At 37.9% G+C, this 288,358-nt stretch overlaps 1 long non-coding RNA gene and 1 other non-coding gene across 2 annotated transcripts; both read left to right on the top strand.

Annotated features, from left to right (window-relative positions):
* The first annotated feature begins 180,018 nt into the window (after positions 1-180,018).
* Positions 180,019-181,146, top strand: LOC123334397. The gene is made up of 2 exons (XR_006552166.1): positions 180,019-180,288; positions 180,513-181,146. It is a non-coding gene; the product is annotated as an uncharacterized LOC123334397 (long non-coding RNA).
* A 90,580-nt stretch (positions 181,147-271,726) lies between these two features.
* Positions 271,727-271,798, top strand: TRNAC-ACA. Its single transcript has one exon. It is a non-coding gene; the product is annotated as a tRNA-Cys (tRNA).
* Positions 271,799-288,358: the final 16,560 nt, after the last annotated feature.

Raw genomic sequence — 288,358 nt, 5'->3', positions numbered from 1 at the left:
CCCTAGAGCCCAGGAAATCATTCAAATTAGCCAACCTACACTAATTCAAATTAAGAAGCCAGGGAACCCAGCTAACTCCTTCTCACTTGCCATGCACAAGTTGATACTGAAGCTACATTTGCTGTTGTGCTATCTCGGTCACAACTCCCTGTGTGGTCCTGCCGGACAGCTTTCTCCTGTTTGGAGTGACAAGTAACAGAGTATTCTGCCTTTCCTTTACCCAAGTGTCAGTGTCTTTTGTCCTGTCATCAAAAACATCTTGAAATTTTATATAACAATCTGTAAGCACTAGAGTCCTAGTGACTCAGTTCAGTTCAGTCACTCAGTTATATCCAACTCTTTGCAACCCCATGGACTGCAGCACACCAGGCCTCCCTGTCTATCGCCAACTCCCAGAGACTGTTCAAACTCATGCCCATCGAGTCAGTGATGCCACCCACCCATCTCATCCTCTACTGCCCCCATTTCCTCCTGCCCTCAATCTTTCCCAGCATCAGGATCTTTACCAATGAATCAGTTCTTCACATCAGGTGGCCAAAGTACTGGAGTTTCAGCTTCAGCATCAGTCCTTCCAATAGTGACTAACTGTCTATTAATGGAGGAAATTCATCCTTAATCTGTGGAATTATTTAACTCTCATGCTTAAGCACAGATGAACATACTTCCAGAAAAAAAAAAAAAGCAGGGTAGTGGATTTGCTTCTTTTTGTTCCTCATGCTATGCACAATTAAAAACAATATATGTAAAATAGACAATATATGTAAAATAAACATAGAAGACCCTGAAAGAGGTTGAAGAAAGCAGTCTGGTCAAGGACCATGGAATCCAAGATACAAAGTTTCTATAGGTTTTGTTTTGTCTCCTACATCTCAGATTTAGAGCTGAAAAAACTGGTAACCCTAAAATGCCAATAGATATAAACAGAAAAAAGCTTAATTAAAATTCTGCTTTCAAATAAATGCATACGAATACACATCACAGTCAAACTCTTGAAACTAAAAATGAAAAGAGAATCTTAAAAAGAAGTGAGAGAGAAGTGTCATCATACTTATAGGAGAAAACAACAATTCTAATTATAGCAGATTTCTCACTGCAAACTACTGAGCTCAGAAGAAAGTGATATAAAATGTTTTCAGTACCAAAAGAAAAGAACTGTCAACCCAGCACCCTATATCCAATGAAAATATCCTTCAGGAATGAAGGAGAAATCACGACATGTTCAATTGAAGGAACATTAACAGAGTGTGTTCCCAGTATATCTACCTTAATAAATGACTAAAGAAAGTTCTATAAACAGGAAGGAAACTATAAAAGAAGAAGCCTTAAAACATAGGAAGGAAGAAAGGACATACAAAGTAAAACAGCGAGTGGATGCTATAGATGATTTTTCTCATCTTGAGTGTTCTTAATGGTATTTGATGATCAGAGTAACAATTGCAACATTGATGTGATTCTAGATGTAGAAAATTATGTCCTAAATAAGGAAAGTAAAAAGATATATAAGGAGATAAGATTTATATACTTTGCTCTATTTGGTAAAATTATATCAAGTAGACTTTGATAAAGCTACATATACATATCCACTATGAAACCTGTATCAACCATTGAAAAAACTATAAACGAGCCTCAAAACACTAAAGATAAAAACGAAATCCTAAGAAATTGTTCAACTAAGCCACAGGCAGATAGGATAAAGAAAACAAATGAACAAAAAATTGTAAGCAAACAGAAAATAAAAGTAGTATGGCAAACTATAGACTCAATATATTAATAATTACATTAAATGTAAATTGTTTAAATATACTAGATAAAACACAGAAATTGTCAGAGTGGATTAATAAACATGAACTAGCTATCTGTTATCTATAGGAAACTCACTTCAAATATAGCAACTTAGGCAGGTTAAAAGATAGAAATAGATAACAACTCAAAGGTAGACGCAGTGAATATATTAATGTCTGACAATGTAAACTTCAGAACAAAGGGAAATGCTGGAGATAGAGAAGGATATTACATAATGATAAGATGGTCAATCCACCAAGAAGACACAACAATCCTAAATATATGTGCATCAGACAAGAAATTGGCAAAATATAAAGCATGTATAGCACTGAAAGGAGAAATAGACGAATACATATTTATTATTGGAGATATTGACATTCTTCTCCTAAAATTAGTAGAACTAAACATAAAATCAGCATGGGTAAAAAATACCTTAAAAACACTATCAAGCAACAGTATCTGATTAACCCTTATAGAGCAGTCCACACGACTAGTGTAGAACACAAGTTTTATTCATGTCCACAGAACATATACCAAAAACAAACCAGATCCTGGGCTATGAAACAAATCTCAAAAATTTTTTAAAGAATTGAAATCATAAAGTGTGTTCCTCAACCACGATGGAGTCAAATGATAAGAGAAACACAATAAAAAAAAACTTCTAAAAATTTAGAAACTAGACAACAAATTTCTAAAAATTTCAACACATAAATTTAAAGATTAATTGCACTAAGGTAATATAAAAATATAGCATCACAACTTGAAAATTAACAACTTTGATTCAAAGATTAAGCACAGCTAAAGCAGTACTGAGAAAAAAAATGATAGCACAATACATGCATTGGAAAAATAGAAAAGTCTCAAATCAATAATCTAAACTTCCACTTGCAGGATCAAGAACACCAAAGTAAACCTAAATCAAGCAGGAGAAAAGAAATAATAGCAATATTTTTGCTATTGAAAAAAAATGAAAATCAAGATAAAAGATAATGAAAAGGAGTATATATTGAACAAATCAACAACTGCCAAACTTCAAGTAAACTAACAAAGAAATGATGCAAGTACCAATTTCAGAAATAAAATCAGATCACTATATACTCCTAATATAAAAAATGATGAAAAAGAAAAAATATAACAGAATACTAACTTGATCTTAGTCAAAAGATCTAGAAGTGATAATATAATAGAATATTATTAACAAATCCACACAGATAAGTTTCACAATTTAGGTTAAATGGACCAATTTCTTAAAACAAAAACTACTACAACATTTCCAGTATGAAATAATTTATATAATCCTTTAACAAGAGGAAATTGAATTCATAATTCAAAAATTCCCAAAAAAAGTAATCTTCATGCTCAGGAGTTTTCAATAGAGAACTCTACCAAATACTTAAAGAATTATCACTAATTCTATATAATCACTTTCAAAAAAACAGAAAGTAGAGAACTCCAATATCTCTCCTGAGTATAAATTAAAAATTTCTTGACAAAATATTAATAAGAAGAATTCAGCAGCATATAGAAAGAATTCTACACTGTGACCAAGTACAGTTTATTCCAAGGATGCAAAGCTAGTTCAGTATTCAAAATCTAATCAATGTAATCTGTCAAATTAATGAACTGGAGAAGAAAAATCACATAATCATATAAAACTATGAAGAAAAAGCAATGACAAATTTCATGTAATACACATGTTATAGAGGAGAACTTCCTCAACTTAATTAAAAAAATATATACCAAAAAAAAAAAAAAAAGCTAACATCACATCTAATACAGGAAAACTTAATGTTTTCTAAGACTAGGAACAATTCATGGATGTCTGCTCTCAACATTCTTACCCAAAATAAAACCTGAAGTTTAAGCTATCAAAATAAGGCAATAAGGCAAAAAAGGACCTATACATGAGAAAGAAGGGATTAAAAACGTCCTTATTTTCTGATGCACAGTTGTCTATGTAAAATATTCTAAGGAATCCACAAAAAAAAAAAATCAATAATTAACAAGTAAGTTAGGCAAGGTGGCATGTAAGATAAGGATGTAAGATAAACATTTAAAAACTCAGTTGTCTTCTATATATTCCCAATGGATACATATATAAAAAACAAAATTAAAAATGCAGTAAAATTTGTAATCACTCAAAAAGAAATGAAATAACATGTACGTCTAACAAAACACGCACAAAATCTGTATACTGATCATTAGAAAATGCTAATGAAAAGTTTTTAAAAATTAAATAAATTGATAAATATGATGTTAATGAATCTGAAGATGCAACACAGTTAAGACATCAACTCTCACCAAATTGCTATACAGGTTTAACATCTTTACTTTCAAAATCCCAGCAAGATTATTTGTAGATACAGAAAAGACTCTTCTAAAACATATATGAAAATGTAAAAGAACTAAAATTGCTATAGTAATTTTGAAAAAGAATAAAGCAGTAGTAAATAGTCTACTTCATTTTGAGACTTATGACATAGATGTAATAATCAAAACCACTTTATACTGATATAGAGATACACTTATCAGTCAGTGCAATGTAAAAAACTTAGAAGTAAACCCAAATAAAGGACAGAAACAGTAAGGATCTAACAGAAGCAGAAGAGATTAAGAAGAGGTGGTAAGAACACAGAGAAGGACTGTACAAAAAAAAGGCCTTAGTAACCCAGATAACCATGATGGTGTGGTCACTCATCTAGAGCCAGACATCCTGGAGTGTGAAGTCAAGTGGGTCTTAGGAAGCATCAATAAGAACAAACTTAGTGGATGTGATGGAATTCCAGCTGAGCAATATCAAATCCTAAAAGATAATGCTGGTTTAATATGCTGGCAAATTTAGAAAACTCAACAGTGGCCATAGGACTGGAAAAGGTCAGTTTTCATTACAATCCGAAAGAAGGGCCATGCCAAAGAATGTTCAAATACTACACAATTGCACTCATTTCACATGTTAGCAAGATAATGGCTCAAAATCCTTCAAGCTATTCTCCAACAGTATGTGAACCAAGAACTTCCATACGTACAATTGGATTTAGAAAATGCAGAGGAACCAGAGATCAAATTGCCAACATCTGTTATATCAAAGAAGAAGCAAGAGAATTTCAAAAAATCATCTACTTCTGCTTCACTGACTACACTAAAGCATTTGACTGTGTGGATCACAACAAACTGTGGAAAATTCTTAAAGAGATGGAAATACCAGATCACCTTGTCTGTCTACTCAGAAACCTGTATGCAGGTCAAGAAGCAACAGTTAGAACTGGACATGGAACAATGGATGGTTCAAAATTGGGAATGGAGTAAGTACGTCAAGGCTGTATATTGTCACCCTGATTATTTAACTTACATGCAGAGTATATCACATGAAATGCCAGGCTGGATGAAGCACAAGCCTGAATAAAAGGCTGTCAGGAAAAATATCAACAACCTCAGATACACAGATGACACCACCCTAATGGCAGAAAGTGAAGAGAAACTAAAGAGCCTGTTAATGAAGGTGAAAGAAGAGAGTGAAAAAGCTGGCTTAAAATTCAATGTTCAAAAAATGAAGATCATGGCATCTGGTCCCATCACTTCATGGCAAATAGATGGGGAAAACATGGAAATTAGTGACAGATTTTATTTTCTTAAGCTCCAAAATCACTGTGGACAGTGACTGCAGCCACAAAATTAAAAGACATTTGGTTGTTGGAAGAATAGTTATGGGAAACCTAAACAGTGTATTAAAAAGCAGAGATATCCCTTTGCCAACAAAGCTCCATAGTGTCAAAACTATGGTTTTTCTAGTAGATGTGAGAGTCGGACCATAAGTAAGGTTGAGTGCCGAAGAACTGATGCCTTCAAACTGTGGTACTGGAGAAGACTCGTGATTCCCTTTGATAGCAAAAAGATCAAACCAGTCAGTCCTAAAGGACATCAACCTTGAATATTCATTGGAAGAACTGATGCTGAAGCTGAAACTCCAATACTTTGGCCACCTGATGTGAAGAGCCAATCCACTGCAAAAGACCCTAATGCTGGAAAAGTTTAAGGGCAAGAGAAGAAGCGGGTGACAGAGGATGAGATGCTTGGATGGCATCATTGTCTCAATGGACATGACTTTGAGCAAACTCAGGGAGATAGTGAAGGACAGGGAAGCCTGGCATGCTGCGGCTCATGGGGTCACAAAGAGTCAGACACAACTTAGTGACAGAACAACTGTCGGGAGCTGCGTTAGGCATTACTGACAAACTGGAGGCACAGTCCCCAGCCCCCTCTCCTCATTCCGCAGGCACAGATTGTGGGATGAAGGAGTTAGGCCTTGTAATTCTGACTTATCTTTTCCTCTCCTCAGCTGAGTTGACCGAAAAGGAGTATTAAGGTGCTTATTGTTCTTGAGAGGAGCATGAGAAGGCACAAAGCCTTCTGCAGTTGTGCTCAGAAAATAATTCATAAAGTTAATCATTGACATTTGTTCAAGGGCTTTTACAAAAGAGTGTTCCCGGATGAGCACATAGGCCGTAGCTTGAGGCCATGGGAGGGATTGATATCTGAAGCCTATTTGTGAGGAGAAAGTTTATGGCAAAGAAGTTAACTGAATTTAGGGCTTAGAAATAATTAAAATAGTTAGAAGTTAAAGATTTAAGGAATGTTGTAAAGTTAGCATATTTTACTATAGCTTATAGAAGTTAGGGTTAGAGGCCTGGCGTGCTGCGATTCATGGGGTCGCCACGAGTCGGACACGACTGAGCAACTGAACGGAACTGAACTGAATTGATAGAAGTTAGTAATTTTTTAGAGACACTTTAGCTAGAAGCCTTTTTAAGAAATAGTGAGCTCAGGATGTTAGGGGCAAACAGGATTTAGGAAGATAAGTAGTAAACTGAGGAATGTAGCATGAGTTACAATATAATCACAAGTTAACTATAGGACACATTAGAGAAGGTAGATAATAGATGAAAAGGCTTATTTCGAGAGAATCACTGAAGCAGAAACTCTGTTTGAAGAGCAACAATGATTTATGGAGATAATAATTCTGGGAGAGGGGGAACTGAAAATGTCAAACCTCTGGCCTAGTGTTTTTGTAAAAGTATAAAAGAGAATCTTAAATTTGGAATAAACAGGCAGTCCATAGAAAAATGAGAGGCTGTCTCATTGGCAGATACCGTCATCTCTTCAGGTTGAATCCCTAGTTGCTGGAGTTGGACTCCGGTAAACAGCAATAATGACTCACATAAATATACCCAACAAATTTTTGATTAGCATGCATGAGCAATTCAATGGAGGAAAGATAGCTTTTTCAAATAATGGTACTGCTACAATTGTACATTCATATGCCCACCCCAAATTAAATTCAATCCAAGTCTCAAATCTATACAAAAATTAACTCAAAATGTATTGCAAACATAAATGCAAAACATATAATTTTTAGAAAAAAAATAAAAGATAATCTTTGTGATCTAGGGCTAGGCAAAGAGCTCTTAGATCTGACATCAACACGATACATAAAAGGAAAAAATAATAATCAGAATTCAGCAAAATTTTAAAATTTTCTTCTGTGAAAGACTGTTTAGAACAAGAAAAGAAACTTATAGACTGGTGGAGAATATGTGCAAAGCACATAATCTTACAAAGAACTAAAATTTAGAATACTTGATAAACTCTCAAAACTCAATAGTAAAATACACAGTTAGAAAAATGCAGTTAGAAATACATGCATATGTATTTCACAAAGGAGGATATACCAATGGCAACTTGTGTTTTGTTGCTTGTGCATAGTTACTCTGTCGCGTTCGACTCTTTGCGACCAGTAGCCCACCAGGCTCCTCTGACCATGGGATTTTTCAGACAAGAATACTGGAGTGAGTTTCCATTTTCTTCTTCAGGGGTTCTTCCTGAGTCAGGGATCTAACCCACATCTCCTGTGTCTCCTGCACTCCAGGTGGATTATTTTTATGCTGAGCTATTGGGTAACCCCAATTAGAGAAATGTTAATTACGTCCCAATGGGCTATCACTACACACTTATTAAATGGCTAAAATAAAAAATACTGTCAATGCCAAATGCTGACATGGGTACAGGGCGATTTGATCACATACATCTCTGTTGGGAATGTAAATTGGAAGAGCCAGTCTGGAAAACAGCAATTATTTAAAAAACTAATCATGCATCATCATACAACCATTGCATTCCTAGGCATTTATCCTAGAGAAATGAAAACTAATGGTGATACAAAAAGCCTGTACATAAAATTTATAGAAGCTTTATTTGTAATAGTCTAAAACTAAAAACAAGTCAGATGTCCTTCACTGGGTGTTTGGTTAAACAAACTGTGGTACATCCATACTATGAAAAATTACTCAGCAATAAAAAGAAATAAACTATTGATATAAACAATAACATGGCAAATTTCCAGGTGTTGTTGAACCCAAATTTGTATGCCCAACTTACAATGAAGCCAAACTGAAATGTTGCAGTTTGGAACAGAGAAAAGTTTACTGCCAGGCAAGAAGAATGAATGGCTTTTCCTCAAAAACCTCAAACTTCCTCATGGTTTGAAGGGAAGAGTTTCTAAAGACAAATTTGGAGGGCTGCAGGATGTGTGACTTTCTTCTGATCCATTGGTGGTGAGGTAACAAAGCAGTGATCCAAGAATCTTGTTCTCAGTCTGAAGTTACCATCTCCTGAATGGGTGGGGGCCTTAGTTTCTATAGAACTGAAAGATTTATTAATGACTATACCTCTTTATTATATCTCTAGTGGAGGTGAAAGAATTCCAGATGAGCTATTTCAAATCTTAAAAGATGATGCCTGTGAAAGTGCTGCACTCAACATGCCAGCAAATTTGGAAAACTCAGCAGCCACAGGACTGGAAAAGACCAATTTTCATCTCAATCCCAGAGAAAGGCAACGAATCTTCAAACTACTGCACAGTGGCACTCATTTTAATTCTCCAAGCTAGGTTTCAACAGTCCATGAACAGATAACTTCCAGATGTTTGAGCTGGATTTAGAAAAGGCAGAGGAACCAGAGATCAAATCACCAACATTCGTTGGATCATAGAAAAAAAACAAGAGAATTCCAGAGAAATACCTACTTCTGCTTCACTGACTATGCAAAAGCCTTTAACTGTGTGCATCACAAAAAAACTGTGGAAAATCCTTCAGGAGATGGGAATATAGACCACCTTACCTGACTCCTGAGAAATCTGTATGCAGGTCAAGAAGCAACAGTTAGAACTGGACATGGAACAACAGATTGGTTCCAAATTGGGAAAGGAGTACATCAAGGCTGTATATTGTCACCCTGCTCATTTAACTTATATGTGGAGTACATAATGTGAAATGATGGGCTGGATGAAGCACAAGCTGGAATCAAGACTGCTGAGAGAAATAGCAATAACCTGATATGCAGATGATACCACTCTTTTGGAAGAAAGTGAAGAAGAACTAAAGAGCCTCTTGATGAAAGTGAAATAGCAGAATGAAAAAGCTGGCTTTAAACTCCACATTCAAAAAATGAATATCATGACATCTGATCCCATACCTTCATGGCAAATAGATGGGAAACAATGGAAACAGTGACAGTGACAGACTTTATTTTCTTGAGCTCCAAAGTCACTGCAGATGGTGACTACAGCCATGAATAAAAGACACTTTCTCCTTGGAAGAAAAGCTATGACCAACTTAGACAAAATATTAAAAAGCAGAGACATTACTTTACCAACAAAGGTCCATGCAGTCAAAGCTATAGTTTTTCCAGTATTCATGTATGGATGTGACAGTTGGACCATAAGGAGGGCTGAGCACTGAAGAATTGATGCTTTTGAACTGTGATGTTGGAGAAGACTCTTGAGAGTCCCTTGGACTGCAAGGAGATCAAAGTCAATCCTAAAGGAAATTAACCCTGAATATTCATTGGAAGAACTGGTGCTGAAGCTGAAGCATCAATACGTTGGCCATCTGATGCAAAGAGCTGACTCATTGGAAAAGACCCTGAAACTGGTAGACTCAATGCAGGAAGAGAAGGTTGGAGGGCATCAACGTCCATTGACACCAACTCAATGGACATGAGTTTGAACAAGCTCCAGGAGATGGTGAAGGAAGAGAATCCTGGTATGCTGCAGTCCATGGGGTCACAAAGAGTCAGGGAAAGACTGAAAAACAACAAAATATCCCTTGATGAGGAACCAGAAAAATGCTTTATTGCTCTACTATTGTTTCTTGATTGCTCTTTATCTCTGCATTCTCTCCCTAATTAGCAACTGTTTAAATCTTCCCTTTAGAACTGCAGGAAAGGCTGGAGGCTGAAGTCTATTTTTATTTTTTTTGTTTTTTTAAACTGGACATGCCCTATGACACGTGGATCTTAGTTCCCTGACCAGGGATCGAACCCACACTTCTTGCATTGAAAGTGCAGTCTTGACCCTTGGACCAGCAGGGAAGTCCCAGAAACCTATTTTTCTACAAACAAGAAATGGAGAATATGGAAAGGCTTTTGTATCTGGGAGGGTCCCACAAGGTCCTGCTCAGTTTCACAGGTATCATAAGTGAAAAAAATATATATAGCCGGTTATATTCTATATGATTGCATTAATAAAACACTCTTTGAAAGGATGCATTTTTGTGTGGAGAAATAGAAATGGAGAATAGATTAGTAGTTTCCAGGGGATCAAAAACAGGGTGATTGTGAGTGAAACGGGTATGGTCCTAAAAGGTAATATAAAAGATCTCTGTGGTGATGGAAATGCTCTGTGTCTGGACTATATTGATGCTAATATCCTGATTGTGATAATATACTATAGTTTCACAAGATGTTGCCATAGGAAACAACTAGGAAAAGAATACACAGGAATTCTATTATTTTTACAGCTTCATGTGAATATACACTTAAAATAAATTTTAATTAAAAATAAAGGTTTAATTAAAATAAAGCAATAATCTGATGTAATATTTAGTTGACATTTCAAATGTGAAAACAAATGCTGGTCATGTGTTTGAAAGCTAATGTGCAGTTTTGAATTACACAAGTAAGATTCTTAAAGAAAGGGTAAACATTACAATGTACTTAGGGAATCAAATATGTCATAACTTGGCTGCACTGAAAATTGTTTTCTTCAAAGAGAAACAGGCTTAAGGACTTGCATTACAATAATTTACATTTTTTTTCAATAGTTGTAAATGGAATACCCATTATGCACCAGGAACTATTTGAGGTAGAGAAAAATTGATGAGCAAAATGCCATGCCTAATAGAATGTGATCATAAGAGGCAATATTACAACTAGTAGAATAAAGAAACTTGAGTTTGCTAGAATCTGAAGTCTCTAACTACACTATCATTATTTTTTTTTATTTTCTGATGGAGTTTTATTTTTTAAAGCAGGTTTGTAGCTATTCATCTATACATACAGCATTGTTCTTTCAAAAGTAATAACTTAGCAAAACTTCATATGACTCGTGTTCTATTTGCAGGAAAAACACAATACAAGCTAATGACTTTCAAAAAGAGAAGATATTTAAAGTTAATTTACATATGAGGCAGAGATAGGTTTAGGTTATTTCTGTGAAATAAAATATACATTTAATAGCAAGACAAGAAAATAAATTAAACATAAATTTTGTCTCCTCTCTTTGTCCTCCTCTGTCCCCTCTACTGTGCGCTGTGTATCTGCATTATGTGTTGGCCAAACCTCCTCCATCAACAGAAACTGCTGCTCAACCTTAAAGAGCAACATTCTCCTAGCACCAAGACAACTCTTTAAAGGCAGCATTTCTTCTTGATCTTGTAAGGGGGTCACAATGACCCATCACTTTGTACATTCAAATCCGGATAATATAAACTGTCAGTAATACATCTAATATATAGCCCTCTGTCTCAAAAAGCATATATGACTCTGCTTTGACTATGCAGAACTATTCTTAGAGCTTTCTGAGGGGCTATTCCTGGGTTATGATTCTCAATTTTGCTTGAGGAAAATTTTCCATTTCTTTCTTAGATCAACTGATTAATTTTTCACTGACTTTTTTTTTTATTGTGAAACCAATTTTGTTGATTTCTGGTTTTTAAATAAAAGAAATCCAACAAATACCAGAATAGATTCTATGTGTTTATTTTCATTTAGCAAACAGGAGCACCCAGTCACTTAGAGGAGAACATGTCTCAGAGAGAATTGCTAAATATTTTTTTCATTTATCGATATTAGTACATTTCAATGAAATACCCACCTGACTTAATTCCTTCATTCTTCACAAAATGTAAAATGAAAGGGTAAACATTTGCTTAAATAAACAAAACATAATATGCAGCTCTATCCACAAGAAAGCTCATAAGATAAAAGGCAAAGAGGAAACACAATAGCTACCTCATGGATAGTTGAGATTTATGCAACTCTTATGCAGAAAAAAAATTGTTCCCAGAGAAAAATTCTGTCTGTTCCCAGATCACACAATAATCTGTCCTTGAATGGCAGAATATCAGATTTTCAAAGAATTTGTTTGAATGAATTGAATTTAAAGTCCAGTAAAGCAGTTTTTCTCTCATTTATTATTTGGTAGCATACATATATTCTTACTTTGTCTAGTTGTTCAAGTGTTCCCTATTATTTTATAGATAACTCCTGTGGCTATTAAAGGTAATATCAATTTTTCAAAGGATAACCTTTTTTTGGATAATGTAATAAACACAAACTACTTTACAAAGTGAAATTTTTCTTCCAATTCTTTGAGCTTCACCATTGAAAAATTATTTGCTTCTTTTCTAAAACTGAAAGGATTCTATAACAACATAATAGCTACAGTGAGCAACAGAGATTTAAACCTCTGTTATTCCATTATCAAACTCTGCCTAGAACAAACCAATGCAAGATTTGGAGAAAAGACGTCAAGGTCATATAAAAAAAAGAAAAAAAATCTTTAAAAATGACCTCTTTTTAAAAAAGAAATCTAATCATTCATGTCATCTCCACTATCCAGTCAGAGACAAATCCTCAAGAGATGTCAATATCAGTTCAGTGTCTCAGTCCTGTCCAGCAATTTGTGACCCCATGGACTGCAGCACACCAGGCTCCCCTAACCATCACCAGCTCCCGGAGCTTACTCAAACTCATGTCCATCAAGTCAGTGATGCCATCCAACCAGCTCATCTTCTGTCATCCACTTCTCCTCCCACATTCAATCTTTCCCAGCATCAGGATCTTTTCAAATGAGTCAGTTCTTCACATCAGGTGGCCAAAGTATTGGAATTTCAGCTTCAGCATCAGTCGGTCCAATGAATATTCAGGACTGATTTCCTTTAGGATGGACTGGTTTGGATCACCACAGTTTCCAAGGAAACACCCTCCAACACCACAGTTCAAAGGTATCGATTCTTCAGCGCTCAGCTTTCTTCACAGTACAACTCTCACATCCATACATGACTACTGGAAAAACCATAGCTTTGACTAGACAGACCTTTGTTGGAAAAGTAGTGTCTCTGCTTTTTAATATGCTGCCTAGGTTGGTCATAGCTTTTCGTCCAAGGAGCAAGCGTCTTTTAATTTCATGGGTACAGTCACCATCTGCAGTGATTTTGGAACCCCAAAATGAAGTCTGTTTCCATTGTTTCCCCTTCTATTTGTCATGATGTGATGGGACTGGATGCCATGATATTAGTTTTCTGAATGTTGAGCTTTAAGCCAACTTTTTCACTCTCCTAATTCACTTTCATCAAGAGGCTCTTTAGTTCCTCTCCACCTTCTGCCTTAAGGGTGGTTTCATCTGCATATCTGAGGTTATTCACATTTCTCCCAGCAGTCTTGATTCTAGTTTGCTCTTCATCCAACCTGGCATTCCACATGATGTACTCTGCATATAAGTTAAATAAGCAGGGTGATAATATACAGCCTTGAAGTACTCCTTTCCCAATTTGGAACCAGTCTGTTGTTCCATGTCCAGTCCTAACAGTTGCTTCTTGACCTGCATACAGATTTCTCAGGAGGCTGGTAAGGTGGTCAGGTATTCCCATATCTTGAAGAATTTTCCAGTTTGAAGTGATCTACAGTGTCAAAGGCTTTGACATAGTCAATAAAGCAGAAACAGATGTTTTTCTGGAACTCTTTTTTTTTTTTTTTTTTTAGGATTCAACAGATGTTGACAATTTGATCTCTGGTTCCTCTGCCTTTTCTAAGATGAGCTTGAACATCTGGAAGTTCACGGTTCATGTACTGTTGAAGCCTAGCTTGGAAATTTTTGACCATTACTTTACTAGGTGTGAAATGAGTGCAATTGTGCGGTAGTTTGAACATTCTTTAGCACTGCCTTTCTTTGGAATTGGAATGAAAACTGACCTTTTCCAGTCCTGTGGCCACTGCTGAGTTTTCCAAATTTGCTGGCATATTGAGTGCAGCACTTTCACGGCATCATCTTTTAGGATTTGAAATAGCTCAACTGGAATTCCATCACCTCCACTAGCTTTGTTTGTAGTGATGCTTCCTAAGGCCCACTTGACTTCACATTCCAGGATGTCTGGCTCTAGGTGAATGATCACACCATCATGATTATCTGGGTCATGAAGGTCTTTTTTGTTCCATTCTTCTGGGTATTCTTGCCACCTCTTCTTAACATCTTCTGCTTCTGTTAGGTCCATACCATTTCTGTTCTTTACTGTGCTCATCTTTGCATGAAATGTTCCCTTAGTATCTCTAATTTTCTTGAAGAGATCTCTAGTCTTTCCCATTCCATTGCTTTCCTCTGTTTCTTTGCATTGCTCACTGAGGAAGGCTTTCTTATATCCCCTTCCTATTTGCTGTAACTCTGCATTCAAATGGGTATATCTTTCCTTTTCTCCTTTGCCCTCAGTCTCTCTTCTCTTACCAGGTATTTGTAAGGCCTCCTCAGACAACCATTATGCCTTTTTCCATTTCTTTTCTTGGGGATGGTCTTGATCACTGCCTACTGTACGATGTCACAAACCTTTGTCCATAGTTCTTCAGGCACTCTGTCTATCAGATCTAATCCCTTGTATGTATTTGTCATTTCCACTGTATAATTGTAAGTGATTTTATTTAGGTCATACTTGAATGGTCTAGTGGTGTTCCCTACTTTCTTCAATTAAGCCTCAATTTGGCAATAAGGAGTTCATGATCCAAGCCATAGTCAGTTCCTGGTCTTATTTTTGCTAACTATATAGAGTTTCTCCATCTTTTGCTGCAAAGAATACAATCAATCTGATTTTGGTGTTGACCACCTGGTGATGTCCATGTGTAGAGTCTTCTCTTGCATTGTTGAAATAGAGTGTTTGCTATGACCAGTGTGTTCTCTTGGCAAAACTCTGTTAGATTTTGACCTACTTCATTTTGTACTCCAAGGCCAATTTTGCCTGTTACTCCAGGTATCTCTTGACTTCCTACTTTTGCATTCCAGTCCCCTATCATGAAACAGACATCTTTTTTGCATGTTAGTTCTAAAAGGTCTTGTAGGTCTTCATAGAACCATTCAACTTCAACTTCTTCAGCATTGCTGGTTGGTGCATGGACTTGGATTACTGTGATATTGAAGGTTTTCCTTGGAAACAAATAGAGATCATTCTGTTGTTATTGAGATTGCATCCAAGTACTTCATTTAGGCTCTTCTGTTGACTATGAGGGCTACTCCATTTCACCTAAGGGAATCTTGCCCACAGTAGTAGATATAATGATCATCTGAGTTAAATTCACCCATTCCAGTCTTTTTTAGTTCAGTTCAGTTCAGTTCAGTTCAGTCGTTCAGTCATGTCCAACTCTTTGCGACCCCAAGGACTGCAGCACGCCAGGCCTCCCTGTTCATCATCAACTCCTGGACTTATTCAAACTCATGTCCATTGAGTGGTGATGCTATCCAACCATTTTAGTTCACTGATCCCTAAAATGTCAATATTCATTCTTGCCATCTCCTGTTTGACCAGTTACAATTTACCTTGATTCATGGACCTAACATTCCAGGTTCCTATGCAATATTGTTCTTTAAAACATCAGACTTTACTTCCATCATCAGTCACATCCACAAACGGGTGCTGTTTTTGCTTTGGCTCCATCTCTTCATTCTTTCTGGAGTTAATTTTCCACTGATCTCCAGTAGCATATTGTGCACCTACTGACCTGGGTAGTTCATCTTTCAGTATCTGATCTTTTTTCTTTTCATACTGTTTATGGGTTCTCAAGGCAAGAATACTGAAGTGGTTTGTCATTCACTTCTCCAGTGGACCATGTTTTGTCAGAACTCTCTACCATAGCCCATCCATCTTGGGTGGCCCTACACAGCATGGCTCATAGTTTCTTTGAGTTAGACAAAGCTGTGGTCCATGTGATCAGAGTAGCTGGTTTTCTGTGATTGTGGTTTTCAGTCTGTTGGCCCTCTGATGGATAATGATTAGAAGCTTATGGAAGCTTCCTGATGGGAGAGACTGACTGAAGGAGAAACTGTGTCTTGTTCTGATGCGTGGGGCCATGCTCAGTAAATCTTTAATCCAATTTTGTTAATGGGTTTGGCTGTGTTTCCTCCATTATTTGATCTGAGGTCAAACTATGGTGGAGGTAATGAAGATTATGGTGACCTTTTCAAAAGGTCCCATGCATGCACTGTTGCACTCAGTGCCCCAGACCCTGCAGCAGGCCACTGCCAACCCAGGCCTCTGCCAGAGACTCCTGGACACTCATGGTCAAGTCTGGGTCAGTCTCTTATGTGGTCACTGCTCCTTTCTCCTGGGTCCTGGTGCACACAAGGTTTTTATTTGTGCCTTCCAGGAATCTGTTTCCCCAGTCCTATGTAAGTTCTGGTGGCTCTATGGTAGAGTTAATGGTTACCCCAAGAGATAAACTGTTCTAATTGTTCTGAGTTATTTTGCCCATTTGTTGACACAACACAAAGAAAGTTAAAGGCGTAAATAATTTACAATTTATTACTATCTTCAGGCCCAGAGATTTCTTTCTCCATTTTACACCATGGGATTTACAAAAGCAAATTAAAGGAGCCACAATAACATAGTATTTGTTAGTTTGAATATTAATTTCAAATCCACTACATCTAATTTTTCATAATAAACCTTGATTGTTTCAACCCTTGATATAAGGGGAAAATGAGAATCAGAAGATATAAAGAGACTACACCACACAATTGCACAGAATTCTTGAGTCAGACAACATAGTTTATAAATGTGAAAATAATTTTGTTCGTTTCTTTTCTGTATCTAACACTGAAGAGAACTTATTTTTAATGCAGAGTTCCTCATACATACATTTCATTTATTCATTTTCATATTATGTATCAGTGATTTGGTACAAAATATTAAAATGGACAAATAAAAATTAAAATTGTGAAACATTCATTTTTTCCATTAGGAATTCATGACACTAAATAAAGCTAATAAAAATAATGATTTATATCATAAATTGATCATAGTGTATATGCCAGTTGCACACATTTACATGTATTAATTCATTCAATCTCAAAGTATTTCTATGAGAAAGATATTGCTATTATCCACATTTTTCAAATGGGAAAAGATGACAGAGAACTTAAAAGCCCAAATATTTAGTAACATTTTCAAAGAATAGCAATCAGATCAGATCAGTCGCTCAGTCGTGTCCGACTCTTTGAGACCCCATGAATCGCAGCATGCCAGGCCTCTCTATCCATCACCAACTCCCGGAGTTCACTCAGACTTACATCCATCGAGTCAGTGATGCCATCCAGTCATCTCATCCTCTGTTGTCCCCTTCTCCTCTTGACCCCAATCCCTCCCAGCATCAGGGTCTTTTCCAATGAGTCAACTCTTCGCATGAGGTGGCCAAAGTACTGGAGTTTCAGCTTTAGCATCATTCCTTCCAAAGAACACCCAGGGCTGATCTCCTTCAGAATGGACTGGTTGGATCTCCTTGCAGTCCAAGGGACTCTCAAGAGTCTTCTCCAACACCACAGTTCAAAAGCATCAATTCTTCAGTGCTCAGCCTTCTTCACAGTCCAACTCTCACATCCATACATGACCACAGGAAAAACCATAGCCTTGACTAGACGAAACTTTGTTGGCAAAGTAATGCAATAGGTGAATATAAATTCCAAACTGCAGTTAGCATTTTTTTTCCCCTTTTTCTTGAAATCAAGGTACAGGTTTCAAAATCTTACTGCAAAATCCTGTACAGATTATTTTGCAAAATCATCACTATGACTATTGCCTATAAATAACTGCCTTAAAATTCAAACAGAAGCACTAACATCTTAGCAATTTCCTGTTTATATTCTGTCTTTCTGATCTCAAGGAGAGAGTAGTAAGCAGTGACTTGAAGGAAGATCTTAGTTCCCTACACAGGAATTGAACCCAGGTAGCCTGGATGAAGAATCTGTTTGCAATGCAGGAAATCCAGGTTTGATCCCTGGGTCAGGAAGATCCACTGCAGAAGGGAACAGCAACCCTTTCCAGTATTTTTGCCTGGGAAATCCCATGGACAGAGGAGCCTGGTGGGCTATAGTCCATGGGGTCACAAAGAGTCAGACACAACTGAAGCAACTTAGCTCACACAGCCTGGATGAAAACTAGAAATCCTAGCCACTAGACCAGCAAGTGCTACAAGACAGAAGCAAAATTCCTCTGGCTCTTGCCCCCATTTGAAAGCAAGAATGTTTCAAGGAGGGAAAAACTGTAAAAACAGGTACAAAGTTCATTATTATAGACACAGCACAACATGTGGGAGAGCACACAGAGAAAAAGCTCATTTATTTAAGACAGAAGCAAGGCACAGATACACACCTGAAGAGAAAAGTTGTGGGCATCCTCCCTAATGAGGAGCAGCATTGTAAAGAGGCAGTTAAGTCCTGTTACCTCACCACTGACCAATCAGAAGAACGTCACACACCTTGCAGTCCTTATCCCAAATTTTGCCTCAATCCTAAACCATCAGGGAGTTTGGGATTTTTGACCACAAGCCGCCAGTTTTCCTTGCTTGGTGCTGCAATAAACCTTTCTCTGATCCAAACTCTCATGTTTCAGTCTGTTTGACCTCACTACTCATCAGGCACACAAACTTGCATTTGGTAACAAATTCATGGCTTTGAAAAATTATCTTAGCAAACTTGGAGTAGAGGACAAACATCTCAATGTGATAAAGAATATCCATTGGGGGTGGGGGGAGGGGAATACTACTGCTAAGTCGCTTCAGTCGTGTCCGACTCTGTGCGACCCCATAGACGGCAGCCCACGAGGCTCCCCCATCCCTGGGATTCTCTAGGCAAGAACACTGGAGTGGGTTGCCATTTCCTTCTCCAGTGCATGAAAGTGAAAAGTGAAAGTGAAGTCGCTGAGTCTTGTCCGACTCTTAGCGACCCCATGGACTGCGGCCCACCAGGCTCCTCCATCCATGGGATTTTCCAGGCAAGAGTGCTGGAGTGGGGGCCATTGCCTTCTCTGGGGGGTGGGGCGGGGGGGGGGAGGGTGGTGTGTGGGAGTGGGGAATAGCCAATAGCAAACCTCATAGTCAATGGTAAAATGTTGAATACTTTCTCTGCAGATTAGAATTGTGATATAAAATTCATATTTATGGCAAGACAAGAACAATTTGAACATAAAATATTCTTCTCTGTCCTTTGGCCTCCCCTTCCCCCCCACTGTACATTGTGTATCTGCATTAAACAAAGCTTCCCTATAGGCAGGAATATCTGCTCATCCATAAACAGTTATATTCTCCTAGTATCAACAAGACAATTCCTTAAAGATAACATTCCTTCTTGAGCTTGAAAATAGTCACATGACTCACCACCATGGAGCTTAAATCTAGATTATGTTAATTATCAATAATATGTCATTAAATGTATAGTCTGTCTCAAAAAAACTTATATAAATTGTGTCTTGACTTCTAACAAATGAAACAGTTCTCAGAGCTTTCTGAGATGCTCTTCTTGCATTATAATCCTCATTTTGCCTCAACTCTTTTTTACATCAGTTGATTAAATTTCTATCCACAGAACCAAAAAAGGACACCTAAATTGAGGTAGAAATTGTTAGACTGTTAGTGTAGGAACTCTGAGCCCTTGGTCTGTTTCAATAAATACACCACTCCATTAACCTAAAACTATACCCTTTATCCCAAATTCCTGGCTCTCAGAGGAATGTGTCTGGTCCAACAAATAATCAAAACTGAGATCCAGGAGAGGGTAGTAATTAACTTTTGTTCCATATGCCTGAGGGAAAAACAGTTAGTGATCATTAATCTTTAGCCCATACATCTGGTTCATTGTAAAATGGCTGGGGATCATGAGAAAATGGCAAGGATGGTGACTTCATGTCTAAGAAAACTAAGAATCCGAGGATCAAAAGAAGCCATAAAAATGTCAAGTTAAACATCATGACCTTTAAGCTGATTGGTTAGAAATGACATATGTTAAAAGTAAGAACCAATCAAATGTGTATAAATCAATACTAGCAATGATATAAACTGCTTTAAGTCCCACCTTTTCAGGCACTTTACACCCTCTCTATGCTGAGAGCTTTGTGCCTTCTCTCTGAAATGAATACTGTTTGCTTGCTACAGTATTTGCAAACACATGAGTGTTTGCATGTTTGCAAAGCTCATTCTTCAGCTCCACTGAACAAGAACTCAGATTTCCATTTCATCATGACCACTTCTATTAAAACCTCTACTGAGTAACCTAGTCTGTTCAGTAAGCCAAAAGGCAAAAGAGTCACAGAATTGCTACAGAAAATGTGGTTTAAAAAGTCCAAAGTGATGGAAATAAACAAATTTATCAAGGTAGTTGTATATAAAGACAATATATAAAAAATACTAATTTACATATCAGTAACAGAAATTATAAATTAAAAAATATATTTTACAATAGTATTTTTAAAGCAAATATTCAGCTCCAATACTTTGGCCACCTGATGTGAAGAGTCGATTCTGGAAAAGACCCCGATGCTGGGAAAGATTGAGGGCAGGAAGAGAAGGGGGTGACAGGTGATGAGATGGTTGGATGGCATCACTGACTCAATGGACAAGAGTTTGAGCAAACTCTGGGAAATGATAAAAGACAGGGAAGCCTGATGTGTGGCAGTCCATGGGGTTGCAAAGAGTTGGACATAACTTAGTAACTGAGCAACAACAAAAACAGAAATATAGCTGCAAAAAATGAGAAACTGAAACAAGATTAAAAAATTAAATAAACAAAAAGCTAAACTAGGTTCTTACTTTGTAAAACCAAATAACTTAAAGATATCAATTTATTTAACTGATCTGTATATACAGTGCAATTTAATTTTTTTAATTTCATTGCTGCTTTTATGCAGAAATTTACTAGAATTATACAGAATTATATACTAGAAATATACAGAAATTTAAAATTTATAAGCATATGCAAAGGTCAAGAATGGTTGAAAAATATTTAAGAAAAAAATGAAGCAAAAGGAATATTTGAAATTAAGATCTATTATAAAACTGAAGTAATTAAGACTGTGCTATTTGTATATGAATAAATGAACTCTCCAGGGAAGAGAACAGCTTCCAGGAATCCAAGGAGAAAGTGAAATACAAAGGAAGAAAACATGTTGTTTTGAATAAAAGGCAATGGATCACTTGGACTAGAGTACAGATAAAATGAAAAGGATGAAAATTCCAAAATTCTATTAGAAAGCTTTGGAACAACCACAATTCTCCAATGATATTGACAGGATGCATCAGTTGGTAGAATAATTTGGCACAATAGAAAAGTTTAAAGAAGTGTTTGGAGCTACCTCCAAACATAGGAATAAGCTATGACCCAACAATTCTACATACAGGTATATAACTAACAGAATTGCATACACATGTTTTCTTAAAGACAAATACTAGAATGTTTATAGCAGCACAAGTTAAACTAGCCCTGAACTTGAAACTACTCAAATGTCAATCAATAGTAGAAGGGATAAAATAGATTGTATATTTTACACAAGTTTATGCAGTTTGAGAAAACTCGACCAGCTACAGGGAGTCTGGTATATAAACTTTTACATATATGTTATATTATAATAAAGGAATTCTAAAAAAGATTTTAAAAAGAAAAGCCATCACTTGTGTGGTGTTTAAAATCTCCAAATTCTAAAACAAAAGCCACAAGCTTGAGCTCATAAGTTAAAGTGATTTAAAGAAAATTAAAAATTTAAATTAAAGCATAATACTCTTATTAACATAATTTTATTTGCTACATGTTAATAGAATGGTTTTATTAAAAATCGTTTAAAGCATTTGCATATTTGTGCAGTTCCAGCAATGAACTTGTAAATGTTTGCCACCTGGTAGGCACTGATTCTATAGAACAAAACATGTAACAAAATCAACCAACAATTATATATAATTTTTATTCCCCGTAATCAAATATTACTACTCTAGATACTTTGTGTCTCTGTGGAAAATTTAAAACTTAAATGTCTAAATTAAGGCATTTAGATAAATGCCTCAATTTAAAAAATGCATTTTGGGTCACTGTAATATCCTTTATCACCCCATATCTTAGACAATGGTTTTGAACTATTTATGCCGTTCTCATGTCTCTACTCTCATTGCTGTGTCTAAGAACTAGATTGAAGTATATATGTCATTTTCCTCTGAAAGTTTTTAGTGAATTCCAGTATCAATCCAAGGGCACATGTGACAAAATGAAATGGATCTTCAAGTCTCCCTGCCCACATTTTGCCATGATGTCTCAGTGCCCTGTCCCCACCCCTACCTCCCCACATACACACACATATTCAAGGCCACTACCAGTCGTTCTGTGTCCTCCTGGCCATGGAGGAATCATCCTGAGCAAGCCCTCTAGGAGCCATGTCAAACTCGTTCTGACCTTCCTGCCAATAAAACTTGCCAATATTTTCTCTCTCTCAGAACCAACTGTACTTTCCAAAGGAGTAGCTAAAAGTTATCTGATCTATAATTATACACACACACACACACAATAGCCCCTGCTTCTCTATCCAGGGAAATGTAGCTCCCACAGTAGTCCTCTTGAGATTAGGCTTTCACTTTAAAGCATGATACTAATGATAGCCTCATTAGACTTGGAACGTTTGTGGAAGAGTTTTTGTGGGTATAAAGAGACTCTCAGTGCCCTTCTAAGAAGTCTTTTCATGCAAGTATCTAGTCTATGGCAGCTCTTGTGCAATCCATTGTCATACCATCGTACTTCAGTATTTACCACAGTTAAAAAACAGTCAAATAGATCTCAAAAATTGACAATGTTCAGTCAGTTCAGTTCAGTTCAGTTCAGTCCAGTCACTCAGTCATGTCCGACTGTTTGAGACCCTATGAATCACAGCACGCCAGGCCTCCCTGTCCATCACCAACTCCAGGAGTTCACTCAGACTCACATCCATCGCGTCGGTGATGCTATACAGCCATCTCATCCTCTGTCGTCCCTTTCTCCTCCTGCCCCCAATCCCTCCCAGCATCAGAGTCTTTTCCAATGAGTCAACTCTTCACGTGAGGTAGCCAAAGTACTGGAGTTTCAGCTTTAGCATCATTCCTTCCAATGAACACCCAGGACTGATCTCCTTTAGAATGGACTGGTTGGATCTCCTTGCAGTCCAAGGGACTCTCAAGAGTCTTCTCCAACACCACAGTTCAAAAGCATCGATTCTTTGGGGCTCAGCTTTCTTCACAGTCCAACTCTCACATCCATACATGACTACTGGAAAAACCATAGCCTTGACTAGACAGACCTTTGTTGGCAAAGTAATGTCTCTGCTTTTGAATATGCTGTCTATGTTGGTCATAACTTTCCTTCCAAGGAGTAAGCGTCTTTTAATTTCATGGCTGCAGTCACCATCTGCAGTGATTTTGGATCCCAAAAAAACAAAGTCTGATGCTGTTTCCACTGTTTTCCCATAAAATATTCAATAAAAGTAAACAACTTTGAATAGCCATTGTTTAGAACTGGACAGTGAAAGGTTAGCCACTTTAATTTCCTATAGCATGAAAATTTAGGTATTTCCTTCTAATTTTATATTTTATATTAATTAATTTACATCAATCTATCTTTAGAGAGTCTGATTATTTGAAAATTTATTCCACTGGATCCTATTTTTCCAGTTGTATTTTTCTAATATAGTCTAGAAATGCCAAGCATATTGGAAAGTTCTGACCTTTGAAATTAATAACTTCCTTTTAAATAATTGATCAGAGTGTTCTAATATCTCAAAGAATGTTGGATATAAGTTTTATTCACAATATTTGGGATGGCAAAATATCAAGGTAATTCTTTACCCTTTTTAATTAAAAACATAATAAAACTAAAAAGAAAAAAAATTGTACCGAGATCTTCCTGTAGAAAGGCAAAACTGTCAAGTTAAGCAAAAAAAGAAAAAAACCTCTCCGTTCTTTTTATGACATTTTCTCAGCACCCAAGTGAATGCAATGCATATGAAAACTAGTTTCTTTGAAAATCTCATCTACTTTATAAAGTTACTTAAGATTTCATGGGAATTTTCAATTGAATATAATCAAAGGGTATAGCATTTTATTTTAACTCAGCAGTTGTTTTAGTGCATGAATACTCTAAAGGTCTTATTTCCTTTGAAGGGCATTCACTTTCTTATTATATATTTATAATACCAAAGAAGAAGGTACAACATATATGCTGCAAACACATTTTGTATTATTGAAGAAGCCATGGAAAGTCTACTGGATGGGTAACATGTATACTCAGTTGCTTCAGTCATGTCTGACTCTTTGCAACCCTATAGACTATAGTCCACTAGGCTCCTCTGTCCATGGGATTTTCCAGCCAAAGACACTGGAGTGGGTTGCCATTTCCTCCTCTAGGGGGATGGGTAACATAGATAGGAAGTAAATCAAGGTCACTGGGGACTAAGGTTGTGACCTTGTATCAAGTTTAAGACAGGAGCTGTACTGAAGAGAGAAATTACAAGAATCTGTCAATGAGATGCAAGTTCTGGGAAAAACAAGGTACCATGGCACCAATGGAGGCATGAAACAGGAAATTCCAAAAATACTATTGAATGAAAACAGCAAATTTCAGGGAAATATATGAAATACTAGCATTCTAAATGAAATAATAAAAGCAAAAAAACTCAAAGCATTTATTGTATGATTGTATCAGCTATATTTCCCTATGTTTCCTTCTCTTTTGTCCTCTCTCATGTATCCCTAAGTATATTTTTTAAGCCTTTTAAAAGTATGCATATGAAAGAAGTCATAGTGTTACTGTTACTTCTAAACTTCCATTAAAAAGATAAAAAGATTTTGATAGAGAGGGGTGATGAAAGGATGTTTTAGGTTTGGAGTTTACTTTTGCCTGATGAGGAGAAGAAGTAGTGTAGGAAAAAAAGTTGGAGGAAGGATTTAGTAAAAGTGCAGAGAAATTTAAAGAGGATGAAATGGTTGGATGGCATCACCGACTCTACGGACATGAATTTGAGTAAGCTGCGGTGGTTGGTGATGCACGACAGGAAAGCCTGGCATGCTGCAGTCCATGGGGTCCAAAGAGTTGGACATGACTAAGTGACTGAACTGAACTGAACTACTCTGATTTGGATGTTAAAAATTCTGACCCGAACCAGATCACCCCCTCAATGAATAGAATATAAGCCTCACTGAATTCTTTGAAATTTAAGTTGGTCAAAATGGAAACTGATCTCTGTTGAGTAAATACACTTTCCTTCAGACGGCACCCTTGAAATTTGCCAGAAGAAACCACAAAACAGGAACATAGGCAAAGACTGCACAATGTCGCCCTGTGTCCATATAAATTTTCGCCTACTTTCAATGGCTTGATGACATTTCACATGAATTCACAACTGCGATGCCATGCATGCTCAGTAGCCTCAGTTGAGTCCAACTCTTTGAGACCCCACAGACTGTAGCCTATCAGGCTCCTCTGTCCATGGGATTCTCCAGGGAAGAATACCGGAATGGGGTGCCATTCCCTTCTCCAGGGCATCATCCCAACCCAGAGAGCAAACCCACGACTCCTGCATCTCCTGTATTTGCAGGCAGATTCTTTACTGCTGAGCCACCAGGGAAGCCCCTGGAGATGACAAATTAGTGTGCTTCTTATAATAAATCTTCTATTATTGATTGATTTAAGATCATGTATATATGAACTGACGTGTCTACATTTTCCTAAATTGCTTTCAAGCTAAAATTTAGCATCTTTTAGTTATGTTTCTTAATTTCTCAGATGGCTCAAATATAGGCATTGAAGCTTTTCCCCTATAGGTGAAGACTCTCTGACCCCTAGTCAATCCTGACCAAAGTGAAGAAAATATTTGTAAGCTAATTTGCAATAGCAGCTGAGATCAAGAATGAGCATGCAGTGGGTTTGAGGATATGCCCACTAAATTGCAAAATATAAAACTTGGCTTATGGTTCTGTTTCTAGTTTGATATTTTGTTAGAACCTGCCAAAATTTGAAATGGTTTCCCTCTCTTGGCCCTCCATAATTTGATTACTTTAATTGAGACCAGATGATAATTTTACATACTTGGGGCCAGATGATGATTTTAAGTAAACAAGAGGTAGAGATGGGGTAAATAATTTCCCTATCAAATTTTCCCAATTAAATGAAAGGTCAGGCTATTATCTGAGCTGTTTCTTCTGTCTTTCTGAAATTGAGAGTCTTCAGCTGGCAAAATGGCTATCAAATTAAAGGAAAACGGCACTTAGATAAGGAAAGATCTTATCAAAAATACTATTGCAACAGAGAGAATGCCCTAATCATAAATCTTCAAGTGTTGAAATAAAATAGAAAATGGCCCATAAGGCAGAAAAAGAAGTTTGTCTCAATGTTAACATCTCCCAAACAATAACAGACTATCTCAACCAAGACATTGATATTGATAAATCAGGACATAGGACATTTTTATCAGCACAAGAATCCATTTTATAATCATACTCACTTCTCTCACACTTTCTCCAACTACTGGAACCACTGATATCTCCTCCATTGCTATAAATTTGTCACCTCAAGAATATTATATAATGGAATGATACAGTGTGTAACCTTATGAGATAGGCTTTTTTTCACCCTTCAAAATTCCCTGGGGATTCATTCAGGTTGTTGCATGTATCAATATTTCATTTGTTTTTATTGTTGACTAGTATCTCATTGTATGGCTGTAACACTGTTTTAACACACAGATTGAAGGGCAACTGGGTTGGATCAATTTTTTGGCTATTAGGAATAAAGTTCCTACAAACTTTGTGTACATACTTGTTATGTGAGCATAATTCTTTATTTCTCTGAAATAAATACTCAGCAATGCATCACTGGGTTTTGTGGAAATTACGCATTTAGTTTAAGAAAGAGAAAAAAAGTTTCCCACCATGGCCAAACTATTTCACATTCTCAACAGCAATGTATGAGTGATCAAGTTGTTGCACATCCACGTCAGCATTTGGCATTGTCAGTGTTTTTGATTTTAGCTACTCTGATACCTGTGTAGCAAAATCTCATTGGCATTTTAATTAACATTTCCATGATGGTTTATGATGTTGAACATTTTTTCATTTGCTTACTTGCAATCTGTATGTTTTATTCAATGAAAAGTCTATTTATCTATGTTGTTCTTGTTATAATTAAATTGTTCATTTTCTCACAGCTCCAGAGTCTGGCAGTCCAAGATCAAAGTGTCAGCAGAGCTGGCTTCTTCTGAGGTTTCTCTCCCTGGCTTGCACATAGCCATCTTCTCCCTGTATCTTTGCATAGTCTTTAGTCTGTGTGTGTCTGTGTCCCAGTTTCCTCTTCATACAAGTATATGAGTCCTATTAGATTAGAGCCTTTCCTCATGGTTTCATTTAATTTAATTATCTCTATAGCTTTGCCATTACAAAGGCCTTGAGGAGAAGAAAAAGCTCTGTTAGAGGAAATAAAAAGATGGTGGTTGGTCAGTCTGTCTGCAGAAGATAAGAGCAGCCTGTGAGGAGGCTGGTGAGACAGACCACCTCATGTCAAGCCTAGTCAGTCACATGAGGCAATTCCTGCTTCATCCTAAGAGCAATGGAGGTGGCAAGATGATGAGATGCATCCATCACTCAGTTCAGTCACTCAGTTGTGTCCGACTCTTTGCAACCCAAAGGACTGCAGCATGCCAGGCCTCCCTGTTCATCACCAACTCCCAGAGTTACCCAAACTCATGTTCATTGAGTCGGTGATGCCATCCAACCATCTCATCCTTGGTCATCCCCTTCTCCTCCCACCTTCAATATTTCCCAACATCAGGGCCTTTTCAAATGAGTCAACTCTTCACATCGGGTGGCCAAAGTATTGGAGTTTCAGTTTAAACATCAGTCCTTCCAATGAACACTCAGGACTGATCTCCTTTAGGATGGACTGGTTGGATCTCCCTGCAGTCCAAGGGACTCTCAAGAGTCTTCTCCAACACCACAGTTCAAAAGTATAAATTCTTTGGCATTCAGCTTTCTTTATAGTCCAACTCTCACATCCATACATAACTACTGGAAAAGCCATAGCCTTGACTAGATGGACTTTTGTTGGCAAAGTAATGTCTCTGCTTTTGAATATGCTATCTAGGTTGGTCATAACTTTTCTTTCAAGGAGCAAAGTGAAAGTGAAAGTGAAGTCGCATCCAGCTCTTTGCAACCCTGTGGACTGTAGCCTACCAGGCTTCTCCATCCATGGGATTCTCCAGGCAAGAATACTGGAGTGGGTTACCATTTCCTTCTCCAGGGGATCTTCCCAACCCAGGGATCAAACCCTGATCTCCCGCATTGGAGGCAGACACTTTAACCTCTGAGCCACCAGGGAAGCCGCATTTTTTAATTTCATGGCTGCAGTCACCATCTGCAGTGATTTTGGAGCCCCAAAATACAAAGTCTGCCACTGTTTCCACTGTTTCCCCATCTATTTGTCATGAAGTAATGGGACCAGATGCCATGATCTTAGTTTTCTGAATGTTGAGTTTTAAGCCAACTTTTTCACTCTCCTCTTTCACTTTCATCAAGAGGCCCTTTAGTTCTTCACCTTCTTCCATAAAGGTGGTGTCATCTGCTTATCTGAGGTTATTGATTTTTTTTCTCTGACAATCTTGATTCCAGCTTGTGCTTCATCCAACCCAGCATTTCTCATGATGTACTCTGCATATAAGGTAAATAAGCAGGGTGACAATATACAGCATTGACGTACTCTTTTCCTATTTGGAACCAGTCTGTTTTTCCATTTCTAGCTCTAACTGTTGCTTCCTGACCTACATACAGATTTCTCAAGAGGCAGGTCAGGTGGTCAGGTATTCCCATCTCCTGAAGAATTTTCCATAGTTTTTGGTGATCCACATAGTCAAAGGCTTTGTTATAGTAAATAAAGCAGAAATAGATGTTTTTCTGGAACTCTCTTGCTTTTTTGATGATCCAACAGATGTCGGCAATTCAATTTCTGGTTCCTCTGCCTTTTCTAAAACTAGCTTGAACATCTTGGAAGTTCACGGTTCATGTACTGTTGAAGCCTGGCTTGGAGAATTTTGAGCATTACTTTGCTAGCATGTGAGATGAGTGCAACTGTGCAGTAGTTTGAGCATTCTTTGGCATTGTCTTTCTTAGGGATCGGAATGAAAACTGACTTTTTCCAGTCCTGTGGCCACTGCTGAGTTTTCCAAATTTGCTGGCATATTGAGTGCAGCACTTTCATAGCATCATCTTTTAGGATTTGAAATAGCTCAACTAGAATTCAATTCCATCACCTCCACTCCTTTGTTGGTAGTGATGCTTCCTAAGGCCCACTAACTTCACATTCCAGGATGTCTGGCTCTAGGTGAGTGATCACACCATCGTGACTTTCTAGGTCATGAAAATCTTTTTTGTACAGTTCTTCCATTATTCTTGCCACCTCTTCTTAATATCTTCTGCTTCTGTTAGGTCCATAGCATTTCTGTACTTTATTGAGCCCATCTTTGCATGAAATGTTCCCTTGGTATATCTAATTTTCTTGAAGAGATCTCTAGTCTTTCCCATTCTATTGTTTTCCTCGATTTCTTTGCATCCATTTCTAAATGTAGTCATATTTCTTCATCAAGATGAAGAAGTCCACCTCTATGTTTATTGCTCTGGTAGTTTTTATCATGAATGAGTGCTGAATTTTGCAAATGCTTTTCTGATTAAATGATATAATAATTATATACATTAAATTTAATTATATATATTAAATAATGATTTTTTTCTTCAGCTGATTCACAAGATAGATTATATAAATTGTTCTTTGAATACTGACTCTTCTTTGCACCCTTAGAATAAATTCCACTTTGTCAAAATACAAAGCTCTTTTTTACATTGCTGAATTCTTTTTGTTAATTTCCTAGTTATACAGATATTCAAACTATTTCACACTAGGTGAACTGTGGTAATTTTTGTTTTTTAAGAAACAGTCCATTTCAACTACCTTGTCAGACATACGGTGCATAATTTTGCATAGTACTCCCTTATTAACTGTTTTGAAATCTCTTGTACAAGAGATTGTAAATCTCTTGTTTCATTAATATTTTTTCAGAGTATTATGTTAATTTTCTCTGTTTTGTTTGGTATGATACATCTAGTTCTACCCTTTTGCTTTTAAACTGCCTGTGTTATTAATGGAAGCAAATTTCTTTTTTGTTTATCAGAAATGAATTTCTTATAGATAGCATATGGTTGGTTCAAACATGTCAAGTTATTTTTTATTTTGTTTCTTCATTATGCTTTTGTTTGCTTTCTTTTTCCTATCCTCTCATGGTTTATTTGAACCTATTTTTTAAATTCCATTTTGATTTTTTTGAGTGTTTTTGAGTATATTTCTTCTCATGCCATTTTAAGTCATTAAGAATTACACTACATATACATAACTTACCATGGACTATAAATGTTATAATTTTTAGTAGTTAGACCTAATGTTCAAAATTTACTTCCCTTTATGGCACCCCACTCCAGTACTCTTGCCTGGAAAATCCCATGGATGGGGGAGCCTGGTAGGCTGCAGTCCATGGGGTCGCTAAGAGTCGGTCACGACTGAGCGACTTCACTTTCACTTTTCACTTTCATGCATTGGAGAAGAAAATGGCAACCCACTCCATTGTTCTTGCCTGGAGAATCCCAGGGACGGGGGAGCCTGGTGGGCTGCCGTCTATGGGGTCGCACAGAGTCGGACACAACTGAAGCGACTTAGCAGCAGCAGCAGCATATCCATTTACTCTTCTCTATCTAGAATATTTTCTCTAGATACATCTAGAACCACATCACATCATCATCACTTGCTCACTCAGTCATGTCTGACTCTTTGCAAACCCATGGACTGTAGCCTACCAGGCCCTTCTGTCCATGGAATTTTCCAGACAAGAATAGTGGAGTGGGTTGTCATTTCCTCCTCCAGGGGAATCTTCCCTATGCAGAGAACGAACACACATCTCCTGTATCTCCTGCATTGCTAGACAGATTCTTTACAACTGAGCCACCTGGGAAGCCCAGATACATCTGGAACCACATCAGTCAGCATTATAAATTTTCTTCAAGTTTCAAACACTGCTTAAAACACTAAAGATGAGAAGCATCGTCTACTGCATTTACCCGTACTTTGGCCTAACATAACTTCCTTCCTGATGTTCTATTTTGTTTATAATCTTCCTTTTACCTTTATTAGAGTAAGTTCTGCTGGAAAGAAATTCTGTTAGTTTTCCTTATTTGACACAGTATTTTTATTTTTAGTTTCCCCTTTCATTGCTAAAGGAAATCTTCTCCATCTATAAAACTCTGTATTGGCAGTTCTTTTCTTTCAGCACTTGAAGCATTTGGTAACACTTCATTCTCACCTGTCTCATTCAATGTCTTCTGAATCTCTTTTCCACTATATGTAAGGTTCTTCTTCTTTTTTTTTTCTGGCTGCTCAGTAGATTTGTGTTTGTCTTTAGTTTTCGGAAAGTTAATTATAATTTTGTATTAGCATGGATTTGTTTGAATTTATTCAGTTTGGGTTTTGCTCAGACTTAAATTTGTAACTTCTTTTGGTTTGTTTTTTGTTTTTCCCTTTTCACACGTTTGGAAATCTTTCAACTGTTATTTTTTTTTTTATTACGTTTTCAGCTCTGCACTCTTTATCCTCCTGTTTTGGGACTCTCACGACATGAATATTACTTCTTTTGTTATAGTCCATCATGTCTCTGAATTTCTTCATTTATTTTTCATCTACTCCCTCTCTGTTTTTCAGATTGAGTAACTTCTATTGTTCTGTCTCAGACTTTGCTAACTGTCCTCTATTCTCTCCATCCTGTTATTGAAATCATTTACTAAGATTTTTATTTTAGTTATACTTTTCACTTCTGATGTCTCCTTTCATTATTGTTTCTTCTGTTTCTTTGCTTGGGCTAATGCATGTGCTCAGTTGCTTCAGTTGTGTCCCACTCTTTGAGACCCAGTGGACTGTAGCCTGCCATGCTCCGGGATCCTCCAGGCAAGAATACTGGAGTGGGTTGCCATGTCCTCCTCCAGGGGATCATCTCGATCTGGGTATTGAACTCACATCTGCATTGCATGCAGATTCTTTACCACTGAGCCAACTGGGATGCTTTAAGTAATTTGCAATTGTTTGCTAAAACAATTTTATCATGGCTGCTCTGGGATTCTTATTTAAAAATCCCACTAAATTTGATGAAACTGAATATTTGGATAAGGGTAGAAGACTCAAAGCTGTAGTTCCCAAGTGACTTCTCACTACATAGATTGACACAGGTGACGCTAATCAGTCTCTCCCAGATTCAAGACACACCACTGCTTAATTCTCCTTTCCAATTTGGATCTAGTATTCCACACAGGCTGTAGCTAACTTCTTTCACTATGGAGTTGGACTTTACAATTCTCCCATATTTTTGTTATTTTCATATTTTAATTCCTTCTCATCTGGTACTAGACACATGTTACTATCATTCCATTAGATATTATATATCTTCGTATTTATTTTTTTATTGTTAAGTTTATCACTTAGTTGATAGATTTCCTATACCTCATATATTTTTTCTATCTAACACTTTTAATCAAACATATATATCAATGGAGTATACAGTTTGCTGACCCATGCCCCCACCTGCCAACTGGATAAGTATTCCAAACAGACTAATTACTAAGTGCTATGAATTCATTCCCTGAATAGCTGTGTATCTATGCTACCTTAAGTCACCAAATGATAATGCCTTACCCATCAAGTTAGATTACCTTTGTTCAGACTGAATTTGCAATGACCCATTCAGAAATTGCAGTAAATATGGATCAGCATCACTTCCAAGCTCACAGTAATTCCTCAGCACCCAGGCCTAGGTGATCCTGCCTTCCCAGGGGGAACTACTTCATTCACACATTCGTCACTGGTTCTAACAGGAGCTTCAATTAGTGATACTTTTTATTACCCATGCTCCAGAGATGAGCACATGAAAATGTAGTATCTCTGCTCCAATCCTATGGGGCAGAAATTGGATTACAAATATGATAGATTTCTACCCATCTATAGTTCTTCCTCTGAATTTTTCCCAAGCATTGCTGAGGGTAAAAGCCTCTTCTCCTCTGGTAACAAAGCTGTTTAAAGCTAAACCTGTACTTCCAGTGATCCATCCATAATCATATGTTGAAAAGTGATTAGTGGTAGATGATGATTAAGGTAGTATACAGAAAGGCCGGGGGGAGGGGGGGGAACCTCTAGTGAAATGAAGGTTCTGCTTCTAGTCATTTACATTTTCACATCTGTAATTCTTGGTTACATAAGTCAGTATATTCCTCAGTTTATCAAAGTGGTTTCAGGTTTTTTGTTTGTTTTTGTTACAGGCAACAGAACAGACCCAACTACCATAATCACAACTTGCTGCCTTCCTCCTCTGATAGGTTAGCATTGTATTCCTATTTCTTTCTTCCTACCCTCACACCCATTTGAATTATAAATGCATGAGATTTATCTTAGATTCTATATCCAGTTTTTAACATTCATAATCAGAAAAAATTCTCTAATACACTAAAGAAAGGCATCAATGTGGTCTGATACCCTATTTGTAAATTGAAAACAGTTGGCCTGTTTATGGAATTATTATGCTGGAAGGTTATTTTCTTGGTTTGTTGGGTTCCCAGTAGTATTTTAATGATGTAAATTAATATGATTTTATTTCCCTAAAGGATATCATCTATGCTATTCACTCATTCTAAATAGAGGGAAAAGTCAGAGAAAAAGAAGTGTAATTTGTCATTGTGACTTTCTAGAATTTGCTTAGCATCTCAATTTTTCACATTAGTTTTTCTCTTCAGTTCCATTTATAGTATTCCAAAACTGCTGAGAAATTATCCCCTCAAAGAAAATAAGTTCATATTCTTAATAGCTATGCTCAGATAAGGATACTAATCTCTGCCTTACAGAATTATTCTAAAGATAAAATGAGTTGTCTTGTCTCTCCAATTACCCTGAAAAGCTCCTTGAGAATAAGAATCCTGTCTTCTGCTTCTTTTTCCCTTACACTGTGCCAGCAGAGTATTCTTATCTCCTAAAAGGCCCACAAAATTCTCATTGATCAGTTAAAAGTATAGTATACTTTTATACTATACAGAACTATTTGAAATCTTCCTATTCTGAGCGTTTAAATCTTAAAGCTATTTAGTGGCTAAAGCAGGGTAAATGTCTATAATGGGGGAAAAGAGGGGTTGCCTCTCTGATGTCCAGAGTAGGACGTCAGAGGCTATGCAGAATGAGGACGTGTCACTGCAAAAGAGCAGCATGGTTTGGGGAGTTAGAGTCAAACATCAGAGTAGCATGTTGAGAAGGGTGATGAGTGACCCCACAAAACTGGGAGCGTTTATCCAGGAATGGACATCCAGAGCCTGAGCTGGGCAAGGACAGCATCCACAGAAGGGAGGATGAAAAGGCAGTGATGGGAGATCGAACATATACAAGATCAATGAAAATAATCAAAGCTCCTTGGAGAAATAGCTTATTCCAGGTTTGGGACAGGGAAAGTACACCTGAAACATATTTTTATTTTAGGAAAAAAGTGCTCAAAGAGCAATGGGAACATGTAAAAAAAGGAGAGAATAGCTAGTTAAAATGAGTTCAAATTGATCACATCCAGAAATAATTTGAGATTCAGGATAAGTGATAAATATCCATGGATTATCCCCTGCAGAAGGGAATGGTAACCCTCTCTAGTATTCTTGCCTGAAGATTTCCATGGACAGAGGAACCTGGAGGGTTACAGTCCATGAGGGTCACAAAGTCAGACACAATTGAGTGACTAAGACACACATGTCATTGGATTATGACCCATTGAACAGAAAATGGAAACTGAGAATCCACATGTTATAAAAAAATAAATACATTAAAAGTTTAAAAAGAAAGGGGTATTTTCATAGATTTAGAGTAACCTCTTAAGTGCTTAATTTCAAAAATAAACTGAAGTAACTTTCTGACATATATGATTGTAAACAAGAGATTCAGGTGAGCATCATCTGTAATGGAACAACTTGAAATTATATGCCACCAGATAGGCTACAATAAGAGGAATACAGCATTATTTCTGTAACACTCCTGCGTATGAGGATTAGCTTGAATTTAAATATGAGGAAACATCAGACAACTGCATATTGAGGGCTATTGCACAAGACAACTAGACTTTAATCCTCAAAAATGTTGAAGCCATGAAATCAATGTAAGATTGAAGAACCGCTGCAGATAGTGGGAGACTGACAACTAAACGCAATGACTGATTCTGAACTGGATTCCTTTGTCATTTATAAAGTACATTATTAGGGAAACAGGCAAAATTGGAATGAGACCTGAATACTTGAGGGCAAAAATTAACTTTCTGGGTTTAATGGTTACAGTTATATAAGAGAATGTGCTTCTTTGTAAAACAAAATACTGGTTCTAAATGTTGTACATGTATGCTGAGTTGCTTCAGTCGTGTCCAATCTATGTGACCCCATGGACAGTAGCCCGTCAGGCTCCTCCTATGTGCTACTAAATACAATTAAATACTGTCCTTCTTTGTAGAGTTAAGTATTGGAATTTTATAGGGTATCAGGTTGGTAAGTTAATCCAAATAGGTCAGAAAAAAGGAATGTCATTTGTCCTATGCACACAACTTTTCTGATGTTTGTTACAGAATTAATAAAAATACTATCTGTTAACACTCCTGAACATTAAAATACCTTATAATTAAAAACCTGTACACATTCACACAATACAAACTATAAACAAATACTATTTATTTCATGTACTACGTATCTACAAAGTTAAGCCTTATACTTCTACACAGAGATCACACATTCTCTCTTTAAATGAAAAGCAAACCAACTACTGTTAAAGAAAAATACAGAAACAGTCTATTTGTGTCAAGTAATGGTGTTATATTGCTGTATATGTATACATGACGAATTGGTTGCACTTTCCATCCTTTGCTGTGCCCCTAGGTAAATAGCACTTTGCAATAAGAACAGTTATCTCCATTCACCTTACATATCAATTGCAATTGTAGGATTTCTTGTCTGTCCACCACCTTGTGACCACCTTAAGAATAAGAATCCTTATATACTTCAGCTTTATACAGCTTCCAAATAACCATAATAATTAGAAAAAAAAAAAAGGTTTTTCTGAGACTCATAGACATATAAAACAAATTCATGTTTACAAAAGGGGGAAGGGGATAGATAAATTTGTAATAACCTATGAGGAAAAAGAATGAGAAAAAGAATATATATGCATGTATATATATATATATATATATATATATATATATATATATGTATGTATATATATAACTAAATCACTGTGCCATACACCTGGAATTAACATGATACTGTATCAAATATACTTTAAGTTAAAATAAAAAAGCAAGATATAAATAAAATACGAAAGAAAGAAAAAAGACTTTTCTCACAGATTGGGGAGCAATCTGATCAGAAAGTAAATGATCATTATCACTTAAAATGAAGAAGTTGTATTAATAGAAGATCCTCTAGGAGACATCAACACACCTGAGACAGGTACAAAGGTAAGAGTGAATGAGAGAATCTGTGTATGAACACAAAGGTCAAAACAGAAAATGTAAAATACCATCACCATCAATTTTAATTATATAGGTAATACACGTTTCCCTTTCTCCTCCTCCTATGAGAACTGCTTTTGTCTCAGAGGCAGAACCCTGAGATCTTTGTTCTATATTAACAAAAGTCTATGTCTCCATGTTCATAGTTTATTGGGAGATGAGGGCACACTTTTATAGTTTATTTAGGGAACTGATTAGTCTTTCTGTGCCTGTCCCTGTTTCTCCTCTTTCCTCAGGCCAGTTTTGTAGCTTCTATACCTATATTCACTAGTTCAATGTCTATACTTTGCTTGTTCCAATTCCAAACTTCTGAAAGACAGAATTTAATTGGTCCAAGGATGGCTGCCTACTCCAGTATCCTTGCCTGGAGAATTCCATGGACAGAGGGGCCTGGTGGGCTGCAATCCATGGGGTTGCAAAGATCCAGACACGACTAAGCACACACACGTGCACAGCCTCAGAAGATACTCTCTCCTAGTTAGGTGGAGAGTGGTCAGTCAGAGACATAGCCACAAACTAGATTATGTAGGAATTTGGGGGCCTTAGTAAAATATTTGGATCATTCTGAGTAAAATAGAAAGTCACTCTAATTTCTCTCTTATTTTTAACTCAAGATGTAATACACAAAAAGGGAGTACAAAAAGTACCCTATTAAAAATGAGTTCTGTTCTGATAGTTCACTCATAAATCCAATTTGTTCATAAGTCCAACAAAGTTAGCCTAGGTACTGGCGATGGCACCCCACTCCAGTACTCTTGCCTGGAAAATCCCATGGGCGGAGGAGCCTGGTGGGCTGCAGTCCATGGGGTCGCTAAGAGTCGGACACGACTGAGCGACTTCACTTTCACTTTTCACCTTCATGCATCGGAGAAGGAAATGGCAACCCACTCCAGTGTTCTTGCCTGGAGAATCCCAGGGATGGGGGAGCCTGGTGGGCTGCCGTCTATGGGGTCAGCCCATAGTTGGACGCGCAGAGTCGGACACGACTCAAATGACTCAGCAGCAATAATACTTTTCATACAAATAATATATAAAAAACAAATAAAGATACTGTGCTGCAGTATTCATACAGTTGGTGTTCAGTTACCCAGTAATGTCTGACTCTTTGCGACCCCATGGACTGCAGCATGCCAATATACAAGGATGACAATATACAGCCTTGATGTACTCCTTTCCCAATTTGGAACCAGTCCATTGTTCCAAGTCCAGTTCTAACTGTTGCTTCTTGATGTACATACAGATTTCTCAGGAGGCAGGTAAGGTGATCTGGTATTTCCATCTCTTGAAGAATTTTCCACAGTTTGTGGTGATCCACACAAGGCTTTGGTGTACTCAATAAAGCAGAAGATGTTTTTCTGGAATTCTCTTGCTTTTCTGTGATCTGACAGATATTGGTAATTTGATCTCTGGTTCGTTTGCCTTTTCTGCAACCAGCTTGAACATAGGGAAGCTCATGGTTCATGTACTGTTGAAGTCTGGCTTGGAGAATTTGAGCATTACTTTGCTAGCATGTGAAATGAGTGCAATTGTGCAGTTTGAGCATTCTTTGGCATTGTCTTTCTTTGGGATTGAAATGAAAACTGACCTTTTCCAGTCCTGTGACCACTGCTGAGTTTTCCAAATTTGCTGGCATATTGAGTGCAGCACTTTAACAGTATCCAGCTCAGCTGGAATTCCATCACCTGCACTAGCTTTGTTTGTAGTGATGCTTCCTAAGACCCACTTGACTTCAGACTCCAGGATGTCTGGCTCTAGGTGAGTGATCATACCATCGTGGTTATCTGGGTCATTAGGATGTTTTTGTATAGTTCTTCTGTGTATTCTTGCCACCTTTTCTTAATATCTTCTGCTGCTGTTATGTCCATACTGTTTTTGTCTTTTATTGTGCCATTTTTGCATGAAATGTAAAGGCCATTTGCTGCTCATTTGGGTGACTTCTAATTTTAGACTATTATGAATAAAACTGCCAGCAATATACTAGTACATATCTGCCTTTGTACATATGCACTAATTTTCCTAGGCAGATATATAAAAGTAGATTTGCTTGATCATAGAGTAAAAGTATTTGTATTTGGTAGACACTGCTAAAGAAGTTTCTAACATGATTTTGTTGGTGATAAACATGGAAGCCTGGCATACTGAGGATCATGGGGTCACAAAGATTTGGACACAACTGAGTAACTGAACTGAACTGAATTGAAAGTGATTTTTCCAATTCACATTCCAACTAGAATCTAGCAGGTATAGTGTATAATGTATAAAAATATAATGCCCTTGTGAGCACTTGATATTATTAGGCTCTTTAAATTTGGCCATTATTTTGAGTCTGTATTTGTGTTGCAATGTGGTTTTAATTTGCATTTTCTTTATTACTAAAAAATTAAAGCAGTTTTTCATTTGTGAAGTGACAATTTGAACATCTGGAATATTTAGAACTGTCTATTCAAAGATTTTTGCTCACTTTTGGGTTTTTGTCTTTTTAAATTGAACAGTATGAAAAGGCAAAAAGAAAGGACACTGAAAGATGAACTCCCCAGATAAGTAGGTACCCAACGTGCTACTGGAGATCAGTGGAGAAATAACTCCAGAATCAATGAAGAGACAAAGCCAAAGCAAAACCAACACCCAGTTGTGGATGTGATTGGTGATGGAAGCAAGGTCCAAAGCTGAAAAGAGCAATAATGTATAGGAACCTGGAATGTTAGGTCCATGAATCAAGGCAAATTGAAAGTGGTCAAACAAGAGATGGCAAGAGTGAATGTTGACATTTTAGGAATCCGGGAACTAAAATGGACTGGAATGGGTGAATGGGCAAGAATCCCTTGGAAGAAATGGAGTAGCCATCATACTCAACAAAAGAGTCTGAAATGCAGTACTTGGATACAGTCTCAAAAATGAGAGAATGATCTCTTCATTTCCAAGGCAAACCATTCAATATCATGGTAATCCAAGTCTATGCCCCGACCAGTAATGCTGAAGAAGCTGAAATTGAATGGTTCTATGAAGACCTACAAGACTTTTTAGAACTAACACCTAAAAAAGATGTCTTTTCATTATAGGGGACTGGAATGCAAAAGTAGGAAGTTAAGAAACACCTAGAGTAACAGGCAAATTCGGCCTTGGAGTACAGAATGAAGCAGGGCAAAGGCTAATAGAGTTTTGCCAAGAGAACACACTGGTCATAGCAAACACCATCTTCCAACAACACAAGAGAAGACTCTACACATGGACATCACGGGATGGTCAACACCGAAACCAGATTGATTATATTCTTTGCAGCCAAAGATGAAGAAGCTCTATACAGTCAGCAAAAACAAGACCAGGAGCTGACTGTGGCTCAGATCATGAGCTCCTTATTGCCAAATTGGGAATTAAACTGAAGAAAGTAGGGGAAACAACTAGACCATTCAGGTACGACCTAAATCAAATCCCTTACGATTAGACAGTGGAAGTGAGAAATAGATTTAAGGGACTAGATCTGATAGACAGAGTGCCTGATGAACTATGGACGGAGGTTCATGACATTATATAGGAGACAGGGATCAAGACCATCCTCAAGAAAAAGAAATACAAAAAGCAAAATGGCTATCTGAGGAGGCCTTACAAATAGCTGTGAAAAGAAGAGAAGTGAAAAGCAAAGGAGAAAAGGAAAATATACCCATTTGAATGCAGAGCTCCAAAGAACAGCAAAGAGAGACAAGAAACCCTTCCTCAGTAATCAGTACAAAGAAATAGAGGAAAAGAATAGGATGGAAAATACTAGAGATCTCTTCAGGAAAATTAGAGATACCAATTGAATATTTCATGCAAAGATGGGCTCAATAAGGGACAGAAATGGTATGGACCTAAAAGAAGCAGAAGATATTAAGAAGAGGTGACAAGAATACACAGAACTGTACAAAAAAGATCTTCACGACCCATATAATCATGATGGTGTGATCACTCACCTAGAGTCAGACATCCTGGAATGTGAAGTCAAGTGTGCCTTATGAAGCATCACTACAAAACAAAGCTAGTGGAGGTGATGGAATTCCAGTTGAGTTATTTCAAATCCTGAAAGATGATGCTGTGAAAGTGCAGCACTCAATATGCCAGCAAATTTGGAAAACTCAGCAGTGGCCACAGGACTGGAAAAGGTCAGTTTTCATTCCATTTCCAAAGAAAGACAATGCCAAAGAATGCTCAAGCTACTGCACAATGCACTCATCTCACACTCTGGTAAAGTAATGCTCAAAATTCTCCAAGCCAGACTTCAATGATACTTGAACCTCCAGATGTTCAAGCTGGTTTTAGAAAAGGCAGAGGAACCAGAGATCAAATTGCCAACATCCTCTAGATTATCGAAAAAGCGAGAGAGTTCCAGAAAAACATCTATTTCTGCTTTACTGACTCTGCCAAAGCCTTTGACTATGTGGATCACAATAAACTGTAGTAAATTCTGAAAGAGATGGGAATACCAGACCACCTGAACTGCGTCCTGAGAAATCTGTAATGCATGTCAAGAAGCAACAATTAGAACTGGACATAGAACAACGGACTGGTTCCAATTCAGGAAGGGGTACATCAAGGTGTATATTTTCACCCTGCTTATTTAACTTATATGCAGAGTACATCATGAGAAAAGCTGGGCTGGATGAAGCACAAGCTGGAAACAAGATTTCCAGGAGAAATATCAATAACCTCAGATATGCAGATGACACTGCCCTTATGGCAGAAAATGAAGCAGAACTAACTAATGAGCCTCTTGTTGAAAGTGAAAGAGGAGAGTAAAAAGTTGACTTAAAGCTCAATGATCAGAAACCTAACATCATGGCATGTTGTCCCATCACTTCATGGCAAATAGATGGGGAAACAGTGGAAACAGTGGCAGACTTTATTTTTTTAGGCTCAAAAATCACTACAGACTGTGACTACAGCCATGAAATTAAAAGATGGTTACTCCATGGAAGGAAAGTTATGATCAACTTAGACAACATATTAAAAAGCAGAGACATTACTTTGCCAACACTGGTCCATCCAGTCAAGGCTATGGTTGTTCCATTAGTCATGTATGGATGTGAAAGTTGGACTATAAAGAAAGCTGAACACCAAAGAATTGATGCTTTTGAACTGTGGTGTTGGAGAAGACTCTTGAGAGTCCCTTGGACTGCAAGAAGATCCAACCAGTCCATCCTAAAGGAAATCAGTCCTGAATATTCATTGGAAGGACTGATGCTAAAGCTTAAACTCCAATACTCTGGCCACCTGATGCAAAGAGCTTACTCATTTGAAAAGACCCTGATGCTGGGAAAGACTGAAGGTGGAAGGACAAGGTGACGACAGAGGATGAGATGGTTTTATGGCATCACCAACTCAATGGACTTGAGTTTGAGTAAACTCTGGATGTAGGTGATGTACAGAATGGCCTGGCGTGCTGTAGTCCATGGGGTTGCAAATATATGGACACAACCTAGAGACTGAATTGAAGTGATTCAAAGATTTTTGCTCACTTTTGGGTTTTTGTCTTTTTAAGTTGACTTATAGATGTTCTCTGCATTCTGTAGGGAATTCCTTTGTGAAGTCTATATATCTGATATGTTTTCTCAGTGTGTGGCTTGCGTTTTGTCTTAATGGTGTCTTTTAGTAAACAAAAGTTTCTACTTTTAATTAAATTAATTTATTTAATTTATTAAATTAAATCCAATTTATCTACCCTTTCTTATATGATTAGTGCTTTTCTGTGTACTATGTAAAAAGTTATACCTACTCTGAAGCTCCAAAAATATTCCCCTATACATTTTATTGAAACTTTCTTATTTGCTTTATGATTTCATATATATAAACCACTTGTTATTGAGTTTGTATAGACATTAAGTTTAGTAGATTACATTTCAGTGGTTCCCATATGATTACCCAATGATTCAATATTACTTACTGGGAAAAAACCTTTTTTTCCAACTGAATAGCAGTGGCACTTTGTCATCCATCAAGTGGATATTTACATGCAATCTATATTTCATTATTTGTTCATCCTTGTACTGGTATCGCAGCATCTTAATTTCATTCTTTTATGATGTTTCAAGAATTTACCAATACAAATTTCTGATTTGTTCCTTTTTAGTATTGTTTTGGCTCTTTATGTCCTTTGAATTTATCATGAATTTTAACATCTACTTGTCAATTTTGATATATATAAATATTAACTCAAACTCTCTCAAAGAAAAAAAACCTTCTGGAATTTATTCTGGCACTGTATCAAGCCTACAGCTGAATTTTGGAAGCACTGACATCTGTATAATATTGAGTCATTCAATCCTTAGCATGGTAAACTTCTATATTTATTTATTTATTTATCTAAATAAATTTATTTATTCATCTAAATAAATTTATTTATTCATCTAAATAAATTTATTTATTCTTTCAATAATATTTTATGTTTCAATGTACAAGTCTCACATATCTTTAAGGAGATGATTTTCTTACTATGGTAAATAGAATATTTTAATTTTATGTTATAATCTGTTACTTATGTATTAAAATATTATTTATGTTTGTATATAGATTTTATATCTTTTGTATATTAACTTTCTACATGTATATGTAAAATGTTTATATATGTGTGTGTGTGTGTGTATATATACACACACACACAATTTTGGATTCTTTTATATTGATCTTGCTAATTCACTTAATAATTCTAATGGTCATTTTGGTCTTCTATTTACATAATCATGTCATTTGTAAATAATGACAGTTTTACTTATTCCTTTCAAAATTTTATCTCTTCCATATTCTTGTTTTATTATCATGGCTAAAATTCACAAAAAGTTTAAGTGGCAAAATCATAGGATAAAATATCCTTGTTACTAGTGCCTCCGATGGTAAAGAATCTGCCTGCAATGCGGGAGACCCAGATTCAATTCCTGGATTGAAAAGATCCCCTGAAGAAGGGGATGGCTACACTCTCCAGTATTCATTCTTGCCTGGAGAATCCCATGCACAGAGGAGCCTTGTGTGCTTCAACCCATGTGGTTACAAACAGTCGGACATGACTGACTTACTAACACTTTACTTTCTTTTCATTAAACTTCTTAGTAAACAGGCTTTGCTCATAATTAAATATAACAACCTGAAAATTAGGAGGGAGGTTTGCATTCTTTAGATATATATTTAGAAGTCATGAGCATGTAAACTGATATTTAAAACTATTTGAAATAAATGTAGCTACAGAAAAGGAAAAGTACAAAGACATAACTGTGGGACACTTCAACATTTATAAGATGGAAAGATGAAAGGATTATATAGAAAAGTATAATGAAAATGAACTGCCACTATAGTAAGAGAAAAACCGTGACAGCACATTTCTCCTACTAGCCAATGAAGCGTTAGAAAGGCAAAAGGAATGATCGACTATGCCAAGTGCTGCTAATTGTTCTACTAAAGGGAGGACAGAGAATCATTGCATTTAACTACTAGGAGATCATTATATAACGGGAATTGTAGCTGGTGAATCTTCCAGAAAAAGCACTTCTCCTTAATGACAGAGACTGCCAACCACAAGTAGAGCATATAACCGTATCAAGGACATCAGTGACATATGTCAACATTAATATTTTTTTGGTTTTTGGTTTTTTTGAGGTTTGGAAAAAAATAATAAATCCATAAATCAGTAAAAGTTTCAAAATGGTAGCTGTATTTTCTTTTTCGTCATAATTTTCAAGTTTAGGCAAAATTTGTCTTGACTCCCCAGTCTTTATTTTCTGTATTTTTCCCAGTTTGAGTTCCTCTCCCCCAAAGCACAAATACTCTAAGGAAAAAATGGAGTCACCTTGTGCCTTATTCACTCTGAAAGGTAAAGAGCTCGGTACGTATTTAACATATAACATTCTTCCAAAAGCATTTACATTTTAAAACAGAATCACTGGTTGAACATAACTTCAATAAATAGGAATTTGCCACTAAAGGTAGCATTTTAATAAATACTTTGGTTGATTTTATGCGTCTTTCATATCATGTCACTTGGCAACCAATGCTTGACAAGAAGGCAAACATTCATGAAGAACGGAGGCACAGACTGACAATATTCTACTACTAGTTTATATATTTTAGGACTAATAAGGAGAATTCTTGTTTCAAAAAGTTCTTAAGCCTAGATTTAATTCTGACAATAAAGAAAAATTAGTCTTTTTATGTCTTACAATAGGATACCATAAGTTTATTTTGACGCCCAAATTCTTATATGCTTCCCACATATATTTCCAATTCAGTTCAGTTCAGTTCAGTCAGTTGTGTCCAACTCTTTGCAACCCCATGGACTGCAGCACGCCACGTCTCCCTGTCCATCACCAACTCCTAGAGTTACTCAAACTCATGTCCATTGAGTCAATGATGCCATCCAACAATCTAATCCTCTGTCGTCACCTTCTCTTCCTGCTTCAATCTTTCCCAGCATCAGGGTGTTTTTAAATGAGTCAGTTCTTTGCATCAGGTGGTCAAAGTACTGGAGTTTAAGCTTCAGCATCAGTCCTTCCAATGAATATTCAGGACTGATTTCCTTTAGGATGGACTGGTTGGATCTCCTTGCAGTCCAAGGGACTCTCAAGAGTCTTCTCGAACATCACAGTTCAAAAGCATCAATTCTTTGGCACTCAGCTTTCTTTAAAGTCCAACTCTCACATCCATACATGACTAATGGAAAAACCATAGCCTTCACTGGATGGACCTTTGTTGGCAAAGTAATGTCTCTGCTTTTTAATATGCTATCTCAGTTCAGTTCAGTTCAGTCGCTCAGTCATGTCCGACTCTTTGCGACCCCATGAATCGCAGCACGCCAGGCCTCCCTGTCTATCACCAATTCCCGGAGTTCACACAGACTCACATCCATCGAGTCAGTGATGCCATCCAGCCATCTCGTCTTCTGTCGTCCCCTTCTCCTCCTGCCCCCAATCCCTCCCAGCATTAGAGTCTTTTCCAGTGAGTCAACTCTTCGCATGAGGTGGCCAAAGTACTGGAGTTTCAGCTTCAGCATCATTCCTTCCAAAGAAATCCCAGGGCTGATCTCCTTCAGAATGGACTGGTTGGATCTCCTTGCAGTCCAAGGGACTCTCAAGAGTCTTCTCCAACTGTCATAACTTTTCTTCCAAGGAATAAGCATCTTTTCATTCATGGCTGCAGTCACCATCTGCAGTGATTTTGGAGCCCCCCCAAAATAAAGTCTGCCACTGTTTCCACTGTTTCCCCATCTATTTGACATGAAGTGATGGGACCAGATGCCATGATCTTACTTTTCTGAATTTTGAGTTTTAAACCAACTTTTTCACTCTCCTCTTTCACTTTCATCAAAAGGCTCTTTAGTTCTTTTTCACTTTCTGCCATAAGGATGGTGTCATCTGCATATCTGAGATTATTGCTATTTCTCCCAGCTGTCTTGATTCCAGCTTGTGCTTCATTCAGCCCAGCATTTCACATGATGTGCTCTGCATATAAGTTAAATAAGCAGTTTGACAATATGCAGCCTTAACATACTCCTTTCCCAATTAGGAGAATATATATACCATTGGGATTATTATTTAGGTCACTTAGTAGAATTACTGCTTTAGATTAAGAGATGCTTGTTTTTAAATAGCCATGTATTTCTCTTTTATGAATATAACCACAAATAGTTATCATGAGCATTGCCACTAATTTTTGTTAAGTATTCATATATGATATGCACATTATCCTCAAATGTCCTCTTTTATAAAATTTGCTGATACAAAAGTGAAAGTCAGTACAATTAAGCTCAATACATTCTGCTCTTGTCTGGCTAAATCTTCCCATTTAACTCATTGCCAAAATCTGAAAAAGTTTATTTTAATACAAATAGTTAAAATAATCAAAATAACCTTAAAGTAAAATAATCAAAACAACCTTTAAGCCTGAAACAGTGTATTTTAATATAAATAGTTAAAATAAAAAAAAAAACTTTAAATAATCAAAGATGTAGTTTTGGATGTATGAAGGAGAGAACTGAACTTAAGCATTTGAAGACCAAATTTACCTGCTCGAAATAATATAAGGAATCTTATTCCCCATCTTGCAGTGGGTTAATGATTAAATATAATGCTACTATATAAAGAAACAGATGTGATTTTTTTTTTCCTGCTATGCCACTACTGGTCTTCCCTTGTGGCTCAGCTGGTAAAGAATCCGCCTGCAAGGTGGGAGACCTGGCTTTGATCCCTGGGTTGGGCAGATCCTCTGGAGAAAGGAAAGGTTACCCACTGCAGTATTCTGGCCTGGAGAATTCTATGGACCATATAGTCCATGGGGTCACAAAAAGTCATACACGACTGAGCAACTTCCACTTTCATGCCGCTACTGCTCCTGGTCAGACCTTTAGCTATGAGACATTTAAAGTATCTTTCAAGAAACCTAATTTGTCTACACATTTTACAAAGACCAATAGATATCTATTAAGATCCTTGAGTATTATGTTTACTTTTAAGAAGCACAAATTTCAATAAGAAATCAAGCAAAAATTACCATAACTCAGCTAGAACTGACTTACATGAAACATTTCCAAATTTAGCTCATAAAATGCTTCTCTAATCTTTATTCAGATTCATCTGAAAGTATGATTCCATTAACCCAAACTAAGGTTACATTATGAGAAAAGATGCTTTTTAAATGGAGATATATTTAGCTTAGCTATAAACATAGGAGCTTTTGAATCTTTTTCCTAAGGAAATGATATAATGCACATAAAAAAGGAAAAAAGTTTTATTAAAAGCAGAGAAAGTATTTAATTTATTTGGCATCTAAAATAAGTTTGTTTTAAAGTTACCAGATTCAGGGATCTTTTTTTTTTTTTTTTATCTCCTGGATTATTATTAAAATAGTCTTAGAGATATTTGCAAATAGACTCAGATAAGGATTTTTAGACTCTAATTTTTGAGAATAATTTACCTGATTTTCCCTAGAAAGAAAATGGGCAACCTTTAGTATGAAGTCAGTTGTAACCCAATTTTTCCCAACTTCCTTTGAGATACCAACTTCCAGGAAGTTGTTGCTATAAGTCAAACTCAGAATTTCTGTTCCCAATACAGAAGTTTAAAATGCATTGGAAATTGGTAAACAAATCAATATAAAACATGTTGTCAATGTATTATAATTTAGATCAACTAAAATTAGGCAATTATAACTGATTATATAACTGAAAAAGGTAAAATAGAGCTTAATTACTGTTTCTAGAAGTGTGAGGTAACAAGAATTATGAACTGGAAAGGAAGAGGGAGAAATCACTCAAAAATTTTATGATGCAATATTTAATTCTGCATTTGAAAAAGAAAAACAAAACATGTTGCAATGTAAGATGGAGGGGATACATGTTCTGGCATTTGTTGTGGGCAGAAATAAAATCTCTTTCCCATGAGTTCTTTCCTAGTACTCATTTAGCTTTGGACCTTCACTCCTACTATCCAAGTAATTCAAGACACCTTAAGACAAAGATCTAATTTAGAGCACTTCTTACTTGGGCACCAACCATATGATTAGAAGCAATAGTAGAATCTCTTTGGAGAAAAATACTTTTAAACAGGCCATACATAACTGTTTTTCAAAGTTATTACCAGACATTTTCCAACAGAGTCTTCAAATAGAAAAGTTGAGCATAATTTCTCACACTGCTATCTTTTCCCATGAAAAGGATAAATCCTGGGTGGCCCACTGATATAAGAAGAAGAGACACCAGACTTGTACTCAACTTGTCTTGAAGTCAACAATAGAGCTTACCAGCAGATTTCCCAGATAACCCACAAGTATACATGATTGTGTTTTAAGTCACTAAGCCTTGGAGTGGTTTGTTAAATAACATTATTGAGGCAAAAATGAACCAATGTACACATTGACCAGAATGTGTTGCTACTGTAACAAAAATATCTAAAATATGAAGCACTGGATTTTGGACCAGGTAACTGTAAACAAGGAAACAATTATAGGAGGCTAGAAAAAACGGTGAGAAATGTGGTAAAAAACTGAAAAAGTAAAGTGACAACCTATGCTATATACTGGAATAGCATTTGGTGAAAACATCGTATGAGATTAGGTAAAGGGTAGAATATATGATAAACCTGCAAAGTTGGGGAGAGGAACTTCAGACAAGATGTAAAAAGCATGAACTCTTGGGTTTTCACTTGCTTCCTCTTATTTTTTTTACCAGCTTCTTTTGACAAGAAAATTTCAAGAAACAGATGCAATAAGGAAACTAGTAAATTTTAGCAAAATTTAGAAGACATATAAAGCCAACTAATTTTGAGTTTGAAAGATAACATTATTTTCTATCAAATCAAAGATATGACCATTGCATCAAGGCCTTGTGGAAAAACTAAATCCAGAGCTTTGCCAGTAAAATAAGGCATCAAGGTAAAAACCAAGAGTGGGATTGTGATACACTTTAGGTTCTTCAACAAGCTCTTCAGTTTGTCAGGATTCTTAGTTTCGTGGGGTAGCTCAAAATGTCATTCATGAAATCCCTGTGTCATTAGTGGCTTTGTCTTTTTTGGGTTTGAGGACATATTTCAAGTTATCAAAAATCAAAATGGAGCTGGGCAGCCACTGTAGATGTGGTTTCAGACACATCCCTACATCAGTTCAGTTCAGTCAGTCAGTCATGTCCAGCTGTTTGCGACCCCATGGACTGCAGCACGCCAGGCCTCCCTGACCATCACCAACTCCTGGAGTTTACTCAAACTCATGTCCATTGAGTCAGTGACGTTATCCAACCATCTCATCCTCTGTTGTCCCCTTCTTCTCCTGCCCTCAATCTTTTCCTGCATCAGGGTCTTTTCCAATGAGTCAGCTCTTCATATCAAGTGGCCAAAGTATTGGAGTTTCAGTATCAGTCCTTCCAGTGAATTTTCTGGGTTGATTTCCTTTAAGATGGACAGGTTTCATCTCTTTGCCGTCCAGGGGACTCTCAAGAGAAAGTGGAGCAACATTTGGTGAAAACATCATATGAAACTAAGTAAAAGGTAGAATATGATAAACCTGTAGAGCTGGGGAGAAGAATTTCCGACAAGATGTAAAAAGCATCAACTCTTGGGTTTTTGTCTACTTCCTCTTCCTTAATTCCCACCACAGTTTGAAAGCATCAGTTCTTCAGCACTCAGCATTCTTTATGGACCAACTCTTACATCCATACATAACTACTGGAAAACTCATAGCTTTGAATATACAGACCTTTGTCATCAAAGTGATGTATCTGCTTTTTAATATTCTGCCTAGGTTTTTCATATATTTTCTTTCAAAGAGCAAACATCTTTTAATTTCATGGCTGCAGTTACCATTCACAGTGATTTTGGAGCTGGTGGTAGCTCCTGACAATCCTTGGCATTCCTTGGCTTGTTTCAGCATTACTCAAAGGCACAGAATTGGAAGAATAGCTAGGTGTGTAAAAACAGCTTTTCACTCCTGGATTATATACCCATAGGAAGTACTGATGAGAGATAATATTGGAGAATTGGGCAGTAGCCAGAGAATGGGGGACCTTGATTGACAAATTAGCATAATGGACTTTCTCTTTTAGACAATGAGAGGTATAAAAATAATTCAAATGGAACAATGTAACACATTCTGGTCTATTTAGCAAGCAAAATATACTTGTCAATATGATGACAACCCCCATCTACCCCAAGTGGCTTATATCTCTTTCAGTTCAGTTCAGTTCAGTCCAGTCACTCAGTCATGTCTGACTCTGCAACCCCATGAATCTCTCTGTAAAATGATCATGCTCCTTGGACTTGATCAATCTAAATCACATTTTCCTTTTTATTAATAAATATATCACAAGGAAAATTTTCAGAGTTCTGACCAAAATGTACTGTATTTTTCTCTAACCTATATAACCAGAATGGAGAAGGCAATGGCACCCCACTCCAGTACTCTTGCCTGGAAAATCCCATGGATGGAGGAGCCTGGTAGGCTGCAGTCCATGGGGTCACTAAGAGTCAGACACGGCTAAGCAACTTCACTTTCACTTTTCACTTTCATGCATTGGAGAAGGAAATAGCGACCCACTCCAGTGTTCTTGCCTGGAGAATCCCAGGGACGGGGGAGCCTGGTTGGCTTACGTCCATGGGGTCGCACAGAGTCTGACACAACTGAAGCAACTTAGCAGCAGCAGTAGCATATAGCCAGAAAAAAAGAATACACACACACACACACACACACACACACAATAATCTAAATAAGATTATTCAACCTTTATCTGTAACATTTTTCCTGGGATCAAAATCACACTCTTTACTGCACCAGCTCTTTCTTTCTTATGTATATGTATATGTATACTAACTGCTTTATACTTGCTTCCTTATTTTTCCACATATTCAAGGTTAAGCTTGCACATCAATGAGTTTGCATTATCAACCTAGAGAAAAGTCTTTTGATTATGCCTTTTAAATTCAAAGAACAAATTCACTGAGTTACTGGAGTCAAATCACCTTGCATTTTACAACAAAATTTACATTAAAAAACAAGCAAAATAATCACAAATATATTGTTACACATTGCAGTGTGACAATGTCACTGCTTTATTCCTATGAAGGATGAACCACACACCAAAACAGAACTGTTAAAATATTCCTTTTCTGAATCTCCATCAGGCTCAATGCAGGTGCAATTGGTCTTTTGTTTTCTCAGAATAAAAGAAGCAAGTGGCGAATTAAAGTAGGAATGAGCCCACTGAATGGTTAATAATTGGCGGGTATTAAGTTGCAGATATAAAAAAAAAATTTTTTGTTCTAACCTACTCTGAAAACTAAGCCATACAAAGAGAAGTATATAAAAGAGGGAAATCTTGGTAGTGGTTTAGTCTTATAACTACCAAGAGAGGAAATAAAACCAGCAGATTTCTCACTTACTGAGATATTTGTATGAATCCATTGCAACAGTTAAATTTTCTCTAATTTTGTTGATGAATATGATCACCTCTTCTAGCTACATATACACTTCACTAACAAAGCACAAAGCAAAAAAACAAACAAACAAAAACAGGTATATAAGCTAGTATTTAGTCTGCTGCTGCTGCTGCTAAGTCGCTTCAGTCGTGTCCAACTCTGTGCAACCCTATTTGGCCTAACCAGCCTCAAAGAATCCATTTGACAGAGTGGTAGAATTCTGGTGTGTTTTGGTCATAACTCAATATGCCTTTGACAGGATACAACTTTAGCCTTCCTTCTTTAGCAATAATACATATTCAAACACCTTTTGCATGCAGATGGATACTTATCCTTATAAAATATTATTTGTGTGTGTATGTGTGTTTGGAAATTTGGGGTGTGGCAAATACCTGGAGAGTCATATTGACATTCATAATGAGACTGGACAAAGTAATTCTACTTCCCTGCATATTAAAACACTATCCTCATATTTGGCCACATTTGAATCAGAAAGCTATAAAAAGTTTTGTTTAATGGGGTTCTAAGAGTTTCCAGAATTAAGGATCTACTAAATATAAAGAATGGGGCAAAGATCTTAGCACCAGTTACAGCAATTGGAGAAAAAAACCTTGAGGTAAAACAGCTCAAGTTCATAATTGAGCAAGCTTACACACATACAACTACACACACACACACACACACACACACACACACACAATGAGTCAGGGTTCAAAAGAATTAAGCCTTTTTAGTAACTTTATTCCTGCAATTGCTGGTAGCATTCCAGCACAGAGCACGCATCCTTTTCAATTCTTGCAGTATAAAAGGATCTAACTAGGAATATGAATTCTTCTTTTCTACTCCAATCCCACATTTAATTCTGTAAACTTTTTGCCAGTCACATCACATCTTTAAGTCTCAATTTTCTCATTTGTACAATTAATGGGCTGGACTCTATGATTCCAAAAGTTTTATCTACTTGTTATGTTCAAGGATTCTACCCTTAGCATAAAGGTGCAGATGTATCTTCTTTAGTCTACACTGCTCTATGGGTTTATTCCTTTTGCAGCAAATGAAGTAACGTATCCAAGAATATCATAGGTTGTTTTTATTAAAAAAAATTTGATTCAAATTTTAGTTAAACTTGTCATACAAATATTGACTAAAGCAATATATTATGAAATCAAAGTAGCACACTCATTCCAACTATTCATTCAAGACTCCATGTCACTGTAGAGCAGCCCTTGCAAGTGAATGCAAATCCTTATACATTTGTCTACTCATCCAGTGCGCAAACCCTGCAGAGGCAGCCTTCCTTCCTTAGGTAATTTGGACTCAATATTTTGCTCTTACTGAGCTGAAACTTAACTCCCTATGGCTTCTACTTATATTTCCAAGCTCTCATCTTCTCTAGGGCAATACATAATGAGTTTAATCCCTCTTCTCCATGACAACTCTTAACACATTTGAAGATGGCAATCATATCTTTTCTAATCTATCTCAGTTCTCTCAACCGCTTCTAATATGAGAGCTTCATATTCCCTTATCATTATCTCTAAATGTGTTTATATCCCACTTAACATGTAGGTCCAAGCACAAAATGATAAATACCAAGAAAAGTTGCTGTTCTTCTGCTTTTATTGTGGATAAATTTTCATAAAAGATTAATAGAAACTATATCCCACTATTTACCCACACAAGGTTTACAATGAACTAAGTTCAAATCTTCTTAAATGAATTCCTACTAAGCCAAATCTCTTCCTTTTCATATTTGGACAATGGGTAAAAAAAAAAAAAAAATTAAGAGAAAAGATTCATAAACCACAAGTTAAGTGTTTTCCAACAATGGAAATCTGTTTTCTGGTTCATGTTATGTGATCTCTGGGGAGATTTTAAAATGAAAATATTTTCCTGTCATCTTGGATGTTTGGTCTTCCATTTGGGATCCCTTTCCCTTTGTTTTAAACTGAAAAACTAAGAATTCTTCAGTGCCCACATTAAACATATACCACTTTGTTTTCCAACTCCATGCACATGTGTTATACAAGAATAAGCAGAGTGTAAACAAATGCCTAGTTTCAGCTCGATGTCACACCAGGCCTGAAGCTTTTGAGATAATGGCACATTACACACGAATACACCCAAAAGGTTTGAATGCTTCGGTCACTGAGAACAAAACATAATAACATTTTCTCTCTGAAATGCAGAAAACACATGAAAGTCTTAGTAGTTAATGAAATATGAATATCTTTTTCCAGCTCAAAAATATACTCAGAAAGCCAGAGTGGTGATATGAGAACGTGGGTATAATCCCTGTGCCTTTGATGTTGTAGAGTGGATATACCTCCAAAGGGTGCATTAATTCATCAATGATTCACCACAAAACAAAAAGTGGTATCCAAATAAATAATGTTGATTAAGAGTATTGAAAAAACTCTCTCGGATGATCAGAAATTTTAAAAATCAGTGTTTTGGGGGGCTTCTCTGATGGCTAAGCAGTAAAGAATCCATCTGCTAATGCAGGAGGCAAGGGTTCGATCCCTGGGTCAAGAAGATTCCCCAGGAAAAGGAAATGGCAACCCACTTCAGTATTCTCGGTATTCCCATGGTGTGAGGAGCCTGAGGGCCTGTAGCCCATAGGGTCACAAAAAAGCCACAAACAATTTAGCAAGTAAGCAACAGCAATGACAAGATGTGTTGGTATTCTAAAAAAAGGGGGGGGGGAATTAAAATCAATGTGTTTTTGAACTATTTCTTTAAAAGACAAATGTTTATCTAAAAAGAAGAAAGTGGCTTAACTCTTGAGTGACACTTAAGATACACAAGTCTAAGTTTTGAACTCAAATGGGAAGCATTTAGAATTTGGCATATACCATAATCAATAAGGAAGCAGCCAAAGCGAAGTTTATTTCACATAATTTGCAAACTAAATTATTTTGATAGCAAGAAAGGCAAACTCAAAGCAGCTGTTTCTTCCTCATATGCTACACAGTGTTTTAATTCACATGTTACCATAAATATAAGGATGATCATGGGCATAACTGGGCTTTCCAGGTGGCGCTAGTGGTAAAGAACCCACCTGCCAATGCAGGAGATAGAAGAGACTGGGGTTCAACTCTTGGGTCGGGAAATTCCCCTGGAGGAGGGCATGGTAACCCACACCAATATCCTTGCCTGGAGAGTCCCATGGACAGAAAGGAGCCTGGTGGGCTAGAGTCCATATCATTGCAGAATCAGACACAACTGAAGCAATTTAGCACACACACACATGGGCATAACTGCCTTCCAAACACAAACTATGCTCTGGTCCTGACCTTGGTGAAACCTACTCTGAACTCCTTTTATTGATATGAGATTCCTATAACCTTGCTCAGTAAGACAGACTGTGAATGCTTGACCTTTAGACAGTTGTGAAAACCCCTTTGGGGAACTGTCTTTTTATCCTCCTCTGCTTCAGAACAAGAGCGGAATTCAGGTCAAAGTGATAAACTTCTTAAATCACTTAAGGTGAGTCAGACCATATCTCAAATCTGAACAACCTCTTATGGCACCACCTATAATGAATATTCTTAGAATTTGTCAGCTTAGAGTACCAAGGTCAGTATGTTGTGACCTCATCCATTTCTCTTTAATTCTCTTCTTTCTCCATCAGTGAAATATTGAAAGCAAAACTTCCAAAACTACACTCTCTGTGAAAACACAGTTCTCTCCTGGCACAGGGAGACTTTAATCCTACATTTGCACAGATCTTAATCCTATAAGGTTGCCAAACACTCCTGGGCACTGACTGGTCCCAATCACCTGAAGTTTATTTGAAAACAAACCCAGGACTTTTCAGTATCAGTTCAGTGGCTCATTTGTGTCCGACTCTTTGTGACCCCATGGACTGAAGCATGCCAGGCCTCCCTGTCCATCACCAACTCCCGGAATTTACTCAAACTCATGTCCATTGAGTCAGTCATGCCATTCAACCATCTCATCCTCTGTCATCCACTTCTCCTCCTGCGCTCAATCTTTTCCAGCATCAGAGTCTTTTCAAATAAGTCAGTTCTTTGCATCAAGTGGTCAAGGTATTGGAGTTTCACCTTCAGCATCAGTCCTTCCAATGAATATTTAGGACTGGCAATTTGATTTCTGGTTCCTCTGCCTTTTCTAAAACCAGCTTGAACATCTGGAAGTTCACGGTCCACATACTGTTGAAGCCTGGCTTGGAGAATTTTGAGCATTACTTTACTAGTATGTGAAATGAATGCAATTGTGCAGTAGTTTGAGCATTCAAGGCTGTATACTGTCACCCTGCTTATTTAACTTATATGCAGAGCACATCATGAGAAACGCTGGGCTGGAAGAAGCACAAGCTGGAATCAAGATTGCCGGAAGAAATATCAATAACCTCAGATATGCAGATGACACCACCCTTATGGCAGAAAGTGAAGAGGAACTCAAAAGCCTCTTGATGAAAGTGAAAGAGGAGAGTGAAGAAGTTGGCTGAAAGCTCAACATTCAGAAAATGAAGATCATGGCATCTGGTCCCATCACTTCATGGCAATAGATGGGGAAACAGTGGAAACGGTGTCAGACTTTATTTTGGGGGCTCCAAAATCACTGCAGTTGGTGATTGCAGCCATGAAATTAAAAGACACTTACTCCTTGGAAGAAAAGTTATGACCAACTTAGATAGCATATTGAAGAGCAGAGACATTACTTTGCCAACAAAGGTCTGTCTAGTCAAGGTTATGGTTTTTCCAGTAGTCATGTACGGATGTGAGAGTTGGACTGTGAAGAAAGCTGAGTGCCAAAGAATTGATGCTTTTGAACTGTGGTGTTGGAGACAACTCTTGAGAGTCCCTTGGACTGCAAGGAGATCCAACCAGTCCATTCTAAAGGAGATCAGCCCTGGGTGTTCTTTGGAAGGAATGACGCTAAAAGCTGAAACTCTAGTACTTTGGCCACCTCATGCGAAGAGTTGACTCATTGGAAAAGACTCTGATGCTGGGAGGGATTGGGGGCAGAAGGAGGAGGGGATGACAGAGGATGAGATGGCTGGATGGCATCACCGACTTGATGGACATGAGCTTGAGTGAACTCCGGGAGATGGTGATGGACAGGGAGGCCTGGCGTGCTACAATTCATGGGGTCGCAAAGAGTCAAACATGACTGAGCAACAGAACTGAACTTGAGCATTCTTTGGCATTGCCTTTCTTTGGGATTGGAATGAAAACTGACCTTCTCCAGTCCTGTGGCCACTGCTGAGTTTTCGAAATTTGCTGGCATATTGAGTGCAGCACTTTCACAGCATCATATTTTAGGATTTTAAATAGTTCAACTGGAATTCCATCACCTCCACTAGCTTTGTTCATAGTGATGCTTCCTAAGGCCCATTTGACTTCACATTCCAGGATGTCTGGCTCTAGGTGAGTGATCACATCATCGTGATTATCTGGGTCATGAAAATCTTTTTTGTATAGTTCTTCTGTGTATTCTTGCCACCTCTTCTTAATATCTTCTGCTTCTTTTAGGTCCATATCATTTCTGTTCTTTACTGAGTCCATCTTTACATGAAATGTTCCCTTATACTGGTATTTTCAATAAACCCATCTGAGCATATACAGGACTCTTCAGTTAGCTACAAATATCATGATAACTGATCAATCAGTTGTACAGTAGTCCTTATTACCTCTGAGTTACCAAATTGAATTCCAGGACCCACTCTCATCAACTGTTAATGCTTTTCTGAACCATCAGCCTTATTCTTAGGTTTTGTAATTGTAATTTCAAATGAGATTTAAGTTAGAAACAATTCCTTTGCCATTCAAATACACACTATCACACCACAAAATCAATTCTATTAAGCAGAATATGTGATCACAAGCTGTTAGAAATACTTTGATGATTAATAATATGCTTGTTCCCACTACACAAAAAGTTCTTGAGACCCAAATTGAAGTACACCATAGTTCAATGTGTTTGCATTGACTGGCTCTCCATAACTATTTTGTGGGGGGGAGGGGGGGAAGGCTAAAGGCCATAGCGAGCATTTGTACACAGAGGAATGCAATTAATGCCTCATGTGTTTCATGAAAAGATTAGGGATCTGTTTGTTGTTCACATGTGGAGAGAGAGAGTATAATTAATAAATATCTTGGCAAGTGAGACAGGCCAAATTCCTTATGGTGAAGAAAATAGACTTTAAAGAGAAAGCACACGAAGTTAAATCCCAACTGTACCTCCTTCCTAGCTGCCTGAATTTGGACAAGTTATTTAACATGGCTACAATTTCACCATCTATAAAATGAGGATAATACCAGGATAAGTGTAATAGCTAAAGGGATAAAATCCTCCAGCAAAGTCCTAGTTAGCACTTGGTAAAGTGTTCCTAACAACATTTTTATGAAGAAATCAGCAGAAAGATAAAGTAGCTACAAAGGAATGTTGAAGTAAAATTGTAAACTGATGTAGTGTTTGCTAGGTTAAATTTCAACAGAGCTACAAAAATGTACTACCTTTGGAGCTGATATATCTCCAGGGCTATTAAAGTATAGGAACTTGTTAATTTCTGCAAGTCAACTTCTAACCCAAAAAAGCCATAAACCATCTGCACATTTATCAGTCATTGATTGTTAGCCAAACAGAGTTACATATTGTGCATATGTCAGATGATGCTCAGATGGGTTTATTGAAAAAAATCTAGCATGAAATTTTAAAAATCAAGAAATAATCATTTTGCCCTATCTCCAAGCTTGTAGTAAGTAGTTTTTAGCAGTTTTGCAATAAGTTTTATGTAAGTTCATATTTGTAAAGCACTTAGAGTACAATAAAATACCCATTACTGAGGCAGTAGCAAAAAGATATTGCCTACAGAATCTTTGTGATATTAAAACAGCTTACATCATTTGCCTGTGATTATCTTTAGGGAAAACATAAGAGATGGTTTAGTTATGGATCCACTCCATAAAAAGGTTTTTGATCCATGTGTGACATCTTTTATCTTCTAAGGAATTTATATAGCAATTTAGAGATATATTTGTGCTTAAGTTCTTATTACAACTATTGTACATATGCAGCTTAATTCTAAAAGGCTACTAAAACAGAATTTCCACATTTTTCTGGAAGTACCTGTCTTTCTTAATATAGTTTCTCAGATGGAAAAATCAAGCAGCAAAATAAAAAAGAAACATTCAAACTGATTGCAATGTCTTAATATGACAATTATTTATGGGACAAATATATTCAGTATCTTACTTTTTATTTCCAAAATATCTAGGTACTTATAATACAGGCATATGTTTCTCATTTTTTCCTACCCACTGTGTAAACTTGGAAAAATATGGATATTAATGAAGTCATACTATGTTCATAATCCATTAAAATAACATATATGTTATTAGACTTTTGCTGCCACTAAAATTCCAAAATACATTTTCTCTCCAACAGTCTTAAAGATGGTATTTGTTTAATACTGGAGGATTGTGCTATAGCCACTTAATCAAATTCCTGTTTAGTGTCAGTATCTATTCAATTTTGCATGTCCCCAGCTTGATGGAAAGTAACTACCTCATAGCACTAAATAAATATTTATATCATAATCCATTATTGATATCTTCCAAACATTTTACTATAGCTTGCTAGTGGCAGCAACATGATATTTCTGGGTGGAGCTGAACCATGGTTTAATTTTGTTTCCATAAGAGATGCTTTACACACATAAAAACAAAAATGTCAATGCCAGTATTTAATCAATGCCAGTGTTTAATCAACATAAAACAAAAGCAAAGTATCTAAATCTAGACTTGAAAATTAATCCAAAAATATGTACAAGGATATTTTAACATGGAAATTCCATTTCCCCATTAGGTGAAAATTTCTCTTTACTCCTTGGTTTGGTGACTTCTTATTCTCAGATGATCTCACAATATCACTATAATGCAGAAAATATTTCTGAACACCCAATTTACAAATGAAGAACTGAGTGGTTTACAGAGGTTAAATGACCTGTGCAAAGCCACACACATTCAAACCAGGGTTTCTGCTTCTAGGGTACTTACTGTCCATAACTAAGCTTTCACAAGCATATCCTCTTTTTACTGATATCCCTTACCTTAAATGTATGCCAAATGCCTTACCTATACCACATATATAAATAATACAAATTTATCCTTGTCTCCCACCTAAAATGAGGTCACCCTAACAGGTACCTAATGTTTGAGTCTGTTTTGGTCTTTACTGCAATCAATTTCTGTTTTAGATTATCAGTTCACTGAACTAGAGTTATGAGCTTTGAAAAGCAGGGTAAGTAGTTTTCAGTATCAAGTGAGTTAGTGGATAGAGATGGATCAGGTCAGGAAGCAGCATGCCACAGGATGTGGCAGCAGCAACATCAGCAACGTAGGAACCAGACCTACGGGTGTTTCAGTCCTAAACCTGCCAGTTACTTGTGAGTGATATTCAAAAAATTAGCTTCACTAAGTACTTAGTGTAATAAAAGTGCTTTCCACAACCACAGTACAGAAGAACTTTTCAGTAATTTAAATGATCAATCCCTGTACCAAAAAATAAATCAACTTATCATATATAGCATTTGTAACAAATAAAGAGGTTATCTATTCAATAAACAGAGATTTTTTGTAGTACTATTATTAAAGGTAGGTATACACCAGGGGCAGCGGCCAGGAGGAGCTACCCCACGTCCAAGGAGCAGTGCCTGCACGGGCACAGGAGGGCCAAGAGGAGCTACTCCACATTCAAGGTCAGGAGGGGCAGCTGTGAGGAGATAACCCTCGTCCAAGGTAAGGAGCAGCGGCTGCACTTTGCTGGAGCAGCCATGAAGAGATACCCCAGACCAAGGTAAGAGAAACCCAAGTAAGATGGTAGGTGTTGTGAAAGGCATCAGAGGGCAGACACACAAACCATAATCAGAGAAAACTAGTCAATCTAATCACACGGACAACAGACTTGTCTAACTCAATGAAACTAAGCGACGCCATGTTGGGCCACCCAAGACAGGCGGGTCAAGGTGATAGGTCTGACAGAATGTGGTCCACTGGAGAAAGGAATGGCAAACCACTTGAGTATTCTTGCCTTGAGAACCCCATGAGCAGTATGAAAAGGCAAAATGATAGGATACTGAAAGAGGAACTCCCCATGTCGGTAGGTGCCCAATATGCTACTGGAGATCAGTGGAGAAATAACTCCAGAAAGAATGAAGGGATGGAGCCAAAGTAAAAACAATACCCAGTTGTGGATGTGACTGGTGACAAAAGCAAGGTCTGATGCTATAAAAAGCAATATTGCATAGGAACCTGGAATGTTAGGCCCATGAATCAAGGCAAATTGGAAATGGTCAAACAGGATATAGAAAACTATAAAACACTGGTGAAAGAAATCAAAGAGGACACTAATAGATGGAGAAATATACCATGTTCATGGATCGGAAGAATCAATATAGTGAAAATGAGTATACTACCCAAAGCAATCTATAGATTCAATGCAATCCCTATCAAGCTACCAACAGCATTCTTCACAGAGCTAGAACAAATAATTTCACAATTTGTATGGAAATACAAAAAACCTCGAATAGCCAAAGCGATCTTGAGAAAGAAGAATGGAACTGGAGGAATCAACCTACCAGACTTCAGGCTCTACTACAAAGCCACAGTTATCAAGACAGTATGCTACTGGCACAAAGACAGAAATATAGATCGATGGAACAAAATAGAAAGCCCAGAGATAAATCCACGCACATATGGACACCTTATCTTTGACAAAGGAGGCAAGAATATACAATGGATTAAAGACAATCTCTTTAACAAGTGGTGCTGGGAAATCTGGTCAAGCACTTGTAAAAGAATGAAACTAGAACACTTTCTAACACCATACACAAAAATAAACTCAAAATGGATTAAAGATCTCAACATAAGACCAGAAACTATGAAACTCCTAGAGGAGAACATAGGCAAAACACTCTCCGACATACATCACAGCAGGATCCTCTATGATCCACCTCCAAGAATATTGGAAATAAAAGCAAAAATAAACAAATGGGACCTAATTAAACTTAAAAGCTTCTGCACATCAAAGGAAACTATTAGCAAGGTGAAAAGACAGCCTTCAGAATGGGAGAGAATAATAGCAAATGAAGCAACTGACAAACAACTAATCTCAAAAATATACAAGCAACTCCTACAGCTCAACTCCAGAAAAATAAATGACCCAATCAAAAAATGGGCCAAAGAACTAAATAGACATTTCTCCAAAGAAGACATACAGATGGCTAACAAACACATGAAAAGATGCTCAACATCACTCATTATCAGAGAAATGCAAATCAAAACCACTATGAGGTACCATTTCACACCAGTCAGAATGGCTGCGATCCAAAAGTCTACAAGTAATAAATGCTGGAGAGGGTGTGGAGAAAAGGGAACCCTCTTCCACTGTTGGTGGGAATGCAAACTAGTACAGCCACTATGGAGAACAGTGTGGAGATTCCTTAAACTGGAAATAGAACTGCCTTATGATCCAGCAATCCCACTGCTGGGCATACACACTGAGGAAACCAGAAGGGAAAGAGACACATGTACCCCGATGTTCATCGCAGCATTGTTTATAATAGCCAGGACATGGAAGCAACCTAGATGTCCATCAGCAGATCAATGGATAAGAAAGCTGTGGTACATATACACAATGGAGTATTACTCAGCCATTAAAAAGAATACATTTGAATCAGTTCTAATGAGGTGGATGAAACTGGAGCCTATTATACAGAGTGAAGTAAGCCAGAAAGAAAAACACCAATACAGTATACTAACGCATATATATGGAATTTAGAAAGATGGTAACAATAACCCTGTGTACGAGACAGCAAAAGAGACACTGATGTATAGAACAGTCTTATGGACTCTGTGGGAGAGGGAGAGGGTGGGAAGATTTGGGAGAATGGCATTGAAACATGTAAAATATCACGTATGAAATGAGTTGCCAGTCCAGGTTCAATGCACAATACTGGATGCTTGGGGCTAGTGCACTGGGACAACCCAGAGGGATGGTATGGGGAGGGAAGAGGGAGGAGGGTTCAGGATGGGGAACACATGTATACCTGTGGCAGATTCATTTTGATATTTGGCAAAACTAATACAATTATGTAAAGTTTAAAAATAAAATAAAATTAAAAAAAAAAAAGAGTGAACATCAACATTCTAGGAATCAGCGAACTAAGATGGACTGGGATGGGTGAATTTAACTCAGATGAACATTATATCTACTACTGCAGGCAGGAATCCCTTAGAAGAAATGGAGTAGCCATCATGGTCAACAAAAGAGTCCGAAATGCAGTACTTGGATGCAATCTCAAAAACGACAGAATGATCTCTGTTCATTTCCAAGGCAAACCATTCAATATCACAGTAATCCAAGTCTATGCCCCAACCAGTAACACTGAAGAAGCTGAAGTTGAATGGTTCTATGAAGACCTACAAGACCTTTAAGAACTAACACCCAAAAGAGATGTCCTTTTCATTATAGGGGACTGGAATGCAAAAGTAGGAAGTCAAGAAACAACTGGGGTAACAGGCAAATTTGGCCTTGGAATACGGAATGGAGCAGGGCAAAGACTAATAGAGTTTTGCCAAAAGAATGCACTGGCCATAGCAAACACCCTCTTCCAACAAAACAAGAGAAGACTCTACACATGGACATCACCAGATGGTAAACACCGAAATCAGGTTGATTATATTTTTTGCAGCCAAAGATGGAGAAGCTCTATACAGTCAACAAAATCAAGACTGGGAGCTGACTGTGGCTCAGATCATGAACTCCATATTGTCAAATTCAGACTGAAATTGAAGAAAGAAGGGAAAACCACTAGACCATTCAGGAATGACCTAAATCAAATCCCTTATGATTATACAGTGGAAGTGAGAAATAGATTTAAGGGACTAGATCTGATAGATAGAGTGCCTGATGAACTATGGACAGAGGTTCATGACATTGTACAGGAGACAGGGATCAAGACCATCCCCATGGAAAAGAAATGCAAAAAAGCAAAATGGCTGCCTGGGGAGGCCTTACAAATAGCTATGAAAAAAAGAGAAGCAAAAGGCAAAGGAGAAAAGGAAAGGTATAAGCATCTGAATGCTGAATTCCAAAGAATAGCAAGGAGAGATAAGAAATCCTTCCTCAATGATCAATGCAAAGAAATAGAGGAAAACAACAGAATGGGAAAGACTAGAGATCTCTTCAAGAAAATTATAGATACCAAGGGAACAGTTCATGCAAAGATGGCTCGAGAAAGCACAGAAATGGTATGAATATAACAGAAGCAGAAGATATTAAGAAGAGGTGGCAAGAATACACAGAAGAACTGTACAATTTTCAGGATGGTGTGATCACTCACCTAGAGCCAGACATCCTGGAATGTGAAGTCAAGTAGGCCTTAGAAAGCATCACTAGGAACAAAGCTAGTGGAGGTGATGGAATTCCAAGGGAGCTATTTCAAATCCTGAAAGATGATGCTGTGAAAGTGCTGCACTCAATATGCCAGCAAATTTGGAAAACTCAGCAGTGGCCACAGGACTGGAAAAGGTCAGTTTTCATTCCAATCCCAAAGAAAGGCAATGCCAAAGAATGCTCAAACTACCGCACATTGTGCTCATGTCACACGCTAGTAAATTAATGCTCAAAATTCTCCAAGCCAGGCTTCAGCAATATGTGAACCGTGAACTTCCAGATGTTCAAGCTGGTTTTAGAAAAGGCAGAGGAACCAGAGATCAAATTGCCAACATATGCTGGATCATCAAAAAAGCAAGAGAGTTCCAGAAAAACATCTATTTCCACTTTACTGACTATGCCAAAGCCTTTGACTGTGTGGATCACAATAAACTGTGGAAAATTCTGAAAGAGATGGGAATACCAGACCACCTGACCTGCCTCTTGAGAAACCTATATGCAGGTCAGGAAGCAACAGTTAGAACTGGACATGGAACAACAGACTGTTTCCAAATAGGAAAAGGAGTACGTGAAGGCTGTATATTGTCACCCTGCTTATTTAACTTATATGCAGAGTACATCATGAGAAATGCTGGGCTGGAAGAAGCACAAGATGAAATCAAGATTGCTGGGAGAAACATCAATAACCTCAGATATGCAGATGACACCACCCTTATGGCAGAAAGTGAAGAGGAACTAAAAAGCTTCTTGATGAAAGTGAAAGAGGAGAGTGAAAAAGTTGGCTGAAAGCTCAACATTCACAAAATGAAGATCATGGCATCTGGTCCCATCACTTCATCTGGAATAGATGGGGAAACAGTGGAAACAGTGTCAAACTATTTTTCTGGGTTCCAAAATCACAGCAGATGGTGATTGCTGCCATGAAATTAAAAGAAGCTTACTCCTTGGAAGGAAAGTTATGTCCAACCTAGATAGCATATTCAAAAGCAGAGACATTACTTTGCCAACAAAGGTCCATCTAGTCAAGGCTATGGTTTTTCCAGTGGTCATGTATGGATGTGAGAATTGGACTGTCAAGAAAGCTGAGCGCCAAAGAATTGATGCTTTTGAACTGTGGTGTTGGAGAAGACTCTTGAGAGTCCCTTGGACTGCAAGGAGATCCAACCAGTCCATTCTAAGGAGATCAGTCCTGGGTGTTCTTTGGAAGGAATGATGCTGAAGCTAAAACTCCAGTACTTTGGCCACCTCATGCGAAGAGTTGACTCATTGGAAAAGACTCTGATGCTGCAAGGGATTGGTGGCAGGAGGAGAAGGGGATGACAGAGGATGAGATGGCTGGATGGCATCACCAACTCAATGGACATGAGTTTGGGTGAACTCCGGGAGTTGGTGATCGACAGGGAGGCCTGGCGCACTGCAATTCATGGGGTCGCAAAGAGTCAGACACGACTGAGCGACTGAACCGACCTGAACTACCTCAGTATTGTAGTCACCTGATGCAAACAGCCGCCTCATTGGAAAAGTCCATGATGCCAGGAAAGATTGAAAGCAGAAGGAGATTGGGTGTCAGAGGATGAAATGGCTGGATGGTATCACCAATGCAGTTGACATGATCTTGGGCAAACTCTGGGAGATGGTGAGGGACACGGAGGCCTGGCATGCTGCAGTCCATGGGGTTGCAAAAGAGTCAGACATGATTGAGCAGCTAACAATACCAGCAACAACAACACCACCTCATACAAATGGGTATGTTAAAAGATGATCATTGATGGTAAGAGGTCCTCTTCACACATGTATTGTCATTTACATAAAACACATTTACCTCCATTTCCCTATTTGATGCACTCAAGAAGCTCTGCAAATTAGTTTAGCATCCTCATCATTTCTGTACTGAAAATCATTTACAAACTGAGTTTAGAAGACATAGGTAACAGAAGACACACCCAGTAAAAAGTAGATAGATCCAGGAACTCATATTCTTTCTTTCCATTAAATCAACATTTTTCTCATCTTCCTAATTCTTGAGAGTGCCATATGTGAAATCTGTCATCAATTGTAAAACAACAAGCAAACAAACATTTTTCTGATGACAGAAAAATCATCAGCCAATCTTTTTTAAAACGTCTTCAATCCCATAATGCTAATTGGTTCAACTCAAACAGAATTTCAAAAGGAAGGATAAGAAATAAATAGGAGGGAATCCACCAATATATCTTTTGCCAGTATATGACAAGAACAGTTTAATGTAATAAGTAAATGTATTAATCTGTTCCTATGTCAACCTCAGTAGCACATTTCAGTTATTCTTTTCAAGACTACTAAAGTGAGGTAGCAGACATCTGTGTGAAAGAACAGGATTCTTGATTCATAACAGCATAATTAAGATGCAAGAGTATTGAAAGGAAATGAGAACTATTCCCTTTAGCTAGTTAACAAGATGGAATGCAGAAATACAATGATGCAGAACCAGTAAACCTGTTCTACCCCATTCATCCTCTCTTAGCTGGTTTCTATTCAGTCAGACTTCCTCGCACCATTTAAAGCTTTAATGGACTGTACAGTTATATGTGACTTCTCTACAGAGTTTCAATCTGCAGCAATCATCTGCTAACAGCTCTAAATCTTCACCAGCCTAGTTTTTGTTTTCCATGTAATATATAGCCAGTATCACGCATTAAAAAGGCCATAAAACCAATCCCATTCTTTGTTCCTGTTAGAAAAATATGGCATTTCAGACACTTTCCTCTCTCCTTTGTCTGTCTTATATGCACGACATTTTAGAAATCTAACTACCTGCATTTACAGATAAGGAAATCTAGGCCCAGAGAGTTGATGTATCATATTGTGTGCAAACCAAGTGCGACTGGTGCATGCAGAGTCAGAATTTAGACTCAGGTACCCTGATTTCAACAGCAATTTGCTTTCTGCTACCAGGTTTCCTCAGGTTAAAGGAATGAGGACTTAGAAACTTTCACAAGTGATACTATTGAATGCCATATTCATACTTGCAGAGGTTTGGTCTTGGGCATAACGTGTCTTCCTTAAGTATTCCTGTTTAGATAAGCTCTATTCTTTTTAATTCTGTTTAAATCTACCAGAGATGAACAAAGACCAGAAGAGAGGTTACAACCAAAAGGGAAGAGAAACAGGAATAAAATATATATATATATATATGTTTACATCTTCTTCAATAATTGACAAATAATTTAGCAGAGCAAAACGAAAAAAAATAAAATTATGAATAGCGTGTAGGAAGTCAAAAACACATTTTTATGACACTGAAATCATCACAAGCAGTACTCAAAACGGCGAGAATGTTTCACCATGTATTTGTGTGAGTGTGCGTGTGCATGTGCGTTCGTGTGGACGGATAGAGAGAATAAAATGACCAAAACTGGGAGGAAAAAGAGTTAAAATAAAATGAAGATACTGTGAATATAGGTAAACTTGTTCAATTTCAAATGTTCTTCATTGTTACCATAACTTAACAAAAATGAATGCTTGCTCCTATGGAAATATTTTTTAAAATCTTTTTTTTTGGGGGGGGGACACTTCTATATAAGGAGATTTCTTGATAGCTTAGATAATCATCATTATCTAAGAAAAACTTTATTTTTCTGTGCTTATAATTATCAAAAATCTGAAGATGAGTGAAAGAGCAAAACTAAAATAAACTCCAAAATTGTTAAAATAATTTATAATTATAGTCTAGTTACATATACTTTTTTTCAGAAAAAAAAAATCATCTTGCTAGAAAATAAGAAACACCTTCCAATGATGACTGGTGGGTTATGAGCAAAAGGTGCTCAAATTTTTCAAAATGGTAAGTTTAATCATTGAAAGGGAAAGAACATAAGCCTAATACAAGGAAGTAAAATGCTGATGAAAAGCTTACAGTCTTAAAACACTGAATGATTTGACCTCAGGTCTATTTCATTTACACGACAAGTAATGAAAAGCAAAAATAAACAATTATTTTGAATCTTTTGGCAGATGCTTTAAAATCACTGTCTGTATAATTACAAAAGAAAACTTACTCTGAAAAGGGAAAAAACAAACAAACTTACTGAACCTCTGAGAAGTATTTAAACCTGAGAAGAATGACTCACTGGAGATTCCTATCAAACTTTGTGGGGTTTTCGTTTGTTTTAATTTTATTGTCAGGGAGGATAACCAAAGATAAAAGCCGTTTGCCACACAGATACCACTCATCTCTTTTCCTATACCTAATTTACAACAGACACTCATTTCTATCAAATGCTACCCTTCTTTAAAGAATCGGCTCAAATTCTACCACTCTGATCACATAAACACACTCTCACACACACAAATACACGTTTTTCCTTCTGAACTTCTATTGCTTTTTCTGTCTTTATGCATATAGAGTATTTCCTAGCATTGTTAATTAAAAGTATGTAAGTCTTACCTACATGCAGAAGCCCCTTTATTACTTTTGGGCAGCACTTTCTATTTCTCTAGTTATTTGTACAAAGTAGGTGCTCCATCTTCAAGAGAAGATAAAATGACATTAGAAGACCAGAAGTTAAACTGAATTTAAATTTAAACCCAAATATTTGAACTTGAGAAAGGGATTTAAACTCCTGAATCTCAAAACAGAATCTTAATGTTGGTTTAGCTAGCAAACTTATCCCATGGTGTTGTTGTGAAGATAAATTAGGTAATATCTATAAAATGATTTATAATTTACTACACTATTAAAAAAGTATAGTTTATATTGGAAACAGATTCTAATTCTATAGAGGAAACAAACAGCAAGCAAACCTCAGGCTACAAAGACAAATAGACATGCATTCTAATTCTGGTCTCTGCCCTTTCTGTTGTTTACTCACTCAGTCTGTCTGACTCTTTGTAATCCCAAGGACTGTAGCCCACCAGGCTCCTCTGTCTATGGGGATTCTCCAGCAAGCATACTGTAGTGGGTTGCCATGCCCTTCTCCAGGGGATCTTCACCACATAGGGATTGAACTCCAGTCTCTGACATTACAGGCAGATTCTTTACCACACGAGCCGCCAGGGAAGCCCAAGAATACTGGAGTGGATAGCCTATTCCTTCTCCAGGGATTTTCCCAACCCAGGAATCAAAATAGGGTCTCCTGCACTGCAGGTGAATTCTTTACCAGCTGAGCTACCAAGGAAGCCTCCCACCCCCTCCCTCCATCGACAGGAAAGTGACAATTCTGCAAAGATATCCCAAGACAAATAGGGACCACACAAGTCTATTCCCAGCCTGAGTGGAAATGAGTAAAAAGAAAAGGAGAAAGTGTTGCACTGTTAAAGAACACTTGAGTGCACTGTTAAGGAACATTCCAGGTTGCCCACCCACCTGAAAGTGAGGCACACGCCAGGGCCTCCACGCACCCACTATCTATATAGGTCCTTTTTCAGCTCTATCACCATATATAAAACTGTAATAATAGTACATATCTAGCAGAATATTGTGAGAATTAACATTCACAGAGTATGGGAAGCGATCAACAAATGGTAAATTTATCATCAATATGCAAGTATCAGTTCAGTTCAGTTGCTCAGTTGTGTCCAACTCTTTGCTACCCCATGGACTGCAGCATGCCAGGCTTCCCTGTCCATCACCAACACCTGCAGCCTACTCAAACTCATGTCCACAAAGTCAGTGATGCCATCCAACAATCTCATCCTCTGCCATCACTTCTCCTCCTGCCTTCAATCTTTCCCAGCATTAGGGTCTTTTTTCAAAAGAGTCAGTTCTTCGCATCAGATGGCCAAAGTATTGGAGTTTCACCTTCAGCATCAGTCCTTCCAATGAATATTTAGGACTGATTTCTTTTAGGATGGACTGGTTGGATCTCCTTGCAGTCCAAGGGACTCTCAAGAGTCTTCTCCAACACCACAGTTCAAAAGCATCAATACTTTGGTGCTCAGCTTTCTTTATAGTCCAACTCTCACATCCATACATGACTACTGGAAAAACCATAGCTTTGACTAGATGGATCTTTGTTGGCAAAGTAATGTCTCTGCTTTTTAATATGTTGTCTAGGTTGGTCATAGCTTTTCTTCCAAGGAACAAGTGTCTTTTAACTTCATGGCTACAGTCACCATCTGCAGTGATTTTGGAGCCCAAGAAATTAAAGTCTGACACTGTTTCCACTGTTTCCCCATCTATTTGCCATGAAGTGATGGGACCAAATGCCATGGTCTTAGTTTTCTGAATGTTGAGCTTTAAGCCAATTTTTTCACTCTCCACTTTCACTTTCATCAAGAGGCTCTTTAGTTCCTCTTCACTTTCTGCCATAAGGGTGGTGTCATCTGCATATCTGAAGTTATTGATATTTCTCCCAGCAATCTTGATTCCAGCTTGTGCTTCATGCAGCCCAGTATTTTGCATGATCTCCTCTGCATATAAGTAAGCAGGGTGACAATGTATAGCCTTGACGTACTCCTGTCCTGATTTGGAACCAGTCTGTTGCTCCATGTCCAGTTCTAACTGTTGCTTCCTGACCTGCATACAGATTTCTCAGGAAACAGGTCAAGTATTATTATACTTATTATTTCAAAAAGAGACGATGCAGAAAACTACTAATACAATCTAAAACAGCACCAGAAGTTTGAAAATGGGTCTTCATGCCACATTTGTTGCTCCTTGAATTGAAATACAAGGAAATAGGGTCAATTCAATAATTCTCATAAATTGGACAACAACTGATTAACAGAAATCAACTCTGATTTTGTGTTACTTTCAGTCTATATAAATTTACACAAACTGTATCATAGAAACACCTGTAGAATTTCATAAAATGCTGAATTTTATTCCCTACAACTGATACATTGAATCAACTGGTGTGTGAGCATTCTGTGTCCAGCTATTTGCAAGCCCATGGACTTTAACCATCCAGGCTCTTCTGTCCATGGAATTTTCCAGGCAAGAATACTGGAGTTGATTGCCATTTCCTCCTCCAGGGGATCTTGGCAACTCAGGAATCTTAACAAACCCGGGTCTCTTACATCTCCTGCATTAGCAGGCGGATTTTTGTGCCACCTTGGAAGCCATTGAACCAACTATGCATCCAACTAGCCACTGAATCAACTATCCATATTGATCAAACTATCTGTCAGTTGTTTGATACAATTATATCAAACTTGCCATTTCTAAATCAAATATATATGAATAGGCTAGCTCTAAAGGTTTCTTCATAAAGTCTAAATTTAATGATGAGACAACACCCACATTTTACAATAAGGAAAATATAAGAAAGGGTGTAACATTATTTTGAATGTTGTAGAGGTGTAGTAAGAGCCATATTAGAATAAAAAACTATAAAAAATCTCTACATCGTCATCATTATTACCATTATTATTATCATTACTGCTATTATCAGTATTATTTTAAAGTATGTGTGCATATGAGCTCATCTCAAAGAATCAGCATGAATCCTTTCTTCCCATTGGCTACTTCAGTGAATTGCTTCTTCACTATATCCTATTACCCTGCCTTTCCCAGGTGGCACTAGTGGAAAGATCCCAGCTGTCAATGCAGGAGACATAAAAGGCACGCGTTCGATTCCTGGGTTGGAAAGATTCCCCTGGAGAAGAGCATGACAGCTCACTCCAGCATTCTTGCCTGGAGAATCCCATGAAGAGAGGAGCCTGGTGGGCTACAGTCCACAGGGTCGCAAAGAGCTGGACATGACTTGAAGCAACTTAGCATGCACAGATGCCACTTTTATTATTTTTAATCTTCCCTAATTTCAAGTTCTCATGTCCATGATTGTTCCTAAACTAAGAGATCTTAATTAATGGCATATCTCCTACCATTTAAGAAAATGATACATAGAGACAGCTGTTTGTCTCCGTGTGTGAGATAATGCAATATCCAGGTTCCCTGGATTCCATTATATCTCTAGATCCAACAGCTGCATCCAGAGCTTTCAGAAATTCCTGAATTTTACCTCTGACATTTTCCATTAGCTAGCTAGCCTTTTTGCCTGAGTTAGTGCTAGAAATAACCGAGAAATGCTCTGTGTTTTAGCTCTATAACGTGTGGAAGAAAAACTACAAGACTAACTCTCAAATCATCCTCTGCCCTTAGAGTTCATCTTCAATTAGCTTTGAGATTCTATCAACCCCCTGAAATTGCTCTCAAATTTTTTCATTTACTTTCTGATAATTTTTGACCTGGATTTTCAAAAAACATCTAAAAATATACAAATGTCCTGTCTCTCCCTCCTTCAAGCAGCCCCACACACTACTGCCTGAACAATCAGCCTGATGCCCTGGTCCATGCATGCTAGGAGACAATGGGGTGCACGTGGGCTGCCATTCTCTCCCACATGGAAGAACAAGTTTAGGTGATCATCCTTGGAAACAGAAAGAAAGGAAAATTCAAGAGAGAACAGATTGCCATTTTTATGATAACTCATCCTATGAAATGTTTCTTTAAATATTTTCCAGAGTAAACCAGATTGCTTCCCAATTATCCATCAAAAGTACAAGGTACATTCCCAGAAGGAAGTAATTGGAATAGTGATTTAAGCAAGCCAAACAAAATAGCAACTAACTCTGTTATGTCTGTTCTATTATAATCTGACTGAAGACATATTTATATTTTTAGCCCAGAGCACTTTTTTCAGCCTTAGACCTACATATCCATCTGCCAACCTGACATCTATGCTTGAACATCTTATGAGCATCCCAAATGTAATGTGGACAAGTATTAACTTTTGAAAATTCCCTTTCAAACATTTTCCAAAAATTGGAATATCTACATTTTAGTAGATATTTTAATCTCCACACCAGAACCATCTTTGATGATTTCATCTTCTCTTTGCCACTCATCCAAGCCTTCCTGACTGTTATATTTCCACAGAATATCTACATTCAAATCACTTCCGTGCATTGCTACTGCCACAGTGGCAGGCTGACACCTCGTTTTCTAAACTGAATTCTGTCAACAACCCTGTTACTGTCTTTCTGCTTCCATTCTTACCCCTTTGATTCACTCTAAATAGAGCAGAAGAGTGAAATTTTTAAATTATAAACTGTACCATCTTTCACCTGCTCAAACCAATTCTTACTGAACTGAAAATAAAAGTTCTTAAAGTAATTTCCAACTTGTTGCCTCACCTGGCTGTTCTCTTTCTCTACAGTCTCAGGGCATGTCTAAGTTTTCAGATAAACAATGGGTCTCATACTCAGAAAGTTAATTATCCATTGTTCCCTGAAATTTGAATTTAGCCTAGTGTCCTGAATTTTATGTGACAATCCCAGTTGTGCCATGATTTTGCTCATGACACATCAGTCACAGCAACCTTTCAAAAGTTTCCTTCTGAGCTACACCCTTCCCTGTATAATGCCTACTATTTCTATTAATGAAAAGTCTCCTTCAGAAAGATACATGCACTGCAATATTCATTGCTGCACTATTTACAATAACCAAGACACAGAAGTAACCTAGATGTCCAACAACAGATGAACGGATAAAGATGATGTAGTTGTGTATATACACAAAGGAGTATTACTCAGCTATGAAAAATGATGTCATTTGTAGTAACATGGACAGTCCTAGAAATGATGATATTAAGTGAAGTAAATCAGACACAGAAAGACATTCATATGACATCACTTGTATGTGGAATCTTACAAAATGATACAAATGAACTTATTTACAAAATGGAAATAGACTCATAGGCATAGAACACAAAATTTATGTTTACCAAAGGGGAAAGGGGAGGTATAAATCAGAAATTTGGGATTAACAGATACACACTACTATATATAATATAGATAAACAACAAGGACCCACTGTGCAGCATGGAGAACTGTATTCAGTATCTTATAATAACCTACAGTGGAAAAGAATCTGGTAAAAGAAACACACTGAATCACTTTGTTGGTACACCTGAAACTTTGTAAATCAACTATTTGTTGTTTAGTCACTAAATTGTATCTGACACTTTTGTGACCCCATGGACTGTAGCCTGCCATGTTCCTTTGCCCATGGGGTTCTCTAGGCAAGAATACTGGAGTAGGTTGCCATTTCCTTCTCCAGGGGATCTTCCCAAGCCAGGGATCAAACCCATGTCTCCTGCATTGGCAGGCAATGGTAAGCAAATTCTTTATTGCTGAGCCACAAGGGCAGCTCCATATCATCTATACATCAATTTAAAAAAAATAGAAAGAAATGATCCACTGTCCAATGTTTACCTGAAAAGCTACCGCTTTTTTTCTAAATGCTACATTGTAAAAGACTCATCTAATATTTCAGTGTGACTGAGGCTACATCATTAAATTGTCACAACACCTTACCTATTTTTCTCCTTGCTCCTATCATATATAGTTATTTACATAAATATGAACAGGTAACTATGTGTTTGACCTACCACTGCATTTGCCATTCTAGTAGAAAATCATGGACACAGAAGAGCCTCAGTATGTTTTTTGAAAAGTAGAAAGGAAGGCAGGGAGGAATAGAGGGAGGGATGAAGGAAGGAGAAGGAAAGAAAGAAAGGGAGGGAGGAAGAAATTCATTTAAATCAACTCCTTTATTTGAAGTCCATGCTGCCAATGCAAACTTCTCTAGTTCAATTTCCTGAAACCATTTACCCTTTTGGACCAATGTAACTAACTGAAACCATAAAATACTGTTTAGTCATTCTTACCAAATCTACTGAGCACTGCAAATGAAGATATTGGTACACTGGTTTATGAACTCTGCCCTAAATAAAGAAATCAGCCTCCTCTACCCAGGAAATTGTTGCCATGTGAGAATATCAACTCAGTATTTTGAAATAATCTGTTTTTTTAAAACAGATAAGAATTTTTTATGACAATTTTCTATTTTAAAATATTGGGTACTGGTTTAAATAACTTCAGAACTTGGCAAAAAATTACCAATCAAATTGGTCAGTGAAGACTTAACAACATGCCTTCATTTCTGCACACATGGCAAGGACACAGATGACAACTAAGATATAAATAGGGGGCTGCTACTGCTGCTAAGTCGCTTCAGTCGTGTCCGACTCTGTGTGACCCCATAGACTGCAGCCCACCAGGCTTCCCTATCCCTGGGATTCTCCAGGCAAAAACACTGGAGTGGATTGCCATTTCCTTCTCCAATGCATGAAAGTGAAAAGTGAAAGTGAAGTTGCTCAGTCGTGTCCAACTCTAGCGACCCCATGGACTGCAGCCCACCAGGCCCCTCCACCCATGGGATTTTCTAGGCAAAAGTACTGGAGTGGGTTGCCATTGCCTTCAAACAGGGGGGGAAATACACAAATAGGATAAAGAAAAAATAAACAATAATATCTCTGAGGATCATAAATCGAACACGAGAAACAGGTGACAAAATTAGTTTCTTTGTGTTTGAAGTCTGGCCTTAATTTATTCTATATCAGGAGTCCCCAGCATCCTGGATCTCATGCCTGATGATCAGAGGTGGACTGATGTAATAATAATACAAATAAGTGCACAATAAATGTAACGCATTTGAATCAGCCACAACCATCCCCCATCTTTCCAGTTCATGGAAAGATTTTCTTCCGTGAAACCAGTCCTTGGTGCCAAAAAGGTTGGGGACCCCTGCTCTGTATGGTCCATTCTGTAGGTCCCAATGTAAAAAATATGTTTAGAGAAGCAGTTAAGTCAATACACCTATCCCAGCCACTCACTCTCTGCCACTATCACCAGGACTGTATCATTCTGAGTAAGCTAACCCAACCATTCGTTTGTAGTGCTTGAGAACAGAGGCTGGCCCATCAAGAAAGGAGCACCCCAAGTTCCCAAATCCCCTTTTTGGGAGGCAAGGGGTATAGGTTCTAATGTTAGTGGAGACAAGAACAAACCCACATTCCTATGCATTGTGAAAAATAAATCAGGCTTTTGAGGATACTTTATTGTTGTTATTCCTTTGCTTTCTTGCTTATTTTACATCCAGGTTCAAAATAGATTGACCATCCACACTTCAGGGCTTTCTTGCAGAAAAGAAGTATTAAGGTTGTTAGAAAACAAATCTTTGTACTGACTCACTAGCTCCAGTATAGAGGTCGCTGCAGCCAAAGAACAATCTGTGCAAATTTACAGTCTTTGGTTAATTCCTCAGATGGCTTTGCAGTAGATGCATCCCTGGAGCTTTCCCTGAGTCATCTCTCCTTTATGTTTGTATATTTTAAGCAAATGAAACCACCAATATATTGTAATAAGTGTTTTTCTTTCCTTTTAAGGAAAAATAGGTAATATAAATTGTTTGTGGGAAAAATGGTAGAAAGTAAAAAGCTTCAGTTGACTACATGTGGCATCTCTCAAACAGTAAGTCAGAGTTTTCCATAGCTCAAGGGACTTCTAGTCAATAAATTTAACAAGCTGCAGCCAGAGTCCAAGCTTCAGCTCAGTATGTTAATGAGAGTTCAGGAAGCTGTCTGCTTCTTAACCCTAGGACAGAGTTAATAGAGGGGAAATGACAAAATGTGTGGGGAGGATTTGAAAGACAAAGCTTTTTACCATTTTTGTTTCTTTCCTATTTAACTTAAGGACAAATCTTAGTTTTGAGAAATAAACCAAGCTGGAAGTGTTACCAAAAAAAAAAAAAAAACTTCATATATGAAAATATTTCCAAGGCCAAGAGATTTTGAACCTTTCACAGAACAGATAAAACTCTTTAGAAAAGCATGATTCTGGCTGTGGAAACTATAATACAAGTGAAGTTCATAACATAGGCTAACCATCTGATTTTACAAATTAATAAAATTTATGATGTGAACTGTGATATTCCAAAATAGCACAAGGCACACCTGTTGATCAAGCCAAGCTAAGTTTGTTAGACTTCCTGTAGAAAAAGAGACCATGAATTTGACCATATCAATGGTGTCTCAAAATAAGGAAACAAGAGGGCTTCCCAGGTGATGCTGGTGGTAAAGAACCCACCTGCCAATGTAGGAGAGGTAAGAGATGCAGGTTCGATCACTGGGTCAGGAAGATCCTCTGGAGGAGGGCATGGTGATCCATTCTAGTATTTTTGCCTTGAGACTTGTGGGCTGCGCCCCATAGGATGGCAAAGAGTTGGACACTACTGAAGCATGCATGCAGACGGATACTAACTAGGCTTGGGCCAGATTTTAAGGCAGATATTTCAAGACCCAGAATGGTTTAACTGGGCAAAGTTTACAATGAAAGAGCTTTTGATTGTAGGGTACAGCAAAGCTAAGGTCCAGAAACAAGGTCTGATGCTCAAACTATGCGTTTTTTAAATTGGTTCACAGTCTTAGCTTTCAGAAGAAAGTATTTCCTAGAGAAAGTGGCTAAGTTATCTTTTCCTAGCCCCAGTGGTATTTTGCACAGACAACAAAACGTATGTTTGTCCCCAGAACTTTTTAGCACACAGACACAAAATTGTATTGGCTGCAGTTTCCTCTTCCCAAATGTGTATACCTCATTTCTACAAAATTCCTATGGTAGAAATCAGAACTACTTTGACTTCAGCTCTCTGTGGCTTTTCTACTACCTTTATGAAATGCCTTGATAGCCCTAAAAAGAGCCCACCTCCTTATTTAACGTTCTTCTGGCTATGTATGTGTGGTGTGTGTGTGTTAGTGTGTGTGTTAGTGCGTGTGTGTGTGTTATTCGCACAGACATGTCTGATCTATACATAGGATCTTTGTGACCCCATGGATTGTAGCCCACAAGGTTTCTCTATCCACGGAATTCTCCAAGCAAGAATACTAGAGTGGGTAAGCCATTCCCTTCTCCAGGGGATCTTCCCAACCTAGGGATTAAACCCAAATCTCCTGCATTGCAAGCAGATTCTTTACCAACTGAGTCACCAGGGAAGCCCTCCTCTTGACCTACATCAAAGAAGTTTAATCCTTAGGACTTAAGTCATTGAAAATACAACAGAGCCATTAATTATTAGTATCCCACTTCTTATGTATCATCCAAAAAATTACACATCTAATCTACCAAATAGAATAGTAAGAAAAAAAAACAATTTATTATAGTAAGGGGATTTTTTTGGAGAAGGAAATGGCAACCCACTCCAGTATTCTTGCCTAGAGAATCCTGTATACAGAGGAGCCTGGTGGCCTGCTGTCCATAGGGTCGCATAGAGTCGGACACAACTGAAGCGACTTAGCATAGCATAGCATAGCATGGCATAGCAAGGGGATTTTTATATTATAGATTGCATGAAGGTCAGAAGCATGGAATATTTAGAATCTGACTTTACCCAGTTTGGCAGATTAATTTGGTTACTCTCTTAAGAACTGAATTTGATGACTGAAAAGAAACTTGTAGAATACCTAATTCAAATTATTTTGTTTATTTCGCTTAAATATCAGGACATAAATAAATATGAGGAAGCATTGACATTCATCTAAAGTCGTACAGCGACTTAGCTTCTTTTAGGTGCCGTATCTTAGAGACTGTTCATTTTTCTTTCCACATGCTCTTACTCTGCCTCAGTTTATCTTTCTTTCCCACAGACTCACATCTCTGAGGAAAGAATGTCTCTACTTGCTGGCACTATACCCCATCAGAGTTGGTCTTACCAGCAACCCCTGATGACATCATACTTTATATATTTTCCCTCTGTGTCCTGTCTCCTGAAATCTCATGAATGAACCTATATCCAACCATACCTCTCAGGAAAGCATCCTCCATTCTTAATTGGACACTATTAAGCCCCTGCTTAAGCTATTGGTTCATTCTTGGGATTCAGATATAGCATGGTTAAGCCCAGGTGGGACACCCTGTCAGGTACCCAACTGATTGAGGGGCTAAAGACAATCCTAGAGAACAACACATCTTGAAAAGTGAAACTTGAAGTATGGCTCAATGACAGGCCTGCAGTCTTCAAAAAAAAGAAAAGAAAAGAAAATTATGATCATATTTGGATTTGTCCAAGCCATGAACACCATGAATACCATGATCACCATGAACACATTTGAAACTTAGGAGGAGTAAAAGCTAAAGTAACTCTTTTAAACTGGTAAAGATAATGCTAAGTCACTAAAGGGTTAAGAGGAACATATAAGCAAGATAATGAAAGACCTTTGTGCATCAGGCCTAAAACCTACAAGTGCCACTGGTAACAAGAAGATATCGGGTTTATGGCTTGGCAAAGAATCGGGAGTATATCATTGACACTGGCACTCATGCTGGGCATGAACAAGAGAGATAACAGCAATCCTTATTAGCATGTATCACCAACAGGATCTATACGAGCAGAGGATTATACTGCATAATAACCAAGAGAACTTGGTTTACACACTCACATGAAAAGCTTACTAGGTTAGACCTTTAGGAGCCCTGGAAACTCTGCTGCTGCTGCTGCTCCTAAGTCGCTTCAGTCGTGTTCGACTCTGTGCGACCCTCATGGACTGCAGCCTACCAGGCTTCTCCGTCCATGGGATTCTCCAGGCAAGAACACTGGGCTGGGTTGCCATTTCCTTCTCCAATGCATGAAAGTAGAAAGTGAAAGTGAAGTCGCTCAGTCATGTCTGACTCTTAGCGACCCCATGGACTGCAGCCTACCAGGCTCCTCCATCCATGGGATTTTCTGGGCAACAGTACTGGAGTGGGCTGCCATTGCCTTCTCTGGAGACTCTAGAAGGAGTAAGTTAGACTACATCTAAAACAGTGCTTCTGATTAGCTCTCCCTGGAGCCCTGACCCTAAGAAACTATATTACTGCCTGATTTCTTTCTCTTTCCTCTAGCTCGAATCCAAATCAATCAGTTTTTAAACTTTACAACCCAACTGTTCAGCAATTTCTTTGCCCTACTTGTTTTCTATTTTCATTCTTTTTATTTCTGATCAATCACAAGGTCAACGTTTATAGCATTACTTTTTAGTATTTTAAGATACCTGTTGACTGATGCCTTGGGTCACTTATAAATCTCTTAAAAAAAACCTTCCTCCATCTTGTCCTGTTTTGTATGACAGCATGGTTCTGAAAGAGATCTCTTCTCAATGCAGTCCATCTACAAAGAAATGTCCCTTCATCAATCTCCAGTTGGGCCAACTATTAATGTAGGGCTCCAAAACACAAAGTGCAACAGCAGCTTATTCTACCAACCATTGGCAGATGCTCTGAATTCAGCACAATGTGATTTAATATCCCATCTGGGCCAGATTTCTGTTTCTCACATGGTTTTGCACAAATTCTAGTGCTTATCTTTCTAAGTTGAATAACTGCACCAAAGATAATTAAGAATTATAGTGGATATTTGGGAGAATTTTTAATACTAGCAAAGAAGTAAAGGGTTAGTTGCTCAGTCGTGTCCCACTCGTGACATGGGATTCTACAGGCAAGAATACGAGAATCGGTTGTCATTCCCTTCTCCAGGAGATCTTCCCAACCCAGGAATCAAACCTGAGTCTTCTGCATTGCAGGCAGATTCTTTACCATCTGAGCCACCAGGGAAGCCCAATACTAACAAACTTGCCCATAACAGCAGCACCTTAAAACAAACAGGGATTAAAATTGAAAATATCTGTTGAATTAATTTTTCTTTGCATGAAGAAACTCCTCAAACAAATTCAGATTCCAAAACTATTTCCTAAAAAAAGAGTTCTTAGCCAAGACACAAGTAAAACATAAAAATTCAAATGTATCCATTTTAGATCTCCCAAAGCACAACTTGAACCTAACAGCCTTTATCCCACTTGTCCTCGTCCCCTCTCCTGTGCTTCTCCAGTACCCTCTGCTCCTTCCTCTCTTTATGACCCAATTTCTTTCCATTCTGGGCAGCTATAAATCCCTAAAGCTCAATTGCCTCTCAAAGTTAAATTCATTTTAAATGGGGTAAATCCCTGTTCTGGCATTAGCACTCATATTGAACATCAATACAGGCTATTATACATGTATTACTACTAACCCTAGTATGTTTTATTAGCAAAAACAATATTTTTCAATATTTTATTTTGGTATGCTTAATTATACTTCTTTCTAGATTTCTTAACAAAGGGCTTCACATTGTTATTTTTTACTGGGTCTCACAAATTATGTTGCTAGTATCTATGCTATGCAATAGTGCAAAGTGGAGCAGCGAAAGAAGAATGTCAATATAATATCCATAGAATTCCTCCCTTGCAGTTTTCATAAAATTATACAGAAAGTGAATCAAAATAGGCCACTTTAGATAAGATTTTAGTTTTTCTTTTAAATGAAAACACGTGAATCTTAGGGGAAGAATATTGTACTGATATCACTACAGACTTCTCTGTACAAAAAACAAAGAGAAAAGCAAGGAAATGATGAAATGAAGAATTGGGTCATTTGTTTTATACCCCCACAGCTCTTTCTGTCAACAATTCTGATAGGAAATAAGTTCTGTTCTCTTCATTTAATTGACCACTCCTGACTTCTGGGTTAGAGGTAGACTACAAAGTCCAACCATAAATACCCTGTTAGTATTTGCCTGAAGATAATTCTCAAAAGTGGTATCTCTAGAGGTTTAAATGCCACTGTGCAGTCCAATTAAATGATTCTGAAAATAGTCATCCAACAAAAAGAACAGATAAACTTGATAGAGGTTAAAATCAACACCACTGGAAAGCTAATATACGATCACAATCCCTTAAAAAGTGGTTGCAAAGCTGGGTTGATCACTTCCTCAACTCAGGCTGAGGAATGATTCTGAGGAACAGGAAGCAAGGGTTGAAAACAGACCAACATCTATTTAATTGACCATTAGCACAGAGAACTAAGGCCACTTGTGTCAGCATGACTTAACTATATCTTCTAGGAAATTCTTGCCCAGGAATATAAGTCAGTTGTTGTTACTGAAGTTCAGTCACTAAGTCGTGTCCAATTCTTTGTGACCCTGTGGACTGCAGGGTTCCCCATTCTTCACTGTCTCCAAGAGTTTGTTCAAATTTATGTCCATTGACTCAATGATACTAACTAACCATCTCATCCCCTGCCACACCCTTCTCTTCCTGCCCTCAGTCTTTCCTAGCATCAGGGTCTTTTCCATTAAGTCTCCTCTGTGTGTCAAGTGGCCAAAGTAATGGAGCTTCTCTTCAGTCCTTTCAATGAATATTCAGGGTTGATTTCCTTTAGGATTGACTGGTTTGTTCTCCTTGCTGTCCAAGTTATTCCCAAGAGTCTTCTCCAGCACCACAATTTGAAAGCATCAATTATTTGGCACTCAGGCTTTTCTGTGATCCAACTCTCACATCCATACATGATTACTGCAAAAACTATAGCTTTGACTCTATGGACCTTTACTGGCAAAGTAATGTTTCTATTTTTTAATATGCTGCCTAAGTTTGTAAACATAGCTCTCATTCCAAGGAACAAGCATCTTTTAATTTTATGGCTGTAGTAAACATCCACAATGATTTTGGAGCCCAAGAAAATAAATCTGTCACTGCTTCCACTTGTTCCCCTTCTATTTGCCATGAAACAATGGGACTGGATGCCATGATCTTGGTTTTTTGAATGTAGAGTTTTCAGTTTTATCTTACCCCTTTCCCAATTTTGAACCAGTGAATCAGTTGCTCCATCTTATGTTCTCATTGTTGATTCTTGACTCACATACAGATTTCTCAGGAAACAGGTAATGTGGTCAGGTATTCCCATCTCTTTAAGAATTTTCCACAGTTTGTTGTGATCCACATAGTTAAAGGCTTTAGCATAGTCAGTGAAGAAGAAGTACATACTTTCAGGAATTTCCTTGCTTTCTCTATTATCTAATGAATGTTGGCACTTTGATCTCTGGTACCTCTGCCTTTTCTAAACCTATTTTGTACATCTGGAAGTTCTAAGTCATGTACTTCTGAAGCCTAGATGGAAAAATTTTGAGCATAACCTTACTAGTATACAAAATGAGTGCAACTATACAGCAGTTTCCACATTCTTTGGCATTGCCTTTCTTTGGGATTGGAATGAAAATTGACCTTTTCCAGTCCTGTAGCCACTGCTGAGTTTTCCAAATTTGCTGACATACTGAATGCAGCACTTTAATAGCATCACCTTTTAGGATTTGAAATAACTCAGCTGGAATTGATGCTTTTGAACTGTGGTGTTGGAGAAGACTCTTGAGAATCCCTTGGACAGCAAGGAGATCCAACCAGTCCATCCTAAAAGAAATCAGTCCTGAATACTCATTGGAAAGATTGATGCTGAAGCTGAAACCCCAATACTTTGGCCACCTGATGCGAAGAACTGAAAAGACCCTGATGCTGGGGAAAATGGAAGGCGGGAGGAGAAGGGGAAAACAGAGGATGAGATGGTTGGATGGCATCACCGACTCAATGGATATGAGTCTGAGTAAACTTCGGGAGTTGGTGATGGACAGGGAGGGCTGACATGCTGCAGTCCATGGGGTCACAAAGAGTTGGACATGACTGAGCAAATGAACTGAACTGAACACTAATTTCATCACCTCCACTAGCTTTGTAGTAATGCTTCCTAAAGCCCACTTGACTCCAGGATGTCGAGGTGAGTGGCCACACCATCATGGTTCAGTTCAGTTCAGTTGCTCAGTTGTGTCCGACTCTTTGTGACCCCATGAATCGCAGCATGCCAGGCCTCCCTGTCCATCACCAACTCCCAGCGTTCACCCAAACTCATGTGCATCGAGTCGGTGATGCCATCCAACCATCTCATCCTCTCTCGTCCCCTTCTCCTCCTGCCCCCAATCCCTCCCAGCATCAGGGTCTTTTCCAATGAGTTAACTCTTTGCATGAGGTGGCCAAAGTATTGGAGTTTCAACCTCAGCATCAGTCCTTCCAATGAACTCTCAGGACTGGTCTCCTTTAGGATGGACTGGTTGGATCTCCTTGCAGTCCAATGGACCCTCAAGAGTCTTCTCCAGCACCACAGTTCAAAAGCATCAATTCTTCGGCGCTCAGCTTTCTTCATAGTCTAACTCTCACATCCGTACATGACCATTGGAAAAACCATTATCCCAGTCATTAAGACCTTTTTTTACAGTTCTGTGTATTCTTGCCACCTCTTAATTTCTTATGCTTCTGTTAGGTCCTTACCATTTTTGTTCTTTATTGTGCCCATTTTTGCATGGAATGTTCCCTTGGTATCTCTAATTTTCTTGAAGAGGTTTCTAGTCTTTCCCATATTATTGTTTTCTTCTATTTCTTTGCCTTGGTCACTTAAGAAGGCATTTTTATCTCTCCTCTCTATTCTTTGAAACTCTGAATTTAGTTGGATATATCTTTCCCTTTCTCCCTTGCTTCTTAGACAACTGTTTTGTCTTTTTGCATTTCTTTTTCTTGGAATGGTTTTGGTCATTGCCTCCTGTACAATGCTATGAACTTCCATCTATAGCTCTCAGGCACTCTGTTTACCACATCTAATCCCTTGAATATATTCATCTCCTCCACTGTATAATCATAAGGGATTTGATTTAGGTCATACCTGAATGGCCTAGTGTTTTTCCCTACTTTCTCCAATTTAAGCCTGAATTTTGCAATAAGAAGCTGATGATCTGAGCTCCAGGTCTTGTTTTTGCTGACTATATGAGCTTCTCCATCTTCGGCTACAAAGAATATAATCAATATGATTTCGGTAATGACCATTTGGTGATGTCCATGTGTAAAGTCATCTCTTGTGTTGTTGGTAGAGGGTGTTTGCTATGACCAGTGTGTTCTCATGACAAACTCTGTTAGCCTTTTCCCTGCTTCATTTTGTACTCCAAGGCCAAACTCGCCTGATACTGCAGAATCTCTTGACTTCCTACGTTTCCATTCCAATCCATATGACCCAGTAGACCAGTAAATAATGTAACTCTTTGCTTCAAAAAATTCCTGCAACCAATCTGTCTGGGAAAATAGTTTGCTCCTCTGGGAAAACAGTTCTCCTTTCAGGACCATATATTGTTAACCAGGCACACAGCTTGCATCTCAAACAGTAGTTTACTTATTAAGACTCACTCCAGTGATCTCATCTCCCTGTCCACCAACATTAACCTATTATGCCACAAAACTTGCTCAGTCCAAATCAGTGTTCTCTCTGGAAGTTTCTAAGCCACTCAAGGCATATCTCATAATTTCAGAAATATTTTTCCTTGCATTTCTTCTTAGACACTACTGAAACTTTGTCAGGAAAGCATTTGTTCTTACTTCAGAAGAACTAATAATCTAGGTTTTGCTTAACTAATAAACTATTTTTGGTGATCTCTTAAGGAGTGGCAATCAACAGGCATCTTTATATCAACTTAGTTAAACTTGTCAATGTAGCAAGATAAGTAAAAACAAAGAGAAAAGAGCTGTAATCCTTCAATGTAACCAAAAATGATAAAATAAAAGAGATTCTCTATCATCCTAAATGTACTATTGAATGAAAATGAATATCCCTAGTGGCTCAGACTGAGAAGGCAATGGCACCCCACTCCAGTACTCTTGCCTGGGAAATCCCATGGATGGAGGAGCCTGGTAGACTACAGTCCATGGGGTTGCTAAGAGTCAGACACGACTGAGAGACTTCACTTTCACTTTTCACTTTCATGCATTGAAGAAGGAAATGACAACCCACTCCAGTGTTCTTGCCTGGAGAATCCCAGGGACGGGGGAGCCTAGTGGGCTGCTGCCTATGGAGTCACACAGAGTCGGACACGACTGATGTGACTTGGCAGCAATAGGAGCAGTGGCTCAGATGGTAAAGAATCTGCCTGCAATGCAAGAGACCCAGGTTTGATCCTTGGGTCAGGAAGATCCCCTGGAGAAGGGAATGGCAACCCACTCCAGTATTCTTGCCTGAAAGGTATCATGGACAGAGGAACCTGAGGGCTACAGTCCATGGACTCACAAAGAGTCTGACATAAATGATCAACTAACACTTTAATACCCTCAAATTATAATTTTCCTGAAATATTTTAATAGTTAATATATTAAAAGACAATGACAGGTGGAAGAGCAATAGTCAGATATAAAATGTTATCTGGCTTGTCCATATAATTAGAATTAAAATTATTTTCTGGATTTTGTGTCAGAAAAGCAGACCAAACATACAGTTTTACAACTCATCTCTGCAAGTTTGTAAAAGTCACTGATTATTTCTTTGTTTAGCTCTTCACTTCTAAAATAAGATAAATATATCTACTGAAGAATTATAATTTTGATTTCCTGCTCTGCATCAGTGCTCTAGGAAATGGATTATGGCCATGCAATCATTAAGTCACAAAATGTATATAAGACAAATTTGTAAACATTTTTTAAAAAGTAAATGGTAAAGTGGTCTTATTTTTATTATCATTAGTAACATTATCTTAATTCTCTAATATGTAGAGTCAAAATGTGTTTTAAATGTGAAATTATTAGCATCTTCACAAGCCAGAACTTCTTTAAAACCAAAATCTGTCAATGTGTGTTTTGTCACTGTGAGTTAACCAGGTTTATTTTCATTGGGACACTGTGATTTGAGATTATGGAAAACAAATGATAAAATAATACTACTGGGCTTTTCTAAGGGTGATTCTTATCAAAAGCACATAGCAAAAGGATTGTTCTAATTTTAGATGAAACTATATATTTTTTCCTGTGGTAAAATATATATATATAACATAAAATTTACCATTTTAAGCATTTGTAAGTATGCAGTTCTGTGAAATTTGGTACAGTCACATTGTGGTATCAGCACCATCCATTTCCAGAACATTTTCATCTTCCAAATTGAAATTGTATACCAATTAAACACTTATTATCCTTCATTCCACCTTCTCCACAGCCCCTGGCAATCACCATTCTGCTTTTTTGTCTCTATGAATTCGACTACTCTAGGTACCTTAACACATTATTGATTGGGGGATTTTTGCATAAACTAAAGCCCGTGGCAGTAACATGTCTCCAGTCAATAATGTGTTAAATAAGTAGAATCATTCAATATTTGTCCAGGCTTCTTTCACTCAGCTTAGTGTCCTATAGTTTCACCCACTTGGTAGTATGTGTCACAATTTTATTCCTTTCTAAGACTGTCTGTCTGTGTGTGTATACACATATTTTGATTATCCAATCATCCATTAATGGACACTTGGGTGACTTCTACCTTTTAGCTTTTGTGAATAATGTTGCTATGAACATAGGTGTTCAAACATTTCTTTGAGACTCTACTTTCAGCTCTTATGGGAATAAACCCAGAAGTAAAATTGGAGGATCATATTGTAATTCTATTCTTTTTTTTCTTTTTTTTGATGAATAACCATACTACTTTGCACAGAGGTTCCACCATTTTGCATTCCCTCAAGCAAAGCACAAGGGTTATAACTTCTCTACATCCTCTCCAATGCTTAGTTTTTGCTTTTATTTTGTATTTAATACCCTTGAATTTGTGTTAAATTGTATTTCACTGTGTTTTTGATTTGTGTCTCTTAATGATGAATGATATTAAGCATCCTTACATGTGCTTATTGACCATTCTCTATATTATTTGGAGAAATGTTTACTGAAATTCTTTGCCCAGTTTTAATTGGATTGTTTATTTGGTGTTGAGTGGTAGGAGTTCTTTATATATTCTCAATCTCTTAGCAGAGTATGATTTGTAAATGTTTTCCACCATTCAACAGGTTCCCTTTTACTCTACTGCTAGTGTGTTTTGATGCACAGTTTTTAATTTCCTATTTTTAATTATCTATTTGCAGATGGAATTACATGTCTTAACTCTTGTGAAATGCATGTGTGATTCTTACCTCCCAAGAATTTACTGATGCTGGAAAAAACTCTGTTGGAATTATACATTTTTTATAGAAGCCAGAACTTAACTGAATACATGAGAATGTGTTCATTTGCCACTAGAAAAAGGAGAAACAGATGGAGAAGTCTGTTAAAAATAAGTACTTGAAAGAATAATCCACTTTACTCTTCATTTAAGGATAAAGAAAAATATACTGACTTACCACATTTCTAATGGGAAACAATGCTAAAAGTAAAAAGCTGATAAATCCTTCCAAGTTAGAGCTGTAATGTATTCACAGGTCAAAACCAAAAAGCACCACAGAGCCAGGTCTTGTTTTACCAACCAGCAAAAATAACTTCCTGTTCTACTCTACCAAGACCAATTATTTTCTATTCGAACAAAGAATATTCCCATAGTAAGTTAAGTACCCTTGCTTTTGAGAGTGAAAGGAGGAAAAAATGAGTAAAATATGTTTGTTGCATATCATCAAGTACTACCCGATATCGAGAAACCATAAGAGACACCTATGTTGAGTATCATGGAGAGCTCTTAAAAACTGTGCAGTGAAAAGTATTAAACAGATTTTTATTAGTATAATTTTAAAATTTAGAACCAATATAAATAAAAGTACATATTTTATAAAGTTAAATATTCAAAGATATCTATCAAACCTAGTAGAAGTGGGTTGGAGAAGGCAAAGGCCACCTACTCCAGTACTCTTGCCTGGAAAATCCCATGGACAGAGAAGCCTGGTGGGCTGCAGTCCATGGGGTCACAAAGAGTCAGACACGACTGAGCAATTTCACTTTGACTTTTCCCTTTCATGCATTGGAGAAGGAAATGGCAACCCACTCCAGTGTTCTTGCCTGGAGAATCCCAGGGACAGCAGAGCCTGGTGGGCTGCCGTCTATGGGGTCGCACAGAGTCGGACACGACTGAAGTGACTTAGCAGCAGCAGCAGAAGTGGGTGCTTTTGTAAAAGAGAAAAATATCAGGTAACAGAAATAAAATAAAAAACATAGTAATTAAATGAGACAGACTTCACATACACAGGTGATTACACTGTATCACTAAGCAGAAATTAGAATTAAGTAAACTCTCTGCTTCCCTGGTGGCTCAGACGGTAAAGAATCCGCCTTTAATGTGGCAGACCTGGGTTTCATTCCTGGGTTGGGAAGATGCCCTGGAGGAGGGCATGGCACCCCTCTCCAGTATTCTTGCCTGGAGAATGCTCATGGACAGAGGAGCCTGGTGGAACTACAGTCCATAGGGTCACAAAGAGTTGGATACGACTGAGCAACTAGGCACAGCATACAGCACAAACTCTCTGCATGCATGGTCCCGTTAAAAAAAAAAAAAGAAAGAGAGAGAGTACACATTATGGAGAGGTAACCAAGCACATCTATAACTTAAATGGCCCAGAGAGGTCAAGTTGGGACCACTTACTTAAGTCGATAATTGGAGGTTTGTCCTTGGGAAACAGGTAACCCTGTAATGTGCATCCTTTATGGAGCATCAAATGAAAATAAGAGTAGAGAGAAGAGAGTGAAAGTTAAATAAATGGAGCAAAATTGAGTCTGAATTTAGTGCAAATAGATAGAGCAAAGCCAAAAGGAATTCATGGAGAAGCAGCAACAACAGCATAAAAAACAACAGAAGGAGAAAATTAGATGGGGGGAAAAATCTGCAAAAATGAAAAAGAGTTTAGAGAAGAAAGAAAGTAGGAGAAATTTTAAATAGTTGTAAGAGGATTCCTAGTTAAACTATAGGTATATAGGTAGGCAAACTATAATGCCCATATGTTGATAAAGATATTTAGAAACTTTCTCAAAGTCCTTTGAAAGATAGTATTTAACAGTAGAAATTTTGAAGGAAAAACATAATTTTTTTTGTTTCTTTGTTTAATTCTGAGCAGAATTTTAAAGTGGAAGGGTGAATTGACAGTTTTCTAATTGTAGCATATATCATAATCCCCTGGATATCTTGTTGAAAGACAGATTTCTGGGACCGATCCCTTGAGTTTCTGATTCAGTAACTCTGGCCTGTGCTTCAAGAATCTGTATTTTTAACAGGTGGATGACACATATGTTGCTGGTCCTGGGACTACCCTTTGAGAATGACTGGTCTCAAAAATATTAAGACTAGTCTAAGCAGGTGTTTATAAAATAGCCAGTTCATGGCATTGTGTTTTCCCTGGGGAACTTTTCCAGAGACAAAGCCTTTGCTTAGTAAATAACCAGAAACTCAAGTTCTTAAGGGTGGGAGTCTTTAAGGGTGGGAGTCTTCCTGGCCAAATCATTTTTAAGATGCAGGTCAGGCCATAGTAAAAAGTAACAAACCAAAACAATAGAAGGATAAGATTCAAGGACGCCTCAGTTTGAAGGCTAAGAAAGATTCTGAATAGTGATCCAGACTCTAAAGCCAGTACTTGAGATACAAGGAGTAATAAGGCTGCTAGAGTACAAGTCACAGAGCATCTATCAGAAAGTTTCTGTTCCATGGAATATTTTGGTATGCCACAGTCAATAGCATATCCTTAAGGATTAGAAAACCAAAGTTCAGGTCCTGGATCTGGTCTTCTCTAACTGTTGCCCTCTACACAAGTTATCCAACATTTCTCAGCTTGGTTTCCTTATCTAAAAATAGGGATGATAATATACAACTGTGTAAGTCAGGAAAGGTAATGTGCTGTAACAAACAACCCCAAAATATCAGTGGCTTGGTACAAAAAGTGTATTTCTTGCTAACACAAATTTCAATGTAACCCTTCCTGATTGGAAAGATCTTTAAGGCAACTTCCTTCCACCAGTGACTCAAAGACATTGGCTGATTTCATCTTGTGATTCCACCATTCCCTGTCTTCAAGATTTCCCTGGTATCATCCCAACACCAGTGAGGAGGAAACAGGTGAATGGAAAAGAAAACTTGGAGCATTGTGCAATAATATTTAACCCCCTAAGCCCACAGATACTCATTACTCTCATTAAAATCACAATGGTATGAACTAGTCACATGGTCACGCCCAGATGCAAAAGGGACTAGAAATGTGGTCCAGAGGCAGCTGCTTCCCCACTTGAATCTACACTCTGAAATGGGAACAGGATTACTGGTGCCAACCAGTCATCTCTGCCACATTAACTCTCAGCAATGTTTAAAGATTAAAATAAACTATTGAGCATAAAGTGCTTAGGATACAGTGGTGATGGCCATTATCTTCACTTGCTGGTTTTTTAATGGCCAATGGGTATGGCCAGGCATGGGAGCATTAAGAGACAGACCAGGGATTTTTAACACTAGAATAATTTTAGCCGCCAAGAGTATTTACTAGTTCCCTTTGAAGAAAATTTAGTAATCAAAGCCTAAATCCATTCTTTTAACTTATTATAAATATTTCTAAACATACCTGTAGTAGACAGAGCAGCATAAGGACCCTCACATACTTGCCATCTAGCTTTAACAATTAACACTTTTCATATATACCCATCACTTTTGTTTTAAAGCAAATCTATGTTATTGTATATTTTACCTCTACATGCTTCAGTATTATCAGTAATGAAAAATGCCTTACACCAAACAAAGCTTGTGTTAACTCCTTAGCAATATCTCATACACAGATTGTGAATTTACTTTTCTTGTTATATCAAAAACATCATTTTAGAGTTGGCTAATTGGAGTTGGAATTCAAATAAGTTCCTCACGTTGCATTCGGTTGATATGACTATTGAATTTCTTTAAATGGAAAACATTTTCACCTATCACCCAATTTTTATATTAATGTCATTTATTTGTTGAAGAAAATGAAGCATCTGTCCACTCAAAATTCCTATATTATGGATTTGGATTATAGCATCCATGTTATGTATTCACGTCCTGTATATCATGTAAATCAGTAAGTATATTCTAAAGGTTTCAATAATTTTAATTCTTTCCTAGAGATTACTACATAGGTGGCTGTATTTTGTCTTTCCTAGAAGACAAAGTGGATGCTTTTTGTATTCAGAAAGTGCATACAAACTGATTGATTCTTCTGGTGATGTAAAGACTGATCAGCGGGTTCAACTGATGTTATCCTAATCTTCCTGTAACAAGTTTCTCATCAATCTGTCATTTAATGGTTTTAGGCGCTTTCATGATAAATGCCTAGAACCATTCAATAATGTTGATTTTATGACACTGCAGTTAATGTTTAGAGTTATTCCACACAAAAAACTATTAGCTTTTTATTTCTAAAGTACCATTCAGACAGCTATCAGTTTTCAAAATAATGAATTGGTACTCTAAAAATATTCAGTAGTGATGGTGAGTTTTCTCTTTGCATCATTATGAACTCATAGATATTTATGTAATTGATGTGTTTTAATGTTTTGATTATTAGTATTCTGATACTAAAATTTTCCCACTGTTGGCTAGTGCGAGCCCCATCAATATGGCCTATGTCTGTTTGTAAGGCTTCAGTTGTCTTTGATAGAGTCCCTGCTTTCTAATATAACTTAATGTCCCCAGGAGCTTCCCCAGGTGGCTCAGGGGTAAAGAATCCACCCACCAATGCAAGAGACATGGGTTCGATCCCTGAGTCAGGAATATTCCCTATAGAAGGAAATGGCAACACACTTCGATACTCTTGCCTGGGGAGAGGTGCCTTAGCAGGCTACATACAGTCCATGGGATCGCAAAGAGTCAGGCACAGCTTAATGACTAAACAACTACAGTGTTCACAGGCTGATTTTGAACAGTTTCTATCCCAGACTTGCAATGAATCACTCCTCTGAGGTAACCTGGCACCTTTTAGTGAACAATTACAGTTAAGAGGTATAATGTAGATTCTAGAGGTCACATTGCTACTGGTTGGGCATTATTTCTAGGAATTTTCTACCTGGAGTGCCTTTCTTCCTAACATTTACATGACTCAGTTCTCCAACATTTTCCTCAATATCATCTGCTCAATAAAGCCTTTCCTGATCTTAAATGTGCAACCCTGACTCTCTATCCCAGTATTTTCTATCCTTATGCCCTGTGTAATATATTCTATTGCTCTCAAATGCACATTAAATTTGCATATTTATTTATTCTATTTTTTTTATTTTCCTGTAAAATATAAGTTAAGTGATAGCAGGAATTTCTCTGAAGTTTGTTCATGTTTACTAAAGTATCCTCAACAATAAAAATAGTCCCTGACACAGAGTAGGCATTCAGTAAATATTTTATGACTTAATCAATTAGATTAATCTGTTATTTTTCATACTGGGTGTTAATAGTAGATTCAGCAATGTTCTATTGATATGAGTGGCAGTCTAAATATTTTAGAGATGCTAACCACCACATATAAGTTACAGGTGAACAAGGTTTAAAATCTAGTGAACTGGAATTCTGTACCCTTTGGGATGATGTGTAGGACTTGGTTCATTTCTAAGTTAATTCTCCTGTGTTCAGAGAAGATAGTTTGTATGACTTTGGTCCTCTTAAATTCACTGATATTTGTTTTATGGTCCAACACATTGTCTAAACCCTGATAATTCACCATGTGCATTTGAAAAGAACATGTATTCAATGTTTATTGATTGGAGTGTTTCATAAATGTCAGTTAGGTCAAGGTGGTAGTTAGCATTGTTAGGTCTTCTATATCTTTGCTGACATTCTGTCTAGTTTGTGTATCAGTTTTTGAGAGTGGAATGTAAAAGTCTCTTGTTATTGTTCAAATGTCTATTTCTCCTTTCACTTCTGCTGGTTTTTGTATTATATATTCAGGAGTACTCTCATTATCTTCTTGAAAAATTGACCTTTTTATCACTATGAAATATTCCTCTTTGTCTCCCATAATATATCTATCTAAAAGTCAATTTTGCCTGATAGTAATGTAGTCATTTCAGATTCTTGATGGTTATTGTTTGCATAGTGTATTTCTTCCATCCTTTTGCTTTCAATTTAATTGAGTCTGAATCTACAGTGTGTTTTTTGTGAAGAGCGTAGAGTTGAATCTCACTCTCTTTGTTTTCAGTCTGCTGATGCTGACATTTGGTTTCAGTGCTCAGTCTACTTACACTTTGGGTAATTGTTGGTATGGCTGGATGTATGTCTGCCATTTTGCTGTTTATTATCAAAGTGGATGCAGCTTCAGGTAAGAATTCTTTGAATTCCCAGTTTCTTTATTTGAAAGTTAACTTTCTAACCAGTTCTTCTCAGCTTGTTTTAAATCATTGTCAATTTCCAGGCTCTGACTTGTTGATTTTGATAATTTTCTATAGTTTTATAGTTGGTTTCTGAGGAAAGAATACAGTACCCTCTTCACTCTATATGGTGAAAATCTCTAATTTTGAGGCTTTTGCAATAGTTCAGGAATAAACCAGACAGTCTGAACTAGGAATGAATATTGACAAAGATTATAGAATGGATGTAATAAATCTTTAAAAGGTAAGGTAGACAAAACTTGAAGAAAAATTGTGAGAAGAATGAATTCCAGGTCGATAGAATATAAAGGTTAAAACTGTAAGTTTAAATCCTAAGTCTGGCACTTTGGGTGGTCTTTCAAAGCCTCAGTTTCCTCATGAAAAACAGTGATAATAATAATTCTTGTGTGAGGAATTAATGCATATAAGATTGTTTGCATAGTACCAGCCATCTTGTAACTTCTTAAAATTTGTAGCTATGACTTTAAAAATTACTAGGCTATCCTTTCTTCCTATCAGATTTTTGTTAAAGGTCATTGAAAACTGATCACAACCACCTAGAACATACTCTGCAAAACTCTGTAGAAATTAGGGTACTTAGAATTCTTGCTAATCACCAATAAGATAAATTTAAGCAACACTGAAAGCAATTAGAAACATACTATTTTCAATACTAAAAGTTCTAAATATGTTATGGCATAATTGTCATATTAGAAAGGAATGTGATGTTTTTTAAGAGATGCTGTCAATTACCTTTAAAATAGTTGTCGAATTTTCTCCCCAACTAATATATTCCAAAGGGGTTTTAAAAACAACATTTATTTCCTTTCCAATTTTCCTCATTCCTTTGGCAAACACTGATTATTTTCCCTAGTGTCCTGAATAGAGATTGAAATCAATGTGGATTTAGGGTTTATTATTTGATTAGTGCACCTGAATCATTAATGATATGAGTTCAACTCTTCAAATAGTTTGAATAAAGAGCTGCTGTCACAGATCACACAAAGAGAGACTAACGATCCAAGCATTAATTTCTACACATTAATATTAACTATTAATTCATGCCCTAGACTTTGTTTCAGTAGAAATATCAAATGAATTCTAAAATACATCATGATGGTGATGTTTTATTTTTAGGTATTTATAATTTAGATTCCCCATCCTTCTAAAGTATGTTTTCAATTCCTTTTAATAAACACAAGAACATAAAAGATGAAGGCAAAAAGCAATCAGGAAAGAGATAGCCAAAGGAGCAGATATTATTCTACACAGAATATGAGACAAGAAGATCACTAAGATTGAGCACTTCTTTTAGCGCTGATCTTCCTGGCAGCCAAGAGAAAAAGTGAAATAATGGATCACATATTCTCATGTCTGATTAAGGAAATGTAATAGTTTTGCAGATGACAAAAACTTTTCTTACACTAAAGCTTGAAGGAATTCAATTTGACAGGACTGTACAAGACACATTCTCTAACATATGAAACAAAGTTTTCCTCAGGAGTTTGCAACAGATGAAAACATATTTCAACATAGTTATTTCTCAATATTTGCTTTAGCTTAAAACCAAGAAAACAATATTAAATATTGGTTCAGAGAATGCTTTTAATGGTAACATTGACTGTCATTTAAATTTTCACATCTAAGACTCTGCTGACTCATCTCATTCAATTCCTCTTACAGCAACGTATGCTCCTGTAGGTCTCCTCTGTAGCTTCCTGTGAGCTATTGCATCCAGATTCCCTCCTTCTCTGATCACTCCTGTCCTGATGTACCCCTAATGTTCTATCCTTAGCTCTTTCTTACTCTACATGTTTATTCTAAGCAATCTCATGAACACCCATGCCAACTACACACTGACAACTCAAACATCCAAATGACTATCCCGGGACTCTTACCTTAAGTCCAGTCCTTCACATCAATTTCTATATGCTGGATAAGCATCAAAACTTCTTAGGTTTCCTATCAAAACCTGTTTTCCTTTTGTATTCTCTATCTTAAAAATCTATATCATTACCCAAACATTAACAGCTCTTTCTCAATTCTACCTCCTTACTAGTTTCTATATTTATTGGATCTTTCTCATCCTCACTATGACTGTCTTACTTCAGACTTTTCACCTTTTTATTTGTGTGCAAGTCTGCCTTGTCAGCAATGAGTTCTCTGAAGACAGGGATCTGATTCACCTTTAACCCCAGCACCAAGTATAGATGGAACGAGAATCCTATTGGTTAAGTAAATACATATTTACTGAATGAATAAAGAAATAATCACATGAGAATGTAGTGAAAGTTCTCTAATGTTCTTCACATCATACTTCATCAAATCTTAAAGGCTCAACTGTAAGATACAGTATTAAGAGTCATTAAACAAAAAAAATATGATAAGAAAACATCGATTGTAAAACACATTCTAATTTCAAATATAGGAAAATATGAACAAAAACATGTTTCACAATTGATGATATATATTATCTTAGTTAAATTATATCACTTTAACAGTGATCTGAAAAACAAAACAAATCAATGAGCTTTAAAGTCTCACAATAAATAGCTGATAGCACAAACCTCTGGGAACCTTTTTCTCTGGTTACTCTGCACAACTCTGGTTAGCTCAGTTGGATCATTATGGTATCATACAGTTTGTGTTGTTAATTAAAACAAGATTCACACACTCCAGGTGCTGTTTCTTCTTTTACCTTCTCCTGGTTCTACGCTGCCAATCGCTAAGTCCAAAGAGACTGCCTGCATCTGTGTGGGCTGGCATAACAAAACACCCTAGACTCAGTGGGTGGTTTAAGCAATGGAACTCTATTTTCTCACAGGTTGTGAGGCTGGAAACTGAGAGCAGGGTGCCAACATGGTCAGGTTCTGGGGAGAGCTCTCCTCCTCATGTGCAGATGGCTACCTTCTCACTGTGTTTTCACATGTCAGAGAGAGAAAAAGCCCTGCTTAACCTTCCTCTTCCTATAAGGTCACTAATCCCTTCATTGAGGCCCCACTCTCATGACTTAATCTAAACCTAATTATCTCTTAAAAACTATACCTTCAAATATTATCACATTGGGGATTAGGGCTTCAAAGTATGAACTTAGATGTGATGTCCATACTCAGTTCATAACAGGGTCCAAATGAAGAGCCTGGCTCAATTTCTCCTACCTGGGCTTCCACTCATTTTAAAAATCTTAACTATAGGAGTTAGAGAAAATAATTGAAAGAAGAAAATAATTTCATTGGTCCAGAGACGATAGCCATCAACCTGTCCTCTTGATAGAGATTTTGCTTTAAGGTCACACATACATGGAGTGATTCAATAACCCACTGAGGCTTCCAAAACTTTGCAGTTATCCTCAGATTCTCCCAGAAGAGAGGCACACCAGGAAGATCAACACTATTTGGGTAGGAGTGGAGGAGCTAGTCATTCATTCATTCATTCAATGTTGATGGTACATCTACTATTTGCCAGCCATTGTGTCATAGCCTTAGTCCATATATCAAAGTGGGTTTAAGTGGTAGCCTACTCTAGAAAGTTCACTTTAAATATATTTTCCCTTTTAAGCATTTGAAATGTCTTGGAAATTTAACTCCATTTTATCATTGCTGTATGGGGCTTCCCAGGCAGCTCAGTGGTAAAGAAACCACCTGCAATGGAGGAGATGCATGTTCAATCCTTAGGTCAGGAAGATCCCCTGGAGAAGCAAATGACAATGCACTTTAGAATTCTTGCCTAAGTAATCTGAAGGACAGAGGACCCTGGCAGGCTACAGTCCATGGGGTCACAGAGTCTAACATGACTTAGAAACTGAGTATGCATGTATCATTATTCTAGAAAGCCAAACTTCTAGTTACATAGCAAGGTGGGGAGGCATTTATAATAGTTTCTGCTTTAAAACCCCAGAAGAAAAGACATTCACATGATTCTTCCCCATTACATCCCTTTAACACCAGAGTCAAGTAGGAATAGAACCTTTTCTGGCTTCATATCTAACCTAGACCTGTACTTTTATGATTTGCTTCCCTGTTAATTACTAAGGTAATAGCCCTGTTTTTTTGTCTTTGTTTAAATTTATTTATTTTTTAATTGAAGGATAATTTCTTTACAGAATTGTGTTGCTTTTCATAAGTATACATATGTTCCCTCCCTCTTGCACCTCCCTCCCACCTCCAGCCCCATCCCACCCCTCTAGATTGTTACAGAGCCCAGGTTTGAGCTGCATGAGTCAGACAGCAAATTGCCATTGGCTGTCTAGTTTACATATGGTAACATAAGTTTCCATGTTATGCTCTCCATACGTCCCATGCTCTCCTTCCTACCTCCCAGCCGTGTCTATATTTCATCAGTACCATCTCTCTAGATTCCATATATATGCATTAATATACAGTGTCCATTCTAACAAGGTGGATGAACCTAGAGTCCTGGTTTTGTTTTAATCTACTTTACCCACATAAAGATACTGAAGGAAAAAAGAAGAAGAATAGCATGATCCCAGCTACATGCTAGTTTTTCACCTCTTTCCCTTGCAAAAATTAATTCTCTGCTTTTGTAACCATGGGCTCTTTTATATACTTGTTCATCTTGTGTGTACTTCCGCGAATCAAGTCACCCTCTGCCACTGGCAAAGACGATGGTGATGATGGTGATAGGAGATAACTTTATACTTGTTATCATGTTACAGACTTTAGGAAAAGTATTTTATTTCCAATAATAATCTCATCAAACAGAACTCTCAGTATGTTATTTTGAGATTAAGAAAATTGAGGTTTATAGACATAAGGAGTTTGCCTAGGGTTAACTAGCTGGGAAATGGCTGGGCTGGGATGTGAAGCAAAGTCTGCTCATTCCAGAGCCCAAGTATATAACTATGGTGGATTTGGACAGCTTTGGGATTCATCATAAGAAGGAAGTGGATTTGGGCCTAGCTCCAACAGTTCTTCATCATGTGATATCAAGCAACTTGCAGAATTTTTAAAATTCAGTGTCTTTTTTTAATAGAAATTAGGATAATATTTCCTCTTAAGATTTGTTGTATTTATCAGTATAATAAAAGAAATACATGTAAAATATCATGTATTAAATGAGTTGCCAGTCCAGGTTAGATGCACGATACTGGATGCCTGGGGCTAGTGCACTGGGACGACCCAGAGGGATGGTATGGGGAGGGAGGAGGGAGGAGGGTTTAGGATGGGGAACACATGTATACCTGTGGCGGATTCATTTTGATATTTGACAAAACTAATACAATTATGTAAAGTTTAAAAATAAAATAAAATTAAAAAAAAAAAAGAAGAAATACAGCCTAAGGTGGATACTGTTTTTTTCCTTTTAAATTGATTTGTTGACAATTTCTGGAGCTAATTACAGTAGATCACTGTTAGTAATTCAAAGGTAAGATTTTAAAATTAATAGACCCTTTATTTTACTGACCAGTTTTAAATTTATAGAAAAATTGAACAGCTAGCTTTGCTCTTTGCACAATGTCATAGAATTGGAAACATACAGTAAGTAGACTTTCAGGTTGTCTTCATTCACTCAGCAAGACTCATTTAAGTTTCTCTCCTGTATTTTCATGGCTTGATAATTCATTTCTTTTTCTATTAGTGAATAATGCTCCATTGTATGTATATATGTGTCACAGTTTTTCCATTCGCCTTGATTGATTCTAGCTTGAGCAATTACAAATGTCTGCTATAAACATTTGTGCACAGGATTTTATGTGGATATAAGTTTTCAAATTAAATGAGTAAGTACCTAGGAACATGATTGCTGGATCATACAGTAAGACTATGTCTAGCTTTGTAAGAAACTGCCAAACTGCTTCTCAATAAGGCTGTGTCATTTTTCATTCCCAGCATCAATGACTGGGAGTCCCCAAAGCTACACATTCTTGCCAACATTTGCTAATGTGAGTTGTTTGGATTTTAGCCATTCTAACAGGTGTGTATTGATATCCTCATTTTAATTTGCATTTCCTTTATGACATATGATACTAAACTTACTTTCATACGCTTATTTGCCATTTGTAGATATTCTTTCATGAGATGTCTGTTCAGCTTTTTGCCTATTTTATGATTAGGCTGTTCATTTTCTTAACATTGAGTTTTAAAATTTCTTTGTATATTTTGGAAACAAACCCTTGAGTATGTGCTTCGCAAATGTGTTCTACCAGTCTGTGGCTGATACTTTCAATCTCTTCACAATATCTTTTTGTCTTCAATTTAATTTTATTTTTGGTTATTTAAGTCTTGGGTGTACAACATTATAATGCAGCATTAGTATATACTACAAAGTGATCATTAGTGTCTTCAAAGTGTATTTTGCACAGCAGTTTTTAACTAGAATAAAATCCAACCTAATTTTTCTCTTTCATGGATTATGCTTTTGGTGGTTTATTTAAAAACTCATTGCGAAACCCAAGATCACCTAGATTTTACCCTATTTTATCATCTAGAAGTTTTAGAGTTTTATATTTTACACCCAGATCTGTGATCCATTTTGCATTGATTTTATTGAAAGGTATAAGGTAAAAGTCTAGATTTTTTTTCCATATAATGTCCAGTTGTCCCCATATCATTTGTTGAAAAGTTCCCATTTACCTTTGTTTTTTAGTTCAAGTTGCTTAAGTGTATGCTTATTGAGTTCTCTTTAGCAGTTTTGCAAATACTTTTGCTACTGAGGGCAGAATGTTCTAATCAACGACAAAGAGCAGGTTTCAATTTGGACCTAAACCATTCGTGATGTTTTCTTGTTTGTGACCAACAAAATAATGTTTAAAAGTGCTGCTGAAATAAAACTGAATAAAAAATTGAAAATGATCTTTAAAGAAGGTCCATGCCCCAAGGTCTTTTAAGGAAATTGTGTGAGATAATTGCTTGTCAACTACTTGCCTGAAGTGTATTCTTTTCAGCTCAAGAATGATAGGCTACATTTTTTATCTCATTCTTCACATTACCTACCAGTGTATCTTTTGATAGCATCCTGACTAGATAGTAGAATTCAGTTTTGTCCAGTGGATGTTTTTGTTATTTCTGGCCCTTTTTTCCAAGCTGCTTCCATAACTCATTTCTTCTTTATGGTAAGCATAAATTCACCAAGCGAGCCAAAAGCTCTTCATACCTTCTTATTTCAATCCAACTTCCCAGGTGGCTCAGTGGTAAAGAATATGCCTGCCAATGCAGGAGACACAGGTTTGATCCTTGGGTCAGGAAGATTCCCTGGAGAAGGGAATGGCAATCCACTCCAGTATTCCTGCCTGGGAAATCCCATGGAAAGAGGAGGCTGATGGTCTACAGTCCACAGGGTTGCAAAGAGTCAGACATGACTTAGCAACTAAACAACATATTATAATCTACCAGTGAGAACCATTCAGGTATGACCTAAATCAAATCCCTTATGACACTACAGTGGAAGTGAGAAATAGATTTAAGGGACTAGATTTGATAGACAGAGTGCCTGATGAACTATTGACAGAGGTTCGTGACATTGTACAGGAGACAGGGAGCAAGACAATCCCCAAGAAAAAGTAAAGCAAAAAAGCAAAATGGCTGTCTCAGGAAGCCTTACAAATAGCTGTGAAAAGAAGAGAAGAGAAAAGCAAAGGAGAAAAGGAAAGATATACACATTTGAATGCAGAGTTCCAAAGAATAGCAAGGAGAGATAAGAAAGCCTTCCTCAGAGATCAATTCAAAGAAATAGAGGAAAACAACAAAATAGGAAACACTAGAGATCTCTTCAAGAAAATTAGAGATACCAAGGAAACATTTCATGCAAAGATGGGCTCAATAAAGGACAGAAATGGTATGGACCTAACAGAAGCAGAAGATATTAAGAAGAGGTGGCAAGAATACACAGAAGAACTGTACAAAAAAGATCTTCACAACCCAGATAATCACAAAGGTGTGATCACTCACACTCACCTAGAGCCAGACATCCTGGAATGTGAAGTCAGGTGGGCCTTAGGAAGCATCACTACCAACAAAGCTGAAAGATGTTGCTGTGAAAGTGCTGCACTCAATATGTCAGCAAATTTGGATAACTCAGCAGTGGCTAGGATTGGAAAAGGTTAGTTTTCATTCCAATCCCAAAGAAAGCCAATGCCAAAGAATGCTCAAACTACCGCACAATTGCACTCATCTCACACGCTAGTAAAGTAATGCTCAAAATTCTCCAAACAGGCTTTAGCAATATGTGAACCATGAACTTCCAGATGTTCAAGCTGGTTTTAGAAAAGGTAGAGGAACCAGAGATTAAATTGCCAACATCCACTGGATTATCGAAAAGCAAGAGAGTTCCAGAAAAACATCTATTTCTGCTTTATTGACTCAGTCAAAACCTTTGACTGTGTGGATCACAATAAACTGTGGACAATTCTGAAAGAGATGGGAATACCAGACTACCTGACCTGCCCCTTGAGAAACCTGTGTACAGATCAGGAAGCAACAGTTAGAACTGGACATGGAACAACAGACAGGTTCCAAATAGGAAAAGGAGTACATCAAGGCTGTATATCGGAGAAGGCAATGGTACCCCACTCCAGTACTCTTGCCTAGAAAATCCCATGGATGGAGGAGCCTAGTGGGCTGCAGTCCATGGGGTCCGTAAGAGTCAGACATGACTGAGTGACTTCACTTTCACTTTTCACTTTCATGCATTGGAGAAGGAAATGGCAACCCACTCCAGTGTTCTTGCCTGGAGAATCCCAGGGACGGGGGAGCCTGGTGGGCTACCATCTGTGGGGTCGCACAGAGTCGGACACGACTGAAGCAACTTAGCAGCAGCAGCAGCAACAAGGCTGTATATTGTCACCCTGCTTATTTAACTTATATGCAGAGTACATCGTGAGAAACACTGGGCTGGAAGAAGCACAAGCTGGAATCAAGATGGCCAGGAGAAATATCAATAACCTCAGATATGCAGATGACACCACCCTTATGGCAGAAAGTGACTAAGAACTAAAGAGCCTCTTGATGAAAGTGAAAGTGGAGAGTGAAAAAGTTGGCTTAAAGCTCAACATTCAGAAAACTAAGATCATGGCATCCGGTCCCATCACTTCATGGCAAATAGATGGTGAAACAGTGGAAACAGTGGCTGACTTTATTTTTCTGGGCTCCAAAATCACAGCAGATGGTGATTGCAGCCATGAAATTAAAAGACATTTGTTCCTTGGAAGGAAAGTTATGACCAACCTAGACAGCATATTAAAAAGCAGAGACAATACTTTGCCAACAAAGGTCTGGCTAGTCAAGGCTATGGTTTTTCCAGTAGCCATGTATGGATGTGAGAGTTGGACTATAAAGAAAGCTGAGCGCCGAAGAATTGATGCTTTCAAACTGTGGTGTTGGAGAAGACTCTTGAGAGTCCCTTGGACTGCAAGGAGATCCAACAACCAGTTCATCCTAAAGAAGATCAGTTCTGGGTGTTCACTGGAGGGACTGATGTTGAAGCTGAAACTCCAATACTTTGGCCACCTCATGCAGAGAGCTGACTCATTTGAAAAGACCCTGATGCTGGGAAAGATTGAAGGCAGGAGAAGGGGACAACAGAAGATGAGATGGTTGGATTGCATGTTCAACACAATTGGCATGGGTTTGGGTGGACTCCGGGTTGGTGTTGGACAGGGAGGCCTGGCATGCTGCAATTCATGGGGTCGGAAAGAGTCGGACACAACTGAGCGACTGAACTGAACTGAACTGAACCAGTGAGAAAAGTTGCTGAAAGATTTCACCTACTGAAAAAAACAAATGTTTGTACATTTCATGGAGTGTTACTCTTATAGCTAAAGAATATTCAGTTGCTTGGAGAATTTCAAGATGAGTTGAATGGATAAGCTTAGGAGATAACTTATGCTGCCATTTCTTTCCAACCCTGCTTCTTCTGAGATTGCCTTTTGGGGAAGGTGATACAATCGAAAACAAGAAATCTGACGCATTCATCTCTATACAGTAAAAACCATAAAACAGTGTTTTAACCAGGAAAAAGGATTTTTCTTCTCAAATAACAAGAGACCTGGGTTTGGCAATTCAGCACTGGTAAAGATGTTCAAGTATCAGTCTCTCTCAACCTTCCTGTTTTATTACTTCTGATGTGTGGTCACAAAATGCCTCTCCCTGTTTATCTGGCCATTGCAGCTGCTTTGTAGCAGGAAACTAAGTGTAATAGATTTATCAAACCTACAAAATCTTCCCAGAATCCCCAAGAGGCTCCCACTTGTATCTCATTAGATAGATTTATGTCACATGGCCACTCGTAACTACAGGAAACAAAACAAAAATTTTAGCTGTGTGGATTGTTGCCTTATTATCTTCTGTTAATAATGAAGAAGGAACACAAAAGACAAGGGTTGGCTATTTATACCACTGGTGACATAAATTATGCCTCCTCAACTACTTGGAAGCTTAAAGACACAGAGGTTGAGCAATCAAACTTCAAAAAATAAAACCTGAAACTACAATCAAATTTTAGTTATAACTAACATGTATATGGACCCATAACTATTTAAATACTGAAAAAGGTCACTAAATTTGATTTCCCCATAGCCCAATATTTTTAATCAGCATATGCCATAAAATGCTTTCTATATCCTAAGGTAGGCCTGGATTATTACTATTACATTTTAATTGGTTCCCATCCTTACAACTCTTACCTATTTCAACTTCATCCTCCAAATATCTGACTAAGTTGAACTTGGGTTCAACATTTTTCAATATTTCCTCATTCAGAAAACAAGCCCTAGCTTCTTCACCAAACCAAACCCAGGATCCTCTTAACATGCTAGCCTCCTAGTCCCTCACATCTGACATTCACAGCCAACCATAATAATAGTTCTAATTTATGGATTTGTTTTAGATTGGATGATAATTGCTTTACAACATCATGTTAGTTTCTGCTGTACAATACTGTGAATCAGCTATAAGTATACATATATTAAAAAGCAGAGATATCACTTTGCTGACAAAGGTCCACATAGTCAAAGCTATGGTTTTCCCAGTAGTCATGTACGGATGTGATAGTTGGACCATAAAGAAGGCTAAGTGCCAAAGAATTGATGCTTCCGAACTGTGGTGATAGAGAAGATTCTTGAGAGTCCCCTGGACAACAAGGGGATCAAACCAGTCAATCCTAAAGGAAATCCAACCCTAAATACTCATTGGAAAGACTGATGTTGAAACCAAAGATCCAATATTTTGCCCACCTGATGCAAAGAGTCCACTCATTGGAAAAGACCCTGATGCTGGGAGAGATTGAGGGCAAGAGGAGAAAAGGGAGGCAGAGAATGAGATGGTTGGATGGCATCATCAACTCAGTGGACATGAGTCTGAGTCAACTCCAGGACATGGTGATTGACAGGGAAGCCTGACATACTTCAATCCAAGGGGCTGAAAAATGTCAGACATGACTTAGTGACTGAACAACATACATATGTATATTCTTTCCCTCTTGAGCCTTCCTCCCACTCCCCTCCCTCATTCCAGAGTACCAAGCCAAGTTCCTTGTGTTATACAGCAGCCTCCCACAAGCTATCTATTTTACATGTGGTAGTGTATATATGTCAATGCTACTCTTTTAACTTGTCTTCTCTTTCCCCCTGCTGTGTCCACAAGTACATTCTCTTCATCTGCATCTCTACTTCTGCCCTGCAAATAGTTTCAGCAGTACCATTGTGATTTTTACTGGGATTCAACAAGAGGCACAGCCCAATGCCCAGCATACAGTACAACACAGAGCCATTCTTTCCAGTTCTGCTCACTTGATGTTCTAGTGAATCAGTTTCCTTTTCTTGTTCTCTTCCCTTTGTCAGGCTAACTCCCTCTCATTAAACAGTAACAAACAGGCAAAACTAAGAGGAAAAAAATCACTCCAGTTGAGATATCATCTTTTCAAAGTTGTCTTTCCTGGCTTTCTTCTGTGCTCTCACAAGATTGTGCAACTATATCTATCATAGAATCCAGTTCCTACTATTGATATTATCTGTATAGATGTTTGCACAGTGATAGAGCTGGCCTGTTGCTTGTGTTTCTATGAACAACTGTGTTGTCGGTATGTCCAGGGTCTCTAGGATATAGTAGCCACTTTGTAAATGTTCAACAACTGTAATACATCAGACATGTGTCCCTTGGTATCCATGGGAAATTGCTTCCAGGATCCCTCATGGATAACTGTTCCCATTATACTCAAGTCCCTTAGATAAAATGGCCTAGTACAATCAGCCCATGGGCTTCTCCAAGCAAGAATACTGCAGAGGGTTGCCATTTCCTCCTCCAGTGGATCACATTTTGCGAGAACTCTTAGGTATGACTCGTCCGTCCTAGGTGGCCTTGCATGGGTGGCTCAAAGCTTCACTGAGTTATGCAATGAAGGCTGTGATTCATGAAGACCCTAATGCTGGGGAAGACTGAAGGCAAAAGGAGAAGCAGGTGGCAGAGGATGAGATGGTTAGATGGCATCAGCAACTCAGTGGACATGAATTTGAGCAAACTCTGAGAGATAGTGGAGGACAAAGAAGCCTGAGGTGTTATAGTCCACAGGGTTGCAAAGAGTTGAATATGACTGAGCAAGAGAACAACAAAACAATCAACCCCAGCATTCACATGATCAGGAGATTGACTGTATCCATGTATCCTTTAGTTACAGAAAAGATAATCTTATTTCAGTATGTAAAAACTATTTTCTTTCTTAATCTTTTAAATTCACACAGAAATTAATGTTACCACTGAAGAAATTGCAAAGGAATAAAAATCAATCATTAAAAACTTCTCAGAAAAACCATAACATAAATAATTTGGGGAGGAGAAATGACATTGAGAAATAAATGTTTAAAAAATCTAGCTTGAAGTGGAATACTTTTCTTCTTTTCTTTAAGCTTGCCTTCATGGTTCTAGAATGCAGTCAAAGTCTACTTAGAGAGTTCTTATTTTGATCCTGGCAAGAGTAAATGCATTTTACCAGACTTGTATCTAGTGCTTTATTATATTCCTATAATATGACTATACATATCTTTATTGTGCTTCTACAAAATACTATTTTAACATATCATATACAGGAGTTGGCTGAGGATGCCCCTAATTCTCTTCATATCTCAACATTGACAGGCATGTCTTTGTCTCACTTCTGCTTGGTATATAGATTCATCTAGATTCCATATAGATGACGCCACCTTTATGGCAGAAAGCGAAGAAGAAATAAAGTGCCTCTTGATGCAAGTGAAAGAGGAGAATGAAAAGTTGGCTTAAAACTCAACATTCAGAAAACGAAGATCATGGTATCTGGTCCCATCACTTCATGGCAGATAGATGGGGAAACAGTGGAAACAGTGACAGACTTTATTTTGGGGAGCTCTGAAATAACTGCAGATGGTGACTGCAGCCATGAAATTAAAAGACACTTACTCCTTGGAAGAGAAGCTATGACCAACCTAGACAGCATATTATAAAGTAAAGACATTACTATACCAACAAAGGTCCATCTAGTCAAAGCTATGGTTTTTCCAGTAGTCATGTATGGATGTGAGGGTTGGACTATAAAGAAAGCTGAGTGCTGAAGAATTGATACTTTTGAACTGTGATGTTGAAGAAGATTTTTGAGAGTCCCTTGGACTGCAAGGAGATCTAACCAGTCAATCCTAAAGGAAATTAGTCCTGAATATTCATTGGAAGGACTGATGCTGAAGCTGAAGCTCCAATACTTTGGCCAACTGATGTGAAGAACCTACTCACTGGAAAAGACCTTGATGCTGGGAAAGATTGAAGTGGGGAGGAGAAGGAGCCAACAGAGGATGAGATGGTTGTATGGCATCACCCACATGATGGACATGAGTTTGAGTAGGCTCTGGGCATTTATAATGGACAGGGAAGCCTGGCATGCTACAGTCCATGGGGTCACACAGAGTTGGACACGACTGAGTGAATGAACTGAATTGACTGAGATTCCATATAGGCGGGGTAGAATAAATTGGGAGATTGAGATTGATACATATACACAACTACTGAGAAATAATAAGAACTAATTATTAGTTTATTAGGTAGCTAATAGCTATCTAATTGCTCAGTTGTGTCTTGACTCTTTGCAACCCCTCAGACTGTAGCCCTCTAGGATCCTCTGTCCATGGACTTTTTCAAGCAAGAATACTGGAGTGGGGTTGCCATTTCCTTCTCCAGGGGATCTTCCTGATCCAGAGGTCAAGCCTGTATCCCCTGCATTGGCAGGCAGATTCTTTGACCACTGTGATTCCTACCATCCTCCTTTCCAGTATACAGTAGGTGCAGACAAATGCTGTTTGATTCCACTTCTACTAGATATCTAGAATAGCCAAATTCATAGATTCAGTAAGCACATTGCTAAATGCCAGGGACCTGGGGAGGGGTGGGAATGAGGAGTTAGTGCTTAATGGGGACAGAGTTTCAATTAAGGAAGGTAAAAAATTCAGGAGATGGATGCATAGTGAGAGTTGCACAACAATGTGAATGTACTTAGTGATGCTGAACAGTGTGGTTAAATATGGTTTAAATGGTATATTTTATGTTATATAACTTTTACCACAGCATAAAAAAATAATAATAAAAATAATTATTTTGAAAAATATTTAAAAAATAAATATCAGGAGAAAATAAAAGAGATGTGCTATGCACTCTTCCCCTCAAAATTAGAAAATATGGAAAGTGAAGCTAAAAATAAGTCTCTTGCCCAAAATCACACAGCACTAATGGTAGAGTAGGACTAGAACTAGGACACACAATGCAAAACATTCTTCTCTGATAGAAACTAGGAATATCACAAATTGCATTGTGGTGGCTTTATTCTGTCTCAATTTATGTAAGTTGGAACTTCTCTTCCCATAATTCCCTTCCTTGATGATTTTCTGGTTACAGTTGTCTGGGGAAAAAAGTATGTGAGATATTTGGATGGCAGGAGCAAAGCATCCACCATTACACTTTGAAAGGCATCAGGATTATATGTGTGAAACAGAAATGTAAAGCGGCATGCAGATTCCAACTTGTCCTCCCCGGCCCTCACTCCATGTCCAGCTCTCCCTCCCATCTGCTGATCCTGCTGACTGATAGTGACCCCAGATACAGAAAACAGCCTTCCATGGTCCTCTCTACCAGTGCTACTTTTTGGTCCCACTCTAGTAACTGAATGTCCCAGGTTTAGAAGGTTTATTAGTGATTTTTCTCTGACCCTCTAACTCCTCCTTGCAGACCTTCCTTTCCCAATGACTCCTAAAGCTGTGGGAGCTACAATTTCACAATAAATTTCTTGTTCCACAAAATTCATAATATTTCTGTTTCCCTGACTGAACTCTGGGCTGACATGCCAATTAACACATTATTTGGTGTATCTTGAACATTATTATTATTATTATTTATTTTAGAGGAAAAAACAAAGGTTTGCTGAGCTGACATTTAGCAGATAACAATTACAACAAAAGAAGCTTTGTAGAATAAATTTTCATAGATTTACATATACAGATCGAGCCTTATTCCTAAATATAAGTTTGTACAATGAAAGCCTAATACAAGATGGCTTTGTTTCTCAAAGAATATCAATAATTAAACCACACAAAGATTAGACATTATTATACACAAGCAAGTGTGTGTATTAAAATATCTAAGTTCTACAATAAAGAATTCCCTTAAAACCAGTCTTTTCCAACCTCGTTTGTGAACAGAAACTACTTTTATTTTCAAATGTATGGGACGGCTTATACCTATTTATAAACAAGTAACTGAGAGTTTGCCAATTTAGGGAAAATAGCATTTTTAAAATATTAAAATTTTAAATTACAATTTAAGGAAGGTATTTGTTCTGTCCCTTGGCATGAATAATAGAAAGGAATTCCATTGGATTTTAATTATAAAAGTATCAATGCTAAAAATGACCTTGACAACATTATCCAGTTCAAAACTTAAGCATGCTTTTTAACTGACTCAATAAATAATGACCTGTTGGTTGGCTGAATAAATGAAAAAATGAGTAAAAAGTGTCTGTGTCTCGCAATTAGTACAGAACAGGATTATTGCTATTGAAAATGAGCCTGGCTCTCCTTCTTGTTATTATGCACTGCCAACCCACAACAGCCAAGATGGTTCTGAAAAATGCTGGTATGAATACACCCTTCAATATTTCTGCCACACCGATTGTAAATATAATCTAGGCATAAATCATCAAAAGTAAATACCAGTGAGCACTTTAATCCTTTATAATAAATCAAGGAAATGGGAAGTCTATGCCTGATGATGAAGTTTTAGTGTAGGTCAAACCAGTGGTTTGCTGAAGAGGCTGCACTTTAAAAAACAGGCAGCATTTTCTTAAAGACTTGGGAGTTCTACTAAAGGGCAGAGGTTTTTTGCGTGTATTTCTCTCATTTCTGTTATTAAGTGGTGCTGTTGTTTTACTTCAGCAAGCCAAATCAAATAAGAACAAGAATTTTTTGTTTGTTTGTTTGTCTTCTGTCTGTATTCTTCTGCATGCCTGCTGTTCCAAGGAACTTAGCTAGATGTTAAAGAGGGTAGAAAACTCAATCATACAAAATTTTTGCCCCCAAATTATTCTATTTAGTAGAGTAGTTAATATATGAATAATTTTAAATAAGCTTTTATTGACTATGCCAAAGCCTTTGACTGTGTGGATCACAATAAACTGTGGAAAATTCTGAAAGAGATGGGCATACCAGACCACCTGACCTGCCTCTTGAAAACCTGTATGCAGGTCAGGAAGCAACAGTTAGAACTTGACGTGGAACAACAGACTGGTTCCAGATAGGAAAAGGAGTACGTCAAGGCTGTATATTGTCACCCTGCTTATTTAACTTATATGCAGAGTACATCAGGGAGAAGGCAATGGCACCCCACTCCAGTACTCTTGCCTGGAAAATCCCATGGACAGAGGAGCCTGGTAGGCTGCAGTCCATGAGGTCACTAACAGTCAAACATAACTGAATGACTTCACTTTCACTTTTCACTTTCATGCATTGGAGAAGGAAATGGCAACCCACTCCAGTGTTCTTGCCTGGAGAATCCCAGAGACGGCGGAGCCTGGTGGGCTGCCATCTATGGGGTCGTACAGAGTCGGACACGACTGAAGCGACCTAGCAGCAGCAGCAGCAGCAGCAGAGTACATCATGAGAAATGCTGGGCTTGAAGAAGCACAAGCTGAAATCAAGATTGCCGGGAGAAATCTCAATAACCTCAGATATGCAGATGACAGCACCCTTATGGCAGAAAGTGAAGAGGAACTAAAAAGCCTCTTGATGAAAGTAAAGGAGAAGAGTGATAAAGTTGGCTTAAAGCTCAACATTCAGAAAACGAAGATCATGGTCTCTGGTCCCATCACTTCATGGGAAATAGACAGGGAAACAGTGGAAACAGTGTCAGACTTTATTTTTCTGGGCTCCAAAATCACTGCAGATGGCGATTGCAGCCATGAAATCAAAAAACACTTACTCCTTGAAAGGAAAGTTATGACCAACCTTGATAGCATATTCAAAAGCAGAGACATTACTTTGCCAACAAAGGTCCATCTAGTCAAGGCTATGGTTTTTCCAGTGGTCATGTATGGATGTGAAAGTTCAACTGTGAAGAAAGCTGAGCACCAAAGAATTGATGCTTTTGAACTGTGGTGTTGGAGAAGACTCTTGAGAGTCCCTTGGACTGCAAGGATATCCAACCAGTCCATTCTAAAGGAGATCATTCCTGGGTGTTCTTTGGAAGGACTGATGCTGAAGCTGAAACTCCAATACTTTGGCCTCCACATGCGAAGAGTTGATTCATTGGAAAAGACTCTGATGCTGGGAGGGATTAGGGGCAGGAGGAAAAGGGGACGACAGAGGATGAGTTGGCTGGATGGCATCACTGACTCGATGGACATGAGTTTGGGTGAACTCCAGGAGTTGGTGATGGACAGGGAGGCCTGGTGTGCTGCGATTCATGGGGTCTCAAAGAATCAGACACGACTGAGCAATTGAACTGAACTGAACTGAAAACTGGTAAATATCCCAAGTAAAGTGTAGATTAAATTCTGTCAGTTTAGGAAGCTTCCTTCTTAGCTCAGTTGGTAAAGAATCTGCCTGCAATGCAGGAGACCTGGATTTGATTCCTGGGTCGGGAAGATCCCCTGGAGAAGGAAATGGCAATACACTCCAGTATTGTTGCCTGAAGAATCCCATGACAGAGGAGTCTAGCAGGCTACAGTCCATGGGGTCACAAGAGCCAGACATGACTTACCAACTAAACCACCACCAATTTAGGAAGAGGAAGAGATTACTTTCAGATGGAAAGATCAAGGAAGCCTTCTTGGAGTAGGTGGCATTTGAATCAAATCTTAAAGGAAAAATCAGACTGGCAGTTATGAGAGATAATTTAACCAAACCAAGGAAAGCAAAAACTGAGGAAATAAGGTCACTAGATAAAATCCAGGATTGCTAGATAAATTCAGATTTCAAGTAAATAACAACAAACTTTGGTATAAGAATGAATCATGTACTATTTAGGACATAATTACAATAAAAATTATTTGCTGTTTACCTGAAATTAATCTTTAACTGAGGCTTTTGTATTTCTATTTGCTATATCTGGCCACTCCACCTAGAGAGAAAAACACGTGTGATATACTGGGAAAAGAGGGTGGTTCAGGTCATGTTATGGATTGAATTCTGTCCCCCAAAATGATAAGCTGAAGTCCTAGCTCTTAATACCTCAGATTGTGACGTTATTTGGAAATAGGGTCTTTATAGAGGTAATTAAATTAAAAAATAAATTCATTAGGGTGGGTCTTTAATTCAATATGATTTATGTCCATACAAAAGGGGGAATTTTGGACATAGAGACTAACATGCATAGAAGGAAGAGGATATGAAGATGGAGGCAGACATTGAAATTCTGTTGCTATAGGCCAAGGAAGGTCTGGAGTCACCAGAAGCTGGAAGAATCAAGTTAGGAGCCTTCTTCCATGGGTTTCAGAGGAAACGTGCCCTGCCAGCTCCTCCATTCAGACATTTAGCCTCCAGATCTATGAAAAATTCAATTTCTGTTTTTCTAAGGCACAGAGCTTGTGGTATTTCATTATGGAAACCTCAGGAAACTGATAAGAGTTGGCTACATCCAAAGGTAGATACCATAAGGAAAAGATAGGAATATTTTGAGCTAAGGCAAGATTATAAGGGGCCTAGAATCCTCAGGATGGAGAAGGCAATGGCACCCCACTCCAGTACTCTTGCCTGGAAAATCCCATGGATGAAGGAGGCTGGTAGGCTGCAGTCCATGAGGTCGCAAAGAGTCGGGCAAGACTGAGCGACTTCATTTCACTTTTCACTGTCATGCATTGGAGAAGGAAATGACAACGCACTCCAGTGTTCTTGCCTGGAGAATCCCAGGGACGGGGGAGACTGGTGGGCTGCCGTCTCGGGTCGCACAGGGTCGGACATGACTGAAGCAACTTAGCAGCAGCAGCAGCAGAATCCTCAGGAAAAGAGTTTAAACTCCCTCTGTTTCCTGTACATTTTAAAATGGAAAAAAACTTAACTGTTGGTTTCTATAGCCATGGCCATAAGAAAGCTAAGCAATGGCCCAAGCATATCTTATTTTCCTAGAACATTTATTTTATTTTTATATGAAAATGAAGCAAAAAGAAAAGGATATATGCAAACTGTGCACAGGTTTTTAGAACAGAAAAAAAATACTTGAAATAAATTTTAAGTTCTATTTTCTGCTTTAATTTAGGCCCCTGAGTCCTCAGAAATAATATTTTCTATTCTTTCTTCATCATAATTACTTTAGTGAAAAAGTCTGAGAAGCAGTACTTAGTGAAGAGCCACAGAAGTTCTAGAACAGATATTCAGAGAACTTTAACTATAAAGCAGAATGGTACAATAACATATTCCTGTACTCAAGAAGTTTGCAGTCAAATTCTGTAAACAAGAGACAAGAAGGAAATGTAAAGTTAAATAACTATTCAAGATTAAAAAAAAACAAATGTTAAGGGAGGTCATTATAAATTAACCAAATCTATTTCACTATAGAGATTCAGAAATACTACAGTGATCAGAGAAAATATCATGATGAGATTATATCTTTTTTTGGCATAGCCCAGAAAGATGGAACAGAGTAGGAAAACATGTTTAAAATCATTTCATTATTATTTGTAATTAAACTATGTAAAATCTCACTCAATATTTTTTTTAATTTTATTTTATTTTTAGACTTTACATAACTGTATTAGTTTTGCCAAATCTGAAGTATCTGTGAGTACTTCAAAATATCAAAGTATATTCAATCATGGGTTTATGTCATTTTGATAATCTTGAGAATGTATGCTCAATTAAAGATGACATAGAAAGTCAATTTAACATATTCTTCAACTTTGTATTCAAAGCATGAGTTATGGGAAAATCACCACTTAAGAAATAGTTTTTAGAGAGTCAACTATGGCATGTTGCTAAGTTAGTATCTTTGCTGAGGGACTTGAGGGTATTCCAGCTTATATGTAAAGTCATCTAGCTTGCAAGGCACTGGAAATGTGATGCTCAAATTAATCCCTTCACTATCCCAAAAACTGACAAAAAAATAAGAAATATCCAGAGAAAAACTGCTTATGAATATCCCTGTGACTGGATAGTATTTAATTACAAAAAAACTATTTCTTTGAAGAATGAATCTTCTATCTTTACCAGAAAGTTATATCTTTACACAACTAAGTTTCATAAACAATAAATTTAATGAAAAATAGAAAAAAGATAAGAATAAAAAATATGAATCATGGAGTTACCAGCATTATATGTCATAAAGTCCAGTACAATCTGTGAGGAATTCACTGCAATTCTTTTTTTCAATCATTTTAGGTGTTGGGAAGCAAAGAAAATAAAATTAGTTGTAGTTCTGCTTCTCAAACTATAATGTGCATATGAATCACCTAGAATCTTCTTCAGATGATTCTAATTCAGGAAGTCTAGCCCAGGATTCTTTATTTCTAGAAACCTTTCAGAGGCTACCAATGCTGCTGTGCTATGGACAACACTGAATATCAAGGAGGTTTTAGACATATTTAACATCTGATGCTGTGAAAGTGCTGCACTCAATATGCCAGCAAATTTGGAAAACTCAGCAGTGGCCACAGGACTGGAAAAGGTCAGTTTTCATTCCAATCCCAAAGAAAGGCAATGGCAAAGAATGCTCAAATTGCACACAATTGCACTCATCTCACACTCTAGTAAAGTAATGCTCAAAATCCTCCAAGCAGGCTTCAGCAACATGTGAACTGTGAATTTCCAGATGTTCAAGCTGGTTTTAGAAAAGGCAGAGGAACCAGAGATCAAATTGCCAACATCCACTGGATCATAGAAAAGCAAGACCGTTCCAGAAAAGCATCTATTTCTGCTTTATTGACTATGCCAAGCCTTTGACTGTGTGGATCACAATAAACTGTGGAAAATTCTGAAAGAGATGGGAATACCAGACCACCTGACCTGCCTCTTGAGAAATCTGTATGCAGGTCAGGAAGCAACAGTTAGAACTGGACATGGACCAACAGACTGGTTCCAAATAGGAAAAGGAGTACGTCAAGGTTGTATATTGTCACCCTGCTTATTTACCTTATATGCAGAGGACATCATGAGAAACGCTGGTCTGGAAGAAGCACAAGTTGGAATCAAGATTGATGGGAGAAATATCAATAACCTCAGATATGCCGATGACACCACCCTTATGGCAGGAAGTGAAAAGGAACTAAAGAGCCTCTTGATGAAAGTGAAAGAGGAGAGTGAAAAAGTTGGCTTAAAGCTCAGCATTCAGAAAATTAAGATCATGGCATCTGGTCCCATCACTTCATGGCAAATAGATGGGGAAAGAGTGGAAACAGTGTCAGACTATTTTTCTGGGCTCCAAAATCACTGCAGATGGTGACTGCAGCCATGAAATTTAAAAGACGCTTACTCCTTGGAAGAAAAGTTATGACCAACCTAGATAGCATATTCAAAAGCAAAGATATTACTTTGCCAACAAAGGTCCATCTAGTCAAGGCTATGGTTTTTCCAGTGGTCATGTATGGATGTGAAAGTTCAACTGTGAAGAAAGCTGAGCGCTGAAGAATTGATGCTTTTGAACTGTGGTGTTGGAGAAGACTCTTGAGAGTCCCTTGGACTGCAAGGATATCCAACCAGTCCATTCTAAAGGAGATCATTCCTGGGTGTTCATTGGAAGGACTGATGCTGAAGCTGAAACTCCAATACTTTGGCCACTTCATGCAAAGAGTAGACTCATTGGAAAAGACTCTGATGCTGGGAGGAATTGGGGGCAGGAGGAGAAGGGGACAACAGAGGATGAGATGGCTGGATGGCATCACCAACTCGATGGACATGAGTTTGGGTGAACTCCAGGAGTTGGTGATGGACAGGGAGGCCTGGCGTGCTGTGATTCATGGGGTTGCAAAGGGTCAGACATGACTGAGTGACTGAACTGAACTAAACATCTGAGGTTACTACTTTTTTTTATTCAATTTTTTGTCTACTCTGGCTATGTGTGCAGTCCTTTATGACAAGAATAGTATCTTATTCATTTGTGCAGTAAAAGATAGCTGGATAAATGATCACATAGGATTAATTTTCTTTGACAAAGAAAAGTACTGTTCTAATAAAGAATGTACCACCTCTGATCATGTTTGTACTTTGGTGGAAATTGTGAGAGGAGAATAAGACCACTTCTAGCCAACATATTTGCTGACACTTCAAGGGAGAATCAAGTATAATAAAGTATGATCTATCCTGTCAAATATTGTGGAAAGGATGAGATTTAGAAAAGAAAATAGTTTTGAACCTAACGAGATTAAGGTTTTTGATCCACATCTATCACCAAAGTAACAAGGGAAAAATTATTTATACTTTCTGTCCTTGGCCCTTTCATCCATAATATAAGGTTTTAAGTTTAAATATATGTATTAAAATGTCAAAGGTGACCACCAGAAGAATAGAATAGGGATGTGTAACTCGAATCCACTATAAGAAAAGGAAAAAAAGGAACGTTTTTCTTTTTTCAAGTCCAAGAGAGGACAAGAAAGAGATAAAACACTATCAACAAGAAAGCACAGGAACTAGAAATCATAACAAAAGAGACATGGAATAAACTTAAACACAATAGGAGTAAATAAAAATGGATTAAATTACCCCTTGAAAAGACAAAGAGTAATACTGGCTAGAAAAAATCCATTTCTAAGCTGTTAATCAGTTACAAGATAAAACAAAGTGACATAGAATGACTGAAGCTAAAAAAAAGTATATCAGAAAAATGATAACAAAACTAAGCATGTAAAAGTAAGCATGTAGTCACACTAATTAATTAGTATTATTATCAGTAAAATACAAAATGTATAGTATTAAAAATTATGTTTCCATGCTAGTAAAATACATAGAAAATTCAATAGTTATGAATTGCTAATCATCTAATGAACAGCATTTAAAAAGATAAAGAAAATACTCATGGATGGACAAGAAAAAAAATGAAACAAATCTACAGTCATAAAGATTTAAATAAAATTCAGAAATTACCAAGTTAAATTGTCCAAAATAAGACTAAATATGAATAGAATATTTTAAAGTAATTATAACTGATGTCTAGAGAAATTTATTCATTTTAGTTGTAGTAAGAATACTCAACATAAATTAGGCTTATCACATGTTAAGTGTACAAGCAACACTTTTAACTATAAGCACAACAGATCTCTAAAACATATTCATTTTGAATAACAAAAATTTATATCCATTTAACAAGTCCCTATTTTATAGCCAAAAAAGAATACCCAATCTTTTAAAACATAAATAAAATATTTTTTAAAGACCACATACTAGATCACCAAGAAATCTTAATAAAATCTTAATAAATTAATTAAATAAAATAAAATTTTAAAATAATTATATTAAATAAGTAATAAAATTAATGGTACTTAGTCATGTCTGACTCTTTGTGACTGAATAGACTGTAGCCACCAGGCTCCTCTGTCCATGGGATTCTCCAGGCAAGAATACTGGAGTGGGTTGCTATTTCCTTCTCCAAATAAAATTAATAAACAATGATAGAATAGATAATTAATAAATAATTACATAAATCTTAATAAATCTCCATGACACAAATAATATTGCTGATAATATGCAAAAGAACCAATATATGATCCAATGGAATTAAACAGAAAAAAACTCCTGAGTTAAAGGGTAAATAAAAATTTTTTAAAATAAACAGATCTATAATGAGTGACAATGCAACCAAATGTGAAAATGTCTGAGGATGAAATTAACTGCATTAATCATCAAACAAGATATATTGAAATATAACTCAATGATAGAAGAAAAATACCAAAATAAATTCAAAACAATGCAAGAATAATCTAGTAAAAGTAGAAAATAGACATAATGAAGGTAAAGGCATAATATAAAAAATAAGGGGCAGAAGAGGTAAATGAATTATTGATAAAAACTATATATTTATTATTGAGAATACCTATTGGCACTCTGAAAACTTAAGGAAATTCTGAATGGTACACACATTGGAATCCTGTATATGTAAGGAGATGGAAAGTTTCAATAATTTAAAATTATTTTCCCCAGTCACTCCATAAATTCAAAGTCCTCTTAATCAAAACAAGCTTCTTCATGAAATTTAACAGTTCAAAAAAAGATCATAGTCAAAAGCATTTAGAAAAAAGGAAACTAAGAGATGAAAATTTGTATAAGTACATGAATTGAAACCCCATGAAACTCATGTAGGAATAAACAATTGAAAGGAGTGTCCCCAGCAGATCATGTGTATATGTCAATGTAATTTATGGTAAAGGTGATATTTCAAGCCAAGTGTTGGCTTGCTCGATAAACGATCATTTTACAGAAGCAAAATAAATCTGTATTCTGTGGCAGAGCATGCCAGTTTACTAAATCCACGTCTTCTTCCAGGGGATGCAGTATGACTCTGTGAACGGTCCTCAAGGATATCACAAGAGAAGTAATCCAGGATCACCTGCAGACACAGCTCAGAACAACTCATGCACATTTTCCCCTCACACTGACAGTATAATATACAGCACAGGGAGCACAGTCAATAATATTGAAATAACCTTGGTGTAATACATGAAAATATCACATCACTTTGCTGTATACCTGAAATATTGTAAGCCAACTGTGTGTGTGTGTTTGTATGTGCTCAATAATATCTGACTCTCTTTCGACCCACAGACTGCAGTCCACGAGGCTCCTCAGTACATGAGATTTCCCAGGCAAGAAAACTGGAGTGGGTTGTTGTTTCTGCAGTCTAAAAGGAATGAGAATCTGACAGTCCTTGCCACAGCCACACATATCCCAGACAGGGTCACAGGTCCTCTAGAAGGCGCAGGGGCTGGGAGCTGGAGTTTAAGGATTTTGCATCAATCTCAGGGCAAGAAATTGAACCCATCTCTCTTGCATTGACAGGTATATTCTTTACCACCAGCACCACCTGGGAAGACCAACTGTACTTCAATTTAAAAAATAACAATAACATAAAATTAAAAACAAAATATTAAACTAGGGCTGAAAAGGAAAAAAGAAAACACTCAGGCAGGGAGAGAACAAGATGGCAGAGGAGTAGGTGGATATGGAGTTCACCTCTCTCCGTGGATGCATCAGAAATACAGCTTCAGACACAGAAGTGCAAGCAGAACACCAGCTGAGAGCAGACAGGAGTGCCTGACCAGCAGAAAAGGATACATAGAACCACACAAAACTCAGTAGGATGAAGGAACTAAGGGAAAAACAGGAATGTTAGTAGGACTGGACCTGCCCTCTGAGGTGGGGGGAACTGAAGCAGGGATCCGATCCCTGTATCGGGACAATTGTCTAAGTCAGAGGAAAAATATTTAAGGGTAAGAGTGAAACAGCTGATCTGTGGCAGTCTAAAAGGAATGAGAATCTGACAATCCTTGCCACAGCCACACATATCCCAGACAGGGTCACAGGTCCTCTAGAAGGCGCAGGGGCTGGGAGCTGGAGTTTAAGGATTGTGCATCAATCTCAGGGCAAGGACTGCTGTTGATTGCAGAGAGACAGATCGAGGGGATGTGAGGGAGGAGATTGTGATGAGAGACGCCTGTGGAGGAAAGCCAAGCAGCCATGGAAGCAAGGCAATACTGCTGAGTATATGTAGGGGATGGAGACATCACCATGGCCTCTCTCTCCTCACACGCCAGCATCAGCAGCTGAACAATAGAGAGCCTGGCCCATCAAATGTTTGACGCACTGAACTACAGAGTAGGACCCTACCCAGCGTGCCCCTGTAAGTGCCTGATGTGCCAATCTACAGAGTAGGACCCCAGATAGGGGCACCCCTCTGTGTGCCTGATGTGCTGAACAACAGAGAAGGACCCCAGGCAAGGGAGCCCTCTAAGTGCCTGGACAGGCGGAGCTATGGAGAAAGACTGGCCAAAGAGGCTTTCTGATTGCCAGCTATAAGAGGCTCAGAAAAAGACTCTGATAGGGCCATAACTCCTGGGGTGGAGGCAGTCTGTGTCCCTGCACACTTTGCGTCACCAGGGCCACAAAGAAAGAAAGAAAGAAATCAAAGATGAAATAAACAGGTGGAGAGATATTCCATGTTTCTGGGTATGAAGAATCAATATTGTGAAAATGACTATACTACCAAATGCAATCTACAGATTCAATGTGATCCCTATCAAATTACCAATGGCATTTTCACAAAACTAGAACAAAAAATTTCACAATTCATATGGAAACACAAAAGACCCTGAATAGCCAAAGCAGTCTTGAGAAAGGAGAATGGAGCTGGAAGAATCAGCCTTCCTGACTTCAGACTGTACTACAAAACTACAGTCATCAAGACAGTATGGTACTGGCACAAAAACAGAAATATAGACCAATGGAACAAGATAGAAAGCCCAGAAATAAACCCATGCACTTATGGGTACCTTATTTTTGACAAAGGAGGCAAGAATATACAGTGGGGCAAAAACAGCCTCTTCAATAAATGGTGCTGGGAAAACTAGACAGCTACATGTAAAAGAATGAAATTAGAACACTTCCTAACACCATACACAAAGATAAGCTCAACATGGATTAAAGACCTAAATGTAAGACCAGAAACTATAAAACTCTTAGAGGAAAACATAGGCTGAACACTCAATGACATAAATCAAAGCAAGATCCTCTATGACCCACTTCCTAGAGTAATGGAAATAAAAACAAAAGTAAACAAGTGGGACCTGATTATACTTAAAAGCTTTGGCACAGCAAAGGAAACTATAAGTAAGGTGAAAAGACAACCCTCAGAATCTGAGAAAATAATAGCAAATGAAACAACTAACAAAGGATTAATTTTCAAACTATACAAGCAGCTTATACAACTCAATAACAGAAAAACAAACTACCCAATCAAAAAATGGGAAAAAGACCTAAACAGACATTTCTCCAAAAACATAAAGATGGCAGACAAACACATGAAAAGATGTCCAGCATCGGTCAGTAATAGAGAAATGTAAATCAAAACTACAATGAGATATCACATCACACCAGTCAGAATGGCCATCATGAAAAAATCTACAAAACAATAAATGCTGGAGAAGGTATGGAGAAAAGGGGAACACTCTTGCACTGTTGGTGGGAATGTAAATTGATACAGCCATGATGGAAGATGGTATGGAGATTCCTTTAAAAACTAGGAATAAAACCACCATACAACCCAACAATCCCACTCTAGGCATACACCCTGAGGAAACAAAAATTGAAAAAGATATGTATATCCCATTGTTCATTGCAGCACTATTTACAACAGCTAAAACATGGAAGCAACCTAGATGTCCATCCACAGATAAATGGATAAAGAAGTTGTGGTACATATGCACAATGGAATAGTACTTAGCCATAAGAAGGAACACCTTTGAGTCAGTTCTAATGAGGTGGATGAATCTAGAACCTATTATACAGAGTCAAGTGAGTCAAAAAGAGAAAGATACATATCATTCCAACACATATATACGGAAGCTAGAAAAATGGTATTGCTTACAGGGCAGCAATAGAGAAACAGACATAGAGAATAGACTTGTAGACATGGGGAGAGAGGTGGAGAGAGTGAGATGTATGGAAAGAGTAACATGGAAACTTACATTACCATATGTAAAATTGATAGCCAAGGGAATTTGCTGTATGGCTAAGAAAACTCAAACAGGGGTTCTGTATCAACCTAGAAGGGTAGGACTGAGAGGGAGATGGGAGGGAAGTTCAAAATATATGTATACCTATGGCTGACTCATGTGGAGGTTTGACAGAAAACCACAAAATTCTGTAAAGCAATTATCCTTCATTAAAAAAAAATAATTAATTTAAAAAATCACTCAGGCAGGGCTTGCAAACCACATTTGCTAAGTAGCAGGATCAAACTGGCCTGGATCCCTAAGTCGCCCTGTGAGCTAAGCTGTTGCCAGTCCGCTCAAACTCTTCTAACAAAGTACCAAAAATTGAGTGGGTTAAACAACAAAAATTTATTTCTCCCAGTTCTAGAGATAAGGGAGTTCAAGATCAAGGTGCCACCACATTCAGTTTTCGGTAAGGTCCCTCCCTCTCTTCCTGTCTTGCAGATCCAAAAATAAATATGTACTTTAGATAACAATTCTGCTTCTAAATGTCTAATATTTTAAATACAACCTAATTCTACATTATGGGAAGACAGAATTTAAAAATGTTCTCTGAAACATTGTTTATAATACCCCCTCCAAATGTGAATGATCTAAATATTGTTTCATGAAAGAAGGGTTAAATTATGCTGTATATCCATATGATGGCATACTAAAAAATCAGATACATCAAAATGCAATGACATGGTATGACTTCTGATACACATGCAGATGAAGTTACTCAGAAGCAATGTGGATATATTTTTATTTGTATTATATATTCATATTTATATTTTCTTTATTTATTTTTAAGAACATCTGCTTATATATGTACATGTGTGTCTATATAACAAGATATGCAGAAAAGGAACCTCTGAGGAACAAACAACAGGTCACAGAGGCCATCTCTGGGAACAGGAGCCAGGAATGGGACTAGCAACCATAAGAGACTTTTATATTTTGTACTATGCATGTCTAGGGCATCCCTGGTGATTCAGACAGCAAAGAATCTGTCTACAATGTGGGAGACCCAGAGGTTAGATCCCTAGGTCAGGAAGATCCCCTGGAGAAGGGAAAGGCTATCGACTTCAGTGTTCTTGCCTAGAGAATTCCACGGACAGAGGAGCCTGGTGGGCTACAGTCCATGAGACAGCAAAGGGTCAGACACAACTAAGTGATTAACATGCATGTCTACATTGCTTATATCTTATACTAAGATACTATATCCAGGAACAATGAACTGGTTCCAAATTGAGAAAGGAGTACATCAAGGCTGTATATTGTCACCTTGCTTACTTAACTTGTATGCAGAGTTCATCATGTGAAATGCCAAGCTGGATGAAGCACAAGCTTCAATATTGCCAGGAGAAATATCAATAACCTCAGATACACAGATGACACCACCCTTATGGAAGAAAGCAAAGAAGAACTAAAGAGCCTCTTGATGAAAGTGAAAGAGGAGAGTGAAAATGCTGGCTTAAAACTCAACATTCAAAAAACTAAGATCATGGCACCTGGTCCCATCACTTCATGGCAAATAGATGGGAAAACAATGGAAACAGTGACAGACTGTATTTTCTTGGGCTCCAAAATCACTGCAGATGGTAACTTTAGCCATGAAATTAAAAGATGCTTGCTCCTTGGAAGAAAAGCTATGACCAACCTAGACAGCATATTAAAAAGCAGAGACATTACTTTGCCGACAAAGGACCGTCTAGTCAAATCTATGGTTTTTCCAGTAGTCATGTATTGATGTGAGAGTTGGAACATAAAGAAAGCTGAGCACCAAAGAATTGATGCTTTTGAACTGTGGTGTTGGAGAACAGTCTTGAGAGTCCCTTGGACTGCAAGGAGATCAAACTAGTCAATCCTGAGGAAATCAGGGCTGATGTTGAGACTGAAGGATGCTGAATCCTTTGGCCACCTGATATGAAGAACTGACTCATTGGAAAAGATCCTGATGCTGGGGAAGATTGAGGGCAGGAGGAGAAGGGGCCAACAGAGGATGAGATGGTTGGGTGGCATCACCGACTTTATGGACATGAGTTTGAGCAAGCTCCAGGAGTTGGTAATGGACAGGGAAGCCTAGCATGCTGCAGTCCATGGGGTCTCAAAGAATCAGACATGACTGAGAATTGGACTGACTGACTATATCCAGGTGTTATTTATAAAAATTTTTTCTTAAATTCCAAAAAATGAAAACCTGGTGTAATCAATGTTTTTCTCAGTGCATTCCACAAAACACTGGTTCCTGGGATGTTTCTTGCAAAATGGGTTCTGGGATCAATTATATTTTTTCATTCACATGTTTCAATTTTCTCTATATGAGAGACAGCTCTCCATCAATGTCAAAAGAAATTCTTCAGCTTCCAGACAGGAGTAGTTTGTGAAGTAGCAGTCATTGACTGTTGGGGCAAACATAACTAAACATTTCAGAAGAGATCACAGGCATTTCAAAGCTAGGAAGAATCAGTGTGACTGATTCACAGCTTCTGAAGGATATCTGTAAGGTTAGATATCAAATGTTTCCAACTGCCTTTGAAGAGAAGCTATTTAACTTCAAGCAATATGTAATTCAATTAAGGAGGAAAATGAAACTAAAAATGTACCTAAATAAAAAACACAGAACAAAATTCAAGAATCTCTCAATGTGAGCCTAGATTATATTGTTAGTTCTATAAAGGTACAAACATAAGCCAAAATAATGAAAAACAGCATGTCACCTTGATGTTATACAACTACAGGCTGTAAGAGATTCAGAAGAGATTTTAGATGTCACATGTGAAAAAATCCTTAGCTTCAAACTAATAAAAAATAAAGACTAAAAAATGTGGCATGTGATGATAAATATGTTATATTCAGTTAGTTTTTAAAATGTATGTACACTGAATATAACAGATTTCTTTTGTTTTCCTTTTTCTTTTAAATATTTGCTCCAAAGCTCTTTTTAAATTGATAGTGTCTCTTAAAATATACTAGCCTTCTGAACACTGGGATTCTCTTTGCTCCTCAAAAATCCCAGGCACACTCTGCCCCAGAGGCTCAATAGTCTTGTGCTATCCTTGTTAGAAGCTTCTCTGACAGCCACATGACTCATCCCTTCTTGCTCAATGGGGCTTTGGTTTGGTCTCCTTTTTTACTCAGCCATTAAAAAGAATACATTTGAATCAGTTCTAATGAGGTGGATGAAACTGGAGCCTATTATACAGAGTGAAGTAAGCCAGAAAGAAAAACACCAATACAGTATATTAACGCATATATATGGAATTTAGAAAGATGGTAACAATAACCCTGTGTACGAGACAGCAAATGGGACACTGATGTGTAGAACAGTCTTATGGACTCTGTGAGAGAGGGAGAGGGTGGGAAGATTTGGGAGAATGGCATTGAAACATGTAAAATATCATGTATGAAACGAGTTGCCAGTCCAGGTTCGATGCACGATACTGGATGATTGGGGCTGGTGCACTGGGATGACCCAGAGGGATGGTATGGGGAGGGAGGGGGGAGGAGGGTTCGGGATGGGGAGCACATGTATACCTGTGGTGGATTCATTTTGATATTTGGCAAAACTAATACAATTATGTAAAGTTTAAAAATAAAATAAAATTAAAAAAAAAAAAAGAAAAAAAAAAAGAAATAAAATGAGACTCTTCATCTTTGTCCAGTACTCCCAATCCTCCTTCCCTGCTTCATTATTTTTCATAGCACTTATCATCTACTGACATACTCTGGAGTTTACTTATCTATTTGTTTGTTGTCCATCTCTTTCTGTGAGAACTTAAAGCAGAAATTTCTTTTTTTTTCCTGCTTTCTTTACTCTTTTATCACCAATCCCTGTAACGGTGCCTAAAACACATTAAGCTGTAAATAAATATTTGTTGAATGAATAAATAAAGAGTGTATCTTGAAATCAATGATAGCTATGAGTTGCAGGAATAAAATAATCTCTTGGAGATTCATAATAAATTAAATTCCCTGAGGCAATGCTGCTTTTAAAAAGCCATTTCATTTGGATGAAAGCTGTGATTCCCAAAGTTAGTTGGCTATGACACATTTTTCCCCATGTAATATCAAAATATAATATAATTAATATACTATGTAAAATATTTTAGAAAAGAAGAATCATGCTAAAATTCCATTAAATTCTATAATTCATTAAAAAAAAATACTGTTACCTTTGAGTCCTTCTAATACTCTTTCTTTCTCATCTATCCTCTTGCTATTTTCCTCCTTACCTAAGTCTTTTCTGGGTCTGCACACAATATAGTATTACTCCAAGACACAGAAGTGATAGACTCTGGAACTAAGGACACAAGATGCAAATTGAAAACACATTTAAGATGATTTTAAGTGTATATAAAAAATAAACTTGCAATAATACCGATACATAAAAATGCTTTCTTGCTAAGTGTATTCTATGCTAAACCTTAGAATTTAGTCAAGATCCACCAGGAAAACAAAAACAATTTTAGATTTTTATAACAGAGAACATTTAATGCAAAAAAATCATCACACAGGTGATGGAAAAGCTGAGAATCCAATCTAGGGACAGTGAGGCAGTCCAGAGATGATAGACAGCAAGTAACCCCTGCGACACTGTTGGCTGTAGGTAAACCTCTGGAGCCCAGCAGCCAATCATGCCTGGCAGAAGGGGGACTATCACAGAGGAGATTCAGCCAGTACCAGAAACACTGCCTAAAGAGATTAAAGCATATTCTTCCTTCTTCACCCCTTCACCCTTTTGAACTCCCAAAAGAGCCTCCCGTTAGCTGAGTTTGTTGACATGGGAGCCTGGGGAACATAGCCTGCAGGATTCCACCCCTTCAAGACACACACTAGGAAAAGTCAGGAGAGGCAAACATTCCCAGGACTGGTTCAGCTGACATATGCCATTTACTACAACCAACACATAAACACTTGCCTTGATGTTCCTATAACAGTAAGTCCAATCAAAGATTACAAAGAAAAAGAGAATCACATTAAATTCAATTCACTCTCAAAGTCATGTTACTAATTTTAATATTCAATAATGAGTTTGTCAACTCTGTGCAACTAAGTGGATATAAATTATCAACTGCATTAGTCAGTTCAGTTCAGTGCAGTTGCTCAGTCATGTCTGATTCTTTGCAACTCCATGGACTGCAGCATACCAGGATTCCCTGTCCATCACCAACTCCTGGAGTTTACTCAAATTCATGTCCATTGAGTCAGTGATGCCACCCAACAATCTCATCCTCTGTTGGCCCCTTCCCCTCCTGCCCTCAATTTTTCCCAGCATCAGGGTCTTTTCAAATGATTCAATTTTTTGCATTAGTTGGCCAGAGTAGGAGTTTCAGCTTCTTCCAATGAATATTCAGAACTAATTTCCTTTAGGATTGATTGGTCTGATCTCCTTGCAGTCCAAGGGACTCTCAAGAGTCTTCTCCAATACCACAGTTCAAAAGCATCAATTCTTCAGTGCTCAACTTTCTTTATAGTCTAATTCTCACATCCATACATGACTACTGGAAAAACCATAGCTTTGACTAGACAGACCTTTGTTGGCAAAGTAATGTCTCTGCCTTTTATATGCTGTCTAGGTTGGCCATAGCTTTTCTTCCAAGGAGCAAGCATCCTTTAATTTCAAGGCTACAGTCATCATCTGCAGTGATTTTGGAGCCCAAGAAATTAAAGTCTTTCGTTGTTTCCATTGTTTCTCCACCTATTTGCCATGAAGTGATGGGACCAGATGCCATGATCTTAGTTTTCTGAATGTTGAACTTTAAGGCAAACATTTTAACTCTCCTCTTTCACTTTCATCAGAGGCTCTTTAGTTCTTCTTTGCTTTCTGCCATAAGGGGTGGTATCATCTGCATATCTGAGGTTATTGATATTTCTCCCAGCAATCTTGATTCCAGCTTGTGCTTCATTCAGCCCAACATTTTTCATGATATATTCTACATGTAAATTAAATAAACAGGGTGATAATATATAGCCTTGACATACTCCTTTCCCGATTTGGAACCAGTCTGTTGTTCCATGTCCAGTTCTAACTGTTGCTTCTTGATCTGCATACACATTTCTCAGAAGGCAGGTAAAGTGGTCTGGTATTCCCATCTCTTTAAGAAATTTCCACAGTCTGTTGTGATCCACACAGTCAAAGGCTTTGGCCTAGTCAATAAAGCAGAAGTACATGTTTTTCTCTGGAGAAGGACATGGCACCCCACTCCAGTACTCTTGCCTGGAAAATCCCATGGATGGAGGAGCCTGGTGGGCTGCAGTCCATGGGGTCACTAAGAGTCAGACATGACTGAGTGACTTCACTTTCACTCTTCACTTTCCTGCGTTGGAGACAGAAATGGCAACCCACTCCAGTGTTCTTGCCTGGAGAATCCCAGGGACGGGGGAGCCTGGTGGGCTGCCATCTATGGGGTCGCACAGAGTCAGACACGACTGAAGTGACTTAGCAGATGTTTTTCTGGAACTCTCTTGCTTTTTCAGTAATCCAATGACTGTTGGGAATTTGATCTCTGGTTCCTCTGCCTTTTCTAAATCCAGCTTGAGCATCTGGAAGTTCACAGTTTACGTACTGTTGAAGCCTAGCTTGGATAATTTTGAGCATTACTTTGCTAGCATGTGAGATGAGTGTAATTGTGCAGTAGTTTGAACACAACTGCAAATGTGGAAGCAATTATTGATCAAATGTTTTAATCACATATGCCAATATAACTAGTACTCTACCACAGAAATTTACATTTCCAAGCATGTATTCTACAAATGCTAGAATCTGAAACTGCCATAATAAATATTACTTTAATAAATTTTGTTATTTTCTATAATGTATTATTACTTTTAGTCATTGTAGCAATATAACTTCTTAGATCATTCTTTTTTTTTTTTAACTCCAAACTGGCTAAAACTGCTTCACATGGAATTCTCACAAACCATATGCAACCCATTTGCAATAGACTATGAGCTGGAGCAAAATGACTCAAATATAGCAATTTAAAAAAATGTTAAAGGCAACAAACTGAAAACAAGTTTATTTAAAAATACCCTAGATGTGGATATTTTATTTTTAAAAACTAGCTTAGCTGAGAAAAAGCAACCCGTCATCTTACACCAATAAAATACAAAGATGGCTTTCATGCTGTGGTGGTTATTTTCATAAAAATTTGTGATGTAATCTATGGGTAGAGCCACAAACCATCACAGCTAGGAATGGATGTAACTATTATCCAGATTGATCAGTTTCATTGCACTCATTGACTTAAATGTATTTCTAAAAGAATTCAATGTGGACTAAAATGAAAATACAATGGGAAAAAAACTGACCCGTTAGCCCGGAATTAAAGCTAGGTTAATAGTAAAGGGATAAAAATTAAACTTACTGAAGACCATTAAGACTGAGCTTCCTGGGATCTGAAACAAAAAGGTAAATGCTTGGTTGTATAGTTCTCAGTGTCAAATAAGAAGAAATGTATATACTCTTGATGAAAAGGGCTGTAGACTTTCGGTCATGTTTTCAGCTTTACTCGGATTCAGCAGTGACAGCATCACACTGAACTCTGACAAAAGAAAGTGGGCCTGATCTCAATCAGAGTGCTGAAGTTCTGTGAAATAGATTCAAGGGATATCGAGCCAATTCCTTACTTACAGACTCAGTGTTCTTTGAGTGTTAATCATCATAATGTCATCAAATTCCTATTTCAATTCATTTCTTGTAGATTTTTAAAAATTTCTGATTATATGTCTTGATTTTTTTTTTATTATATTTTTGCTTCCAGGACAGCAAAGTGGTTATTTTTGGGTCTTTGGAAAGCTGTCATGACAACGCTTTCAGTAAAAATCAGGCTATGCATGATTAGAAACAACTTAATAATTCAAGAATTCAAAATGGATAATTTTGCATTGGAAAACAGAATTGGAAATCCCAATCATTTTTGGTACTCGGTTTAATTTTGGTGGAGTGAGAGCCTTCGTAAGGTTTAACATGGAAATAGATCACTATTGCCATCTCCTGGTGAGTAAACCACATGACCACAATTCAAGTCTTTCTGAAGAGCCATATATTATGGGAAGGCACGATTACCTCATAAATAGGCAATAAAGTATTGAATATTTATTGTAAGACCATCATTGGATTTTTATTCTTCATTCATAAAAGACCTTTACAAAAATCCATTGGAGTTGATAAATAGTAGCATTTGTTTTATGGGCTCTTTATGTTGAACAGAAATTCTGCTTGTTATGACTTTTTAAATTAAATGCATATGATGGATCTACCTGTGATTGAAACAAATATTAGAGCCGCTTTAAAGAGAAAACCTAGAAAATGTTTGCAAGGCATTGGGGAAAAGGAGCCAGGACTGTACTACCACATGCAGCCAAGAAAGTGACAGGTAGCTTTCTATTATATAATAGAGCTGATGGGATGGATAACAGCTCTGACAGTATTAATCCATCTTTCTGCTGTGGGGGCTTTCACAGGAGATGAATGATACTCCCCCCTCCAACCTGCCTTGTCATCTTGCTGTGTTTTTCTTTCAGTCCTCTCCCTTGCTATTGTTCTTTAAAATCATCGATTGCTGATGCTGTGAACTCCCTTTTCTCCCTTCCTCACATCTGGACATCAGATCATCAGCTGCATCTGAGCCTGGTTCATATACTCCCTGTCTGAGATGCCAGCTGAGCTATTTATGAGCTCAATGTGACTGAAGTCTGCAAGCTGTACTCCAGGGTGCCATCCAAACTCCTGCTGCAGTTGAGTGAAAAGGGAGAATGAGATATGGCTTCAAGTCATTACCCTTCGTATCAAAATGTTACATCACACATGGTTCTGAGGCTTGACAGGTCACCTGCTCAAACTAATCATTTCTTCAAGGACGAACATGATAACTAACTTTCCCAAGATAGGCTGAAGGCAGGCAGACAATTGATATTTAAAAAAAAAAAAAAAAAAAAAAAAAAAAAACTTCTGAAGTCATTCCTCAGAGGAAAAAGAAATTCATCATTGCTACTGATGTTGTTATTGTGGTTTTACTTTCATCTCATTTTATCAGATATTTTACCTAACCTAAATTCCATTCCCTCTCACTAGCTCAAGATCACTAAGCTTTTATACTAAGGTAAAAAAGGAATGAATGTTTGAGAAATCAGCCCCGACGTGAGCTTTGAAGCATGAAATCACTCCAGTTAAGCTAGGTGGTCCTCTGCAAAAGTTTCACATTGCCTGTCTGTCACATCTCTAGTCAAGCCAAATCCCTGAAGAACAAGCTGGGAGGACAAAAGGAGATAATCTTCCATACCTACACTTAGATCACCTGATGAGGCCAGAGTACCGAGGGCAAATCAAAGGAAATGACCCTTCAAAAATGTTCCATTTCTGTATTTTAGCTAACCACCCCAGCCTAGGAACATTCCCCCTTCAAAGTGAAATTCAGATAAATCTGTGAGAAGAAAAACCTCATGGATAAGAAATGAATTTTGAATAGGGAGAAGGAGGTCAATGTAAATAAATTACAGTAAAAATAAGAAGTTAAAATCATAAAATGAGAAAATCCAAACATTTAAATAAATAAGCCAAGCAGTAATAGCATTAAAAGTTCACATATACAGGCTGTAATCATTTTACATAAATTAAAGCATTCACTTCTCACAACAATCCTATTATCTCCATGTAACAGGTCAGGAAATAGAACACAAAGATTTGGAAACAAAGTCAGGCAATAATAGGAGTGGACAGAAGATTCCAATCCAGATAATCTGGCTCTTAACCACTATGTTCTCCTAATGCTCCTAAATTTATGTCTTTGTCTAGATCTTAGAATTTCCAAAACTCTTTCTTTCTCTTCCTCCCCTCATGCCCTTTCATAAGTTGAACTATTGCCATTAATGGAATATGCATTTATTTCCCCATTTTACACTTAGGTTCACCAAAGCTGTCTAAGGTCAAGGAACTGCTAAGTGGTGGAGCCAGTATGTCAATTCAGATCTCATCTTTATCTCCTGCATATCTCACTACCTCCCAGGGTGTGATGGCCATGAAAATGCACTGCTCAGACCTCCTACTGCACGAATGTGTTTTCCTGACAGCCTCAGCTCTTTCCTGTGGATCCACCACCATATCTGCACCAAGGTCACACTTCAGAGCTGCCTTCCCCAGAGACCAGGCACAGCAGGGGTACTGTCGCAGGTTCCTTCCCAAACTGAAGTAGGACTATTCTATTAGGAGGTGGTGGTGATGGCGGTTTATTTGCTAAATCGAGTCTGACTCTTGTGACCCCATGGACTGCAGCCCACCAGGCTCCTCTGTCCATGGGATTTCCCGGGCAAGAGTACTGGTGTGCTGTCATTTCTTTCTGCAGGGGATCTTCCTGAACCAGGGATCAAACCTGCATCTCCTGTATTGGCAGGCAGATTCTTTACCACTGAGCCACCAAGGAAGCCCCTACTCTATTGGGAGTCTTTGGCTTAAAGTCTCCCCATGACTCTGGTTGAAACTTTCTATGAAAAATTTTAGCACCCCTCCTATGTAATCATCTTTCCTTCCCTCTCTCCTTCACAAGCTAGAGTTTCTTGAGATAAAAATAAGCAAGAGGCTATAGCAAGGGTGTATAACCAATAACAAGCAGACTGTCTCAAAATGGAATTGATTGCGAGTCTCCAGGAAAACTTAACATATTTCCTTCAACCTTGAAATAATAATAAGACTTAGCAAAGAACACTAGTATCCTTTCTCAAAGGAAAGAAAAAGGTTAGAGTTCTCTGACTTCATGCATCTCAGTATACTGTAAGCTGGTTTAAATAATAACTAGCAACATATTTTTCCTCATGATAGTCTGATTTATGATGACCTGAGTTACTTAGCTCTCTGACTTATATCTCTCAAAACTTGTTCTCTTTTTGAAGATCTTGTCTCTTATTTGCCAAAGGGCTGATCTTGAATTTTCTTTCAGGACTACATGACCCTGGAAACCTAGTGGTAATTTCAATTCCCAGCTCCTGGATGTGTAGCACACAGGGAAAATGGTAACACTAGAAACGTGCCTTGTGAAGCAGTACCATTAGGCTGATGAACCACATTGCAAGTCAAGGGATGTAAGAGGCTCTTGTGAGTTAAGCTTCAATAGTACTGATCATAGCCACTGAATACACAAAGCATTTCAAATCAATATGACACCCTTGTCAATCAACACGATTGTACTTGAATAGCATACAAGTCTTACTAAATTTTCATAAAGATCTGGCTCCATCATTACAGATTAGCACTAGTTAGAAACTCTGACAAAGGAATAAAATCCTCTAACATCTCTGTACTCTGTTTCAATGACCAAGACAGCAATGAATCATTGAAAAAGTAATTCAAAAACCAAATTGTATGGCACTGAAAAAAATGCAAACACAAGGATATAAACAAAGTGCTATTCTGTTGAAAAAATTACCCTACCTAATTCAAACTGCTAAGAAATTCATCTCCTACTTATGCAGTGACACTACAGATGTTGGCAATAGAGCACAGAATGATAAAGTGTGAGAACAGCACGCTATGATGAAGTATAGGGTAGTACCTTAAGGGAAGATACAGTATGGTATACCTCACACCAGTGTGCCCAGAGTTCTTCAGATATCACTTCGCTAAATAATCAAGTTTTTGGTCAACGGGATTCAAATTTTTTGTCAGAATCAGTAAAAACAAAGAGCTTTCTCCAGAGTCAGAAATTAGTAACCACTGGCCACTTCTAGAATGTGGAAATATTATTCAAAACCTACAAAGTAGATAAGACTATTGACAAAGACTGAATGACAGTTTAATTTATTATCAAACTTACTATCAGAAAATCTGAAATTTAATAAGCATAATTTAGTTATTAATCTGCAATGGTAACAGTAAGTATGACAGCTTTATCTGCATGCAGCTATTTTAAGTGAGAGCTTATTCTACTTGTACGTGCAAACGTGTATAATCGATAAGGTAACGACCTATTCAAGCAAAAGATTTTAACAGATAAACACATTAATAGTTGCACACTTATTTATATTCTTAACTCAGTTCAATTAAATCAAAAAGATAAAAATTCCTTGCTCAAACACTGACAAAAATTTTTTAGCAAACCTTAAACTACTATAAAAATAAAGTCTATTAATTTTAAAAAGCAGCACATAGGAAAAAAAGCTAATGAAAGACATAAACAGAATGGAAACTGTCTATACAGGTCTTTACTAATGTAACTACCAAATGGCACAAAGTCCTTGAAAAGTGGACCAGTAGGCTTTACTAGTATCCCAAATCACTGACTGCTTAACTAAATCTTAAAGAGGCCCTGTCTACTGTTGCAAATTCATGCAGATCAGATCAGTCACTCAATCGTGTCCAACTCTTTGCAACCCCATGAATCGCAGCACGCCAGGCCTCCCTGTCCATCACCAACTCCCAGAGTTCACTCAGACTCACGTCCATCAAGTCAGTGATGCCATCCAGCCATCTCATCCTCTGTCGTCCCCTTCTCCTCCTGCCCCCAATCCCTCCCAGCATCACAGTCTTTTCCAATGAGTCAACTCTTCGCATGAGGTGGCCAAAGTACTGGAGTTTCAGCTTTAGCATCAGTCCTGCCAAAGAAATCCCAGGGCTGATCTCCTTCAGAATGAACTGGTTGGATCTCCTTGCAGTCCAAGGGACTCTCAAGAGTCTTCTCCAACACCACAGTTCAAAAGCATCGATTCTTCGGTGCTCAGACTTCTTCACAGTCCAACTCTCACATCCATACATGACCACAGGAAAAACCATAGCCTTGACTAGATGGACCTTTGTTGGCAATGTCTCTGGTTTTGAATATGCTATCTAGGTTGGTCATAACTTTCCTTCCAAGGAGTAAGCGTCTTTTAATTTCATGGCTACAATCACCATCTGCAGTGATTTTGGAGCCCAGAAAAATAAAGTCTGACACTGTTTCCACTGTTTCCCCATCTATTTCCCATGAGTGATGGGACCAGATGCCATGATCTTCGTTTTCTGAATGTTGAGCTTTAAGCCAACTTTTTCACTCTCCACTTTCACTTTCATCAAGAGGCTTTTTAGTTCCTCTTCACTTTCTGCCGTAAGGGTGGTGTCCTCTGCATATCTGAGGTTATTGATATTTCTCCCGGCAATCTTGACTCCAGCTTGTGTTTCTTCCAGTCCAGCGTTTCTCATGATGTACTCTACATATAAGTTAAATAAACAGGGTGACAATATACAGCCTTGACATACTCCTTTTCCTATTTGGAACCAGTCTGTTGGTCCATGTCCAGTTCTAACTGTTGCTTCCTGACCTGCATACATATTTTTCAAGAGGCAGGTCAGGTGGTCTGGTATTCCCATCTCTTTCAGAATTTTCCACAGTTTATTGTGATCCACGCAGTCACAGGCTTTGGCATAGTCAATAAAGCAGAAATAGATGTTTTTCTGGAACTCTCTTGCTTTTTCCATGATATAGCGGATGCTGGCAATTCATTACATAGAGTTAAACTGGGGTGAGAGGATTTACCCTTCGAATAGCAAGCTTGATATTACAATGTGCAAAGATAGTTTCCAGAAAGGATACAGAAAAACTTCATAAAGTAACCTTGGTTGTTTAATACTCAGGAACTCAATCTTTCTAGGTAATTCAAAATAGATAATTGAAAATTATTTCTGGTGTCTTACTGTCAAACCAAAACTGAAAAGCATATAATTATCAGGATCATCCTTCCTCATGCATTTCTCATACCTTTACATGAGAGGCATTCTATCCACTCTTTATAGCACTCTGAGCATTTCTCTTTTTCCCAACATTCCTAAAAATAATTAACACAAATCTACATTTTTTAATCCCTTAAACATTCTGTAGGAATCATTCCTTTGAGTCTGCTGATCTGAAAATAGCCCAACTTTCAGGCTACACAATTAACCGTATTCTCAGCTTTTCTAATTTAGCTTTTCACCTTCCTTTCATGGACTAACTCTTTCTGTATGGTTAGAGTTGAGCTTTAAAAAAAAATAGTTTTCAAAAGCTTCCACTGTTTTTCCCTTTGGGTACTTCCTACTGGTGGCCTTCACTGTGCATGTATATATAATTTTCTAATAAAATTTGATGTCTTTATTATGCTGAATTTTCCATTGACTCCTAAAAGCTATCATCTTTAAATTATCTCCATCAAGGCTATCCTTTAAATTCTTGTTTGATAATGCCAAGTAAGTACTTTTCAAGTACTTCCTTGCAAAGTAAGGAAGACTCGTCCCTACTGATATTTCTTCTGCATAGATGATGCTTCTTCTAAAAGCCTCTTAAAACCAGGCCAGAAGTATTGTCAGTCACTGGGAGGAAGCTCAAAAAAAAATAAAGTCTGACACTGTTTCCACTGTTTCCCCATCTATTTCCCATGAGTGATGGGACCAGATGCCATGATCTTCGTTTTCTGAATGTTGAGCTTTTTTTTTTATGTAAATTTATTTTATTTTATTTTAATTTTATTTTATTTCTAAACTTTACATAATTGTATTAGTTTTGCCAAACATCAAAATGAATCCGCCACAGGTATACATGTGTTCCCCATCCTGAACCCTCCTCCCTCCTCCCTCCCCATACCATCCCTCTGGGTCGTCCCAGTGCACCAGCCCCAAGCATCCAGTATCGTGCATCGAACCTGGACTGGCAACTCATTTCCTACATGATATTTTACATGTTTCATTGCCATTCTCCCAAATCTTCCCACCCTCTCCCTCTCCCACAGAGTCCATAAGACTGTTCTATACATCAGTGTCTCTTTTGCTGTCTCGTACACAGGGTTATTGTTACCATCTTTCTAAATTCCATATATATGCGTTAGTATACTGTATTGGTGTTTTTCTTTCTGGCTTACTTCACTCTGTATAATAGAACACTTTCTAACACCATACACAAAAATAAACTCAAAATGGATTAAAGATCTAAACGTAAGACCAGAAACTATAAAACTCCTAGAGGAGAACATAGGCAAAACACTCTCTGACATACATCACAGCAGGATCCTCTATGACCCACCTCCCAGAATATTGGAAATAAAAGCAAAAATAAACAAATGGGACCTAATTAACCTTAAAAGCTTCTGCACATCAAAGGAAACTATTAGCAAGGTGAAAAGACAGCCTTCAGAATGGGAGAAGATAATAGCAAATGAAGCAACTAACAAACAACTAATCTCGAGAATATACAAGCAACTCCTACAGCTCAACTCCAGAAAAATAAATGACCCAATCAAAAAATGGGCCAAAGAACTAAATAGACATTTCTCCAGAGAAGACATACAGATGGCTAACAAACACATGAAAAGATGCTCAACATCACTCATTATCAGAGAAATGCAAATCAAAACCACTATGAGGTACCATTTCACACCAGTCAGAATGGCTGTGATCCAAAAGTCTACAAGTAATAAATGCTGGAGAGGGTGTGGAGAAAAGGGAACCCTCTTCCACTGTTGGTGGGAATGCAAACTAGTCCAGCCACTGTGGAGAACAGTATGGAGATTCCTTAAAAAACTGGAAATAGAACTGCCTTATGATCCAGCAATCCCACTGCTGGGCATACACACTGAGGAAACCAGAAGGGAAAGAGACACGTGTACCCCAATGTTCATCGCAGCACGGTTTATAATAGCCAGGACATGGAAGCAACCTGAATGTTGAGCTTTAAGCCAACTTTTTCACTCTCCACTTTCACTTTCATCAAGAGGCTTTTTATTTCCTCTTCACTTTCTGCCATAAGGGTGGTGTCATCTGCATATCTGAGGTTATTGATAATTCTCCCGGCAATCTTGATTCCAGTTTGTGCTTCTTCCAGCCCAGCGTTTCTCATGATGTACTCTGCATAGAAGTTAAATAACCAGTGTGACAATATACAGCCTTGACGTACTCCTTTTCCTATTTGGAACCAGTCTGTTGTTCCATGTCCAGTTCTAACTGTTGCTTCCTGACCTGCATACAGGTTTCTCAAGAGGCAGGTTAGATGGTCTGGTATTCCCATCTCTTTCAGAATTTTCCACAGTTTCTTGTGATCCACAGTCAAAGGCTTTGACATAGTCAATAAAGTAGAAATAGATGTTTTTCTGGAACTCTCTTGCTTTTTCGATGATCCAGCGGATGTTGGCAATTTGATCTCCGGTTCCTCTGCCTTTTCTAAAGCCAGCTTGAACATCAGGAAGTTCACGGTTCACATATTGCTGAAGCCTGCTTAGAGAATTTTGAGCATTACTTTACTAGCGTGTGAGATGAGTGCAATTGTGCAGTAGTTTGAGCATTCTTTGGTATTGCCTTTCTTTGGGACTGGAATGAAAACTGACCTTTTCCAGTCCTGTTGCCACTGCTGAGTTTTCCAAATTTGCTGGCATATTGAGTGCAGCATTTTCACAGCATCATCTTTCAGGATTTGAAAGAGCTCAACTGGAATTCCAGCACCTCCACTAGCTTTGTTCATAGTGATGATTCTTAAGGCCCACTTGACTTCACCTTCCAGGATGTCTGGCTCTAGGTCAGTGATCACACCATCGTGATTATCTTGGTCGTGAAGCTCTTTTTTGTACAGTTCTTCTGTGTATTCTTGCCACCTCTTCTTAATATCTTCTGCTTCTATTAGGTCCATACCATTTCTGTCCTTTATCGAGCCCATCTTTGCATGAAATGTTCCCTTGGTATCTCTAATTTTCTTGATGAGATCTCTAGTCTTTCCCATTTTGTTGTTTTCCTCTATTTCTTTGCATTGATCACTGAGGAAGGATTTCTTATCTCTCCTTGCTATTCTTTGGAACTCCGCATTCAGATGCTTATATCGTTCCTTTTTACCTTTGCTTTTCATTTCTCTTCTTTTCACAGCTATTTGTAAGGCCTTTCCAGACAGCCATTTTGCTTTTTTGCATTTCTTTTCCATGGGGATGGTCTTGATCCCTGTCTCCTGTACAATGTCACGAACCTCAGTCCATAGTTCATCAGGCACTCTATCTATCAGATCTAGTCCCTTGAATCTATTTCTCACTTCCACTGTATAATCATAAGGGATTTGATTTAGGTCATTCCTGAATGGTCTAGTGGTTTTCCCTATTTTCTTCAATTTAAGTCTGAATTTAGCAATAAGGAGTTCATGATCTGAGCCACAGTCAGCTCTCAGTCTTGTTTTTGTTGATTCTATAGAGCTTCTCCATCTTTGGCTGCAAAGAATATAATCAATCTGATTTCGGTGTTGACCATCTGGTGATGTCCATGTGTAGAGTCTTCTCTTGTGTTGTTGGAAGAGGGTATTTGCTATGACCAGTGCGTTCTCTTGGCAAAAACTCTATTAGCCTTTGCCCTGCTTCATTTCATATTCCAAGGCCAAATTTGCCTATTAATCCAGGTTTTTTGACTTCTTATTTTTGTATTCCAGTCCCCTATAGTGAAAAGGACATCTTTTTGGGGTGTTATTTCTAAAATGTCTTTTAGGTCTTCATAGAACCATTCAACTTCAGCTTCTTTGGCATTATTGGTTGGGTCATAGACTTGGATTACTGTGATTTTGAATGGTTTGCCTCGGAATCGAACAGAGATCATTCTGTCATTTGTGAGATTGCATCCAAGTTCTGCATTTTGGACTCTTTTGTTGACCATGATGGCTAGTCCATTTCTTCTAAGGGATTCCTGCCCACAGTAGTAGATATAACAGTCATCTGAGTTAAATTCACCCATTCCAGTCCATTTTAGTTCGCTGATTCCTAGAATGTCGATGTTCACTCTTGTCATCTCCTCTTTTGTTGACTATGATGGCTACTCCATTTCTTCTAAGGGATTCCTGCCCACAGTAGTAGATATAATGGTCATCTGAGTTAAATTCACCCATTCCAGTCCATTTTAGTTCACTGATTCCTAGAATGTCGATGTTCACTCTTGTCATCTCCTGTTTGACCACTTCCAATTTGCCTTGATTCATGGACCTAACATTCCAGGTTTCTATGCAATATTGCTCTTTATAGCATCAGACCTTTCTTCTATCACCAGTCACATCCACAGCTGGGTATTGTTTTTGCTTTGGCTCCATCCCTTCTTTCTTTCTGGAGTTATTTCTCCACTGATCTCCAGTAGCATATTGGGCACCTACCAACCTGGGGAGTTCCTCTTTCAGTATCCTATCATTTGATAGATATCCTTTCAAACAGTGTCAGACTTTATTTTGGGGGGCTCCAAAATTACTGCAGATGCTGATTGCAACCATGAAATTAAAAGATGCTTACTCCTTGGAAGGAAAGTTATGACCAACCTAGATAGCATATTCAAAACCAGAGACATTACTTTGCCAACAGAGGTCCATCTAGTCAAGGCTAAGGTTTTTCCAGTAGTCATGTATAGATGTGAGAGTTGGACTGTGAAGAAAGCTGAGCACTGAAGAATTGATGCTTTTGAACTGTGGTGTTGGAGAAGACTCTTGAGAGTCCCTTGGACTGCAAGGAGATCCAACCAGTCCATTCTAGGGGAGATCAGTCCTGGGTGTTCATTGGAAGGAATGATGCTAAAGCTGAAACTCCAGTACTTTGGCCACCTCATGGGAAGAGTTGACTCATTGGAAAAGACTCTGATCCTGGGAGGGATTGGGGGCAGGAGGAGAAGGGGACAACAGAGGATGAGATGGCTGGATGGCATCACTGACCCAATGGACATGAGTTTGAGTGAACTCCAGAAGTTGGTGATGGACAGGGAGACCTGACGTGCTGCGATTCATGGGGTCACAAAGAGTTGAACACGACTGAGTGACTGAACTGAACTGAACTGGGAGGAAGCTGGAGAGGGAAGAGTTCCTATGAAGAAAGTCATAGCGTGCAGGATTTCAAGTGTTGATGGGCTAAATTTAAGAACATGTTATACTCATAGCTCTTCATAATATTGTTTTCTGGCCTATGGCTATAAGTGTGTGTGTGAAAACCCCAAGACTGAATTTTTCTCCAAAGAAAATTTCTCCAAGAACAATTTTTCTCCAAACTGTCATACTTTGTTGTTATTTCTTATGCAAGTGATTCTTGGTAAATGACACAAGGTTTGAGGGTGTGTGGATGTATTACATCTCTAACAAAAATGTTATCAAGTTATCAATCTGCAAATTAGCATAGGTCTTTTTCAAATTAGATATCATATACTGAGATGACAAGTTGTCATTTCTGTTTCCAATTGGGGTGAGATCTCCAGTAGATCAGTCATGTTGTGTTTGTCTATTCATCACTAACACAATTGTTGCTTTTTTAAAAATTTTTTTGTTTAAAATTAAAACAAGAATTAAACAATTTTGTTTAATTTTTTTAAATTTTTTCCAAGCCATGTGGCATGTGAGATCTTAGTTTCCCAACCAGGGATTGAACTCACACCCCCTGCATTTGAAACACAGAGTCCTAAACACTGGATCACCAAGGAAGTTCCCAGTATGTTATTTTAACATCCTTTTCTGGCTCAAAATACAATGCTTGCATCAAGACTAATGCTTACTGTACTTACACTTTTGGGAGAAGAAATTTTGGATTTAGAATGAATTTCAACATGTTTAATGGCTCCCTGTTGAGCAAAACTGAAATCCAAAGTCCTTATCATGAGTTGCAAAGCCTCTGAGGCTCTTGTGGTTTTCAGTTCTGTATTCCCTCCCACTCCACAGTGACACCAGGGCTGCAAAACCCCACACAAACACTCTATCCACTCAAGAGTACTTCTTGGTTCTTTTCGCATCACATCTTTTGATTATGCCTGAAATCCTTCTTTGCTTTTTATGCTTGATTGATACTTAATTCACTTTTTCTTCCCAACTTAAATTGCCTCCATACTGAGGGTTCCTTGACACTTTCTCAAAGTTATATTTGCCCCCTGTTTGCTATACTACACACTTTGAATCTATTTTCACATCTAGCTTTTGTCATATTTTATTACAATTGTTTATGGATTTCTACCTCTCCTTCACATGCACAAGCTCTCTTAAAAACACGTACACATAAACTAAGCTCCACCAAGGCAAGTATTGTAGTATTCTGTTCTGTAGTCTGTTTACTTTGCATAAAGTCAAAAAAGTGGTTTTAAAATGTTTATGAATAAAATTACAGAGCAATTGTTTTCAAGTTAGAATTTACTCTTCCCCTTACAACTATATGTCATTGGTGAAAACACTTAACCTCTCTGAACTTCAGTTTCCTCATCTGTAAAAAGGAGAAAAATGCTTCATGATTGTTGTAAATATGATATTAAATGTTTTCCATGGAGCACAGTAGAGAGTTCTTTAAAATGTATTATGTGAGCTAGTCATATTATTAAGTATATAGCTAGAGGGGACTAATAAAAAGATGCTTATGTTATGGTTTCTTTGAAATGCTAGAGTGAATGAGAATAAAGTATTCAGCTTAGTCTTAATGATTAAGTTACAGAGGACAATCTAATTTGCTCCCAAGAGACTTTTATTTTAGAAACAGCAACAAAATGAAAAAAAAAAAAAAATCTAACTTACTTAAAACACTTCAAGACACAATTGTATTTTTTTTCCCCAAATACTGTAATGAGAAACAATATTAGGCACTGCCGTTACACTTTAGCAGAGGATTTGTTTATAATCAAGTTTAAAATCTGACTACACTAATTTCATTAGCATCTTATTTGTGCTTGGTTCACTTAATGTTATTCAAACATTCTATTTGAAATGAATCTCCTGAGATATATTTTTCCCCTTGAAGATGAACTTACTTTAATGTTTTCACAAGGGCTGAAGTGTGGACATAGTAGATAACTAATGGGCATGAAAAACTGCAGCACAGCATGAAGCAGAGAATGAGCCCCTGCTTGTGTATATAAATGCCTCCATTCTGTGGGCTTCCATGGTGGCTCAGCGGTAAAGAATGCGCCTACAATGCAGGAGACACAGGTTCCAGCCCTGGGTTGGGAAGATCCCCTGGAGAAGGAAATTGCAACCCACTCCAGTAATCATGCCTGGTAAATCCCATGGACAGAGGAGCCTGGCGGGCTACAGTCCATGGAGTCACAAAAAGGTCAGAGATGACTTAGCAACTAAACAAACATTCCATACTCAGAAGGTATCTACATATATAATAAAGATGACTTCCATCAGACACTTATCCAGTCATCATTGCATAACAAATAGGGGGAGGACACTTTCTATGTGTCCATGTATTAATTATTTACTGATTACATCTAAGGAGAGTAGGAGTTTTAATTTAGAACTATACTTGGGCTTGCTGAAGACCCTGAGCCATTTCATTTGAGGGTTACATGGGCTGGAGAAGAACTTGGTAATTTACCCTATCCCCAACCACCAATGGAGGGTGTGATTGAAGCTGACTAGCTGTGTGGCTGTGGGTTATTCAACCTTGCAGACTCAGTCATTAGCATAGTCAATATGCCCTGAGGCAAAAAGATCTTAACCTCAAACCCACTTTGGTAAAAAAAAGTCAAAGGAAACTTCATTCGTTTAATTATTTCTTGGGGTTAATTTTCCAGAGGACTTTAAGTTCCAAGACAGGAACATTTTAGTATTGTGTTTGACTATGATAATTTATAGTTCATGGGGACAATGGGAAAATACCTCAGTAGAACTGACTCACTTTCTTAAAAGATTCTTACAAGAAGATCATAGTCAACGACTTACAGTATTGATCTATGTGTACTCCTCAGAGATTCTTACAGTCATTTTAACAATGATCTTTGTTTCCTTACATTGCCATACCATGCACTCACAAAATCAATGTAAGCAACTATGTAACCTAACTGTTGCCCTCTGAAATCCAGGTAACTAGATGGTTTATAGAACTGGCAGTGATCTTTTTCACTGCATATAAAAATATCTACTGATCTACATTTTTAACTATAAAAGTCATCTAATATCCTTAATATGCTGTTGCCTTTATGCAAAGTTAAATAATATCAGTTCATTTCTTCATGAGTTGCATCCTTGTCTATTTGGGAAAAACATTGATTTTTTTTCCTCCCCATGGTTTTTATATATCACAAGCTGACATTTTTTATGCTGTTTTTTTAGCCCAAATGCCATCAAATATGTCAAGTGCCCATGGGAACATTGGACTTAAGGGCTATCTCTGCTATATAAGTAGTCTAAGAGTAGCAAACAATGAACTGTGTATGTTCAATCCAGACATGAATCACATTTCCTTCTTCAATTCTACCCTCATCTGCCAAATTACAAAAGGAAGTTAGATATATATGATCTGGATACAGACTTGGTTTATTTAGGATTTTCCACTTGAGTCAAAGATTACCTATCTTGCTCCTCAGTCTCCACTAGCTCTTAATTGAATAGTCCAGATCTTAAACAGTCTGATGTCTTGAGATATGGGGATGCAGGTGAAAAGAGGTAGTATGATTTGTGACTAGTTTCTTTTTTTTCAGTGATTAAGAATTATTACTTACATAGATTGAATAACTTGATTGAATAATGAAGCTCTTCACTCTCTTACATAGGCTGGATATTAGGTAATGTTTTCTAAAGGAAACCATACAGATAGCTTGTTTATAAAATATTTTCAAAAGAGAAAATTTTGATTCAGACCAGTTAATCCTAAAGGAAATCAATCCTGAATATTCACTGGAAGGACTGACGCTGAAGCTGAAGCTCCAATACTTTGACCACCTGATGCGAAGATCTGACTCATTGGAAAAGACCCTGATTCTGGGAAAGATTGAAGGCAGGAGGACAAAGGGACGACAGAGGATGAGATGATTGGATGGCATCATGGCCTCAATGGACATGAGTTAGAGCAAGCTCTGGGAGTTGGCGATGGACAGGGAAGCCCGGCGTGTTGCAGTCCATGGTGTCACAAAGAGTCGGACACAACTGAGTGACTGAACTGAGCTGATACAGTTGAATACTAACAATACTTGCAATAAATGCATTTAACAGAGAAGGAAATGGCAACCCACTCCAGTGTTCTTGCCTGGAGAATCCCAGGAATGGGGGAGCCTGGTGGGCTGCCGTCTATGGGGTCGCACAGAGTTGGACACGACTGAAGTGACTTAGCAGCGGCAGCAGCATTTTAAATAAAAGTGTCAGGTAGTGATACTGCTTGACGTGACTTCATGACAAGAGCAACTGTATTTACTTTATTCACAGTACAGTTTCCATTGTGCCCTGGAGATAATGGGACTGAAAAAAACAAGTCTTCACTAATTCCCTGGCACTCAGCACAATAGTCAGATGTATACTGAATGGTGTTTCTTTGGGAAGAAATGTGAGCAATTTTTATTTCAACTATAGAGAGATGGTAAAAGGAAAAATCTTCAGATAAAAAAGTGAATTCAATAGCATTATTATTATATGCAGTGTCTACACATCCACTGTTGTTAATGTTGCTCTGTTGTTTCCATTATAAATTTATATATTTACAGAATAAAAATTCTTACACAAATGTTGCTGTAGGTTTAATCATTGTAAGCAAATTGCCTATGCTAAAAAAATGAAATATTTCCATAATTCAGTAGGACATGTTCATCAAATTTCAAAGGAAAGATAAATTCAAAGTAACTAAGTTAAAACAAAAATGTCCTCGAAGTTTTTAGTGTCTCTTTTTCAAAAAACTGCTCATAGAAATTTTTCACTGTTTATAAGTGTTAAGCACAGAAAATAAGATTGAGATAAATTTTAAATAGGCACAGATAATCTTTCAAAGAGGCACTTTAGAAATATAACAACAATGTAATTTAGAGCAAATGTTTAGTTTTTAATATAATTTCTTCCAGTATATTTATGCTTTTCATTTGACTTAGACTAGAAGACTTACTTGTCATTTCACCTTTCTTTTTGCAGTTGGTTTTATTTTCTGGTTCCAATGCATTTCTTTTTTTTCCATTTTCTGACATTAGACTTGGCAATTCATAGACTAAAAGCAACAAAGAACAACTTCCCAACATGTTGAAATTTTACAAAAGACTTCTTGTTAGGCTTCACAAGCATTTTATAAAATAAATGTAAAATATAGGATGGAAAAAATAAGTACAAAGTCTTTGCAAAGCAGGTTATATTTTGCAGTTTTCAAATGCCATTATATTTTTTTCTTTCTTACAAGAGCAAAGTGGATGATCATTTCCCAAACATGGAAAATAAAGCTCCATTTCTACTTCAAGTGACTTATTTAGGGTCTGTTATCTATCTTTCTGTTCAAGGGTAATTTGCCAAAGAGTCAGCCAATATTAGCCAAATATAGTTAAATTAAGGAAATCAAAGTTTTTTTTTTCTTTAAATATGATACAAGAGTTTCAAAAATATAGTGTATGCCAAGTCCAAATACTAGTACATAAATTTTTTCTCACCAATGCAGGCCTTTAATAATAACTGTATCATTATGTTAATAATAAGAGCTAATAATTATTCAGTAATATGTTTCTGGAACTGTTAAAAGTGTTTTGCATAAATTAACACATTTCATCTTTACAATGATTCCATGGTTAGGAACCACTGTTTCCAACTTTCAGATTAGGAAACTTGGACACAGAAAACTTAAACAGTTTGACAAAAGTCACAGTATGACAAATTGAAATGAGAACTAAGCAGGTATAGCTCCAGAGACAACACTCTGAATCACTGCTTCTGTAAAACTGCCCTTTGGACAGTCTGTACTTCAAAGTCTTTTATATTAAGATTTAGTTCCTTTAATGGCAGATGAATTATAAACAAAACTTGAAAATGTCTAATAATTAGCAAAAAAATTGGCAGAGATTCTGTAAAAGGGGGATATAACAGGGTTCACAAACTAAGAAGCTCCCCAACATGGAAACTATGTGGCTAATAAGTAAGAGTCAAGGACTCTAAGTATCAGCAGAATTCTAAAACAACCTGGACACAACAGGGTAACATGACAGCAGGTTTAAATGCCAGGTCATGATGGATTCTTTCTTGTTATTATTTTCAACCTAGTATTTAACTATTAATAGCAGACAGTGGGGGCTTCCCTGATAGCTCAGTTGGTAAAGAATCTGCCTGCAATGCAGGAGACCCTGATTCAACTCCTGGGTCAGGAAGATCCACTGGAGAAGGGATAACCTTCCCACTCCATATTCTTGGGCTTCCCTGGTGGCTCAGCTGATAAAGAATCCACCTGCAATGCGGGAGACCTGAGTTCGATCCCTGGGTTGGGAAAATCCCCTGGAGGAGGGAATGGCTACCCACTTCAGTATTCTGATCTGGAGAATTCCATGGACTGTGTAGTCCATGCGGTCGCCAAGAGCAGACCACAACTGAGCCAGTTTCACTTTCACCAGGCTTCCCTGGTGACTCAGTGGGTAAAGAGTCTGTCTGCAATGAAGAAGACCCAGGTTCAAATCCTGGGTCGGGAAGATCCCCTGGAGAAGGAAATGGCAACCCACTCCAGTATTCTTGCCCGGAGAATTCCATGGGCAGAGGAACCTGGTGGGCTATAGTCCATGGGGTCACAAAGATTCAGACACTGCTGAGTGACTATCACTTTACTTCATAGCAGACAGTGACAACCTAATTATCACCATGAGGAGCAAAATTACAAGAGAACCAGAAGGATAGAAGGCAACTTCCTTCTGACTATGAAACCTGCTTCCTGGTGGCTCAGACCACAAAGAATCTGCCTGCAATGCAGGAGACCCAGGTTCAATCCTCATGTGGGGAAGATCCCCTGAAGAAGGGAATGGCTGGTTACCCACTCCAATATTCTTGCCTGGAGAATTCCACAGACAGAGGAGCCTGGAGGGGGTTACAGTCCATGGTGTCTCAAAGAATTGGACACAACTGAGCAATTAACACTTTCACTTTGTATTTCCCCGGTGATGCAGTGGTAAAGAATCTGCCTGCCAATGCAGTAGATGCAAGAGAATGATAAGTGATACTAGTATTCTTGCCTGGAAAATCCCTTGGACATAAGAGCCTGATGGGCTACATTCCATGGGGTCGCAAAGTGTCTGATACGATTGAGCTTATGCGCACTCACACACACAAAACCTGTAATCTGCTGTGGAGATAAAATGTGTGCTTAAAATGCATGCTACATAGCACCAACAAGAAACAAAATGAACAGCACCATTCATAAAGGGAGCCTTTGTGGAAGAGAAAAAATAATAATAATAATGTTTTTGAAATGAGTCTACTAAGCACCTCTTAGGTACCAGGCACTGCCTGTTCCCTGTTCCCTGGGGTTAGAGTAAGGTCAAAATAAGACCCCTAGCTAAATTCCAGTCAGGGAGGGAGATAGACAGACAGATAGATAACAAGATATGGCACAGCAACTCCAGTACTTTGGCCACCTCATGCGAAGAGTTGACTCATTGGAAAAGACTCTGATGCTGGGAGGGATTGGGGGCAAGAGGAGAAGGGGACGACAGAGGATGAGATGGCTGGATGGCATCACTGACTCGATGGACGTGAGTCTGAGTGAACTCCGGGAGTTGGTGATGGACAGGGAGGCCTGGCGTGCTGCGATTTATGGGGTCGCAAAGAGTCGGACACGACTGAGTGACTGATCTGATCTGATCTGAATAAAAGGATAAAGAATGACAAGCTGAACTTGGAGGCAGGGAAGACCTCTCTCAAGTTGTGATATTTAAAATGGGACTTAGAAAGTGTTCTAGTTTCATTCTTTTACAAGTGGTTGACCAGAGTTCCCAGCACCACTTGTTAAAGAGATTGTCTTTAATCCATTGTATATTCTTGCCTCCTTTGTCGAAGATAAGGTGTCCATATGTCCGTGGATTTATCTCTGGGCTTTCTATTTTGTTCCATTGGTCTATATTTCTGTCTTTGTGCCAGTACCATACTGTCTTGATAACTGTGGCTTTGTAGTAGAGCCTGAAGTCAGGTAGGTTGATTCCTCCCGTTCCATTCTTCTTTCTCAAGATCGCTTTGGCTATTCGAGGTTTTTTGTTTTTCCATACAAATTGTGAAATTATTTGTTCTAGCTCTGTGAAGAATGCTGTTGGTAGCTTGATAGGGATTGCATTGAATCTATAGATTGCTTTGGGTAGTATACTCATTTTCACTACATTGATTCTTCCAATCCATGAACATGGTATATTTCTCCATCTGTTAGTGTCCTCTTTGATTTCTTTCACCAGTGTTTTATAGTTTTCTATATATAGGTCTTTAGTTTCTTTAGGTAGATATATTCCTAAGTATTTTATTCTTTCTGTTGCAATGGTGAATGGAATTGTTTCCTTAATTTCTCTTTCTGTTTTCTCATTATTAGTGTATAGGAATGCAAGGGATTTCTGTGTGTTGATTTTATATCCTGCAACTTTACTATAGTCATTGATTAGTTCTAGTAATTTTCTGGTGGAGTCTTTAGGGTTTTCTATGTAGAGGATCATGTCATCTGCAAACAGTGAGAGCTTTACTTCTTCTTTTCCAATTTGGATTCCTTTTATTTCTTTTTCTGCTCTGATTGCTGTGGCCAAAACTTCCAAAACTATGTTGAATAGTAATGGTGAAAGTGGGCACCCTTGTCTTGTTCCTGACTTTAGAGGAAATGCTTTCAATTTTTCACCATTGAGGATAATGTTTGCTGTGGGTTTGTCATATATAGCTTTGATTATGTTGAGGTATGTTCCTTCTATTCCTGCTTTCTGGAGAGTTTTTATCATAAATGGATGTTGAATTTTGTCAAAGGCTTTCTCTGCATCTATTGAGATAATCATATGGTTTTTATTTTTCAATTTGTTAATGTGGTGTATTACATTGATTGATTTGCGGATATTGAAGAATCCTTGCATCCCTGGGATAAAGCCCACTTGGTCATGGTGTATGATCTTTTTAATGTGTTGTTGGATTCTGATTGCTAGAATTTTGTTAAGGATTTTTGCATCTATGTTCATCAGTGATATTGGCCTGTAGTTTTCTTTTTTTGTGGGATCTTTGTCAGGTTTTGGTATTAGGGTGATGGTGGCCTCATAGAATGAGTTTGGAAGTTTACCATCCTCTGCAATTTTCTGGAAGAGTTTGAGCAGGATAGGTGTTAGCTCTTCTCTAAATTTTTGGTAGAATTCAGCTGTGAAGCCGTCTGGACCTGGGCTTTTGTTTGCTGGAAGATTTTTGATTACAGTTTCAATTTCCATGCTTGTGATGGGTCTGTTAAGATTTTCTATTTCTTCTGATCGAGTTTTGGAAAGTTGTACTTTTCTAAGAATTTGTCCATTTCTTCCACGTTGTCCATTTTATTGGCATATAATTGTTGATAGTAGTCTCTTATGATCCTTTGTATTTCTGTGTTGTCTGTTGTGATCTCTCCATTTTCATTTCTAATTTTATTGATTTGATTTTTCTCCCTTTGTTTCTTGATGAGTCTGGCTAATGGTTTGTCAATTTTATTTATCCTTTCAAAGAACCAGCTTTTGGCTTTGTTGATTTTTGCTATGGTCTCTTTTGTTTCTTTTGCATTTATTTCTGCTCTAATTTTTAAGATTTCTTTCCTTCTACTAACCCTGGGGTTCTTCATTTCTTCCTTTTCTAGTTGCTTTAGGTGTAGAGTTAGGTTATTTATTTGACTTTTTTCTTGTTTCTTGAGGTGTGCCTGTATTGCTATGAACTTTCCCCTTAGGACTGCTTTTACGGTGTCCCACAGGTTTTGGGTTGTTGTGTTTTCATTTTCATTCGTTTCTATGCAAATTTTGATTTCTTTTTTGATTTCTTCTGTGATTTGTTGGTTATTCAGCAGCGTGTTGTTCAGCCTCCATATGTTGGATAACACCATACACAAAAATAAACTCAAAATGGATTAAAGATCTAAACGTAAGACCAGAAACTATAAAACTCCTAGAGGAGAACATAGGCAAAACACTCTCTGACATACATCACAGCAGGATCCTCTATGACCCACCTCCCAGAATATTGGAAATAAAAGCAAAAATAAACAAATGGGACCTAATTAACCTTAAAAGCTTCTGCACATCAAAGGAAACTATTAGCAAGGTGAAAAGACAGCCTTCAGAATGGGAGAAGATAATAGCAAATGAAGCAACTGACAAACAACTAATCTCGAGAATATACAAGCAACTCCTACAGCTCAACTCCAGAAAAATAAATGACCCAATCAAAAAATGGGCCAAAGAACTAAATAGACATTTCTCAAAAGAAGACATACAGATGGCTAACAAACACATGAAAAGATGCTCAGCATCACTCATTATCAGAGAAATGCAAATCAAAACCACTATGAGGTACCATTTCACGCCAGTCAGAATGGCTGCAATCCAAAAGTCTACAAGTAATAAATGCTGGAGAGGGTGTGGAGAAAAGGGAACCCTCTTACACTGTTGGTGGGAATGCAAACTAGTACAGCCACTATGGAGAACAGTGTGGAGATTCCTTAAAAAACTGGAAATAGACATGCCTTATGATCCAGCAATCCCACTGCTGGGCATACACACTGAGAAAACCAGAAGGGAAAGAGACACGAGTACCCCAATGTTCATCGCAGCACTGTTTATAATAGCCAGGACATGGAAGCAACCTAGATGTCCATCAGCAGATGAATGGATAAGAAAGCTGTGGTACATATACACAATGGAGTATTATTCAGCCATTAAAAAGAATACATTTGAATCAGTTCTAATGAGGTGGATGAAACTGGAGCCTATTATACAGAGTGAAGTAAGCCAGAAAGAAAAACACCAATACAGTATACTAACGCATATATATGGAATTTAGAAAGATGGTAACAATAACCCTGTGTACGAGACAGCAAAAGAGACACTGATGTATAGAACAGTCTTATGGACTCTGTGGGAGAGGGAGAGGGTGGGAAGATTTGGGAGAATGGCATTGAAACATGTAAAATATCATGTATGAAATGAGTTGCCAGTCCAGGTTCGATGCACGATACTGGATGCTTGGGGCTGGTGCACTGGGACGACCCAGAGGGATGGAATGGGGAGGGAGGAGGGAGGAGGGTTCAGGATGGGGAACACATGTAAACCTGTGGCGGATTCATTTTGATATTTGGCAAATCTAATACAGTTATGTAAAGTTTAAAAATAAAATAAAATTTAAAAAAAAAATAAAATAAAATAAAATGGGACTTAGATAAAAATGAGAACAAGCCAGTTAAAATTCTTTAGTTAATGATTTCTAGGCGAAAGGAAAGTACCATATGCCAAAAAGGTACAAAATGAAGTCAAAAGGTGACCAGGGTCAGATGATGTGATGTCCCTACATCACATAGGGATGACTTGTAGGCCATAGAGGGGTCTTTGCATTTTAGTCTAAGGGAGACAGGAAGCTACTTGGAGGGCTTGGAGATAGGGGCTCTACCATGCATGACCTTGTCAGAGGCTCACAGTGACTTTCAGTGAAGACTACACAATAAAAGCAGGAGTGGAAAATAAATGAGAGGCTACTATTCAGTCCTGGGAGCAAGGATGGTAGTTCTGACCAGGGTGTTAGCAGTGGAAATTTCAGAGAAGTTGAAATACTCCAAGGTGAATCTGAAGCCAGCAGAACGTGCTGATCAACTGGGAAGACTGAACTAGGACAAAAAAGAAAAGATACAGCCAAAGTCACAGGTGGTTCAAAAGAACAGCACTCATGCAGTAAAAACTCACAAAGTAAACCAGTTTGAGAGCAGCCATTGCCACAGCCTGACCAAGCGGTGCTTAATCACTGAGACATCTTTCATAACAGAACTGTTCTTGCCACATGTTTACCCAGACATAAGATTGTATATGTTTTCATACTGCATACATATACAAGTATGCATATACACATATACATATATAATTGTGTATATTTAGTTACCAAATGGGCTTCCCAGGTGGCTAAGTTATAAAGAATCTGCCTGTCAATGGAGGAGACACAGGTTCGATCCCTGGGTCAGGAAGATACCCTGGAGAAGGAAACGGCAACACACTCCAGTATTCTTGCCTGGAAAATCCCATGGACAGAGGAGCCTGGTGGGCTGCAGTTGATAGGGCTGCAAAGAGTCAGACACAACTGAGCGACCAAACAATAGTTACCAAATACGTCATTCCTATTTTCTGAAGACTAGAATTCCCTTTTCAAAAGAAGTAAAAATAGTATTAGTATTCCAAAAACTTTAACCCCAAAAGCATTAATAAAAAAATGAATCTAAAATGTCAGCATCTTTCCTGCTACATTGTCAATTTAGAGTTGTTACTTTACAGTGATTCATTCACTATCAAGCTTCCAATCTTACTTTAAAAACAAGCTACTTGGCTCCCTCAAAGAAGGCAAACACAGACCCAGTAAACATGCATCAAGACATTTGTATCCATTCATTTTCCCCCAAATGCTTACTCAGGCCTAATGTACATCAAGTATTATACAAGGTGGTAGGGTAATAGAAATGGATGATCACATGAGTCATGGACTAGTGGTCTCAATGTCTGGAAGGAAAGCAACCTTGTACATAATTACAAGTGATGGGCTGGAAGCAGAGTGATTTAAGGAAATGTAAGGTTCCACACAGCACCTGCCACTAAAGGAGCTGGGCTCTACCTGATGAATACATTTTAACATGATACAGAGTTTCATTTGTTCAGGAAGCTGATTGTTTATTCTCCAGAGGAAGCCTTCCCAGTGATTTAACATCTCTACATGGGCATTAAACATTAACAACTTCAATATGTCTCTGGGAGTGAGAAAACAGTAAATAATCTCAAATGGGTTTTTCGGGCTTTTTTTTTTTTTTTTGGTTATTTTAACCTGTGGCACAGAACTTGCAACATGTCAGTACTCAAAATATTTACTGAAAAGTAAATGAATGAATAATTGAGTCTCTGTGTTTAGAGAAAGAAATGAATGAGGAAATAGAATTTTCAAAGCAGAAAGAAAAACAAAGAAATTGTCAAAAGTAAGAAAACTTCTCAGCTCTGTTTTGATGTTTTCACCTCACACACGCATCTACATTCTCCATAAATGTGTTGAACAATATTTTATCTTGTTGCTTTTTAACACAAGATAAGTTCTTAGAGCCTACAATGCACAACAATATTTTCAGCTTTTTACTTAAATGCTACATTTTTTTAAAGAGACTTCATTTTGCTTTATATCCACTGGTCTTAGAGACTGAAAAAATAGGAAAGATTTTTTTTTTAATTAACAGTAAGAGAAAGCTAATTTTCTTATGAAAACCCTCACTTCACCATACCCCAGACATACTTATAATCTCCATGTTTTCTTAGAGATACAATAGGTTCAAAGAGCCTTTGCAGCGTGGTGCAATGGTTACCATGGATATATTTTTTTAACTTTAGTGAACAGTGTGCTTTCAAAGACATAATCTGTCAAGGCCTTCAGCAAAGTAAATTATGTATTTCTGAGATTTAAAAAGTATTTTTGATGTCTTCTTTTTTCCCATTAAATAGTTTAAAATTTAGAAAATTACAGAGTTTAACAGACACTACCTCTCATTCAGCTAAACAAATTTTTATATTTTGCCAGTCTGTTTCAATTGTTCTGTTTACTGAACAATTAAAATATTGACATAGGAAACTGAAATTTCTGTGTTTTTTTTTCTTTCCTATAGCCTTTATGACTCCAGCCTCCCTCCCCTTCATCGTTTTCCAAAGGAAAAGATTTGGCATGTTTCATTCCACTTCATGTTTCAACTTCTACTACATATACTGTATCCACAAATAAAGTATTTTTAAAATTATATGATTGACCTCTTATTGTATCAACCAGCAATTTTTTTTGTTACCCAATGTTAAATTTTTGAAATATATTCATGTTGATTCATATAGATTACCCTTGTTTGAAATGCCAATTATATCATATGTCAAATTCTTGTATCTTCTTAGATCTCACTTCTTACGTAGATCTTACTTCTTACTTAGATCTTACTTCTTACTTAGATCTTACTTCTTGTATTTTACTTAATTACCTATTCTGGTCCACTGATATACTTTCTCCTACACTAAAACCATGTTATTTTAATTGCAATATAATAAATGTTAATATATGGAAGGCTCTACTCCTTTCTCATAATTGTCTTGGTCATTCTTAAAACTTCCTTCTTTGTATCACCTTTGGAATCATTTTTCTAGTTTAGAATTGTTATTGAATTTATAATGTATTAATACTTGAAAACATATTTATGATATTGTGTCTTATCTACACTAATATCTTTTCTTTTATTCAGGACTTTCTTCATGTTCTTCAGTAATGTAACTGTCCCCACACTTTTTTACTAGATTTCTTTTCAGATTATCTAATAATCTTTGCTGTCTCATAAAGTATCTATTACGTTTTAAAATGACTATTGTTGATATAGTAGAATAATAGGCAATTTATTTTGATTGGTGTGGTCAATAGAATCATGGCCCTCCACCCTAAGGATGTCCACATTTTAATCCCCAGAACCTAAGAATATGTTAGGTTATATGTCAAAAGGGAATTAAGGTTGCATATCAACTTCAGCTTATAGTTAGCTGATCTTGAGAAGGTGAGATAGTGAGATTGTGTTGATTTATCTCGGTAGGTCCTTTGTAGGCGCTTCCTTGGTGGCATAGCAGTAAAGAATCCACTTGCCAATGCAGGAGACATGGGTTTGATCCCTGGATCAGGAAGACCTCTTAGAGAAGGAAATGGCAACCCATTCCAGTATTTTTGCCTGGGAAATTTAGTGGAAAGAGAAGCCTAGGGGGCTATAGTACATGTACTGTACTCCATGTACTGCAAAGACTCAGACTTCAATTATTGCTACCTTGAGAGAAATGATATTATTTTATAAGTCATATGATGTTGCCTGATTGGCTGATGCTAATTGTAAGGTAAGGAAATCCCTACTTAGTCTTTGTTCTAGCAGTCAAAACATATGTCTTATTCAGTGTCTCTTGTTTGACATTTACTAGTCACCTCAAACTTAATATGTCTAAATTAGTATTATTTTCTCCCCAAATCTTCTCCTTTCCTAGCTTATCCATCTCAATTAATGGCACCATCATTTATTCAGGTCCACACTTTTTCCTGTGTTTCTCATATCCATATTACTGGCAAATGCAATGAGCCCTAACTTTAAAACCAAGATATAATTAGCCCTTATACCTCCCTGGCTCATACTAACTCAGACAAACCACTTCCATCTCTCATCTGGATTTCAATACTTCCCTTGATGCTCTTTTTTGCCCCATGAGTCCATTTTACCAGTAAGCAGAATGACCTTTGAAAAAATGTAAATTATTTGATGTCATTCTTGTGCTCAAATTTCTCCATTGGCTTTCTATCAAATTCAAAATTCAATCTAAATCCTTATTATGACCTTTGATATTCTATGTTATCTGACCCCATCTCCTACTATACTCTACGTCACTTAACCTGCCTCAGAACCACTGCTTTCTCTGATGTTTCTTGAGCATGTCACGCTGTACCAACAATAAAGTTTTTGCACTTGATGTTTCCTTTGCCTGAAACCCTTCTCCCTTGGATTTTCTATTGGATTATTTCCTCTGCTCATTCAGGTGTCAATCCAAATGCTCCCTCTTCAAAATGCAGTCCCTGGCCACATCATCTAAAATATCTAAAGAAATACACACATCCATGCAAAATGCCCTCAGCCATAGTTCTTTACTCCTTTATTTTTCTACATAGGACTTGTTACTATCCATCAACATTATATAATGAAAGCAGTTTGGTTTTTTATTGTTGTCTTAATCACTGTAATGTAGGATCCTTGAGGGCAGAGATTTTTCTGACTTATTTATCATAGCATCCCCAGTGCCTGGAAATGTATCCATCATAATGGGTAAATTATGCTAAAGCAACATTTTTTTTAAAAACATGTTAAATTTAATCAAATACTTTATCTGTATCTGAAATATGATCATGGCTATTATCTGTCTAAGTGGTGAATTACACACTCAATTTTTTTAAGTTTTCTGTTTTTGCTTAAAAAGAATCTGTAAACATTTTTTAGATCTACCATATCAAATTAACCTACTATATCTTTATCTACTAATTTAAAAGTTTACTAATTTCATGTGCCTGAACCATTTAGTTTGTTTGAAATATGTTCTATTGAGATTATTTTTGTAGATCTTTTGCTTTTGATATATAAATCCAGGAGAAAAATGTGAACTGTGTGCAAGTTCTGAACTGTAGTATTTTATATTTTTCTCCTTTCTTTATTTTGTAAAATTTCTCTCCAATCTTAGTAATGTATTTTTCTCTTAAATTTTGTCTCATTAATATTACTAGACAAGCTATATTTTGGTTAGAATTTTATAGTACATTTCTTTTATTTAAAACTTTTCTATACTTTAAGTGTTCTTCAGAATGAGCATTTTTCTGAATTGTATTTCAACAAAATATGGCTAGTCTTTATTTTTATATACAAAAATTTAGTACATTAGTAGTTAAGTGTGCAATTATTTTTAATCGTTTTTATTTACCATTCTTTCTTATTTTTATTTTTTAATTTTTTTAACATTTGTTGGATTAATTTTTTCTTGGATCTCTTTATCTCACATACATATAACTTTCCCAAACATGCTAAGAAAAAATGTGAGTTTTCAAATTTTTTAGTGTTTACTCTTAACTGTTTATAAATGTTTATTCCTACATGTTTACTCTTAAATGTTATAGGGCTTCTCTTGCAGCTCAGTTTGGTAAAAAGACTCTGCCTGCAGTGCAGGAGACCCAGGTTCGATCCCTGGGTTGGGAAGATCCTCTGGAGAAGGAAATGGCAACCCACTCCAGTATCTTTGCCTGGAAAATCTCATGGACAGAGAAGACCGGTGGACTGCAGTTCATGGGGTCCCAAAGAGTCGGGCATGATTGAGCGACTAACACCAACTAACTAACTAACTAACTAATTTAAATGTTTAGCATTAACAATGACTTCATACAGTTTCAACAAAGTCTAAAGTTACTCAGTATATTATTTCTCCTCCTAAATAACAAATAATTAATATGCTTTAGCTACCTTCCAACTCCTCTGCAATCATACTCTAAGACTTACAGATGTATTTTTTATTATCTTTAATAGACTTACCATCATCATTTACCACTCTTTTTGCCAATGAGTATTTATACCATCACATTTCTTTCCTTGAATTCATTTTTTTTGTTTTTGCTGAAGAACATGTTTTAATAAGAACTTTTCAATTATAAATGCTCAGCTTTTGTACTTCTGAATATATTTTATTTCTTCCTTACTCTTGAATGATAATCGAGCTGGCTAGGATAACTTCCTCCTGAATGAATTCAAATAATTCAAAATCCTCTGAAAAAATAATCTTTAAATGGTTTTGAAAATGCCCAAAGTGATTTAAAAAAATAAAGTATCCCTAAAGAACAAAAAATATGAAACAAAGCAGATACATATGGATCAAAACTATATGGAGATTCTTTTAAAATCAATTATTAATTTTGGAAATGAAAAAAACAAAATTAAATTATGGGAGGTATGCTAATTTGGCCAAAGCCATAGACAAAATGAAATAATTGGAACATCTTACTAAGAAATTGACCCAAAGTACTACATAGAATATATTAAAAAATAGATGAAATTGACCCAGAGTACTACAAAGGGATATATAGAAAAAGATGAAAAATCTGAAAGATGAGGGAAGAAGCACCAGGTAAAGATTCAAAGTTTCAACATAACTGTAATGTAAGTATCAGAAGTAGAGGGTGTAGGGAATAACGTGCTGAATTTATGGCTGTCTGTCATGGAGTTGACTTTTTCTTGTGCTTTGCAATCTTAATTTTCAAGCTCACATTTTGGGGAATTTCTTGTAAAGTTTATTGTTGCTGTGGTCATTTTTGCTTTTTGTGTTTATTTGTTTCCCTCTCCAATTTCCAAATGCTTGGTCTGTGGTTTTATAGTTGTCTCCATACAACTCACAGGAATCGACTTCAGAAATAAGCCTTAAAATGAATGCCTGAGCCTTTCTTCCCTGAGGTTTCCACAAACAAAGTTTCTGAGTTAAGTGAGCACTTTGGCCAATGACCCAATATGCCTCCATCTCCCTTTCTTTCCTTGCTTTAGAAAGTAGCTCAACTCAGGTACAGTCAGATTCAGTCCTCCTCAGATTAACACCACTGATACGACTGCAGGTCCTATCGGAGCCAGTCTGGTCCTTGTGAACACACAGTATTGAACACCAGCTACCTCTGCTTGAGTCCTCATCTGGGGCCTGCTTCCAAGAGCCTGGTCTCAGAAGTCTGTAGGTTAAGTGCCTACATGCTGCATTGTGTTTCTATTTGGTTTGTGAATCACAAAATCATCTTGCTGCTGCTGCTGCTGCTGCTAAGTCGCTTCAGTCGTGTCCAACTCTGTGCGACCCCATAGATGGCAGCCCACCAGGCTCCCCCATCCCTGGGACTCTCCAGGCAAGAACACTGGAGTGGGTTGCCATTTCCTTCTCCAATGCATGAAAGTGAAAAGTGAAAGGGAAGTCGCTCAGTCGTGCCTGACTCTTAGCAACCCCATGGACTGCAGCCCACCAGGCTCCTCCGTCCATGGGATTTTCCAGGCAAGAGTACTGGAGTGGGGTGCCATATGCTAGATTAACATATTTTCCTCCAAAATGGGTAAAGAAAATCAAAGAAATGGATTCCTATATTGTCTTACTTCCTATGATTGTGGTGATAGTAAAAGATATTCTCAAAACCAAAATTTACACTACCAACTTTAACACGGATCAATAGTGTCCATTTCTGCTGCACCCACTGCACATGATGCTGTCCTCAGTAAGCAGACTCACAGATACAGTTACTGCTCACGAGAAGAATTCTCTGCTCAGTATGAGTTAGTTGTGATAGTTTTCAAACACACTATGCCAGTATACATACTAGTTATGATGCTTTTGTTGTTTAAATAAATAGTATGTGCACTGATTAAATATAGGTACCAAAACATTTTATTTCTGTGAAAATTTTAGTTGAAAGTTTTCAAAAAGCTTGGATAGCAAAAGTTGCTGAATAAAAATGCAATCAAATTATATGTGGGTAAGGCAATGCAGAAAATTTAAGGAAACCTAATAAAAACCTAGAAGTTTTCTTTGCCAGTGTCTTCAAAATTATGTTCTTTTCTAAAGGACTAAACTGGAAATTACATACTGAACTCTATATATGATTTATAGTCAATAGATCTATCCTCTAAGAAAAAATTTTAACTCTACTTAAAAATACTGTAAATTAATGTGCCAAAAATATTTACCATGGGCCTGTAAAGCATGATTCTCTGCTTTAGCTAACTTTTTTGATTATCCAAAGACATACCAGTCCCAAAAGCTTTTATTATATTTCTAGCAACATCAGAAGGGTATTGGGAAGAAAATAAACTGGTGGAATTTCTTCTTTAAAAAGACAGAAATAAGATGAAAATTTTATCTAATCTAGAAATGAAATTTTTTTCTTATATCATTTCAATGCTCAGTGATGTGAATGGAGAAATGAGAGGCTGTCAGCAATGCTTTTTTTGTGACAGAGTGTGCTTGAGGATTAGTCTTATTTTGAAATTGTGTGATGTGGGACCAGGCAATACGAACTCCGGAAAGAATAAATCACTCCAAGCCCTTGGGAATCAAGACATAAGCGCAAATGTCAGAGTGTCGGGGAGGATCTGTGGCTTAGTAAAGACTTAGGGTAAGAATCCAGGGAGCTGTCCCCGTTACACAAGCCCGCACTGCGGGTGCTGGCTCAGTGCTACAGGTTAGCCTTTGCGGGACTTTTGGACAATGTCCTTATGGTTATTTATTACCTTAAAAACAATCTACATTGAATTTAGTCTTGAGGAGAATATAATCTTCAGGAGATTTCACCAAATTTTTTTTAAAAACTTAGAACAGAAACTACTAACTTTCTTTTTTTTTTTAGGTAGGACTGAAATCTATACAAGCAAAATAAATTTGATTTTGTTGTAACAAGTTGCCATGTATGAGACTACTAATTTCAGAGATTTGCTTCTTTCATCTGTAAAATAACTAGAATCTACAGATATCAAATATGTGTTAAGTCCTTTCAGTCATGTCCAAATTTGCAACCCCACAGACTATAGCCCACCAGGCTCCTCTGCCCATGGAATTTTCCAGGCTAGAGTGGGTTGCCATGCCTACCTCCAGGGGATCTTCCCAACCCAGAAACTGAACCCCTGTCTCTTTCGTCTCCTGTATTGGCAGCTAGGTTCTTTATCACTAGTGCCACCTGGGAAGCTCAAGATATAGAACAATAATATTTCTAAAATCACTGGACCAGTTCAACCACTTCATTTCTACATGAAAATAAAACCTGTTATGAGAATCATGACATGCTTTCCCTAAGTAGAAAATAATTCAATATTTTTTAACTTGCAAACACAGATGTTGATCAATCCTTCAAAAGAGCCTGTTCTAATGACTATATTACCCAGCTGTATGAAAGCTGAGGGGATGAGGAAGGAGAAGGCAGGATAGACAATCTCTACTTTTGATTCTTTTTGTACCAAGTACACTACCCAAATTTGTGTAGACTGAAACATTTATTGGGATCATGTGACCAGGGTTGCAGTTTATTACATTTCTGGAGCTGTTTTTATTTAATTTTATGACCTCAACAATCAAAACACAACAATATGCTATATGAGATCACGTATCAGCAACAATGCAGAGAAACTAAGACTCTAATTTGCTGCTAATGGGACTTACATTGGAACAACCACTAATAAAAATAAAACTGAAGATATAATATGCCCTTTAATCCAGGAATCACATTCCTAGGTACAGATTCTAGAGAAACTTTCCCATGTGCTATTGCAACATTTACATATTCACACACATACACAAAAATGTAATTAACTTAAAAATCTAGCATCAAGAAAATGGGTAAACAAATTCTGATTTGGTCACACTTAGGGGACCCTCTCTTGTAGCTAAAATGATTGTACTAGAAGTTGAAATAGAGTATCTACAGCATGCAGCATTTTTAAGAAGACTGAAAACATGCACATACACATATATATAAATATTTTTTGCTTACACACATATATATTATACGTATGTTACATAGAAATATGTTTATTTTAAATATCTTCCCAACCCAGGGATCATACCTGCATCTCCTGCGTCCCCTGCATTTCAGGCAGATTCTTTACCCACTAAGCCATTGGGGAAGTTAGTTTAAATATATAATATATATTACATAAATATTTATATACTTAAATATTTAAATAATTTATATAAATTTAAATATTTATATACTTAAATATTTCTGTAAGCAGAAATTTACATAGAAATAAGAAAACACCACACTTAGGATAATGATTATTTCAATAGAAGGAGGAAAAAGAAAGGATTCAGGAATAAGTACACACGAGTTTAGACTGTATCTACAGTATAACATTGTTTTAAAAGTGTAAAAGAAATACTAAAATAAAGTTGGCATCTTATATGAGTTAGCAAAAGTTTGTAATAGTTTCTTGTATTTTTACTATTCTATTTCTTTACTTTTATCTATACTTGAAATACAACTGATGCTTGAACAATGTGGGGGTTGGGGCACTGCCCTTCCATGCCATTGAAAACCCACATTTAATTCATTGTTAGTCCTGCCTATAAGAGTTTCTCTCTACCTGAGATTCTGCATCCTCAGATTCAGTCAATCAGGCCTCATAGTACTGTAGTATTCATTACTAAAAAAAATCTAGGTATAGGTGGACTCACACAGTTTAAATTCTTGCTGTTCAAGGATCAGCTTTGTTTCATAATTATAAAATACACTCACTGCCTACTTTTCCTGAGTTGAAGATTTGGCAAACATTAATACCTAAAGCTTCACAGAAACAATAAAACACACTAAATGACCAAGAGTCAATGTGTCGAGTACCCTTTTTCCAGAGCCTATATGATTCTACTACAGGAAGTAAGCTACATACTACAACACTGTCTTTAATGGTCCATTTAATTTTTTACATTTTCATCAGTATCAGGTATACTTCTGATATTGACTGCTTGCTGGATCTTTACATGATTGGAAGATATTCCAGAGTCAGTGCAAAGAAATTAGGGGTTTTTGTGTGGAGACAAAAATAAATGGAAGTTTTTCATTCACAATTTCCCTTGTTGTGAGGTAGGTAGCTCCAAGAATACCAAAACATAAAATTTTCATGTTGGCAGCTAAAAAATGTGAAAGTGGTAAAACCAATCTGTAAGTCTCTTCCCACTGCTTCTTTCAAAAGAACAGAGAGAAGGCACCGACCAATTGACTGTTTTTTCAAGGTCTACTGTGAATATCTCAGGTTGTTTGGGTCATTTAGATTAGGACTAGGAGAAAATTAAACTCATTTTAGGGAGACTTTAATCTGCTATAGAGGAACATAAAGACTAAACGATATATCCCAGGCATTGGTTGTTTTTCTCCTCATTTACTCTAATACTATTTCTTTTTTATTTGGGAAAATTTTAATATCCACATTTCAATTAAACGTTTATACTCCCTGCACTAATCGAAATTGAGGGAATCTTGACTATGCTACTGACCATTTTACCTAATGTGGAATAGGCTTATTTACATTTCTTCTATCTCTGCCTCAAATGTTAACTAAAATTCACAAAGGGAGAGTTATACGTGTCTCCATAATACTTTATTTCTCATATACATGATTTTAGCTTTTTTAAAGTCCTATATTTACATAATTCCTAAGATTATGTTCACAAGAACAAAATCATTTTTAAAGCCCTGAACATTCTGCTTTAATAGCTCAGGGGGAAGCATGTTTTCCCAAGTTTCAGTGTGGAGGAGTTGATGATAAATTACATAAAGGGAATAAAAAAGGTTTTAGAGGAGATGAATAACAAGCCTTCACCTCCCAGATGTTAACACCTGTCTTCTGCATAAGCTGATGGGCAAGAACTGTGTCTATTTAGATGACAGGCTTGATGGACGCTCAGGTCTTTGGGACTCTCCATCCAGTCTTAGTCTTTCTGAGGTTATAATGTCGCCTTGCTGGATCAAAAGAAGCTGAACTCAGCTGTGTGGGGGCAGCTCTCCTGAGCATTTCTCCTTTTTGACATAGAAGCTTTGATTCAAGGAGGAAAAAAATGGTACTGTGCACAGGCTTAAGTCAGTTTTTGAACTTTAGCTCTATTTTTCACAAGGCTAAATTTCTCACAAAGTCTGAGGCACAAAGCAGACTACTCCTTTTCTGTTGGGTTGTGCTTTCAGGTTTATTCCCAATTCCCTGGAGTGCACCACTAACAGTAAAGCAACACTGAGGATTCCAGATAAGTGCCAGTTTCCCTGTCATTTGGGTCACTGCTATTACTAAATCTATAAAACTAAAACTTTGTACAAGTGTCTAAATTGTTGTTTTTGTTAGTACTTACAAAACGTTAGTGCTGCCTTGGCCACAGCAGTCAAAATGTGTGTTACTAAGCAGAGAGAAGATCAAAGACATCAACTGAACACCTAAGAGCACTCACTGTGTGTTGCATCACTCAATTTCCATGCAAATACTGCAAACTGTTAGCATCTTTTTATGCAGAGTCCTGTTAAATAACATGGCTAGGGCACACACTCTGTAATATAAAATGTTGATTAAGCATCCAATGATTTCCAACTATAAAATGTTAACTTTTCCATTCTGTTATCCTTTGTGTAGCATTTGGGTATTAATGACTGAGAGAAAAAGCAAAAACATTACGGTCCTTTTTATACATCAATAAAATATGCAATACGCTTCAGATCAGATCAGTCACTCAGTCGTGTCCGACTCTTTGTGACCCCATGAATCGCAGCATGCCAGGCCTCCCTATCCATCACCAACTCCCGGAGTTCAGAGACTCACATCCATTGAGTCAGTGATGCCGTCCAGCCATCTCATCCTCTGTCGTCCCCTTCTCCTCCTGCCTCTAATCCCTCCCAGCATCAAAATCTTTTCCAATGAGTCAACTCTTCGCATGAGGTAGCCAAAGTCCTGGAGTTTCAGCTTTAGCATCATTCCTTCCAAAGAAATCCCAGGGCTGATCTCCTTCAGAATGGACTGGTTGGATCTCCTTGCAGTCCAAGGGACTCTCAAGAGCCTTCTCCTACTCCACAGTTCAAAAGCATCAATTCTTCGGCTCTCAGCCTTCTTCACAGTCCAACTCTCCCATCCATACATGACCACAGGAAAAATACGCTTACCAATATGCTAAACTTACAGTGATTTTTAAGACAGCATTCCATTCTCTCTCAAGAAGGCTTACAATCTAGTTCAAATAAGCAAAGTACAGTATTGGTTGCAGACTTACTTTGGAATTGAAAACAACTCTAAAAGTTAGGTTGATTAAAAACTGTGAATATTTGAACAAAGTGTAAAGCAATCAAAGCACCCAGAATTTGGAGAGCTAAGAGCCTAGGTTCCTGAAAAAAGCCAGCCTCAGAGAAATGAGTTCAATATTCCATATGCAATTTTCCCTCAAGGTATTTGGCAGTTCCCAGCTGTGCATATGCAGTATGAAATGCCAAGATCAGGCAGAAAGCAGCTGCTACAGGGCTATAAAAATAAGCAGAGGTTTCTGTAATTTCACAGTTCTTAGAAGACAAATATTGTAGTTCAAGGTTCACCAAGGAGGAGGGGAATTGACTACAACCCTGGTTGTCTATTAAGATACCTGAAAGATTCCGCCATAGGAATAAAGAGAGTCCTCTCTCTGTAACTGACAGAATAAGAAGCAAGGGATACATTAAAAAGTATGTCTTACGACCATAACAAAGTTAATCAAGAAATAAATGGCAAACAGATAGCTAGATCATCTTAAATGAATAAAATGTAAATATCATCTGAGCCAAAGAAAAATATAAATTGATACTTAGAAAATACTTGGAAAATATAACATATTTCCACTTATAAAATGTGGTGTGTATGTAACCTTAACTACATAAATTTTTAAAAGGAGCAAGGTTGAAAATCAATTATCTAAACTTCCACCTCAAGGAGCAGAAAAACAGTTTTAAAAGAGCAGAAATCAATGAAACAAAAGCAAGACATATAAAATGAAAAAAATTAACAAATGCAAGAATTAGTTACTAAAGGTGAATAAAAGTAATACGTTCCTAACAAACTGATGAAGCATAAAGAGAGAGAACACAAATTACCAAAATCAAGAATGAAAGAGGACACGTTACTAGGTTCTACAAAAATTAAAATGGGATGCCAACAAGCACATGAAAAGATGCTCAATATCTATAATCACCAGAGAAATGTGAATCAAAACCATAATGAGATATCATCTCAGACCTGTCAGCATGGCTATCATAAAAAAGAACACAAACAGCCAATGTTGACAAGGATATGGAGAAAAGAGAACCCTCGTACACTGTTGATAGGAATGCAGATTGGTGCAGCCACAATGGAAGACAGTATGGAGGTTTCACTAAAGCCAAAAATATGACCCAGAAATTCCACTTCTAAGCATATACCCAAAAACAAAAATCAAAAGCACTAATTCAAAAAGATATATGTGCCCAGAATTCATAGAATTATTTTCAAAATAGCTAAGACATGGAAGCAACCTACGTGTACATCAACAGATGAACAGATAAAGAAGATGTGGTATATATATACACACAATGGAATACTATTCAGCTATAAATGAAGATCAAAATCTTGCCATTAGTAGCAACATGGATGGACTTAGAGGACATTATGCTTAGTGAAATAAGTCAGACAATTACTGTACGCTTTCACTTGTATGTGGAATCTTAAAAAAAAAAAAAAACTAGTGAATGTGTAACAAAAAAGAAGCAGACTCACATAGAGCACAAACCACAGGTTACCTATGGGGAGAAGGAAGGAGGGGGAATCTAGGGATGGGGCAGTAGGAAATACGAACCATTCACTTTAAGAAAGGCTCAAGGATGTACTGTATAATATAGGGAATATAGTCAATATTTTGTAATAACTGTAAATGGAGAGTAACCTTTAAAATTATATAAATATTAAAATTTCAAATAAATATTTTGTGGGTAATATGTAGATATGGCAAGATTCATAAAACTGGAAGTTTATGTCTCTCTTCACTAGGGTAAAGAACATGATGGATTTGCAAGTCAAAGATTTCTTAAGGAAAATGCCATGCTTCCATGGTGCCTGTGAATGTGATGATTAAAAGGGTAGGAGAGATAAATAATAAATCACTTTACCTCAAAAAGTATAAAATGGTAATAAAATATATTTTAATAACTGTCAAAAAGAATGATATTGAAATTAATTAATTATTAAGTGGACAAAGTTCAAGGAGAAATAGAAAATCTGATTAGGTCTCTATCTTATAATAAAATTTAATCTGTATTTTAACAACTTATTACAAAGATAACTACAGGTCATTATAACATTACTAGTAAATTCTGTTGAGTATTTAAGGAAATAAGAACAATTTAATACAAAGCATTCTAGAAATTTAAAAAAGATAAAACACTTCCAATTTATTCCAGGAGGCCATCTTAACCTTAATGATAAAGATGAGAAGAATATAAAGAAAAGAAAATCACAGAACAATGACAAATAATGATGCAAAATTGCTAACTGAATATAACAAATTAAGTTCCAATTTACACTCTTGAGGAAACTTCCCTCTGTAACTATTAACAGCTTACTGAAAGATTTTATTAATACCAGCAAAGTAAGTTGGACCCCAAATGTTTCTTTCTTTTTGCATCTATTGAGATGATCATAAGAATTTTCATTTTTAGTCTACTAACATGGTAGATTACATTTATTGACTTGTGAATGTAAAAATAATGTTCTATTTCTGGGATAAAGCACATTCAGTTATGATGTATTATTCTTTTTTATATTGCTGATTCTATTTGTTAAGAAGCTTTGCATCTATGTGTTTGCAGACAATTCTCCATGAGTTTTTCCATACATCTTCTGAGTTCCTCTCTGCAGCTTTCTTCCTTCATGTACTTTACCTTGTGATTTATAGCATCCTTAGCTTCCTCAGATTTCTAGCTCTGCCTCTATTTTGGGACTGTCATCAAGTTCTTCCTGGATTCCCCCATCCTTTTGTAGAAACCTGGAAACTCTCCAGACATTCTGCTGGGGCAAGCATAATGTGGGGATGGGTCAATGTCTTTTAATGATTGATGATCAATGTTTGGAGAGGCATTGTTTTGTATATTTTGTCTTTTTTCTTATTTTAGTTGTTTCAGTTGGGAGAATAACTCCAATTCCTACCATCTATATTGTACTGAAGTAGAATTAGACTTTTATTCCATGTTTAATCTTATTTTTCAAGTAAATCCCCCAAGCTTCCTCTCTCAGCTAAAGACTCCACCATCCGCACAGTTGCTCGTACCAGAAACTTGGTGTTGTCCTTGGTTCTTCCTCTTTGTTTACTTGTATAATCAAAGTCAGTCTTACCAAGTCTTCTCCAAAATATATCAGTAGGGCTTCTCTGGTGGTCCAGGGGTTAAGAATCCACCTGCCAATGCAGGGGTCATGGGTTTGATCCCTGGTCTGGGAAGATCCCACATGCTGAGAGGCAACTAAGCATGTGAGGTGCAAGTACTGAGACCACGTGCCACAGCTACTGAAGCTTGCAAGCTTAGAGACCCCACTCTGCAACAGGAGAAGCCACCACGATGAGAAGACTGAGCACTGAAACAAGGAGTAGCCCCCTTCCCCACAACTAGAGAAAGCCCACACACAGCAGCAAAGACCCAAAGCAGCCATAAGTAAATAAACAAAAATATACCAGCAATATATTGACTTTTGCCATTAATACTGCCACTGCCTCTAGGTCAAGTCACATGTAGGTATGTGAATTTGCATAATATGACCTCTGAAAGGCATCAGTTTTCCAGAATCCATAAAGGAACTATGATAGTTTTAGAAACGCTTCTAAAACCAAAGGTAAATGTAGGAGGTTCTATATTAATGCTGGTCTATCTGACAATGAAAACAAACTTCATAAGAGTAGGAAAAAAAGGAACCTAAATTTTGATAGAAAGGGGAAAGAGAAAAATCAACCATACCTTCTTCTCAATGTATTACTGCAATCTGAACAGAACTATTTGCAAGAATCTAGCTACCAAGAATATTAGTTCAAAAATATTCCCTACCATTCCATCCTCAGTCCCACTCATTGAGAAGACAACAGCTTGAGAAATAGGGGAAAAAATGCTCCTTAACATTTAGGTACAAAAAAATCATTCTGCTACACATAGAATCATCATTTATAGCTGAAAGTTCATAGGCATCTGCAAATTACTTAGTATGCTATTCATTCATTCAATTCAATTAATTCATTCATAGAGTATCTTTTGGCACCTACTATGTTCCAGGATCTTGAGTTCTGGAGTTATGATTATGAATAAGACACAGTCACTGTTCTCAAAGTAGTTTATCTTCTAATAAAGAAAATATATATATGAACACAGAAACAAGAAACCACCTTTGGAAAGCTTATTTTGTAAGGGATAATACATCTTTTCTTTTATTTCATACACAATCTCAAACTTTAAGATTGAAGGTTCAGAACATGAGCAGGTATTTCCACCAAGATCATGTTCTACTACAAAAGAACGTTAAGAACAGCATTTTACCCACTTATACAATCAAAATGGTTCAGATATCACTTATTATTTCTTCATATATCTTGTATTTGGGCCTATGAGTGCTTGTTCTGCTGGAGATAGCAGCTTTTCTCTCTTGGTGATATGTTTAGGAATGGGGGCCTCCCAGGTAGCACTACTGGTAAAGAAGCCACCTGCAATGTAGGGGACAAAATGGATTCAGGTTCAATCCCTTGATCAGGAAGATCCCCTGGAGAAGGGCATGGCAACCCACTCCAGTATTCTTGCCTGGAGAATCCTCATGGACAGAGGAGCCTGGCGGGCTAAAGTCCATAGGGCTGCAAGGAGTTGACACAACTGAAGCAACTGAGCACACATGCATACATGCATAGGAATGGGCTAATGACCCACTTTGTTCATTTTGTGTTAAAGTATTTAATGTAGATATGTGCTAAAGAAAACTAAATTTTAATATATTCTGGGTGTTTATTTTCTGCTTGGTAGTTTTACCTTTCTAATCTGGTAGAATGTCTTCGTGATAATATCCACTAAAAATATCAGAGTACCTACATCAGGCCTTATGCTAAAGATTTAACCTGCAATATCAATTCAGATCAGTTCAGTTCAATCGCTGTCATGTCTGACTCTTTGCGACTCCATGGACTGCAACATGCCAGGATTCCCTGTCCATCACTAACTCCTGGAGCTTACTCAAACTCGTGTCCATTGAGTCAGTGATACCATCCAACCATCTCATCCTCTGTTGTCCCCGTCTCCTCCTTCTCCTGCCTTCAATCTTTCCCAGCATCAGGATTTTTTTTTTTTTCCAATGAGTCAGTTCTTTGCATCAAGTGGCCAAAGTATTGGAGCTTCAGCTTCAACATCAGTCCTTCCAATGAACACCCAGGGTTGATCTCCTTTAGGATGGACTGGTTGGATCTCCTTGCAGTCCAAGGGACTCTCAAGAGTCTTCTCCAACACCACAGTTCAAAAGCATCAATTCTCTGGCACTCAGCTTTCTTTACTGTCCAAATCTCATACCCATACATGACTACTGGAAATGCCATAGCTTTCACTAGAGGGACCTTTGTTGGTAAAGTAATGTCTCTGCTTTTTAATATGCTGTCTAGGTTTGTCATAGCTTTTCTTCCAAGGAGAAAGCATCTTTTTAATTTCAGTATCAACTACGACTGTATTTAATGACTTATTTATTTAAGACACAAATTCTGGAGATAGGCTGTTTGGTATTGTACAAGCTAAAAAAATGTCAAAAAGAGACATTGTTCTTTCTGTCTTTTTATTCCAATTTAGATTTTGGCTTTTACCCACAGGATGTTAAGATAGCCTCTGTACTTCTATTATCAAAATCATTTTTTATTACCCAGCCATAAAAAAGAATGAAATATGCCATTTGCAGCAACAAGGATGGACCTAGAACTATTATACTAAGTGAAGTAAGTCAGAAGAGAAAGACAAATTCAATATGATATCACTTATATGTGAAATCTAAAATATGACACAAATGAACATATCTACAAAACAGAAATAGACTCACAAACATAGCGAACAGACTTATATTTGCCAAGGGGAAGGAAGGTGGGAGAGGGATGGATTGGGAGTTTGGGATAGGAATCATGGAGTAGGGCGAAGGAGATGCCAGGTGAATTATATAAACTTTCCTGGCAACCTTATCTTACCCAATATCTTTCTCTCATATCATTGGCTAAACTGGAGTCACATAGCCACTCATACTTGTAAAAGGACCAAGACAGCCAGGCAGTATCCCTCACTATATCCTTACACAAACTTGGTGATGTGGATTTTCAGGTGTTATAATATTGTTTTCATTATTTTCTGATCTTACAAAGACCAAAATCAAGAAGAATGCCTTAATTATTAAATTTTTAGTTGTATATGTGGCCGGGAAGCAAAGCATGGAAGCAGGTAAGGCTATCTGATCACAGAAACCATGAAGGATTTCTTCTTTAATTTTTTTTGATTGAAAGATAATTGCCTTACAATGTTGTTTTGGTTTCTACCGTACAACAATGCAAATCAGTCATAATTATATATACATTTCCTCCCTCTTGAGCCTCCCTCCCATAGTACTGATGAACTTATTTGCAGGGAAGAAATGGAGATGCAGACATAGAAAATGGACTAGCGGACACAGTATAGGAAGGAGAGAATAAGATGAATTGAAAAAGTAGCACTGACATATACACTATTATGTGTAAAAAAGATACTAGTGGGAAGCTGCTATATAACACAGGGAGTCCAGCCTGGAGCTCTGTGATGACCTAGAGGAGCTTCTTCTTGATTCTGCTTTAAGAAACAGACATGAGAGGAGCTCAATGAGGAAGGATGACTAAACGTAAGGTGTGGTTCTGGATTGAGCATGGGACAGGAAGAGGTCATTAGGCAAAAGCTAGGATCTAAACAAAGTGTGAAATTTAACTGACATTAATGTTTCAGTGTTAGCTAGTTAGTTGTAACCAATATACCATATCAGTGTCAGATGTTAACAGTAGAGGAAACTGAGTATGGGTAAATAAGAACTATTAATTTTCCTGTAAATCAAAAGCTGCTCTAAAAATTAAGTTTATTTAAAAGAAAAAAAAATCAGTCTAATACCTAAAATCATCCACTTGAACTCTTAGAAAAAAATAGCATAATTGAAAGAGGTTATCAATGAGTATAATGAGTATTTATATACTGTTCAAACTTCAAATGTATATATATATATATACATACATATACACACATATATGAATGCACAAATTAGTCTCTGAACACTAAAGATTTAGAAATTCTATAAATTCATATGAAAGCACATCATATTGTATAACCAGGAAAAGACATTTAACATAGTAGAAAAGTCATTTAGTTGAACAGTGATTCCAATTAAATAGAAATTAAAGGCTTAAAAGCAATTACAAAGGGTTTTATAGTCTTCACAAAGTCATGTACTTTTTATTTAATTATGTGGATGCTTTAGTTTAACAAAAATAGATAATAAATTAGATTTAAGTATTCAAGGAAAGGCCAAGCCTCACCTGGCCTCTTGTTGTTAATTGTATATCTACCTCATGGCGTAGTCTATTTAAAAGTGTATTAAAACATTTATTTTCATTAAATTAATATAAAGTGTTCTACAATTAATGTCTTGACACAGTGTCAATGTTGTAAGTAATACTCAAAATATGACTTTCTATATTAGACAGTGAAACAAAAGATGGGGAGAAAACTCAATTTTTGTACCATATTGAAATGCTTGGGAATACTGCTTGGTACTGTCACTCACCAAGTCTCCATTTTTCTCACGTATTAGACATAATCTCCTCCAGGAGATCTTCCTGACCCAAAGATCAAACCTGCATCTCTTATGCTTCCTGCATTGGCAGGTGGGTTCTTTACCACTAGTGCCGTCTGGAAACCCCATTAGACAGAGTACCTAAATAATCAGGTTGTAGTGAGAATGAATGACTTAATACTGTAAAATGTCAGGCATATAGTTTTATCTTTGTGACAGGGCTTGACAACTGCGCTTCTCTTCACAAGTTATCCAGATGACATTATCTTCACTGTGTTAGTGAAAGGGCCTTACTTCCATTAACACAGAAGAGAAAGCAAAGACTTGCATTGCTTAGCACATACACAGGGCAGAGCCTAGAGCTCAATCCTTTAGGACAGAGTTGGCAGCAGGCATCAGCTCAGAGTCCTGCTGCAGGATTGGCATGTAATTATGACAGCCTTTTCCTTCCAAGAGTTTTAGAGCCTGGCAAAGACTGGAGAAGGACAGTCTCAAATCCAAGGGGAAGCAACTGTGTGGAATTAATAAGGAGAGAGTCCAATTCAGGTGGCTCAGTGGTAAAGAATCTGCCTGCCAATGCAGGAGACACAGGAGATTTGTGTTCAATCCCTTAGTTGGGAAGATCTCCTGGAGTAGGAGGCAACCCACTCCAGTATTCTGGCCCAGAGAATTCCATGGACAGAGAAACCTGGCAGGCCACAGTCCATGGGGTCACAAAGAGTCAGACATGGCTGAGCACACACACATCAATAAGGAGAAAAGCCATTGGAAGTACCAAGTGCCTTGGTGGATTCTTTGCAGATGATTCCAGCTTGGAACATCTGCTCTAAATTTTCTACTTTGGTCCACATCTTAGTAGGCAATTTAGATTTGCACAAAAGGAAATGGCAACGCACTCCAATGTTCTTGCCTGGAGAATCCCAGGGACTTGGGAGCCTGGTGGGCTGCACAGTCTATGGGGTTGCAGAGTCAGACACGACTGAAGTGACTTACCAGTAGCAGCAATCATACTTCTAGCCAATTAGTCTGGCAGACTTATTGCTGTGAGACTACTTACCCATTTCGTGGTGAGACACATGACTCCCAGTGCTTTTTCACTGAATAGCTATAATCTTAGGATCTTCAAAATCAGTTTTTTCATTTACTAAAAAAGGTAATAACTTCTACAAGATATGTTTGTCATAATGACAAAATAAAAGAGATAAGTGTAAGGAATGTATCACATCCTTGGGCAATAAGCAAAATAGCTTTATTATTATAATGATCATCAGCAAACTGTAGTAAAATTGGTAAAGCCTGGTGGAGAGGGGACAGACAGCAGAGATTCCTGGGAAGAGAATTTCAGGTATCTGAAATCAAGAAGAGAGCAGCAACAAAGTGCCATATAGACTTAAGAACACAGAGGGTTGGTACTATCAGAGTGCATGGTTGGAGCTGAGAGAGGAAGCAGCTAGTACAAGTCATGTTTGGAAGGATAAGGTGAAGAGTCACACCATAAACTTCACTACATGACACACCACTGGGGTCATCATTTCAAATACCAGAGATTCTGTGATGGATATAACCAGAGCTAAATGCCTGAGTATGTGATAAAAATTAGCCTTTGATATTTTTTTTTTTTAACTTTTGCTTGTGCAGTGTGCATCTTTATTCTCTAAAGTTTCATTTTGGTATGATGGAAATAATCCAAAACTGGATGATGGTGATGGTTGCCAACTCTGTAAATATACTAGAAGCCATTGAATTATATACTTTAAAGGGGTGAAACTTTGATATGTAAATTAAATCTCAACCAAGTTGTAAAGATGTGGAATGGAAAAAAATAACTTCCTGCTAAGTTATTGAGATTTCTGGGAAGCAATATAGAATAATGGAAAATGAGAACTTTATAATCTGAGAAACCAGGACATACATTTTAGACAGCCATTTATAGCTTAGTGACACTACATCTGTGTCACTTAGGAGCTGAGAGACGATGGTGGAAAGTTACTTGACCATTCTCGGATTATTATTCTCATTGCTACAGTGAGGGATAATGCTCTTCTGGCAGTGCCACTGCGAGAATTGCAGGAGAAAACAAGTAGATATACCAGCCTATTATATCCATGATAGTTGCTCAGCAAATCACAGCTATCATTTCAATTTTATTATTATTCTTCAAACAACGGCACTCTGATATATTAAAGTTAATGCAAAGCAGCATGATAAACTTTCATGTTTCTGAGTATATAAACATAAACCAGAGCAAGTCAGCTTTGGGTCAGGTCAGAGCTGGCAGTCTGACCCTAGGGCCATCGTCTCCAAGTCCTGCCCACCAATAACAGCGCCTGTTACTCCTACTCAGACCCGCATATGCACAAACATTAAAAAAAAATCATTTCTTGAATATTTCAGCCAGAGGAATGTGACACTGGACAAAACCTTGTTATTCTCATTCCCTCTACTGCAAACTTGATATTTCTCACAGAAAATATACCTGACAGACTTGCTTTCCAGGTCAGCAGAGACTTCTGTACTCATACAGACGCTGCTGCCTTGCATTATTTATTTCAGGAAGATGAGGCAAAGAAAAAGAAGCAAAATCCAGAAACTGAAATTTCCCATGAAGAACAGAAGCTAGCCACTAAATTCACAGGGCCTACCTGGTACAGGAAAAAAAAAAAAAAAAAAAAAGCCAATTACTGCTGAAATTGAAGAACCTTTTGAAACTAAAAACTGTCAAAAGAGAGCCTGAGATCTTGATTAATTGCTCTATTTACATTTACTCTATAGGCCTGGCTTTTTATAATAAACATGCAGAAATCACCATAATGCAGCAAAAATATTTAAAATTTAATTTTAACTGCCTCTCAAAGCACATGCCAATATTTTAGCATGGCTCTGGTGATATTTTGAAAGGCATTCGAACTATAAGTTATGAGTACCTCTTGCCTACCTGTCATTTTCAAAGAGGTTCTCTACCCTATGCCACACAACCACCTAATAAAGAAGTTATTGTTATCACTGTTTTCACCCACTTTTTGTTAATGAGGAATCAGACTCAAATAGGAAAAGTAACGTATATAAAGTCACACAGCTAATAAGTCACAGAGACAAGACTCCAAAGCCAATATTCTGATTGGTGCTATTTTCCCAGTATAATCTCCAGAGTTATTGAGATTTCACATAACATGGGCACTGAATCTCAATATATGGGATTATAAAATGTAAATATGAGGGGAAATCTATGTTAAAATAGTGGAATAAGCCTGAATATGTATTCTCAGTTTCCCTAACTAAAAAATCATAGCAAGCAAACAAAGGAATCTTTTTTTTTTTTTAATTACCTGGCAGCAACCAAAAAAAGGAATATTGTCATTGCCCCTAAACTTCAAAATTCATAGTCAACTACGGAAAGGATAAGATTTTATATTATTTTATGCAACTAAGGAAAGATAAGATTTTATAAGGGTTTACATGGAGGGAAGAGGAACAACACAACACATGGCAAAATTCCTAAGAACTCTCAGTAAACCTCTCAAATACAAAGAAAGAAATTGTGTGAGTAGTGTCTTTCTTCCAATTCTGGCTGAGGACTGATGGAAACACTAGTTGTGGAAAGTAGATAAATGAGGAAAGTGAACCAAAGGGCTGAAAGTGAACCAGAGAAATAAAACCTCTCGGATCATACAAGGACCTGGAACAACTGGCTGAAATCTACATGTTCCACCATGGGAATGGAAGTTCCAACTTCCCAACCAAAAGGAGTGAAATGTCATATAATATATTTTATAGACTTTCAGAAAAGTGTAGACCAAGGCAATCTGGGTACCTCTGCATCTGTGTTCCCCTCCTCCCCCTGACCATTCTCTAAGCTGCAGAAAAACTTAGAAAGCATAAGACAGGCCCAGTCTTCAAACTTTTGTTGAAGGAGAAAAGACACAATTCTCAAAGACAGTGAGACGCTACACCAGACTGAATAAAAGCCTTGCACAGAACCATCCAAGCAAAAACAAAATGACAGAATTGACATGGCAGCTAAACAAAGGTACTACGGTAAAAGGAAAAGGAAAATCTTTTGTATGATAAATGTCTAACCTAGAAAAAATGAAGCCCCATAGAAAAGAGAAATCACCGAACTACAGAACAAATTTTGGGGAATATAATTTGTACCAACAGGAGCTAAAAAATGATTTTGTATCATGTTTAGAATAAAAGTTTTAAAGGATATGAGGAGTTACAGATCAACTATGTATGTATGATATTGAGGATCCTATCTATTAAAAATTAACATTGAAAAATTATTATTCCAAACAAATAAACATGTCTGCAAACCAACTGATATCACAGAAGAGCTTGAGAAAATTTCAGTGAAAGCACGTAAAAGCAAAGAGAATACATTAACAGATGCAAGTTAATAGACACCAAGGACAAACAAGTACAAGCCAACATAGTAATAAATGGCACCCCAATTAAAATACATAATACCAATATAGGCTTCCCTCTTAAAGAACATTTATAATGAAATTTGAATTTTGAAATATATGAGGCTTGTGGGATACTTGGTATAGGATGTGTAACATCGAGATACATCCTGGTTAAGAATTTTGTGGACAGATGAAGAGTCCTCCATGTATCCGGGGAGAAAAAAAACAAGTCACATACAAGGGTGAGAAATGATAGTTTGACCTCAGACTTGTCTACTATGACACAGTTAAGTCTACAATGAGTAAAAGAAATTATTAACCAATGATATCACACTGAACAGAGCCACTGTACAAATATAAAGGAAACAGGAAAGGCTCTAGAGAAGAGAGTACCCATAAGCCCTCCTTTGAAAAACCACTTGGAAATGAAACATCCAAGAATGAGAAATGTTGGTATACAAAAAATATGATTAAATATAGCTATAATAGGAAGCTACTGTGAGGATATAGTTATAGAATGTTACTTTTGTATACCTGGAACATGTAAAAATTATAACATAACAAATACAATTGGATCTAAGAAGAAAAGAGAATTTTAAAGATCTGCCTTTCATAACAGAGTCAACTGATACAGAATTAAATTGAAGCACAGTTTTGAAAACTTGATTCTAAACTTTTAATGTTCCATAACATTATTTTTTCATATCAGAAGAATCTTTTAAGCCAGGGTCCCCAACCCCCAGGCCACAGACAGGCACCAGTCCTCAGCATGTTAGGAACTGGGCTGCACAGCAGGAAGCGAGCAGCAGACAAATGAAGGAAGCTTCATGTATATTTACAGCTGATCTCTCCACATCTCTCACATTACCACCTGACCTTCAGCTTCCGTCAGATCTGTGGTGGCACTAGATTCTCATGGGAGTGTGAACCCTGTTGTGAACTGCTCATCTGAAAGATCTAGGTTGTGCACTCCCTATGAGAATCATATGCCTGATGATCTGAGGTGGAGCTGAGGCTGTGATGCAAGCACTGGGGAGGGGCTGCAAACACAGATTATTATTAGCAAAGACGTCTGACTGCACAGAGACCATAATAAATTAACTGCTTGCAGACTCATATCAAACAAGCTCAGGACCCCCACTGGTTCTGCATTATGGTGAGTTGCATAATTACTTCATTATATATCACAATGCAATAATAATAGAAATAAAATGCATGGTAAGTGCAAAGTGCTTGAATCATCCTAGAACCACTCCTCCCTCATCCCTGGTCCATGGAAAAGCTGTCTCCCATGAAACTGGTGCCTGGTGCCAGAAAGGTTAAGGACCACTGTCTTAAGCAAGATCTCTTGTGAAGAAAAGTGCATAAATTTCTGCAAGGACTCCATTTACATTGGGGACTTTCTTCTGTAATGTAGAATAATAAAATTCAGTGTCTTAATTAAAATTACATGGCTGTATTTAATAAGTGTTTTTATACTAGTCTTTTCATGATATGTGTGTGTGGGTGTGTGTATCAAAAGGTTTCTGAAACAATGTAGAACAAATACCAACAAAGATTGTTTCTGAGTTCTACGGATTTCTACTTTTTTCTCTTTCCTCATTCTCGTAATGATCCTGCATCATGTTTACAAAAAATAAGGTGATTTTTGGTCATTTTAAACAAATAAAACAAGATGGAAGAGCCCTGCAACTAAAGAATTTTAAATCCAGTGCTTTTAAAAAGATTTTAGCACTTACACAGCAATGCCTGAGGAACAGAAGGTTATCAAGACAAAAAGTGATCTGAATAAGTTAATTTAGACGTTGTTTCTTAGAGATAAATACTAACAATTTCTTTGAGATAAATACTAACTGTTCACAAGTTGCTTCTTGGAGGTAAACACAATTTCTTATGGAAGAAATTAGCCAAGATTGATAGAAGTGAAAATGTTCTGCAAAAATTTCAGGGAAAGTACAAAATATGTTCAATTAAAAAAATTAATAGATTTATCTGGACCAATGATCCTGTACTTAGAATAAGTAAGAAAAAGGAAGAGAAAGGAAAGAGAGAGAGAAAGGGGAGAAGGGGCAGAAGGAAGAGGAGGAATGGCGGAACAGAGTGAGAAGGGAGAGAAGAAGGAAGAAGAGATGGATAAGATAAGCAAAAATTCTATTACGCCCTTATATGTTTTGCCATGTGCTAATTATAGCAATAGTATGCAACTAACACACATACACACACATGATATATTTAAACACAAAGGAGGGTAAAAAAAGGACACAGAGGTTTACAGAGACTAAGTAGCATATCCAAGTGTGTGAGGCTAGTAAATATTACAACCATACCATCTTCCCAGAAAGTACTAGGGTACTTCTAGAATTGCTTCTAAACTGATATGAGACTTTAAAGACTAACCGTATCCACCTACCCCATAATCCCTCCTCACGGATAGTTCAAACTAACAATTCCAAGAACTTAAAAAAGAAAGTAGGGGACTTCTCTGGTGGTCCAGTGGTTACGAATCTGCCCACCAAGGCTGGGAACACAGGGTCAATCTTTAGTGCAGGAAGATCTGACATGCCTCAGAATAACTACTGAAGCCCACACCTCTAGGGCCTGTGAGCCGCAACTATGGAGCCCACAACTACCAAAGCCCATGTGCCTAGAGCCAGTGTTCCACAACAAGAGAAGCCACCGCAATGAGGAGCCAGCACGAGGCAAGAAGAGTAGCCCCCGCTCTGCAATTAGAGAAAGCCTGTGTGCAGCAACGAAGACTCAGTTCACTGTAAATAAACAATTAATAAAAGAAAAAAAAAAGAAAGTAGGACCCATTGACTGGGATTTGTGTACAAGGAAAAATAAAAAGTAGAGATTGATTCAGATTGTCCATGTTTCATTTTCTCCCCTAGGTCAGACGGAAAGCTACTTTCATTATCCAGGTGTTCACTCCCCAGCATGAAGGAGCTGACCAGCTGACTGACCGTCATGAGCCCAACCCAGCAGCTGTTGGGCCTCCACTTTGGTCTATTTTGCTAGTTCTTACACGGCATAATTGGACTCACATTGGGTCAGGAGACATCATCTATGCAAACAAAAGGTATAACCCTAACCCCTGGCCGGGGCCCAGATGCTTATACTCCCCTGCCTACACCAACCAGACCTGCTTCAGTCTGTTCTGTGTTCTCCAAAGCTGTAGCTTCCTATCAGTGCACTTGATGTATAGATTAGTCTATGTTGTGATAATCTTTTAAAGAAACACTCTGCATATTTCCTCTGGGTATTGGTGAGCGTTTCTGACCTCTCCCATCTTCATTTTGCCAGACTGATGGCATCTTTCCCATCTGAAAAGTCACATTAGCAGTAACAGCAGACTGGAGGGCAGCATATCAACAGTTAAATGTTTCCACCAAGATGTGGCACATCTGAGCAAGTCAACTCAGCAGGCCTCATTTCAAGGATAAAGTATAATTTCCCAGAGCAGAACTAAGGATCAAGAATTAGAAGTAAGATCTTCTACAATCAAAATCATTAACTGATTTTTGCTTAAGTCCTAAAGACAGGTGTGGGGGTATACTATTGTTAATTTTGCTATCTTCAGTAAAAAATTAAAAAATATTGAATTTATATAGTTGAGTATTATTAAACTGTACAAAGTTATGTTTTACTGTCAGTATTAAACTAAAGCATGTGCTATCTTGGAACAGAAATGAGTCATTTTTATGCCTTCCTCAAGCAAGTTTACCATAACTTTACTTAAACTTTTTAGTACTGTTTTGAGTATACTTCTATAAATGTCAGTTACCAAAAATGAGTTTCAATGTGAGTGGTTTTAGCTTGTATACAGCAATTCTGGCCTCAACACAAAAGAATAAAAAGGGCAGAAAGAACTCTGATATTTCTGGAAATCATGGACTCTTTTCCTGGGGCATTTGTTCTATATTCATAATAAAAGAAATTTAAAAAGGAAAAGAAGATGAAATTGTAAAGATAGTACGGTAACTTCTCTCTATATAAATACTGACATCTTGCTTCCTTGTTTATTGGTCTTTCTCAGGTAACATCATCACAAATGAGAATTATTGAAATTTAAACAGCTGAAACAAAACACCTAAGGACCAAGCACACACAGGTGGAAGACAGCCACCTGCTTCATGTGTGACTTTCCCCTGTTGTTGTTCAGTCGTTAAGTCATGTCTTACTCTTTGCAACCCCATGGACTGCATCATGCCAGATTTCCCTGTCCCTCATTATCTCCCCAAGTTTGCTGAAACTCAAGTCCATTGAATTAGTGATGCTATCTAACCATCTCATCCTCTGTCACCCTTTTCTCCTCCTGCCCTCAATCTTTCCCAGAATCAGGAACTTTTCCAATGAGTCAGTTTTTCGCATCAGGTGGCCAAAGGATTCAGCATCCTTCAGTCTCAGCATCAGCCCTGATTTCCTTTAGGATTGACTGGTTTGATCTCCTGGCTGTCCAAGGGATTCTCAAGGGTCTTCTCCATTTTGAAAGCATCAGTTCTTCACTGCTCAGCCTTCTTTATGGTCCAACTCTCACATCTGTACATGACTACTGGAAAAACCACAGCTTTGACTATATGAACCTTTGTTGGCAAAGTGATGTCTCTGCTTTCTAATATGCTGCTAGGTTTGTCATAGCTTTTCTTCCAAGGAGCAAGTGTCTTTTCATTTTGTGGCTGCAGTCACCATCCACAGTGATTTTGGAGCCCAGCAAAATAAAATCTGTCACTGTTTCCACATTTCCCCCCATCTATTTGCCATAAAGTGATTGGACTAGATGCCATGATCTTAGTTTTTTGAATGTTGAGTTTTAAGCCAGCTTTTTTTTTTTTTTTTTGCTTTCTCTTGTAGCACAGCTCTTATCCACACTGTGGAAGGTTGTTGGGATAAGTGATAGTGATATAAAGGAAAACTGTGTCTTTTGAGCCCAATATTGTTGTAGCTAAGGAACTTGGGCCAAGTGTACAGGAGAAACATCCAACACTGGCCAGGAAAACATCTCTTTCAACATACTTTATCCATGACAGTTGCTATGATGGGTTATTTTATGTTCCACTTGACTGGGTCATAGGGTACCCAGATATTTGCTCAGCATTATTCTGGGTGACAGTGAAGACATTTGGGGATGAGATTAACATTTAGATAGGTAGACTGGGTAAAGCAGATTTCCCTCCCTAAAGTAGTGGCTCTCACACAATCAACTGAAGGTCTAAATGGAACAAAAAAAGCTGACCCTCCCACAAGAAAAGGGGAACGTCTCCTGCCTGCCTAAGTGGGATGTGGGTCTTTTCATGCCTTTATACCTGGGCTGAAATATTGGCTCCTCTTGGGTCTCAAGCCTGCTAACTTTTGAACTAGGACTTGCACCATCAGCTCACCTGGTTCTCAGGCCTCTGGATGTGGACACCAATTGATATCCTGGATCTCCAGGTTGCCAACTGCAAATGCTGAGATTTCTCAAACTCCTTGATCATGTGATCCAATTCCTTATCATAAATCCCTTTCTATCTACATACATCATATTTGTTCTGTTTCTCTAAAGAACCTTGGCTAACAAGGTTGTTTGTCAATTGTTTTCTAATCAGCTAATGTTTCCAGGGTTTCCCAAGTGGCACTAGCGGTAAAGAACCTGACTGCCAATGCAGGAGACATAAGAGCCACGGGTTCAATCCCTGGGTCAGAAAGATTCCCTGGAGAAGGAAATGACACCCCATTCCAGTATTCTTGCCTGGAGAATCCCATGGACAGAGGAGACTGGTAGGCTACCGTCCATAGGGTGCCAGAGTCAGACATGACTGTAGCGACTTAGCACAAAGATTCCAGTGGCTGGATTATCTAAGATAACAGCAAAGTAAGACAAGACCCACCCATCATTGTTTAGACCACTGCTTCTCAAACATCCTTGTGCATATACATTCCTGGAGTTGTCAAAATGCAGATTCTGACTCACAGGTCTGAGGTGGGGCCTGAGACTCTGCATTTCTGACAAGATCCCAGGAGATGCCAACACCAGTGCTGCAGATGAATGTACATACTTAGAGCAGCAAAGATGCAGAGACTCCACCTCTGCCTCCAAACAAAGCAATCAGACTTCCACAGGCCTAGCAGTCTCTGCTGCATTACCATCAGTCTTAGGCCTTTTCCTACATCAGTGCAAAGCTGTAGTTAAAAGTATAATTTGAGGGTCGTCTATGAGGGAAATGAATCTCCCTCACAATGGTTGGTCTCTGTTTTCACTATCAGTAAGCCACATATTGGTGCCTGTCTGTGCATGAAGAAGAAAAATAGAAATGCACAAAAACAAAAGCATTTCCCCTTGGGCAGAAGCAATCCACTGTTCCAAGTATTATTTTCTGGCTACATAACTGTGGCAGGAGGAACTTCGTCCTCCAAGTGGAACTAAGTCCACGCTGCAGCACTCTGCTTCCTTAGAACATTCCCCTATCAATGTATTCTCTTGACAAGTACCTAAGCTTGCTTGCCTATCTTGACATAACAGAAAAACATGCATTTCTGAGCTACTCCTCATGGTATCAAGCCTATTTATTGAGAAGAAAATTATGCCATATATTAAAATAGTGCTTAGCCATGTTTGGAAAGAAAAGGCTTCATCCGTGACAATTTAAACATGCTCTTCAATACCCATAATAGAGATTATAGAAAACAAAACACCAACTCCATTTTCCATTAAGTCTTAGGTTAAACATTTGGAATTACTTGTCCTGACTTGACACAAGCGCTTGTTTAAGCAGTAAATGCTACCACATGTTTACCCAGTGGACACCAAGCTAATGAAACACAATAATATTTCACCACAAATGACAAGAGGCAGGTGCAACTTCTATGAGAAAAAAATATATATATATGTTCTGTTTTACCCAGACTTCTAAACAGTCAGCCTCATGATTGCAGGTAGCAGCCCAGGTTAGAAGACTTGGCATTTCATCAGATCCATAACCGATGCTGTGGACTGCCCAGGATTTTAAACTGCTTTGTGACAGAAAATATCACGCAGGTATGAAACAAGGGAGTTGAAAGGTACTTTCAGTCACTTTACATTATGAATTCCATCCAGCGAAACTGTTCACTGCTGCTCTTTCCTTTTAACACCACCCTGAGTTTCTCATTTCCTTGGCTGCATAGGTAGGTGTTTTGACATTTGACACTTGCAAAAGGGACAAAAAGGAAGAATTTTCTATATAGACATTTCTGTGTTTTCCACTAATGTGAGAGAAAGAATTCTTCTGGAAAATCAGATGCTCTGATTAGAGAATCTTCATGTGTGATTGTAAGACATTTAAATAGGTATACCACTAAATCTAGACTGTGTACAATGTAATATTCCTTGATGATCTAAAGGACTCCTAATGTTCAGGACAGATGTGTGGAAATATCAGTTAATAGCCTAGTCTAGCTGATTAAGTGCAACAGGACATTTTTACTGAGTGCCAAGGCAATAATGGTACCCAGTTGCTAGATTGCTAAGATAAAGTGAGTTATTGGCTCACATAGGTATTATCTAACATCTGGATCTGGTGTTTCTCATACACAGAAAAATCATTAGCCTAATGAGTTAAGGTTGCTTGACACCTTATATACATGGGCTCATGTATTTAGGAAAATTACCTCAAAGATCTGGAGAGTGTCTTCGGGCGTTTAAGTTTCCAGAATCTTCAGTAGAACCAGAAAACGCATTTTCATCTAATGTAGTGAAGAAGTTTGGGTGCCATGAAGTGAGTAGTATAAAATAGTTTAACCCCAGAATTACACTCCACCCTCAGTCCTATGGGGCTTCCCTTGTAGCTCATTTGGTAAAGAATCTGCCTGCAATGCAGGAGACCTGGGTTTGACATTTGGGTCAGGAAAATCCCCTGAAGAAGAAAATGGCAACCCACTCCAGTACTCTTTTAGGATTTTCCTGGTAACTCAGCTAGTAAAGAATCTGCCTGTAATGCAGGAGACCCCAGTTGGATTCCTGGGTTGGGAAGATCCGCTGGAGAAGGGATAGGCTACCCACACCAATATTCCTGGGCTTCCCTGGTGGCTCAGCTGGTAAAGAAGCCACCTGCAATGCGGGAGACCTGGGTTTGATCCCTAGGTTGGAAAGATCCCCTGGAGAAGGGATGGCTACCCAACCCAGTATTCTGGCCTGGAGAATTCCAGGGACTGTATAGTCCATGGGGTCGCTAAGAGTCAGACACGACTGAGCAACTTTCAGTCATTCAGTCCTACATTCTTACAGGACACTCACAAACACTAACCTACTCTCTCACCTGTCTCTCCCCTCCCCAGCATCCCTACTTAATGCAGTAAAGCATTTCAGCGGAGAAGGCAATTGCACCCCACTCCAGTACTGTTGCCTGAAAAATCCCATGGACGGAGGAGCCTGGTGGGCTACAGTCCGTGGGGTCGCGAAGAGTTGGACACGACTGAGCGACTTCACTTTCACTTTTCACTTTCATGCACTGGAGAAGAAAATGGCAACCCACTCCAGTGTTCTTGCCTGAAGAATCCCAGGGATGGGGGAGCATGGTGGGCTGCCGTCTATGGGGTTGCACAGAGTTGGACACGACTGAAGCGACTTAGCAGCAGCAGCAGCAGCAGCAAAGCATTTCAGAAACAGTATAATTGATTTCAAAAATCAGCTTTTTGTATCTATTTAATGAAAATAACATTTTACAGCAGTTTTCATTAGTACCAATTTATAAGCTCATAAAAGTGACGTGAACTAACATTACAGAGTGGCCACTATGTGTCTCCATCAGGTAGACACTTTATATGCATTACATGCATGATCTCACTTAATCTCTACCAAAAATCTGGAGGTCAGTAATTAATTCCACTTTCCAGAAAAGAAAATGGAGCCTCTGAGAGTACAAACATGTCCCTGATTATATAACTGGCTATCAATGGAGCAAAAATATGAACCATATCCATAAAATTCTGGTACTTATTTTTGTCCTACATAGCTTCACATACATATGTCCTCACATACATATGATAAATTAACTAAAATAAAGTATAATTTAACTTTACCCTAAACAAGTTGCTTGGTTTACACTGCAGTGAGCATAAATATTACCTATAAGCCTGCCATCCAGAGATTAAAATGGATAATATTGGGTGATTTTATAGAAATTTAGATTTTAGAAATTGAGTTTCATAATGTGTATATCTTTTATAAAAAGTATGTGCACTTGGCAATATATCATGACCATTTTCCATGTCATTAAATATGCTTCTAAAGATGATTTTCATGGCCACATGTTATCTATTTGTTCCCCATTGTTGAATATTCCTGTTATTTTGAAGTAAAATTCTTCAAAAATAAAATTCTTTAAAAATAAAAAATAAAGAGGGCAAAGTGAAGACCCTGATGCTGGGAAAGCTTAAAGGCAAAAGGAGAAGAGGGTGGCAGAGGATGGGATGGTTAGATAGCATTACGGACTCAATGGACATGAATCTGAGCAAACTCCAGCAAATAGTGTAGGACAGGGAAGCCTGGTGTGCTGCAGTTCATGAGGTCGCAAAGAGTCATACAACTTAGTGACTGAACAACAATTGGAAATACAGAAAATTGAATCTTAGGTTTGCTATTTGCAAGCTCTGAAACCTTAAGAAAGTCATTTAACCTTTCTTGTATAATTTTTATCTGTAAAATAAAAGAATACAAGTGAATAATATTTTGCACATATATTAGATTCTATGATTATAAGAATAGTACATAAGTTATTCTAAGACACTCCTGTCAAACTGGAGTACTATATACCCAAAGACACATGCAACCAGGGACTTTCTGGTGCCTTAAGGATTGATAAAGTTACCAGCCCTGTTATCTCGACATCAACCAATCAGAGAATTGTGCATGAGTTGATCATAGACACAGGGACACCTCTCCCTCATCTGGCTTTTAAAAATGCTTTACCAAAATGCTTACAGGAATTCGAGGGTTTGGGGCACAATTCACCCATTCTCCTTGCATGGTTCTGCAATAAACCCTTCTTTGTTCCAGACTCTAATGTTTTGATTAGTTTGGCCTTACTGTGCAATCTGGCACACAAACTTACATTCAGTAACATTTCCATATGTATACCCTTGTGTTTCTCATACATGATTATCTACTAAGATTAAAATATTCCATTCAGTAATGAAAATGCAAATATGAATGACATATGACTTTTATCCTCAAGAAGTTCAAAATCTATTGGCCAAAACTGAAAAGATCTTAAACACACAATGATAATGCTTCTAAGGGAATATTTCTCTCTTTTTTTTTTCTTCTTTGTGTTTTAGAACTAGCCCAACTCATAAACTATTTGTCAGTTTCCCAGGATGATGCAGATACCAAGGCTAATATTTCAGCATTGATGATATGTTATGTTTCTGGAGAGATTTACTGTTTCTTCCCAAAAACAATGCCCATTTGATCTCACAGCAGGCGTGAAAAGTAAGTAAGCAGCAGTCATCCACATTCAAGATCAAGCCAGAGAAATGATGCAACTTCTTCAAGGTCACACAATTAGAGGATGAAAGTTAGGATTCAAACTATTTCATATCATTGGTCTAATGTTTTCATTCTTTCTTTTGATACATACCAATTCTTTGAGAATTTTGTTCAATTTTAGATTAGAATCAATAATTAGATCCAGTAGTTAGATTTAAGAATTATACCAAAAATAACCATGTACAGACCACATATTTCCCATAGTCTGCCTTTTACTAGACTCAATTTTCCTAATCACTTTGAGCAGTAGAAAGATACAGCAGTACTGAAGAATGATCAGTTGAAGAAGAAATTTTATTTACAGAATTAGAAAGGGAAAATCAGTAGGAAAATATTTTTCACACAGTAAAAAGCCTTATTTAGAAGAAGAAGTTAACAATTTGGACATAAATTATTGGAGGTATTTAAAGGTTGTGCTGGAGTTACCATAGTAAGACATGGGAGAGGAAGCTATGAGCTGTTAACAGGAATGAACTAAACAGAGAAAGCAGATGACTCAGGCTAAGTGAGTAAAAGATTTTCTTTCACCAGAACCTGGAGTATACAGGACTCCCTCAGTGTTGCCATGCTTAAACACCCCCTCTGCTGTATAAACACATTATTTGAGAATGTGAAAGTGTTAGTCTCTCAGTTGTGTCCAACTCCTTGCAAACCCATGGACTGTAGCCTACCATGCTCTTCTGTCCATGGGATTCTCCAGGCAAGAACACTGGAGTGGGCTGCCATCCCTTCTCCAGGAGATCTTCCTGACCCAGGGATTGAACCCAGGTCTTCTGCATTGTAGGCAGATTATTTACCATCTGATCCACTAAAAACTCAAAATATATAATAATACTTAAACAGTAAACAGAACAAGCAATGCTTAGCTCTGTCAGTTTCACTATAGGGAAAGAATAAGGAGAAATTTGTGCAAAGGAAAAAGGATGACATCTTAACAAATTTAAGGGATTTTTTTCTTTACTGTGCCAGCATGTTTGTTAAACTCCTAGACACCACAAGTCAGCTGGATCTCCTACTGACATTATCAGTTAACATATTAAACTCAGGATTTGGGGCATCCACATTGTCCTTTCTGCCTCTTCTACAGGATTGTCACTGGGCAAAACCTCAGGGCTAGGAGAAGTTTGGACAACTTCATGGGTTTGTCATGGGCTGTAAACAATTGTAGCAGTGGTTACCTGCAGGCATCAGATCTGAGGCTGGCAAGCGCACACAAAGGGTTGAAAAGGGTTATAAAAGAGAGAGCTGGCAAGGACACCCTAAGCTGAGCGTCACTGCCATGCTGTAGAAACACATGCCAACCGCCTTTCCAGGCCACTTTTGTGTTTGTCTAGTGGTCCAGTGTCTCTCTAATGGGAAGCATCACAGAGGTGTTTAAATTATCTACAGAAACTCCTGTGACATTGATTTTACCCTTTCTGTGAGCCAGAGTTCAGCAACAAAAACCTTTGCATGAAAGAGAAAAAAATGCCAGAACTCAAAATGTCTCCTGGTCAATGCCTTATTTCCTTAGCACAGAGGGACAGCTTTGCCTTTGTCTATTACCAGATCTGTCCTTCAATTTGAAGCCATCTGTTCCACGAACTTCTGAGACTTGAGCCAAGGGAACTTTAAACCAAGAAACCATTTCACCAAATGTCAGTCAGTGTCGGGCATCTGGCTGAAATCTAAAAGCTCAGAACATGAAGTTTTAGAAGGCTGAAGCCTTTTCTGGAATTTTACAAAGTGTGGTGTGTACATAAAAATTTATATTTATTTTATGTTTCTGGTTATAAAATGATTTGATGTTCATTATAAATAGTTTAAAATGTAAAGAACCAGAAAAAAAAAGTAAAAATGATTCCTGATCACACCATATAGATATAACCACTATTATTGCATTGTAATATTTCCTTGTCTCCTTTTAAAACTTGCTTGCTTCATACATTCAGCACCATATTTTTATACTGCAGTGTATATCTGCTCCTCCTTATATATTCTCTGGGTCACTTAGTAGTGAAATAAATATTAATCTATCATAAGACAGTGCTTTATTAATCAATTCTAAACTGACATACACATAGATTTTTCCCAGTTTTAAGTAAAATAGCTTAGAGAATGTCTTTGTTGGTGTAACATTGTGTGCATCTGATTTCTGCCTTAGTTTTTTTCTAGAATCACTGCTATGATAATCATCAATGCATATGTATAAAATTCTGAATCATTTGCCATGTTGACTTTTAGAAAGTCGGTACTCTTTCAAAGAGCAGTGTATGTAGAGGAGTTCTATCTCATTTTATCCTGCAAACAGAATAAATACCCCAGGTATCTGAAAAGTATACAAATGTTATTTTGAATTCCCATTCCTGAAATTAATCATATTTCTGTTTCTCCTTCTCTTAACCTGGTCTATACAGTTGCTTTCTTGCAATGGGAAAAGAACCTAAGTTCTGTGATACTCGGTTCTACCATGTTCCCTAATCTCTGCCCACTGCCTGGCATTTCAGCACTTCTTAGGAAGGAAGCCTCCTGGTGGCTCAGTGGGAAAAAATCCACCTGCAATACAGGAGACACAGGAGACCAGGTTCAATCCCCTGGAGAAGGCAATGGCTATGCACTCCAGTATTCTTGCCTGGGAAATCCCATGGACAGAGGATCCTGGCAGGCTACAGTTCATGGGGTTGCAAAGAACTGGACATGATTTAGCAACAGACTTTCTTTTCAGGAGGGAGAGGTGCATGCATGCTAGTACTTGGCGACAATCTAATCACATCAAAAGCACATACAACTGAATTTCTCAACATTTATACCTTCTTGTAGTTCTCAGTCGTTGCAGGTTTCCTAATTTTAAAAAAATCCTATACATATCTTTTCATGTGTACTACTTTTATTATTTTTATAGTTTTCATTTATACTTTATTCCACCTTGCAGCCTACCAGTTTTGGTGGTTTTGTTTTGAGAAATCAATCAATACTTTCTCCAACCACCTTCTCTCCCCACTTTCACCTCCAAATGCAAAGCAAAAAGCAAAGTCAGCTTCTCCTGAGATTGTCCTGTTAGCACCCCTCCTGTCCTCTGGAGACCACTACTTCCCAGAGGAATCCTCTCTTCCAGACACCTACTAAAACCCACGTGTGTGCTCCACTAGCCATGACTTAATCCCCCAGTGTGAGATGATAAATCAGTGTATTCACTGAATCACTCATGCTGTGATTCCTTTCACTTAAACGTTTTAAGAGAAATTAAAGAAAAATAGCAGCTTTCAAAGATTCTAAAGAAATAAGGGTTTAAGGATACATAATGGGGGAAACACTTTGGGTCAGAGAGCCTTATTTTGGGCTCCCTTGGCACTTGCTTCCAATTGCTGTCTTTTGACAGACTGCTATTTTGCCCTGAAATGTAAATTTGAATCCCAAGTACATCTTCAATTTTCTTAGGCCCTCAGTTCCACAATTACTTCCATTTTTACAAACACAATCTTCTTTCTATGAACGGCCAGCATTTAGCTCTGTTTCTTCCAGTTGCTTTCAATTAGGGAGGAAGTTCACCACCTGCTGAACCGGTCCTGCCCTATGAATTTCGCCGTAAGCTCAAACTCAGAGCATTTTAAAACAAGAAGGAACTTTAATGGGACCAGATGAACCTCCAAGACCCAGGATGCTGAGAAATTAGGCAATTTACAAGACAATGCAGCACTCAAGCCAATGCTTCCTATTACAATTATATTATTTGCTGTGTTATTATTGAAAATGTCCTGTGAGATATATCCTAAAAGCTCAAGTGCATTTTCTTTCACCTCTATTAGTATCACTGCCTCATGTTAACCTTTTCCTTTGTAACCAATTCTACCTAAAAACTCATCTAGCTCCTGTGAAAAGGAATAGCTCCTAGGTCAAAATAAAAGTTACAAATACACAGGTGCAACCTCAGATGAGTCAAAAAGCGAGTGTGCCGCTGCCACAATCCTGCTCCTCACAATTACATTTTCTTTTCATCACATGCTGTGCACCTGCTTTGAAGGGATGGGCTTCCAGGAAAGCAAATGATTCTTCATCTGAATCCACATTTATTCAGCTTAATGCACTTTATGCATATGCTAATCTTTGAAACATCATACCTCAAAGAGATGTGAGAATATATATATGTCTACTATTCTAATATATATTCACTATACATATATATTTTAATAAAGAGCAAAAGTAGGAAAAGGCAGAAAAATCTAATAGCTCAATGGTGTGGTATAAAGTACAATGGCACAGTTGTTTCTCTCTTTAGCAGAGATAATAGAGTTGTTCAAAACCAAGAATAGGTTTCCTCTTGGGTTAGGATTTTTACTTCATATAATGCACAGGCTTTCAGTCTTGGCAGGTTTTCTTGTGACTATAAATGAAGTACAGTCATTGTCTTTTATGAAAAATAATTCTTGTACTGTTTGACTAACCAAAGAAATAGCATCTTAAGCACCAGGATCACATATGAAGGAAAGCTAAGCTGCCGAAGAGGAAAGGTCTTGTCACAGCAAGCCAAAGCATGAGATCTATGCAGGTCTGTGCCCAGACCCTCACCTAAATAAGAAAAAGAATAGGACCAGCTTGGTCTTCAGAATGTTGCAAGGCAGAGAGGGTGTTCCAGGTCTAAGAGGGACTGAAACATAAATGACTTCCACTCCTCCAAGACATGGGAGGCTGTCTGGTTCTCACTTTCATGGCATCTACCCTTTAGGATTAACTCAGTTTGAACTAAATGAACACAGTGTGTTTGATTTTACTCATCCATGTGACCATGAAGAAATGAGAGAAATGCTTACACACAGAAATGGTGAGAAGAAAAGTTTTTTGTTTGATTTATTGTGACAGGTGATTTTACTTAATTGGATACTATCACTAATCCTAAAATTTTGCTATTGTACTAATCTAAGGCAAAACCTCATTTCATGCTTAATAAAATGTTACTCTGTTCTTTGTTATATCCATGTTATTCTATTTTTTTGGACTTTCATAAAAATACATACGTTTTGAAAAAAGCCCATCTAATTCTGTAAATAATTATAGAGAGATAAGATTTGATAAAATAAAGTGGAAAAATAAATAAAAATCAGGACCAAGTAAGTTAATTTAATATTAACATTAAGGCAAGGAAGTCAGTCATACAAATAATAGGATTTTACATAGTTTAATATTAAAGTTAAGGTGCCAGTTTGGGTTCAAGCTTCTGAATGCCCAATAAAAAGAAAAAGTTGACCAAATTTTAAAACATAACTGCTTATTTGACCCCTTAGATTGTTTATAATAATTGAGGACTATATAGTTTGGTTACAAAGTATTATATTATGGGTGCTCTTGCATTTTTTGTTGTTGTTGTTGAGTTGCTAAGTCGTGTCCAACTCTTTGTGACCCCATGGATTGCAGCACGCCAGATTGTCTTTCACTATCTCCCTGAGTTCGCTCCAACTCATGTCCATTGAGTCAGTGATGCCATCCAACCATCTTGTTCTCTGTTGACCCCTTCTCCTGCCTTCAATCCTTCCCAGCATCACAGTCTTTTCCAATGGGTATGCTGTTCGCATCGGGTGGCCAAAGTATTGGAGCTTCAGCATTAGTCCTTCCAGTGAATATTCAGTACTGATTTCCTTTAGGATTGATTGGTTTGACCTCCTTGCTGTCCAAGAGACTCTCAAGAATCTTCTCCAGCACCACAGTTCAAAAGCATCAATTCTTCGACACTCAGCCTAGTTTATGGTCCAAGTCTCACATCTTTACATGAATACTGGAAAAACCATAGCTTTGACTATATGGACTTTGGTCGACAAAGTGATGTCTTTGCTTTTTAATATGCTGTCCAGGTTTGTAATAGCTTTCCTTCCAAGAAACAGGCATCTTCTAATTTCATGGCTGCGGTTATTGTCCACAGTGATTTTGCAGCCCAAGAAGAGAAAATCAGTCACTGTTTCCACCTTTTCCCCTTCTATTTGCCATGAAGTGATGGGACTGGATGCCATGATCTTAATTTTTAGAATGTTGAGTTTTTAAGCCAGCCTTTTCATTTTCCTCTTTCACCCTCATCGAGTCTCTTTAGTTCTTCTTCACTTTCTGTCATTAGAGTGGCATCATCTACATATCTGAGGTTGTTGATATTTCTCCCAGCAATCTTGATTCCAGTTTGTGATTCATCAAGCCTGGCACTTGATATGATGTACTCTGCATATAAGTTAAATAAATAGGGTGACAATATACAGCCTTGAGGTATTCCTTTCCCAATTTTGAACGAGGCAGTTCTTCCATGTAAGGTTCTAACTTGCTTCTTGATCTGCATACAGGTTTCTCAGGAGACAAGTAAGATTATCTGGTATTCCCATCTCTTTAAAAGAGACCTACTAGGACCTTTAACTTTTAGGAATGAATTGTTAAAAATAATCAAATGTTCCAAGCTTTGGGAAAAAAGTACTTTGTGCATTACAAATCTTAACAAATAAAGTCTTTTAATAGCTGTGCCTTCTTAAGCAGAGTATATGGATCATAATTTGGTCTTTCTTTCATGACTCAAAGTTACCACACTGAAAATTTGTCACTGTGCTCTGCAGTTGTTCTTTGCAGCTCTCCCATTTAAGTATATATTTGTTTGTTTCTACATTAAACCTCATTGATTATTCTTTGTCAGTCATTTTTTATGGTTTTCGTTTTAACCTCATCTCATTTCTACTAAAAGTTAACCTTTATTTAGAGATTATCTGTGCCAGGACACTGTTTTCTGCATTTTATGTGCTTTTACTCCTTTAAAAACCCTATGAAGTTACAATTTCTATTCTACTGAGGAAACTGAGTTAGAGAGTTACTGGGTAACTTGCCAAAGATTATTTGGTTAGCACAGTGAGGGTTAACTAAGGAAGAGTGGTTCAAGTCCATAACTCCTTAGTACTTTAGAGCTCTTTCCATGTTCACCAACTCTCAATACATTCCTACCACCATTTCTTACCTTGGAGCCCTCTTCTGTTTTTTAATTTCATGTTGTGTGTTTACTGTGAACTTGGAAAAGCAAATGCATACTTTTTAGAATATTGTGTAAAGAAGGAGTAAATATACTCTGAGCAAGGACCTAAGTGGACTGTTGATGAGTTTAATATATACTTTGATGTTTGTATTGTCAGCTCAGTGCTTCCCTTGGTCTAGACTATAAATGCATAGATATTTGGAAGTCTTACTTTGGTTTGGTGATGATGCTAATGCATTATTCTAAATCAGATCTAGTCTACTTAGCAAAGCTTCAGTTCAGTTCAGTCGCTCAGTCGTGTCCGACTCTTTGCGACCCCATGAATTGCAGCACGCCAGGCCTCCCTGTCCATCACCAACTCCCAGAGTTCACCCAGACTCATGTCCATCGAGTCAGTGATGCCATCCAGCCATCTCATCCTCTGTCGTCCCCTTCTCCTCCTGCCCCCAATCCCTCCCAGCATCAGAGTCTTTTCCAATGAGTCAACTCTTCACATAAGGTGGCCAAAGTACTGGAGTTTCAGCTTTAGCATCATTCCCTCCAAAGAAATCCCAGGGCTGATCTCCTTCAGAATGGACTGGTTGGATCTCCTTGCAGTCCAAGGCACTCTCAAGAATCTTATCTAACACCACAGTTCAAAAGCATCAATTCTTCGGCACTCAGCCTTCTTCACAGTCCAACTCTCACATCCATACATGAGCACAGGAAAAACCATAGCCTTGACTAGATGAACCTTTGTTGGCAAAGTAATGTCTCTGCTTTTGAATATGCTATCTAGGTTGGTCATAACTTTCCTTCCAAAGAGTAAGCATCTTTTAATTTCATGGCTACAGTCACCATCTGCAGTGATTTTGGAGCCCAAAAAAATAAAGTCTGACACTGTTTCCACTGTTTCCCCATCAATTTCCCATGAAGTGATGGGACCAGATGCCATGATCTTCGTTTTCTGAATGTTGAGCTTTAAGCCAACTTTTATTAGAGCTTAGATGTATGTTTTTAACCAAATGCTTTTGTTAAAGCACATATACTACTCTTATTGTAATAGATTTGTGATTTAATTGGTGGCTCAGACGGTAAAGCATCTGTCTACAATGTGAGAGACCTGGGTTCGATCCCTGGGTTGGGAAGATTCCCTGGAGGAGGAAATGGCAACCCACTCCAGCACTCTTGCCTTGAAAATCCCATGGACAGAGGAGCTTGGTGCAGGCTACTATCCATGGGGTTGCAAAGAGTCAGGCATGACTGAGCGACTTCACTTCTTCACTTCACCCTTTAGGAACTGAAGTTGGGACAATCGTGGTGTGACCTCACTGCATCTTTCATGAAGAGATGATTGTGATGAGTTTCTTTATAGGTTACTATATTTATACCCAGGTCAGTTCATTTAAATGTGTGGGATTCATTTGAGAAATTTAATCAACAAATTTGTAAACCGGTAATCTGATTATCTTTGCCTGACTTAGAATAAGTCTAACTGCGACATAGTATATGTATACCTTGAAGAAGGACTAACTTTTTTTTAACCTTTGTTAAACTGAATTATATTACTCAGATAGTAAATTCTGAACCTCAATGTACTGAACCTGGACAAACTCAACCTTATTTTGTGAAATTACATCTTTTACACCACTGAGGAATGAATACATTAAGAAATATAATTATGTAAATTAGAATTGAGGCAAGTGGGAAGATTAAGCATTTTCAATTTACCAAGACTCATTTAAAGACAGAGGCAGAAGGGATCGAGTTTAGTTCTCCATACCACAAAGATCACTAACACTGATAGACCTCAGAAGTTTATAAGCTGGTTCACCTATATTATTTTGACTCTTCCAAATATCCCTAAGTTATTTGCAGAAGGCATTTTTATTTCAATTTTGAAACTATAAAAACTAAGACCAGAGAGGTTCTGTGCCCTCCAGAAGTAAAGTCCACTGACGCACAGTGATTTTAACTTACAGTTGAAGCTTATTTCTTCTGCAGGCAATTCAAGTTAAAAAAAAAATTATCCCATTTACAATTACTTCCCAAGTTGTTGATGCATCTTCATGTGCATGTATTTCCTTTATTTGATCTAAAATTCTTACTGAGCTGGGAATATGTCTTATTCATCTTCATATCTTCTGCTCCATAGCCTGATAACTTGCACATGTTGGGGCTCAGGGCAGCCCACACAAATTATGTCACAGTGACATATTGATTATTTTGAATTAGAGTTTCATGGGAAACAGCCATTGCAAGAAGGAAGCGCTAATCTTCCTCTGATCCAATGAAATCAGGAAATAAATCTCCCATGTGAAAGGTACCTTCCGTGTACAAGGAGGTAAAGAGATAGCCTCATCACTAGAGACAGGGAATTCAGGACTAAGAAGGCTGTATAAACAAACATTGTTACTTCTTGACTAATTTACTATCCCTTGCCCAAATTCTGTCTAAATTCATCACTAATTAAGTACCCAAGCCCAACTTTCTGTATTGTCAATTCATCACAAATTTATTGTTTCTGTCTTAAAAATGCAAAAGCTGCCTGCTATAGCTATTTCTTAAGTCCCGTTTCCATTAAACCTCCACATGCACAAATCAAATTTTTAATTTTTTTCTCTTGTTCATCTGTTTTGTGTCAACGTAATTATTAGACAACACAAAAGAATCAAAAAGATAAGGGGGAAATCCCACCCTTTCTGACACATACATTAACCTATAGTTTGGACTATACTTTTAACACATACTCATATAATTATTTAATAATCACATGCATACTTTTAACATGTACAATTCTCATCTGTTACTATTTGTCACTGAGAAAATACTGTTTTCTCTACATTAAATCCTTTTTATAGGTAAAGCAAAAAATTATCTGGCTCTCTTTTATACAACTCTCCATTTGAGTTTTTCAAAATTACTTTGGACACTCTTTTATGATTTTGTCTCGAGTTATTTTGTCCCATGTATGAAAATTGAGGCTCCTGGTAGACATATAACCTTCTGCTTTTAGTCAGAATGGGTAACTTATTCCTTAGCATCTAATAAAGTTTTAATCCTGTTTTGTTATCTTCTATAATCATTTCTTCATCTGTTTGGGGTTGCTATAATAGAATACCATAGTTGGGTAGCTTATATAATGGAAATTTATTTCTCACAATTCTAGAGGCTAGAAAATCCAGGTTCGGGGTACCAGCAGATTTGCTGTCCAATAAGAGCCCACTTCCTGGTTTGTGGATGGCCGTCTTCTTTAAAAGCCTTCACATGACATAGAGCAGAGAGAAGAAGTAAGCTCTCTCATGTCTTTTTACAAGGACACTAATCTCATTTATTCCACTCTCATGACCTAGTTATCTCAGAAGGCCCCACTTCCTAACACCATCACATTGGAATTAAGGTTTCAGCATAAGAATTTGGAGGAGCACAAACATTCAACAGCAAGCTGACACACTTGAAACTCCTAATCAGTTAAAAAAAAAAAAGCCACATGTTATTCAGGATTTTTTAAAAAATATAGAATTCATTTGAAATTAATATGTAAATGATTTTATCTAAAATCCTTAAAAAGTATTTCTCTGGTCAAGATGACCTAACAAAGAAAACATAAGGGTGTACATGCTTGCCTCAAACATGATAAATGCCAAGATGATTTTCATAAAAAAAGCAGAAACAAATTTTAAATGATCTGTATGATCTTATGGGGCATTCCCTATCCTACCCCCAGAGAGTGACTGCAGATGAAAGTGACTCCTGTCCCAGTCAGTCAAAGGGGTCACCACATCACATGATTGCCAGCTTTTTGTGACCTCTGCCATCAAATGTTAACTACCACAAATTCTGGGCTTCTTGCCACTGTAACTGCCTCCAAAACATATTCTCTAATTTCCTTTATAAACATTTTCATGCTAAAAATAATGAAAAACAGAATGGGCATAATAATCCAAAAAGTAGTTTTGACTGTTCATAAACAAAGACTCCAATCTGTGGCCCCCATTTGCAACTAGCACAACTTGGCCAATCATCACCACTAGCGTAAATTTAATGGTCCCTTCCATGTATCCCTTGCTTCAAAGCTCATTCTCAAAACATAATCATTACAGCCAAATTTTGTGACTCTATATTGAAATGTGAAAAACCATTTTGATATGACTTATAGGGCTGGCAAAAAAAAAAAAAAATCAAATGCTACCATGGTGATACAAAAGTAGCAATATGAAAGCATAATGCCTTGGGTTATTTTAAGTTTCAGAAGCTCGCTTTAGCTCAACCAAAGCAGAAAACAATTTAAAATAATAATAAAGGAACAGAAAGAAGCTAGACATGAAAGAAAGACTACATACTGTAAAGTTTCGTTTATATAAACTGTTCAAAATAGGCATAGGGATAAAAAGAAAGGGCTGGGGGTGGCAGAAGCGGCTAGTACTGATAAGTACAAGTTTTTCAGGGGCTGATGAAATATTCTAAAACTACAAAATGGTGATGGTTGTCCAACTCCATGAAGTACACTAAAAACCACTGAATCATACATACACTGTGCAAGGGAAACTTTCATGGTATGTGAATTATATCTCGATGAGAAAAAAAGATGGTGCTAGCTCAACCCCATACTGGTGAATGGAGTTTTGGATACATGGAACTTTTGTAGAAAAGTATAGTAAAGAATAAGAACTATTATTTCCATTCCATTAGTATGAAACATACAATTTTATTGGCAATGCTCTTGTGCTCCAGCATTCATACAATGATGTACAGTCATTGTTGGGTGTTGAATAGTATCCCCAAGAAATATATGTTCAAGTCCTAATTCCTGATACTTGTGATTATGACCTTATATGGAAACAGGGTCTTTGGTGCATATAGATAAAGTTATGCTGGATTAGAATGGGTTGTAACCCAATGATTGGTATCCTTTAAAAGGAGAGAAATTTGGACACAGAAAGGAAAAGTCAGGGGCATAGATTGGGGGCAGAATTGCATCTACAAGTCAAAAAATGCCAAAGACTGCTGGCAACTGCCAGAAGCTATGACAGAGAAGCATGGTACAGATTCTTGTTCAGTGCATTCAGAAGAAACCAATCATGCTGACATCTTGATTTGAGATTTTCAGCTGTGAGATCATAAATTTCTATGTTCTAATCCATCCAGTTTGTGGAAATCAGTTATGGCAGCCTCAGGAAACTACTACGGCAATACTGACATATTTGTTATTATAGACAAAGGGTTACAGGAATTGAGTCAAACTCCTGTAGTCTCAATTACTGTACATATAAATTGAGAATAATAATATCTGTCCATTCAGCTGCTGAGAGAAAACGATGCGAAGTGCTTTATAAATACAGAATATTACTCCCTTAAAAAAAAAAAAGAAACAGAAACCACAAATAACTTTTAGAAAGTTATTTTATTTTATACCACTAGGAAAAAAATTTTTCCCTTTCTCAAGAACCTTAATGCCTTAGTTTAAGAGTAAGGTCTGTCAAATTCAGCACTATCAACATTTTGGGCCATATATAATTCTTTCTTGGGGAGCCATCACGTTTATTGTCAGATGTTCAGCACCATCCCTGGTCTCTGTTCACTTGATACCATAGCAAAGTCTCCCTTACCAGTCTTATTCCAACTGTCGTGAAAGCAAAAAGTGTCTCCAGGCACTACCAGGTGGCCCCAAAGGACAGAATCTTCCCCTGATGAGATCCACTGGCTACAGAGTCAGAATGAAGATACAAATAAAAACAAATATGGAATTAAAACTTTTAGAAATAAAATTTTGAGTAATAGAGACAACGGTATTTATAGGAAAAGTGAACCATTTCTTTCTTAAGTCTTTTTAGCACGAATGAACAGCATACTATGTATGTATCAGGCACTGGCTTGTACTTGTTCACTTTGCTATTAATTTGGCTTCAGGAAGGTCAATCAGGTCTTCTCAAGACAGTTTTTCTATACATCACTGCTAAAGTAGAGTATGAGTTTGGACAGATGGATCTGATAGATTATTATTTCCTATTTCTGATAGCAGAAAAACCCTGCTATTAAAAGGATTCAATACCAGCTGTATCACTACAGTTGTGTTACCAGTTGTGAGCTTGGGTAAGTCACTTTACATTCTAAGTCTCAGTTTTCTCTGTCGATGAATAAACCATTACATAATGTGTTAAGAATTAAAAATAGTATATGTGAAATACCTGGCATATTAAAGGTATTAATTACCATTACTTTCTGCTAACAATTTATCTGCCATTAATATTTCCATTATTATTTTGTTCCCACAACCATTACTGCTGTTAACTGGGACAAAGGACCTGCTATATTACTTTGTATCCTGAATTCAATCCAGTGTGGACTGAGGACAAACCCTCTTGATAATGGTATACGTTTATTTCATTTGAGTCACATAAACAAGGTCATTTTATTCATTCCAAATTAGAAGTTACAAATTCTTCTGAACATAAAGGAACTGGATTTGAGGACCTTATTATACTTTGTACTTTCCTGGGCCATAAACTCAATTTTTCTATTTCTGTCTACTACTATAAACATATCCCTATAACTGACACTAATAATTCAGTTTCTCACTTCAGTGCAACCCACCTAAAATTCTACTTAGCCATTTTTCTATGGAAACTATCTGTAGCTGTCTTGTCTTGAAGGAAAATGTCCTCTTTATCATCATTGTGATCTGACATTCTTATACTAGATTAATGTATCATTAAACTTTGTACAACACCTTTAAAACAATTTCAACGTTTTTCTTCCTCCTTAAAAAACAATATATGTTCAGGGTATCTGATTTTTAAAATACAAATAAACAAAGATAATAAAATTTAAAACTTAATATTTTTCTCTGAGGCATTTCACCACTAATATGCTAATAATATGAAAACCACGCATATTGTCAAATCAGGCAGTATTCGGAAATATGTAACATCTAATTTCTGCTTTCATAGGAAAGCACACAATGCTGTGGGAGCACACTCAAGGTTTCTGACCCACCTTTGGTCAATCATGAAGGCTTCCTGGAAGAAGTGAGTCCTGAAACCTGAGAAGGAGTTAACTAATCAAAGGAACAAGGCGGTAGACATAAACAGTCTAGGCAGGGGGAGAGCACGGCATGAGCAAAAGTCTAGTGAGAAAGAGTATGAGGTCTTGAGATCAGTGTTCAGAAACGTGTAGCTAGGATGCTGGTGGTGGTTATGGTGGTGCTGGGAATTTGTAAATGATGAAGCTGATAATATGAGCAGGGGAAAGGGTATGCAAGACATTATAAACCATATCAAGCAATCTGGTGTTTCTCCTGAGAGCAAAAAGCATCATTAAGACCTTTAAACAGAAGGAAGGTACATGCAGCTTTTTGTTTTATAGAAATCATTTGGGGGGGAGGAATGGATTAGAGAGAAGTATTTGTGGGGAATGGATTGAGCAGAAGCCATACTGAAGCAGGGCAGTTAAAAGCCTGTTACGCTAATTTGGGAGAGAGATGATGAGAGCTCAACTAAGATAATGACAGTAAAGTTGGAGAAAAGTGGATGGGTTTAGGAGATATTTAAGAGGTAAATTAAGCTTTTAAAAAATGGTAATTGCTTTGATATGAATGCTGAGAGAAAAAGGTGAATCAAAAATAATGCCCACAGAGGTTTCAGATTTAAATATTTGAGTCAAATTACCTCACAGAATCTCCATTTTCAAATCCCTAACAAATTGAAGCAGATTAACAAAAACTCATTAATATTTTCCATCTCTCTTGCTCCCCCTCATTTATGTACATACACTATCATTATAAACTGTGTACATGTATATATAATTATATGTGGAAATATACAAATGCATATACATAAAATAAATAACAATCAAACATGGCAAGGGGAACAGCCCAATGCTCTAAAACTCAAAAAAGCAGCAGCCAAAGAGAAAACCCAAAATTCCTGGAGTAGAACAAAGAGGCACAGGCAGATAGGCTTCCATCCTATGCCCCAAATCTGATATATTTTGATCAGAAAAACAATGATAATTCTCACTACTACGCTCAACTCTGCTGCTGCTGCTAAGTCGCTTCAGTCGTGTCCGACTCTGTGCGACCCCATAGACATCTGCCCACCAGGCTCCCCCGTCCCTGGGATTCTCCAGGCAAGAACACTGGAGTGGGTTGCCATTTCCTTCTCCAATGTATGAAAGTGAAAAGTGAAAGTGAAGTCTCTCAGTCGTGTCCGACTCTTAGCGACCCCATGGACTGCAGCCTACCAGGCTCCTCTGTCCATGGGATTTTCCAGGCAAGAGTACTGGAGTGGGGTACCATTGCCTTCTCCGCTCAAGTCTTAAAGGAGGCCAAACAGTTGAGTAACCTGAAGCACAGAAGAAACGGCTCCTGACTGCTTTATAGAGGTAAAGTTTCCTGAATGGAAGGATGATACAAACACTAAGGACTTTCCACAGAGGAAGAACATACACACCTCAACAAAATACCACAGAGTCCTAAAGAGTGCGTTCAACAACCTCAGGCTTGATCACAGATCCTGGTTATTTTAGCTGAGTACAGCTCTGCAGTTCTGAAGCCCTAAGCCTACCGCCACAGCCTCAGGCATGCAGAGAATACAAAATAGAATACTATAGCTTTTTGGTTATGTAGCGGTGAGCACATGGTTTACACATTGAGAGATAGTCAAAAAGATGCCTACACTGTAACACAGCAAAGGAAAGACCTGCAAAGAGCCATGCAGGATGCAAAACATGGTACAGCACACTTGCAAATGCATGAAAGCAAATGAGCAAAAATAGAGAATTAAAAAAAAAAAAGTTTTAAGCCTAGAAAATGTAACCCTCAGAACAAAAGAGACTCCCTGAGGGAATATTGAGCCATAGAGTAATCTAATAAGAACATTTATATTAGAGCTCTACTCAATGTAAAGACATTAAAATAACAGAAATGACATGCACAAGGAGACTGTAGTCCTTCAGAAATAAAGTTACTTGTTTAGAGGAGAACAAATTTATGAAACAGCAAAGAAGAGAAAAGTCAATTAACTACTTAGGAGACATGACAAGGTGTAAACACTGCAAATGCAGATGTGAAAGAGAGCATTTAAAACAAGAAAAGCTAAATTAAATTAATAAATCTGAAGAACAAAGGTTCTCCAACATGGGTACCATTGGTAGCTCTAAATAGAAAATTCCACAAATGATACAGAAAAGAAATTTTAAAATGTAACCCAAGAAAGCTTCCCAGAAAGAAAAGAAAGAAAAGGGAAAAGGGAAGAGAAGAGAACAAAAAAATAATAATAATAAATTATGTAGAAGCAGCTCCCTTAGTCTTTTTTCTAGATCCTTATGAAGTAAATTCTATTATTATCCTGTTTACAGATGTCAAAACTAAGGAATAGAGACAGACAAATAATTTGGCCGAGATCACACAATTTAAACACAGTGTGACATCAAGCAGTAAAAGAACACATATTCCAGGAAGACTGGAAACTAAAATAAGCAAATATACTTGAGGCAAAAGAAATAACCTTAGTGATTCTTCAAATAGGAATACATTTTTTTCTATAATGTGAGATCTCAAACTAGTCCTGACAGCATGCTACCATCTTCCTCACCCCTCCATGGCCCTCTGCTTCTCGTTATATCAGAAGCATATTTCTCAATATGAAAAGCAGACATTTTTAAATGATGTCCATGATTTTATGAAGCTTTCTCTAAGCCACCCCCAACACCCATCCAGATGAAACATCACCCTACATTACCCCACAATGAAGCTCAAAACCCACAAATCAGCTACATATTTAGCACTTCTGAACAGATTTTTAATCTTCATCTTCATACCTTAGAAAACAACCAAGGATTACAGATAGCTAAACAAAACTTCTTTTATGAAAGAAAAATAGCAGGGGAAAAAGAAAATCTAGAGCAGCCAGATTTCACAAAGAAGGAAATGTTCAAAACCTACCATTATATCATAAGAGAAATTTGACTCATGAAACAACAGCTTCCTGATTTCAAAATTACAACAAAACTACAGAAATCTGAGTATAGTAATGATATAGAATAGACAAGACCCACTAATCTTAAGAAAAAAGGCCAGGCAATCCCAACTGAAGAATATTCTATAAAATATCTGATCAATAAAGCTGAGAACCGTTAAGGTCAAAAGAAAGAGAGAGAGAAAAAAAAAAAGGAAAGTCTGAGAAACGGTCACAGAGCAGAGGAACTAAGGACACCTGATAACTAAATGTAATGTGATATCAAGGATGAGAAACGCTTCCATTGACAAAGAGCATTAGATAAATTATAGAAGGTAGTTATTAGTAATATACAAATGATAGTTCCTTAGTTCTGACAAATGTACCATGATAAAGCAAGATATTAGCAACAAAGGATCCTGGGTGTGGAATATACAGGAATACTCTGTCTATACTTTTTTTTTTTTCAATTTTTTTCCTATGACTCTAAAGCCATTAGAAATAAAAAGTTTATGGGAAAAAAATGAATGTCTGCTATGATCTTCACCTATTGTTGAAAATGATTATTTCTTGGGGGGTAGGAGGTTGGCATCTTATGCTTTTCCATTTTCTTTTCTAAAATATTTTTTACTTTCATTTATGTTTTTCTCTTTACTTTATAAATTCTTTATAGTAATCATGTATTTTTCCAAAACCATAACCTAGTTTTTCTTAAAAACAAAATTCAACTGTTAGGATGCCCAGGTTTCTGGCTTGAAATGATGGATGGTGGTTACAGTAACTAGTTATTATTACAATAATACTACAAAACTAATCACTGCAAACTCAATGGCCTACATGGAACATTTATTTTTCTGGGGCTTCATAAATTGGCTCTAATTGGGTGGACTGAGCTTCAGGCAGCAGATTAGGTGTAAGTCAACTCCCTGTGTCTCTTATTCTCCTTGGACCAGTATCTATTAGTTTTTCTCATGGCAACTGGCAAAAATCACAGGAGGATGAGAAGAAACCATACTTCTCAAAGCCTCAACCCCAAACTCACCACTTTTCACTTCACCAACTTCCCACTGGCTTTCACAAGTCACATGGCCTAACTCAGGATTGATCAGGCAGGAAACATATTCTATCCTCTCTAGTAATTAGTATCACAAAATCAGGTGGAAAAGAACATAGATGCAAAATTATAATGCAGAAAAGGTATGGAAAGTTAAATGCATTGATTCAATCTACCTTTTGTTGTTGTTCAGTTGCCCAGTTGTGTCCAACTCTGTGACCCCCATGGACTGCAGCATGCCAGCCCTCCCTGTCCCTCACTATCTCCCAAAATTTACCCAAATTCATACCCAAGGCATCAGTGATGCAATCCAGCCATCTCATAATTTACTGAGAAGACAGCAAAGTTATTCCCTACCTATTTTTTATATAATCATTTCATCTAACATCTAGTCCTTTTGTAAGGCTTGGCAGTCACAGGCCAGAGCTTGGGCTGGGGAAGCAACAGGCCCTCCAGTAGTCCCACTTGGACCTTGGACTAGAAGCTCATGACACAGGATGGTTGTTTGTTTTTTGTCCAGTTTTGTCTGACTCTTTCATGACCCTATAGATTAGGATTTTCGAGGCAACTGATTTTGTCCCTTAAATGAGATCAAGAGTAGGAACCTGAGTAGTCAGTGTCCCTAGAAAAATCAGCCTGCTCCCAGAGTAGGTGCCCCCAACTCTTCCTCTGAGAGTGGTGATGAGCATTCAGATCCTTCCATGCCATCCCTTACAACAGAGCTTAATGAGCAGTAGAACCAATATTGACACTGCTTCAACATGAAGCATCCCATCAAAAAGCATTTTAAAGTTTTTAAATAACTATGGCTCTCTTCACATAGGCCCTGATCACTTCTTTCCCTTCCTTTTCCAAACGTACCTCTTCCTTTCACTTTATGAAAGTATTAGGCTAGGATTGTCATCTCAAGATAACTAAATTATCTAAAGGCTAATTAACCATTACTTCCCAACCATGCCACTGTGGTGAACATCAGTGAACATCTCTAAGCCTCTATTTCCCATTCTGTAAAAAGGAACAGGTATCGATCCCTGGGCTGGGAAGATTCCCTGGAGAAGGGAATGCCTACCCACTCCAGTTTTCTTGCCTAAAGAATTCCACAGACAGAGGAGCCTGGTGGGCTACCATCCATGGAGTCGCAGAGTCAGACACAACTGAGTGACAAACACTTTCAATTTCACTTTTACTTCATTCCTTTCTCAAATAGCTATTTTGAGAATGGATAAGTTAATTTATGTATAAACACTTCAGAATATCTAAAGGACTCTCCAACCATCTTATGTCCTTATTTAATTAAAAATTAATTTGTGTCAGTGTATATGTTCTGGGAATTATTACAAAAACTCGATGATTGATCAAAGGGTTAAAGAGTGGTAGTTTTGGTTTTTGGGGTTTTTTTTTCTTCTTCTCTTGTCAAATATAATGAAGTGCAGAATTTGGTCTCATCAGTTTCTTTTGCCTTTCTCTGACAGCTAACGCCATTGGCAGATATCCAGCAGGAACAAGTTTTCAGGCTTTGCCCAAAGGAAGCCTGTGATGTTATTCCTGGGGTAAATTATTCATCTTCTGGTACTCTGCTGTGGAAATTAATTTACAGCAGCATATTGCTAATAACTTAATTTAATGTTTTATCGCTTTACAACTAATCTTATGTTTTTATTTATTAATAGCTGGTTTGTATTTTAAGTAAAGAAATGCCTTTCACTTTCATTATTCATTATTCATTTAGTGTTAGTTAAACTGAAGGTTAGATGTGACAGGAATGAAATTTTCTAAATAATAGTGTGGGTAAAACATTCCATTAATATTACTGCATTAACTTCACAATTGGATGTTTGTTACAGCCTAGTTACGTGTCTCTGCTATGGATTAGTTTTGTATACAAATTGTAGCTTTAATTAGCTATGCTTTATTTATGGACTTTGTATACCAGAATAATATAAAAGTAGGTTTCAGTACTAATAAAAAATAAAAACTACTTTTCTTTCATCTATAATTTATATTGGTAACTATAATGAGAATGCATTAATATTTTTCAATGCCCAGATAAATGATGAATAGCTACTTGATTTTTTTAGAACATTAAAACAAAAAAGTAAATTAAACTATTAGTGGTGAATGTAACACTGGATGATTTGCATAATGTACATCTTGCTAAATAGAACTTGTGCCATTCACATACAAGTGGTGCAGGTTGGGACAGGGCTCTGGTTTGATATTTTTAGGGGAAAAAAGAAAATATCTTCCCTAAGGGTATTAATTCTCAGTTATTGAAGTCTTAAAAATAACAACTTCCATAGCCCAAACACAGCAATTAAAGGAATCAGCAGAGATACAAACCAAGGCAGAACAAAAGACCCAAAAGGAGGAGGGTGGGCCAGCGGGACAAGAGAAAGCTCAGATGAAGACAAGCTTTTCACAATTCTCACCACAATTACAACAGACCACTGCTATGAAGCCACAGAATGCAACCACTAAACAATTACAGAGGTGTGTATATATGTACATCTACATTTCCCTTTCAGTTTTCAGCTTCACAAATGCTTTATCTACAAAAAATGAAAAAGGAAAAAAAAACACAGAAAATATAACTGCAATGTAGGGTAGAAAAATTGAGAACAAAGGCTAGACAGCTAGATTAATGGTATAAATATTGGTTGTACCAACCAACTAGCTCTGTGGCCTTGCACAGATTACACCTTCTCTGCTTCAGCCTCTGCAAGTAAATAGTGTTTGGTACTAGCAGTATTCTGCAGGTTGTTAAAAGATAGAATAAACTGTTGATTGAATACACTAAAGTCTTTTTTAAAGGGCCAAAATACAATCCTAAATATTTCAGTTTTAGAATTTGACTTATTTGAGCATCAGTACCTCTAGATAACTAAAATTCCAAAGCATTTTGTGGGCACATATATATATCACTGATCAAGTGTATGTTTTGACAATGTCTGTATGATTTGGATAATATAGGCAGGATTTTATAAGTAAAATTTTTCACTTTGAGATATGGGTAATCTGGTTTCTAAATTTCTTACATCCAATGAATAACTGACAAAATTTTAATCTTTGGTTCAGTCAGCACAGTCTCTCTAATATATTAATTTATTCTTCACTCTAGCCATTTTCAACCCAGTATAAGGGTCTGTTCTGCACAAGAGCCATAGAGAATAACAGAAAAGCACAAAATCTTGCATGTCCAGCAAAATCTCTGGTTTGGCTAAAGTCAACTGCATGGGGTAACCCTTCTGAGAGATCATTTAACTGAAAGGCAAATTTGAAATACAAGAATTAATATCCGATCAAAAGAAAAGATTGCTTCTGTTGTTTTTGGTTTAGATTATTTAGATGATCTCAGTCAAACTTTGGTTTGGCAGGTAGAGCTAAAACAATTAAATTCTGAAATATTCTGGAATTCTCCTGACATATGATATACTGATCTGTTACCACAGGCCTTTCCTCAGAAGTCATTGGGATTACTGCCTGGATTTCAAAATTGCAATTTGATTTATAATATCCAATTCATTGAATCCACATTTGTATGTGTACATGTTAATTCCCATCTGGATGCACACAACCCACCAGCCTGGAGTTTGATACAGAGAAGTAATTTTGTTTAACAGCTGTTAAATAGGAGAATCCACAGGTAGCTTTTATTCAAATGTTAATTTCTCTCAGTGCTTCACTCATAAACCCACCCTGAAGTCAGATACTTTAAGCTCTATTGAGAGGAGACGTAAAAGTAAGATGAATTACAAACATCCTAACAGAAAAGGAGGGTGGATTCCCTCTTGGGACTCAACGGATCTTGGCCCTGGAACCAATATCAGTATGGAAATCAAACAGTGAGGGATGCTTGAGAGGCAGTAGTTGTTTCCCAGATGGTAAAGAGTTGGCAAAAAAAAGATTCCTAGGGCCCAATGGTGAGTCAGTCAGAAAGCATTTGCAAATTCAGGCTGTAAAAAGAGGCTGGAAGAAGTCAATCGGCAAACTGCCAAACTGTAAAACTATACTGAGTGTGTTGTCAGTTCTTTTGGAATACACTAAGTAAAAATTAAGAGTGGATTTGGAACTAAACAAATGAACTTGGAAATTTTATTGGCGCCAACTGTTTTGAATGCTAGATAGACATCCACTTTGTACATGGTTTTTCAGCAAGGTGCCCAGGAGGGATACTGGATTATCCTTTACCAGCAACTCTTCAGAGAAATGAGTAGCCAAAGGCAGAAGAAAAATCAACAGCATGATTTGGAGTGAGTCAATTTGCCACTTCGGACCTCAGTTTCTTCCTCTGTAAAATGAAAAGATTAAATGGGTCTCTGAGGTCTCACCAAGGTTCAACTATTGGGTTTCCAGTATTTGACCATCTCTCGGGTCACTAAAAAAATATACAAACAAACAGGATTCAAGTATTCTTGTTCATATATGATAAAAAATGCTAAGCTCTAACCAAATAGGCTGTGGCTAGGGACACAACCAACAGAGTTCCATAAAAACATCTACTTCTGCTTCACTGACTATGCTAAAGCCTTAGGCTCTGTGTATCACAACAAACTGTGGAAAATTATTCAAGAGATGCAAATACCAGACCACCTTACATGCCTCCTGAGAAACCTATATGAGGGTCAAAAAGCAAAAGAACTGGAGATGTAACAACAGACTGGTTCAAAATTGGGAAAGGAGTATGATAAGGCTGTATATCGTCACCTTGTTTGTTTAACTTCTACGCAGAGTACATCATGCAAAATGTCAGGCTGGATGAAGCACAAGCTGAAATCAATATTGCCAGGAGAAATATCAACAACTTCAGATAGGCAGATGATACCACTCTATTGACAGAAAGCAAAGAGGAACTAAAGAGTCTCTTGATGAAGGTAAGAGAGGAGAGTGGCAAATCTGGCCTAACACTGAACACTAAAAAAAAAAAAAAAGATCATGGCATCTGATCCCATCACATTAAGGCAAATATTAATAGAAGGGGAAAAAGCAGACACAGTGATAGATTTTATTTTGGGGGCTCCAAAATCACTGCAGATAATGATTACAGTCATGAAATTAAAAGACATTTGCTCCTTGGAAGGAAAACTGTGACAAACAGATTTGTATAGTCAAAGCTATGGTTTTTCTATTAGTCATGTATGGATATGAGTGGTGGACCATAAAGAAGGCTGAGTGCTGAAGAATTGATGCTTTTAAACTGTGGTACTAAAGAAGACTCTTGAGAGTCCTTGGACTACAAAGAGATCAAACCAGCCAATCCTACAGATAATAAACCCTGAATATTCATTGGATGGACTTTTGCTGAAGCTGAAGCTCCATTACTTCGGCCACCTGATGTGAAGAGCCAACTCATTAGAAGAGCCCCTGATGCTGGGAAAGACTGAAGGCAAAAGAAGAGTGTGCCAGAGGATAAGATGGTTAGATAGCATCACTGGCTCAATGGACATGAGTTTGAGCAAACTCCAAGAGATGGTGGAGGACAGAGGAGCCTGGTGTGCTGAAGTCCATGGGGTCCCAAAAAGTTGGAAATGACTTAGCAACTGAAGAACAACAACGAGGGACAATCATAATTATCTGCAGATATAACAGGTCTCAGCAAGCAAAGATACACTTAAGGTCACACTGGGTGATCCAAAAGGAAAAAAGAGGAGTTTCTGAGGCTGAGTTGCCTCAGAATTCTTAATCTCTTTTGTCCATTCAAACTCAACTGTTACCAAATCCAAGCTCGCTTTGCTTGTCGCACAACAGGCCAATGAATCCAAGAGACAAGGGGTTGAGGCAAGGAAGAGACTTTAATCAGGGAGCCAGCTGACCAAGAAGATGGCTGGCTAGTGCCTCAAAATAACAGTTTTCTTCAGTCTGGATGCCAGGTTCTCTTATAGATCAGAGATGGGGTAGGCGAGGAAGCAAAGTGAAAAGACCATTAATTTTGCAACATCTTCTAAAATGGCAAGTCTCAGACAGGGGATATGTTCATTTATTCCTTCCTGCCATCTACAGGGAGACAGAGTTCTGAACAAAGGCACTTTAAACAGTGAAGCAGAGGGGCAGGGTCTTTTTAAGCAAGCCATTATGTATGATTATAATAACAAAAACGATTAAAAGCAAGGCAAAGAAACAGTTCCAACATGGAATCAGAAATGGCTTCCTCCCTGCAACAAACTGTCCAAATTTGTTTGTTTGGTCATTTAATTACTTTTATTAAGTATTACTAAGTATCTACTTGCTATGTGCCAAATACTCTTGAGATACAAAATTACACATGAAAAACTAATGGCTAATAATTACAGATTTAATTTAGTTTTTATTTTTCACATAAGTGCACAAGATTTAACTCACATTTCCACATTCATGTTTTGTTGCAGGCACTTCTAGAGCATAGATGTTGCATATAAACAACTATTTTGTAAAAGTCACTCTATAAACGCCTTTGTTGATGGAGGCGACACGAATGATAAAGAAGACTTTCATCCTAAGAATTCTACCTTGTGGTACTTGAATATGCATGCAGCTGGCCACAAGTGGAGATTTGAGGAATTTGGTTACACTTAAAGAATGTTGTCTGGAAAGAGTGTGTGTGTGTGTGTGTGTGTGTGTGTGTGTGACAAGTGTATCCTTCATCAAGTGCAGAAGATAAATTTCTACTAATAGCAACTGATTTTGATATACTGTGTTTATAAAAATCTCATTTCAAACATTCCTAGATTATTGTCACGAAACTTCCAGGCTCTATTTTTAAAATAATTGCATGCATATGAAAATAGCAGATACACACACACACTGAAAAATGTGGGTTTGCTTCCATCAAAAATATAGGCTTCAGAAGATAGATCAGTTCAGTTCAGTTACTCAGTCATGTCCGACTCTTTGCGATGCCATGGACTACAACACACCAGGTTTCCCTGTCCATCACCAATTCCTGGAGCTTGTTCAAACTAATGTTCATCGAGTCGGTGATAACATCCAACCATCTCATCCTCTGACATCCCCCAGTCCTCCTGCCTTCAATCTTTCTCAACATCAGGGTCTTTTCCAATTGGTCAGTTCTTCACATCTGGTGGCCAATGTATTGGATTTTTAGCTTCAGCATCAGTCCTTCCAATGAATATTCATGATGGATTTCCTTTAAGATTGACTGGTGTGACCTCCTTGCAGTCCAAGGGATTCTCAAGAGTCTTCTCCAACACAATTCAAAAGCACCAATTCTTAGATGCTCAGCTTTCTTTGACACTCAGCTTATATTCCAAATCTCACATTCATACATGACTATTGGAAAAACCATAGCTTTGACTAGACAGACCTATGAAGGTAAAGTAATGTCTCTGCTTCTCAATATGCTGTCTAAGTTGGTCATAGTTTTTTCACCAAGGAGCAACCATGTTTTGATTCCATGGCTGCAGTCACCATCTGCAGTGATTTTGGAGCCCAAGCAAATAAAGTCTGTCACTGTTTCCATTGTTTCCCCATCTATTTGCCATGACGTGATGGGACCAGAGGCCATGATCTTCATTTTCTGAATGTTGAGCTTTAAGCCAACTTTTTCACTCTCCTCTTTCACTTTCATCAAGAGGCTTTTTAGTTCTTCTTCACTTTCTGCCATAAAGGTGGTGTCATCTGCATATCTGAGGTTATTGATATTTCTCCCCGCAATCTTGATTCCAGCTTGTGCTTCATCCAGGGCAGCATTTCACATGATGTACTCTCCATATAAGTTAAATAAGCTGAGTGACAATATACAGCCTGATGTACTCCTTTCCCAATTTGGAACCAGTCTGTTGTTCCACCTCCAGTTCTAACTGTTGCTTCTTGACCTGCATACAGATTTCTCAGGAGGTAGGTCAGATGGTCTGGTATTCCTATTTCTTGAAAAATTTTCCACAGTTTTTTATGATCCACACAGTCAAAGGCTTTGGCATAGCCAACAAAGCAGAAGCAGATGTTTTTCTAGAAATCTCTTGCTTTTTCGATGATCCAATGGATGTTGGCAATTTGATCTCTGGTTGCTCTGCCTTTTCTAAATCCAGCTTGAACATCTGGAAGCTCTCAGTTCACATACTATTGAAGCCTGGCTTGGAGAATTTTAAAAATTATTTTGTTAGCATGAAGATGAGTGCAATTGTGCAATAGTTTGAACATTCTTTGGCATTGCCCTTCTTTAGGATTGGAATGAAAACTGACCTTTTCCAGTCCTGTGGCCACTGCTGAGTTTTCCAAATTTGCTGGCATATTGAGTGTAGCATTTGCACAGCATCATCTTTTATGATTTGAAAGAGCTCATCTGGAATTCCATCATCTCTACTAGCTTTGTTTGTAGTGATGCTTCCTAAGGCCCACTTGACTTCACATTCCAGAAGGTCTGGCTCTAGGTGAGTGATCATATCATCATGGTTATCTGGGTCATGAAGATCTTTTTTGTACAGTTTTTCCGTGTATTCTTGCCACCTCTTCTTAATATCTTCTGCTTCTGTTAGGTCCATACCATTTCTGTCCTTTATTGTGCCCATCTTTTCACGAAATATTCTCTTCATATCTCTAATTTTCTTGAAAAGATCTCTAGTCTTTCCCATTCTGTTGTTTTCCTCTATTTCTTTGCATTGATCACTGAGGAAGGCTTTATCGCTCCTCACTATTCTTTGGATCTCTGCATTCAGATGGTATATCTTTCCTTTTCTCCTTTACCTTTCGCTTCTCTTCTTTTCTCAGCTATTTGTAAGGCCTCCTAAGACAACCATTTTGCCCTTTTGCATTTCTTTTTCTTGGGGATGGTCTTGATCCCTGCATCCTGTACAATGTCACAAATCTCCATTCATAGTTCTTCAGGCACTCTATCAGATCTGATCCCTTGAATCTATTTGTCATTTCTACTGCATAATCGTAAGGGATTTGATTTAGGTCATACCTAAATGTAGGCCTAGTGGTTTTCCCTACTTTCTTCAATTTAAGTCTGAATTTGGCAATAAGGAGTTCATGATCTGTGCCACAAGCAGCTCCCAGTCTTGTTTTTGCTGACTGTATAGAGATAAGATAGATATCAGAAGACAGGTAGATAGGTAGATATAATATCCATCTCGTTGGTTTCTAATTCTTCTAACATTTTTTCTTTCTCAATATATTTCTCCTCGATTCAATTGCTCTTATTTACTCCTCCTCTCTTCACCCTTAGTTTCAGTCATTGCTGCTGCTGCTTTTGCTGCGTCGCTTCAGTAGTGTCCGATTCTGTGCGACCCTATAGACGGCAGCCCACCAGGTTCCTCCGTCCCTAGGATTCTCCAGGAAAGAACACTGGAGTGGGTTGCCATTTCCTTCTCCAATGCATGAAAGTGAAAAGTGAAAGTGAAGTCGCTCAGTCGTGTCCGACTGTTCGCGACCCCATGGACTGCAGCCCACCAGACTCCTCCGTCCATGGGATTTTCCAGGCAAGAGTATTGGATTGGGGTGCCATTGCCTTCTCTGAATTTCAGTCATTAGGCTATTCCAAACATTTTTCTTAATGTCTGCAAGTTCATCCTCTGGCATCTCTTGGAGTTACACTGCCAGGATAAGATAAAGTGCCCAAATTTGTAGAAAAGGTCAATCTTAGAAGCCCTTTCACAAATGACTGTAAGAAGCGAAGGTGCTAACACATATTGCACTGCTTTTCTCCTGTCTCTTCCATATAACTTTCAGGTCAGTTCAGTTCAGTCACTCAGTCATGTCCAACTCTTTGCAACCCCATGGTATGCAGCACACCAGGCTTCCCTGTCCATCACCAACTCCCGGGGCTTGCTCAAACTCATGTCCATCAAGTTGGTTATGTCATCTAACCACCTTATCCTCTGTCATCCCCTTCTCCTGTCTTCAATCTTTCCCAACATCAGGGGCTTTTCAAATGAGTCAGTTCTTGGCATCAGGTGGCCAAAGTATTGGCGTTTCAGCTTCAGCATCAGTCCTTCCAATGAATATTCAGGACCGATTTCCTTTAGGGTTGATGGATTTGATCTCCTTGCTGTCCAGGGACTCTCAAGAGTCTTCCTCAACACCATAGTTCAAAAGCATCGATTCTTCGGCACTCAGCTTTCTTTATAGTCCAACTCTCACATCCATATGTGACTACTGGAAAAACCATAGCCTTGACTAGATGGACCTTTGTTGGCAAAGTAATTTCATTGCTTTTTAATATACTGTCTAGGTTGGTCACAGCTTTTCTTCCAAGGAGCAAGTGTCTTTTAATTTCATGGCTGCAGTCACCATCTGCAGTGATTTTGGAGTTCAAGAAGGTCAAGTCTCTCATTGTTTCCATTGTTTCCCCCTATAACTTTATATTGCTACAAAGTACTCCTCACAAACACTGGCGAGAGTCCCCAGGAGATATTTCACATACTCACAAGCCAGTTCAAACTCCCGTGATGCCTCTTGTTGCTCCACTGGCTACTACACAGTTCTTTCTTGTAACTACCATGCTCTTTCCGCCAATGCGAATCCCCTCATCCGCACAGCTACTAGTTCTAGTGTCTTCTGCCACTATCAGTGGTGATCTAGGGCCCAGGGGATGCCAAAGCAACATTTTTCTCTATTACAGCATTTCTCAAAATAGCCAGTTCACAATCTCTTTGTTACCAAGAGTAAGGAGGTCCTTACCAGAATGTAAATGAACATTCTTCTACCTTCATCAAGAATGTCTTGCTATCAAAAAAAAAAAAAAAAAAGTCAGCTGAAGTAAAAAGTGTGCTCACTGACTTGGTAGATTTTCATTCTGTTTCAAGCTCCTCATCTCATCATGGACCAATTCAGAGCCTGGCTCCAGTCCCCAGACTACCCTTTGCATCTCTCTGTTCTGTTGTATAGTCTGGAAGAACAGTGCCTCACCGCACTGTGATCTTCAACACTTTACAGAGTACCAGGGTAGTAAATCTGATGCCCCGGGGCTTGGCGAGTTTTCAGGCAAAAAGCCCTTTTATATTTATTCAAGTGGGAGTCACACTTAAGTCCAGTGAGAGGCAGCATTGACATGGTGCTGAAACCCATGCCCTCCTCACAATCAGCCCACTCCTTCAGTCACTAAGGTCTTTTCCTTAACAAGCCCCTTATGTCAGATTCTTTCCTTCCTTATGATGAAGTCCCTTCCAAGAGGCGTCTGCCAAACCTGTCCCACTAGATCACCACATGTATCTTATTCCACTGAATACACAAGTCTGTCAGCAGACCAGGACTCAAGGTTGATTCATTCTCAAAATCATTATTCATTTACCAATTATTGAACAGGATGTGCTAAGTAGCACATGGGAGCACAGAGGTGGATAGGGCATGATCTTCCCCAGGAGAAACCTGGAGAATAATTTCAAAAAGTTATGCATACAAATGCATAAAATATTACATGAATTTCAATATGTATAATGAAACAAATACAAAATGTTTACAAGAGACAGATGTGATGTGACAAAAATAGAAAAATATTTGTGTAAAAAGCTACATTTAAGCTAAGTTTTGGGCTTCCTTCATAGTTAAGTCAGTAAAGAATCTGCCTGTAATGCAGGAGGCCTGGGTTTGATCCCTGGGGTGGGAAGATCCTCTGGAGAAGGAAATGGCAACCCACTCCAGTATTCTCACCTGGAGAATCCCATGAACAGAGGAGTCTGGCAGGCTATAGTCCATGGGGTTGCAAGAGTCAGACATGACTTAGTGACTAAACCACCACCACCACCAAGCTAAGTTTTAAAGCACACTTATGATTTATTATTAGGAAAAAGAGTCAATGCAGAAGTAGCCGTGAGGCGATTGTGAACCTAAAATTGGATGTTGTCATTTGTGTGTACTGGACTCACTTCATGCCATGGGAAAGGAATTCAGTGATACTGCTCACATTCCAATCTTTACTGACTACATAAAATAATAATAGCAAATGGTTGGAATGTAATGCTGTATCCACTACAATTTTTATTATAATCTTAGCTTATATAATATAAACATTAAAGAAAGAAAGAATATGATTTATTTCTCATGTTTTGTCAGACCAATGCTTTGAGGCTGTGAATAAAAGGACAATGATGGATCTAAATGGTTTGAAAGTTAATTTCATAGCAGCTATATTTGTGCAAGATTGTGATTATTATTCTGGGAGGCCTTAGAGTTATTTGAAAGCATTTCTCCTTAAATCAGGGAAAACTTTTATACGATCACTAATTTCCTTGCAATTTTACCCACTAAACTTTAATTGCTTCCTATGCTCACAGTTAGATTGATTTGGATCTCATTAATGCACAGTCTAAAAGCTTTAGTTTATAAAAATGAATAATTTGATGAAGAATGGCAATTAGCAGTTGTTTCTCTAAGAGCAATTTGTCAATTTAATGCAGACCACTAGGTGTATTTGACTGCATCTGAGACTGCTGTTTCATAATGTGTTTCACATGAACTAAATTTCTCATTGATCCCTGAAAAATAAGCAATAGTAATAACTCACCAAAATACTACCTCCCGTTTCTTGTGGTAAGATGTTTACATAAGAACACATGAAAAACACCTTCTCCCATATCGTTTAATAAAAGATAACTGCTTCCCAGGGGGCAGCTAAGAGATTCCATTGACTCAACACCTGTAAATACTTTGTCTTAGGCATGCCTCTGGGCTTCCAAGTGTCACTAGTGGTAAAGAACCCACCTACAAATGCAGGAGACATGTGAGATGCAGGTTTGATCCCTGGGTTAGGAAGATCCTCTGGAGGACAACATGGCAAACCCGCCCCCCGGCCTGCTCCACCCACCCCCGCCCAGTATTCTTGCCTGGAGAATCCCCATAGACAGAAGAGTCTGGCAGACTACAGTCCATGGGGTTGCAGAGTCAGACACGACTGAAGCAACTTAGCAGCAACAGCAGTCTTGCCTCTTAAATGTTATTCTACTTTTAAAAAAGAATTAAACAAATGCAGATCTTTCATGGTCAGTACAGGAAAGGAAAATTATTGGAGGGGCACCTGGACTACATGGGCTTGTTGTCTGCAAAATCTCCTTTTCCACTGAGGACTCAGTAACTTCTGCTGTGGTTATCCTCAGAGGGGACAATGATTCCTCTTCACAGGGCCCATACTATGCTCCCCCTGCACTGCTGAGGCAGTCTGGAACACTTACATAAGACTTATGGCAGGTCAGGGAATAACAAAAGAAAACGCAATGTGGAGAATGTTGGCTTCAGATCACCTAATTTAAATTTGAGTATAGCTGACTCAATACATTCTCAGGCCACATATGTCCTTATATGGCCTCAAGAAAAGAGGGATCTTATCTAAATCCCTTTCTTCTCAGTAGAATGGTGAAAATGGATTGTAGAAAGACTCCATTTTTCACTGATCAGCAAGAAGGTGTAGTTATCAGATGTCTGTAAGTCGAAGAAGCTGAGGGAGTGAGTTTAACCCTTCTCTTTCATCCAAGAGTATGGCAGTCTTCAAACGTCAGCGACCACAAGGATTACTAGAGAGATGAGTGAAAATGAGAATCTACACAAAGTTTGATTCAATAGAACTAGGGTGGTACCCAGATATTTGTGTTTTAATAGATATCCCAGATTTTAATGCAAGTTCTTTGAGTCACACATTGATAAACTCCATACTAGAGACTTTGCCATGACTTTTCCAGATAATCTTCTGGTTATTATCTCTGGGAATGACCTCCAGGCAAAGTCCAACTCTAGCCCTAAGCCTCAGCATAGTCCTTAAGTTTTAATAGACTTAACTGAGCCTAATGATCCTTTCAAAATGGTATTCAATTACATTAATATGAGACAGACATGGGATGATGCAGGTTCTTCTATATAGGACCTGCCACTACCTTTCACTGGGACCTTGAAAAAGGCACTTACCTATTGCCTAGAATCAAAAGGTTTGGCCAGATCTATAGTGCAGGTGTTTATTCCAACTTACAACACACATTTACTGAGTGTCTATCATGTGCCAGGCACTAAAGTTTCCAACTTGTTTCTTAAATGTGGACGTTTCAAATCTAGCACTTCTACATACCATCTGCTCCATATGATTGCCAGAAAATTTCTGATTCTAATGACTAAGAAAGTACTGTCAAGTCACTATTACAATTTTAGGAAAACTTTAACTCCATTTTATACTACTCAAAATAACATTTTTTTTTTTTTCTGGGCATATTTTTATTTTTTTATTTTTATTTTTTTTTTAAATTTTATTTTATTTTTAGACTTTACATAACTGTATTAGTTTTGCCAAATATCAAAATGAATCTGCCACAGGTATACATGTGTTCCAAAATAACATTTAAATTGGTTAGAAAAGTAGTGAGAAATGGTACATGTAAGAGCTTCCCTGGTGGCTCAGTGGTAAAGAATCTGCCTGCCAAAGCAGGAGACATGGGTTCGATCCCTGGTCTGGGAAGATCCCATATGCCACAGAGCAAGTAAGCCTGTGCACCACAACTACTAAGCCTGTGCTCTAGAGCCCAGGAGCCACAACTACCGAGCCCACACGCCCTAGAGCCCATGCTCTGCAACAAGAAAAGCCACCACAGTGAAAAGCTGTGCACTGTGACTAGAGAGTAGCCCCCACTCACCTCAACTAGAGAAAAAGCCCTCGTAGGAATGAAGATCAGCATAGTCAATAAATAAATTAATAAATAAAACTTAAAAAAAATAGAACCTGTAAGTACTATTCAGATAAAGCTGAAGTAGTACTTCAGCTAAAGAAAAGGCTATATAGATGTCTATATAGAATTACGGACTTCACACCACAACCCTGAGATTCACAACCTGCATCACAGAAATCACACAACTAGAAGCTCTTCTAAGACCCTTAAATTCCAGCTAGATGAGACCCTAAGACTGATATTATCAATAGGAAATACATTGCTAAGTTAAAAGTTACTAAATATTTAAATTTTTCATTAAAAATTAAAGAATATAATCCAGCTTCTTTATTTCTTCTTTCAATATGACAAAAACTGGCTGAGACTGGAATAAAACTCTCAAGATGCAAACCCCTCAGTTGTAGGAAGAGGCACATAGGATAGGAGCAAGTATGACCATGAAATTAGCTTGATCAGGTTTATTTTCATTCACCTTGTGTGTGTTAGTCACTCAATCATTTCTGACTCTTTGCAACCTCATGGACTGCAGCAGGACCCACCCGGCTCCTCCGTCCATGAAAGTCTCCAGGCTAGAATACTGGAGTGGGTAGCCATTCCCTTCTCCAGTGGGTCTTTTCATCCCAGGGATCGAACCCAAGTCTCCTGCACTGCAAGCAGATTCTTTACTGTCTGAGTCACCAGGAAAGTCGCAGTTCACCTAAGGCCTTACTAATTGATTGTCTTGATAAGTTTGTGCCTAAAACACCAAGTCTAACTGTATCAAAAGTATTAGAGTGGCTAAGTGCCCCTGTATTTTTTATGGTTATTTCTGGGAGCTAAAAACAAGCGGTCAAGTGGCCCAATATCACTTCATTATAATTTGGTCAGTCTCAGCTGTAGGGGAGCAATTTTGTCTATATCAGCATAGAGACTAACAATCTGCACAAGCTAGTCAATTCAGTTAGAAGTCTATCACACTATGCACGAATTTATTTTTATAATAATGTAAGCAAACACTTAGGTAGAACTGTCTAGTTTCTTTTTTTTTTAACTGATTATGTTGGGTATAAATCTGACCCCATGTTGTGGTCTCCTTGGGAGACCTAAGCACGTGTCATTCAGTGTACTGATCCTGGTGGCCATCAGGGCATTTGCACACAGTAGGTGCTTCACAAATTTGCATTGAATAAATGAACCAATAAAGGTAAATGAATGCTTTTCTCTCAGTTTTCTGTGAATCTTTTAACAGATAGATATGTGCACTTTGCTTTTAATGCCTTTAAGCTTCTTATGCTTTGGTCTTAAGTATCATTTAGTGACCAAGAAATTTTAACATTCATTCCTGAAGTACCTATCTTGTATATCAGTGACTGTCTTACCTGCTGAAAGAATCCAGCCCCATGGTTTGTACACACCAATGCAGCTCTCTTGAATTTCACCCACACTAAATGCAGGAGACATGGGTCTGATCCCTGTTCTGGGAAGATCCCACATGCACAGAAGGTCAATTTATTTAATAGCAATCCATTGAATGCCAACAATTAAAGGTGCAATGAAGGACAAAAAAGAGCATCTGGACTCGAGCCCTATCTGGAAGATCTTAAAATGTAGTGAGAGAGAAATCACTGATACTCAAATACCTAACCAACTGTTCATAAATGATACAGAAAAAGTACAGGTAAAGTAATCTGAAAATAAATTAAATAGCTCTAATTACTCTTAATTGGATTTGTGTAGACTCAGAGAAAATGCCTAAGAAATCCAAGCCCATTTCAGTAGTACTATTTCATCTGTTCTTTGGGAGGAAAAGTTCCCACTGACATTAATGTTGAATAGTCGGTTCACAGTTTATTCACAAAACTCTACTATTTCATTATAATACATAAGCATGTAATTAAATGTGTGTGTCTAAATCCAAGAATCCAAACATGCTTCTCTGCCTGAAATTTTAAGACCTTAATTTTATACTCAAATATTTACCAAGATTCCTACTAAAATCATTTGGATTTAAGCCACAACTGATACCCAGCTGTTAGAGTGGTCTTGGTAAGTCCAATACAGTAGTCATTACTTTTCAGTAGTGTGGCAAACTTGTATTATTATTCTCTGACTCCTTAATTATAGGTGATAGTAGATGAAGACCTTTAATTTCCAAAGTTGAGACTTACTTTGTATTATTTAGAATCAGGCCAACAGTTTGGCATAGCTTTGTTTTTTTTTTACCGTACTTTTATTTATTTTGTAGGGTGGTTTGGAGCTGTTTATTGACTCACCATTAGCAGATCCCAGGCCCATTTGTGTAACAAGAAATGTGGTCTTATTTCCTTTATTTGCTTTCTTTAATTATACTTTTAAAGTTTCACTCTCTATGTTATGTTTAAAGGCTGCGAAACAATTCATTTTTCTAAGCACAACCAGTATTTTGTAGAGTTAGATTTTTAAGGGGAGGAATTATTTATAACATAAAATCCACTAAAATATGTTGGTTACCTCTCAACTTGAAAGATCAAAGGATTTAGATAAATATGGAGAAGTAAGAATAATATCAGAATCTAGCACCAGTGACATTTTTGTATAAAAATGACAGATGGCAATTTACATCTCATGTTGGATACACAAAATGTTGTCAAGCCTGATTAAAACTAAAACAGAAAATATCATTTTCAGTTTAATATCAGTTCAGTTCACTTTAGTCACTCAGTCGGTCTGACTCTTTGCAACCCAATGGACTGCAGCACGCCAGGCCTCCCTGTCCATCACCAACTCCCAGAGTTTACTCAAATTCATGTCCATCGAGTCAGTGATGCCATCCAACCATCTCATCCTCTGTCTTCCCCTTCTCCTCCCACTCTCAACCTTTCCCACCATCAGGGTCTTTTCAAATGAGTCAGTTCTTTGCATCAGGTAGCCAAAGTATTGGAGTTTTAGATTCAGCATCAGTCCTTCCAATGAATATTTAGGACCGATTTCCTTTAGGATTAATGGGTTTGATCTCCTTGCTGTCCAAGGGACTCTCAAGAGTCTTCTTCAAAACCACAGTTCAAAAGCATCAATTCTTTGGCACTCAGCTTTCTTTATAGTCCAACTCTCACATCCATACATGACTACTGGAAAAACCATAGCTTTGACTAGACAGATCTTTGTTAGCAAAGTAATGTCTGTGATTTCAAATAAGCTGTCTAGGTTGGTCATAACTTATCTTCCAAGGAGCAACGTCTACTCTGATTAAGAGGAGATCACAAAACATTTGATAATTACTAGATGAGACTGTGACAAATTTATTTACTGGCCTGAATTTTTCCAAATTGCAAGATCAATCCTCATGGATCACAGTCTTGTCATTGCAAAGGGACCTGAGTAACTCAATAAAGCTATGAGCCAAGCCATGCAGATGTCCCAAGATGGATGGGTCATAGAGAAGAGTTCTGACAAAATCTATTCCACTGGAGGAGGGAATGGCAAGCCACTCCAGTATTCTTGTTAAGAAAATCCCTCAAACAGTATGAAAAGGCAAAGAGATGTGACACTAGAAGATGAGCCCCTCAGGTCAGAAAGTGTTCAGTATGCTACTGGGGAAGAGTGGAGAAATAGCTCCAAAAAGAATGAAGTGGCTGGGCCAAACCACAAATGACACTTGGTTGTGCATGTGCCTGGTGGTGAACATAAAATCTGACTTTGTAAAGAACAATACTGCATAGGAACCTGGAAGGATAGGTTCAAGAATCAAGGTAAATTGGATATGGGCAAGTAGGAGATGGCAAGAATGAACTTCAATATTTTAGGAATCAGTGAACTAAAATGGATGAGAATGGGAGAACTTAATACAGATGACCATTATATATACTACTGTGGGTAAGAATCCCTTAGAAGAAATGGAATAACCCTAATACTCAACAAAAGAGTCTGAAATGCAGTTCAGTTCAGTTCAGTTTAGTCACTCAGTCATGTCCGACTCTTTGCGGCCCCATGAATCGCAGCATGCCAGGCCTCCCTGTCCATCACCAACTCCCAGAGTTCACCCAGACCCATGTCCATCAAGTCAGTGATGCCATCCAGCCATCTCATCCTCTGTTGTCCCCTTCTTCTCCTGCCCCCAATCCCTCCCAGCATCAGAGTATTTTCCAATGAGTTAACTCTTCGCATGAGGTGACCAAAGTACTGGAGTTTCAGCTTTAGCATCATTCCTTCCAAAGAAATCCCAGGACTGATCTCCTTCAGAATGGACTGGTTGGATCTCCTTGCAGTCCAAGGGACTCTCAAGAGTCTTCTCCAACACCATAGTTCAAAAGCATCAATTCTTTGGCGCTCAGCTTTCTTCACAGTCCAACTCTCACATCCATACATGACCACTGGAAAAACGAGAGCCTTGACTAGATGGACCTTTGTTGGCAAAGCAATGTCTCTGCTTTTGAATATACTATCTAGGTTGGTCATAACTTTTCTTCCAAGGAGTAGGCATCTTTTAATTTCATGGCTGCAGTCACCATCTGTAGTGATTTTGGAGCCCAGAAAAATAAAGTCTGATACTGTGTCCACTGTTTCCCCATCTATTTCCCATGAAGTGATGGGACCAGATGCCATGATCTTCATCTTCTGAATGTTGAGCTTTAAGCCAAATTTTTCACTTTCCACTTTCACTTTCATCAAGAGGCTTTTTCGTTCCTCTTCACTTTCTGCCATAAGGGTGGTGTCATCTGCATATCTGAAGTTATTGAGATTTCTCCCAGCAATCTTGATTCCAGCTTGTGCTTCATCCAGCCCAGTGTTTCTCATGATGTACTCTGCATATAAGTTAAATAAGCAGGGTGATAACATACAGCCTTGACGTACTCCTTTTCCTATTTGGAACCAGTCTGTTGTTCCATGTCCAGTTCTAACTGTTGCTTCCTGACCTGCATATAGGTATCTCAAGAGGCAGGTCAGGTGGCCTGGTATTCCCATCTCTTTCAGAATTTTCCACAGTTTATTGTGATCCACACAGTCAAAGGCTTTGGCATAGTCTATAAAGCAGAAATAGATATTTTTCTGGAACTGTCTTGCTTTTTCCATGATCCAGTGGATGTTGGCAATTTGATCTCTGGTTCCTCTGCCTTTTCTAAAACCAGCTTGAACATCTGGAAGTTCACGGTTCACGTATTGCTTAAGCCTGGCTTGGAGAATTTTGAGCATTACTTTACTAGCGTGTGAGATGAGTGCAATTGTGTGGTAGTTTGCAGTACTTGGGTGCAATTTCAAAAAAGATAGAATGAGTTTGGTTTGTTCCGAAGGCAAATCATTCCACATTAAAGTAATCCAAGTCCATACCCCAACCACTAAAGCCAAAGAAGCTCAAGTTGACTGGATCTATGACGACTTCCAAGACCTTCAAGAACTAACAACAAAAAAGATATCCTTTTCATTATAGGGGATTGGAATGCAAAAGTAGGAAGTCAAAAGATACCTGAAGTAACAGGAAGATTGGCTTTGGATTACAAAATGAAGCAGGGAAAAGGCCAATAGAGTTTTGTCAAAAGAACATTGGTCATAGCAAACATTCTCTTCCAACAACACAAGAGACAACTCTACACATTGACATCACCAGATGGTCAATATTGAAATCAGATTGATTATATTCTTTGCAGCTCAGGATGGAAAAGATGGAAACGTTCTATACAGTCAGCAAAAATAAGACCTAGAGCTTACTGCGACTGAAGATCATGAGATCCTTATTGCAAAATTGAGGCTTAAATTGAAGAAATTAGAGAAAACCACTAGGCCATTCAGGTATGACTTAAATCAAATTCCTCATGATTATACAGTAGAAATGACTAATAGGCTCAAGGGATTAGATCTGGTAGACAGAGTAGCTGAAGAACTACAGACAGATTCATAACATTGTATAGAAGGTGGTGACCAAAACCATCCGAAAGGAAAAAAAAAAAATGCAAGAAGGCAAAGTGGTTTCCTGAGGAGACATTACAAAAAGCTGAGAAAAGAAGAGACATGAAAGGCAAGGGGAAAAGGGAAAGATATACACAGTGGAATATAGAGTTCCAGAGAATAGCAAGGAGAGATAAGACAGCCTTCTTAAGGGAACAATGCAAAAAATAGAGGAAAACAATACAAGACTAGAGACTTCTTCAAGAAAATTGGAGATATCAAGGGAACATTTCATGTAAGAATGGGCAAGATAAGGGACAGAAATGATAAGGACTTAACAGAATCAGAAGAGATGAAGAAGAGGTAGCAAGAACATACAGAAGAACTACATTAAAAAGTCTTAATGATCCAGATACCGTGATGGTGTGATCACTCACCGAGAGCCAGATATCCGCAAGTGTGAAGTCAAGTGTGCCTTAGGAAACATTATTACAAACAAAGCTAGTGGAGGTGATGGAATTCCAGTTGAGCTAATTAAAATCCTAAGAGATGACGCTGTTACAGTTGCAGTCAATATGTCAGTAAATTTGGAAAACTCAGCAGTGGCTACAGGAATGGAAAAGGTCAGTTTTCATTCCAATCCCAAAGAAGGTCAATGCCAAAGAATGTTCAAACTACCATACAACTGTGCTCATTTCACCTGCTAACAAGGTGATGCTCAAAATCCTTCAAGCTAGGCTTCAACAGTATGTGAACCGAGAAATTCCAAATGTACAAGCTGGGTTTAGAAATGGCAGAGGAATCAGAGAACAAATTGCCAACATTCATTGGGTCATTGATAAAGCAAGGGAATTCCAAAAAACATCTACTTCTGCTTCATAGACTATACTAAAGCCTTTGATTGTGTGGATCATGACAGACTGTGGAAAATTATTAAAGAAATGGGAATACCAGACCACCTTACCTGCCTCCTGAGAAACCTGTATTTGGGCTAAGAAGCAACAGTTAGAACCAGACATGGAACAACCAACTGGTTCAAAATTGGGAAAGGAATACATCAAGACTGTGTATTGTCACCTTGCTTATTTAACTTATATGCAGAGTACATCATATGAAATGCCAGGCTGGATAAATAAAGCTCAAGCTGGAATCAAGATTCCTAAAAGAAATATCAACAACCTCAGTTATGCAGATGATACCACCCTAATGACAGAAAATGAAAAGAAACTAAAGAGCCTCTTGATGAGGGTGAAAGAAGAGACTGAAAAGGCTGGCTTAACACTCAACAATCAAAAAACTATGATCATGGCATCTGGCCACATTATTTCATGACAAATAGAAGGGGGGGAAATGGAAGCAGTGACATGTTTTATTTTCTTGGACTCCAAAATTACTGGTGATGATGACTACAGCCATGAAATTAAAAGACACTTCCTCCTTGAAAAGAAAACTATGACCAATCTAGACAGCATATTAAAAGTAGAGACACAGGTTCATATATTCAAAGCTATGGTTTTTTCAGTAGTCAAGTATGAATGTGAAAGTTGGACCATAAAGAGGGCTGAGTACTGAAAAGTTGTAATTTTTGAATTGTGGTGCTGAGGAAAACTCTCCAGAGTCACTTGGACTGCAAGGAGATCAAGTCAATCAATCCTAAAGGAGATCAAGCCTGAATATTCATTAGATGGACTGATGCTGAAGCTGAAGCTCCAATATTTTGGTCACCTGACAAGAAGAGCCGACTCACTGGAAAAGACTATGATGCTGGGAAAGACTGAGGGCAGGAGGAGAAGCAGGTGACAGAGAACGAGATGGTTGGACAGTATCAACTAATCAATGAATATGAGTTTGAGCAAACTCTGTGAGATAGTAAAGGACAGGGAAGCCTGGCATGCTGCAGTCCACGGGGTCGCAAAGAGACATGATTTATTGACTAAACAACAACAAGGTAGTTTCAAACTATTTACTTATTTCCTGAATGCAAATAATGTATTTATCTGAGGTAGACTCAGTCTTAACAGACCTGAAGTTTGTACAATTTAGGGAATCCCAGGAAGATCTGTATAAAGAACACAAAATTACTTGCATAAATAGCACTTGAAAGCATCCAGATCAAGAGAGAGGACCTGAAGCATAAACATTCTCAGTTTCATGGTGATCCCCTCTGACCGAAACTTACAATGTTTTTTGCAATATATTGGATATTAAAGGGGCTTCCTTGGTGGCTCAGACGATACAGAATCCACCTACAATACAAGAGAGCTGATTTGATCCCTGGGTTGGGAAGATCCCCTGGAGGAATGCATAGCAACCCACTCCAGTATTCTTGCCTGGAAAATCCCCACGGACAGAGGAGGCTGGAAGGCTTCAGTCCATGGTGTAGCAAAGAGTCAGACACAACTGAGCGAAAGGCTCGCTGTACAGAGGCTGACTCAATGCTCCTACCTAATAACAACATGGTTATCATTATAAAATAATAACATGATTATTCCTATGAATTGTGCCTGAAGATTTCTACAATCTTCTTTGCCAGATGCTGCTGATAGTTTAAGGCTTCCCAGATGGCGCAGTGGTAAAGAACCCACCTGCCAATGCAGGAGACACAAGAGATGAAGGTTTGACTTCTGGGTTGGGAAGATCCATCCCCTGTTGTAAGAAATGGTACCCCACCTCAGTATTCTTGCCTAGAAAATTCCATGGACAGAAGAGTCTGGAATACTACAGTTCATGGGGTCACAAAGAGTCAGGCATGACTGAGTGACCGATCACACCACAGCTGGTACTAGAACATGACTGATAATTCTATGTAGGGTTCATCCTGTTTGTAGATAGCAAGCTTAAACTTCAGAAGAGATGAATTGCATTGTTAAATTATTATATCCTTTCATTCTATCTGAAAAAAAAAGTTACAAAATTGTACAGATAACAGTATGTCAGCCTTAGATTTTTATTATTATTGAAATTGACTTAATAAATATCAGATTCAAGCTTTGATCTCTAGATACTTTGATCAGTAAAACAAAAAATTATAATGATTCATGCATTTTTTCTTTAAATCTAGCTAGCCTAAGTTTCCAAAAGATTTTTTTAAAGATTAAACTAGAATTTCCCAAGTGGATTGATTTCTTCAAGAAAATTAAAGCAGTGCAAAAAGGAAGAAAGTTACTGAATAAATTGTCTTGGCTTTTTGATCAAAGATAAATAGATAGCTGCTTTCCTACTTTTAGTTTTAGTTCTAGAGAATAAGGAAGAAGGCCTTGTTAAAAAAAAATGGGGGGAGGTTTCTTGACTTTTAATATTAGAAAAGAAATAATTGAATACTATTCTCTCCTCTAAAATTACCTTCCAAAGATTTTCTTCAGGGGTTATAGAGTTTTGATTGATTCTTTTTCCACTAAACTAGTTACACTACATTTCAAGTCCTTTTCCTCCACATATTTAAGTTATATTTTATTTGAGCTAATTTATTTCTGAGAATTTGATAACCAGTGTAAGCATGTGCAGAAAGTTTGTATGTGTGTTCATGTATATACTACATACATGAAGTATGCCCTCCACATCCACAAATTTCACATCTGCAAATTCAACCAACTGCTGCTCAAAAAATATTCGGAAAAAAAAGTAAACTCCAGAAAGTTCCAAAAAGCAAAACTTGAATTTACAAGCACCAACAACTATATTCATAGCATTTCCATTGTATTTACAACTATTTACTTTATTTTCTTGGGCTCTAAAATCACTGCAGATGGTCATTGCAGCCATGAAATTAAAAGACGTTTGCTTCTTGGAAGAAAAGCAATGACAAACCTAGACAGCATATTAAAAAGCAGAGATGTTACTTTGCCAACAAATGTCTGTATAGTAAAAGCTATGGTTTTTTTCAGTAGTCATGTATGAATGTGAGAGTTGTATCGTAAAGAAGGCTGAGTGCTGAAGAATTGATGCTTTTGAACTGTGGTGTTGGAGAAGACTCTTGAGAGTCCATTGGACAGCAAGGAGATCAAACCAGTCAATCCTAAAGGAAATCAGTCCTGATTATTCATTGGAAGGACTGATGGTGAAGCTGAAACTCCAATATTTTGGCCACCTAATGTGAAGAACTGACTCATTGGAAAAGACCCTGATGCTGGAAAAGATTGAAGGCAGGAAGAGAAGGGGATGACAGAGGAAGAGATGGTTGGATGGCATCACAGACTCAATGGACATGGTTTTGAGCAAGCTCCGGGAGATGATAAAGGACAGGGAAGCGTGGCATGCTGCAGTCCACGGGATTGCAAAGAGTCAGACACACTGAGCAACTGAACAACAAACATAGCATTTACACTGTGTTAGACATAAAAAGTAATCTATAGATGATTTATATGGGGAAGATGTTTGTGGGATATATGCAAATACTATATTATTTTATATACGGGACTTGTGGACTGAAGAACCAATGAGTCTTAGTATCTGAGACAGTCTCGGAAGCAATCTCCTGTGGATACCAAGGGTCAACTATACGTATAAATACAGAGAGAGATTATGAGATGTACACTTTGAGATAAACATCTGTATACGAGAAGATTATGAGATGCTGTGTCTGAGATATGTGTGTGTGTGTGTGTGTGTGTGTGTGTAAGAAAGATGCTTTTGACTTTGAGCAACAGAAATGGAGCAGATTTACTTTTTGATATGCAAAGGTTAGATACAGCAGGTCACTAGTGTTGGTTTAATTGATCCATAATTCCATAAAAGAGTCAGGTTCTGGTCTGCTGCCTTTTGTATTTTGGATTGCTAACTACATCTGTCCCTTTTATCAGAGAAAACACCAAACCTTTCCCAGAATCTTCCCTTGCAGATGCCTACTTAAAACCACTGGCCAGAAATGCATCACTTTTCCCTATGGCTGAGGAAGGAAGCACCTGCTCTAAAGTCCGTAGTGGAAGCAAGCAGGTATGAAAGGCCTGGGAACAGATGCTATACTTGCCATGAAAGCAAGCACAACCTTAGAGATAATACCATGTGATTATTATATAATATTTATGTTTCAAAACATCTTCAAATCTACCACATTGATTTGTGGAAATAAGGCCTCTTCCTGGATGGTAATTGAAATTCTATATTTGGTGGTAATAATTTAAAAGCTTGATTTTTTACTCAATATTTAAACACATTTTGAATAACAACTGAAGGCTAGATACTACTCTACAGGCACTACAGATACGTAGATAAACTATTCATAGTTTAGTTCACTCAGCAATGAGCAAAGTCATGAAAAAAAAGTTGTACATAGAAGAACCTAGAGATGATCATACTAAGTTCAGTAAGTTAGAGAAAGACAAATATCACATAATATCACTAATATGTGACATCTAAAAAGGTGATATAAATGAACTTACTTACAAAACAAAAACAAACTTACAGACATAGAAAACAAATTTCTGGTTATCAAAGGGGAAAGGGGCAGGTGACAAATTAAGAGTTTGGGATTAGTGGATATAAACTACTATATTTAAAACAGATAAACAACAAGGTCCTACTGTATAGCACAGGAACTATATTCAATATCTTGTAATAAGCTGTAATGGAAAAGAATGTGTGTGTGTGTGTGTGTGTATATATATATATATAAATTTGCTATACACCAGAAACTAACAAACACTATAAATCAACTATACTTCAATTTTAAAAAAGTTCTAGTGTATGTTAGGTAGTAAAATGCCCCCAACCTCAAATTTGCTGCTGCTGCAGCTTAGTCACTCTGTCATGTCCGACTCTTTGCGACCTTATAGACTATAGCTGGGCAGGCTCCTCTGTCCATGGGATTCTCCAGCAAGAGTACTAGAGCGGGTTGCCATGGCTTCCTTCAGGGGATCTTCCCAGGCCAGGGATTGAACCCGGGTCTCCTGAATCGCATGCAGATTCTTTATCACTGAGCTTCCAGGGTTGGTCATATCCTAATCTTGTGAATATGTTACATTGCCTGGCAAAAGAAAATTAAAATTGAAGATGAAATTAAGTTGCTAATCAGCCCACTTGGATGTAAGGAGATTATCGTGGGTTATTTGGATGGGTCCAGTCTAACCACCCTTAAACATAGAAATAGAGACAGAAGGATGTGTCAGAGAAAGACATGAGAAGAACTTGACTTACCAGAGCTGGCTTCAAAGATGCAGAAAGGGGACCAGGAACTGAAAAATGTCGAGGTCCCTAGAAGACAGGAGGGAATAGTCCTCACCTATAGCTGGCAGAGGAACCAGAGATCAAATTGCCAACATCCGTTGTAATCATCGAAAAAGCAAGAGAGTTCCAGAAAAACATCTATTTCTGATTTATTGACTATGCCAAAGCCTTTGACTGTGTGGATCACAATAAACTGTGGACAATTCTGAAAGAGATGGGAATACCAGACCACCTGACCTGCCTCTTGAGATACCTATATGCAGGTCAGGAAGCAACAGTTAGAACTGGACATGGAACAACAGACTGGTTCCAAATAGGAAAAGGAGTATGTCAAGGCTGTATATTATCAACCTGCTTATTTAATTTATATGCAGAGAACATCATGAGAAACACTGGGCTAGAAGAAGCACAAGCTCAAATCAAGATTGCCGGGAGAAATATCAGTAACCTCAGATATGCAGATGATACCATCCTTATGGCAGAAAGTGAAGAGGAACTAAAAAGCCTCTTGATGAAAGTGAAAGAGGAGAGTGAAAAAGTTGGCTTAAAGCTCAACATTCAGAAAGCGAAGATCATGGCATCTGGTCCCATCACTTCATGGGAAATAGATGGGGAAACAGTGGTAACAGTGTCAGACTTTATTTTGGGAGGCTCCAAAATCACAATGATTACAGCCAGGAAATTAAAAGATGCTTACTCCTTGGAAGGAAAGTTATGACCAACCTAGATAGCATATTGAAAAGCAGAGATATTATTTTGCCAACAAAGTTCAGTCTAGTCAAGGCTATGGTTTTTCCAGTAGTCATGTATGGATGTGAGAGTTGGACTGTGAAGAAAGCTGAGTGCCAAAGAATTGATGCTTTTGAACTGTGGTGCTGGAGAAGACTCTCGTGAGTCCCTTGGACTGCAAGGCGATCCAACCAGTCCATCCTAAAGGAGATCAGTCCTAGGTGTTCATTGGAAGGACTGATGCCGAAGCTGAAACTCCAATACTTTGGCCACCTCATGTGAAGAGGTGACTCACTGGGAAAGACCCTGATGCTGGGAGGGATTGGGGGCATGAGGAGAACGGGACGACAGAGGATGAGATGGCTGGATGGCATCACCAAATCAATGGACATGGGTCTGGGTGAACTCCGGGAGTTGGTGATGGACAGGGAGGCCTGGCGTGCTGCGATTCATGGGGTCGCAAAGAGTCAGGCACAAATGAGCGACTGAACTGAACTGAACTGATAGCTGGCAAGGAAATGGGAACCCTGATCTGATAACTGCAAAGAACTGAATTCTGCCAATGACCTGAATAAGCCTGGCAGAGAATTCTCCTGTGGAAGAGCCTCTGGTAAAAGATGTAGCCCATCTATACGTCTATACCTTGATTTTAGCCCAGTAAGGCTAAATTATCTACACAATAATATAATATATTTATGCTGTTTTAAGCCATTGTCTGTAGTAAGTTTTTATAGAAACAACAAAAAAATTAATATATAATGATAACTTAATGAATATAGTGAACAAAAGATGATTATTTAGTGTACTAAGAGCTTCAGAGTGAAAGTGAAAGTGTTAGTTATTAAGTTGTGTCTGACTCTTCACAATCCCATGGATTGTAGCCCACCAGGCTCCTCTGTCCATGGAATTCTCCAGGCAAGAATACTGGAGTGGGTTGCCATTCCCTTCTCCAGGGGATCTTCCTGACCCAGGGATCAAACCCAGGTCTCCCACATTGCACGCAGATTCTTTCTACTGTTTGAGCCACCAGGGAAGCTCTAAGAGCTTAAGAAGTATCTCTGATATCATGTTAAGAATTTTAGATTGAATAAGTAATAAGGAACCATCAGGAACTTCTTGCTGTGGTTGAACAGCAGGAGAGAAAATATGTATAACTTTTTCTACATAGCACTTTCCCAAATCACAATTTCCCCAAGTCCCACAATACCTGAAACTTAAAATTGATGACACCTATGGTTTTGATTCTTAACTTGTTAAAGAGAGCACTGTTTGGTAAATCTCTTTACTAGTAAACATCTGAGATGGGGCATCTTCAGGAAAATGACTAAATTATTTTTGTGAATTAGATCTCAGGATTTTTCATATGAGAATCCATGCTTGTACTGAACCTGTATATTCACTAAACACAAAATATTTTCTTTCATTTAAGTCTTCCAATTAGAATAAAGCATTGCAGATAGAAAGTTTATTTTCATATTCTCACTATTGTGAAAATCCTTGTTTACCTATAGCAAGCATGCCTCAGGCACTAGTTCTGTTTAAGGCCTGCATACCAATGCAAGTTTGAGATTTTAAAGGAGGTCTCTATAGTGATCTTAATCTGTTTTTCGCTTAACTGGTGAATTGATCATTCTCCCTGACACTATACACACCACTGAACATTTTAGGGGGAAAAGGCCAGTCTCAATTCTTCCAGCTGAGGCAAAAGCAACTCAGGATAAATTAAGTTTAAGCAACAAAATGAAAGTTTTTAATATAGTGACATCAGTATCATCAGAACAAATCTGAAAGTGACTGCTACATCCTACAGGCTGATTTTCAAACCTTATATGTTTACTTTTTATAAAGATTGTTGGAAATAGGGTTTAATACCAAGTCTACACAGCACGACCAAATTCTCTGGCTAAGCAGATTTGCAATTTTCTGTTGTTTTAATAACTGGCTTCAAAGCTAACCATCAGCTTGCCTATGTGGTAATCCAATTTATTCATCAAGGAGATATAAAATCCTGATTCAACTGTGCCTCAGTACACTTTTTGCAATTGCCTGGCTGTTAGAAATTCACATCTCGTTTATGACTAGAGGGAAGGATTTGGGTCTTACATTGCAATTACTATCCTGCATCAGGATGTTGAGTTGTTTGCAGAAAGACAGGCCAGGAGCTGTTGGTACACCCAGTCAATAAAGAAGAACAAATATTTGGGAGATGACAAGGGCAGAGGTTTGCAACACAAGTTCAGTTTGGGAAGTAATTACTTCATTTAAAGATCCAATGGTCTCTATTTAAAATGGAAGCAAAATATTTAATTCTATATTAATAGCCTTCTAACTGGCCTACTTGAATTCATTCTGACCCCTTCGAGTTTATTCTCTCCAAGGATGCCTGAAAGATCTTCTTCAAGTTGTGAATCTCAATAACACTTGTCAGAGTTCACCCTTCAAACTAGTCTTTCAATGGCTCCCCATTCCCTTGGAGTAAACACAACACTCAAGAGGCTCTGAGACCGCATAATGCACCCTCTGCACCTCATCTTACATCACCCCTGCTCCCCAGCCATACAGGCTTTTGGGTCCCTCATATTTGGTGGGCTTTCTCCCACCATTGAGACTTAACACCGTTTCCTCTGCATGGAGGACTGTTCCCTCCCCTGTTGCCTCATTAATTCCTACTTGACTTCTCTCAGCTCAAAGAACATTTTCTCAGACAAGCCTTTTCTGACCTCCTTAAGTGAAATCCTTTCTTTCAAATTTATACCCAACTTGTGTGACTTTTCATTGTGTCAAATTCACACATCAACTTGTATCACTTTTCATTGCTGAAAATCAACTCTTTCCCAAGATTGTTTGATGTTATTTATCTCTGCCAACAATGGTAAGCTCCACCACTGTGTATTTTTGCTTCCCCCCACCCAGAACCTAGAAAACTGCCTGAGACATAGACATTGAAAAGCATTTGTTAAATATACAAACAGATGCTCAGTCGCTCAGTCGTGTCCAACTTTTCACGACCCCATGAACTGTAGCCCACGGCCTAGGCTCCTCTGTCCATGGGATTTCCAGACAGAATACTGGAGTGCATTGCCATTTCCTTCTCCAACAAACAGATGGGGTAAGAATATTTTCAAAGATTCTTAGTTATATAACTTTTGTTATATACTGTTACTCCACTATCTTCCATGAAGAAAACGAATGACCATTTCACCTAGTATAATGTTTTCAACAATCAGTTGCTTAATGCAAGTTTAAGAAATAGAATTAAACTATATAGGCAGAATTATGTTTATACATAGCCGATAAAAAGGCCGACAATAGTTAGCTTTCATCAGTGAGTTATGTTGAGAGCAGAGACAAAGAATATCAGTGTTTCTACTTGGAGTAAAAGGGCCCAATATATAGTGGCTTTACAAAGATGCTGAGAGGCTGGGTTGTACTTACTTAATACTGCTGCTGCTGCTGCTAAGTCACTTTAGTCATGTCCAACTCTGTGCGACCCCATGGACGGCAGCCCACCAGGCTTCCCCGTCCCTGGGATTCTCCAAGCAAGAACACTGGAGTGGGTTGCCATTTCCTTCTCCAATGCATGAAAGGAAAAGTGAAAGTGAAGTCATTCAGTCATGTCCGACTCTAGCGACCCCATGGACTGCAGCCCACCAGGTTCCTGTGTCCATGGGATTTTCCAGGCAAAAGTACTGGAGTGGGGTGCCATTGCCTTAAGTACTAATACTAATACTGAGAATTACAGTTAGTCCTAGAGCAAGGGTTATCACTGGGTAGACTAGTTAGGGATCCATGAACCCAAGAGTTAGAATATATTTCATAGATGTACAGGAGAAGGCAATGGCACCCCACTCCAGTACTCTTGCCTGGAAAATCCCATGGATGGAGGAGCCTGGTAGGCTGCAGTCCATGGGGTTGCTAAGAGTCAGACACGACTGAGTGACTTCACTTTCACTTTTCACTTTCATGCATTGGAGAAGGAAACAGCAACCCATTCCAGTGTTCTTGCCTGGAGAATCCCAGGGATGGGGGAGCCTGGAGGGCTGCCGTCTATGGGGTCACACAGAGTTGGACACAACTGAAATGACTTAGCAGCAGTAGCAGCATAGATGTACAACTGCATTCTCCCTTTTATTGTGGGAAAACTAAGCCTAACACGCTTAAGAAATATATCTATGGTCACACCCCTGTGAAGGATCAGCATCAGAGGTAGGGCCCAAAGAGCATAGTTATACATTTCTGAATGCTTTTTCTATGTCAAATCTGTACTGATTCTACAGGGAAGTGGATTTTAAAAGATTCACACATCCATCTGTACACATGGAAACATTACAATAAATATTTGGCAGATCTGTCAAGCATTTAAAAAATAAAAGAGGTGTTCTGAATTCTAAAAATGCAATAGCCAAGGCAATTATTAGTTCTAAAACTATTTTTTTAATTATACAAGAAAGGGAATATCATCATTACTTGGCTAAATGGTAAATAATATTTATATAGTCAGAAAACTATTGGAATGATTGAAGAACTGTAAGAATGAATAACATCAAAAATTGACGAATCTAGAAATAACAGTGTAAACAACTTACATAGAAATGTGGAGATAAGTGTACAAGTGTTTTAAAGTATTACATCTGAGGAGTGCAATGGGTGGTAAAAGATGGTTTAAGCAAGGGACTGGTGTTTTTCTTACTCCTTTCAGCACTTGTTTTAGTGATTTGAATAAAGAAACAAAAAAATCTTAACTATAACAAGGTATTGGAATAATAGGGGATTAGGTACTAAAGGATAGAGAAGACTATCAAGAATATAAAAATAGCAGATATACAGAGAAGCCACTATTCCTAGGACCAGGGCAGAGGACCCAGGAAGGAAGAAATCTGGAAGACACCCCCTACTCTAGGGCTGGTCTCTAAGACCTGTTCTCAAGGGGGCAACTGGGCCGTACTGCATGATGTAACAGGACAAGAGGGACTGTGTTGGCAGGACTCACGGGGACATCATCATCTGGGGTTCCAAAACAAACCATTGTAGGGAGGTGCCACAGAAGTGACACTCACCAAGAAACTTGTTTTCTGGGATGCCAGATGTTGCTCCCATGAGAAGGTGTCTCAGAACTTGCTTGGATGTCACTTGAACGGCAGTGTTCAGAACAGGTATCCAAAGAGAAGTGCCCGGCCATGTAACTCACTCTGAAGCTACCTAAGGGGGTTCCAAGGAGCCTGTTCACTGGGAGATGCTATTATTCTTTGCAACTTGCTGCCAAAGTTCAGCACTTTGGCATGAAGAGGTGCCAAAGGAAGCCATCTACTGGGAGGAGCAATGCCAGTGGCACGTGCACGTGTGCTTCTGCTGCCTCTCATTCCTATTTATACTTTCCCTGCTCTTGAGTCTCTGTTCTCAAATATATTTTATCATTGTTTTATAATATGCATGTTTGAAGGTAGTTTCAGTAATGCCTAATTAATAAGACACAGTCCCTGCTTTCCAGAAGTTTATCATCTGGCTGAGGTCATAAGATAAACTCACTTAAAACAGTTAGGGAAAAACAAAATATAGAATCTTAAATGGTAAGTTTTAAGTGATAAATTTTGCAGGACAAAATCCCATGTTCTAGGAGCACCCTAAAAGGAGACTCCAAATTATAACAGTCAGTAAATGTTTCCTGAAAACTTCAAATGACCTTTCAAATAAAAATATGCACTGAGGGGAAGCAAGGAGAGGGAGAGAGAGGCAGTAATTGAGCCCACGAGGAGCTCCCAGGAACGGTGGCCATCAGTGTAGGATTCGCTGGCACCTATAACTCACTATGGTCTGGCCCCACATGCCCCTTTATCATCATCTTTGACCCCTGTTCAACAATTCTCTATTCTTTTACTACAGTTTATCTACTGTCTTGAAGAGACCTATGTCTTGAACAGACCTATTCTTATTGTTAGTCAACATTCTTCTCACATCCTCTCCTTGGAAGTCACCTTTCTTCTCCCTTTTCAGCTGTTTCACTGTTGCCCAAGACCAACTATTCTGGCATACAGGGATTTCTCCCCTTTCTGAACATCAATTGTACTTAATTCTATACCACCCCCTAGAAGGTTGTATTCGTTTTTGGCAAAGTAGAATAGTGGAACCTGCATAGACCTGTAGTCAGACAGATTGGATTCAAGTCCTGGCTCTCTAACATTTTGGCTATATTTCCTAAGCTCTCTAAATCTCTATGTTTTCATTATAATTTAGGGAAGGTTATACCTTCTTTGTAGGGCTGTTGTGAGAATTGAATTATATTACATGCATATATGCGCCTTGAAAGTGTTGCTAAATGACAAACACAGGTTGTGTTAGTGTTTGTGTGTTTCCACTCTATCTAGAATATAAGCTAGCAATAGAACAACAGTAATTGTTTATATTCCCCTTAACATCTAGCACATTTTTCAGTACATAGTAGGTATAATACATAAAGACTAAAATGATTAAAATCAAATCCGTTTCCATAAAAATATAAAGTGCTCTATCTGCACTGCATTTGCTTTATCCATCCTTATTTGTACCCATTAGATGCATCCAAGTTACAATATTCATCACTGCAGAAATTACTGGTGAAAAGCAATTTGAACTGGTAACATCCATCTTGGCTCTGTCAAACCCTCAGTTTGTAAAAGCAGTTTGGAACTCACAAGCTGTCATAGCAATAACACTCCCTTGATACATTTTACAGATAGCGATTGCTGATAAGTGTTCTCGCAATGAAGTACTCAAATAACTGGTATGACTAGAAATGTCAGTCACAGATCAGTCAAGTGGGAAATGTTAGGAAATACATTTCACCAGCAGTCCTAGAATTCCTAAAAAATTTTTTTTTCTTTTAAAATATAAGGCGTGTCTTAGAGATTCCAAACAAGCTATACTGACAGAGCAGTTCGTGGGCAGGGTGGGAAGGGGCAGAGCTAAACAGAAGTAGAGCTGGTACTGGTTCTGTGGCCTGGTGTAAAGAAAACGCACTTGGGAGCCAGTCACACCAGGGGCAAAACTCAACTCCATCGTTTACTATGGCTGGCATAGTCAACGTTGGCATTAGGCCTTCTTTGCTGATGCTGCTGCTGCTGCTGCTAAGTTGCTTCAGTCGTGTCCAACTCTGTGCGGCCCCATAGATGGCAGCCCACCAGGCTCCCCCATCCCTGGGATTCTCCAGGCAAGAACACTGGAATGGGTTGCCATTTCCTTCTCCAATGCATGAAAGTGAAAGTCAAAGTGAAGTCGCTCAGTCGTGTCCGACTCTTAGCGACCCCCTGGACTGCAGCCCACCAGGCTCCTCTGTCCATGGGATTTTCCAGGCAAGAGTACTGGAGTGGGGTGCCATTGCCTTCTCCTAAGCCTCCGTATTTTTATATCTAAAATGACCATAATGCAGTTGTCCTAAAAATTAAAAATAGGTTTCTAAAGCACCTAATACAGGGCGCTTTGTGGAACTTGGGTGATGAGCACTGTATATGGTTAACTCAATAGAATGAGCTGATATTTGAAGGTTTGCCTATGGATGCACTCCACAAAATCTCCAACATACTGGTCCAGAAAATAAGAGCCTGTGTCCTGGCCTCAACAAAAACTCACAGTCTCCCCTCCTCAGTAAACATCTTTCCAAGGGTCACAGACTTAGTTAGTAGTTCACTTTAGCCTGGGCCTGCTGCATTCAAGACAACTTCTGTGATGGCTGTATTTAGCAACAGAATCCTCCCTCTCCCTCATGCCCATGAATGACTCATTAGAAATGTCACCTGGCACCCACGGGGTGAGCAGCACGCTGACAGTGTCTAATGGATTCAGTTATGATTAGCCAGGGTCTGTGCTTTAAAGGTAACAATGATCCTTGTGTTGTCCTCACTGGGGTACTAAGGTAGAGGCTGGAAATGAATTTGATGAGATCTGACATTGTATCTCCTGAAGAACTTAACCTCCATGAGTTTCTTGTAATATAGTTGTGAAGGTTAAATGAAATTAGATTTGTGAAGCATTTAGCATAGTGTCAAGCAAGTAGTGATCAATAGTAGCAACAACATTATCAGAATAAGTAGTTCCTATAAGGACAAAATCGCCAGAAATACCAACCCTAGAAACTTCTATAAAGGATTATGCATTACTTTTAAATTAGATTGCTTTTCAGACATTAAAGTGACAGAAGGGAACAAACAGAAAACAGCTGCAGTAAGGTAAAAACTCTGTGACCTTCTTCTGTTGTCAGTGGCTGATTAGGGGAGCTGTGTTCTACCACTGGGTATGTTGTTGCTTTATGAGATGGTGGGGGTGGGGGTGGTGGGGGGAACCTTGGGCAAATCAGTGAATATCACTCAGACTCAGTTTCCCTTTGTAAAGTGAGGTTGTTAGAATAGAACCATTTGGGTGGTTTTCAGCTCTGCTCTACTATGATTCTTAAACATGGGATCTGTGCTGGTGATGCTAAGAAGAAAGTTCTGTGGTGGGAGAAAGGAACAAAAATAGGGACAGAAGATCTTGGAGTTGAGATTAAACATGAAAGTGCTTTTAAGGGAGTAACCAAGCAATACATTTGCTTGGAGCCATGGCTTTTTAAATGCCTGCCCACAGACTGTGACACATATGCTTGAAAAGAGTTCCTATAGCAAGCTGACAATAATTTGATTTTTTTCTCTGTTGTCTGACACTCTAAATTGTTATTTCCTAGGTTGCCATAGAGCTCTCTCTAGCCAATGTCACTCAGTGAGTTTTGACTGTGTAGGCTTAATAGGATGCCAGTTTTGTGTATTGCTATTTACTCCCTACCCCTTCAAATGAAATGTTCTTCTAATTTCCCAAAATAAAATATCAACAATGCTACTAGACAAGTCACCAACTTAAACCTCTCAAAAACAGAGCCCTTCTATTTCTGTCTACTGAAGAAAGGAGGATTCCCCACCCCCTATGATGAAGCAATATATGCAAGGTGGGTGGGGAGGAGTGTGCTGGATGCAACGGGCCAGAATCTCAAGCTAGAGTGGAGGTAGGTTTCCCCAAGAAGACTCTAAAGTCAGAAATACAGTGTGGGAGGGAAGCAGGATGTCTCAGCTCAGAGCAGGTAAAAGACATCAGACACTGAAGTCTGTATATGAGAACAATGACAAAGAAGACAGAGAAGGGTCCACTCTCCCTACCACCAACAGAAATCCCCTCCAAATTCCACTCAAGATCTCATTTCCATTACAAGCTCCACGTAGGTCTTATTAGATGCAATGTGTTTACCTGAAGGACACTTTATTCCCCACTTCTTTGGTTCATTGGAGGTGGGATCCGCCCCCACCACCAAAGCTCCTGACCTCTTGCCCTACCTTGTCTCATCTCCAAGTAGGAGTGATCTGTTTGGTGAAGAGAGGAATCCAGCATGCACAACTCAGCTTCTTGTACCCCCTGTTCTCTTGGGAGCAGCCTTCCCCCCAGAGAAAGGCCTTCTGCTTCTGCTGAAAGGTCCCTGCTCTGAGGCGAGGCTGGCTGACTCCATACTTCAGCACGAGGAAGCCTGTAGGAGGGCAGATGGAAACCACACTCTCCACCATTCAATGTGAAATCAACACATCTTTCCTGCTAGTTTGCCTTATTTTACATTTTGTTCAGAACACAGGTGGATGGTGGGGGAAGCTATTGTTGCTTCTCTCCAGTCATAAAATTTGATGGATGTACATTCTAGTGGAAAATCTGCTACAACATCCTCAGCCATTTCTTACTGCTGGGGCCAACTCATTTCTGCTGATTTCTTCCTCTCCCAAGGCCTCTTGTTCCCCCAAAGCCATATGATAATCCATTAGATTGATTATTAAGGAATCCATCTGTATGATGCAGTGATTAATGAAACGGAATAGTCTAGACCAAGAAAAGATTAACTTCATATTTAATGTGTTTCAGCCATCAATTTAAGTAGAACAATAACTGCTTGAAATTGAATCCTGCTGTAGTGAAAATGTGGGCTGAAAATAGCTCTGTATCTGCCTAAACTGGCTGACTAAATCACAGAATTTAGTAGGGAGCATACAGAGTCTGAATTCACTCTCTCTTCTGCATCCAAAATGCAGTGACAGGCATGATGTAGTCGCTCAGTCATGTCCGACTCTTTGTGACCCCATGGACTATAGCCCGCCAGGCTCCTCTGTCTGTGGAATTCTCTAGGCATGAGTACTGGAGTAGATTGCCATCCCCCTCTCCAGAGGATCTTCCTGACTCAGGGATCGAACCTAGGTCTCCCTTATTGTAGGCAGATTCTTTACCATCTCAGCCACAGTAGAGGGTTAAAAGTAGCATGATTTCTCATCTTGGTTTTGTCACTGATCTATCACTGAGCTAATAGATAACACAGCTAACAGATAACCCTTCTGAACCCTGTATTTATTTCCATAAAATGGGGATGATAATAACTACCTTGCAATATTCTAGGAATATTATATAATGCGTGTGAACAACATTTATATTCTGTAATATGTTTATTTGTTCTTTAGTTGCTCAGTCGTGTCCAACTCTTTGCAACCTCATGGACTGTAGCCCATCAGGATCCTCTCTCCATGGGATTTTCCTGGCAAGATTACTAGAGTGGGTTGCCATTTCCTTCTCCATAATATCATCAATTTGCTGTTGTTGATTAGTCACTTAAGTCGTGTCCAACTTTTTTGTGACAATACTGAAAAGAGACAGAACCTTACATGTTTAAAATCAGTTAAGCCATTTAGTGTTTGGTCAAGAGAAGAGCCTGTCTTCTTGTCTTCTGTGTGTGTGTGCTCAGTTATATGCAATCTTAGAAGCCCCATGGACTGTAGCCCACCAGGCTCTTCTGCCCATGGAATTTTTCAGGCAAGAATACTGGAATGGGTTGCCATTTCCTCCTCCATAAGATACTTCCAATCCATGGATCAAACCATTGTCTCTTGCATCTCCTGATTAGCAAGCATATTCTTTACCACTGGTGCCACCTGGCAAGCCCCCTTAATGTTTTCTAGTTTCTCCTAAAGTTTCTCAAACTGAGGTCCAAGGACTACTTTTAAATAAACACATTTTTAAACCCCACTCTGGTTCAAAATCGGAGTATCTATAGGCAAGCCCTGGAATCTGTATTTTAACAAAGAAGGCTAAGTTTAGGAAGGAACCACTACATCTGATCCAAAAGTTATTTTTAATGTTTACACAATATTGCATTCTCATCAATCATCAGTGTTACCTCTCTCCTTTACTTGAAACATCTTAAAAGAACCGGTTCAGTCAAAATATTTTCCTTGGAAGGAAAGGGAGAGATGAATGGAGAGAGTAACATGGAAGCATGTACACTAACATATGTAAAACAGATAGCCAATGGAAATTTGCTGTATGACTCAGGGAACTCAAACTGGGGCTTTCTAATAATCCAGAGGGGTGGGAAAGGGTGAAAGGTGGAAGGGAGTTACAAGAGGGAAGGGACCACCTATGGCTAATTCATGCTGATATATGACAGATATCAAACCAATATTGTAAAGCAATCATCAACCAATTAAAAATAAATAAAATGAAGACACGTGCAAAAAAACAAAAACAAAAACAAAAAACCAGTTTCCTGTATTTTGGTCTTCTTGGGTCACTCTAAGTTAAAGTACATCTCCTCACAATTTAAAAAAAACTTTTAAATTCCTACAACCAAACACCTCCATCTTAAACTTCCCACCTTTTTAATGATAATTCTAACATTCATTTTCTCTCCTTTAAAAGTCAGTTTGGAACTCTCAATCCTTGGGCAGTGAGAGGCCTGGATAAGAATCATTAAACCACAGCACAAATTATAATAACAGGTGAAACCCAATTATTACAAACTCCATAAAACCGCCAAATGGTTATATTCTAATAGAATTGGGTTATAGGGAACTCAGTGCCAGAAATTAGGTCCAGGTTTGTGGAACTTGGAAAGCAAAGCAACCTCTTTGAAATGAATTATCCAGTGAAAAGAAGTGCTTTGAATACAATACTGATACAAAGGCTGTATCATGTAGGCTAGGCTCCAGAGCTTCTAGGTATTTCTGCAGGCTCCGCGCATGCCTGGCCTCGGACTGTGAGTAAGATGGAAGCTTTCGGAGTGTGCAAGAGAACAGCATGACATGACTTCCATTTTCACAGCACCTCACTGGATGTGATGTTGGGACTAGAGGGAGACTAGATCAAAGACAATTTTCACAATCTAGTTAAAGATGGTGGATAGCAGCAGGGGAAGGGATGAGAGCCATTAGCCTCTTGGATATATTTAAAAGGCAGAACTGACAGGATTTGATCCTCAAAGTTAATTTAACTGAGCATTGTCCAAATGGAAACGACTCTGTTCTGCAAAACACTTTTTAAAAACTTGTATGTTTCAAGGAAGTAGTCTTAACCTTAAAGAAAAATGGATGCTAGAACCTAACGAATGTGTGTGTATGTGTGTGTGTGTGTGTGTATATGTATATATATGATACATAACATATGTATCATATATAATATAGCATAATATAAAACTACACATAAACACAAATATATATATAATCTATTAACATATACAACAAAATATACAGTCTACTCACATTCCTGGGGCTTCCCAGGTAACAATAGTGGTAAAGAACCTGTGTGCCAACGCAGGAGATGGAAGAGACCTGGGTCCAGTCCCTAGGTTGGAAAGATCCCTTGGAGGAGGGCATGGCAACCCACTCCAGTATTCTTGCCTGGATGGAGAATCCCATGGACAGAGGAGTCTGGCAGGCTACAGTCCACAGGGTCACAAAGAGTTGGACATACCTGAAGGGACTTAGCTTACATGCACACCAGTTCTTTGTCCAAGCATAGTGTAAGCTAAGTGGTATACTCTTAAATTTACTTAACCAAATTCAGTTGTTTTGTTTAAAACCATGGTATTCTAAAAGCTCCAAAATAGAGCTATTAACAAATAGTTATATGTGTTGCCATGTTCTCTTTCTTGGTCTATACTTTAAAAAAAAACTATATCCAGTTTGAATTTTTCTCCTTTTAACCAGCTCTTTGCTCTCAGTGAAACAGTTTTTCCTCCCTTTCTACTTTTTTTGTGTAGGTTCAGCTTATCTTGCCCTTCTATTGTCCTTCAAGTTCTTAGTTTTCAAAACTCATCTTCCACTCTCGCACACTTCCCCTGGGAAACATCTGTTCCACCTTTCACATTGCTGACTAGTTTTCTTTATCTTCCCTCCTTTGTTTCCTTGAGCTAGCCTCCTATTGGTGGACCAATTAGGGCGAATGATTTCCCTTCACCCAGGAGACTTATAAAACCATCTCTGCAAACTAACTAGAAGTTCTGTGATTGAAGTCAAGATATCAGTTGAAGCTATAAATAAAATGTAGCACTCAAAGCTAAAGCAGGGTTTTTTCTTTAAGTTATTCAGCAGGACACCATCATTTCATCTCTTCTACACATCTTTTTATTACATTGCATTTTAATGTTCAACATGACACCCCAAATGAAATGCTGAAACCCCCTGCAGACACGTTATTGTGTATTCCATCTCTTTTCTGCTTGGAATCAGGATATTAGTTTATAAAATGGTTTTCTCAAATGAAATTAGGGAGTAAACCAGTGTGATTCAGGCATTCACAATTGCATATCAGCCTCCTATTGTGGAAGGATTAAATGTGATTTCAAACAATAGAAGGCAATCCCAGGAAGAAATTATACAAGTGGGTGAGTTGATTATGATGTTACAATTGGGTTTTAGGTTAATAGTCCTCAGCAAAGATCTACTGATGACAGTTTGATTAGAGTCATGATTATCCTAGGAAGATCAACTTTGATCACTTGGCTTTCGAAATTGTGCTTTACCTTGGAGGCTCCTCCATGTAAATTTTCATGTCAGATCCCTTTTCTTGTTTTAGTGGGATAATTTTTCTTTATGATTGTCCGTATAATACAATATGCCTGGTTATTATCATTTTGTATTAATTGAACAAGACTTGAATTCTCAGTCAATATTTGTTTCATATTACACTTGTAATGAAAGTATAGCCTAATTATTATACTTACAATTTTAAAAAACCACAGAGAAGTAATCAATCTGTATGTAAGTAATTCCTTTTTAGTGTAATCTATGACTATATTATGTTCATTCACCAAAAAAAAAATGTATAGATTATACCCACCATGTTATCAAATACCTGAACAGAAAATGAAATATGTTAAACATCTAGGTGAAGAGAAAATAGCTCAGGTATTCTGAAGAATGTTTCTGTTTCCATCCTGTTTACCATCATATTTGTTGACCTTTGTTAGGGGTCAAAGTTTATTCTCCACACCTTCCTCCTCTCAAATATGAATCACATTTAAGAGCTATTACAATCAGCATTTTATTGATATTTGCTAACACTTATAAAGTGCTTATTCTGGGCCTGGCAGCATTCTAAGCTCATCCCACATATTAACATACTCAATCATCATACCAACCCTGCTATTGTTTCCATTGTACAGATGGGATCACTTGGCCCAAGGCCTAACTAATAAGTGGAAGAGCTATGGGATGAAGCCAGAAAAGTCTAACTTGCTGCTCTCAACCCCACACATTATCAACCCCATGGCACCACTCCATCCCTGCCAAGGAAGAAGATGTGTCTCCGGTTTGAGAAGCAGTGGTTTAGCTGTTTTTAAGAGTGCAATCTTGAAAAAATAAATAAGTATTATCAAACACATGAGTAGACTCTCATCTTTCTATGTTTGGTATTCATGGTCCAGGTCAGAATTCCCGCATCTGTGGCCACATGATATTAGCAGCACCCTGATACAAAGATGACTTCTAATAGTGAGTGTTGACAATGACTAAACAAACTTGAAATTTCAGGCAATTATGCTGAAAGCATAACCTATATCCATGTCCTTAAAAGGGCAAAGCAAAAATATCTAGATTACCAAGTCAAGATAAACTGGTGCCTAAATTCCACAGAAAAGGTCTAAACTGCATTGTGCTTATGTTGAGCTCTTATGAGCGCAAAACCAGTTTATACCTTTAAGATCTGAGGCCAAAACACTGCCAAAAGAAAAATCATTCTCTTATCCAATAAATACTAGGTGAAACTCATTAGGTGCCAATTGTATGTCAGGAGTTATTATAGACCCTGAAGGACTGAACTACACAGCACATCTGATTAAAACAAACAAACAAAAGTGTAACCCTAACCTAAGTACAGCCAAGCTATATATTTAACATGACATTTTTATGAAAAAAATTTATACAAATTTTTTAATTTGTGTCAGGAATTTTATATCACTACAAATTCAACAAATACTGAGAAAAGAACCTCTTTTTCAATTGCTAATAATTTGCATTAATCCATCATCCCCCATCCCAACAGAATTGAGACCTGGAGACAGTTATAAGCAACACAGTCTCTGCTCTCAGTTGAACATGCAGAGCAGACTTCGTCGCTAGCTGGCAGAAATTCACACAGCCCTTTCTACTTGGATGCCACCTTCTCACTCACCACTTTCAACACGTCCTTGACTGACCCAATTCTGACCACGTCTTTATAACTCTTGTAGGTCATCTCGGTGCCTATTTTCATCCAGCCCAGCTTGATCCATGAAGCTCCCAGGTTTGTGGGCATGGACTCACTCAGCACCTGTGTTCTTCTGAACCCCATCTGACCCACTGTGGGCATCCAGGTTCTGCTCCTGGGCATGCTTCCTGCTGGGCAGGCACCTGGCTTACCATTTGCTTGGCTTCTCCTGCAGCCTGGCTGCTCTCCTCACACCCACCTCACCTCCTTCTCCCACCTCCCTGGGCTGAATGAGTGCACACATAAATCGGTGTTGATTTGATGACATCCAGAAACATTTCACACAAAAATATTCCTTTTTTTAAGCCAGGAAACAAAATGAAGCAAAAGACAGGCTTAAAGGGTAACACATTCTTACATACTTACAAGTTAAAGTTAAGAGATTTAATCAGAGAGATTTGCTCTTTTATCTCTATTAGAGATATTGAGACAAAATTTTAGGGAAAAAAAGCTAAATGAATAACATGCTATGTGGATCACCACAGGCAATCGAGAAGGATGCTGTGTAAAACCCAGTTTGTAAATCTCCAAACAGTCAATTAGCAGACCAATATGAGCAATGAGTAGACCTTACAGCCTTTCCCAAGCAAACACGGTAATTAAAAAACAAATTACTGTGTAGCCTGGATGCAGTGCTTTACAGCGTACCCCACCTGCCAACCAGCAGCTAAATTCTTTCCAGAACTGTCTGGCCAATTAGCTGCTTCCCTGTTGGGTGACGCAGGATCCCGGTGTGAGCACCATTTGCAAGAATCCATATCAGATTGGGCCTTTTGTACTCAAAAGACAGCAGATTTTCCAGCAGATTCAAGAGCAGGTCTCTAGACTCGATGAATTCTGCCTTGTTCTCAGAATGTATTCTTTGTACTCACTTCACAAGGGCCTGGAGATATTCCAGTTTCAATACCAGAATAGAATCCCCAGGTTCTCACAAAAAAGGAATACTCTCACTTGTTTTTCCTACAGGTAATTGTAATTAGGAAAAGAAAAATCAAACACTGGGTTTTGACAACTTCATCAAAGACCCTTGGCCAAAAACTCAAGTATAATTTCTAATTTTTTCTCTTAGAAAAAAAGTAGATCCATGAAATCAGGTCAAGTGAAATTTACTGGTAATTTTATAACTGGTTTTGTGCATGTATTTAGAAACACAGAAGGCTAGAATTAAAAGGAACAAAAAGGAAAATATTGTGCTTAAATCTTACAACTGAGGAAATTGAAACACAAGGTCACACAAAGGGGGAAGCAGGAGTGAAGTCCAGCTGTCTCTGATAATATTCAACTCTGAGTGAATTTAGGATGGTATATTTACCCACAATATGTATAGATTTAATGTGCCTAAACACAGAACTCTCAATGTATCTTCACATCCATTTTTTTATGTGACTCTCAACTTCTATAGAAGTTGACAATAAAGAACTTGGTTAACAGAAGCACCCTTACTTTATATCACAGGAAAGAAAAGACTCTAGCCACATATATGGAGAATTTTCCTTTTTGTAAATTTCAAACATTTAATCATCCATTTAGTGAGCATTTATTTAACATTATTCATATGTCAGGTATATAGACAGTGAATCTTACAGCAAAGTAATAAATAGGTTTCAACTCTTGAACAAAACCAATTATCAGCAACTAATTTCTCTTTTTTAATCGGAGGATAACTGCTTTACAATGTTCTGTTGTTTCTGCCATACAACAACATGAATCAGCCTGCTGTTCAGTTGCTCAATAATATTTGATTCTTTGCAACCTAATGGACTGAAGCATGCCAGACTATCCTGTCATTCACAATCTCCCGGAGCTTGCTCAAATTCATGTCCATTGAGTCAGCGATGCCATCCAACCATCTCATCCTCTGTCATCCCCTTCTCCTCCTGCCATCAACCTTTCCCAGCATCAGGGTCTTTTCTAACGAGTTGACTCTTCGCATCAGGTGGCCAAAGTATTGGAGCGTCAGCATCAGTTCATCTAATGAATATTCCAAGTTCATTTCCTTTAGGATTGACAAGTTTGATCTCCTTGCTGTCCAAGGAACTCTCAAGAATCTTCTTCGACACCACAGTTCAAAAGCATTAATTCTTCACTCTCAGCCTTCTTTATAAGCCAACTCTCACATCTGTACATGACTATTGCAAAACCATAGCTTTGATTGTACAGACCTTTGTCAGCAAAGTAATGGCTCTGCTTTTCAATACACAATGTTTGCCATAACTTTTCTTCCAAGGAGCAAACGTCTTTTAATTTTGTGACTGCAGTCACCATCCACAGTGATTTTGGAGACCGAGAAAATAAAGTCTGTCACTGTTTCCATTGTTTCCCCATCTACTTGCCATGAAGTGACAGGACTGGATGCCATGATCTTCATTATTTGAATGTTGAGTTTTAAGCCAACCTTTTCACTCTCCTCTTTCACCTTCATCAAGAGGCTCTTTAGTTCCTCTTTGTTTTATGGCATAAGAGTGGTTTCATCTGGGAGATTCTTGATATTTCTCCTAGTAATCTTGATTCCATCTTGTGCTTCATCCAGCCCAGCATATCGCATGATGTACTCTGCATACAAAGGATAACAGAATTTTGCCAAGAGAATACACTGGACATAGCAAACACCTTCTTACAACAACACAAGAGAAGACTCCACACATGGACATCACCAGATGGTCAATATCGAAATCAGATTGATTATATTCTCTGTAGCCAAAGATGGAGAAATTTATACAGTCAGCAAAAACAAGACTGGGAGCTGACTGTGGCACAGATCATGAACTCCTTACTGCCAAATTAAGATGAGAGTAGGCAAAACCACTTTTTTTTTCTGGGCTCCAAAATCACTACAGATGGTGACTGCAGCCATGAAATTAAAAGATGCTTACTCCTTGGAAGGAAAGTTATGACCAACCTAGATAGCATATTCAAAAGCAGAGACATTACTTTGCCAGCAAAGGTTCATCTAGTCAAAGCTATGGTTTTTCCTGTGGTCATGTGTGGATGTGAGAGTTGGACTGTGAAGAAGGCTGAGCGCCGAAGAATTGATGTTTTTGAACTGTGGTGTTGGAGAAGACTCTTGAGAGTCCCTTGGACTGCAAGGAGATCCAACCAGTCCATTCTGAAGGAGATCAGCCCTGGGATTTCTTTGGAAGGACTGATGCTAAAGCTGAAACTCCAGTACTTTGGCCACCTCATGCAAAGAGTTGACTCATTGGAAAAGACTCTGATGCTGGGAGGGATTGGGGTCAAGAGGAGAAGGGGACAACAGAGGATGAGATGGCTGGATGGCATCACTGACTCGATGGACGTTGAGTCTGAGTGAACTCTGGGAGTTGGTGATGGACAGGGAGGCCTGGCGTGCTGCGATTCATGGGGTCTCAAAGAGTCGGACACGACTGAGCCACTGCTCTGATCTGATCTGATCTGATGGATGTGAAAGTTGGACTATAAAGAAAGCTGAGTGCTGAAGAATTGATGCTTTTGAACTGTGGTGTTGGAAAAGACTCTTGAGAGTCCCTTGGACTGCAAGATCAAACCAGTCCATCCTAAAGGAAATCAGTCCTGAATATTCATTGTAAGGACTGATGCTGAAGCTGAAACTCCAATACTTTGGCTACCTGATGTGAAGAATTGACTCATTTGCAAGACTCTAATGCTGGGAAAGATTGAAGGCAGGAGGAGAAGGGGATAACAGAGGATAAGGTGGTTGGATGGCATCACCAACTCGACGGACGTGAGTTTGAGCAAGCTCTGGGAGTTGATGATGGACAGGGAATCCTGGCGTGCTGCAGCTCATGGGGTTGCAAAGAGTCAGACACGACTAAACGACTAAACTGAACTGACTCTGCATATAAATTAAATAAGCAGGGTGACAATGTACAGCCTTAATGAACTCCTTTCCAATTCTGAACCAGTCCATTGTTTCATGTCTATTTTAACTGTTGCTTCTTGATCTGCATACAGATTTCTCAGGAGGCAGGTAAATTGGGCTGGTATTCCCATTTCTTTAAGACTTTTCCAGTTTGTGTGATCTATATAGTCAAAGGCTTTAGTGTAGTCGATAAAGCAGAAGTAGATGTTTTTCTGGAATTCTCTTGCTTTTTCTGTGACCCAACAGATGTTGGCAATTTGACTTCAGGTTCTTTTGCCTTTTCTAAATCCAGTTTGAAATCTGGAAGTTCTCAGTTCATATACTGTTGAAGCCTAGCTTAAAGGATTTTGAGCATTACCTTGCTGGTGTGTGAAATGAGCATAATTGTGCAATAGTTTGAAAATTCTTTGGCATTGCCCTTCTTTGGGATTGAAATGAAAACTGACTTTTTCCAGTCCTGTGGCCATTGCTGAATTTTCCAATTTAGCTGGCATTTTGAGTGCAGCACTTTCACAGCATCATATTTTAGGATTTGAAACAACTCATCTGGAATTCCATCACTTCCACTAGCTTTGTTCATAGAGATGCTTCTGAAGGCCCACTTGGCTTCGCAACCAAGATACCTGGGTCTAGGTGAGTGATCACACAATCGTGATTATCTGGTTTGTGAGGATCTTTTTTGTATAGTTCTGTGTATTCTTGCCACCTCTTCTTAATATCTTCTTCTGTTAGGTCCATACCGTTTCTGTCATTTTTGTGCCCATCTTTGCATGAAATGTTTCCTTGGTTTCTCTAATTTTCTTGAAGAGATCTCTAGTCTTTCCCATTCTGTTTTCCTCTATTTCTTTGCATTGTTCACTTAGGAAGGCTCTCTTATCTCTCCTTACTATACTTTGGGTCTCTGCTTTCAGCTGGGTTTATCTTCCCATTTCTCTTTTGCCTTTTGGTTCTCTTGTTTTCTCAGCTATTTGTAAGTCCTCCTCAGACAACTATTTTTTGCATTTCTTTTTGCATTTCTTTTACTTTGGGATGGTTTTGATCACTAGCTCTGGTACAATGTTACAAACCTCCATCCATAGTTCTTCAGGCACTCTGTCCACCAGATCTAATCCCTTGAATCTCTTGTCACCTCTACTGTATAATCACAAGGTATTTTATTTAGGTCATATCTGAATGGCCTCGTGGTTTTCCCTATTTTCTTCAATTTAAGTCTGATTTTTGCAAGAAGGAGTTCATGTCTGAGCCACAGTCAGCTCCTAGTCTTGTTTTTCTGACTGTATGGAGCTTCTCCGTATTCAGTGCAGAGAATATAATCAATATGATTTCAGTATTGACCATCTGGTGGTATCCATCTGTAGAGTCATCTCTTGTGCTGTTGGAAGAGGTTGTTTGCTATGACCAGTGCATTCTCTTGGCAAAACTCTGTTAGCTTTTGCCCTGCTTCATTTTGTTCTCTAAGGCCAAACTTTCCTGTTACTCCAGCTATCTCAGGCTTAAGTATATACATATCCCCTCTCTCTTGAACCTCCCTCCTACCCCCACTGCTTTTCCACACCTCTAGGTCATCACAGAGCATCGGTTGGGGTTGGGCTCCCTGTTTTAAGTAGCAGCTTCCCACTAGCCATCTCTTTTACACATGGTAATGTAGGTGTGTTACTACTACTCTCTCAATTCCTCCCACACTCTCCTTCCCCTGCTCTCTACAAGTCAGTACTCTAGTCTGTTTTTCTATTGTGCTGTGCTTAGTTGCTCAGTCAGGTCCAACTCTTTGCGACTCCATAGACTGCAGCCCACCAGGTTCCTCTGTCCATGGGGATTCTCCAGGCCAGACTACTAGAGTGGGTGGCCATGCCCTCTTCCAGGGGATCTTCCCAACCCAGATATAACCCAGGTCTCCAGCACTGCATGGATTCTTTACCATGTGAGCCACCAGGGAAGCCCTTGTTTCTATTCCTGCCCTACAAATAGATTCATCAGTACCACACTGTGTTTGTTAAGAAGGATTCTGAGGAGCTATCTGAACTGAGAATAAAAGAGTGATTATATCAGATTTTTACTAATCATAATGACCATAGGAGTGATAGGAAATATGTTACTGAGATGGTGTGCCAATTATAGGACTATTCTTCCAGCTCCAATTTTCGCTAGTCTTAGCAAAAGAAACCTTTAAAGGAAACCTCCTATGTTTCTATTTTAACACCTGAAGGTATACAAAAGAAGTGGTTGCTTGTAAATAATTGCTTCCCTCTTTGTTATAACATGAAAAGAAGAAATGGGAGGATCCATGGAGTTAGGATGGAGGTAGTAGAAATGGAGGGTGATTAAAAACAACCAGTGTGTTCACTAGGGAGGTAGATCCTGAATCAGAGATTCCTGGCTGCTGCTGCAGACCACACTCAGAAGGACTGCTTTGCTTTAGTTACTAGGAAAAAATATGAAGAGTATTTTGGAAAGACTCTTTAATATAAAACTTTGTTTTTCTTTGTGACTTATAATAGTGATTTATTGAGAAAATTTACTCTTTCCTCAATGATAAATGCAGTTCAAGCTTCAGGTTTATACTTTTTGAATAACTGTGAAATCAATGAATGAGTCTTTCTTCATCAAAATGAAATCACAGATATACATTAAATAATTGTTTAAATAGGAAAGGAAAGAAAATCAAAATGGTTCTATTATTTCCCTGTTGAAAAGGCTTTTGTAATCAGTACAAGTCTTTCAATGGTGGCTTCTTTAATCATTTGGTTGGTATCAAACCATAAGTGACATGCCCACGAAATCAACAAGAGAAGCCAGGAAGTCAATATTAAGTTCACTGTAAGAATATGACGAATTTGCTCTATTGTCTGGTCTCATTATATTCTTTGTCACAAAAATGAGTTATCACAGAATTATAATGTCTAGTATGTTCTTCTTTATAATACATTCTTATTCACATGACAAGAATTACGACAAGAGGAGAAAACGGACAAAATTAATCCACCCTCATGACAGAAAATATTGCATCAAATTAACTTGTGACAGGCAAGTATTTTTGTGAAGGCATTTATTGATGGCATCTGTCATATCAGTCTACCTACATCAGTTCTTTATGTGTCCCATCAAAGATCTATCATAAGTGGAATCCTGGAAAAAACATCTGAAAATGGTCTAGATGTAAAGAAAAGAAACAAAGGTCATTTTGTACATGATCTTTGGAGGAAATCCCTAGCTAAATCAATAACTTGGACTATACAGCACTTCTCGGGAACAAACACCATCCTACTTTATCCTTTGTTTGAGAACTTTCTACTTCTAGATTTGACAGGAAAAGTTCATTTGCAAATTATGTATTAGGGAAAGGAAAGGAATAGGAAGATTTCAAACAATAAATTCCTTAAGGTACATTTGCTTTATACTTTCTATCTGGGTAGTAACCAACATAGAATAATCTCACAATAGTAGATATAGTATGTAATGTTTAACCAAATCAAATTAGTTGAATTGAATGTGAAAATGCAATGTGGTTCATTCTAGGCAAGAGGGAAGTGATGTTGAGGATCAGTGACAATCAGATCAGATCAGTCGCTCAGTCATATCCAACTCTTTGCGACCCCATGAATCGCAGCACGCCAGGCCTCCCTGTCCATCACCAACTCCAGGACTTCACTCAGACTCACGTCCATCGAGTCAGTGATGCCATCCAGCCATCTCATCCCCTGTCGTCTCCTTCTCCTCCTGCCCCCCATCCCTCCCAGCATCAGAGTCTTTTCCAATGAGTCAACTCTTTGCATGAGGTGGCCAAAGTACTGGAGTTTCAGCTTTAGCATCAGTCCTTCCAAAGAAATCCCAGGGCTGATCTCCTTCAGAATGGACTGGTTGGATCTCCTTGCAGTCCAAGGGACTCTCAAGAGTCTTCTCCAACACCACAGTTCAAAAGCATCAATTCTTCGGCGCTCAGCCTTCTTCACAGTCCAACTCTCACATTCATACATGACCACAGGAAAAACCATAGCCTTGACTAGACGAACCTTTGCTGGCAAAGTAATGTCTCTGCTTTTGAATATGCTATCTAGGTTGGTCATAACTTTCCTTCCAAAGAGTAAGCATCTTTTAATTTCATGGCTGCAGTCACCATCTGTAGTGATTTTGGAGCCCAGAAAAATAAAGTCTGACACTGTTTCCACTGTTTTCCCCATCTATTTCCCATGAAGTGGTGGGACCAGATGTCATGATCTTAGTTTTCTTAATGTTGAGCTTTAAGCCAACTTTTTCACTCTCCACTTTCACCTTCATCAAGAGGCTTTTTAGTTCCTCTTCAGTTTCTGCCATAAGGGCGGTGTCATCTGCATATCTGAGGTTATTGATATTTCTCCTGACAATCTTGATTCCAGCTTGTGTTTCTTCCAGTCCAGAGTTTCTCATGATGTACTCTGCATATAAGTTAAATAAACAGGGTGACAATATACAGCCTTGACGAACTCTTTTTCCTATTTGGAACCAGTCTGTTGGTCCATGTCCAGTTCTAACTGTTGCTTCCTGATCTGCATACAAATTTCTCAGGAGGCAGATCAGGTGGTCTGGTATTCCCATCTCTTTCAGAATTTTCCAGAGTTTATTGTGATCCACACAGTCAAAAGCTTTGGCATAGTCAATAAAGCAGAAATAGATGTTTTTCTGGAACTCTCTTGCTTTTTCCATGATCCAGCGGATGTTGGCAATTTGATCTCTGGTTCCTCTGCCTTTTCTAAAACCAGCTTGAACATCAGGAAGTTCATGGTTCACATACTGCTGAAGCCTGGCTTGGAGAATTTTGAGCATTAGTTTGCTAGCATGTGAGATGAGTGACAATAGATGACTATAATGTATATTTGTTCATATATGAATACCTTTGACAAAGGTAGCCTGGAATGAATGATGTAGAGATTTTTCAAAAGCAAAACATGTAATTATGTGTGATGAAGCAGAGAGATCACCAACATAGACCAAATAACTATCTTCAAAAAATTAGTTTCTTGAGAAGCATTTACTCTAGAGATTCACTAAACTCTAGGTTCTGGTCCATGGCACTATAAATTCAGAAGCTCATGCATGCTTTCCATACAGGAAAGTTCTCCAAGACTTGTGTGTCAAACCAGGAGACGAGTTTTATTATCTGTTTTGCTTAAAATGACTACTATATTGAACCTATTCATTTTCAATGGTCCATGAAAGAAGATAACATATGGTTTTTAAGGTACCCAGAAAACTAAATGGGAAAAATATTCCTCTTGTCATGAAGAAGAGAAAAACCTATTTCCACATCTTTGTGTGGGGGAAGTCACGCCTCTAAAGAGAAGTATGACAACTTCCTCATCACGCCCCTATTAACTCTCATTTGGGTATGGATATAAGGTAGATGATGAATGAGAAAAGACACACATGAAGCTAATCAGATCCCCAGTGACTACAACAGCAGACCCAGCAGAATATAAGCTCCTCAAGCAGAGTTCTTATTGACCGATGCTTAAAAAATCTTTGTTGATCTTCCTCAGTCAGAAAATGCAAGTTAATGTGGTATTGTATCAATGTTTTCATGTCAGATTATATACTCATTTGATTTTCTTCTAAGATGAACACAAGTTGCATTCAGCTCAAGTGTCATTTCTGTAGGAAGTTATGAAACAGGTATGACAAATTTATTATATATGCAGTAAACACCAAATTTTGAAAGTACACAAGTTGCAATTCAATCCTGGTTTTTAGAGTCATTCTGATGTCATTAAAACACACAAATAAGACATCTCTTCTTCCCAGGAAATGTAACCAATGGGCATTTACCATTATAATTACCTGCTTCTTATGGAGCACACACACACTAATTACCTGACTTAAATTTAGAATGAAAATTTGGGGGTCAGAATCATTATTCTAAAGACTGTTGTCTTTGCTTAAATGGAAAACTGTAATGAACTAATCAAATGAAATTGAATTTAAGTGCTTTGGGAATTGCTTAATATTTTTAACCAGTAGAACAATCTATCTTCTAAAGAAACTGGCATATTCGTTGTAAACAATTAAATTTTGGAGACTGACTTATTACAGAGGCATATGCTCTATTAAAGTCATTTAAGATTACCTTTCACATTAAAACAAAAGAATAGCATCTTGTAAATACGCGATTCACTTATCCAAATCATTGTCTTAGTACATTATGAGAAATTTAGTAATATTTCATCACCAAAAATAGTAAAGCAGGTCTCAGCAGTTATTTCAAATGTAGTAAATGTAATAAAGCCCATTTTAGCAATTTGACACTAAGAAAACTTAATTTCAAGTTAGAAAATTAGGTGGATTCACACACATTACATAACAAGCCTACCATAATGAAACACTATGTGTCTAAGGGGAAAAGAATGCATTAGTTAAATCCTTGAATTTTAAATATTCTATAACCATAAAAATATTGACCTTCTCCATCAGCCTGACCTCCACAGATCTGCAGTGCTCATCTAAAGAAATAATGTAGGATGCCACTATGACTTGCTGTACTTCTAAATTTTCTATTTTGATAATCCTTTGAATATCTTGAAACATGTGGGGCTATTGTGTCATTGGCAGTTACTTTAATAGGGGATGGGGATATAGATGCATGTACAAGTAAATCATTTGCACACTGCTGTTGTCTCTAAAATTATTCAGAATCTTTTGTTTTTAGCTGAGAATGGTAGGGCTTATCCTATTCATTTTGGGATGACACGTGTCAGTTAATGATTTCTCCTTCCCCTACACCCACTTGCTGCCAGGCAGACACATCTTTAAACTTGTCCTGAACCCAATTCCACAGTTTGAGTGGTTGACTGCCTTCTTCCTTATGGATCTCTATGCCACACAGTCTTCCTTATACATCTCCAATGGTCCTGGGATATTCTTAATGAAGAACTAAGATTATTAGTTTCAATATAGAATTCACTCACATTATGAGTAGAGAAGGCAATGGCAACCCACTCCAGTACTCTTACCTGGAAAATCCCATGGATGGTAGGCTGCAGTCGATGGAGTCTCGAAGAGTCTGACATAGTGAATGACTTCACTTTCACTTTTCACTTTCATGCATTGGAGAAGGAAATGGCAGCCCACTCCAGTGTTCTTGCAGAGAAGGCAATGGCAACCCACTCCAGTGTTCTTGCCTGGAAAATCCCAGGGACGGGGAACCTTGTAGGCTGCTGTCTATGGGGTCCCACAGAGTCAGACACGACTGAAGCAACTTAGCAGCAGCAGCAGCAGCCAGTGTTCTTGCCTGGAGAATCCCAGGAACAGAGGAGCCTTGTAGGCTGCCACCTATGGGGTCGCACAGAGTCGGACATGACTGAAGTAACCTAGCAGCAGCAGCAGTAAATTATGAGTATCCAGGATTTAGTTAGACTTGACTAGGGTTGAGGTAGGTCATGATCTCCTGGCCTCTCCTGTTTCTGCCCAGTCTCTTTCTTCCATCATCTCTCATCTCTCCCTCCTCCTCCTCCTCAGGAGCAACAAGCAAAACCTCCCTCTTACCCTGTAAGGTAGCTTCACCCACATCAAGTTCCCTTCATTCTCAGTTGTCAGCTTCTATACTGAGAAACAATCATGTTACCAAAAACTCATAGGTTCTTCTCTCTTAAGAGGAATCCTGTTGAGACTTAATCTCATTAACTTTCTATCACCCATATCCCCATGCACACAAACGATTTTCCTTAAATGTTTATTGAATGAACACTTCAGTTCAGTTCAGTTCAGTTGCTCAGTCATGTCCGACTCTTTGCGACCCCATGAACTGTAGCACGCCAGGCCTCCCTGTCCATCACCAACTCCCGGAGTTCACTCAGACTCACGTCCATCAAGTCAGTGATGCCTTCCAGCCATCTCATCCTCTGTCATTCCCTTCTCCTCCTGCCCCCAATCCCTCCCAGCATCACAGTCTTTTCCAATGAGTCAACTCTTTGCATGAGGTGGCCAAAGTACTGGAGTTTCAGCTTTAGCATCAGTCCTTCTAATGAACACCCAGGACTGATCTCCTTTAGGATGCACTGGTTGGATCTCCTTGCAGTCCAAGGGACTCTCAAGAGTCTTCTCCAACAACACAGTTCAAAAGCATCAATTCTTTGGCGCTCAGCTTTCTTCACAGCCCAACTCTCACATCCATATCTGACTACTGGAAAATCCACAGCCTTGACTAGATGGACTTTTGTTGGCAAAGTAATGTCTCTGCTTTTGAATATGCTATCTAGGTTGGTCATAACTTTCTTCCAAGGAGTAAGCGTCTTTTAATTTCATGGCTGCAATCACCATCTGCAGTGATTTTGGAGCCCCAAAAAATAAAATCTGACACTGTTTCCACTGTTTCCCCATCTATTTCCCATAAAGTGATGGGACCAAGTGCCATGATCTTAGTTTTTGGAGTTCATAAAAAGCTGCTGAGTTTTAAGTGCAAGAGTCATGATATTAATTTGCTGTTATAGTGTTAATCGGTCGGTCATGTCCACAGGCTGTAGAACACCAGGCTCCTCTTCCCATGGAATTCTCCAGGTAAGAATACTGGAGTATATCACCATTCCCTTCTGCAGAGAGAGGATCTTCCAGATCCATAGATCAAACCCTGGTCTCCTGTATTGCAGGTGTGTTCCTTACCATCTGAGCCATCAGGGAAGCCCCATACTGGTTATGAAAGCTGGGAAAATAACAAAGCCCTCAGACTCTCATTTTCTTCATTTAGAAAATGAGAATGATAAAGTATGGTTGCCTTAAACCGAAATGGGTTGAGAGAGAGAAGTGAGAGAAAGATAAAAAAATAACAGTTCAAGTAAAGCAAGAATTCTATCTACCATTTTACTCTTTGAAGTTATGCCCATAGGTAATAGTATGAAATCTATATTGAACTCAATGATGGATGTAGGTTAAATCCATGGAAAGAATGGGGAAATGATTCCAAGGGTCTCTTGGCCTTTGACAAATGAAACATTGTTCAGGTGGCCTAACATGTTGTTATGATGACATATCTTCAACATTATCAAGAAAAATATTGAAGAATTAATAAGCAATCACTGAGAAACACTGACTAATGTGAAATTATAAGAACTGATAAAAATCTTCTCTACATAATTATGATTATAACCAGGAAGAGGATAGTCTGCTGAGTAAAATAGTTTGTTTGTTTTTTTTTAATTTGTTGAAGTATCTCTAGCAGGGAAATACTGAATGATTTAATTTCTGAATGTAATCTCTACTTAATTCAAAAACATTATCATAGACTTTATACATGTATTATTTGCATTACTGATAGATTCATTGTAATACAATTTGTTTAACTATACTGGGTCTACTAACATAACTTTTTATTATGTTTATGCACAAATTTCCACGAGTAATTCTAAAGACTCATAGAGCCAGAAAAATACATAAGGTCTTCTAGTCTCATCCCTTCATTTCCAGCTAAGGAAATTGAGATATAGTTGCATTGCATTGCCCTATATGTGAATAGGAATTCAAAACTCTTGATTGCTAGAGATTCATGATTCTTTTTCATCTCTTCCATCAGTGATTCTCAGCACTAGTTTACACATTAGAATCAACTAGGAAGTATTTTTAACATGGCTGTGCCTATGTGTCATCCTAGAGATTCTAAGTGAATTGGTCTAGGATGGGCTCTGTCATCTACATTTGTTCTAAAGTTCCGCAAGACATTCAAATATATAGTCAGAGTTGAGAACCCATTTTGTATGTAGTGCTATTTACATGCTAAATAGCTTTCTGGAGGCAGAAGACAGGGAAAGAAGAAAATACATTATATTGAAGTTTATCCTACTGCCCCCTCTGGAGACCATACTTGAAGTCTGACTCATAATTCACTGATTCTCAGGCCATGCTCTCACTGGCCTCTAATCAAAATGTGCTGTTACTAATATCAAATACTCAATTTCTTCTCTTAATTCAGAAAATGATTTTAAGCTAATGAAATAGAATGCTCTGGATTTAAAGTTTTTATCCTATAACTATTTCTATTCTGAGAGATGTTAGAGATTATGCTAAAGTATAGCATATGATGGTATCTAATTAAGAAAAACATTTCTATTTATTTGCTTTAAATTTAGTGTGGCAATATTTTATTATTTTGCTAGTTGCTCAATAAGCACCATGGATTCCATATCTATTATCTTCTAAACAATATAGAAAGCACAACCTAAATTTCTTAATCTGTACCTTAACTGATTTCTGTTTCCAACCCCAGAAAGGTTTTAGTCCCTTTGACTAAAACAATCTTAAAAATAGTAGATACTAAAACCAAAATACATATTGGATTGACTTAACTTTTTCTGATATAACTTTCCAGTAATCTGTTGTTGAGATATTTCCATTTTTCTATTCACAGTTTTTTCAGCTTTGTCTCATTCACTTTATCTTCTCTCTGAAAATCCTAGTTGAGCAAGATTCAAAAAATAAGCTAGAGTGACTAGATAACAAAAAAAGCCTGTACAAAGCTCTGGAATTAAAAGTGAAGTGGCTGGCTTAGTGAATAAAAAGCAGATGTTAAGTACAGTCCATGAAAGGAGAGAGGATGTGAGCACTAAGAAATGAGACATCCAACCACCAGCCTACCGTCAAGATCAGATGATATCCTGTGTCACCATGGGGCTTCTTGCTTATCTGGCTAGGTCTTCTCATGCTAAACATTGCCCTGATCATCTCTAAAGCTACTGATTTGGGGCTATAAACTTCTTGATCAACACCAACTGCCAAATTACAAAGTCCTAAAAATACCACTTGAAAATTTTTGTTCAAAAAATTACATAACCCTCCTTTGCTGAGCTTTAAAGTTCTACAGACTAACCTCAATCTATCTTTCATCTCTTCATTTTCACTGGTGAGGGAAATGAAGCCAAAATCAGAGTAGTAAATAGCAGTAAATATTCTGTGTCCAGTTTCCTAATTTAAACTATGCCTATCTCACACTTCTAGAGATTTTTATTAAAGGGACAATGTTGTGGTTATGCTGCCATTTGAACTGGACTTGGCAGTTATTAGAGCTGAAAAAATGAAAAAAGAGAGGAAAAACACTGAGATAATCATTTTGTCCACCTGGCAACCCTAGTGTTGTGGGGAGTATGTCCCTGCCCCACCCTACAGGTTTGTAATTACTATGAACATGGTATGTTATTAGTCATGATCCTACTACCCTGGCTACAGATGAATGATCCAAACTGAACCAACAGAACCTTTCCCAGGATATATGGACTTGTGACCCAGTAGATGGAGTGGTTTTTGGCCGTATTTCCTGCAATGAAGACAGCATCTAGAGCAGGAATGAAGAATGATATGAATAAACAGAGAAAAGCAATGATGAGAGGCAGAGGGATTTCTGAAGGTGTGTAAGTCAGGGACTCATGTATGTGGCCTGACTGCAGTGATGCTTCCCACGGCCTTGTTGTTCTATGAAATGGCCCTGTATATTTTGAATAATTCCCATCTTTTGCTTGAGTGAGTGCATTTGAGATGTTACCACTTGAAATCCAAGCAGTACTAACTTATACACATGCTTTGAGACATGAGCTGTTGCAACTGGCAGATCAGATTGAGTCTGGTAAAATGGGAGACAAGTGAGGACTCCAAGATCCTGAGCTGAGCAGATGGCAGTCCTTGTTCCTTAGCAGCAAAGCAGTTGCTTCAGCCCTCACTGATTGTCTTTTGAGTGCAGACTATGTGCTCACAATATCCAGAGCAAGTAAGGACAAGAGACCCAGATTTAAGGCAACTGGAGAATGTTGGCTAACTTTTATAAACTGAAGTATGGTGTTAGGAAAGAAAGAAAGAAAGAAAAAAAAAAAAAAAAAAGCCACTTCTTGAAAGCAGTCCAGAATACCTAGAGGAGGAATCAAAGTTTAAGAGAAATGCTTGCTATCTACATCCGTGAGATCGATGACTATCAGATAACCATATATTTTTTATGAATATGCAAAGAAAATAGATCTCCCACCCTGAAGGCAGGGGACTGTAAATACTAGAAATGGGAAGATAAAGGGCTGATAAGAGCCAGGGGACTCTGGGGAGCCCAATCCTCCTTGGGTCTATAAGTGCACGACCCAAGTGCATGGGAGTTATACTCCCGTCTGACAAAGACAATGCTGCTTTACTTGGAGAGCAGTATTGGAGCAGCAGCCAACTTTCTAGGTATATTAAACCTGCCCAGCCTCCTCTCTTCGGCATCTATTCATGTTTCATTGCATTCTAAGTTGCAGAGAAAGAACTCCCAGGGACAGTGTTTAAGAAACAGAAGTCAAAGGGCCCAAAGAGCCTGGACTTGACTTTCAAGGACAGACAGGATTTCTGCAGACAGAAAGAGGTGCCTAGAGAGGATAATCAAGTCAAAAGATGAAGATGTCCACCTGTTGTAGAAGGAAGAATTACAGTCCAATGTAGCTGAGCAAGACATAGGGGAGCATAGAAAATCAAGATTATCAACAACATCCTGGGGTCTCAAGTACTTTTCAGAGGCTACTCAGAGAGTTCCTTTATTTATTCCTGACTTCTTAACCTCCTTTCTTATAAACACAGTTAATGGAATACTTACTGTTAGATAAGTAGAGAGCTGCTATAATTCATCTCAGCATACTTCTGGTTTCCTTTAAAACAAATCCCCAAATTCTTATTGGTAAAACATATTTACTACAAAAAAGCCTTGCGATGCAGGGTTTTTCTTAATTATACTGTATAGAAATATGGCTGTCTCCATCTCCCCTTCTATAACCCATTTGTGCCAACACTAACAAACACAATAATGAGTGTATTTAATTTTACTACAATTAGAAAAATATCTTAAAAATGTATTTAAATTACCATCATTGAACCTGCTCAAAAAGCAAGGGTCAACAGTACCCTGAATATATATGTATATTGCTCTGTTGTTTCACTGTGGTGGCCAATAGTCTAATGTGCCTATTTAAATTAAAATTTCATTTCACAGACACACTAACCATATCTCAAGTGCCTAATTGCTACATGTGGCTAGCTGTTACTATATTAGACAGCATGACACAGAATATTTCTATCATCAAAAATGTTCAATTGAAGAGCACTGGTTTGCACATCAATTATTTAGGATGACCTGGCAACTGTAAGGCTCGATAAAGTGGTTTCAAATCTTGTGCAATAAGCAAATAGGCTCCTCCAGGTTTTGAGGGGGACAGGAAGAAAAAACAACAACATCCTGTAAACCAATTATCCTTCAATAAAAAATAAGTTAATTTTAAAGAAAAGGAAAAAAAAAAAGAGGAATTAAGCTACAGGAAAGACATCATAAAGGAACAGTAAGACTGACACTAAAATTAGCTAAACAAGGTCAGGACCAGCTTGCTGCTGGTTTGACATTTCAGTAGTGTTTTCAACCTTCCTATCGGTCTTTTCTCAGCTAGAGTTCTTTCAGATTTAGTTGTTGTTCTAAAATCTCCTTCAGGATCCCTTTCTTATTTTTTTAAGTCACTGAAAAAGAATAAAACATCAAGATACAGCATGTCCAACAGTCATAAGAGGCTTGAACCAAAAGTCAGATCCAATGACAAACAATCATTTATTTTTTCAAACGTCTAAACAAAACCAAGCCCAACGCAAGGACAGCAAAGCCTCATAAGCAACCCTGTGGGGCAGTAGAGGGGAAAGGATATGGGACCACCCGCAACCAGGCACTTAGAACACCGTTCGTGCTTAGGGCACGTCCACATACTAACCAAGCATTTGTCTCTGCCCTTAGAATAATTGCTTTCCAATGAACAGGAAGTTTCCTCAGATTTTCTTTGAGATTTTGAACACATATCAGAGATCGAAACGGCAAACACTTGGGCGGCCATTACTTGACTCTCCTTTTCACTTGCCCCCTGACTATTGGTTCATTCATGCTTCTCTACCTGGTGTCACTGGGATCCAAACATTACAATGAGCCAACGTTTTCCTTTCTAACATAGTTGAAAGCTTAACATGGGCAAAATAAAATGTCTTCGAGACATATCTAAAGTCTTGGAGAAATAATATCTAATGTCTTAGAGAAATAATATCTATATGCATATCCATAATCACTGCTCTCCCCCAGAAGCTATGTCTTTAGTTTTGCTTAACCTCAACTTTTTAATATGACAGCACGACCAAGAGATTGCAACATCATCATGTATTTGATGAAAGATGCAGCCCCTTTATAGCACATTTCCAGTAAGATAAAATATTCAGTAGCATGATTTCTAGACAATAAATTTTCCACAGTATGACTTATAGCTGGCTCATCAGCCACAAAAGCTGAATAATAATCAAAGTTAACCTCCATATTTCTAAAAGGAAGACACTGGTGTTTCTGATTTTAATTCTTGGTCTGACATTGGTTAAAGAGGTGTTAATAGCCCACATTTTACAGTGCCATCAATATTGCAAATAAATGCACAACACAATGAAAATATTTATGTATGGTACTATCCAGAAAGATATAGTTAGGAAAAATATGGTAAAGTGTAAGTAACCTTGACAAATTAGGCTTCATTGAAATACTTTCAAGGCCTTGTCCAGAAACATAAATAATTCACAGAGCCCAGCACCAAATACAAATGAAGAACATTTGTTATTAAACCATCCTCTTTTTTTGGCCAGAGCATTATTCTTCCATAGTGAAACGCATTGTGAACCACTTTCTGTGATCTCCTGTGTCATTACCTGCTAGTTATGAAATCTCTAATTTATCTTTACGCAATGAACCACATCCAAGGATGGTGGATGCACGTATTTGTGTGTGTGTGTGTGTGTGTGTGTGAGCTGTTCACAGGTCTCTTGCAACACTGAGTCATCATCAGGTCGTACATGACAAATTATTGTTTGGAACATTAATATCACCTAGGAACTCTTAATACAGCCTGACCAATACATTAGTAAAACATATATGACATATGTCCTTTATCAAATGGTCGAAATTATTCCCATCAGTGGAGGTTTAAATTCCATTTTCAGAGTTAAAGAGACACAGTTTATTCTTTAAGGAAGTAAGTGAGAGAATGGATGGATAGGACAGGAATCAATGAACTTGGACCTTGTCCTAAAGCCCTCTCATTAAAAACCAGAATGCTCTATTCAGTTGAATCGACTTTAAAAAAAAAGAAGGAAATGAATAGTTTGACCTGACTAACATCTGAAAAGGCAATTGATTTGTTTAAATAATGGCTGACATTCCAATCTTTTTAATTTGTAACTATTAGTTCACATAGCTGAATTATTTTATCCTTTAATCTGCTATTAAAATATGTATATATATATATATAATCTCCAAAGTAACTGTAAATATCTTCAATGAAGTAGGGGAAAAGCATTGATTATAAAGAATGGGGGGAAGTGTGGGATGAAAAAGAGGTAATATGTAAAAATAGAAAGAGATGACAGGGAGACAAAACAGAAAAATCATGTGATCTAAAATATGAACTCATCCACACAGCAATCTGTGAGGGAAAGAGAAGAGAGATAATTACCTTTTTTAGACACTGCATGAGACATTGGAATAGAGTAAAAAATACACTTGAGTTTGAATTCCAGCTTTGCCTATTATTAGCTGCATGTCCTTGCTCAGGTTATGAAACCTCATGGAGAATCATTTCTCTCAATGATAAGGAAGATAAAGTAATAATCCTGTAAGGACATCTTGAGGATTAAATAAGGCAAACTGTGTCTGAGGCAACAGTCTCTGGCACCTGGCAAGAACTCCATAAATGTTAGTTTCCATCCCCACTTAACAACTGGGGTGATTTGTCTTCTTACAATGCCATGTGAAAATGTCTCTAGGATCTGTTCTTGGGAGTAGAACCACTGGGTCATTATGTGGGTGTTCCTGATACTTAATCTGATTCAGGGCTGCTTTCCAGGGTGGTCTGCACAGACTCCACACCCACAACCAGTGCAAAGCATTCCTGGCCCCACACACTGCTGAGGGTTTGATTTATTTAATCTGCATGATAACTCTAATGAAAAACAACATGCTCTTCTTTCCAACTTGTAAATAAGAAAATTAGGACATAGTGACTAACCTGCCTAGTTTCATAGCTAGTGGTGGTGGAGATAGAGACAAATCCAGGTGGTCTGTTTTTGAAGATCTTTTCACTGTTAAATTTGATGTAAAACCATTCCTCTCCTTGGCCCTGGACAGGATGGGTAGCCTGAACCACAGATTCTGACTCACAACCTCTCCAACTCTTTCTACCTCACACTTTCTAAACAGAAATTAGTATACTAGTTGTGCAGGGAATAACAGTCCAAGAAATCCTGAGAAAAAACTCCATGATTCTTGATTAGGCACGAATTGTAAATAAAGAGGATATTTATTCAACTTAACTCGAATGCTCTGTGAGCATACATTTTTTGCCAGGTGCTTTCTAGATGAAATACTGTATTAAAATCCAGTTGAATAAGAATTCTTAGACATCAGGAAAGTATGTAGGCATGTATTTAGTCATTTCCTTTCACCCCCAAAAGGGCTGCTAACACTTTCTCCCTTCTCTGCAGATAGGACTCTGGTTCTTAAAGTTAGTAAGTCAAGGACAGTTGGCATTTGGGGAGGTTCCAAGCAGTGGCAGATGAGGGGGCAAGTAATAGAACCAACCCCCTTGTTTACCCTGCTCTCCTCTCTGTGCCATCAGTGAAAGAATGTATTGTCTATAGAGAAATGTAAAACATAATAAAATCAATTTTAAAGAAAGTTAGACTTCTTTTCAATGTCACAATGCACTGGCCATTTTAAACACTGTCAGTGATAAAATATTCAGCCTCACTTATTGGAGTGAACCTACCTTGATGTCACTTGTTCTAACAAATTGCTGCACTTCAAAGGTGTAAGCTACAATTTGACCTTGGAGAGCCCTGTCTTAGACCTCGTTTACCACTTTAACGAATTGTGTTCCACTCTTTGCAACCCCATTGTCTGTAGCCTGCCAGGCTTCTCTGTCCATGGAGTTTTCCAGGCAAGAATACTGAAGTGGGTAGCCATTCCCTTCTCCAGGAGATCTTCCCAACCTGGACATCAAACCCAGGTCCTCCACACTGCAGGAAGATTCTTTATGGTCCAAGCCACCAGGGAAGCCCTAACACCAATTCAATGAATAGTTTTAGTCATTGATAACACAAGCATTTACCTACTGTTCTTGAACAATATCTCAATTAAAGAAGAAATGTTAATATATTCTGTTTTATAATGTAAAAGCTAACTTCTTGGAAAGTATGCAATTCTATGGAGATTATTTTGTCAACTGTTTCTGCTACCTTGGTTTGGGATGAGATTTAAGAAGACAATAGAGAAAGAAGATTCTCCAGTAGAGGAGGGATAAGCTGCTACTGGGCCAGGTCTTGGTAGAATGCTGGTACAGAGCATAGAAGATCGGCTTTACAAACTGGTGTCAAATGCCTGGTTTTTACATTTCCTACTCCATGCTAAAGGAGAGTTTTGACAAAATACTGCAGCCTCATACTATCAATAGTTATCTTTTCAGGAGTTATAGGAGGGATCCCTGTCTACATAGAGGAAGAGAGGGACGGATAAGTACCTTCAGAAGCCTATAATAGCAACTATGAGGTGGCAAAAGTTTAGCACACAGAAATATGAAGTTAAGTGTCTAGGAACAAGAATGGGTATGGGAAATATGTAAGCCTGGGAATCCCAATTATGAGCCTGGAGGGATTGTGTCAGAAAACAAACTATGAAGGGTTAGTGGAGGGCAGGAGAGCTCATGGCTCTCTGAAAGTTTTCCAATATTCATCACTAATCAGTAGCCTTCCTGTGTACAAAGGTGTCTAGATCTACTGACCGTTCTAAAGGAATTATAAAATCTCTAAGTGGGCAATCTCTCACTCTGAAAGCTGCAAAATAACAGAAAAATTAATACCCTTCCTTACTGCAACTGCTGATTCTCATGCCTTGGAAATTTTCAGAATTTCCCAAGACATATGTGAGGAGGGGTCTGAAATGTACATGGCGGGAACATGATAAAGGGAAGGAAGGGCCACTAAAAGCAGAGCTCGAATGTATTCCTATCAGAACTATTAAATAAGGCAGAACATGCTAAGTGCCATAATAAAACTGCAACAAATGATCCTAAAAGAGTCCATGGAAAAGGAGAACTTGAACTGGTCCTTAGCAACAGGTAAGTTATCCACAGGAAGATAAGATGGGGAAAAGCTGAAAAGGAAGGAAAGGCATATCTGTATTTTTAAAAACTGTATTAGTAGATGCAGCTAGAATTTTTTTTTTAATTCATGTTTGAAGACACGAAGTTACAGATTCACTGGGTAGAAAATTATAAGGAGAGAAAATAAGACTATATGAAGCTGGGTACAATCACACCTGAAAAGGGCTTGTGGAACAAGATGAGTGATTTGTACAATGTTCAGTGTGCATACGGAAATCTTAAAGAATTTTAAAGGTCAACTACTATAAGTTTATTCATTTTTTAAGTACCTAGAGTTTCCAAAAACATAATCAATAATGGCGGATCCATAGGATAAGTTTCTAAAGTATCACAGTACTGACATTTTCTGTCAAATTTTAAGCAACAAAAGAAGGTTGTGATTAACTAAAATAACCTTACCTGCTGCAATGAATGATTATTGTGCTGCCAGCAAATACACAAGATAATGTAAAAATTCTGTTACTAAGCAAAGGAGAAAAACACTTGAATCTAAGGGGAAAAAAGCGGTGCCCTATGGCAACTGGGCATAGTTGTCACAAACACTAAGCATTTATGGACCCCAAATGCCTAGCATTGTTTTTCAGAGTTCCCCAACGTCCAATGTTTTTCCTGCAGTGCAACATATGTAAGCTGCTTAAATCAGCTTCTGACATCGCTTCAGCTTCAAACTGGAGGCTATGTGAGGCTTAGCAGATGGCAAAACCCATCCAGTTTTCTAAGTGTGTGTTCAGCATAAGGTGCTCGTATGTTCTCTTGGACCCGGCTGGGCTGAAATCTTCCCTTGGAGAAAAATACATGGTGTTCAGTTTTATGGTGATGAGTCAGAATTCTGGCCACTTGAGCTCCATTGTGCTTTGTTTCTTTCACAAAGGTGAAGAGTGCAATCACAGTGGCTTAACTGCCTCTCAACCAGGCTTAGAAAACCTGAAAGTTGACTAATTGCCTTGTGACTGTGACTAAATTAAGGTCTGAATAATTCAAGACCCTCTAATCATCCCAGAAATTTAAATTTCTCTTCCCTAAGATTCAGGTCTTCATTTTCTTTTTGTGATCTGATCCATAATTTTTTAAATTTTTATTGGAGTATAGTTGATGCACACTGTTGTGTTAGTTTCCGCTGTACAGTGAAGTGAATTAGTTATACATACACATATATCGATCTTCCCTGGTGGCTCAGATGGTAAAGCATCTGCCTACAATGCAGGAGATCCGGGTTCAATCCCTGGGTGGGGAAGATGTCCTGGAGAAGGAAATGGCAACCCACTCCAGTATTCTTGCCTGGAAAATCCCATGGATGGAGGAGCCTGGTAGGCTACAGTCCATGGGGTCGCAAAGAGTTGGACACGACTGAGCTACTTCACTTTCACACATATATCTGGGCTTCCCTGGTGGCTCAGACAGTACAGAATCTGCCTGAAATGCAGGAGACCTGGGTTTGATCCCTGGGTTGGGACGTTCCCTGGAGAAAAGCATGGCAACCCACTCCAGTATTCTTGCCTGGAGAGACCCCATGGACAGAGCAGCCTGGCAGGCTGCAGTCCATGAGGTCACAAAGAGTTGGACATGACCGAGCGACTAAACACAGCACAGCGGCATACATAAGTCTACTCTCTCTATATATAGATATATTTTTAGAGTAGATTTTCTCATATAGGTCATTACAGAGGACTAAGTAGAGTTCCCTGTGCTGTACAGCAGGTCCTTATTGTTTATTTATTTTATATCTAGTAGTATGTATATGTCAGTCCCAATCTTCCTATTTATCTTGCCACCCCCTTCCTTCTTGGTAACCAATAAGTTTGTTTTCTACATCTGTGACTCTATTTCTGTTTTTTAAACAAGTTCATTCTCCTTTTTTAAGAAAATCAAAATTGTCTTTTTAGGTCTTTCGAGTCTCTCTGTGAAGTTTAGGCTCAGAAAAACAACAGCAGTAAAGACACGGTTTCAGAAATAAGAATGGGCTGATACTTACATCCCCGAATAGAAAAAAAAAAAAAAAAAAGACCAAAAAAATAAACAAAGCATGAAAGAATCCCTATTTACTGCAGAACAACTATAAATTTCCCCCATCTGACATTCAAGACTCTTTACAATCTACTTGTCTTGCCTTATCAGAACTGTTTCTATAGGTGCTGTGCTGTGCTTAGTGGCTGTCTTGTCTGACTCTTTGCGTATTATCATTCAAATCAGGTCACTCCCTATTTTCTTAGAAACTAGTTGCCTCAGCTTGGCCTCTCTGCATAGCCTGGTCCCTTTTCTAGGAAGGACTTTTCAACCTGTTTCCCCCACCAACTCATTTTGTGATTCTGGCAAAGCTAAAATGTAGTCCATGATGGAGGTGGGCTGGTGCAAATGGAGACTGGAACCAGAAGGCAGAAGGCCATGAATCATTTTCCAGGAAACTTGAACTTCATCCCCTAGGCCACTGTTGCATAAACTATCAATAAACCATCTGCATCTAAACCATATGGGGGACTTTTTAAAAGGCATATTCTTGGATCCAAGCATCCTAAATCAGCATCTCTGGAGCCTTTGAATAAAACCCATTAGGTTTAGATGATAAGAAGGACTTCTCAGTGATTCCATTATACATATATAAAAGTTTGAGTGCTATATCCACGTGCGCTCACTCAGTCATGTCTGACTCTTCGCAACTTCATGAACTGTAGCCTGCCAGGTTCCTTTGTTCATGAGACTTTCAAGGCAAGAATGCTGGAACTGGTTGACATTTCCTTCTCCAGGGCATCTTCAAACTTGCATCTCTTGCATCTCCTGCATTGGCAGGCAAGTTCTTTACCAGCTGAGCTACCCAGGAAGCCCTTTGGATGCTATAGACATCTAATAACTACATACCTGAGAACGTGAATGGATCTGTGCACTAGGAGAGATAATTTGGACAGAAGAATGAGGCTAGGGTGCATGGAGGAAGAAACTAGAAGCAGAAAGCCTGGTTAGGATATTTTGCAGTAGCCACTATTAACTTCTTTCTCCTGAAACTATCTTCCTTCCTGGCTTATGAAGCATGACTATTTCTTGATCCTCTGGCTACATCTGCATCTTACCCTTCTGAATCTCTCATGCTTGTCCTCTCATTCTGGCATCTCTCAATGTCATTATTCCTCTGGGTTGTGCCGAAAGTCCACTTCTCATTGTAGAGTCTCCTAAATATCTCATCTAACCCTTTAGCTTCAAGTACCACCTTTACACTGCTGTCCCACAAATTTATATTTCAGGACAGAAGATTTATAATTCCATCTACCTAGTAAGATGTTCTACCTAATATTTCATGAGAATGTCCAAAATTTATACTTTTCTCTGTCTCTATACCTATATCTCTTTCTTTAGTTACTGTTTTACATGTAGAGGGACAGCAAAATCCACCTATTACCACCCCAAGCCAGACCCCTGAGCATACCACTTAAAATTCGCTCTATCCTTCATGCCACCCACCCCCACACTGTTTGGTTTTTGCTCTATCTTCCACTAATAATTCTCTTTTCAATTCATACTTTCCTTTACATCTTCACCCCATATCTTTGGCTTAGATCTCAAATCCTGAGAAGCCTAGAACATATCCCACTTCCCCAGACAAAAACAAAAACAAATGTCACCTGCACAACAGAGAAAAGGGGAGAATCCCCCTAAATCCAAGATAATTATGAGCGTGAAATAAGTTGCAGTGAAGAAGAAAATCTATAATTTAAGGCTTTATAGTTGTAGTTTACTTGCCAAAATATAACTGACTTTCCACTACAGAATTCTAACTGTGCTTGCTAACATAGCATTGGCAGAGTGGCCTCAGCTTGTCACTATCAGAGCATCACATGCTGTCATGCCTACCATGTTGTGGCGTGGAGGTAGAGAAACACTCGGGGAAACTGGAACTGACTCTTTCAGGCCAGCTTCCAACTCCCTATCCTGATATGTAAATGTAAAAATAGTGTCTTGCAGAGTGAGAAAAAAAAGAAGTGTGTGTGTATGTGTGTGTGTGCACACATACACGCATATGTGCAACGACGACCTCTTGCATCGGCCTATTAATTGAGATGAGGTGAGTAACAGTGGAGAATTTTTATGTGATTCAGATTCTCAAGAACTCAGTTGAAGATGCTCCAGAGTCACTGGATTAACTGCAGACTCCTGGAAGAATGGGAGTTCCCTGCTCTTGTACTTTTGGAGAATATTAAAGATCAATGGACATGGAATTTAAGTTGTAAAACTATCACCATTGGGAGACCTAGTCTGTTTCAGTTCAAATAGAGACAGAAACTAGAAATCATGAATTCTGGTCAAGTCTAGTATTTAAAAATATTCTTTTCCCCTAAAATTATTGTCCTTAAACTATAGCTTTGAATTTCATTTGTTTCATTTGCTGAGATTTCAATATATACAGATCAGTTTAAATCTGGTTAATATTTTTATTTGGATTGTTTGTTCTTCCTTAAAAACAAAACTGTGAAAATAAGAGGAAGAAATAGATTGGCTGCATTTACTTTTCACACACTCAACACATGCTGTTATAGGAAGATTTGCCCTGCAAGTATGAATCTGCTGAAGATTCATAAGCTATGCCATTTGTATTTTTCAGCGTTTCTTCAGGCATAGATCCATACTTGATCTCCCAGTAAACAAAATATGCACACATTTTCCTTCTTTCAGATTTCCCAAACAAGTCTATTTCCTTCTCCCTGTTATTCTTCTTTCATCCCTTTCTATGGTTTTTTCCCTCTGCTTTCTGGCATGTAGCACTTAATTTCTTGGTAATTAGAAAGCAAATTAGGGGATGATGTCAGTGAAAATGGAGTAAGGACCTCTAACACTTCACCTTCTTGTAAAACCAACTAAAACACTGGCAGGAGTGGGTATGGGGGATGTCAAAATCAACTTCTCAGAATTCTGGATATTAACGAAAGTCCTTTAACAATATATTTAAGAATTTATTCAAGAAAATTTGCTGAATCTTGGTAAGAATAGTAACTTCTGTGACATTTGAACTTGCCCTAGTCTGATCGCCCTCTCCCTAGTTCTGTGATAAGCCTCAAATATTAACAACCCAAAATTACAGGATAAACTGGCAGTCGTTTGAACATCTACTGGAAATGACAGAATGAGGGTGGAGGTCTTCCAAAGCCTCATCTCAGAAAATTGAGATTATTTTCTGTCCACAGTTCCCTGAGAAATCCTACCCACAAGTTGTGTCATTTGACCTGATTCACTGCTTATCCAATGAAAATGGCCTTCTTTCCTGGACATGTTTGTCAAAATCAGTCAGCAGCTCTGTTTAAAATTACAGCTGCTGAGGTGGTGGTAAGAGTTAAGGCAAACAGCAAACTAATCAAAAAACTTAAAAGGCTGGGGGGAAATGTGGCAAGAATGTGGAGAAATTAGAACCAAAATATATATTGCTGGTGGGAGTATAAAACAGTGTAGCTACTTTGGAAAACAGTCTGGCAGTTCCTCAAATGATTAAATATAGAGTTACCATATGATCAGAAATTTCAGTCCTATATATATATATATATCCCCCCAAAACTGAAAACATGTCTATGCACAACTTGTATATGAATGTTCATAGAAGCATTATTCATAACAGTCAAAAAATGGAAACAGCCCAAATGTCCATCAGTTAATGAACAGATAAAATGTGGTACTAGTACTTGTTCTGTCACTAATTTTTAAGTTATCTATACCAAGGTACCAAGCATTGTGGGTTTTATTTCCCTTGCATGCTACATGCTAAACTGCTTCACTTGTATCTGACTCCTTTCAACCCCATGTAAAATAAAGATGCCTGACTACATGGGCCTATCCCATCCTATCCCATGTGGCCTTGAAATTCTATGACTCTAGGATGGAATCATTTCTACTGTAATTAGAGACAAGTTAAAGAATGGCATCCTGGTTTCTAGTAAAAATAATAACAAATAATTATTGATGATCATTGAGCACTATCCTAAGTGGTTGGAATACATCACTGAATAAAATATGCAATGCTTCTTGTCCTATGGAGCCAAGATTCTAAGTGTATTCTTCCCTCCTCCCTTCCCCTATCCATAACTATATAAGTATAGCAATAAAATTTCAAAATTCTGATACTAAAGTAGTTACTATATTTGATTTCTTAAATAAATGGTATACTGTGAAAGTATTCTTTTACAAATTTCTTACAAATTTGTAAGTATTCTTTTACAAATTCTCTTACAAATTTCTGTTAGCCACATTTCTTATAAGAAAGTGGCATCATTACTGTTCACGGTGATTATTACCTGAGGGAAAGTCATAGCCAGGGGGTTGATTTAGTAAGTTACTGACTGAAGACCCACACCTTAGATCTACAGTAATAATAATTTAACTATAACCTTGAATAAATCAGAATCCCATGAGCTTGGTTAACATTTTCTAAAATATCCCTTGTTTCATTATGTTTATTAACACACATATTAGAATTCAGGGCTAAATTAATCGTGTCATAACTCTCATGCTATGAGAGTCATGACAGTCATGATGCCTTAGGAAGCATCACTATGAGCAAAGGTCATGGAGGTAATGGAATTCCAGCTGAGCCATTTCAAATCCTAAAAGATGATTCTGTTAAGGTGCTGCACTTAATATAACAGCAAATTTGGAAAACTCAGCAGTGGCCACAGGACTGGAAAAAGTCAGTTTTCATTCCAATTCCAAAGAAGGGCAATGCCAAAGAAAGTTCAAACTGAACAACTGCACTCATTTCATATGCTAGCAAAACAATGCTCAAAAGTCTTCAAGCAATGCTTCAACAGTACGTGAACCAAGAACTTCCAGATGGACAAGCTGGATTTACAAAACGCAGAGGAACCAGGTATCAAATTACTAACATTCGTTGGATCATAGAGAATTCCAGAGAAACGTCTTCTGTTTCATTGACTATGTTAAAGCCTTTGACTCTGTAGATCACAACAAACTGTGGAAAATTCTTCAAGAGATGGGAATACCAGACCACCAGACCTGCCTCCTGAGAAAACTGTATGCAGGTCAAGAAGCAACAGTTAGAACTGGACTTGGACCAACAGTCTGGTTCCAAACAGGGAAAGAAGGACATCAAGGCTGAATATTGTCACCTTGCTTATTTAACTTACATGCAGAGTACATCATGTGAAACACAGGGCTGGATGAAGCAAAAGCTGGAATCAGATTGCAGGGAGAAGTATAAATAACCTCAGATATGTAGATGACACCTCAGATATGTAGATGGAAGAAAGTAAAGAGGAACTAAAGAGCCTCTTGATGAAAGTGAAAGAGGAGATAGAAAAAGCTGGCTAAACAGTCAACATTCAAAAAAAACGATGATCAGAAATTTTTCTCAGGGAAATAAAGCAATTAGTTATTGACATCTAACCCTTTCCTAAAAATATAAAATTGTATCAAATACAAAGTTAATATAGCTTATAATAAAGACCAAAAAATTTATGTAGCTAAGGCTAAATCTAATAAAATATTTCTAAGACCACTACTGAGAGAAACTTTAAAATCTAACTGAAACATTATCAATGATCTAACATAGTGATGTATACCATATTCATAGATATTATTACATTATTAAAATATCAGTTGTACACAAATGAACATATATTTAATCCAACAGCAGTCAAAATACTAAAAATGTTTTCTGCTGAACTTGATAAGCTCATTCAAAAATTTACATAAACAACTAACAACCATCACCAGCTAAGACTTTACCAAAGAATAAAGAAAGAGAGTTGACCTACCAGCTCTCAAATTTTTCAGAATATATTAGTTATAGCTAGACACTGACACTAGATATTAAAATATCAATAACCTCAGATATGCAAAAGACACCATCCTTATGGCAGAAAGTGAAGAAGAACTAAAGAGCCTCTTGATGAAAGAGAAAGAGGAGAGTGAAAAAGTTGGTTTAAAATTCAACATTCAGAAAACTAAGGTGATGACATCTGGCCCCATCACTTCATGGCAAATAGATGGGGAAACAGTGACAGACTTTATTTTCTTGGGCTGAGAAATCATTGCAGATGGTGACAGCAGCCATGAAATTAAAAGACGCTTACTCCTTGGAAGAAAAACTATGACCAACCTAGACAGCATATTAAAAGGCAGAGACATTACTTTGCCAACAAAAGTCCGTCTAGTCAAAGCTATGGTTTTTCCGGTAGTCATGTATGGATGTGAGAGTTGGACTATAAAGAAAGCTGAGCACCAAAGAATTGATGCTTTTAAACTTTGGTGTTGGAGAAGACTCTTGAGAGTCCCTTGGACTGCAAAGAGATCAAACCAGTCAGTCCTAAAGGAAATCAGTCCTGAATATTCATTGGAATGACTGATGTTGAAGCTATAACTCCAATATTTTGGCCACCTAATGCGAAGAACTAACTCATTGGAAAACACTCTGATTCTAGGAAAGATTGAAAGCAGGAGAAGGGCGCAGCAGAGGATGAGATGGTTGGATGGCATTACCGACCAATGGACATGAGTTTGAGCAAGCCCCGAGAGTTGGTGATAGACAGGGAAGCCTGGCGTGCTGCAGTCCATGGAGTTGCAAAAAGTTAGACACACCTGAGCGACTGAACTGAACTGAGACACTGGCACAAGTTAAAGAGGATAAGGAGTTCATAAAGAATCCAGAAAAAGACATGGACATTTTATACATAATAGATCAGTGAAGAAATGAATTTTTCAATAAATCATGAAAAATAATTGGTCTCCCTTAGAATATAATACATCAGATCTCTACTCCATGGTGTGTATGAATTTCAAATCCAGGCATATTAAAGATGAAAATATAGTAAAAGCAAAACTTTAAAACTCAATAGAAAATATGGGGACCAGAGGTGAAAAAGTATTTTATAAACTTATAAGATGCAAAAACTTATCCCATAAGAGAAACTACTGATAAATTTAGTTTCATTACATTTAAAATTTCTACTCAACAAGAGACATAAAACTGAAACTGAAAGACAAATTTCATACTGGAAGATGCTCTAAATGTAAATTACACATAAAATGTTGAAGATTTAGTACCCTGGACTGGGTGGCTTATAAACAATAGAAATTTATTTCTAGCATTCTCTATGCTAGAAAGTCTTAGATGAAGACTTCTGCAGACTTGGTATCTGATGAGGATAGTCTTCCTGTTTCATGGGCAGGTTGTCTTTTCCCTGTGTCCTTGTGTGGCAGAAGGGGCAAGGGATCTTTCTGCAGTCTATTTTATAAGGGTACAATTCCACGGATTAGGGCTCTACCATCATGACTAAATTATTTCCCAATGGCCCCACCACACAATGCAGATTAGGTTTCAACATAAGAATTTGGAGAAGACTCAAACATTCAGTTTACTGCACTGCTTTTTCCTACTTTATTTTTAACTTCAGTTGTCCTCAATCACAAAGGTACGTGTATTGGACATTCAAAAACCACACGTAAGTCAATATGTATTTTTCCTTATTTCTCATAAACATGCCTTAAAAAAAAAGCAACAACAACACTACTGCCTTTGTGCGTGTGTCTATGTGCTCAGTCATGTCTGACTTTTCATTTCCCCATGGACTGTGGGCTTCCCTGGTGGCTCAGACGGTAAAAGTATCTGTCTGCAATGAGGAGACCTGGGTTTGATCCCTGGGTTGGGAAGATCCCCTGGAGAAGGAAATGGTAGCCCACTCCAGTATTCTTGCCTGGAAAATCCCATGGACGGTGGAGCCTGGTGGGCTACTGTCCATGGGGTCGCAAAGAGTCGGACACGACTGAGCGACTTCACTTCATGGACTGTAGCCCTCCAGGCTCCTCTGTCTGTGGAATTTTCCAAGCAAGAATACTGGAGTGAGTTGCCATTCCCTCCTCCAGGGGAATCTTCCTGACCCAGGGATCGAACCCATGTCTCTTGTGTCTCCTGCATTGACAGGTGGATCTTTACCACTAGCGCTACCTTCCCATATACAGTCTTTGAAAAAAAAAAAAAAAACACTACTGTGTTTAGTAAAATATCAAATGCATAGGATGATTTCTATGATGCTAAAATAACTATTTCCTGTTTATAAGAACCATTTGAAAAATATACAGAATTTTCTAGTATTTATTAATTAGTAAATATTAGTCAGAGGAAATCACATTCAAGCTGGGACAACATTGTTATATGCTATTTTATTTCCACACATATTTAAATGCTTTCTGAGAAATGTAACACCTGCAGACCCAAGACATTGGTTACACTCTAAATTTACTGGCAAAAAGAAAGCGAGTAGATATTCAATATGTACAATAAATATCCAGTCACTAACGTAAACATCCTTGGCAAACAACTAACTGCTCCAACAGTGCCCACTGAGTCCTGCTGGCATAGCAGAGGGTGCTGCAGAGTGAATACTGAGCCTGTTCCAAAACCCCGCAGCAACATTCTAAATAAACATGCCCAGATTTCTGAGCTGCATTTCATACAGCATCCTCAGAGTCACACAGGAAGATACCATGTCTATCTCTGCAGAGCACAAAGTGAAGAAATTCATAGTTGCCTGATGACTCAGAATATACATAAACTAGGAAGACAGTATACTTGTATTGGTCTTGCCTAGACCCTTAACCTCACTGGAACTCGAGAAACAAAAGCATACCACAAGGTATAGCTTCAACCTGACTTTGTCCCAAATCTAGGAAAATCAGTCCTTAAATAAGTATTTTCTTACTTCTTCTGATAAGTAAAAGAAAAAAGCATAGCATGTGCCTTATTGTGGTTATGGAAGCCTATATTTTTGGTCAAAAGAATATACAAAGCATTTAGGCATATTTACCACTGGGAATGGTTAATACAGTCATTTCTATTTAGGGAATAATTTAACAGTTTAAAGAAAAGATAATGATCATTAGAAGTATGACAGATAAAATAGTATTAATGTCATTGAAATCACAATACTATATAAAAATCACCATTTTATGCCAGAGATCTGAAAGCTCTTCCTATAAGGGTCTGATAATCAATAAGCTGACTTTGTGCTCCATACAGTCTGTTGGTAACTGTTTAGTTGCTGCCACCGCAGCATGATAACAGTCATAGACCATACAGAAACCAGTGAATGTGGCTGTGTTCCAATAAAACTTCATTTATTGTGTTGGCCAATAAGGTCATTCAGGTTTTTCCATAGATGTAATGGAAAAACTCTAATGAACTTTTTGGCCAACTCAACACAAATGTGTTAGGCCAGATTTGGCTCATTGGTCATAGTTTGGCAAACTCTTGTCTACACTATTCAGTGGTTAGAAATTGATTTTATGAAGGCTGTACTCCTGTTTAAGAAGATAACACAGTTTTAAATAATTCTTCATCTACTAATCAGATATTTAAACTAAATTAACTTTTCCTTTTAGCAAATATTTCTTTTACTACCCTAGACACAAGAAGAAAAGATGCAAGTTACAACTGCCTTTTGTTACACCACATGTAATACTAGATTTCTCTCTATTTTTAAAAGTAAGTTTTGGTCAATATCAGTATCTATAAAGCATTATGATAAAAATTAGTCAGAAGGTGAATTGAGAACAATTTACAAAATGGATTTCAGGAGCCATATCATTTATGAAACAGGGCATACTGATTCTTAAGACAACTGAACAATCTGTAATGATCAGATTTCTCATGCCAGGACGCATTTGTTTCATCACAAAGAAGTCATCTTTTCTCTTATTACCTTCATGAAATTTCAAAGACAAATATCTTTTGTTCTGTATTCAGAGAGGTAGAACACTCTTGAATGAACAGCTGCTGATCACTTGAGGAGCTTTTGAGCTTACAATCAAGGTAGATGAATATTTCAGCTCAATCAAAACACAAAACAAAATTATCTCTTCATTGTGGATTCTCTATGACAACTCTTTCTTTCAAAACATGAAAATCCTCAGTGAAACTGAATAATAAAGAAACATAATAAACCAGATGCTTTCTGTCACTTTTCTGTTTTATGATTCACATCCTGAAAGTATAATTTATATCTATATAATAAAAAAATTTTGTTACCAGCAGCCAAGCCTTATTTTCTGTGGAAAGAGCTGTGGACTGACAGACGGCTGGGTTCTAGTCCTTATTCTGGGTTCTAGTTATTATTCTAATAACCAGCTGTGTGTCTGGAGTGAAGCAAAAAATTATTCCCAAAAATTGGAAGCAGGGTGAAGACATATAGACTTTATGGGCTCCAATGACCACAGCTTTACCTGAAACCAGAGAAATATCAATGTTGGTCAATGAATATCCAATGATCCGTGAAAATAAACTGGTGCACCTTGTCAGATTGAGGAATATAGAAGCCTCATTAGAGAAGAGATGCCTCAAACTACTTGCAAGAAACAAGATGACCGGATCAGGAGAGATCTCTAAAGCTAAGGAGAATGGGCATCTCACTATGTGAGGGACTACACAGCTCCCAGGTGATTTCTACATCATCAGAGGTAATTGAGCTTCCAGAAGTATTTCCTGCCCCTGGAGGGTAATTCACAGTTTATAGGCAACACTACAAAACCAACCAGCCCCTGGAAGGATCAGAATTGGGCTTTAAGGCTTTCCAGCAGAGGGCAGCAGAGGTAAGAGCTAAGAAAGAAACCCCATAACAAGCGATAAATGAAGGCAATAAGTAGGTACAATCTACTGAGGGCAAAGGTCCAGATGGTATCCATCTGGAAAAATGCCACTCTTTTTGATTAATATATTTTATGGAACACTGAAGGAAGAAGGATCAAATGGTGTGATGTCTAGCCTTAAAGCAGATTTCAATTATGATTATTGATTTCATCATCCTCTTAGTTACTTTAGATTGTAAGCAGTGTGCTTACTTCTTTAATACACACATGTACAAGAATATATACACACAAACTGGATACATAAGAATTAAACAATTTGCCATATATTTGTTTAAGCTGCAGTCCCAAGAACAACACTCCCTCTCTTCCAGATGCAATGGGGATAGACAGGGAATAAACTATTTGAAGAAAAGGTTCAGTCAGTGTTTGAGCAATGGGAGAAAGCCTTCTAGAGAGTACTTAACCCATAAGAGATTCCTGTTCCTTCTGAAACCATGAGTAACTAAAAATGTGTTTGACATGACATCATGTGGACAGTGCCCAGAGGTGCCATCTTGATGTTACTACACAGCAGTAATTCCTACTTAACCCAAGTTCCTTCAATATCAAAAGGAAAAAGACTTCAAATTGTGACTGCTATAATGGAAACATTGAATTCTTTAAGGACTGAACCAAGCATTTTGAGGGTAAGAAGAAAAGAAATCACAGCAATTGATACAAGGTGAGTAAAAGCAGGAAGTGTCCATTCAACCTGTTTCAGTCCTCAAAACAGCTAATATGCAGGATGGCAAGATAGGACAACAGAGAATCCATAACCCACAAAAAGAAAAAGATCTGCAATACTTCCCCAATAATTTGTGGCTAATAAATTTACCCTTCACATGAGAGAATAGAAATTCTGATTTAAGAAAAGAAAAATGCTGTATTGTTCTTCACAGTGCCCAACTATATACCAGATCAGTTCAGCAAATCTTGAATCATAAGAAAAACCTATGCTAACATGCCGTTGTCTTTCTTACATTCTTGTTCCTAATATTCTTGCATTAGATTCAAGTATCTCATGATAGAACTGGGAACCAATTGCTACACAGGGAGATAGTATATGCAAAGAAAAGACTCCTGCACCAATTATGTGGTAAGTGTTTGCAGCACTAATGCTAGGACATATTTATTGATTTATTCAACAAGTACTTACTGAATAACTTCCTTTGTCAGATATTATGCTAGGTGACATTATGCCTGTGTATGAGATCACTAGAAGCTCTGTTTATCCATGAGATAACTTGGACAATTTTGAGTTACTTACAAAGGACAACATAGCTAATGTGAAGAGTAAACTAAGATAATCTTCATTAAGAAGGTGGGCTCTGTTAAGATCAACCAGCTCCCTCCAGGCATAGTTATCCATGAGATAGTTATCAAGAGAATTCTCTATGAAATGGGCCCTAACTATTAAAGATTTTGATGCTCAGACTAATCAAAGACAGTAAGTCAACCTTACCTTTGACTCCCTACAGAATTTTTGGTCTTACCAAGACTTATTTATCATTAAGTAGGCTACATTTAAAATTACACTAGAAGCGGGTACTTTCCTGGTGGCCCAGTGGTTAGGATTTGGGGATTTCACTGCCATAAGCCGAGTTCAGTCCCTTGTTGGGGAATTGAGATCCTACAGGGTGTGCAGCATGGACAAAAACAAAAAGTAACAACAACAAAAAATTACACAGCAAGAATAAAAACTAGTTTGCCCAGACAAGTGGATGGAGAATAGGTCCATTAGACCAAGGTTCTTCAGATAGAACCTTGCAGGCCTTAGCACCAGGTCTTAATGGAACCTAGATAGAAATTGGGACAGATTTTAACCTGATGAAGCACAGATGCCCTTGTTTCTGAATGAAGGGAAAAAACCTATAAGTTCGATCACCTATAGCATAAGGAGCAATGGGAAGTTCTATACTGACAAATAAAAAACCTTGCTTGTATATTCACCCAGAAGGAAGCCATCTTAGCACTTCAAAGAGATAAACTGCAAGGGTGCCTTCAGGCAGACCAATATTTTCCTCAAATTGGATTTCTCTAATCCCTGAACTGTGACCAGCAAAGACTTCAGCCTAGAAAATTGATTTTTCAACTACACTTCCTGAGGACTCACCAGAGCCACAAAGTAAAAGAAACAATAATTCTTCTCTGTCCACTGCATTGATGAAATGAAGTCACATGGTATTTTTATACCCGCTAGTATAACTGAGAAATGGCCATGCAAATGGTTACCTTTTCATAGTTAAAATATTACATTCACTAAGGGAAGAAGGTTGTTTATGTGCCATGTGGGGTTGGATTGTTTATGTACCTTATACTGCCATTTTGCTCATTTTGATTTCTTTTAGTTTTGTTCAATAAATATTGAACTGCCTAGCCAGTGCTTCTTCAAATGCCTCTAGAAACAGAGATTGAAAATAAAGTATGACCTCAGCCCAATGCTTCAGTAGCAACACAAAGATAAATAAAACCTGGGTTCAGCACCCAAGGACTGAAAACGCAGAGGTTGTTGTATCCTACGACAATGACATAAATAATCAAAATAAAGAATCGTTTGGGTAAAAGTCAGCTGTGTGTTTCTATTTTAATAGTTTTGAGTGTGTATTATAGCATGGCACCATGTAGGGGTCGGTAGACTGGACATACTTGACAGTTCATGAAATAAGGGCAATGTTGTTGAAGGGCTGAGTGTCCCACTGAAGGCATATTCAACCACCAGTAGGAAAGCCGTCCCTTAAACATCTTCACAGGAGCAATGCCCACATCAAGGAAAGCAGATTTTGAATCATCTTCCTTCAGCGTGTCCTGAAGCAAAAGAAGGGTTTCATTTTATCTTATACCCTCCAGTCTCCTTTGGAGTCTTTTCTAGTTCTTCTGGGCTTTTCACCCATAAATAATTCAACAGGTAAATTCCCTTAATGACATGGACACATGTCATCTGGAGTCATTAATTAAGGTTCATTCACATTTGAAAATGTCTCTTACCCATTTTTTTTTTATTAACAGAAATGTTTTTATTAGTTATTTTTAACTTCCAGCATTAGATTTTCTTTCTTGTCAAAAAAATTAATAACTCAGCAGCTCAGTCATTTTAGCACTATTATAAATTTTCAAGCCATGGTGAATTTTAAAAATTATTTTCTCTGTCATTTGTCATCTTTGGCTAGGTCTATATAGCACCAAATACTAGGTAATTACTTAAGTGTTTATATCCGCGAGAAGTTTGCAAGTTTCTTACAGACAGGATTTATTCAGAATAGACCGGTTTTTAAAGTAGCACTGCATCTGGCAGTAACTAGTTTGTCTTCCATAAATAATGAGGCTATATTTATTGTTTCTTCAGAGTCTCAAGTCCGTGTAGGGTTTGTCTCTGACATTTATAGATCATTCCTTTACTCTTTGATACCTACATTTTAGCATCTATTGAATCTCTAGTCATTTTTTAGTGGTCTCCTCAATGGTTGGAGAAGGCAATGGCACCCCACTCCAGTACTCTTGCCTGGAAAATCCCGTGGATGGAGGAGTCTAGTAGGCTACAGTCCAGGGGATCGCTAAGAGTCAGACACGACTGAGTGACTTCACTTTCCCTTTTCACTTTCATGCATTGGAGAAGAAAATGGCAGCCCACTCCAGTGTTCTTGCCTGGAGAATCCCAGGGACGGGGGAGCCTGGTGGGCTGCCATCTATGGGGTCGCACAGAGTCGGACACGACTGAAGCAACTTAGCAGCCTCAATGGTTAAATGAGAGATGAGGAGATCTGAATTTCAGGCAGCAGTGTCCTTGAATTTTTAAAGAAATTTAACAGTTCTTATCTGGACTTCAATATCCTCCTATGTAAAGTAAGAATAATGGATGAGGTGGTATATGTGTAAAGCTCCTTCTAGCACTAAAAACTGAAGTTTTATAATAAAATTTTCTAAAGCAAGATTCAGTTTATGTGCCTATCTTAGCCATCTGGTTCAGAATATTCAAAATTAAGATTACATGAAAGACTGACAAGAATTTAAGCACTGATACCTCCTTAGAAGGAGTTTCCCAGGTGGCTCAGTGGTAAAGAATCTGCCTGCCAATGCAGGAGACACAAGTTCAATCCCAGGGCCAGGAAGATCCCATTGAGAGGGAAGTGGAAACCAACTCCAATATTCTTTCTGGGGAAATCCCATGGACAGAGGAGCCTGGCAGGCTACAGCTCCTGGGGTCACAAAAGAATCAGACATGACTTAGCCACTGAGCAACAAACAACAACCTCCTTAGAAACTTTGTAAGCATATATATTTTCTTTAGAATATAAAAATAAAATGATTTTATTAGAGTAGCATTCATCTGCAAAATAGATATTCTAAAGATGGAACTAAGATCAATTGTCATAGATTATAAGGAGATAGATCCAAGCTCAGTATATCAAGACCTTTTCAACAGTGAGTTTCCCAATAAACAGATTGGCTGCCCAAGGGGTATTGGGCTACGCACTCCAGGGAATTAAGACAGAATCCAACTAACCACTTGGCACTACTGAGAAGGTGGATGAAGGATCTTTAAAGTTCCCTCAAATTCTGAGATGTGGGGCATTAACACATAGAGAAGATTTTTTTATTTAATTTTAAAATATGTCTATTTATAAAAATCAGATGTGTTAAAGGATAGGAAACATTTTATCAAATTTTTCATCATTTTTTAATTGTGCTAAATCATTAAGGTACAGAAATTTTCAAAGATCAAGGCTCATAAAGGGCTTGAGATGCACTTGCTTTTCCTTAAGAAAGGATAAGGATCTGGAAGAGTCCATGCAGTAAACCATGTATGGACGTGAGAGTTGGACTATAAAGAAAGCTGAGCACCAAAGAATTGATGCTTTTGAACTGTGGTATTGGAGAAGACTCTTGAGAGTCCCTTGGACTGCAAGGAGATCAAACCAGTCCATCCTAAAGGAAATCAGTCCTGAATATTCATTGGAAGGACTGATGCTGAAGCTGAAACTCCAATATTTTGGCCACCTGATGCAAAGAGCTGACTCATTTAAAAAGATCCTGATGCTGGGAAAGATTGAAGGTGGGAGGAGAAGGGGACGACAGAGGATGAAATGGTTGGATGGCATCACCCATTGAGTGGCATCACCCATTGAGTGGTATTACCACTCAATGGACATGACTTTGAGTAAACTCTTGGAGTTGGTGATGGACAGGG

The sequence above is a fragment of the Bubalus bubalis genome, chromosome 1, assembly GCF_019923935.1.
Source record: "Bubalus bubalis isolate 160015118507 breed Murrah chromosome 1, NDDB_SH_1, whole genome shotgun sequence".
In the NCBI taxonomy this organism is placed as follows: domain Eukaryota; kingdom Metazoa; phylum Chordata; class Mammalia; order Artiodactyla; family Bovidae; genus Bubalus; species Bubalus bubalis.
Note: the sequence above shows the minus strand (reverse complement) of the source record. Positions and strands in the feature narration are given on the sequence as shown.